Source organism: Salmo salar, chromosome ssa18 (genome assembly GCF_905237065.1).
Source record: "Salmo salar chromosome ssa18, Ssal_v3.1, whole genome shotgun sequence".
Taxonomy (NCBI): domain Eukaryota; kingdom Metazoa; phylum Chordata; class Actinopteri; order Salmoniformes; family Salmonidae; genus Salmo; species Salmo salar.
In genome coordinates, this window is record NC_059459.1 from 69,678,650 (window position 1) to 69,967,007 (window position 288,358).

At 41.8% G+C, this 288,358-nt stretch overlaps 7 protein-coding genes, 2 long non-coding RNA genes and 1 other non-coding gene across 42 annotated transcripts; 4 read left to right on the forward strand and 6 right to left on the reverse strand.

The window, feature by feature from the left end:
- Positions 1-3,911: 3,911 nt before the first annotated feature.
- On the reverse strand, positions 3,912-20,046 carry LOC106577855 (GTPase IMAP family member 7). Of its 3 annotated transcripts, XM_045700452.1 has the most exons (3): positions 19,855-20,046; positions 13,652-13,801; positions 3,912-5,253 (listed from the first exon to the last, which is right to left on the reverse strand). In XM_045700452.1, the coding sequence occupies exon 3, from the start codon at positions 5,240-5,242 to the stop codon at positions 4,247-4,249; it is 996 nt and encodes a 331-aa protein (XP_045556408.1). In that variant the 5' UTR covers positions 5,243-5,253; positions 13,652-13,801; positions 19,855-20,046; the 3' UTR covers positions 3,912-4,246. The 3 variants fall into 3 exon arrangements, with proteins under 3 accessions (XP_045556408.1, XP_045556409.1, XP_045556407.1); XM_045700453.1 differs by lacking the exon at positions 19,855-20,046 and having other exon boundaries at positions 13,652-13,803; XM_045700451.1 differs by lacking the exons at positions 13,652-13,801; positions 19,855-20,046 and adding an exon at positions 8,022-8,389 and having other exon boundaries at positions 3,922-5,253.
- A 1,953-nt stretch (positions 20,047-21,999) lies between these two features.
- Positions 22,000-47,565, forward strand: LOC106577853 (rho guanine nucleotide exchange factor 11). Of its 9 annotated transcripts, XM_014156246.2 has the most exons (43): positions 22,016-22,701; positions 24,133-24,386; positions 25,713-25,727; positions 26,637-26,728; positions 27,320-27,424; positions 27,515-27,564; positions 27,691-27,748; positions 28,002-28,195; positions 28,504-28,575; positions 29,043-29,150; positions 29,285-29,333; positions 30,046-30,083; positions 30,189-30,278; positions 30,489-30,557; positions 30,683-30,787; positions 30,880-30,978; positions 31,131-31,173; positions 32,485-32,581; positions 33,271-33,393; positions 33,951-33,974; positions 34,185-34,314; positions 34,495-34,588; positions 34,763-34,792; positions 35,088-35,217; positions 35,342-35,548; positions 35,717-35,767; positions 35,873-36,021; positions 36,307-36,447; positions 36,779-36,855; positions 38,189-38,314; positions 38,624-38,741; positions 40,365-40,513; positions 41,082-41,157; positions 41,504-41,686; positions 41,922-42,003; positions 42,166-42,246; positions 42,451-42,509; positions 42,665-42,835; positions 42,968-43,201; positions 44,097-44,198; positions 44,528-44,859; positions 44,945-45,077; positions 45,275-47,565. In XM_014156246.2, exons 2-43 carry the CDS (start codon positions 24,352-24,354, stop codon positions 45,331-45,333), a joined length of 4,380 nt encoding a protein of 1,459 aa, XP_014011721.2. In that variant the 5' UTR covers positions 22,016-22,701; positions 24,133-24,351; the 3' UTR covers positions 45,334-47,565. The 9 variants fall into 9 exon arrangements, with proteins under 9 accessions (XP_014011727.2, XP_014011724.2, XP_045556412.1 ...); XM_014156252.2 differs by lacking the exon at positions 44,097-44,198 and having other exon boundaries at positions 22,000-22,701; XM_014156249.2 differs by lacking the exon at positions 34,763-34,792 and having other exon boundaries at positions 22,006-22,701.
- Positions 47,566-49,305: 1,740 nt separating this feature from the next.
- On the forward strand, positions 49,306-61,953 carry LOC106577852 (vang-like protein 2). The gene is made up of 8 exons (XM_014156245.2): positions 49,306-50,074; positions 55,179-55,440; positions 56,150-56,273; positions 56,467-57,074; positions 57,983-58,119; positions 58,307-58,442; positions 58,543-58,789; positions 59,181-61,953. The coding sequence occupies exons 2-8, from the start codon at positions 55,370-55,372 to the stop codon at positions 59,439-59,441; spliced, it is 1,584 nt and encodes a 527-aa protein (XP_014011720.1). The 5' UTR covers positions 49,306-50,074; positions 55,179-55,369; the 3' UTR covers positions 59,442-61,953.
- A 7,256-nt stretch (positions 61,954-69,209) lies between these two features.
- On the forward strand, positions 69,210-75,364 carry LOC106577851 (uncharacterized). 2 transcript variants are annotated; one of them, XR_006760246.1, is made up of 6 exons: positions 69,210-69,299; positions 72,162-72,470; positions 72,672-72,938; positions 74,001-74,111; positions 74,237-74,323; positions 74,654-75,364. XR_006760246.1 is itself a non-coding variant. In XM_014156244.2 (6 exons), the coding sequence occupies exons 1-6, from the start codon at positions 69,251-69,253 to the stop codon at positions 74,730-74,732; spliced, it is 849 nt and encodes a 282-aa protein (XP_014011719.1). In that variant the 5' UTR covers positions 69,210-69,250; the 3' UTR covers positions 74,733-75,357. The 2 variants fall into 2 exon arrangements, 1 of the variants encoding a protein (XP_014011719.1); XM_014156244.2 differs by having other exon boundaries at positions 74,290-74,323; positions 74,654-75,357.
- Positions 75,365-76,719: 1,355 nt separating this feature from the next.
- LOC106577850 (SLAM family member 5) lies at positions 76,720-91,851 on the reverse strand. 2 transcript variants are annotated; one of them, XM_014156243.2, is made up of 7 exons: positions 91,425-91,851; positions 87,003-87,302; positions 86,479-86,748; positions 85,475-85,594; positions 85,217-85,248; positions 77,370-77,441; positions 76,720-77,214 (listed from the first exon to the last, which is right to left on the reverse strand). In XM_014156243.2, exons 1-7 carry the CDS (start codon positions 91,489-91,491, stop codon positions 77,137-77,139), a joined length of 939 nt encoding a protein of 312 aa, XP_014011718.2. In that variant the 5' UTR covers positions 91,492-91,851; the 3' UTR covers positions 76,720-77,136. The 2 variants fall into 2 exon arrangements, with proteins under 2 accessions (XP_014011718.2, XP_045556413.1); XM_045700457.1 differs by lacking the exon at positions 91,425-91,851 and adding an exon at positions 87,511-87,652.
- Positions 91,852-94,869: 3,018 nt separating this feature from the next.
- Positions 94,870-214,990, reverse strand: LOC106577870 (immunoglobulin superfamily member 1). 20 transcript variants are annotated; one of them, XM_045700462.1, is made up of 28 exons: positions 214,826-214,982; positions 203,253-203,297; positions 202,455-202,736; positions 121,115-121,396; positions 120,734-121,012; positions 118,686-118,946; positions 118,219-118,500; positions 112,410-112,670; positions 111,946-112,224; positions 108,655-108,915; positions 108,184-108,465; positions 102,694-102,966; positions 102,268-102,540; positions 101,854-102,174; positions 101,482-101,760; positions 101,064-101,312; positions 100,656-100,772; positions 100,520-100,544; positions 100,358-100,431; positions 100,127-100,177; positions 99,945-100,019; positions 99,596-99,658; positions 99,394-99,465; positions 99,090-99,152; positions 98,326-98,397; positions 97,412-97,510; positions 96,875-96,937; positions 94,870-96,301 (listed from the first exon to the last, which is right to left on the reverse strand). In XM_045700462.1, the coding sequence occupies exons 1-28, from the start codon at positions 214,854-214,856 to the stop codon at positions 96,294-96,296; spliced, it is 4,722 nt and encodes a 1,573-aa protein (XP_045556418.1). In that variant the 5' UTR covers positions 214,857-214,982; the 3' UTR covers positions 94,870-96,293. The 20 variants fall into 20 exon arrangements, with proteins under 20 accessions (XP_045556418.1, XP_045556416.1, XP_045556417.1 ...); XM_045700460.1 differs by having other exon boundaries at positions 98,326-98,400; XM_045700461.1 differs by having other exon boundaries at positions 99,394-99,468.
- LOC123728625 (uncharacterized) lies at positions 166,687-182,793 on the reverse strand. 2 transcript variants are annotated; one of them, XR_006760248.1, is made up of 5 exons: positions 182,730-182,793; positions 182,534-182,605; positions 182,285-182,347; positions 166,935-167,006; positions 166,687-166,751 (listed from the first exon to the last, which is right to left on the reverse strand). It is a non-coding gene; the product is annotated as an uncharacterized lncRNA (long non-coding RNA). The 2 variants fall into 2 exon arrangements; XR_006760247.1 differs by lacking the exons at positions 166,687-166,751; positions 166,935-167,006 and adding an exon at positions 181,382-181,616.
- On the reverse strand, positions 199,286-199,360 carry trnat-ugu (transfer RNA threonine (anticodon UGU)). The gene has a single exon. It is a non-coding gene; the product is annotated as a tRNA-Thr (tRNA).
- Positions 214,991-232,090: 17,100 nt separating the features above from the next.
- LOC123728626 (uncharacterized) lies at positions 232,091-234,692 on the forward strand. The gene is made up of 2 exons (XR_006760249.1): positions 232,091-232,304; positions 232,404-234,692. It is a non-coding gene; the product is annotated as an uncharacterized lncRNA (long non-coding RNA).
- Positions 234,693-246,587: 11,895 nt separating this feature from the next.
- Positions 246,588-264,011, reverse strand: LOC106577825 (basement membrane-specific heparan sulfate proteoglycan core protein). The gene is made up of 28 exons (XM_014156186.2): positions 263,926-264,011; positions 262,848-262,892; positions 262,429-262,701; positions 262,028-262,309; positions 261,407-261,679; positions 260,896-261,180; positions 259,208-259,468; positions 258,534-258,818; positions 257,151-257,414; positions 256,479-256,760; positions 254,562-254,834; positions 254,083-254,355; positions 253,675-253,983; positions 253,303-253,581; positions 252,881-253,129; positions 251,927-252,052; positions 251,776-251,800; positions 251,614-251,687; positions 251,385-251,435; positions 251,194-251,277; positions 250,746-250,808; positions 250,547-250,621; positions 249,667-249,729; positions 248,563-248,637; positions 248,069-248,131; positions 247,686-247,760; positions 247,435-247,497; positions 246,588-246,809 (listed from the first exon to the last, which is right to left on the reverse strand). Coding segments are annotated over exons 1-28 (4,479 nt in total). The 5' UTR covers positions 263,927-264,011; the 3' UTR covers positions 246,588-246,801.
- Between the last annotated feature and the right edge of the window lie 24,347 nt (positions 264,012-288,358).

A 288,358-nucleotide genomic window follows, 5' to 3' on the forward strand; every position in this document is an offset into this window, starting at 1 on the left:
CCTGAACTCTCGTGTATTTTCTGCACTGTGCAATGATATGGGCAGTAACCATGTAACGCTTTTACAACATACAAAAGTGCGCTGGTTATCAAGGGGCAAAGAATTGATACGTTTTTAAAAAATTGAGAGACGAGCTTAAAGTTTTCTTTACTGACCATAATTTTCACTTGTCTAACTGCTTGCATGATGACGAGTTTCTCACACGACTGGCCTATCTGGGTGATGTTTTTTCTCGCCTGAATGATCTGAATCTAGGATTACAGGGATACTCCGCAACTATATTCAATGTGCGGGACAAAATTAAGGCTATGATTAAGAAGTTGGAGCTCTTCTCTGTCTGCATTAACAAGGACAACACACAGGTCTTTCCATCATTGTATGATTTTTTGTGTGCAAATGAACTCAAGCTTACAGACAATGTCAAATGTGATACAGCGAAGCACCTGAGTGAGCTGGGTGCACAATTACGCAGGTACTTTCCCAAAACAGATGACACAAGTAACTGGATTTGTTATCCATTTTACATTTTAGTCATTTAGCAGACGCTCTTATCCAGAGCGACTTACAGTAGTGAATACATACATTTCATTTCATGCATTTTTTTTTTTGTACTGGCCCCTCGTGGGAATCGAATCCACAACCCTGGCGTTGCACACACCATGCTTTACCAACTGAGCCACATGCCTTTCATGCCCTGTCTCCAGTCCACTTACCGATATCTGAACAAGAGAACCTCTTCGAAATTGCAACAAGCAGTTGTGTGAAAATTGAATTTAATCAGAAGCCACTGCCAGATTTCTGGATAGGGCTGCGCTCAGAGTTTCTTGCCTTGGTAAATTGTGCTGTTAAGACACTGATGCCCTTTGCAACCACGTACCTATGTGAGAGGGTTTCTCAGCCCTCACTAGCATGAAAACTAAATACAGGCACAGACTGTGTGTGGGAACTTATTTAAGACTGAGACTCTCTCCAACATTGCACAGTTATGTGCATCCTTTCACGCACAACCTTCTCATTAACCTGTTGTGAGTTATTCACAATTTTTGATGAACAAACAAGGTTTTATATGTAAGATGGCTAAATAAAGAGCAACATTAATGATTATTATTATATTACTATTTGTGCCCTGGTCCTATAAGAGCTCTTTGTCACTTCCCACGAGCCGGGTTGTGACAAAAACTCATACTCATTCTTATGTTAATAAATGTATTGTATAGTGTGTGTGGCAGGCTTACAATGATGGCAAAAAAACTACATTTGAGAGTGCACTGACCCTGGTGCTAGAGGGGGTACGTAGCTGGAGGTTGAATGTTTGAAGGGGTACGGGACTATAAAACGTTTGGGAACCACTGCTCTACTATAACCAAGACCCTGATGGTCACTCTGACAGAGCTCCAGAGTTACTCTGTGGAGATGGTAGAAACTTCCAGAAAGATAACCATCTGTGCAGCACTCCACCAATCAGGCCTTTATGGTGGCGTGGCCAGACGCAAGCCACTCCTCAGTAAAAGGCATATGACAGCCCGCTTGCAGTTTGCCAAAAGGCACTTCAAGGACTCTTAGACCATGAGAAACAAGATTCTCTGTTCTGATGAAACCAAGATTGAACTCTTTGGCCTGAATGCCAAGTGTCACGTCTGGAGGGAACCTGGCACCATCCCCTACGGTGAAGCATGTTGGTGGCAGCATCAAGCAGTGGGGATGTTTTTCAGTGGCATGGACTGGGAGACTAGTCAGGATTGAGGGAAAAATGAACGGAGCAAAGTACAGAGAGATCCTTGATGACTGGGGTTAAGGTTCACCTTCCAACAGGACAAAGACCATAAGCACACAGCTAAGACAATGCAGGAGTGGCTTCGGGACAAGTCTCTGAATGTCTTTGAGTAGCCCAGCCAGAGACCGGACTTGAACCCGATCGAACATGTCTGGAGAGACCTAAAAATAGCCTGACAGAGCTTGAGAGGATCTGCAGAGAAGGATGGGAGAAACTCCTCAAATAGAGTTGTGCCAAGCTTGTAGCTTCATACCCAAGAAGGCACAAGGCTGTAATCGCTGCCAAAGGTGCTTCAACAAAGTACTGAGTAAAGGGCTTGAATACGTTTTTTAGTTTTTATTAATTTTCAAAAATGTATAACCTGTTTTTGCTTTGTCATTATGAGGTATTGTGTGTAGATTAAGGGAAAAAACGATTTAATCAATTTTAGAATAAGGCTGTGACATAACAAAATGTGGAAATATCAAAGGGTTCCTCTCTAATCAGGGACTGATTTTGACCAGGTGTCTTCAATGAATTATCAGGTAGAACAGAAAACCAGCAGGCTCCGGACCTCGTAGGGTAAGAGTTGAATACCCCTGCACCCTATGTACTTGTTGAGATCTGACTGCGTCCACTTTTCAGGCGTCTTTTCTTCACGCAAAAGGCGTGGCTCTGGGCCTGTTCCAGTGAAAGCAGGATATCCTTCTCGTCGGACTCGTTAAAGGAAAATGTTTCTTCCAGTCCGCGGTGAGTAATCGCTTTTCTGATGTCCAGAAGTTATTTTCGGGTCATAACATTATGTACACAATAAGTTACAAAAGAAGTTACACAAAGCACCCAAAAAAATGTTTTAAATAGCACAAGTGGTTGGGAGAATGTAAAACGTCAGCCATGTTCTTCGGTGCCATCCAACCAAAAGACACTAAACAGACACACACATTTCAACAAACGTCAATGACATCACACCTGGTCTGACCCACATGTTCCCACCTCAACCATACACATCACGTATGTCTCAACCCCCCCTCATCCTTCATCCCCTGGAATTGTTCAGTTCTTGTACAGTAGCACTCTATGCCATATGGCCTCAAATAGCAGTTTCTCCATTTTTCTCCGTAGTCCACACCTTTTCAATATTTAAATAATACATTTCATTCATTCACTGCTGTAGTGATGGAGGATAATTTGATTTCCAGTTTAAGTTGACTTTTAAAAAAAAATCTTTGACGAGAAAAGTATGGTCGACCCCATTGGGTATCTTACCGCACTCTCATATGCCATTTCTTGAAATATGCAGACTTAAATATTCAGCTCTCTCTCTTATGCTTTCGATAATTGCGTGTTGTAATGTACACAGAAATATCCATCAGATTGTGAACAAGTAGCTTTTTTTATTTTTTTTTGCAAGCAATTCAATCAACAGAGTGGAATACATGCCAGGACACAATCCTTCTGCAATCATTTAAAAGAGTAAATACAAAATGTATCATAGTAATCATATAAAAGTCATCAAGATTTGTTTGTAAATAAAGTCAATATTTATACAATTTAGGTGACATCACTGACTAAATTTCCATGAACTATAAGCTATTAGGCTGTAAAAAGGGAAACCCTGATATCAAATCTATGCCTTGGGAAATACGGTTTTATCAGCCACTTCTAAGTCTTGTTACTCATACAGTGTTATAATGACATGTTACATATACTGTGTGCTTTTTTTCATTTTACTCATCATCTACATTGAAAGGAAATAATGCTTATTTTAGTCTGTTGAAATTAGCAATCAAACATTTTCTACTGTAATTATGTTAAAACAATGACATGTTAAGGTTTGATTTGTCTGAAATGTTTATTAGTTTGAAGAGTTTTTCTTCTGTGTGTAGAGTACTGACTCGTGTGTGTGTGTGTAGAGTACTGACGTGTGTGTGTGTGTGTGTGTGTGTGTAGTGTGTGTGTGTGTGTGTGTGTGTGTGTGTACTGTGGTTGAGTACTGACGTGTGTGGTTGTGTGTAGAGTACCGGTGTGTGTGTGTATGTGTGTGTCTATAGAGCTTCCCTGTGGCTCAGTTGGTAGAGCGTGGTGTTTGCAACGCCAGCACGGTGTGTGCAACGCCAGGGTTGTGGGTTCGATTCCCATGGGGGGCCAGTATACAAAAAGAGATGCATGAAATGTATGTATTCACTACTGTAAGTCGCTCTGGATAAAAGCGTCTGCTAAATGACTAAAATGTAAATGTAGAGTACTGACTCGTGTGTATAGAGTACTGACTCGTGTGTGTGTGTAGAGTAGTGGCTGTTGTGTTTAATAAACTATTGAAACACAGGTTGTTAACACTCATTCACTCATTTCACCTGTGTTTTCTGAATACCTAGAGTGCTCCTGCTACTTCTTTTCATCACTCAAACTCAATTTGCTGTAGGCAACCCCTCTGACACACTTCTTACACTGTCCACAATACCTTGACCCTGCTCCAAGATATACTTACCCACCTCAGACTGCCTCAGCTGCTTTCTTTGCTGCCTCTCCTGGTGTCTCTGCATTCTCTGCTGCAGCAGCTCCTATCATCTTCCCTCCTATTGCCCCCCCAGCTACAATTGCTCCAGCTATGGTTACTGTTATTGCTGTGTTTAGTCCTCCTGCCCCAAGTTCAGTTATCGTGGGTATCTTACCAAGTACTGATTGAACGAATGCTTCTGCCCCTGCAACCCCAAGGAGAGCTCCCACTATTGTACCTGTTGCTATCCCTGTTAATTTGATCAGGAGTTTCTTCCACACATTTTCAGTGGCCTGTTTATTGATCGCTTCCTCTGACATCTTTCCCATTGACTCCTTCCTAAGACTCTCTATCTCTGCTTGTATTAATCTCTCTGCCTCTTGGAGCAACTCGTTGGTGTAGCATTCTCCTCCGTTCTCGCTCACCATCTCCTCTATGGTGTTGAGTAACTCTGTTACTTGGTACTGGTTGTTCCTGTACTGACTCTGCTGATTGGTGTTCCAGTATTTGTTGTCAATGACGTGACAGCGGCCACCACATTTCTCCACAAGCTCACTCAGTTTATCATTCGTTTTCACAAAATCCTGAATAGTTTTTCCTTCAAGCTGGTCACCGTGAGTGAAGAGAACTGTGGAATATTTGAAGGCCTCTGATGAAAAACATTTAGCAATTTCTTCAATGACTTGTTCCTCATGACATCCGTAGCGGTCCACTCTAAGCACAATGAGAAAGGCATGTGGCCCCGGAGCACACTCTACAATACATTTCACTAGTTCAGGTTTCAGATCCTCTTCAGGGATGTTTGTGTCAAAAAATCCAGGTGTGTCTACTACAGTGAGTTTTCTTCCATTGATGTCCTTGGTCTTTGCTTCACACTTGTACATCTCGGACTTGGCTGAACTGTTTATCTTGAACTCTGTCCCTCCTCCAAAGATGGTGTTTCCTGCACTGCTTTTGCCCCATCCTGTTTTCCCCAGCAGCACGATCCTCATTGGGTTTGACTCTATAGGGAGGAGGGGCATCATTATGACTTGAATTACTTTTAATGATACTGTACATATAATTTATAGTAATATACATGTATAATCACAAAGATCTCTAAATGATCCCTGAGTCATGAATTAATTGGTAACTAATTTCTTGTAAATAATTGTATAGTAAATAATACATTAAAGTGGGAGTCCGTAACCACTTTGAAATTCATAGACAGAGCTACTATCTGACCAAAATTAGTTCTAACAATGTTTTGAGGCTAAACAGTATTTGTAAAAGTAAAACAAGCATAGCTATATATTTTGGGTTCTGATGTGGTATGACAGGTGAATTAAGCTCATGAGGCATAATATATATATACTTCAAGAATCAATGTGTACATGTCATTAACTTAAGTCATAATGTATGCATTAACTGCTGCTAGCCCCTTTAATGAAAATGTGTGCTTAAGATAATTAAATAACTATATAAATCATCAAAACTATGACACAATTGCTAAAAGAACTACAAGCAATGAATAAGAAGATACTCTCAATGCTTGTTGACTAGTGTTTTTCTGTATGAGTAAATGTGACTATTTGTTTGATCCAAAAGAATGACCCAAACCTAACCCACCTCTAACCCTAACCAAACCCTTCTCATAACTCTTAACCATAACCCTATCCTTAACCATAACCATGACCTTAACACCCCAGGACTTCCAGTTGTGGTGTGGCCTGAGGGAGTTTGAGCAGAGGATGGGCTGCCAGTACCTGACCCATGAGGGAGACGAGGACCGCTGGAGACACCATGCGTCATCTAAGCAACTTCTCTGCCTTTGTTATATTGTATCTAAAGTTCAAGTTCAGAGAAAATGTCCCACTTTGTTAACTAAATGGATCTTCCTAGATTCTCTATAGAGTATCCCTATGGTGAGGCTCCTCCTGTACACTTCTCATTTGTAGCAGGCTAAATATAAGTGTTTTAATCTCAGGATCAAACTTTAATGTGGGTTTCTGGCGTCATCAAATTATTTGATCTACTTCCCCAGAGTCAGATGAACTCATGGATACCCTTTTTGTGTATCTGCATCCAGTGTGAAGAAAGTTAAGAGGAAGTTTCACGAGCCAATGCTAACTAATGCAATGACTGAAAGTCTACAGGAACAGCTAGCAACGCTTAGCTATTACACTAGTTAACACTAGTTAGCAATTGCGTTAAAGTTGTTTAGCAACAAGTCTTTAGTCATAATACAAGTCCGATTTATTGAATTCTCCATGTGTACTATATTAAAGGGCATTTCGTTTAACATAACAGGCTTTTAAAATTCATTATTGGTGCTCATTTGACATGGAATGACCCTTATAGCTGTTGAGATTAAATAGCCTTCTGCATGTATTGTTGAAATTAAATCAGATATTGTCTGGAATATTGTTTTTAAATCTACATTCATGAAGTACTGAAAATTAACCAATTGAATTGATTGTTAATAGAGTAAACATTTCAAGGTTTACATTCATGTTGGATCCCAGTGTCACGTCCTGGCCAGTATAAGGGTTAATTGTTATTGTAGTTTGGTCAGGACGTGGCAGAGGGTATTTGTTTTATGTGGTTCGGGATGGTGTGTTAGTTAGGAGGGCGTTTGATTTATTATTTCCGGGTTTTGGGTTATGGTCTATGTTTATGTATTTCTATGTGTAGTCTAGTGAGTGTGTTTCTATGTTGAGTTAATTGGGGTGGACTTCCAATTGAAGGCAGCTGTTTGGTGTTGCCTTTGATTGGAAGTCCTATATTAGTTGGGTGTGTTTGTCTTGTATTTGTGGGAGATTGTTTTTGCATTGCGTGTTTTTGTTAGCATGCAAAACTGGCATTTGTCGTGCTTATTGTTTCTTGTTTTTTCGTGTTCAACGTTTGTGAATAAATTAAGAAAATGAACACCAACTCTGCTGCATATTGGTCCACCTTTTCGGACGACGATTTCGCTATATCGTCCTCCGACGAAGAAAGCCGTGACACCCAGGTTTTGTCTGCGCATGTAACGGCTTCATTTGATGAGAGCACATGGCTAATGGAGTTGGTTTGAGCTGAACTGAGACCTTTAAGAAAATGGATGCATCACTTCCTTGTGCCCCTTTTTGTTTTCTTGGTTTAGTTTGTCCTCTCTGTAGTTCCCCGTAATCACATAACTTCTCATTTCCTCACTCATGAATACAAAAACAGTTGCTAGTCTGTAAAACAGCTTTGCTTTCACTTCCCTTCCCTTCATAAAACTGCACGTTGCACAAATATGAATTACTGTTCCTAAATTTCCGTGTGTAGATAATTGTTTTACAAATAGAAGTATTTGATTGTAAGTGTTGGATTATTATTTTGGATAGGCCTTGGATATTTAAAGATACAGAAATACTGTAATCTGATGAAGTTGGCTAGTTTTTAACGATTGTTTTGATACAATTAGCCATGGTACTACAGATCAGTTGCTGTATTTTATTTGGTGCCCTGTGCTTCGGAGAAAAACAGCATTAGAGGGAATAGAGGGGCCTGTGTTCCAGATGTTAAAGCCACAGGATGGATGTAAAGAGGCTATCAGAGTTGACATGGGTTTGAGTCCGACCCATGCATTTCTGACTCACTAATTCCCCTAAACCTCCCGCACACATGGATCTACAATTGTGACAATCAACTATATTAATTTGGGGACAAGTTGAAACACATTAAACATTCATAGACATTTAGCTAGCTAGCTTACTGTTGATCGCTAATTTGTCCTGGGATATAAACATTGGGTTGTTATTTTACCTGAAGTGCACTTTCTTTCTTTCTGGTTCTTTGTAAAAAAATTACCCATTTTGAGTTATACAAAATTGTGTTCTCTACTCCAACAATTAATCCACAGATAAAAGAGGACACCTAATTAGTGTCTAGTAATCTCTCCTCCTTCAATAGTAGTAGTGTTGTAGAAAAATCAGCTCTTGTAGTCGAAAAAACTGTTAAGAATTCACCCAGGGTTTATTCAGTAGTGACCAGCGCATGGGAGACCTTTTCTAGATGCAGTCAGCATTGGACTCTCTCAGACATAAATACATTTTAGTTTATATAGGCAAGGAACATCTGGTTCAGATCAGCCCTCTCCTCTCTATTAAGTTTTCTAGGCAAGCGTGTCTATTATATGAGAGGTATCCAAGTGATACCCCCCTTCCCCCCTCTCTGCAATTTACAACACGTGGGATTGTCACGTTTCATACTCCCCTTCCTCAAATCCAGATTTTGTCCAGTTCGAGTTCAACTTGGATAATAACTTTAAAGCACACAGTACAGCTGTCTAACATAGTTGTCATTAAGCTTAAATCTTCCTTCACAGTGGTAGTAGTTGCAGTGGTGTATTAAGTAAGTCGTTTTTTTGGTATCTGTACTTTACTTTACTATTTTTATTTTTGACAACTTTTACTTTTACTTCACTACATTCCTAAATAAAATAATTTACTTTTTACTCCACACATTTTGAATGCTTAGCATGACAGGAAAATGTTTCAAATCATGCACTTATAAAGAGAACATCCCTGGTCATCTACTGCCTCTGATCTGGTGGACTCAATAAACACACATGTTTTGTTTGTAAATGATGTCTGAGTGTTGGAGTGTGCCCCTGGCTATCCGTAAATGAAAAAAAACAAGAATGGTCTTGTCTGGTTTGCTTAGTATCAGGAATTTGAAATGATTTGTACTTTCACTTTTGATACTTAAGTACATTTTCTCAATTAAATTTACTTTTGATACTAAAGTATATTTAAAACCAAATACTTTTAGACTTTTACTTAAGTAGTATTTTACTGGGTGACTTTCACTTTTACTTGAGTAATTTTCTATTAGCGTTTCTTTACTTTTACTCAAGTATGACAATTGGCTACTTTTTTCCACCACGGAGGAGGAGGAGGAGGACTTTATGTCAGTTGGCAAACACTACCACCACCATCTGGAGTGTGGACCTCAGTTCATCTTTCAATCACCCAGATGGGTATATGTTTATATATGGGACTTGCAGCGCATAAAACAATAGAACCAATAACCATTTTACCATTTTAAAGGTTCTTCCTTACGGTTCCATCAGCCTTAGTAGCCTTTAAAATTGTATTGTTTATAACAATACATTATATCATAAGGCCTTTCTTTGAGGACCTAGTACACAGTGCTGTTAGGAATGCCCTCGTTTACAGGCCACATCAGGCCTGCAAGTCATTATGCTACATACAGTAGTGATGTGTAATTCCTGTTGGAATCAAGGCAGAGTTAGCATATCCAACAAGAGGATTTGTATAATCACCCGCAACTTGCATTCAGAATGACTTCCAGGGTAGGGAAATGTACTACTGAGACTACCTCAATCATCAAGAACTGGTATTCCCAAACTGGGGAAGGCCGTCGGGGGTACGCCAAATAAAAATGTGATTCACATTTTTATAATAATCTTCATAATCGCCGCCAAACCCATTGGCTCCAGGTCATCTACAAGACCCTGCTAGGTAAAGTCCCCCCTTATCTCCGCTCACTGGTCACCATAGCAGCACCCACCTGTAGCACGCGCTCCAGCAGGTATATCTCTCTGGTCACCCCTAAAGCCAACTCCTCTTTTGGTCGTCTCTCCTTCCAGTTCTCTGCTGCCAATGACTGGAACGAACTACAAAAATCTCTGAAACTCGAAACACTTATCTCCCTCACTAGCTTTAAGCACCAGCTGTCAGAGCAGCTCAAAGATCACTGCACCTGTACATAGCCCATCTATAATTTAGCCCAAACTACTACCTCTTCCCTACTGTATTTATTTATTTTATTTATTTTGCTCCTTTGCACCATATTATTTATATTTTTAACTTTGAACTTTCTTCAAATAACAAATCTACCATTCCAGTGTTTTACTTGCTATACTGTATTTTCTCTGCCACCATGGCCTTTTTCTTGCCTTTACCTCCCTTATCTCACCTCATTTGCTCACATTTGTATATAGTCTTATTTTTCTACTGTATCATTGATTGTATGTTGTTTTACTCCATGTGTAACTCTGTGTTGTTGTATGTTGTCGAACTGCTTTCCCTTATCTTGGCCAGGTCGCAATTGTAAATGAGAACTTGTTCTCAACTTGCCTACCTGGTTAAATAAAGGTGAAATAAAAAATAAAAATAAAATGTTTTGGACACTACAGTGAAAATGGTTAACTTTGTTAAAGCAAGGCCCCTGAACTCTCGTGTATTTTCTGCACTGTGCAATGATATGGGCAGTAACCATGTAACGCTTTTACAACATACAAAAGTGCGCTGGTTATCAAGGGGCAAAGAATTGATACGTTTTTTAAAAATTGAGAGACGAGCTTAAAGTTTTCTTTACTGACCATAATTTTCACTTGTCTAACTGCTTGCATGATGACGAGTTTCTCACACGACTGGCCTATCTGGGTGATGTTTTTTCTCGCCTGAATGATCTGAATCTAGGATTACAGGGATACTCCGCAACTATATTCAATGTGCGGGACAAAATTAAGGCTATGATTAAGAAGTTGGAGTTCTTCTCTGTCTGCATTAACAAGGACAACACACAGGTCTTTCCATCATTGTATGATTTTTTGTGTGCAAATGAACTCAAGCTTACAGACAATGTCAAATGTGATACAGCGAAGCACCTGAGTGAGCTGGGTGCACAATTACTTTCCCAAAACAGATGACCCAAGTAACTGGATTTGTTATCCATTTTACATTTTAGTCATTTAGCAGACGCTCTTATCCAGAGCGACTTACAGTAGTGAATACATACATTTCATTTCATGCATTTTTTTTTTGTACTGGCCCCTCGTGGGAATCGAATCCACAACCCTGGCGTTGCACACACCATGCTTTACCAACTGAGCCACATGCCTTTCATGCCCTGTCTCCAGTCCACTTACCGATATCTGAACAAGAGAACCTCTTCGAAATTGCAACAAGCAGTTGTGTGAAAATTGAATTTAATCAGAAGCCACTGCCAGATTTCTGGATAGGGCTGCGCTCAGAGTTTCTTGCCTTGGTAAATTGTGCTGTTAAGACACTGATGCTCTTTGCAACCACGTACCTATGTGAGAGGGTTTCTCAGCCCTCACTAGCATGAAAACTAAATACAGGCACAGACTGTGTGTGGGAACTTATTTAAGACTGAGACTCTCTCCAATACAAACCAACATTGCACAGTTATGTGCATCCTTTCACGCACAACCTTCTCATTAACCTGTTGTGAGTTATTCACAATTTTTGATGAACAAACAAGGTTTTATATGTAAGATGGCTAAATAAAGAGCAACATTAATGATTATTATTATATTACTATTTGTGCCCTGGTCCTATAAGAGCTCTTTGTCACTTCCCACGAGCCGGGTTGTGACAAAAACTCATACTCATTCTTATGTTAATAAATGTATTGTATAGTGTGTGTGTGGCAGGCTTACAATGATGGCAAAAAAACTACATTTGAGAGTGCACTGACCCTGGTGCTAGAGGGGGTACGTAGCTGGAGGTTGAATGTTTGAAGGGGTACGGGACTATAAAACGTTTGGGAACCACTGCTCTACTATAACCAAGACCCTGATGGTCACTCTGACAGAGCTCCAGAGTTACTCTGTGGAGATGGTAGAAACTTCCAGAAAGATAACCATCTGTGCAGCACTCCACCAATCAGGCCTTTATGGTGGCGTGGCCAGACGCAAGCCACTCCTCAGTAAAAGGCATATGACAGCCCGCTTGCAGTTTGCCAAAAGGCACTTAAAGGACTCTTAGACCATGAGAAACAAGATTCTCTGTTCTGATGAAACCAAGATTGAACTCTTTGGCCTGAATGCCAAGTGTCACGTCTGGAGGGAACCTGGCACCATCCCTACGGTGAAGCATGTTGGTGGCAGCATCAAGCAGTGGGGATGTTTTTCAGTGGCATGGACTGGGAGACTAGTCAGGATTGAGGGAAAAATGAACGGAGCAAAGTACAGAGAGATCCTTGATGACTGGGGTTAAGGTTCACCTTCCAACAGGACAAAGACCATAAGCACACAGCTAAGACAATGCAGGAGTGGCTTCGGGACAAGTCTCTGAATGTCTTTGAGTAGCCCAGCCAGAGACCGGACTTGAACCCGATCGAACATGTCTGGAGAGACCTAAAAATAGCCTGACAGAGCTTGAGAGGATCTGCAGAGAAGGATGGGAGAAACTCCTCAAATAGAGTTGTGCCAAGCTTGTAGCTTCATACCCAAGAAGGCACAAGGCTGTAATCGCTGCCAAAGGTGCTTCAACAAAGTACTGAGTAAAGGGCTTGAATATGGTTTTTTAGTTTTTATTAATTTTCAAAAATGTATAACCTGTTTTTGCTTTGTCATTATGAGGTATTGTGTGTAGATTAAGGGAAAAAACTATTTAATCAATTTTAGAATAAGGCTGTGACATAACAAAATGTGGAAATATCAAAGGGTCTGAATACTTTACTAATGCACTGTATATTGTCCTGCCTGTGTTCACTTTTTTTTATTGTTCTTTATGGAACCTTAGGAAAGGGTTCTTTATAGCACCATAAAGGTTCCACTTAGAAACTTATGAGAATGGCTCTTTACAGAATCATTCAAAAATGATTGTTTGTAGCACCAAAAACAAGCCAAAGACCCCTTATTTAGCACTATATAGAACCAATTTATAAAGGTGTAGTTTTCCATGAGTATGTGACCAGAAAGGGTTTAGAATAGCTTTCTACCATCTCTGACATGACTTCTAATTCTTCCCTAAACCAAAATTGGTTCCATATAGCTGATAATGGAATTTATATGTTTAAGGGTTTGACTAAATTATTCCACCCTGAAAATGTATAACTGGGTGATTATAATATTAATTCACTTATGTGTGTGCATAGGACAGGTTAACAAGTTAAGACTTTGCTATTTAGCAATATAAGGGAGACATTTAAGGAAAGAGGAACTGTTAACAGACAGCTTGTGGCAGACAACTTGTGACCACTGTGAAACTGATAACAGGAAGTTGGTTTCCACACCCAGGAAGGGGAGAAACCGTTAGGCTTGCAGTAGATTATGTTACATGGGGCAGGCAGGATATGATTAACAATGTATGTGTTGGAGAAAACTTGTAAACAGCATTGACAGCGTTAGAGAAGAGGGGCATTTATATGACGAAATGTGTAATATAAAAGGCTGTGTGCATTGTATGAATTTCAGAGCCCTCGTGAATAAACATTTTGACTATTGTAAACTGGGATTCCGTCTGTTTCATTTAATCAGAATCTTACAAATTCTGGGTTGCAGACTGAGTAGTTTAATTAAAGTTCAGTTTAAGAACATTGAGAACGAAATTCTCTTAACAATAGCCATTTATGAATTATGAATATAATAAACAATTAAATAATAGACAAAAGGATACCAGCATAGCTTTGAGATTTAGTTCAGAAATATGCACTGGTGGCCAGGGAGGCATCTCTACGTTTTAATGATGGCCCACTTCAGTCTTGGTACCGACTCTAGTTGACTTCTTTATGGAACAGTACAGTATGGGTTGTTTTCTGGCTGGTTCCTGAAAAGAAGAAAAAAGGAACAAAAACATCTACAGAAATAAACATGATTTAATCTGACAAAATGAAGACAAAATGCTACAAATTTAGGATGTTAAGTTGATCGCTCTGTTGTTGCAGGAAATTTCTGCAAACAACAAGAAATGATAACTTTTAGTGTTTTAAAAGTATTCAAAAGTTTGTCATTTCCACTTTAAAATGTGAGACTGGATTTGCCCTAACAGAAAATGACCTGAAAGTAACCTGACAGAGCTTGAGAAGATCTGCAGAGAATGGGAGAAACTCCCTAAATACAGGTGTGCCAAGCTTGTAGCTTCATACCCAAGAAGACTCAAGGCTGTAATCGCTGTCAAATGTGCTTCAACAAAGTACTGAGTAGAGGGTTTGAATACTTATATAAATGTCAAAAATAAATGCCAAAAATAAATAAAAACTGTTTTTGATTTGTCATTATTGGGTATTGTGTGTAGATTGATGATTTAATGGGCCTCCCGAGTGGCGCAGTGTTCTAAAGCACTGCACCACAGTTGCTAGCTGTGCCACTAGAGATCCTGGTTCAAGTCCAGGCTCTGTCTCAGCCGGCCACGACTGGGAGACCCATGGGGCGGCGCACAATTGGCCCAGCGTCGTCTGGGTTAGGGGAGGGTTTGTAACTACCAGTTGGATATCAAGAAAAAGGGGTAAAAAATAAATAACAATTTAAACAATTTTAGAATAAGCCTGTGCCTGAACAAAATGTGGAAAAAGTCAAGGGGTCTGAATACTTTACGAATGCACTGTATATTGTCCTGCTTGTGCACACTTAGAAAAGAGGGGTTCTTCAATGGTTCTTTGGTAAGGGAGATGGTTATATGTGGAACCATAATGACTCAAAGAACCCCTAAGTCCCTCAAAGGTTCTTTGCAGTTCAGAAAAGGCTTCTTTCCTCTTTTAGTGATAATTAAAATGTAGGGGCGGCGACTCTTTCGAATATGTTGGGCATGGTTTGCTCACAGCTCTTTTTGTGCAACTGTAAGTGAGAGTGTCATTCCACTGTTGTGTTATTCCATTAAATGTAGAACATGACTTTATCCAGTAATGGTGGCTCATTTTAGCGTCTAAAGCATTGACAATATCATTATCAACTAATGTGGTTGCACTGTTGTAGTGCTGTGTCCTGGCCTGAAGCCAGATTGATTTATGTTCAAATACCATGCTCAGATGAACAAGAGCGAAGTTGCTTAAGATTTGAGAATCCTAGCTGCACATGGAACCTGGAGATGGGACGACAATGATTAAGATCACTACCATCCCCTCCCTTATGGAGTGGCAAGCTATTTTCCAAACTTTTGTAATATTTCCTGATAACAATGTTAGATTTAAGATATGGGTTACTGAGCAAGCACTGAGGGGTCCTGGGGAAGTCCTGGGTCCTTCACCAAGTGAGTTCCTAGGCAAATATTATAGTTCAAATTAAACTATACACTGAGTGCACAAAACATTATAAACACCTTCCTAATATTGAGTTGTACTTTGTGTCTAAAGCGTTCCACAGGGATGCTGGCCCATGTTGACTTTAATGCTTCCCACAGTTGTGTCAAGTTGGCTGGATGTCCTTTGGGTGGTGGACCATTCTTGATACACACGGGAAACAGTGACTAACCTAGCAGCGTTACACATACACAAGCCATGTCTCAATTGGCTCAAAGCTTATAAATCATTCCTTAACCTGTCTCCTCTCCTTCAACTACACTGATTGAAGTGGATTTAACATGTAACATCAATAAAGGAAGATAGACTGACTAGGGGAATCTAGGTGAAAGCTATGTAATTGAAAAAGCAGATGTTCATAATGTTTTGTACAGTCAGTCTACATTACATATATTATAAGACCTCACTTTGATGACCTGATTTACCCTAGCACAGTGGTGTTAGGAAACTCCTGGTTTACAGGTCACATCAGGCCTGCAAGTCACATTATGCTGGTTTGCAAAGTGATGTGCAATTCCTTTTGTAATTCAGCCAAAGATACTACATTTCTTTGGACCGCAATTTGCCTTCAGAATGGCTGTCAGAGGTTAGGAACATTGATAATGGAGACTACCTAAACCATTTAAACTGGAGCAACCATTTTAGTAACAGATGCAAAAAATCTAACTAACTGATTGAATTAGTTTAGTTTTTATCTTTGTGTAGCATGAGATTAATCAATCAATCAATGTGCATGCAGAAACTCAGATATTAAAAACAATCACCCAAAAAACTGCAGTTGAGTATGATGGGAAATAGGATAATGATGGGTGTTGTTTTGGTTATTAAGACCAATACTGGGGTTATTTTACACCACTGAGTGTTAATTTAACTCCCTGGATGAACAGTTGAACCATTTCCAGTGTAGAACACAACACCCAGATTGAACAACAGTATGTTTAAACAACAGCAACAACAGCTGGTGTTCAGGCCGTTCATAGTAACACAAAGTAACACCGAATCAACACCAAAAACTGCTTACACCAGGATATGAACACTGGTGATTTTGCTTTGATGTAGTGTTCATGTGTAATGACCCCTCTCTGCCATGAAGATAAATGTGACACACAATCACGCACGCACACACACACACACACACACACACACACACACACACACACACACACACACGCGCGCGCACACGCACGCACACATACAGTACAAGCAGGGGAATAAGACACTTGCCCAGCCCACACCTGCTATTTTGCAATATATCATCACATTTAAACAATTTTAGAATAAGCAGCCCACACTGCCTTCTGAGCCTTAATACTGCTGAGAGACTCAAACATTGAGTGTTTATGATAAATAACAAACTAAGACAGATATTTAATATGAAACACAGAGTGATTAGGTATATAGAAGAAATACAGTATCAGTGCATATTAGCAGAGTACCTCAACCAGACACTGAGGCTCTCTGAAAGGCTGATCAGATACCTTGGTGGAAAAGTTACCTTTCAAAATGCCTGTGCTGTAGCAACAATACATCGTTAATGTGACAATCACCTAACAATAAAGGTAATGTAGAAATACTTTCACATTTTCAAAGAGCAACTGAATTTTACATGAGTTTTTCTCCCTCCTCTCTCCTCCCTCCTTTCTTCTCTCTCCTCTCTCACACAATGACAAACACTAGACGTGCGGAGTAGGCCAGATCGGCTAGGTAAAGCAGGAAGTTGAGAGTGGTGAGCACAGGCAACCGTCACCAGTGTGGGCTGCTGCCAGGTTTGGGGGTGGTTGTAACCAATGTTCCCTCTAATATTTTTCTGCACTGAGCAAATTTCAGGTTTGCTGAGCGCAAACTTGAACCTTGTGAGATTTCTGTGCAATTTCTGCCGTGCGTTTACTGTGAACACAATCTGTACCCGCTTAAATTACTGTTTTAACAGTGGCCAAGTAGGCTGCTGTAGCTATTTGATCATAATATTGCCCTACCAGAGTGGTTCTATCATTCAGCCAATAGTAGCAGCCAATGTGTGGTGTTCAATGTAGGCCTACATTCCAAGAGACTTTTGAAAAAAAACATGCAGGGCTTGACATAAACCAGTAATCCACTTGTCCTTCAGACAAGGAGGTGACTGAACACGTTGTTGTGTTGTTTGATGCAAGAACCCACTTTACAAAATACAATGAATTATTATTCCCATAACGTTATTACAGAGAATCAGACAAATTATGCTTTCCTCTGCATATTGGCTACTTAGCTTATTCAAGACCGTCTCAAAATACAACACTGCCCCTTTAAGAATAGCTGCCCCCAAAAGAATAGCTCTTTACCTGACCCGCTTTTCAAAGATGGCTAGAAATGTACATGTTTTGTGCTCTTGTAGGAAGCAATCACTCCCACATTGCTGACTACAAATTAGCAATAACTGTGCTAATAACTCACTAACCAGCAAAGAATACAAACAAATGTGCAGACATGGCTACATGAAGCTGTCACTTTGGTCTCAAACCAAGCCATAATAATCTCGACCGCTCATTCTGTAAAACAGTCCAGCTCAAAGTCAATGGCACAAATCCATATGACAATGGTCTATTTTTTTTTTAACCTTTATTTAACTAGGCAAGTCAGTTAAGAAAGAATTCTTATTTTCAATGAAGGCCTAGGAACAGTGGGTTAACTGCCTGTTCATGGGCAGAATGACAGATTTGTACCATATCAGCTCAGGGATTTGAACTTGCAACCTTTCGGTTATTAGTCCAACGCTCTAACCACTAGGCTACCCTGCCGCCCCCCTATATTTTCATATAGGCCTACTGCAGCTCTGATTGGCTATGGCGCCGGTCTGTGCAGAGTACGGGCCTGAGCCATCCAACTCCGATGCGTTCTGCCTACAATAAAATCTCTTGCCTAGTTATTTTTGCATCCTAAGTCTTGCATAGTTTGTTTTGTTTCGATATGTTGCATTGAAAGTGGCTAATATTGTGTTGATTCGATTACAATTCCCAAAGTAAAGGGAAACGTTGATGGTGTTAACTAACGGGGGAAACTCTAGAACTTTTCTGCTCGGCTTGATATTTCTTCTGCGCAGCAGTCCCTGGGAAGTTGCACACCTGCACACCTTAAAGGGAACATTGGGAGGGACTACCTCAACTTGTCCAACAAGAAACCCTTGTTTCCGTTTTCCGTTGCGAAACCTTTCGCTGCAGTCAGGTACTGTCACGCCCTGACCTGAGAGAGCCGTTTTTCTCTGTTTAGTTTGGTCAGGGTGTGATGGGGTGTTGTTTTGATTTAGTGTTCTGAGTTAAAATAAATATTTATCATGAGCACTCACCACGCTGCACCTTGGTCTACTCCTTACGACAAACGTCACAGGTACATGCCATGCACCTGCTACGGTGTAAAACGCTTTGCTACGGTATGCACTAATGAATACAACCCAGCTCCTTATGAGTGTTAAGTCTAGTAACTGATAACCTCATCTCCTTTTCCTGATCACATGTTCTACTCCTCCAGTACACGTGCTCACACTAAAAAAGATATGACAGTCAAAGCTATTCTAGCTGTAACCTGTACTAGACTAGTTAGTATACACACAGTACTGAGGAGATAGAAAGCCATGGGGTAAATCTCAATTGCATTTCCTTGATTCCTCTATTTTGAGAAGGAGGCAAGAAGAGAGGATGCGAGGAGTCAAGGAATACAACTGAGATGCACTCCTTGAATTCAGGCTGAAAGAAGGAAGCATGTCCTCCTTGACGTCGTCGCCCTCTGGTGGCTTTGGTGTTTACTGTCAGTCTCACAGCTCACCAGTAGTCTCTCAGCATCATTCTTTTTCATTGGGCCAAAGCTAAGATTCTCCTAAATCGGACTAGCCTTCGAGACATTGGCAGTGTCTGAAAAGACAACCTATTCACTATATAGGGTACTACTCTTGACCGGAGCCATATGGGCCCTGGTCAAAAGTAGTGCACTGTATCTGGGAATAGGGTGCCATTTGGGACGCAGGGTTTGACTCACATTTAATATACTCATCAAATGTTTTCATTCAATTAACTGAATGCAACGTACACTGATAGCATCAGTCTGATACTTCACAATCATCCTCATCATATGCTTCTCAGCAACACATTCCTCTTCAGTGTGTTTAGCTCTAAGCCTGGCTTCCCTAATGCCTTGTTACTGTAAGTCCCTCATTACTTGGTCTATTAGCCAGAGAAGAGCTCTTTAAGAGCCTCCCTTCTTCTCTGGGGCGAGGGATAAATACACAGGAAGCTGAACTAATGTCTACATCTCAGATCTAGAGGGACCTAGACCAGTGGAGGCTGCTGAGGGAAGGACGGCTCATAATAATGTCTGGAACAGAGCAAATGGAATGGCATCAAACAAATAGAAACCAATAGAAATCAATGGGGGCCTAGTTACTCATATCTAGAGGTAGAGGGAGCGAAACAACCAAACTGAGATGAGATAGAAGTGGTGGTTAGGAGGATGTCCTGGATGCAGTGGTAGGTGTGGTACATGCCCAAGTCATCTCTCTCTCATCTAGATGTCACGGGGATATAAATAGCAATATAAAAATAATAAATGTTATTCTTACCTATACTTGTTTTATCTCGCATTTTCTTATTTCTTCCCGTTACCTTTTCGGAGCCGGGACGTGCACTTTTACACAGCGCAACCACTTCATCTAGCTGGCGAAAATTATTTTCTCACAAATCCCACGCCCCATACCACATTTGGTAGTATGTAATGAATTCAAGCCTTCACCCTCATGTCCCCATTGGCGATGTTCTGGAATGTTCCCTTGCATTTAAAGAGTAGGTTATTGTCGCACTCCTGTGCTTAGAAGTTGCATGCATCAACCAATGGTTGATGCATGCAACGTGCCATAGACTTACGGATTGCGTTAACGTACAGTGCATTCAGACTTTTTCCACATTTTGTTAAGTTACAGCCTTATTCTAAAATTGATTAAATTGTTATTTTCCCTCAATCTACACTCAACACCCCATAATGACAAAGTAAAAACAGTTTTATTAAAAACATTTTTTTTTATGTATTACTAATAAAAAACAGAAATATCACATTTACATAAGTATTCAGACCCTTTACTCAGTACTTTGTTGAAGCACCTTTGGCAGTGATTACAGCCTCGAGTCTTCTTGGGTATGATGCTACAAGCTTGGAATACATGTTTTTGGGGAGTTTCTCACATTCTTCTCTGCAGATCTTCCCCAACTCCGTCACCTTGGATGGGGTGCATCGCTGCACAGCTATTTTCAGGTCTCTTCAGAGATGTTCGATCGGTTCAAGTCTGGGCTCTGGCTGTGTGCTTAGGGTCGTTGTCCTGTTGGAAGGTGACCTTCGTCCCAGTCTGAGGTCCTTAGCGCTCTGGAGCAGGTTTTCATCAAGGATCTCTCTGTACTTTGCTCCTTTCATCTTTCGCTTGATCACTAGTCTCCCAGTCCCTGCCGCTGAAAAACATCCCCACAGCATCACCACCATACTTCACCGTAGAGATGGTGCCAGGTTTCCTCTAGACGTGACGCTTGGCATTCAGGGCAACAAGTTCAATCTTGGTTTCATCAGACCAGAGAATCTTGTTTCTCATGGCCTGAGAGTCCTTTAGGTGCCTTTTGGCAAACACCAAGCGGGCTGTCATGTGCCTTTTACTGAGGAGTGGCTTCTGTCTGGCCACTCTACCACAAAGGCCTGATTAGTGAAGTACTGCAGAGATGGTTGTCCTTCTGGAAGGTTCTCCCATCTCCACAGAGGAACTCTGGAGCTCTGTCAGAGTGACCATCGGGTTCTTGGTCACCTCCCTGACCAAGGCTCTTCTCCCCTGATTGTTCAGTTTAAATACAAATACAAATAGAACCGACAATGATTCCTTGTTCTACATGTCGGCGAGGCATGTTAACACATACTGCATATCTAAACGTTCCAAAACTTTGTGTCCTGGTTCAGCCCCCAGTTGCAGACATAGGGTCCTGTGCCTACACCGCCTGGGGTCCAGCAAAAATGAAGGCAGTTATACCATTTTAAAAACATAACTATACGTTCACAACAGATTTCACAACATATTAAGTGTGGGCTGTGCCCTCAGGCCACTACTCTACTACTGTACCACATATCCATGTATGAAATGTATGCATTCACTACTGTAAGTCGCTCTGGATAAGAGCGTCTGCTAAATGACGTAAATGTAAATATCCACAACACAAAATCCATGTGTACGTGTGTATGTTATTGTGTGTGCATGTGTAACAGTCCCTCTCTTCGCCCCAACCGGGGACCCTTGCACACATCAACAACTGACAACCCACGAAGCATCGTTACCCATCGCGCCACAACAGCCGCTGCCCTTGCTACGCAAGGGGAAACCCTACTTCAAGTCTCAGAGCGAGTGACGTCACTGATTGAAACGCTATTAGCGCGCACCACCGCTAACTAACTACCATTTCACATCGGTTACACATGCATGTGCCTGTGTTTATTCATGGCAACGTTCAACAACTGAACATGGCCTAAATGTGTGGAGAAGTGGTGGAAGCTCACCGAGGGAATATTTTGACGGGGACGCATCTTCCGATGGAACAAACACTTTGTTGCCTCCCGTCAGAGAGCATGCCTCCTATAGATCTGACTGCACCAACGCAAAGGTCATTTCCATCTTGATACACTGTTCTTTAAAAACATTAATAAATAACAAATTATACAAAACGTTTTAGCTGTTAATAGGCTGTATTGATACAATACCGGTCATTCTGATTAATTCTGTATGGACTGTTGCAATACTGGAGTCTGACCAGTTGGTGACGTCTTGTGTTTGTCTTGCTCTTGGGACATGGTGTGATATCCATACACAACTACCAAATACTGTCTGGGAGAGGACTAGCTAGCTAATGGATTTCGATTGGTTAATAACAACATAATATGGAACATCGGTTGGAAGGCTGCAGTTAAATACATTAACATATTAATGCAATCAGAAATGTGTATTAATCAGGGAATGTTAGGAAATATAGGACAATGGGATCTCACCTAATGGAATGAACCAGTTTGATCATATGAAGCGAGTTGTTTGGAAAGCTACGACGAATCGAATGGACTGTCTTTCCAGAAAGAAATGAATGCGAGTTTAATGAACACATTGTACGAATAAGAGGGCACTGGACATATTATTACATTCCAGAGGGATAACTGGCCTCAGTCGCTGCGTTTCAGATTCTAGCTTGCGAATGCACTTGAGTGGCAGGCTAATTATTTAGCTTCAGCTGGACCCCTGTCGCGTCATCGTCATAGACGACCGACGAGAACGCGTTGTGTCCGGTCACAGAGCGTACGTGATGTCGCGGATGGCATTCGGCCTCTATCAGAATTAACTAGCTAGTTGGTAACCAGCCATCATTCGCTTATCAAAAAACCAGTATTCTCTACACAAGTGAGTGCTGCAGTAATAACCGTCATTTTGTTGGCAACAGCAAGTGTTTCATTTACATCAAAACAATATTTGTTTATAGAACTTGAAATGATGGTAAGCCAGCCTTATGGTTATGGCTAACTAGTTAGCAAACTAGCTAACTTGATGTAAGGCGCTAACTTGTTAGCTAGTCAGCTAGCAAACATCACTGCATGTTATCCTGGATGTCTATAACATCAGCTAACTAGTCGCTTGTCTGCTTGGGATAGTTTATCAGAAACATTTCCTTACATCGTTCACTGACATGCCACCAGCTAGCCCTGGCAAAGTAGCTAACTAACTTTGCATTGCTAACTAGCAATACACAGGCTCCAGCTTCTAGCCACAATGGCAAGCTAGTGGTGTAGTGTTGCAGTGCAACGTCCAGTCAGGTCAGATGCCATTCTGTTTACAGCGGATAGCCTTCTCTCAAACAAGCTAGATAACAAACTGGAAACTTAGCTAGGTAATCTGCACCAATGCATGTATTGAACGAGACGGTTTGAATTGTACAATGTCAATGTTGCAGTTAGCCAACTTCTTGGAACAGTTCACTGGACCACATTGAGCGTTTAGCCAAGTTCTAACACAGACAAAAATGTAATATTGGTCTTCCAAGAGAGCCACACCTGTAAACGAGCATTAAGGATTCTGTAACTAAATTTAGCTCGCAGGAGATGGAAACCAATTTACTGAGGATAATGCGAGTAGTTGTCAAGCTGACGTAAATTGGCTTGGCAGTGTCAACATAATAAAGTAGAACAATATATTTTCAAACGTTATTTAGATTTGAATGATATTAATGTCGGGATACTAGTTTGAATTGCATTTGTGTCATTCGTTTTGGATGCTTACTAGCTGATGTGTCTCAGAAAATAGAATAGGAGCTGTTTACATAGATATCAGACAGTGAACCAAGCATCACTGTCACTAGTACATCATTGATGAAGTTATTGGGACAGCTATCACGTCAAATTAAAGTTGGTCACATGCCCCGAATGCAACAGGTGTAGACCTTACAGTGAAATGCTTACTTACAGGCCCTAACCAACAGTGCAATTTTTAAGTAAAAAAATGTATTAGGTGAACAATAGATAAGTAAAGAAATAAAAACAACAGTAAAAAAAAAGACATGGAAACCCAACCTTTAAAGCCTTATACCTTTAAAAAAAAAAAAAAAATCTTTTTTTTAATTAATTTTTTCATGTTGCTAGTGTTGATTGCAATGTAATGACACTGTCATAAGATTGAATGAACAAAGTAGATATTGCAGTCAGTGGTGTCTGAATTTCATGCATCTTGCATGAAGGTGTTCCCCACCCACCATCTATTTCTAATATTTTCCTGTGGCACTAGATAGTTCTAACACTGTATCAATTTGCCGGGGTCCCCATTTCAACTGTCTACTGTAAGGTACTTGGAGATTGCCTGTGAAAACATGAGGAAGATGCTCAGAGCGCTCTCTGAACGGAATAAGCTCCCCACTAGCTGATGTGAGGAGTTGAAACGTAGCGGGCGGCAGCACTGTGGAACTCTGCGAAAGAAATTTGAAGAACAAAGGAGATGGTCACCCTGCTGTGACATAATTGGACCGCAGGAGCGGACACGGACGCACTCGAGCCGTCTGCAGCCATGAGTCTCCGCACCCCCACCTCAACACTGGACAGGTAGGACTGACTGCTGGTGATGGTGCGAATGATTGGCAATATACCACACACAGCCCCTCGTGGCTTATCGCTTAATTAGCCTATTGCTTCTACCATTTCAAATTGAAGGCCTAGTTGTAAGCTTGTGCATCTCTGTTGGATGTTGTGTTAAATTGGGATCCCCTCAGCTTAGCCTTCTGTACAGGGCTATTCTCAGCTGGGAGGCAGCTTTATCACCTTTATGTGACGTCCTTTATGGCTCGCTGCCCATTATTCTGTGTGCGTGCCTGTCTGTCTGTCTGGGAATCTTTGTCCCAAAGTCGGGAAGGCAGGCGACAAGTTTAGGTCCAAAATAAGCCTATAGAAACGCAGCTTATTTTGGACATATTTTAGCGAGAGTGAAACCTCTAGCTTAGCCTTTTCCTCAATGGTTTACACACACACACCAAGCCCCTCCCCCTGCCTCACGCCAACAATTTATTTTGTTATTTTTTATTTTACCTTTATTTAACTAGGCAAGTCAGTTAAGAACAATTTCTTCAATGTTGAGAGATCACATCTTCCGCTATTTGCATTTGAGGTTTGGTCCAGCAGAGTAGGTCATATGGACCCCAAAACACATTGAGACATTATTTTGCTGTAATAGAGGATAAATGAACTCTTCCATTTTAAGTCTCAACTCCTCAAATTGCCCACAGAACAGACACTAATAAAACGAGAGTATCAATTAACATTGATTCTGTATAACGAATACTCTGCATTTGGTTACCACGTACTGCTAGCAGCATTTTAGCCAAATACTGTTATACTAGCTGTCTAGTCTGTGTTTTATAAATGTGCAATAAGTATAAAGCACAATTACATAAGGAATTGGCAACTCGTTCTCATTCTGAGGAATAAGGTAGGCCACTTGATTTCAACATCTGAACAAGGTGGACAGGCTAGCATGCTGTTCAAACAGTTGGAGAGGTTAAACTATTTTGATAAAAATCATTAAATTATTAGTGGGTCTTATTGTTGTGGAAGGCTTATATTTAGCCTAGGTATAACTTCACAAACCCTGAATTCATTAGATTATTGGTGACTGTTTGAAATGCAGTGTATTTGACCTCTAATTGTACAGCAACACTTATTTAGAGAGAACATTCAAAAATATATATATTTATATATTGTGAATCGCCCATAAGTTTGAAATAAGGCCACATCTCCCAGCCCTATCTCCTGTCTGTCAGTGTTTCTCCAATTTAAGTCTTCTGCTTTATCCTAAACTGATTTTCTTTCCTTTTCTCTCTTGGTCCCTTTCTGTATTCTCTGTTGTTCCCTCTCTTTCTGACGCTTCGCTTTCAGCCCTTTTGCTGCTTGGTGAGTTTTCTGCTCAGTTTGTTGAGCTTCGTAGAAACTAAGCACAGATTACAATACGGCACTTTACTTCCAGCAGTCTCTCCTCACATGATCTCTCCTCCAAGCCCTGGCACTCTGTCCATCTATCTACCCCCTGGTGTCCTCTCTTCTCCTTCCACCCACCTATAGCTCTGGCTCAATAAACCTTTCCTCAATTGCTCACATCCTCTCTCCTCGCCTCCTTCTCAAAATGTATTGGAGAAGAAGGTCTGAGTGGAGAGGGATCTTGGACCTTCTCCAATATGGTTGAGAAGGAGGCAAGGAGATAGGATCCAGGCAAAGGCGACTTGAGATGCAGCCTGTGTGTCCCTGCCCTATACCACTCCTCTTTACTCTCTCCTCCTACTACCTCACTCCATCTCATCTTGTCTATCCCTCCTTTCTCTCTCTTTCTATCCTCACACCCTCCTTCTCCTGCAGACATCCCTCTCCTTCTTTCCTCACGCCCACCGTCCTCCTGCCAGACATTCCTCTCCTTCTTTCCTCACGCCCTCCATCCTCCTGCCAGACATCCCTCTCCTTCTTTCCTCACGCCCTCCGTCCTCCTGCCAGACATCCCTCTCCTTCTTTCCTCACGCCCTCCGTCCTCCTGCCAGACATCCCTCTCCTTCTTTCCTCACGCCCTCCGTCCTCCTGCCAGACATCCCTCTCCTTCTTTCCTCATGCCCTCCTTCCACAGTGTAGCCTATGTGCGTCTCACATGCTCTGGGGTGACGTTTCCCCTATGTACTCATCTAGGATCAGCTTCCCCTCCAGTATTAACCTTAACCATTGGTGGGGGGAAATGCTGAACGGACCCAAGATCAAGCGTCTAGGGGCGACTTCACCCTACTCTGTCTCACGTTCCTCATGTCCTGCTTTTCCCTCCAGGCTAAGCAGCCTGACGATAGGAGACTCGGAGCGCAACACCTCCAGCGGCCTGCAGAGGGAGCCTCTAGCTGACATCCCCCCTGAGAACACAGGTACATGGGGTTTGTAGTAGCCGCACAGGCCACCTGATCTCACAAGCTTACATGAATGTTTCATGCATCCGTCTGGTAATTATGAGGCTAGGTTTGTAGCACAGATGTGGCATATCCAAACCTATGTGTACAAACTACCTCGACTAACCTCTACCCCTGCACTTTGACTCGGTACCGGTACCTCCTGTATATAGACTTGTTATGTATTTGTTACTTTATATTTTTTACTTTAGTTTATTTAGTAAATATTTTCATAACTCTATTTCTTGAACTGCTTTGTTGGTTAAGGGCTTGTAAGTAAGCATTTCATGGTAAGGTCTACACCTGTTGTATTCGGCGCATGTGACAAATAAAATTTGATTTGAAAATGTGATTTCATATAGCAGTTTAGTACTGGTTCATGGTATGCCCAACTGACTTGAATGGTCTTCTCTTAATCTCTCTCGCTCCCTCTCTCCCTCTTCATCTCTCTACTTCTCTGTCTATTTCTTTCCCTCTTTATCGCTCTCTTCAACTCCCTTTGTCTATCTCCATCTCCCTCTCGCATTGCTCACCTCCCCCTCTCCCTCTCTCTCCCCCTCCCTCTCTCAGGTCCAGGTCTGGTTCAGAGATGTGTGGTGGTACAGAAAGACCAGCTGGGGTTTGGCTTCACCGTGTGTGGCGAGAGGATCAAGCTGGTGCAGAATGTCCGACCAGGTCAGACACACACCCACACAGTAACTGACTCCATTTCTACACGTCTTCTATGATGGTTCTGGCATGTTTCTCACCTGTCTCTTCATGCAGGTGGTGCAGCGGTCAAGGCAGGGGTCCACGAGGGAGACAGAATCATAAAGGTTACTCCTCATTTCAAACTTAAACTAAAAACCATCTCTGTCTAGGTCATCAGAGACTCAATACAATCAGCAGACTTAGTCTGCCTTCTCTCTTTCTTACTCTCTCCTTCTCTCTCTTTTTCTCAGGTGAACGGCTCGCTGGTCTCGTCCATGTCTCACCAGGAGGTGGTGAAGCTCATCAAGTGTGAGTGTCACTGGTATCTGTAACGATGATGGTTAAGGTTATGTTGACTTTAGGTCTATGCTGTCAGTGAAATGTCGTTGCCAACAGCTGTTTATTAAATGATCTTTCTTGCTCTTTTTTTCCTTTCTCTTTCTTTCTTTTTCTTTCTCTCTCTTTCTCACTTACTTTCGTTCATTCTTTCCTTTTCTTTCTTTCCTTTTCTTTCTTTCTCCTTTCCTTCTTTCTCTCTCTTTCTATTTTTCTTTCTTTCCAGCTGGGCCGTATGTTGCCCTGACACTTCAAGGACCGCCCCCTTCAGCAGCCGCCCTCGTCCTACAACCCCTCCCCGCTGACCTCTTACCCAATCAGAGGACGTCACTGGGGGGTGAAGCCCCGCCACCACCACCTCCACCCCTGCCCCCCGGACTTACCAGCACCCCCTCCCAAAGAATCAACAAACCACTACAGGTGAGCAACACACCTGGGTCTGTATTCATAAAGTGTCTCAGACAATGAGTACTGATCTAGGATCAGTTCTACCTTTTGGATCATAAGGAATAAGATTATATGGACAAGGGGGACCTGAACTTAGATCAGTACTCCTATTCTCAGACACTTTATAAATACTGTTCCTGGACCATTGTCTTACAAACACTGACTGGTATACCAGCTTGACCATAATACTGACCAGATGTTCAAACCAATGTGGTATAACATGGGTCAACAAGGAGGAGCCTAACGTTTCTTTTCCCTCTCCTCTTCTGTCATTGTGTTAGAACCTAGATGTACAGAAACACGCAACTCAGATCCTCAGGAACATGTTGGAACAGGGAGAGGCTGAGCTCCAGGTAACAGTCATAGGGTGTGCTCGTTTTCAGGGGTGCGCTTGGGCGGGGTCTGGTTTTTCCCGCCCTTGGAAAATTCCTTTGGGGCGGGGCCTTGCTGATCGTGACAATATAAACAAGGAAGTGAAAATTCGAAAATAAAAAATGTAAGTCACAGGGTTTCAAGTCTGTTAAACGATTCCCAGAATCAGTAGAGAATTATGAGGAAATCTGTAATTCTCCAACCAAGGTTTTTGGAAAACCTGGGAATATGGAGAAATGTTGCAAACCCGTACAATCAAATCCACTTAGAATGGACACTGATCTGGAATATAGACCTGTTCTATATGTTGCATTTCTAGCTGTAAAGTTGTGGCCCACTGAATATGCAATGGTAAGGACACTGCTTATGAGAGTATCTATTTAGTTTGACCAATCATCCTTGACCATTATCAGTGCCTCTGATAATGTCACTCTGACCAATCCCGCAGGACTTGATGGAGGAGCTGTCACGGAACCCCTCCCCATCACTGGAGGAGCGAATCGAAAGTGCCAAGAGGCGCACCCAACAAGTGCGGGTTAAAATCAAGCAAGATCTGGTGAGATGCCTGTGTGCATGACAACAGACCCCTAACAACACTAAACTAGATCTCTCATTTCCCCACTAGATACTATATATTAGATTGCCATTACCTTAGTTTATAACGTCTTTGTTATTTCTTTGTCTCTCAAGGATGGAACTCGCCCCGAAGCTGTGTCCAACTATGTAATAGCAGGAGATGGTTTGTATAGGATTTGTTTGTCTATGATTCTCTGAGTTGTGTGCGTTATTATGATACAAATGCACTGGTGTAAAGTACTTAAGTAAAACAATTTAAATAAATCAAGTACTACTTAAGTAGCTTTTTTGGGTATCTGTACTTAACTAATCATATTTTTGACTACTTTTACTTCACTACATTTCTAAAGAGAATAATGTACTTTTTACTCCATACATTTTCCCTGACACCCATAAGAAGTCGTTACATTTTGAATGCTTAGCAGGACACGAAAATCGTGTAATTCACGCACTTATCAAGGGATCATCCCTGGTCATCCCTACTTCCTCTGATCTGGCGGACTCACTAAACACAAATGCTTTGTTTGTAAATTATGTCTAAGTGTTGGAGCCCATGCTATCAGTAAAAAAAAAAATTAAACAAGAAAATTGTGCCCTCTGGTTTGTGTAATATAAGGAAAGTTAAACGATTTATACTTTAACTTTTGATACTGAAGTATATTTTTGCAATTACATTTATTTTTTATATTTAAGTATATTTTAAACCAAATCATTTTACTCAAGTAGTATTTTACTGGGTAACTTTTACTTGAGTCATTTTCTATCAGGATCAGTGTCCAAGGTGTCCAAGGTGTATTTACTTTTACTCAAGTATGACAATTGGGTACTCTTCCCACCACTGTACAAATGTATATACTTTCTTCATTTATCGGCAGCTCGGCTGTCGGTGGACTCAAGTGAAGGAGACTTTGAGGTAAGTAATGTTAGCACCAGATGCACCAGACCTTTATGAATGACTGATGAGAGAGAGGGGGGGGCGAGATGGTCCATCTCACCCCTCCACCCCCTTCTCCCCCAGACCTGTGAGAGCCCCCACTCCTCCCCCTCCTTCTTCAGGACCCCCCTACGCTGGAGACAGGGCTCCGACACACACACCTTCTCTGACTCGGTGATACCAACACACACACACTCTTCCACTCACAAACACACACACACACACATTCTGATTCAGTGAGAAGATTTGCACACATGCGCTGCATATATACCCTCTAGTCTGAGTCAGTGATGTGAACAATGTCTCCTACACACACACACACACACACACACGCCAAAGGTTTTATTTTCCTAATCCTGACCTCTGTGACATGTCTCTTGGCAGGCTGGAAAGACTCAGATCATTGGCCCTGAGGAAGAGGAGGAAGAGGACGACAGCTATGCACTCAATGAGGTGAGACCGTCTTGATCAGCAAACATCACTTACCTCATCTACGTATCCTGCATCTCACATCTGTGGAACTATATGAATCTCCCTCTCTCTCTTTACGTCTCTCTCCCTCTCTTTCCCTATTTCAGATGGACGGTCCATTTCAGGACGTAGAGCTTCTCAAGTCGCGACCGGCCCATATGACGGTGTTCATGAGATATGTCTTCAGCCAGCTACTGGATCCCAACCCACTGGTCAGTACTCTGACCCTAAGGACCGCTATTGACTGTTGTTCCACCTCTTACATGGGAACTAATCTGGTGTGTGTGTCGTCTCCCTACAACAGCTGTTCTACCTGTCGGTGGAGGCCTACCTGGGCTCCAGCCCTAAAGACGCCCGTGCCCTCGCGCCTCAGATCTGCTCCCACTTCCTGGACCCTGACGCTGTGCGTCTCTCATTGGTTTATTCAGTTAATTAATTCAGTGAATTAGTCTTAATCAATTAGACAGGACCATTTAATAATCTTGCAAGATTTTAAAGTACTCTTGTAGTAACGGTTGTAGTAACGGTTCCTTACATTTTTTATTTAATTTTCAGCCGTTAAAAATCAGAGTACGAGAAGAGTACCTGACTGATATAGGTAAGATTCAAGTCAACATACCGACGTTACTGTGATGGTTTTATTTTGAGGTAACCTTTATTTAACCAGCCAAGTCAATTAAGAACAAATTCTTATTTGCAATGATGGCCTGGCAAGAAGCAAAAGGCCTCCTGTGGGGACGGGGGTTACAATAAAAAACAACAATGTAAGACAAAACGGACAACACAGACAGAAGACTGGCAACAGCACAAATACAACCGCAAACAAACTGTGTGTGTGTGTGGGCAGGTGTGTGAAGTAAAACAACATGCTTCCTTACAGAAGGCAACGCAAACTAGTGACATGGGGTGACAACTATAAACAGCTACATGTCTCAACAACCTGTTCATCTATTTGACCTTTGACCTCCTCCAGGGACACCAGGTCCTGGGGTTTTAGGTTGGCTGGGAGGGAATTCCACGACCAGGGGGCTGAGTAATGAAATGACATTTTTCCATGCTCTGTAAACGTTTTTTGGACTGTTAGCATAAAACAAGATTAAGATCAGAGCTTGTTTTAATTTCGAGTTAGAAGAGAGGATAGATAAAATGAGCAATGTTTGAGCCTGCGTGTTGCTAGTGATGTCCACCCGAAAGCACTGTAGAAATTGGTGACAAAACTAAGGCTCCATGATACAGAGTCAAGAGCCTTCAGTATAGAGCTTGAGGATTGCACATGAACAGTATCAGCATAGTCCAACACGGAGAGAAAAGCACAACTAATCAACTATTTTCTGGCGGCAAAGGAAAAACAAGCTCAACTTCTCATCCACCCAAACTACCAGTTATTTGTACGTTTTGACATGCTCTATAGAATGTCCTTCCAAGGTACTAATTACATGGGTTTCAGAGTGTTTACTCTTGGAAAATACCATGCATTTTGTTTTACAGGAATTCAGAACAAGCTTCAAATCTTCCAGATTCTGTTGAATGATGTTTTAAAGCCGTTTGAGCTTTGTCAAAAGCTAAAGGGAAATTGCTGCCACTTAATAAGTAAACAGTGTCACCTGCATAAAAATGTACACCTTTAGTCTCAGTATGTCTCCCAATGTTGTTGATCTAGATAATAAACCACAGGGGACCTAAAATGGATCCTTGAGGAACACCTGATTTCAGCTCTATGGTGTCAGACTTACAACCATCTGCCTTAACACACTGGGTTCGATTTGAATGGTAGTTTACAAACCCCTCCAGCGCATGACCAGTAATGGTAGTTGTGTAAAGTGGTCAGTCTTAACTCTGTCAGTACAGGGTTGTGATTCCAGTTCAGTCTGTAGTACGTCTTACTGTGAGGTGTTGTGTCCTGTTTCAGAGAGTCGTCTCCATGCCCAGGAGGACATCAGGGGACCTTTGTCTGAGCTCCAACAGCAGGTGCTGCCTGACATTCAGGACCAAATACAGGACTACAGGTAAAGTACAGTCTATGGGACAAGCTGAATCATCTGGAGGGGTGTCTGTGTTTGACACTGTGTATATGAAACCCATTGGTGTGTGCATTGAGGCTTGTGCTAAATGCAGATAATGGCCGTGTGTATGTTATTGTGTTTGTTAGAGTTGGGCGATATGGACAAAAACCAGATTGTGATAAATTGCCTGAATAGATCGATTTAACTTTAGAACATTCATGTGCACCACAGGTTTTAAATGATCCTTTAAACTACTACTACTAGTGTGATGGTTGTAGCCATCAACTGTCCCATTAACAATCACCCATATTATACACTTATTTCACTCTTCACACTTCTCTGTTATGGGCTACTTATCGTAATGAAAGGGAAGGTGGGGATACCTAGTCAGTTGTACAACATTCAACTGAAATGTATCTTCCGCATTTAACCCAACCCCTCTGAATCAGAGTGGGGGGGGGCTGCCTTAATCGACATCCACGTCATCGGCACCCGGGGAACAGTGGGTTAACTGGCAGAACGACGTAGTTTAACCTTGTCAGCTCGGGAACGATATCAGCATAATGCCTGCGACGAGTGGATCGGTCGGTTTGGATCATTTTCAGTTTATCGTCCCAGCTGTAGTTTGTGTGTATTGAAGGTTGTGTGTGTGACCTTTGAACTTGTGTGGTATGACGCGTGTGTTTGTGTAGGAACAAGCAGATGATGGGTCTGGGCTCTCTGTTTGGAGAGGGAGACCTACAGCAGCTGGATGGAGACCCAGCCAAGGAGAAACAGGTGGTGGACAGACAGGTCACTGCTCTCTGGGAGATACTGTGAGTTGGAACGTCTAGCTATCATACAACATGTTTATCCCATGTGACCTTATCAGGAAAAACTCTGGGCCCCTATATATGCAATGCATTCTAAGGGAGATACAGGAAATAGGACTGCTAAGATGGCAACAAATAACACACATTGTTACTTTTGTGCTTTGCTGCGATGGTTCAGTGTTAGCGTAGCAAAACAGTAGCTACGGTAGGACAGTGACCGAGCCAGCTGACAGTAGAGGGAGCTCAACTAGCCTCAACATCTCACCGTACCAAAGGTCAGAGTGTGATCACTGATCACTCGGGAGGCTCTGCAGGTAACCTCGAGCCGCGGCCGCCCTACCCACATGATGTTTGTTACACACACCTACTCACTCCTATCACATGACTCACTGCTAGGTAGATACAAAACAGGTCGCAAGGATTAATTTTTTTTGCACCTTGTTCAATAGGACCGAGCCACTTTGGAAATAAGCCAGAGACCTTATTAAAAGAGGTTGTTGTTTTTGTGCAGAAGAGTGCGAGAGGGAAGAAGCTAACAGTTGTTTTTCTGTGTGTTGCAGCTCGAAGCACGAAGACGACAGAAGGTAATAAAAGCATAATAATGCTTGTTTGTTTGTGTAAACGTACCCTTCTCCATTCTGTTTTTTCTCTTCCTCTCTTTGTCTCCCACTTTCTTTCTGTCTCTCTTTCCCCCGTTTCTTTCTCTTTCCCGTTACCTTTTTGACACTCGCTCTCCCCCCCTCTCTCTCTCGCCCTCACACTGCCTCTCTCTTTCCTTCCCCCTCCCTCCTCAGTTCTCCTCTAGCCTCTGCGGTGCTGCTGTACCTCCGTCACTCCGGCATTAAGCTGAGGGACTCCAGGGTGTTTCCAGGTCTCAGCACTGAGAAGGAGAAGTGGCTCGCCTTTTTCCCCAAGACCAAGAAGGTAGGAGCTGGAGTCAAAGGTCGAATACTGTGTTCTGGGTCATATTCAGTAGGCACTTGTCCAATAGGAAACGTTTGCTTGAATTTTGAACTATGCAAAAAAAAAACGTTCTCAATGTCCAAGTTGTGCTTGAAATGATTGTTTTACATCACAGAGCTTTACTGTTGTTTACTTCTACAGCTGAGCAGTGCAAAGAAAGAGAAGGATGGAGAGGACAGGAAGAGAAACCCCATCCTGAAGTATATCGGCAAGCCCAGGAGCACCTCCCAGTCCAGTAACTACACACACACACACACACGCTGAGACAGACACACAGACGGACACACACACACATTCTGTTTTCATCGTAACAGTATGATTTAATTCCCGTTACCTCATTCTTCGTTTTGACCCTCGTTGATAATTGTTTTGTCTAATTTTTTTATTTTGGTTCACTTTGATTTGCCAGCGTTCCATGTCCCCTTGTCGCCCACTGAAGGTATGTCATTCATTTATTTGTATTTATTATTTTTAATATCTTATTTAATCTTTTTTTTTTTCAGTGTTTTCTCAGCTTATTTTAAAACATGATCATATATAATAATAAATGCCATTTAGCAAACACTTTTTTTTTAATCCAAAGAGACTTGATGTACTGTTATTGCTTTCACTTTGGGGTTTTAGGCTGGGTATCAGTAAAGCACTCTAACAACTGCTGATTTATAAAATGGGCTTTATAAAATACATTTGATTTAATGTTCTGTGTGTGTCCCCCCTGTCTCGTCTCCTCTCAGTGCGTCCTGGCAGTGTGAGGAACATCATCCAGCAGTTTGAGAACCACCCAGAGATCCCCGGGGAGGAGGGGGCCGAGGGAGACCTCCAGAGACTGTCCTCCAGCAGCCTGGGAGAGGACAGTATGGACAGGTATCAGAGAGAGAGAGAGAGTGTGTCAGGTCTATTGTGCACAATTGTTTGTGTGTCTCGATTGTACATGTTTACTTCTGTGTTTCTCTCTTTCTCTTTTCCTCTCTCGCTGTCTCTTTCTCAGCCCTATGGTGTCGGTGCGTCTGGCTCGTAGTGAGTCTCTAAAGGCGCAGGGGGAGGGGCGTCGGCGGGGCGGGGCTTCAGGAGTGGAGACAGTCCCTCGTTCCCGTAGCGACGTGGACATAGAGGACTGTGGGGAGGAGATAGATGGGCCGGGCCTGAGACCCCTACACCACAGCGCCGCCTCCTCAGCCACCAGTAGCTCAGCACGGTGAGACTACACACACACACACACACACATCTGAAACCACAGACAGACACTGTTTTGGAAACACACTGTAGGATCCACATGCTCCTGACGGGGGGTTGAGCAGCAGCATTGTAGCACAGAATAAAGAAAACAGAATAGAACCAGATCTGATTGGTTTTTCCTCCTCAGATCCTTGGAGAACCCCACGCCTCCATACACCCCTCGGTCGTCTAGACGACAGTAAGTCATCACTACAACCTACTGAGGTCTTCAACTTTGATGGACCTGGAAGTATATTAAAACATCTCTCTCACTCTGTGTGTGTGTGCTTCTGCGCGTGTGTAGGTTTGAGGAGTCCCCGGTGGCCCTGCTCCCTGACGCCCCAGCCCTAGAGGACGACGTGGTGGACAGTCACAACTGGCAGGAGACGGTGGCCCCTCAGGTCCTGGCTTCTCTCTGTCCCCGAGAGGTGGACCGACAGGCCGTCATCTACGGTAAACAACCACTGCTTGACCTTTGGGTAGCAGCAGAGGAATGTGCAAGGATACATTCAGGCCTAGAGGAACACGTGACAACTTTATACATTTACAACTGGGCCTATATCCTGTCTAAACATAGCCACTGTCTATCTGACTGGAACTAACAACTTCTATTCTGTTATTTTCAGAAGGAAATATTAGATTGTTATATTTACATTTTTCTCTCTGTCTCCCCCTTCCTCTCCCTCCATTCCTCTCTCCTGCCATCCCTTCCTCCATCCTCCCCCCCCTTCTCCTCAGAGTTGTTGACGACAGAGGCGTCTCACCTGCGTACTCTCAGGGTCTTGGATCAGGTGTTCTTCCAGAAGATGAGGTGTGTTCTGAGCTCTGACGAGCTGGCCTGCATCTTCCCCAACCTGCCTCAGGTCTACCAACTACATGGTCAGTGTGTGTGTGTGTGTGTGTGTGTGTGTGTGTGTGTGTGCGCGCGTGTGTGTGTGTTTCTCAGTTCTGTCAGTAGGTATTCAGGCAATGTGGATTTGAAGATCTGATAAGATTGTGTTGCATTAAAGAGGTTCTCCGTTTGTGGCATCGCTGTGTAAATATAATATGTTTTAATGGATTTAGTTGCTGCATGGTAGAGAAGCACTGTTTTAGCGTTGCCTTTTGATTTGGTAGTCAGTCTCATTGACGTTAAGCTCAATGTTATTGTGTTTGATCAATGTTTTTATTGTCTGATCAACGTTGTTCCACCGTTGTTATTGCGTTGCAGTGAGCCTGTGTGAAGCCATGAAGAAGAAAAGGGAATCTCCCATCGTTCGGGGCATCGGTGACATCATGCTGGCCAGGGTGAGTTGAACTAGCTCATCACGTCATCCTGGTCCCGTGCGGCTCAGTTGGTACAGCATGGTGCTTGCAACGCCAGGGTTGTGGGTTCTGTTCCCAGGGGGACCAGTACGAAAACAGTATGAAAATGTATGAACCCACTACTGGATAAGAGTGTCTGCTAAATGACTAAAATGTAAGAAATGTAATCTCTCCATCCCTCCCTCAGTCTTTGATTTACTATCCCTTCAACTCAAATGTTATTGGTCGCGGATGTACATATTTAACAGTGTTAGCATGTTCATCAGTGAGATGGAGTGTTACATTGTTAGCGGTCAGTTTGAGGGCTCAGCTGTTGATAACACCTGTGCAATAGTTTTCAATCATATGCTTATTGAGTGAACAAAACATTAGGAACACCTTCCTAATATTGAGTTGTACCCCCCCCTTTGCCCTTAACAGCCTCAATTGGTTGGGGCATGGACTCTACAAGGTGATAAAAGTGTTCCACAGGGATGCTGGCCCATGTTGACTCCAATGCTTCCCACAGTTGTGTCAAGTTGGCCGCATGTTCTTTGTGTGGTGGATCATTCTTGATACACACGGGAAACTGTTGAGTGTGAAAAACCCAGCAGCGTTGCAGTTCTTGACACATCTGGTGCGCCTGTCACCTACTACCATACCCAGTTCAAAGTGCTTAAATAGTTTGTGTTGCCCATTCACCCTCTGAATGGTACACATACACAATCCATGTCTACTTGTACACTGGAGCCTCAGAATGGAATGAGTTGCCTCTGCCCATAAAAACAACATCCTCTCTGGGCAGCTTTAAAAAGAAAGTAAAAATATGTTTGATGTCCTCTGTGCCCATATGAATAACCCCTATGATGTAACTGGAATGAGGAGATAGATGTTCTTCTTCTCTGTTTTATTATTTCACTGCCATACTGTTTTTAACTGTGTTGGATCTTGTCCAGCCATCTTGTGTCAAGAGGACCACAATGGAAATAAGTCCCAGACTTTATTGTGTGTTATCCTCCATTATTTTATTCATGTGCATGTATGGCTTTTAAGTTGTATGTGTGCTTGTTTTTTAAAATGGTCGAATTAATAAACTAAACTAAAACCCATGTCTCAATTGTCAAAAAGGCTTAACAATCCTTCTTTAACAATCCTTCTTTAACCTATCTCCCCTTCATTTACACTGATTGAAGTGAATTTAACAAGTGACTTCAATAAGGGATCATAGATTTCACCTGGTCAGTCTGTCATGGACAGAGCAGGTGTCCTTAATGTTTTGTCTATTCAGTGTATATTGTGTTGTGTTTTGACTGGGATATCGGTGTGTGTGTGTTAGTTTGAGGGCGTGGCGGGGGAGGAGTTTCAGGAGCAGGCGTCCCAGCTGTGCAGCCAGCAGTCTCAGGCTCTGGAACTCATTAAGAACAAGCAGCGCAAAGACCTCCGCTTCACACACATCATCCAGGTAACACACACCCATCACCCAGGTAACACACACACCCATCACCCAGGTAACACACACACCCATCACCCAGGTAACACACACACCCATCACCCAGGTAACACACACACCCATCACCCAGGTAACACACACCCATCACCCAGGTAACACACACACCCATCACCCAGGTAACACACACGCGCATCACCCAGGTAACACACACGCGCATCACCCAGGTAACACACACGCGCATCACCCAGGTAACACACATACATGCAGTCACAATGGCTTTTCCATGAATTGATTTGATTGTTTGATGGATGGTATTGTCAGGAGTGTGAGGCCAGTCCTCACTGTAGGAGGCTGCAGCTGAAGGACCTGCTGGTGTCTGAGACACAGAGACTCACCAAGTACCCTCTGTTACTGGACAACATCATCAAACACACAGAGGGTACGTAGGATCCATCATCCGCCTCCATATCACTCTTTCACTCTCTCTCTCGCTCTCTCTCTTTAACTCAATCTATCACACACTCATACTCACCAAGTACCCTCTGTTACTGGACAACATCAAACACACTGATAGTCTGACAGTTTAGCACCAGTGGTCTTCTTTAGGTTACTGTTTGATGATATGTTAGTCTTAGTAGTAAGGTGATATGTTAGTCTTAGTAGTAAGGTGATATGTTAGTCTTAGTAGTAAGGTGATATGTTAGTCTTAGTAGTAAGGTGATATGTTAGTCTTAGTAGTAAGGGGATATGTTAGTCTTAGTAGTTAGGTGATATGTTAGTCTTAGTAGTAAGGTGATATGTTAGTCTTAGTAGTAAGGTGATATGTTAGTCTTAGTAGTAAGGTGATATGTTAGTCTTAGTAGTTAGGCGAGTGTGTTAGTCTTAGTAGTTAGGCGAGTATGTTAGTCTTAGTAGTTAGGCGAGTGTGTTAGTCTTAGTAGTTAGGCGAGTGTGTTAGTCTTAGTAGTTAGGCGAGTGTGTTAGCCTTAGTCGTTAGGCGAGTGTGTTAGCCTTAGTCGTTAGGCGAGTGTGTTAGTCTTAGTAGTTAGGCGAGTGTGTTAGCCTTAGTCGTTAGGCGAGTGTGTTAGCCTTAGTCGTTAGGCGAGTGTGTTAGTCTTAGTCGTTAGGCGAGTGTGTTAGCCTTAGTCGTTAGGCGAGTGTGTTAGCCTTAGTCGTTAGGCGAGTGTGTTAGCCTTAGTCGTTAGGCGAGTGTGTTAGCCTTAGTAGTTAGGCGAGTGTGTTAGCCTTAGTAGTTAGGCGAGTGTGTTAGCCTTAGTAGTTAGGCGAGTGTGTTAGCCTTAGTAGTTAGGCGAGTGTGTTAGCCTTAGTAGTTAGGCGAGTGTGTTAGCCTTAGTCGTTAGGCGAGTGTGTTAGCCTTAGTCGTTAGGCGAGTGTGTTAGCCTTAGTCGTTAGGCGAGTGTGTTAGCCTTAGTCGTTAGGCGAGTGTGTTAGCCTTAGTCGTTAGGCGAGTGTGTTAGCCTTAGTCGTTAGGCGAGTGTGTTAGCCTTAGTCGTTAGGCGAGTGTGTTAGCCTTAGTCGTTAGGCGAGTGTGTTAGCCTTAGTCGTTAGGCGAGTGTGTTAGCCTTAGTCGTTAGGCGAGTGTGTTAGCCTTAGTCGTTAGGCGAGTGTGTTAGCCTTAGTCGTTAGGCGAGTGTGTTAGCCTTAGTAGTTAGGCGAGTGTGTTAGCCTTAGTCGTTAGGCGAGTGTGTTAGCCTTAGTCGTTAGGCGAGTGTGTTAGCCTTAGTCGTTAGGCGAGTGTGTTAGCCTTAGTCGTTAGGCGAGTGTGTTAGCCTTAGTCGTTAGGCGAGTGTGTTAGCCTTAGTCGTTAGGCGAGTGTGTTAGCCTTAGTCGTTAGGCGAGTGTGTTAGCCTTAGTAGTTAGGCGAGTGTGTTAGCCTTAGTCGTTAGGCGAGTGTGTTAGCCTTAGTCGTTAGGCGAGTGTGTTAGCCTTAGTAGTTAGGCGAGTGTGTTAGTCTTAGTAGTGTTGTAAGAGTAGCTACTGCTTTGAACTAACTGGTCTTATTTGATGTTGTGATGACACTGGGTGTAACGTCTTCCTACAGCTGGCTCCACAGACCTCCCGCCTCTCCAACGGGCACAGGCCTGCTGCCGCGGGATTCTGCAGGCCGTCAATGAAGTCGTCAGGGAGACTGAACACCGGCAACGGCTCCACCAATACCAGCGCAGGCTGGACCCCACGCCACAGTTCAAGGTACCTCCTTTCCCTCCTCTTCAGAGTTTTTAGTATTTTCCTCCTCTTCAAAGTTAGTATTTACCACCTCTTCAAAGTTAGTATTTACCTCCTCTTCAAAGTTAGTATTTACCTCCTCTTCAAAGTTAGTATTTACCTCCTCTTCAAAGTTAGTATTTACCTCCTCTTCAAAGTTAGTATTTACCTCCTCTTCAAAGTTAGTATTTACCTCCTCTTCAAAGTTAGTATTTACCTCCTTTTCAAAGTTAGTATTTACCTCCTCTTCAAAGTTAGTATTTACCTCCTCTTCAAAGTTAGTATTTACCTCCTCTTCAAAGTTAGTATTTACCTCCTCTTCAAAGTTAGTATTTACCTCCTCTTCAAAGTTAGTATTTACCTCCTCTTCAAAGTTAGTATTTACCTCCTCTTCAAAGTTAGTATTTTCCTCCTCTTCAAAGTTAGTATTTACCTCCCCTTCAAAGTTAGTATTTTCCTCCCCTTTAAAGTTAGTATTTTCCTCCTCTTCAAAGTTAGTCTCTTCCTCCAACACATAGTATAACAGCGCTGATGATTTCCTCTGTCCTGTCAGAGTCTGGACCTGACCAGTAAGACAATGATCCATGAGGGTCCTCTCACCTGGAAAGTCAATAAAGACAAAACTTTAGGTAAGACCCACAACACTCCACAGATAGCTTCTGTTGGCTACTCTGTCCAGAGCTAAAAGGAATCAGCTGCGAGAGACCCCGGGAGACACTGTCCCAGACATGTATTCCATATTAGAGTCACTGTTCTGATTCTGCTATAATGTTGCTTCATTCACGAGATAATACACTGGGAGTTGAATCATTTGTGCCTTGTTGACTTTTTGGGTGACTATCTTTGACTTGATTATTTTTCCCTCTTCAAGAGATCCAGGCCCTACTGCTGTCAGACCTGCAGGTTCTAAGGTCTAGTGTTCAGTTTTCTGTAAGGGTTCTAACCATGTGGTTCTGGTTCTCCTTCATCTCTCAGAGATCCAGGCCCTGCTGCTGTCAGACCTGCTGGTTCTGCTCCAGAGAGGTCCAGACGACCGGCTGCTGCTGCGCTGCCCGTCCCGCTGGCTGGGGGGAGGAGGAGGGGGTAGCGGAGACACCAAGGCCTCCTTCAGCCCCGTGGTCCAGCTGGACTCCCTCCTGGTGCGCTCTGTGGCCACAGGTTAGAGGTCAGGGGTTATGGGACAAAGTGTGGAGTGGCCAATGGTTGTGTATAGATGAATCAGTGATATGGGTTAGATTTAGACAACAGTTTAATGCTGTAACAACAATGTAATAACAGAAAATGGATCTCAATCATTTTGCAAGATAATTATAAGATAATGGCTTTATTATCCCTGTGATGATGATGATGATGATGATGATGATGGTTTGATTGTGTCTGATTCCCTCCTCAGACAACAAGGCCCTGTATGTCATCAGCACCACAGAGAGAAAGATCTATGAACTGGTAGCGGGGACGTCCTCAGAGAAAAACATGTGAGCACATCTACATCATCCATATCTATACCAGGAATATAGATTCATTTACAGATAATATACATGATAGAGGTTCATCAGGATTTTAACCTGCAGCATTTTACTCATCACATGGGAAAGCTTTAGTGGACGTTTTGAGTGCCATTTTATTTTTTTTCACAGCTGGAAGGACCAACTTGAAAAGACCATCTCATTGGTTGCTGGCTCCTCACCTTCGACCAATAACAGATCCACACCTATTTTGTGAGTAATCCTTACACTGGCCCATTTCTATCAATTAACATTGAAGACCTGTAGACTCTGATAGCATTGCAGACCATTCGCTATAGTTGTCCTAAGCAGTACTGATTCCATCTCATTGATCTCTCTCTTTCTTCTGTCTTCTCACTCTTTCCTCGCCCTCTCTCTCCTCTCGCCCTCTCTCTCTCTCCTTTATCTCTCTCTCAGCTCCCCAAGTCTTGGCAATGCTTCCCCTGTCTCAACTGGCAGCCATGTCTATCAATCAGGTGAGACAAATTGTGTTAGTAAGGAAATGTATGTTTTTGGAGTGGATTATAGTGAGTACAGAGATATAAATATTTATTTCTGTACAGTAATATTCTCTATCATTCCCCTACTCTGCTCTGTCGTTCATCACATTGATGATCTTTAATCTCCCTAGGCGACTCGATGACGGAGCAGGTGGTTTTCATGGAGACGGACTCCCCTAATGATGAGGACAACGAGCTCGCACCCACCACACCGACGGACCAATCAGGGGCTTTCCTCTGCGGTGAGGGGCGGGACTACGTCAAGAGACGAATTGGATTAGCAGAGGCAGCTCTTGAAGACGGTGAGAAAGCAAGAGACTTGACTTGAACATATTAAAATATTATTTTGTATAAGTATGTACTACCGTTACCAGAATGTGTTTGGTTGAGAATCAACCTTCCACTTATTCAATACCACTTTTCTGCCTTTTCAGTGGAGACGCTAAGGCAGCTGATTTTCCGCGACCTGGAAGAAGATGGGTGGAGTCACGGCTCAGATGGCACGCCCACAAACGAGGCAGCCAATGAGAGGAGCCCGTTCAATGACCAACAGAGGCTGCCGTCCTCTGAGACTCTCCTTAGCGTCAGTCCCAGCCAATGGGAGGCTGAGCACGCAGAAGCCCCGCCCTCGGAGGTGGAGTCCCCCTGTGTGCATGTTGTGAGGAAAGGTAACGAGGACAGACGATTTAGACAGTAACCTAATATTGTTGTCCATTTTCATTAAATTACTGCTTGTTTCTTTGTGGAGCCACGTTGGTGTCTAATATGATCAAATGAAGTCAGACTCTACAGAATGACTTCTGAATGTTTGATAATACACACTCCTCCTTTACCATCTGCGTGTTACACACTCCTCCTTTACCTTCTGCATGGTCACACTCCTCCTTTACCATCTGCATGGTCACACTCCTCCTTTACCATCTGCATGGTACATACTCCTCCTTTACCATCTGCGTGTTACACACTCCTCCTTTACCATCTGCATGGTCATACTCCTCCTTTACCATCTGCGTGTTACACACTCCTCCTTTACCATCTGCGTGTTACACACTCCTCCTTTACCTTCTGCATGGTCACACTCCTCCTTTACCATCTGCGTGTTACACACTCCTCCTTTACCTTCTGCATGGTCACACTCCTCCTTTACCATCTGCGTGGTCACACTCCTCCTTTACCATCTGCGTGTTACACACTCCTCCTTTACCATCTGCGTGGTCACACTCCTCCTTTACCATCTGCATGGTCACACTCCTCCTTTACCATCTGCATGGTCATACTCCTCCTTTACCATCTGCATGGTCACACTCCTCTTTACCATCTGCATGGTCATACTCCTCCTTTACCATCTGCATGGTCATACTCCTCCTTTACCATCTGCATGGTCATACTCCTCCTTTACCATCTGCATGGTCATACTCCTCCTTTACCATCTGCATGGTCACACTCCTCTGTTAGATTCAACTGATCTGGTTTTCAGATCTTTCTTTCTGTCACACTCTGATACAATATCACCTCCCTCCACTTACACTCACTCTTTCACTCCATCTGTCCTCTTATGCACAGCTGTGGTTGCGGGCTCCCCTTCTATCCCTGATGACATCACTGAAGATGTCACCCTCCACTCTGACCAATCACCTGAGCCGAGAGGCGAGGCCAGTGTACGGGGTAATGCTCCAGTCGTCAGTCTAGTTGCCCTCTTCAAACCTTCATTAATATCTTCCATTAGGTCCAAGTCTGTCTGAGGTTTGTGACTACTACACCAGGGTCGTGTCCAGAGAACTATTTTGAAACGCAGATCGTATGGTTCTTCCTGAATTTGTCCAATAAGAACACTCACTTTCCTTTTTCAAAACGTTTTCCAAGTCATACCTACTGAACACAACCCTCTAGCTGCATACTATAAGATTTCACAGTTGTAGTGTCAATTTAACATGGAGATTGACTTTTGTTCCTGCGGGTGCTCATTGCAACTCTGTAAACCCACTGTGCTGCAGGAAATGTGTTCTACCTGGTGATGCCTACAGGGCAGGGAGAGGGACTGCTGGACGAGAGTCACACAGATGAGGTCAACCACCCCCCCACCCCGACCACCACTGAACTTCCTGATCTGGAACAGGAAGTGATGTCATCGCCCGTACAGACTCACGAAAAAGAAGGGCAGGTCGCTTCCATCATGTCTGCGGACAATCAATCGGAGAGGGAAAATCTGAGTTGGGAGGAAGGGCGGAGTCGATCACAAAAGAGCCTCCAGAGCCATGTAATCAAAAACGTGGATGACATTTTCCACACCATCGAGGAGTTGATGAGAAAGCTGCACCAGCTGAGGGTAAGGCGTTTTAACACACACACACTTGGATGTTATTTCCATGCTAATCTTTACTTGTCGTTTTCTCCCGTCATAACCCCCTCAGGACATAGAGACAGCTCATCACCAGCTACTGAAAACCCTGAGAGAGCCGCCTGTCAATCCAGAGTCTGGTGACCTCTTTCGTATCCAGGCAACCGTCGTCAGGACACCGTTTCTGGACCGGGACCCGGGGGACGGTGAGTTCAGGGGTTAGATAGAAGAGGTCAGGGTCATACAGAAGAGGTTTTGTTGAAAGATTTGGTCTGGATTCCACCTTTTCATAAAGGCATTTCTTAAACCTTGAAATTCAATATGGACCTTTCTGGTTGTTGGTTTGTGTTTGTCTGTGTTTACATCAGCTCTGTTATTGACATCTCTCTCTCTCTCCCTCCAGGAAAGGAGGCGAGCCCAGCAGAGCCAGCCAAGCTGAAGATCCTCTCCACTGGATTCTAACGTTGTCATTTCAGCGAGGACTTAACAGACTTACCCCCACCCTGCCGTAGACATACGCACACACACACTGATGGACTGGGACCCCAGCCTTTACCCCCTAACCCCCTCTCACACCCCTCACCATCAGCCCAATCCCAGCACACACTGCTCATGGGAGCAGAATCCAGGAAGTACCGGGATGTCGTTGGCGTTGCCCTGGGAGACCAGGAATTGATGCAGGACTGATGCCCCTGACAGCCAAGGGGCTGCCCTCAGCATGGGGTTAGGGTGAACTCTGACCTCTGCGGAACAGGAAGGAGTCCTGGGATGAGAGGATGGACAGATGAAGGGGGGAAACGGAGAGAAGCAGTGACGAAACAGAAGCAAAGAGAGTACAAGAAGTGAGAGGAATCTAAATTGAGTAATGTCAAGGATGAAATGTTCAATGGAAAGAATAAGGTTGGCTACATTGGAAGGAAAAGTTAGTGTACTTTGAAAAGAACACAGGGTTCAAGGGAGAGAGTTGAGAAGTGACTGATGTTTTGACAAAATAACAACTGAAGGAACCCAGCACTTTACCCACAATGCATCTTCTGTCATGTAGCCATACGCCAAAGCTGATTGGCTTGGTGAGGGATAGGACACTGGACAGATCACCGGCTCCATTGTGAGTCAAAGCTGCACCTAGTTTGAGCCAAGATGGTAGTTCTTTACCGCTGGTTGCTTTACAGTCATCCTGCCATGGAGGCTGATCGAAGGACTGTGTCTATATATCTATATATTGAGGTTTATTGCACTGGGCCAAAAGGAAGGAAGGAGTAAAGAGATCACAACATGCACAGTCCTCATTCACCCATAATATCATTCATTAATGTTATGCATATGTTTCATAATCACTCACGAGAGGAGAGAAATGTGATGAAGGAAGAGGTGGGTTGTTGTTGTTAAGGGATAACCAAGATGGCGGTCGGTCAGTCATTCTGACGTATGCAGCAGGTCCTGCGTGTATGTACAGCTGCTCATCTACGGGATGGGTTGTCTGTAGCGACCACATATTCCCGGTGACCTCAGTAACGCGCCATGGTAACACTACTACCACACTGTTCTCTACTGAATGGCTGTTGTCTCGTCTACAGCACCACTCCCAGACATACAGCGATGACGACTACGAAAAAGGATACATGTTCAATGAACGCACAGATGTCTGTCTATCATGTTGTCATCATTTCCTAAAGAACGCTCTACTGTATTGTGTGTAATACTGTGAATCCCCTCCTCTATACTACTATACCATGACTAGTGTTTGCTGTACTGCCACGACAAAACATGAAGGGATGTTACTTCATAGGTTTGAACTGAAAGACACCTTTTGCTCAGAGGACTTGTATATTGGGAGAGGAAGTCTGTTAACCCTCTAAGTGTGTGGTCAGCGTACAATATGTCTGTGACACTACAGTGTGTGTGTGTGTGTGGTCAGTGTACGATATGTCTGTGACACTACAGTGTGTGTGTGTGTGTGTGTGTGTGTGTGTGTGTGTGTGGGGGGGGTCAGTGTACGATATGTCTGTGACACTACAGTGTGTGTGTGTGTGTGGTCAGTGTACGATATGTCTGTGTGACACTACAGGTGTGTGTGTGTGTGTGTGGTCAGTGTACGATATGTCTGTGACACTACAGTGTGTGTGTGTGTGTGTGTGGTCAGTGTACGATATGTCTGTGACACTACAGTGTGTGTGTTGGGATCTCCAGAGGGGATGCAGATTTTTCGTTTACCTCGGCATGGTGGACGATTCCAGACTCTTACTTTCATTCTGTCTCGTAGCGCGACATTCCTTTACCCACGCTTTTGAGTAACTTCTTTTTCTTCTGGTCTTTTGTCTGTTTTCCCTCCATTTCTGTCTTGAGTTCTGTAACCACCTCTCTCGTATAGAGGTTAGAACTGATGGTTCCTCCCTTTGCCAAACCACTGCACAACAAACTACGGTACGCATACACACGTCTTTAATGATCATTTTCTCTTTTTTTAATCTCCTTCACTTATGTAATATAGAAATCACAATCTTGTTTTTTTTCTTCCTGTAAAGCATTTAGTCCTTTTGATTTTATTTTTGTAGATACGAAGAAAAAGTGTACATTATTTTTCTCTCACGTTTTAATAAACGGTGAGATTGTTAGCTGCGAAGAAGGGAAATTAAGTCTTGTTGCAGATTCATGTGGTATGTGACATTAAAAAGAACGGTTTGGGAAAAAAAGGATTGAGTCCTAACTCGCCCACCTTGGTTGATATGAGAAGGAAACTAACTCTACCTTGAGTATTTACAGATCCTAATCAAATGAAGCTACCAGTAAGCATATTTATTCACACATTATACATCCACTATTGAGTACAGAAATATCGGGCCAATTTCTCTCTCAAGGGCCCGACAAATGTATTGTCTTTTAGGGCCTCCCGAATCATTGAAGTTGACCACTTGGAGGAGAGCTGTGGAGGTGACAGCGAGCAGCCTCAATTGGTTTGACCTGGGAAAACTTGCCCCGAACAGCCTACTGTATTCGCCTTATAGGAAAGTAGCCAAGGGCTTAAGTCAAGGAAGCCAAACATGACAATGCCCCTGTGCACAAAGCGAGGTCCATACAGAAATGGTTTGTCGAAACTGGTGTAGAAGAACATGACTGGCCTGCACAACGCCCTGACCTCAACCCCATCGAACACCTTTGGGATAAATTGGAAAGTAATTGCCCAACATCAGTGCTCGACCTCACTAATGCTCTTGTGGCTGAATGGAAGCAAGTCCCCACAGCAATGTTCCAACATCTAGTGGAAAGCCTTCCCAGAAGAGTGGAGGATGTTATAGCAGCAAAGGGGGGACCAACTCCAGATTAATGCCCATGATTTTGGAATGAGATGTTCAACGAGCAGGTGTCCACATACTTTTGGTCATGTAATGTATGAGGGGAGGAACCACAGACTTTCTCCAATTTAAATGTTTTTCTATATTTTTTTACCTTTTATTTAACAAGGCAAGTCAGTTAAGAATACATTGTTATTTATGATGATGGCCTACCCCAGCCAAACCCTGACGACGCTGGGCCAATTGTCCTAGGGGACTCCCAATCACAGCTGGATGTGATACAGCCTGGATTCAAACCAGGGACTGTAGTGATGCCTCTCGCACTGAGATGCAGCGACTTAGACCACTGCACCACTCGGGAGCAGTGGTCTAAGGTCACATGCGTTTTGAAAAGGAGGTGAGGTGAGGAGAGCGAAAAACAATTGAGATTCACATGATGGTGTTGGAAGAGGATATATTTGACCCTTTATGGGGACTTGTGCATGGGTGGTAGGTTTCTGTTGAGTAGGCCTAACGCACTTTCCAGTCGAGCAGACAATGCATGTCAGAGTAAAGTGTGTCTAAACTTGATGTTGTGTTTTATAATGCGGCACAGGTGTTGCACTACAACTGAGGCACGAGAAATCGCGTTCAATGCACTGCTGCACCTGCCACGCGGGGCCACGCTCTCACTGGAGCTGTTGAGCCATAGAAATCAACATTTATTTGATTAATTATATTCCGTTGGGTTGAGCCCTATCTATTTGTCTTTCCAAATTCATATTCGGTTACATCCAAGAGCTCGGACATTTAATTAGTTCATGAGTGTAGGGTTTTGGGTCATAGGCCTAATTCTGGAGCGCAGAATACGTGGAATAGGCCAACATCTGTTTAGGTTTGCTAAATTGAGGGGCATCCACGGGTCGGATGCAGCTTTAAATTAAACGGACAGTTTGGGGAGGATTAGGTCTAAGCGTCTGTAGTAAAACTCATTGGACAAACTGCAGTTCTGTGATTGTCCTTCATAAGAGGTGAAATGGGAGCAAGGATTATGCCCTGCACTCGGCTCGTCTTCCAGCGAAAGTGAAGGTGAGAATGAACAGAACCAGGAGGGGAGAGAGAGAGAGCGAAGAGGGGGCGGTGGAGGAGTAAGGAGGCGGAGCGTCGTTGTTGAGGACTCCAGAGAGTGGAGGGAGGCCGGCCATTGATTTTACGGTTGGAAAGCAAAGAGCAAGAGGGTTTTGAATGAATGAAAAACGAATCGAATCCGTATCCTAGTTATCCAGAAAGAGGGAGAGGGTAACCGTTTCCATAACTAGGACACAGAAACCAAAATAAAAACTGTGGCTGAAGGGACCTTGCAGCGGATTTTCGCCCTTTGGATAGGGGAGCGAGCGTTTGTCCCAAACCCGGCGGCGGTGTTTTGCAGTTAAACGGAACCATAGAACAAAAGCGCAATATATTTTGACTTCTCATAACTGCAAAATGGAATTGATATAATTTACCTGATCTAACATACACTTGGATTTTCTCTATGATTTTATTGTGATTATTAATGCAACACAAAAGCATTGCGTATCATGTGGCGCGTTTAACTGTCTTGCGCACCCCTCTCGGTGATGAATGTCCGTATTCACACGCGCAGCGGGGCTCCCAGCGAAGAACAGATGCAGAAACCGAGAATGGGATGCGTCTCATGTCTTTTGTATAGCCTGGATGATTTTCATTTGAGAAAAGGATATCGTATTTGAAGAGCGATTAAGTTACAAACCCTTCGTCCCTGGAAGGTGCAGTTGGGAAGGAAACTGAATGTGGATATGTGTACATCCCAGCCGCCTGATTTGAATCACTGTTTGGGATTTTCTTTGTGTCGAGATTTTTTGGCTACAATTCCCTTTTTACCAATTTGGGTTGCACATTTGAAAATAAAGGTAAGCTTTCTGAACTGCTCGGAGTGTTATTTTTTTGGTAAAATTAATAAACAAATGTTTTATTTCTCCTGCCAGGTTTGTCATTCAATGCCTCTAAAGCACTCAGAGACCGTTAATTTTTTTCAATTCAAGTCCTTGAATTGTTGGCTGGTTGTTTATCATTAATGAATAAGTGGCATTGATGGAAAAGACAATCGGACAACTTATTTGCATATTTAGTTATAACATCATCCGTCGACTGGCGCATTACCTGTAAAACAATCTGGCTTGATTTGCGGTTCAGTCCGAAAAAGTAATGTCAGATTTGAATCTCATGAGTTTGGGTTGCATGTCTCCAGGCAACAAAATTAAGTATTCCACCCAAATTGTACTTTTACGTACGTGTGCCAAATATGCGCACATGTATAAAACTGGTTTAGAATAGTTTGTTGATGAATACAGCATGCTGTGGTTTTCACAGCCTAGTCCCCTAAAATCTGTATCGACAACCCGCATCTCCGTGCTGCTGCATGGGCGTGAGACTTGATACTTAATTTCAAATCGTGGTTTGACATGTCGCCTCGCATTAACCTTTACCGGGAAACGTAATATTTTGGGTAAACACCAATAATAGGTTTACAGTAAAATAGGCTAATCTCATCCTTTCGTAATTCCTGCGTGTCTGAGTTGCATGCGGCTCATTGTGTCAACCAGAGGAATGAGCCGGTGCGTAAAGGATAGGCCCCACGAAGCCTGTGGCTCGATTAATTTAGTTATTCTGTGCTGAGGCGCCGCAACGCCCCAGATCCCGGCTACCTCACCGAGGCTTTCGTCTAGGCCTGTGGAAGGGATGGGAGCCGCAGGCATTCAGACACAGCAGTGCCACCTGGGACTGTAGAACTTTTAAAGCCTATTACACACAAAAAAAAATGCTGGTTTGTTTGGTTGACCTAACTGCTGGGTTGCAGGTGCTGGGTCACTTAGTTGGGTTGTTTTCTTTAAAACAACTGCTAGGTTATTAAGATATGATCCAGCACGTCAGATCAGAAGATTGGAGGCCTAATTTAGTAGGGGTGTGGCTTTCAGATAGTTATTTTTAGCCACCCATGAGACTAAATGTCATTCCTGTTCATCTGTTCTGCTGCATAGTTATCATATGCTAAGGTTGAACATTTGACATTTTTAATGATGCTTACAGAAGTGTATGAATTCCTTAAAAGTCTATTGATGGGATACAATAAGGTGGTGTACCTTATTATAATGTGTAAAAATTAATAATAATAAAGTCTGCATTTGCACTATGTAAACTTAACATGATGAACTGGATTGACATTTACTCTCATGGGTGACCAATAAGAACTAGCTGAAAGACACACCCCTAATAGGCCACACTTCCTGAACAGAACCCAAGGGTTATATTAAAAAGACCCAGCTGCTAGGTCAACCCAGCGTGAGAGTAAAAATACACAACTGAAGGTCAAATTAACCCATGTTTGGGTAATCCCAACGCAACCCAGCTGGCTGGGTCAAAATAACACGTTCTGTCTACTATTTAACCAGCCCTCAGCTACCAAATAACCCACATTTGGTTGTTTTTAGCCCATAAAACAATGTTGAAGTATTTTGAAGTCACAGGTGGCATCTGTTGAGTTTTCAGATGGAACACTCAGAGCATTTGTGTGTTGCCTAAATCAGGGACCTACAGTTAAATGGTTGCAGAGGGCTGGAACACACACACAGCCTACAACGCACAATATTCCACACTCACTAGTCCCACAAACTAGTGGTTGGGTTCTAGACTTGTGTTGTTGCATTGTATAAATACGGCAGGTAGCCTAGTGGTTAGAGCGTTGGACTAGTAACCAAAAGGTTGCAAGATCGAATCCCTGAGCTGACAAGGTAAAAATCAGTCGTTCTGCCCCTGAACAAGACAGTTAACCCACTGTTCCTAGGCTGTCATTGAAAATAAGAATTTGTTCTTAACTGACTTGCCTAGTTAAATAAAGGTAAAATGAACTAACAGGTGTTTGGGGTTAAATGGGTCAGAGGAAATGGAGAATAATAGTGCATGTAATATCCTCAACAGGTGACCACACGCACCCATGACCACACACACCCATCACAATAATACCTTGCTGCTTAGGAAGCAATGCCAGCCACTCTAATTAGGATGTGTGAGAGAGCGACTGGACAGTGTCTGTAGGCTTATTTGAAGAGTTCAGTTCTGAGTTGGATGAATCATTGAATAAACCAAGCTAAAGGGGGTCATACTACTTTTAGACGGAAATCAGGTCAAGAATGAAGCCAGTTTGGCTTTTGGGAGAGAGAGCCCATAGTGGGGGAGGCCTGCGGAGGTAATCAACAGTAGTCCATTCTGACAAAGTGGAGGACATCTATGAAACAGTTCAGAGGGTGAACTCTGATTGAACTCTGTAATGGTGATCCAGACACCCTCAAGTTATAATAACCTTTACGGCTTACATTACTATTACCGTAATTTCCGGCACCCACTGAATTTAAAAAATATATATTATTTTGAACATAAATAAGTCGCACATGTCTATAAGCCGCAGGTGCCTACCGGAAACAAATGAACTTTACACAGGCTTTAACGAAACACGGCTTGTAACAAAAATAAATAGGCTTTAACGAAACAAGGCTTGTAACAAAAAATAAAAAATTAGCAGTAAGCTTTAGTTGTCTTTTTGCATTGAGTCAATTCCTCACGCTGCTGTTTCCAACGTCTTATCATCGACTCATTAAGACCAAGCTCCCGTGCAGCAGCTCTATTTCCTTTTCCAACAGCCAGATCAATCGCCTTCAACTTGAAAGCTGCATCATATGCATTTCTCCGTGTCTTTGCCATGATGAGGGTGACAAAATGACTACCGTAATCAGAATGATGAGAAGTTTGAGAGCGCTCGATTTAATCTAAACAGTAAACAAAAAAGTTGTTAGACCTTAACCCGTTCGGCAATTTCATTGGTCTAATGAAAGCTTCATGCCGCCAAAAAACTGAGCACGTCACAGAATGTGTTTTTTTGGAGAAAACAAAATTGAAAGCGTGAAAAATCCATATATTAGCCGCGTCATTGTTTAAGCCGCGGGGTTCAAAGCGTGGGAAAAAAGTTGCGGCTTATAGTCCGTAATTTACGGTAATTTACACCCTCTGTTAGCAGTGTTAATAACCCAATGTATAGCTTCCTAGCATCATCCTGTTTCTAAAGCTGTGTGTTGTGATTAGTTTGATTAGACCTATGATTCCTGCCAGGCTCGTGTAGCTCAGTTCTCAAAACAACCCTGTTCCCCTGGGAGTGATACATGGCCACGTCTGTTTTTAGATGTGGGCTGCTGTCGCTTATAAGCGTTTCATTCTCCTTCAGCGATTTCATTCAATGTTTAAAACGCCTGGGCACACGGTTGATTTTTCTGGGTAGGTGTTTCTGCAAAAGGCCTCACTTTGTTCTCGTTGCTCTTTAAATGGTTTGGTCGTAACTCACATCATGCCTCTTAGGCCTCTAAAAACCCTGTGTAGAATTCTAGCAAATGTCATTGGCATTAGTATGAATTGTGTGTGTGTGTGTTTTTAACCAGGGAGCTCATGTCTTACACTCACATGAAACCTATTATGTGGTCCCATAAACAGTTGAGTGAATTGGAGTGAGAGAGGGAGAACGACAGAAATAGAGTGCAAAGAGGTGGTTATTCACGACACATTATCACATTAGGAATCAGTGCCTCTGACCAGAGAGAGACATACTGGTCCAGCTAAAATGGCATTGGACATGGTCTTTGCAACACATTCTAGCGGAATGAAAAGAAAAATGTTTCTGATCGAGTGCTTTTAGACGGAGGCAAGGGAGAGAGAGGGTGGGGAGTTGATAGTCAGGTCACCATGGCAATAAGCCCCCCATCCCCTCACCCATCGCCTCTCATTCATCCCCATAGTAATAGCCAAGCTCTGTTGCCCCGGAGACCACAGGGGATGGTAGGGGAATGCAGTGTTTGTGTGTTTCTAGTTTGTGTGTGTGTGTGTGTGTGTGTGTGTGTGTGTGTGTGTAGTGCATGCACAATCGGGAATATGAAAGGCAGTAACAAGCTCCTGTCAGCTTAGTGAAACTAATTTGTTGCTGTTAAATGGTGTGTATTTTCCATCTGAACTAACGTATGAGGGGTAATATTGGGCTTGTACCCCAGGGGGATACAATAGAGGTTAAAACCTCTGAAGTCCTTCCACAACTTCATCGTGAGGCTTCTTCAGCTGCTTCTAGAAAGGACTTTATTTGAACCCAACTCTTATTCTAACCCAGCTCCCAATGATGGAACATCCTTCCTTCCATGTGTGTCTTGTGAGAGCAGGCTGTGAAATAATCCTAATCGGATGAAAGCAAACTGACAACTCACTGAGTTGTTTCATGACAATATCCCAGATAGACATCGCTGTTTGGAATCCTATTTAAAGAGCGCTACATCAAGGTTACATCCCTTTGAGCTCTGGTGTTTTCCACGACCTTCCCTTCAGTCCTGTTGTGACAGCCTGCCTATCTGATAGGACTAATAACATGGTAATAGAATACATTACATAGTAATAAAATGTTCATATTATGTCTCCCAAGTCATAGACTGTTTCTCTGCTACCGCACTGCAAGTCTAGGACCAAAAGGCTCCTTAACAGCTTCTACCCCCAAGCCATAAGACTGCTGAACAATTAATCATGATTACGATGACTATTACATTGACCCCCAATTTGTTTTGTACACTGCTGCTACTCGCTGTTTATTATCTATGCATAGTCACTTCACCTCTACCTACATGTACACATTACCTCCAACCTGTACCCCCGCACACTGACTCGGTACCGATACCCCCTGTATATAGCCTTGTTATTATGTTATTGTTACTTTTTATTATTTTTTACTTTTAGTTTATTTGGTATATCTTTTCTTAACTCTTCTTGAACTGCACTGTTGGTTAAGGGCTTGTTTACACCTGTTGTATTCGGCGCATGTGACAAATAAAGTTTGATTTGATTAATAAACAGTTTTATATCTCTTCCTCCCCCTTCTCCCCTCCTTCTCTCTCCCTTTGCTCTTCCTCTCCCTCCCTATCTCCCTCCTGCCGTCAGGTCTGTCCTCCCCCTGTCCTCCAGCCTCCAAGATAGATTCCCTCAGGAGTAAGGTTGAGCTCCTCCGCCTGCCACTGGCCCTCTCCTCCAAGTCCATCAGCCACCGCAAGAGTCAGCTGGGCGGAGCCGGGGAGCGCGGCACGGGGGGAGGAGGGACCCACAGGGGCAAACCCCGCCCACCGGCCTCCGACATGGACAACGAGTCACAGTATTCAGGCTACTCCTATAAGTCCTCGCACTCCCGCAGCTCCAGGAAGCACAGGTGGGTAACACATACATGATATATACACTGAGTGTACAAAACATTAAGAACACCTGCACTTTCCATGATATAGACTGACCAGGTGAAAACAATGATCCCTTATTGATGTCTCTTGTTAAATCCACTTGATCTACACTTGAAGGGGAGGAGACAGGTTAAAGGAGTTTTAAGCCTTGAGATAATTGAGACATGGATTGTGTATGTGTGCCATTCAGAGGGTGAGACAAAAGATTGACGTGCTTTTGAACGGGTAGGTGCCAGGTTTGTGTCAAAACTGCAACGCTGCTGGGTTTTCAAACTCAACAGTGTCCCGTGGTGAAAATGGTCCACCACCCAAAGGACATCCACCTAACTTGACACAACTGTGGGAAGCATTGGAGTCAACATGGGCCAGCATCCCTGTGGAACACTTTCAACACCTTGTAGAGTCCATGCCCTGACGAATTGAGGCTGTTCTGAGGGCAAAGGGGGGAGCAACTCAATATTAGGAAGGTGTTCCCAATGCTTTGTTCACTCAGTGTATACTTATGCAGAACACACACAAACACACTCACTCTCTTGTAAATACACTTTAACTTGCGTGTGACCACATATTCTACGTTATTGAAGCTTTGAGTGTGTGTGATATTTTGACGATGGGGTTTGGTTAACCTCTAGAAAGTAGGACCTGTATTAGGGTTCACCCTTTGTCTCTGTGTGTGATGTTCAGGGATAGGCGGGACAGGCACCGCTCCAAAAGCAGAGACGGCAGTAGTCGTGGAGACAAGTCAGTCACCATCCAGGCCCCTGGAGAGCCTCTACTGGACACAGAGTCCACCCGTGGAGATGACAGGGTCAGAGTTCAGTCCTTTCCTACAATACATTTCCCATCACTACCCTGACCATCTATCTGTCTGTATCCTGTCATCCTCCACCTTTACTTGACTTTCTCTAATCTGTCTGTCTCTTTCTCATTATCCTCATTTATTTCCTCTCCCTATGACCTCCAAACATATGCTCCAATAATCTCTCTCCCCCCTACTCCAGGATGATAACTGGGGTGAGACCACCACCGTGCAGACTGGCACGTCAGAACACAGCGTCTCTAACGAGGACCTGACGCGCGTCTCCAAGGAGCTCGAGGAGTCCTCCCCGTTGGAATGCCGTCGTTTCCTTGGCCCTGCGTTGGGCGCCGTCCTGGGCCTCTTCGCCCTGGTCACCCCCCTGGCCTTCCTGGCTCTGCCCCAGCTGCTGTGGCGTGAGTCCCTGGAGCCCTGCGGCACGCCCTGCGAGGGCCTCTACGTCTCACTGGCCTTCAAACTCCTGGTCCTCCTCATCTCCACCTGGGCCCTGTTCCTGCGCCCGCCGGGCGCCACCCTGCCCCGCCTCTACGTCTTCCGCTGCCTGCTGCTGGCGCTCGTCTTCCTCTTCGTGGCGTCCTACTGGCTGTTTTATGGCGTGCGCGTGCTGGAGCCCCGTGAGAAGGACTACAGGGGTATCGTCGGGTACGCAGCGTCGCTTGTGGACGCGCTGCTCTTCATCCAATACCTGGCCCTGGTGCTGCTGGAGGTCAGACACCTGCAGCCTGCCTTCTGCCTCAAGATGGTGCGCACCACAGATGGGGCTAGTCGCTTCTACAACGTGGGACACCTCAGGTGGGTGTGTTTGTGGCGTTTCATGAAGGTTGTTTGTGCGTGTGTAGTTTTTCATAAAGCATGGAATGTGAGTTTGTTCATGTGTGTGTTTTAGTGTGTTTGTGTGGTTTTCCTGTACCTGCAGGTGCTATTTTTGGGGGGTGTTCATTTGCATGTTTCATACCATAATCTCAGCTTTTGGTGTTAGTTTCAGAGACCGTTATGATAACAACGTGGTTAGCCCCATCATTCAGTCAGCTGAACTGAAACCTGCATTACCTCATCAGCCTGTTTGTTGGGGCTATTTGCGTACGTGTGTCATTTGTATGGTGAGTGTTTAGGTTGCGTCAAGCTATTTGGGTAGCACTCATGAGTATGGTCCAATGGGAGAGGTTGTGTTTGCTCCAGTAGTTATATGCTTCCCACCCTAGTGGGTTTGGAGGGGCAGTGAAGCGCTGAAGCTGACAGGTGATCTATAAAAGCTGCTGTACCACATCTGTCCTGTAGTCTGTGCTACAGGTGCCACTGTTGAAGGTAAAACGCTTGTCTGATGTTTGAATATGTTGCAGAAGGGATAATTACGATGATGCTACTGATGATAATGGTGGTAATGTTGATGATGTTGATCTGAGTGTTGATGATGATTACAACGTATTCCACTTGGGTCTCCCGAGTGGCGCAGCGGTCTAAGGCACTGCATCTCAGTGCTATAGGCGTCACTACAGACACCCTGGTTTGAATCCAGGCTGTATCACAGCCGGCCGTGATTGGGAGTCCCATAGGGTGGCGCACAGTTGTCGGGGTTTGGCCGGTGTAGGTCAAGCAAATAATAATTTGTTATTAACTGACTTACCTAGTTAAATGAATAAAACACATTTTGAAATAGTAATGGCAGGTTATTAAAGGTTCCCGTGTGTCTCTCTCTCCAGTATCCAGAGAGCAGCAGTGTGGGTGCTGGACCAGTACTACAGTGATTTCCCAGTCTACAACCCTGCTCTCCTCAACCTGCCCAAGTCCATCCTCTCTAAGAAGATTTCTGGCTTCAAAGTCTACACTCTGGGAGAAGGTAAGACTCGACTCGATACTATCCTTCCTTCCTTCTCTCCTCTTCTCCTCCTCTCATCCCTTTTTTCCCTCAGTCACTTTTCACCCCTGTCTTTATTGTCTTCCAATAGTGATACCATTTCTTTGCTCAATGAATAGCACATTTTTATGTTGATAGCTTTTTTTCTTGATTGTGATTTATCTTCCAGAGAACAGCACCAATAACTCTACAGGTCAGTCCAGAGCGATGATCGCTGCGGCGGCCCGCAGGAGAGACAACTCCCACAATGAGTATTACTACGAGGAGGCAGAGATGGAGCGCAGGGTCCGCAAGCGCAAGGCCAGGTGAGGAGAGGAGACAAACTGAGCTTGTCAGACAGGGATGGCAATACTTAAAACCAGTCTAAAACGTCATATCCATAACACATGCCCTACCTCCTCCCAGGCTGGTGGTGGCGGTAGAGGAGGCTTTCACGCACATCAAGCGTCTCCAGGATGACGAGCCGGCCGCCTCGTCCCCCAAACACCCCCGCGAGGTGATGGACCCCCGGGAGGCGGCTCAGGCCATCTTCGCCCCCATGGCCCGGGCCATGCAGAAGTACCTGAGAACCACGCGCCAGCAGCCCTATCACAGCATGGAGAGCATTATCAACCACCTGCAGTTCTGTATCACGCACAACATGACCCCCATGGTGAGCCACTGCACCCTTAATATAGCCCCTATACTCTTAATATAGCCCCTACACCCTTAATATAGCCCCTACACCCTTAATATAACCCATACACACTTACAACATGGCCCCTTAGATGCCTCTCAGGCAGTAAGATATGATTCATTCACTCTTGATGTGATATCTGTACCCTTGACATGACCACTAAAACTAACAGCTTTACATGACCTAATATTCAACTTGAGGTATTCATGACCATAACGGGATTAGAATAAGCATGATTCACTTGATGAATCATATCTAGCCTACTTAACATTCCCCTGAGAGAAAGTGATCCCATGGCTGTCGCCCCACTTTCAATATGACAAGATGTGTCAGACTGTATCTCCTTCTCTCTGTGTGTTTCGCTCAGGCCTTTCTAGAGCGATACCTCTCCCCAGGCCCTACCATGCAGTACCAACGGGAGAATGGTAGGGGGCGCCAGTGGACCCTGGTGAGCGAGGAGCCGGTGACGTCCGCCCTGCGCCCGGGTCTGGTTTTCTCCCTGCGCCGACTCGACTTCTCCTTGGTCGTCACTGTGGCGCCCCTCCCATTCCTCCACCTGGGGGAGGAGTTTATCGACCCCAAGAGCCACAAGTTCGTCATGAGGCTGCAGTCGGAGACCTCTGTGTAGAAATGGAGAGGAGACGAGAAATTAAAGGATAGATGGAAGAAGAGATGATACGAGTGAGGAAAAGAGAGACTGTGTTTCAGATTTGCTCAAAGCCCAACTCTCAGCGTTGACCTCTGTGTGAGAGCGGGAGAGAAGACACAAATGTGAAGAAAGAGAGGAGAGAATGAAGAGGTAGAGAGAATATGAGATGGGGAAAGGAACAGAGAGAGCGACACATTTTACATTTTACTCAGAGCCCAACTCTCTCTGGGTCCTCTTACTGTTTTTGACTGACCAATCAGACACTCCCATGAGCTGATCATTCCCACAATGCATCAGCTTCACCTAGACCTGAGCGTGTTGACACCATGTAGCTTCATACTGTTACCAGGACTGTGCAGAGTCCTCGGGAGTTATTACACGTACAAGACCTTAATACAGCTCATAGCTCTGTTAATAACGATGTAATAACCACCTTATGTGATTTAAATCCACCCCAAACCCTTTACGATGATGACTGTTCAACGCAACTCAATGGCTGTGTTTTCTCAAAATCCCCGGATTTTGGTTAGAAAACCTCATGGTAGACTTTCTTGGTTCTACATTCCACAGCAGATATACTTCCCATATATACGCACCCTATTCCCTATATAGTGCGCTACTTTTGCACCCTATTTCCTATGGGCCCTGGTCAAAAGTAGTGCACTATATAGGGAATGGAGTGCTATTTCAGACGCATCCTAGGTGTAGCACTGTCTAGACAGCTATCTCTTTTCACACCAAGCCGTGGCAATATATGTGGCGTCTGCCACCAAGGGCTGGAGGAGAGACCTCTGTGGCCGTCCTGTTTAATTAACAGTGTGTGTGTGTTACTTTGTTACAGTCGTTGGGACCTGTATGTTTCTCATTCCTTGGCAATAACTGCACTAAATTCACAACCAGCCAATTGAAGTTGACATTACCATGTTACTCAGGGGCACAACTTTCACTGGGGACGGGGGGAACCCCCCCCACACACACATTCTGAGATTGCATTGTCCCCCTCCCAGGTTTTATCATTGGAATGTGATACAAAACGAGGCAAAGCTGTGCTTTAGGACCATGTGGACGCCTCTGAGCGGTCGGGTAGGACGTTTGTAGTGTTTATCAGACAAAAAAATAACATAATAATTAGGTCCTCCCCACTTCTAATACCTAATTTGCACCCCTGATGTTACTAACCAATAAGCTGATGGGCTGTTAAGCAGTATAGGCTCAACGAACAGATACATGTGAATAGGAACACTTACATGCATGAAAAATAACTAGAAAAGTCAAGTTTCAAGTAGAAACTGTAGTTGCAAATCAGCTACTACATCAACCAATGAGGTGATTGAAATATCACTGAATAGACCAATAAACGGACTGTTATTTTCATTGGACTAAATCTGCTTACTGTGGGTTCTTCAAGAGACAGCTGACGAATGTTTAGGTGAAACACTAACCGGCTGTTTTTTTTCTAAGAAATGCAATGTTTTTGTGACGTTAATGGATAATATTATGTTGGACTTTTTATGTGTATTCCAGTGTTGGTTTTATAATGAAGGAGGAGGAACAGATACAAGAAAACAGAACCACTTGTCATGTCATGAGTTACTATTTTGTTTTTCGTGCCAAATCCCACTCCATTCCAGATACAGGGGCGCGTCATAATAACATCTATTTTCTCCTGAAGTGTGCAATTTTTTACTACTTCCCACAAGTCTAAAAGCATTGGATTGGTGGAGGCATGGGCTCGAGGGAGTTTCCACCATATTTCATATACCAGTCATCAAATCAGTGAAGGGACGTGAACAAGTCAAGTGACAACTTCGAGGAAGGAGCGATAATTGGGACACAGCCATAGTGTACCACATGACTACTGTTCTGAACATGTGACCAAAACACAGAAGTACAAAATAATAAAAACACAGTTGTCACAGGAGGTTGGTGGCACCTTATTTGGGAGGACGGGCTCATAGTAATGGCTGGAATGGAATAGTATCGAACTCCTCAAACACATGGTTTCCGTATTTGATACCTTTCCATTCTCTCCATTACAGCTATTATTATGAGCCGTCCTCCCCTCAGCAGCTTCTTGTGTTGAGTGTGTGGTGTGACTAAGATGTGACTAATATGGAAACATTGTGCTTGATGATTTGTTCGATTCATAGGCTGAGGTGAATATCAGTAACAGTCCTAATAGGTCCTGCACACACAATGGTTCTTGTCCTTTTTGGCGGCTAACAGCTACAGTAGTCTCCTATGTTGTGTACCGTATGTTTATTAGACCTTCATTTTATTATGAACCCTGATGCATGTAGTTACATGACGTTTTGTAAAGTTATATTTTTGCTGCAATTTTTTTGTTTCATTTCATGTCGAAGTGAAGTCCCTAACCTTTTTTTTAAGACCAATGTGATGTAAAGACATTTTGAAGTTGAAAAAATGTTTTAATATTGGATAATTTTAGGACAAAATTGTTACAGCCTTTTTAATAAATGATCTCTCTTGATATGATGCTATGTGGCGTTGTAACGGCGGTCGTCAGGAATGGACCAAGGCGCAGCGGGTTGAGTGCTCATAATTAACTTTAATGAAAACACTTATACAAACAAAACAAAACGATGGACGACGAATACAGACTTGAAGGCAAACGACAGCAATTCAAGTGACAACCTCCCACAAATTACAAACACAAACACACCCTAATATATAGGACTCTCAATCAAAGGCAACTAGACAACACCTGCCTTCAATTGAGAGTCCACACCCCAATTAACTAAACATAGAAACAGACTAACTAGAAAGAACATAGACTAACAGAGCAGTGACCAAAAAACCCCGGAATACATAAATCAACTACCCTCTACATAATACACACACCCCAAACCACATAAACCAAATACCCTCTGCCACGTCCTGACCAGCCTACACTAACAAAATAACCCTCATACTGGTCAGAACGTGACATTACCCCCCCCCAAAGGTGCAGACCCCGGATGCACCTCACACACAAAAAAACAAAACAAATAACCCCCAAAACACGAATAAATCCCCAAAAGTACATGGGAGGGAAGGGAGGGTGGCCACCGTCACCGACGGTGCTCCTGCAAACCCCCCAAACCCCAATACTCCCCCCTCAGGAGGTGGCTCAGGAGCCGGACGCAGACCCCACTCCACCCCTGGCTCACTCCCCTCATAAACTGTCTCTACAGTGATGTCCCTCTCTGTCGACCCCGGACTGTAGGATGACCCTAGGAGCTCTGGACTGTAGGACGACTCTAGGAGCTCTGGACTGTAGGACGACTCTAGGAGCTCTGGACTGTAGGACGACTCTAGGAGCTCTGGACTGTAGGACGACTGTAGGACGACTCTAGGAGCTCTGGACTGTAGGAAGACTGTAGGACGACTCTAGGAGCTCTGGACTGTAGGAAGACTCTAGGAGCTCTGGACTATAGGAAGACTCACTCGGTTCCGAACAGTGGGCCGTCTCTCTCCGGGGCACTGTCGCCGGAAGTTCTGGACGAGGCACTGTCGCCGGAAGTTCTGGACGAGGCACTGGCGCCGGAAGTTCTGGACGAGGCACTGGCGCCGGAAGTTCTGGACGAGGCACTGTCGCCGGAAGTTCTGGACGAGGCACTGTTGCTGGAAGTTCTGGACGAGGCACTGTTGCCGGAAGGCCTGGTGCGTGGGGCTGGCTTAGGACGTGCCAGACTAAAGACACGCACCACATGGCTAGTACGAGGAACATGGACAGGACGTGCTGGACTGGGCTGACGCACTGAAGCCTGGTGCGTGGTGCTGGTAATGGAGGTACCATACTGGAGACACGCACCTTAAGGCTAGTGCGTGGAGCGGGAACAGGACGGGTTGGACTGGGCTGACGCACTGGAAGCCTGGTGCGTGGTGCTGGTACTGGATATGCCAGACTGGAAACACACACCTTAAGGCTAGTGCGTGGAGCGGGAACAGGACGGGTTGGACTGGGCTGACGCACTGGAAGCCTGATGCGTGGTGCTGGTACTGGATATGCCAGCCTGGAAACACACACCTTAGGGCTAGTGCGTGGAGCGGGAACAGGACAGGTTGGACTGGGCACTGGAAGCCTGGTGCGTGGTGCTGGTACTGGATATGCCAGCCTGGAAACACACACCTCACGGTTAGTGCGAGGAGCGGGAACAGGATATATTTGACCGTGAAGGCGCACTGGCGGTCTCGAGCACAGTACTGGCACCACCCTTCCTGGCTGGATGCCCGCTTTCCCCTGACAAATGCGGGGTGCAGGTACTGCGCATACCGGCCTGTGAATACTAGGCCTCGACACCGTGCACCTCACTCCAACGCACGGGACCTGACTAATAATAGGCGGCCCCCAATAAGCAGGGGGATTTCGCTTGCGGCTCAATCCTGGCCCTGCCAAACTATCCGTGTGCCCCCCCCCCAAAAAAATTATTGGGGCTGCCTCTCCGGCTTAAACGCCAGTCGTGTTCCCCTGTAGCGTTCCCGGTCTTCGCTCCATTTTCTCCATGGGCCCTCTCCGGCCATAATCTGTTCCCATGTCCATTTCTCTCGTTGGTCCAACTCAAATTCCCTTTGCTCCTCAAAGTCCACCTGTTGCTCCTTCCTCCGCTGCTTGGTCCGGATTTGGTGGGAGGTTCTGTAACGGCGGTCGTCAGGAATGGACCAAGGCGCAGCGGGTTGAGTGCTCATAATGAACTTTAATGAAAACACTTATACAAACAAAACAAAACGATGGATGACGAATACAGACTTGAAGGCAAACGACAGCAATTCAAGTGACAACCTCCCACAAATTACAAACACACCCTAATATATAGGACTCTCAATCAAAGGCAACTAGACAACACCAGCCTTCAATTGAGAGTCCACACCCCAATTAACTAAACATACAAACAGACTAACTAGAAAGAACATAGACTAACAGAGCAGTGACCAAAAAACCCCAGAATACATAAATCAACTACCCTCTACATAATACACACACCCCAAACCACATAAACCAAATACCCTCTGCCACGTCCTGACCAGCCTACACTAACACAATAACCCTCATACTGGTCAGAACGTGACAGGCGTTGTTTAATGCCCCCTAACCCCCCTCTCGCTTGCTCTCTGTCTGTCTGTCTCTCTCTTTCTCTGCCTGTTTCTCTCTCTCTCGCTCTCTCTCTATCACAATGTATTGTATGTTCTTAGTGAGAGCAGAGTTGACCTCAACATTTTCTGGAACATGAGGGAAGTTTCACGTCAGGAGAGAGACCCTACAGACCACAAGCATCGTCATGGAAGCTCTGCGTGGGTGTGTGTGGGCATGATTTATTTGCTGTTTAAACATCAGTCAGTTCTGTAGAAAAAGGGGTGGGTGGAAACAAGAAGTGTTACGCCGGTCACGCAGAAGATACCTACTTCCTCTACTGAAACACTTCTCAATTCTGCTAATATTAATAAATAAATGGTCTTAAATATTGTATCAACTGCTTCCACTGGGCCGTCATCACGTCTCTGTAAACATTTTCAGTGGTGTAAACTTCTTAAGTAAAAATAGTTTTAAATACCACTTACAGTAAGTAGTTTTTTGGGGTATCTGTACTTTTTCCTTAGTATTTATATTTGTGACAACTTTTACTTAGACTTCGCTACATTCCAAAATAAAATAATGAACTTTTTACTCCATACATTTTCCCTGACACCCAAAAGTACTCGTTACATTTTGAATGCTTAGCAGGATAGGAAAATGGTCCAATTCACACACTCATCCCTACTTTCTCTGATCTGGCGGACTCACTAAACACAAATGCTTTGTTTGTAAATTATGTCTGAGTTTTGGAGAGTGCCCCTGGCTATCTGTAAATAAAAACATAAAATAGTGCTCTCTGGTTTGCTTAATATAAGGAATTTCAAATGACTTTGATACTTAAGTATATTTACTTAAGCCATTTCCTATTATGGTATCTTTACTGTTACTCAAGTATGATAACTGTGTGCTTTTTCCACCACTGAACCTTTTGCAGGTGCAAGTTTAACAGAAAATGACTGTGGTTAACTACTGTGAAAAGGGGGGTGGGAGAGGAACGTTTCTGTTATACGCCTTGATAGGTTCATAACACGTGCCCTAGAATTGTTCTCAAATGAGCACCTTTCTGTTTATGCTAGCCTAGTATTGGGATGATATTGATAATTATGTTCATAGTTAGAGTTCACGATAAGGAATATTTCAAAAGGAACTGTGTGTGTTACTTTTTGGGCTTGCACACAATACCCCACAATGACAAAGTGAAAACATGTTTAAAAAAATTTGGCAAATGTATTAAAACATGAAATACATAAGTATCTAATTTAATGTTGAAGTCGGAAGTTTACATATACCTTAGCCAAATGTATTTAAACTAAGTTTTTCATAATTCCTGACATTTAATCCTAGTATAAAGTATAGTCTTAGGTCAGTTAGGATCACCAATTTATTTTAAGAATGTGAAATGTCAGAATAATAGTAGAGAGAAAAATTTATTTCAGCTTTTATTTCTTTCATCACATTCCCAGTGGGTCAGAAGTTTACATACACTGTAGTATTTGGTAGCATTGCCTTTAAATTGGGTCAAACGTTTTTTGGTAGCCTTCCACAAGCTTCCCACAATACGTTGGGGGAATTTTGGCCCATTCCTCCTGACAGAACTGGTGTAAATGAATTAGGTTTGTAGGCCTCCTTGCTCACACATGCTTTTTCAGTTCTGCCCACAACTGTTCGATAGGATTGAGGTCAGGGCTTTGTGATGGCCACTCCAATACCTTGACTTTGTTGTCCTTAAGCCATTTTGCCACAACTTTGGAAGGATGCTTGGGGTCATTGTCCATTTGGAAGACCAATTTGCGACCAAGCTTTAACTTCCTGACTGATGTCTTGATGTTGCTTCAATATATCCACATCATTTTCCTTCCTCATGATGCTAACTATTTTGTGAAGTGCACCAGTGTCATGTCCTGACCATAGTAAGTTATTTTCTATGGTAGAGTGGTCAGGGCGTGACAGGGGGTGTTTGTCTGTTTTTGTATTTCTATGTTTAGTTTCTAGTTTTTGTATTTCTAGATTAGTTTTGTTTGGCATGACCTCCAATTAGAGGCAGCTGGTTGTCGTTGTCTCGAATTGGAGGCCATATTTAAGTTGTTTGTGTCACTGGTGTTTGTGGGTGATTATTTTGTGAGTAGTGTATGCCTGCGTCACGGCTTTCTTATTTTGTATTCCCAGTTTATTGTTTATTGCATTTAGTGTCACTATTGAATAAAAGATGTGGAACTACGATCACGCTGCGTATTGGTCCGATCCTTCCGAAAGCCCTGACAACCAGTCCCTCCTGCAGCAAAGCACCCCCACAACATGATGCTGCCACCCCGTGCTTCACGGTTGGGATGGTGTTCTTCAGCTTGCAAGCCTCCCCCTTTTTCCTCCAAACATAACGATGGTCATTATGGCCAAACAGTTCTATTTTTTATTCATCAGACCACAGGACATTTCTCCAAAAAGTACAATATTTGTCCCCATGTGCAGTTGCAAACCGTTGTTGGGCTTTTTTATGGCGGTTTTGGAGCAGTGGCTTCTTCCTTGATGAGCGGCCTTTCAGGTTATGTCGATATAGGACTCGTTTCACTGTGGATATAGATACTTTTGTACCTGTTTCCTCTAGCATCTTCACAAGGTCCTTTGCTGTTGTTCTGGGATTGATTTGCACTTTTCGCACCAAAGTACGTTCATCTCTAGGAGATAGAACGCGTTCCCTTCCTGAGTGGTATGACGGCTGCATGGTCCCATGGTGTTTATACTTGCATACTATTGTTTGTACAGATGAACGTGGTACCTTCAGGCGTTTCGAAATTGCTTCCAAAGATCAACCAGACTTGTGGAAGTCTCCAATAATTTTTCTGAGGGCTTGGCTGATTTCTTTTGATTTTCCCATGATGTCAAGCAAAGAGGCAGTGAGTTTGAAGGTAGGCCTTGAAATACATCCATAGGTACACCTCCAATTGATGCAAATGATGTCAATTAGCCTATCAGAAGCTTCTAAAGCCATGACATAATTTTCTGGAATTTTCCATGCTGTTTAAAGGCACAGTCAACTTATGATACAGCCAATTATAAGTGAAATAATCTGTCTGTAAACAATTGTTGGAAAATGTACTTGTGTCATGCACAAAGTAGATGTCCTAACCGACTTGCCAAAACTGTAGTTTGTTATTAACAACAAATGTGTGGAGTGGTTGATAAACAAGTTTTAATGACTCCAACCTAAGTGTATGTAAACTTCCGACTTCAACTGTACATAAGTATTCACACCCATGAGTCAATACTTTGTAGAAGCACCTTTGCTGGCGATTACAGCTGTGAGTATTTTGGGATTAGTCTCTAAGAGCTTTGCCCAGTTGAAATGTACAGTATTTGCCCATTATGTTTTTTTTAATTCTTCAAGCTATTTCAAGTTGATTGTTGATCATTGCTATACAGACATTTTTAAGTCTTGCCATAAATTTTCAAAGCCGATTTAGGCAACAACACAAAATGTACTAGACCACTTATGAACATTCAATGTCATCTTTGTAAGCAACTCCACTGTAAATGTGGCCTTGTGTTTTAGGTTATTGTCCTGCTGCTCTGTGAATTTGTCTCCCAGTGTCTGTTGGAAAGCAGACAGAACCAGGTTTTCCTCTAGGACTTTGCCTGTGCTTATAGCTGTATTCCATTTATTTTTATACAAAAAAACTCCCTAGTCCTTGCAGATGACAAGCATACCCATAACATGATGCAGCCACCACCATGCTTGAAAATATGAATAGTGGTACTCAGTGATGTGTTGTGTTGGATTTGTCCCAAACATAACGCTTCCTATTCAGGACAAAAAGTTTTTGCAGTATTACTTAAGTGTCTTGTGCAAACAGGATGCATGTTTTCGAATATTTGTATTCTGTACAGGCTTCCTTCTTTTCACTGTCATTTAGGTTAGTATTGTGGAGTAACTACAATGTTGTCGATCCATCCTCAGTTTTCTTATATCACAACCATTAAGCTCTGTAACAGTTTTAAATCCCTATTGGCCTCATGGTGAAATCCCTGAGCAGTTTCCTTCCTCTCCGGCAACTGACTTAGGAAGGACGCCTGTATCTTGTCGTGACTGGTTGTATAGATACCCCATCCAAAGCCTAATTAGTAACTTCACCATGCTCAAAGGGATATTCAGTGGCTGCTTTTTATTTTGTTTTATTTTTAACACAACCACCAATTGGTGCCCTTCTTTGTGAGGGATTGAAAAACCTCCCTGGTCTTAGTGCTTGAATCTGTGCTTGAAATTCACTAGTCGATTGAGGGAGCTTACAGATAATTGTATGTGTGGGGTATAGAGATGGAGTAGTCATTCAAAAATCATGTTAAACACTATTACTGAACACAGAATAAGTCTATGCAACTTATTATGCAATTTGTTAAGCACATTTTTACTCCTGAAATTATTTAGGCTTGGCATAACAAAGTTGAATACTTATTGACTTAAGAATAAAAAATAAATAAAAAAATGTTCTACAAACAAAATTCCACTTTGACAAGATGGGGTATTGTGTGTTGATCAGTGACACAAAATGTCAATTTAATAAATTTTAAATTCAGGCTGTAACACAACAAAATGTGGAAAAAGTAAAGTGGTGTGAACGCATTCTGAAGGTGCTGTAAATAGCAGAAATAGGAAGTTGACGCTATAAGTAAGACGCTATGTCAGAGAGGAACAGGCTCCATTTTAAAAGTCCTGTTGAAGATGATACGTGTAGAACTTTTAGTTCTCTCTCTCCTAACAGTCTTATCAGGTAGGCTGCTTGCTGTACTTTTCCATTTTGCTTGGTAGTGTTGAAGGCCACTCTAAATGTCTGTCGTTGTTGATATTGTCTGTCATCTTTGAGAAATTAGCTACAAGAGGCAGGATTGGGGTGAATTCCATTTCAGTCTAGGATGTCAATTGAAATTATATTACTGGAATTTAAAGAAAATCTTTGAATTGGACTTTTAAATTATCTTCTGAATTTAAATGGGATTGACCTCAAACCCTGACGAGGGCACTTGCCATGATGTCATCCTTATCACTTTAAGAAATCTAATGGTGTGCAGTGGTGTAAAGTACTTAATTAAGTAAAAATACTTTAAAGTACTACTTAAGTAGTTTTTTTGGGTATCTGTACTGTACTTTACTATTTACATTTTTGACAACTTTAACTTTTACTCCACGACATTCCTAATGAAAAATGAAATCATTTTTACTCCATACATTTTCCCTGACACCCAAAAGTACTATTACATTTAAAATGCTTAGCAGGACAGAACCTTATTCCAATTCACACACTTATCAAGAGAACATCCCTGGTCATCCCAACTGCCTCTGTAGTAAATTTTAGCAATTACATTAACTTTTTGTACTAAAGTATATTTAAAACCAAATACTTTTAGACTTTTACTCAAGTAGAATTTAACTGGGTGACTTTATAGTTTTTCTCAATCGCGTTTAACGTACTGTATCTATATCAGAACAGCAATGATCAACTGATCAAATACATGTATAGAACTTCTGATCAGTTTCTTGCCTTTGTACCTGACTTGCATATCTTAGACCGCCTTTTCCAAAATATTAAATACAAATGTCATAACTGAATACACAATTCACTGCTAAGTGTTTTGTTCACAGAACATAAACACATTGTTTTCATCAGAAGAGAAACAGTGCAATTTTGTTCACTGTTTCCGTCTGTCAGTAAATACTACAGCACGGCATTGTGAATCATTCCATCAGTGTCAAACCATGTACAATATATGGAAAGATCTAGGCATGAAGAGATGCAGAGACTCAAGTTGGGTTACCTATATGTAACTTTGGGTTACTCCTAAGTCTCCAACATTGTGACCTTCCATTATAGAGCTTTGCTTTGGTGTGGATTGAGGCCTATATATTCAGTTGTGTTGCTCCATTCTATTCACCTTTCCTTTCTATTTCTATTGTGGATTGTGTTTCCGTATGCCAATGGAAAGTCTACAAAACTATGAGAAAACCAATCTTTGTTTTGAAAACATGGAATTTAATTGTGATGATACCGATGCATGAATCCTGCACACAATGTTCTTATTTTAATACTTGAAAAAAAAAGTCTGTAATAATATTTGGTTTGATGTGTATGAAATTGTTTGGTGATCTATGCATCAAATGGAGAGCAATTTCCCATAATTTTGCATCTTTGGATAGTTATACTTCCAATTTTGAACATCTTGACCGACCCACTGCCAAACCGGTCATGCTGGAGGATGTTGCAGGCAGCAGAACGTTCTCCACGGCGTCTCCAGACTCTGTCACGTCTGTCACGTGCTCAGTGTGAACCTGCTTTCATCTGTGAAGAGCACAGGGCACCAGTGGCGAATTTGCCAATCTTGGTGTTCTCTGGCAAATGCCAAACGTCCTGCACGGTGTTGGGCTGTAAGCACAACCCCCACCTGTGGACGTCGGGCCCTCATACCACCCTCATGGAGTCTGTTTCTGACTGTTTGAGCAGACACATGCACATTTGTGGCCTGCTGGAGGTCATTTTGCAGGGCTCTGGCAGTGCTTCTCCTGCTCCTCCTTGCACAAAGGCTGAGGTAGCAGTCCTGCTGCTGGGTTGTTGCCCTCCTACGGCCTCCTCCACGTCTCCTGATGTACTGGCCTGTCTCCTGGCAGCGCCTCCATGCTCTGGACACTACGCTGACAGACACAGCAAACCTTCTTGCCACAACTCACATTGATGTGCCATCCTGGATGAGCTGCACTACCTGAGCCACTTGTGTGGGTTGTAGACTCCATCTCATGCTACCACTAGAGTGAAAGCACCGCCAGCATTCAAAAGTGACCAAAACATCAGCCAGGAAGCATAGGAACTGAGAAGTGGTCTGTGGTCCCCACCTGCAGAACCACTCCTTCATTGGGGGTGTCTTGCTAATTGCCTATAATTTCCACCTGTTGTCTATTCCATTTGCACAACAGCACGTGCAATTTATTGTCAATTAGTGCTGCTTCCTAAGTGGACAGTTTGATTTCACAGAAGTGTGATTGACTTGGAGTTACATTGTGTTGTTTAAGTGTTCCCTTTATTTTTTTGAGCAGTGTAGTTTGGATGAATGCATTTAGGTTTTGTGAAGGCAAATACATTTTGAAAATGTGTTTCCTGTTTTTCAAAAAGTCATAGAGTTCTGTGTCTTGACAACATTGTTCTAGCTTTTATACAATGTGTTTAAAGTTAAGATACCAAACCTCCATTTGATATGTATTGTGAAAGTCTCACCACATGATCGAAACAGAAAAAGGAAACTCAGAGAAAGTTCCAGATTTAAAAAACATGGTCATGTGAATGTCGTATGTATCCTAAATATATACTAATCTAATTCAATTAATGGACAGTTATCATAAAACATTCTATGCAGTTTTTTCTGCTGAATAATAATTAATTTAGCTAATAATGTATATAGTAATTTATGTTGATACCATCAGAATATTGATGATGATGATGATTATTATTTTATATCCAAAGAGAAACATATACTGTTATATTACTATTATATAAATGATGTGTTTCATCTAGTTATTCCTGTAATAATTACCACCACCATCAGAACAGACATTCTATTACAGTAACAGATTGGTTGTTATGTTTCAGTGGTGATGGGAGATACCATTGGTTACCTGGGAGAGTCTGTCACCTTATCCTCTGGAGCCAATCCATCCTGGCACATCACCAAGATAACGTGGTCCATATACAACAACGACACTTGGATCGCAACATTCAAGGGCAAAAATAGCCACACAGAATGGGTCGGGCAGTTTAAGAGTCGACTGAGTCTCAACACCTCGTCTGGTGACTTGGAGATCAGAGATGTTCAGAGAGGGGATGAACTGGTTTACTCTGTTCTCCTCACACACAGTCAGGGGGAGCAGCAGATCAGTAAGGTACCGCTCACTGTGACAGGTAAGGGTCTCAATCACAACTGTACCCTGTTTTAAAGGTGCACTCTGTAAGATCTATACAGGATTTGCCTCTAGGGGTGCAAAGTGAGCAAAAATGTCAAGGGTCCCCAAAAATGTAACTCATTGGACATAGATCACCCTCCACAGTTTGGGAATTTTACATTTTTACAAGACCTTCCTTTGTTTCTCTTCAAATGTCCAGAGCGTCTCGTTGAGCCTAGTGTTCGAAAGGTCTTCAGCATTTTGAAGGACGGACACTGTGTGATGGCTCTTCAGTGCTCCTCTTCGGTGAAGGACACCAGCTTTTCTTGGGAACCAGAGGCTTCCTTTGACGGCTCCTTCTGGAGGGGGAGTCCCAACGCCTCTGTTGTCTGGACGTCTTACAGCCCCAACAGAAATGTCACCTTCATCTGTACTGCCAGCAACGGGCTCACTAACGCCTCTAAGGTTGTGAGGGAGACATGCCAAGGTACAGTCATTTCTAGGGCCAGGATTTATTTTTGTAACACGACTTGACCAGGAAAAACTGGTGTATTCATCAACCTTTGGGCGGGGAATTCTTACGCCAGTGTAACGGCTGTCGGGAGAGAGAGTAGACCAAGGCGCAGCGGAGTTAGTGTTCATCATGATTTTAATGGACGAAAGAACACTATACACAAAAACGAGAAAACTGACAGCCAAACAGTACTGTCAGGTTGTCACGTCCTGACCAGTATAAGGTTAATTGGTATTGTAGTTTGGTCAGGACGTGGCAGAGGGTATTCGTTTTATGTGGTTTGGGGTGGTGTGTTTTGTTGAAGGGGCATTTGGTTTAAGTATTCCGGGGTTTTTGGGCACTGTTTGGTTTTCAGGTATTCTATGATTTTGTCTAGTATGTCTGTTTCTATGTTTGGTTAATTGGGGTTGGGACTCTCAGTTGAAGGCAGGTGTTGTCTATCTGCCTTTGATTGAGAGTCCCATATATGAGGGTGTGTTTGTGTTTGTTATTTGTGGGTGAGTATTCTGTGTTTAGCCTTGTGCCTTACCAGACTGTTTTTTGTCGATCGTTCGTTCTTTGTTATTTTTGGTGTTCATTTTGTATTTATTAAAAAGCAAGATGAGCATACACATACCTGCTGCGTTTTGGTCCTCCATTTCCAACGACAAGCGTGACACAGGTGCAATACGTAACAGAAACAATTACCCACAAAACCCCACCGGAAAAACAGGCACTTATGTGTGACTCCCAATCAGCAACAACCAACAACAGCTGTGCCTGATTAGAAGCCACACGGCCAAAATCAATGAAACAGACAACATAGAAAATGAACATAGAACGCCCACCCAATGTAACACCCTGGCCTAACCAAAATAAAGAACAAAAAACCCCTCTCTATGGCCAGGGCGTTACAGCCAGCCAGCTATGCAGTGAGACAGGAAGGAATTATTGTAGATGCTGTTCAAGCTTGCGGCTGATTTTTTTAACAAAGTGGGTCCTTATTTGTGTTCTTACCTTGCCACCATACTATTTGTTCTCTCCCTATGTCTTCAGATGAACAGCCAAATCCTGACGTGGTGGTAGAGGGGGAGAACCGCGTCCCCGGGATCATAAAGTTGCTCTTAGGATTTCTGTTCGGATGTCTTTTAACATATATTTTCAGAGGTGAGTGGGAATTAAATGACAACACATTTTAATTTCTATCAAATTTAACAGTGCCTTGTGTATACAAATATTCTCCCTTAATTTAAATTCAAGCTGAAATGAAGACGCAATCTTTTGTGTACTAGGTGCAAAATAGAAGATATCACTCACTGACTGCCTTGTTTAATGTCTATCATAGAGTCCCTCACATGCTTATCAACCAGGTTCAACAAGTAAGTAGCTTTTCTTCAGAATCTACTTTGCACTGGGCACAGACATCAATCAGTTGTCAACTAATGTGAATTCAACATGAAATCAACCCCCAAAAATCTGCATGTTATTGGATTTAGGTTAAAAGTTAGGTGGGAAAAAAAAGATTAAATGCCCTTACAATGATTTTTTGCAAACCCAATCACTTTTCCACGTTGATTCAATCTCCTCAAACATATTGTATTGGTTGAATTGACATGGAAACAATGTTGATTCAACCAGTGTTTGACCAGTGGGTATGTACATCACATGTCTATACCAAGGTGTGTTGATATTTTTGGGTGTTTTTACAGGGGTCAAAGCATCAACCAGGTGGGTCCTACACTTTCGGGAGTTGAAAAAAACTCCAGCCTACCTATAGAGAGGAGCTGAACATCGTAGCTGTCAAACCAAAACCCCAGCCAACCTGTAGACAGGAGCTGAACATCGTAGCTGTCAAACCAAAACCCCAGCCTACCTGTAGACAGGAGCTGAACATCGTAGCTGTCAAACCAAAACCCCAGCCTACCTGTAGACAGGAGCTGAACATCGTAGCTGTCAAACCAAAACCCCAGCCTACCTGTAGACAGGAGCTGAACATCGTAGCCTGATGAAGAGCATCTGCCCTGACTGACATTTCTCCCTGGCTGTACCATCTACAGTGCCTTGCAAAAGTATTCACCCATCTTGGTGTTTTTCCTATATTGTTACATTACAACTTGTAATTTAAATGGATTTTTATTTGAATTTCATGTAATGGACATAGACATTATAGTCTAAATTGGTGAGGTGAAATGAAAAAAAGAACTTCACCCCCTTTGCTATGAAGCCTCTAAATAAGATCTGGTGCAATCAATTACCTTCAGAAGTCACATAATTAGTTAAATAAAGGCCACCTGTGTGCAATCTAAGTGTCACATGATCTGTCACATGATCTCAGTATATGCAACTTTTCAGGAAAGGTAGGAACCAATCTGCACAGGCAGTTAGGAAAGCAAAGGCTAGCTTTTTCAGACAGAAATTTGCATCCTGTAGCATAAACTCCAAAAAGTTCTGCGACACTGTAAAGTCCATGGAGAATAAGAGCACCTCCTCCCTGCTGCCCACTGCACTGAGGCTAGGAAACACTGTCACCACCGATAAATCTACGATAATCGAGAATTTCAATAAGCATTATTCTATGGCTGGCTCCAGGTCATCTATAAGTCTTTGCTAGGTAAAGCCCCGCCTTATCTCAGCTCACTGGTCACAATAGCAGCACCCACCTGTAGCATGCGCTCCAGCAGGTATATTTCACTGGTCACCCCCAAAACCAACTCCTGCTTTGGCCGCCTTTCCTTCCAGTTCTCTGCTGCCAATGACTGGAACAAATTGCAAAAATCACTGAAGCTGGAGACTCATATCTCCCTCACTAACTTTAAGCATCAGCTGTCAGAGCAGCTTACAGATCATTGCACCTGTACATAGCCCATCTGTAAATAGCCCACCCAACTACCTCATCCCCATATTATTTTTTCATTGTTGCTACTTTGTACCCCAATATTTCTACTTGCACATTCATCTTCTGCTCATCTATCACTCCAGTGTTTAATTGCTAAATTGTAATTATTTTGCCACTATTGCCTATTTATTGCCTTACGGCCTTAATCTTACTTCATTTGCACACACTGTATATGGACTTTTCTATTGTGTTATTGACTGTACATTTGTTTATTCCATGTGGAACTCTGTGTTGTTTGTGTCGCACTGTTTTGCTTTATCTTGGCCAGGTCTCGGTTAATGAAAACTTGTTCTCAACTGGCCTACCTGGTTAAATAAAGGTAAAATAAATAAATAAAAAGTTGGATGGGTTCCGCTGGTGTACAACAATCTTTGAGTCATACCACAGATTCTCGATTGGATTGAGGTCTGGGCTTTGACTAGGGCATTCATTCCAAGAAGCCAATCGCCAAAGAAGCCAATCACCTTGTTAAAGCCAATCGCCCAAGAATCTGCCAGATCCTTTTGTTTTTGTGTTTGTTTTTTAAAGGGACTTTGACGTTCTTAAATGAAAGTGCTATATAAAATACATATATTATTATTATTCACACACCTGAAAAATATATATCTTTTTTCTGTTGTAATTCATGTTTTTCTATCACTAGAAGGTAGCCTTTCTAAAATACTGCACTTTTATCTTTACTGTGAATCATATGATCTATGCGTTATGATTGCTACAAATCGTTGTATTTATTAGGATGTTCTCTCCTTTTTCTCAATATGTAAAGATGGTATTATTGTATTAAGGTCTATTCAATATCTGATTTCACACAACAACAAAAGATAGTTTGTGAGCATATGCTTGATGTGAATGTGGCCTATGTGATTTCTACAAAGCATGTCTGTGGATTGTAAAACGTTTTACTGTACAATAGACACATCTAAACTAAAATACATACAAACATAAATAACTTGTTTTCAAACAGAAACATCGGTAATCTTTAAGAATATCATTTTGAATTGCCATTAGTTGTTATTACACAAATATAAACAGTTAATGCAACAATAGAATGCAATAAAACCTAACAAAAAGTTATGTAACTCTGAATATCTTGAAAATAACAAGTTGTACAACACAAAGATCATGAACAGACGAAGGTTGCAGCTCTGAACAAGTAAGAAAATCAAAACAGACATTTGCAGGTTGTGATGAAATTAAACTGTAACATCTATCACAGAAGGTACACATGTATGATGCAGAGGATGCAGAGGGTTCTATATCTATAGAACCCCAGCTTATGACCACATCCTGTTCAGCTCACAGTACTTCCTGGTAGGAAGAAGAGGGGTCTTCGGGCTGGCGTCCAAATGTGATCTTGTCATACAGAGTCTGCGGCTAAATGTTAAAAGCAAACAAGAACAAACTGTTTCAGCATTATGAAATGTAGACAATTTCCAAGTAGACTACATAGTCTCCCGTTCACACAGAGACTGTTTTATTTTATTTATGTTCAAAGATATCAGGTACGACCATTCATATCTCACTCTCACCATGTTCAGTATTGGGACAGCCAGATCTTCTACGGTCTCATAGATGGACATTACTTGACTGTTAGATCTTGTCTGGAATAAAAACAGCAAAAGGTACTTAAACCCATAAACAAAATGGATGAACATTGCACAAAAACATAAAAATACTGCCTAAAAAATACACAGAAATCAGCAATTACAGTACACAATATAGTGTAATACAGTGCACATACATGGGTTGTTCCACGAAAGAGTGCCTGGACATCAGAGACAGTCTCCATAGTTACCAGTTGATACATACAGTTGAAGTCGGAAGTTTGCATACACCTTAGCCAAATACATTTAAACTCAGTTTTTCACAATTCCTGAAATGTAATCCTAATAAGAATGACCTGTCTTAGGTCAGTTAGGCTCACCACTTTATTTTAACTTCTCTAGGGCAGGGGCAGTATTTTGACGTCCGGATGAAAGGTGTGCCTGTACTAAACTGCCTGCTACTCAGGCTCAGAAGGTAGGATATGCATTAGTAGATTTGGATAGAAAACACTCTGAAGTTTCTAAAACTGTTTGAATGATGTCTGTGAGTATAACAGAACTCATATGGCAGTCAAAACCCTGAGAAAAATCCAACCAGGAAGTGTGGAATTCTGAGGTCTGTAGTTTTTCAAATGATTGCCTATCAAACATACAGTGACTTAGGGTTCATTTTGCACTTCCTAAGGCTTCCACTAGATGGCAACAGTCTTTAGAACGTTGTTTCATGCTTCTACTGTGAGTAGAAAGAGAACAAGAGGTCATGGAAGTTGATGACTCAGAAAATGACACAAGCTCAGTGGCGCACGTTCACATCAGTTAGCTGTGTTCCTGTTCTTTTCTGAAGACAAAGGACTTGTCCAGTTGGAATATTATGGAAGATTTATGATAAAAACATCCTAAAGATTGATTCTATACATCGTTTGACATGTTTCTACGAACTGTAATATAACTTTTTTGACGTTTCGGCTGAACTAACTGCGCGAGGACAGTGCATTTGGAGTACTCGACCGAAAGCGTGAACAAAAAGGAGGTATTTGGAGATATAGATGGACTTTATCGAAACAAATGAACATTTATTGGGGAACTGGGATTCCTGGGAGTGCATTCTGATGAAGATCATCAAAGGTAAATTAATATTTATGTTATTTCAGAGTTTTGTTGACACCACAAAATGGCGGGTTTGGTTTCATGTTTGAGCGCCGTACTCAGATTATAGCAAAGTGTGCTTTCGCTGTAAAGTTTTTTTGAAATCTGACACAGCGGTTGCATTAAGGAGAAGTGTATCTATAATTCTTTGAATAACAGTTTAATATTTTATCAATGTTTATGATGAGTATTTCTGTAAATTGATGTGCTCGTTCACCGGAAGTTTTGGGAGGCAAAACATTTCTGAACAATGTAAAATGTGGTTTTTGGATATAAATATGAACCTTATCGAGCAAAACATACATGTATTGTGTAACATGAAGTCCTATGAGTGCCATCTGATGAAGATCATCAAAGGTTAGTGAATAATTTTAGCTGTATTTCTGGTTTTTGTGACGCCTCTCCTTGCTTGGAAAATGGCTGTGTGGTTTTTCTTGTCTATGTGCTGTCCTAACATAATCTAATGCTATGCTTTCGCCGTATAGCCTTTTTGAAATCGGACAATGTGGTTGGATTAACGAGAAGTTTATCTTTAAAATGGTGTAAAATAGTAGTATGTTTGAGAAATTTGAATTATGAGATTTTTGTTGTTTTGAACTTGGAGCCTTGCTATTTCATTGGCTGTTGGGGAGTGTGTCCCGCAGGTGGGACGCTAGCGTCCCACATACCCCAGAGAGGTTTAAGAATGTGAAATGTCAGAATAATAGTAGAGAGAAGTATTTATTTCATCTTTTATTTCTTTCATCACATTCCCTGTGGGTCAGAAGTTTATATGCACTCAATTAGTATTTGTGTCACAAAAAGAGCCGTGTTGAATAGACCAAACTGCAGCGGGAATATGGATGCTCATGTTTTAATTCAAAAAAGGAGTAACGCATCCACTGGAAAACAATATACACGACAGGAACAGTTTTGCAGGCACACAACACGCAGTGCAAAAACAACTACCCACGAAAACCAAACAAACACACACCTACTTATGGGACTCCCAATCAGAGGCAACTAGAAACACCTGCCTCCAATTGAGAGTCCAGCACCCAAAACTACACATAGAAAATCAAACCTAGAACCTATACCAAACTAATACACCCCACACAAAACCCCATAATACAAAACAAATATACCTCTGCCACGTCCTGACCAAATATAATAGAAATAATACCTAAATATTGGTCAGGACGTGACAATTTGGTAGAATTGCCTTTAAATTGTTTAACTTGTGTCAAATGTTTCGAGTAGCCTTCCACAAACTTCCTACAATAAGTTGGGTGAATTTTGGCCCATTCCTCCTGACAGAGCTGGTGTAACTGAGTCTGGTTTGTAGGCCTCCTTGCTGGCATACGCTTTTTCAGTTCTGCCCACAAATTTTCTATAGGACTGAGGTCAGCACTTTGTGATGGCCACTCCAATACCTTGACTTTGTTGTCTTTAAGCCATTTTACCACAACTTTGAAAGTATGCTTGTCCATTTGGAAGACCCATTTGCGACCAAGCTTTAACTTCCTGACTGATGCCTTGAGATGTTGCTTCAATATATCCACATAATTTCCCTCCTCATGATGCCATCTATTTTGTGAAGTGCACCAGTACCTCCTGCAGAAAAGCACCCCCACAACATGACGCTGCCACCCCCGTGCTTCACGGTTGGAATGGTGTTCTTCGGCTTGCAAGCTTCCCCCTTTTTCCTCCAAACATAACAATGGTCATTATGGCCAAACAGTTATATTTTTGTTTTATCAGACCAGAGGAAAAATCTCCAAAAAGTGCGATCTTTGTCCCCATGTGCAGTGGCAAACCGTAGTCTGGCTTTTTTATGGCGGTTTTGGAGCAGTGGCTTCTTCCTTGATGAGCGGCCTTTCAGGTTATGTCGATATAGGACTCGTTTTACTGTGGATATAGATACTTTTGTCCCTGCTTCCTCTAGCATCTTCACAATGTCCTTTGCTGTTGTTCTGGGATTGATTTGCACTTTTCGCACCAAAGTACGTTCAACTCTACGAGACAGATTGCGTCTCCTTCCTGAGCGGTATGATGGCTGCGTGGTCCCATGGTGTTTATCCTTGTGTACTATTGTTTGTACAGATGAACATGGTACCTTCAGGCATTTAAAAATTGCTCCCAAGGATAAACCAGACTTGTGGAGGTCTACATTTGTTTTTCTGAGGTCTTGGCTGATTTCTTTTGATTTTCCCATGATGTCAAGCAAAGAGGCAGTGAGTTTGAAGGTAGGCCTTGAAATACATACACAGGTACACCTCCAATTGACTCAAATTATGTCATTTAGCCTATCAGAAACTTCTAAAGTCATGACATAATTTTCTGGAATTTTCCAAGCTGTTTAAAGGTACAGTCAACTTAGTGCATGTAAACTTCTGACCCACTGAAATTGTGATACAGTCAATTATAAGTGAAATAATCTGTCTGCAAACAATTGTTAGAAAAATGACTTGTGTCATGCACAAAGTCGATGTCTTAACCGGCTTGCCAAAACTATAATTTGTTAACAAGAAATTTGAGGAGTGGTTGAAAAACCAGTTTTAAAACCTCTCTGGGATATGTGGGACGCAACAACAGCCAGTGAAATTGCAGGGCGCCAAATTCAGAACAACAGAAATCTGATAATTAAAATTCCTCAAACATACAAGTATTATACCATTTTAAAGCTTAACTTCTTGTTAATACAGCCATAGTGTCTGATTTCAAAAAGGCTTTACGGCGAAAGCATACCATATGATTATGTTAGGTCAGCGCCTAGTCACAAAAAAACATACAGCCATTTTCCAAGCCAAAGAGAGGAGTCACAAAAAGCAGAAATAGAGATAAAATTAATCACTAACCTTTCATGATCTTCATCAGATGGCACTCATAGGACTTCATGTAACACAATACATGTATGTTTTGTTCGATAAAGTTCATATTTATATACAAAAATCTCTGTTTACATTGGCGCGTTATGTTCAGTAATGTTTGCCTCTAAAACATGCAGTGATTTTGCAGGGAGCCACATCAATTTACAGAAATACTCATCATAAACGTTGATATAAGATACAAGTGTTTTACATAGAATTAAAGATACACTCTCCTTAATGCAACCGCTGTCAGATTTCAAAAAAGCTTTACCGAAAAAGCACACCATGCGATAATCTGAGTACAGCGCTCAGCCACCAAAACAAGCCATACAGATACCCGCCATGTTGTGGAGTCAACAAAAGTCAGAAATAGCATTATAAATATTCACTTACCTTTGATGATCTTCATCGGAATGCACTCCCAGGAATCCCAGGTCCACAATAAATGTTTGTTTTGTTTCGATAAAGTCCATATTTATGTCCAAATACCTCCTTTATCCTTTTTTTATATCTGTGTCCCAGTGGTGGACAAAGTACCCAATTGTCATACTTGAGTAAAAGTAAAGATACCTTAGAAGAAAATGACTCAAGTAAAAGTGAAAGTCACTCAGTAAAATACTACGATTAAAAGTATTTGGTTTTAAAAACACTTAAGTATGAAAGGTAATTGTAATTGCTAAAATATCAAAAGTCAAAGTATGAATCATTTCAAAACCAGATGGCACAATTTTCTTGTTTTTGAAATTTACTGATAGCCATGGGCACAATCCAAAACTCAGACATAATTTACAAGCAAAGTATTTGTGTTTGGTGAGTCCCCCAGATCAGAGGCAATAAGGATGACCAGGGATGTTCCCTTGATAAGTGCATGAATAGGACCATTTTCCTGTTCTGCTAAGTATTCAAAATGTAACGAGTACTTTTGGGTGTCAGGGATAATGTATGGAGTAAAAAGTACATTATTTTCTTTAGGAATGTAGCGGAGTAAAAGGAAAAGTTGTCAAAAATATAAATAGTTAAGTAAAGTGCAGATACCCCAAAAAACAACTTAATACATCTAGATGTTCCGCTAGCGGAACGCCTCGCCAATATCCAATGATAGAGAGTGGCGCGAATTACAAACTCCTCAAAAATCTATTTTCTATTTTTCAAACATATGACTATTTTACACAATTTTAAAGACAAGACTTTCCTTTATCTAACCACATTGTCCGATTTCAAAAATGCTTTACAACGAAAGCAAAACATTAGATTATGTCAGGAGAGTACCCAGCCAGAAATAATCAGACACCCATTTTTCAAGCTAGCATATAATGTCACAAAAACCAAAACCACAGCTAAATGCAGCACTAACCTTTGATGATCTTCATCAGATGACACTCCTAGGACATTATGTTATACAATACATGCATGTTTTGTTCAATCAAGTTCATATTTATATCAAAAACCAGCTTTTTACATTAGCATGTGACGTTCAGAACTAGCATACCCACCAAAAACTTCCGGTGAATTTACTAAATTACTCACGATAAACGTTCACAAAAAACGTAACAATTATTTTAAGAATTATAGATACAGAACTCCTTTATGCAATCGCGGTGTCCGATTTTAAAATAGCTTTTCGGTGAAAGCACATTTTGCAATATTCTGAGTAGATAGCCCGGCCATCATGGCTAGCTATTTTGACACCCACCAAGTTTGGCACTCACCAAACTCAGATTTACTATAAGAAAAATTGGATTACCTTTGCTGTTCTTCATCAGAATGCACTCCCAGGACTTCTACTTCAACACCCAATGTTGTTTTTGTTCCAAATAATCCATAGTTATATCCAAATAGCGGCGTTTTGTTCTTGCGTTCAAGACACTATCCGAAGGGTGACGCGCCGGTGCATATCGTGACAATTTTTTTTCTAAATATTACATTACCGTACTTCGAAGCATGTCAAACGCTGTTTAAAATACATTTTTATGCGATTTTTCTCGTAAAACAGCGATAATATTCCGACCGGGAGACCTTGTTTTCGTTCAAACACTGAATATAGAAAATGGAGTCTTCACATGCATGCGCGCACCCGTGTCATTGTTCTCAGAACGACCACTTTCCAAAAACCCTACTGTTTTTCGCCCAGGGACTGCAGAGTCATCATTCCCCGTTCTGGCGCCTTCTGAGAGCCTATGGGAGCCTTAGAAAATGTCACGTTACAGCAGAGATCCTCTATTTTCCATAAAGAGGCTATAGAAGGACAAGAAATGGTCAGAGAGGGCACTTCCTGTATGGAATCTTCTCAGGTTTTGGCCTGCCATATGAGTTCTGTTATACTCACAGACACCATTCAAACAGTTTTAGAAACTTTAGGGTGTTTTCTATCCACATCTACTAATTATATGCATATTCTAGTTTCTGGGCAGGAGTAATAACCAGATTAAATTGGGTACGTTTTTTATCCGGCTGTGAAAATACTGCCCCCTATCCTAAACAGGTTAATCAGCTGTGTATGACAAGAACAAAATATCAACCAATCAGATAGATACCAAACCGGATATCTACAAACATACCCAAGAATGAATAAATTACACACTTATGAGGTTCCACACTCTTTTTCCGATATTCATCCATACTTTTAAGTACTTTACACCTCTGCTGTGTCCATATTGTCTGTGAGTTTCTAGTGGATTGTCACGTTCTGACCAGTAAAGGGGTTATTTGTTATATTAGTTTCTTCAGGACGTGGCAGGGGGTATTTGTTTAGAGTGTTCTGGGGTTTTGGTTTATGTTCTATGTTAGTATTTTTCTATGATCTAGTCTTTCTAGTTCTATGTTTAGTTTATTGATTTGGCCTTCAATTGGAGGCAGCTGTTCCTCGTTGCCTCTGATTGAAGGTCCTATGTATAGGGGTGTTTTGGTAATGGGAATTGTGGGTAGTTGTCTCCTGTTTAGTGTCTATGCACCTGATAGGACTGTTAGTGTCGGTCGGTCGTTCGTTTTTGTATACGTGTTTCTTTTGGTTTTTCCTTCTTTTATAATAAATAAGAAGATGAGTATACATTTTCCCACTACACCTTGGTCCACTATATACGACACCCGTTACATGGCTAGACCATATGGTTCAAGAGAAAATAGTGTAATTAATTTAAGAAATAGCAATTAACTCTGTAACTATTCTATTAACAGTTTTCACAACAGACAACAGTATGACCCCAAATTCTTTGTTAAGTGTGTAAAACAAATATAATGTCACGCCTGCTCCAGCTCCCCCTATCTGGTGCTAGGCGGCCCATCATTACGTACACCTGTCACCATCGTTACGCGCATCAGTGATTCATGGGACTCCCCTGGACTTTATTACTTATTGATTGCCTCCCCTATATCTGTCACATCCTCAGTTTCTTCCCGTATCTGCATTTACGTCGTTCTGTTATTAATTAAATATTCACTCCTCACATATAAAGAATATTTCATGCTGAAACCCTCATATTAAACATCAGTGGTATTCACTAAGTTGATGGTTTATATTTCAGATACATTTTTACAGCTTTGTGATTGGATTTTTATATTTTAAAATCATCTTACTTAATTATTTCATATATTTTACATGTGATAAGACCACACAGGGGGCCAGAGATAATTGCAGACACCTGTGAAAATCTGAAATACCCAAAAGGGGCACTAGTTACATAAATTACATAAAAATCTTGAAAGTAACCAAAATTCTGGTAGTTTACTGGTAAACTTTGAAAGTTTCCAGCAATATTTCCTCCCTTTGCAACCGTGGGTGGAACGACCCACATGGGCTTACACACATTCAGATACAGAATAACGGCAATGCATACTCACATCTTTCATTCTTGTGTCGTCAGTTAGATCAGCTGTGTATGACAAGAACAAAATATTAACCAATCAGATAGATACTAAACCGGATATCTACAAACATACCCAAGAATGAATAAATTACACACTTATGAGGTTCCACACTCTTTTTCCGATATCCATAATATTCCTAAAGCCAACATTTTGGGTTAAGGGATACTAAGAATACTTCAAGAGCCTAAAATGTCACTTTAAGTATAGACGAGACCCCTATGCTGTACATACCCGTGTTACAGCGCCCCCTGCAGTAATACACTGCCACAGCTACAGTGAGGATCAGCACCACAGCGACGCCTACTGGTACCACGATGTAGATCATATACCACTTCATCCATGTATCATACTCTATAACACAAATGTGATTAGACTGGTGTTTCTTAAACCTGGTCATGGAGACCCAAAGGGGTCCACGTTTTATTTTTTGCCCTAGACATGATTACACTAATCAACTCATCATCATACCTTAGTGGAATCACGTGTGTAGTGTTAGCGCATTAACCTAAATGTGCACCCTTTTGGGTCCCCTGGACCAAGATTAAGAAACACTGACCACTAACTTCAGTCCTAGTCTAGTACCCCCAACAGCACACATTTTATGTTGTAGCATCAGAAAAAAAAAATCCTGAATGAACTAATTGAGGGCCTGATGATGAATGACAAGTAGAATCAGGTGTGCTTGTCTCAGGGCTACAATAAAAATGTGTACTGTTGGGGGTACTGGAGGACTGGAGCTGGGAACCACTGGATTAGACTATGCAATATGCTAAAGCCCACAGAGTTCCATATTACATCTACCCAATGTCATCACATGTATTACATAATACTGTATATTATATCTACCCAATGTCATCACATGTATTACATAATACTGTATATTATATCTACCCAATGTCATCACATGTATTACATAGTACTGTATATTATATCTACCCAATGTCATCACATGTATTACATAGTACTGTATATTATATCTACCCAATGTCATCACATGTATTACATAGTACTGTATATTATATCTACCCAATGTCATCACATGTATTACATAGTACTGTATATTATATCTACCCAATGTCATCACATGTATTACATAGTACTGTATATTATATCTACCCAATGTCATCACATGTATTACATAATACTGTATATTATATCTACCCAATGTCATCACATGTACTACATAATACTGTATATTATATCTACCCAATGTTATTATTATGTTATTTAGTTACCTGGGGTGGTTGTGTCATTACTACACTTTACAGTTGCCGAGGAAGATTTCTCACTGACTGAGTTGGAGGCAGTGCAGGTTACACTGATGTCTCCGTCTGCTGGTGACAGAGAGAAGTGTATCTGCTGGTCGTCCCTGTACGTCTCATTCCCTCTCTCCCAGGTGTAGGAGAGGTTGGAGCCGACTGACACGTTGCACAGCAGCCACACTGAACAGGACTGGTTGGCCAATAGCTTGATCTCCTTCTGGATCTCCACCTTGGATATAGGCTCTGAGAGAGAGAGAGAGAGAGAGAGAGAGAGAGAGAGAGAGAGAGAGAGAGAGAGAGAGAGAGAGAGAGAGAGAGAGAGAGAGAGAGAGAGAGAGCAAGAGAGAGAGAGAGAGAGAGAGAGAGAGAGAGAGAGCAAGAGAGAGAGAGAGAGAGAGAGAGAAACAGAGAGAGAGAGAGAATTATTCTAAATGGACCATACCTTCAGGAGAAAGACTATACAAGATAAAACAATGGAATAACACAAAGCAGCCTACCATGGACTTGAAGATGGATGGTCTTGGTTGGGATCTGGTGTCCTTTGTTTGATGCGGCAGAAACTAGAAATTCCCCTGAGTCTTGCAGTGACAGTTCTCTTATTATTAAACTGAGGTTACTGTCGTTCATCTCCAGTCTCCCCTCAAACTGTGATTTTGGTAAGGAAACGTTCCCATCAAATTCTGCAATGACCATTTCTTTATACTTCCACTCCATTGACTTGATACATTCCCTTTCTAAGCCTGAGGGCAGCTCCACAGAGTCCCCCACTGCTTTGTTGAACAGAGAAATAACCACACCTGAAACACACAAGTACACAACATGACATTCTGACATTGATCAATGGTTACACTTTACACTACAGGGCTCTTATTACTGTGTAATTATTGTTAATGAAAGTACAGTGTAGAAAGTATTGTAATTGCTCATGATAGACTGTACACAGTGTACCTACAGTGTGCCTACACAAATAATGACACAATAATAGACTGCAATGTAAAGTCTTACCCCATCAATGAATAGATAATAATGGATTTCATTTAAATAGCACTTTTACAAGTTTATATATACTGTATGACACTTTACATATCTGCATTTAACATATCTTTACATATTTGAGTGTGTGGGTCTACTTCACTTCATTCAAGTCCACTCCTCCCCCACATTCAGCAGAACAGGATGAGATTACAGGAAAAGAGAAGTGGGGGTGGATCTTTATCAATATATGCTCCTCTGCTCACATACAAACCAACTGAACTCAGCATAAAAAGAAACTTCCCTTTTTCAGGACCCTGTCTTTCAAAGATAATTCGTAAAAAATCCAAATAACTTCACAGATCTTTAAACAGTGTTTCCCATGCTTCTTTCAATGAACCATAAACAATTCATGAATTCATGAGCTTACAGACGGTAGGCAATTAAGGTCACAGTTATGAAAACTTAGGACACTAAAGGGGCCTTTCAATTTACTCTGAAAAAAGCAAAAGAAAGATGCCCAGGGTCCCTGCTCATCTGTGTGAATGTGCCTTAGGCATGCTGCAAGGAGGCATGAGGACTGCAGATGTGGCCAGGGCAATACATTTCAATGTCCGTACTGTGAGACGCCTAAGACAGCGCTACAGGGAGACAGGATGGACAGCTGATCAACCTCGCAGTGGCAGACCACGTGTAACAACACCTGCACAGGATCGGTACATCCGAACATCACACCTGCGGGACAGGTACAGGATGGCAACAACAACTGCCCAAGTTACACCAGGAACGCACAATCCCTCCATCAGTGCTCAGACTGTCCGCAATAGGCTGAGAGAGGCTGGACTGAGGGCTTGTAGGCCTGTTGGAAGGCAGGTCCTCACCAGACATCACCGGCAACAACGTTGCCTAAGGGCACAAACCCACCGTTGCTGGACCAGACAGGACTGGCAAAAAGTGCTCTTCACAGACGAGTCGTGGTTTTGTCTCACCAGGGGTGATGATCGGATTTGCGTTTATTGTTGAATGAATGAGCGTTACACTAAGGCCTGTACTCTGGAGCGGGATCGATTTGGAGGTGGAGGGTCGGTCATGGTCTGGGGCGGTGTGTCACAGCATCATCGGACTGAGCTTGTTGTCATTGCAGGCAATTTCAACGCTTTGCATTACAAGGAAGACAACCTCCTCCCTCATGTGGTACCCTTCCTGCAGGCTCATCCTGACATGACCCTCCAGCATGACAATGCCACCAGCCATACTGCTCGTTCTGTGCGTGATTTCCTGCAAGACAGGAATGTCAGTGTTCTGCCATGGCCAGCAAAGAGCCAATCCCATTGAGCACGTCTGGGACCTGTTGGATCGGAGGGTGAGGGCTAGGGCCATTCCCCCCAGAAATGTCTGGGAACTTGCAGGTGTCTTTGTGGAAGAGTGGGGTAACATCTCACAGCAAGAACTGGCAAATCTGATGCACTCCACGAGGAGGAGATGCACTACAGTACTTAATGCAGCTGCTGGCCACACCAGATACTGACTGTTACTTTTGATTTTGACCCCCCCTTTGTTCAGGGACACATTATTCAATTTCTGTTAGTCACATGTCTGTGTGAACTTGTTCAGTTATGTCTCAGTTGTTGAATCTTGTTATGTTCATACAAATATTTACACTTGTTAAGTTTGCTGAAAATAAACGCAGTTGACAGTGAGAGGACGTTTCATTTTTGCTGAGTTTATGTGGAAATGCAAACACCACATCTAAGAGACTTTGGATCCTTGAAAAGCGCTATATAAATGCCAAAGTTTCTTATTATTCCTATTACTTTTATTGTTATTATTATAATTGTTATTATTATTTGAACTATTATTATTACATAATGTGTTTACAGTGTAATTATGCACCAGAAATGCATCATACACTGCATGGGCAACATTATAAATACATGGCAGTCTACAATCAATCATATATTATTAACCTTTAAACAATGTTTTCTTTCATTATGTAAGAATTAAAGAATACATTTACAATGAAGCAAACTTTAATATGTAGGACATAACAGCAGTTGTTCTTGTCCTGCAGTGTAACTTATTATGCAAGAGTTATTTGGTCACACTTTATTTGGATAGTCCCAAATAGAGTGCATTCAGAAAAGTATTCAGACCACTTGACTTTTTTCCACACTTGTTACGTTACAGTGTTATTCTAAAAGGGATAAAAAAATGTTTTTCCCCTCATGAAATCTACACACAATACCCCATAATGACAAAACATAAACAGGTTTTTATAAATGTGTGCAAATGTATATATATAAAAAAAATGAAATATAACATTTACATAAGTATTCACACCCTTTACTCAGTACTTTGTTGAAGCACCTTTGGCAGCGATTACAGCCTCAATTATTTTTGCTTTTGACTCTACAATCTTGGCACACCTGTATTTGGGCATTTTCTCCCATTCTTCTCTGCAGATCCTCTCAAGCTCTGTCCAGTTGGATGGGGAGCGTCACTGCACAGCTATTAACAGGTCTCTCCAGAGATGTTCGATCGGGTTGAAGTCCGGGCTCTGGCTGGGCTACTCAAGGACATTCAGAGACTTGTCCCAAAGCCACTCCTGTGTTGTCTTGGCTGTGTGCTTAGGGTCGTTGTCCTGTTAGAAGGCGAACCTTCGCCCCAGTCCGAGGTCCTGAGCGCGCTAGAGCAGGTTTTCAACAAGGTTCTCTTTATACTTTGCTCTGTTCGTCTTTCCCTCGGTCTTGACTAGTGTCCCAGTATTTGTCGCTGAAAAACATTCCCACAGCATGATGCTGCCACCACCATGCTTCACCGTAGGGATGGCGCCAGGTTTCTTCCAGATGTGATGGTTGGCATTCAGGCCAAAGATTTCAATCTTGATTTCATCAGAAAAGATAATATTGTTTCGCATGCTCTGAGAGTCCTTTAGGTGTTTTTTGGCAAACTCCAAGAGGGCTGTTATGTGCCTTTTACTGGGGAGTGGCTTCTGTCTGGCCACTCTACCATAAAGGCCTGATTGGTGAGGTGCTGCAGAGATGGGAGAAACTTCCAGAAGGACAACCATCTCCACAGAGGAACTCTGGAGCTCTGTCAGAATGACCATCGGGTTCTTTGTCACCTCCATGACCAAGGCCAGCTCTAGGAAGAGTTTTGGTGGTTCCAATCTTCCTCCATTTAAGAATGATCGAGGCCACTGTGTTCTTGGCGACCTTCAATGCTGCAGACATTTTTTGATACCATTCCCCAGATCTGTGCCTCGACACAATCCTTTCTCGGAGCTCTACGGACAATTCCTTCGACCTCATGGTTTGGTTTTTGCTCTGACAATTGTGGGACCTTACGTAGACAGGTGTGTGCCTTTCCAAATGATGTCCAATCAATTTAATTTACCACAGGTGGACTCCAATCAAGTTGTAGAAACATCTCAAGGATGATCAATGGAAACAGGATGCACCTGAGCTCAATTTCGAGTCTCATGGCAAATGGTCTGAATACTTATGTAAGTAAGGAATCCGTTTCTTTATTTTTTATATATTTTTAAAAAATCCTAAAAACCTGTTTTCGCCTTGTCATTATGAAGTATTGTGTGTAGTTTGATGAGAATTTGTATTTATTTATTCCATTTTAGAACAAGGCTGTAATTTAAGAAAATGTGATAAAGGGGAAGGGGTCTGAATACTTTCTGAATGCACTGTAGATGATCTACAGATGGTCATACTATCAACAAACTATCATTTGATAAGCATCTGCTTGCTAAGGTTAAGTTAAGGTTAGGTTTAAAATAATGTTTAGGGTAAAGGTTAAGGATAGGATAAGGGTTAAAGTTAGTTAAAACCAACAAGGAAGTTAACCGTTTAATCCTAACTTTATCATGCAAGCAAGCAAATGTAATTGATACAAAACATGAGCAGCAGAAAGTAAAGATTCCATACAATACTAACCATAGTGGAGGATAGAGAGTAGGAGTATTCCCTGTTTGGAGAAGGAGGAGAGGGGACCACCAGACATCTCTGTTAGGTGTTGTATGTCTGTTTCATCTGTCTTTACGTCCTCCCTATCTCTCTGTGACTGACTCGTAGCTAGCTAGACTCACCAAAACACGCACTGAGAAGAGTAGAGAAGAGAGAGAAGAGATTTCCTTTGATGAGCGCTGCTGTTCTAGAATACTCCCGATATGTTAGCTGAAAAGGAAGTCACACTCTATAGTCATTCTCTGAAAATACCCCTTCACTCAGCTTGAGAGTTAGACCACGAGGAGTGGGTGTGTTTGGGGTCTTTTACTGTACGGATCAGGCTGATGGTATCAGAACAGTGTCTGTGTGTATTGTCATGTAGGTGTCGTATGCCTGCAGAAGGGTTTGCGTGAGTTCTCCTGCATGCTCATTGTTCAGTGTGGCTGAGGTACATGAAAAACCCGGAAACTTGTGTGTTTTTGGGAGGAAGTGGGTCCTAGCTTACTGACAAAGGTCCCCTTCTACGTTTCAGGTAACATCTTGTGTCACTTCCTGTCTGGTGGTCTCCGTGACACACACACACAGTCAGTCAGTCAGTCAGTCAGTCTGTCTGTCTGTCTGAAATTAGAAAGTATTCAGACCCCTTGACCTTTTCCACATTTAGTTACAATACAGCCTTATTCTAAAATGGATTAAATACATTTTTGACATTTCTCTTCTAGTCTATCGATAATAGCCTATAATATTCTATTCTGTTTTATTACCAGGGGTATTTCAATGTAATGTCAGACATTCAATTATAGAGTTTTGCTGTCAGCAATGTGGTTGAAACTGAAACGTTGCCACCCCAGCACTTTTCCTGGTTTGTTAAAGAGGAAGTGATACACAGTACCAGTACTGACCAGCTCATCAGAACTGCTGCAGAGAGGATATGACATTAGAAACTGTCCTTTTCAGACACACCCTTCCCTAAAAAGTCATTATGAAAATCTCAATGGGTCTTCAGCTGATGAGGTACGGCAGTTGAACTTAGCTCATGAGACATTTTAAGTTATATTCTTCAAGATTCAATGGGTATATATCATTAAAGAGATTCTCCAACACTTTTGTATACTTTTTAGCCAGTAGTGGTGAAAGTATCGCTCATGAGCCAAAAGTGGTCCTTGAAATTACGTATTACGTCACATATGTGCAGATTGCTCTCTCTCTCACTCTGCTGTGGGTGCATGATGTTGCTAGATGCTTGATGGATGTCACTCATATGGCAAGGGGCTGAAGCTCATTGGTTGAACTCAAATTGCTAGGAGGCTGGCCCAGGTGGGGGAAATTAAGGGAAAATGGTGCAGCACAGCTTCCAGAGAAACCCTAGACTTCCTTGCTAATTAGGGTAAGACAGTACTTCTGCTCATACTACATAATACACTACAGTATATTTACAAAAATATGTGGACACCCCATCAAATGATTGGATTTGGCTATTTCAGCCACACCCGTTGCTGACAGGTCTATAAAATCATCACATAACCATGCAAACGCCATACCCAAACATTGGCAATAGAATGGCCTTACTGAAGAGCTCAGTGACTTTCAACGTGGCACCGTCATAGGATGCCACCTTACCAACAAGTCATTTAGAAAAATGTATGCACTGCTAAAACTGCCCCGGTCAACTGTAAGTGCTATTATTGTGAAGTGGAAACGTCTAGGAACAACAACGGTTCAGTCGTGAAGTGGTAGTTGTAATAAAGATAATCTAACGTTTTACCTAATGATATATAAGGAGGGCATTTGCACAACATGTTTCACAACAGCACACAACAAAATTCCAGAGACATATTGAGCGACCAACTGATACCAATCACGACCACACCCAGAGACTGATGGCTGACTTAAGCCCTAGCCACACGAACTGACCACTGGTGTAAAGAACAACATTCCATGAATATCGAAAGCACCCAGACACGAATTACCAGAAATACACACACACACACACACACACACTTAGGTGTGTTGGACTCCGAGGACAAAGGACACTGCCAAGGGCCAATGGGAAGTCGACACCACCTGGAGAGTGGACCGTCCCTCCACTCATCGACCAGTCAGGAGAGCGGACCTACTAGACTCAACGTCAACACACTGTTATTTCATTGTATAAATTGGATGAATACTATGTTTCGGGGCTCTCTTCTGCTAGTTCCCTATGCGCTAAACGAAGGAGTCCGTGCACGCTCAGCCAAATATCTTTGTCTCATAATAAACTGCCTTACTATAAACTGAATCCACCTGGTACAGCGTCTTGACTTGGTCTCCTTCTCAAGTAATTGATCATCAACATAGTCCACATGAGCTCACAGAACGGGACCGCCGAGTGCTGAAGCACGTAGCGCATAAAAATCGCGTGTCATCGGTTACAACACTCACTACCGAGTTCTAAACTACCTCTGGAAGCAACATCAGCACAGTAACCTTTAATCTGGAGCTTCATGAAATGGGTTGCCATGGCAGAGCATCCGCACACAAGCCTAAGATCCCCACGCGCATTGCCAAGCGTCGGCTGGAATCGTGTAAAGCTTACTGCCATTAGACGCTGGATCAGTGGAAACATATTCTCTGGAGTGATAAATCAGTCTTTACCATCTGGCAGTCCAACAGACAAATCTGGGTTTGGCAGATGCAAGAAACCCGCTACCTGCCCCAATGCATAGTGCCAACTATAAAGTTGGGTGGAGTAGGAATAATGGTTGGGGCTGTTTTTCATGGTTCGGGCTAGGCCCTTTAGTTCCAGTGAAGGGAAATCTTAACGCTACAGCATACAATAACATTCTAGACAATTCTGTGCTTCCAACTTTGTGGCAACAGTTTGGGGAAGGCCCTTTCCTGTTTCAGCATGACAATGCCCCCGTGCACAAAACGAGGTCCATACAGAAATGTTTTGTCGAGATCGGTGTGGAAGAACTTGACTGGCCTGCACAGAGCCCTGACCTCAACCCCATCAAACACCTTTGGGATGAATTGGAACACTGACTGTGAACCAGGCCTAATCGGCCAACATCAGTGCCCGACGTCACTAATGCTCTTGTGGCTGAATGGAAACAAGTCCCGGCAGCAATATTCCAACATCTAGTGGAACGCCTTCCCAGAAGAGTGGAGCATAGGGGGACCAAGTCCATATTAATGCCTATGATTATGGAATGAGATGTTCAACGATGTTCAGGTGTCAACATGCTTTTGGTCATGTAGTGTACTTTGTAGTCTCCAAATTTTCAGAGCATGTCTTTAATTTAAAAGTCACAGAATGGATGTACCAATCACAGATTGACCCTTTCACTCACACATTGACGATCCCAATAACTTAATTAGGCTGAAGGGAAGGCTGGCCAAAGCAGGTTGTATGAAAGAGTTGACAATGATGACAACATCCACTCATGCCATCTTGTGGATGAAAAACTAAAGTTTATTAAAAAAGCGCAATGCAAAGATATTCAAAAAGTACAGTTGAATAGAACAAAACGTATAATACTGATAATATTGTGTAAAATTCATAAAGAAATATGTTATTTTATCATGGAATGACAGAAATAATGAATCAAAGATAATACATTTCAGACATTGACAACATAAACAATAAATAAAAAAGAGCCATGATGGTGCCACTATGGAAGCCATGGATGATCGTTTTCATAAATGTATTATTCATTTAATCATATTTAGTGGTTTTTAAAGGTCCAATGCAGCCAATTTTATCTCAATATCATATAATTTCTGGGTAACAAGTAAGAATCTTACTGTGATTGTGGTAAAAAAATAAACAAAAATAGTTTCTAAGCATAGAGCAATTTGTCAAACAAGAATGATGCTATGAATGTCTGGGAGTGGTCTGAGTGGGAAGGGGAAATCTGAATATTAGATAGTAGTTCCTAATGTCTGGTATACTCAGTGTATATACACAACACAGGAAATCACATTTTTGACTGCACTGGGCCTTTAAGTTTTTTTGTATTGCCATTTTTCTATCAGCTTTCTGTTTTTTTATTGGTAATTTAGAATCCATAATTAAGTCATCAATAATGATTTTAAAGTTAGAATTTGCCAGTTTTGGCTCAATTGCTAACTAACAAGCTAGCTTGGAGACTGTTTGGATGTGAATGGATTAGAATGCCACAACACTGGCTTGGAGAGAAGCAGAAGAAGTGAGAGGACTGCATGAGGAGATGGCTGGGACTAGTGGATAAGCTACTCTGACTGTTAATATTATTATTCTAGCGACTGTGTGGCAGCATAATAGCATCACCCAAGTGGGAACTACATAGAGTTAGTGGAGAGGAGTGGCTAGCCAGCTAAGCATCACCAGCCCAGAGCACGGAGGACATGAGGGGACAGCATGGTGCACTGCTGAGGATACGGACCCTGACTGTCTTTCTACTCTGACTGGCTCCCTCCTCTGTTTATAGGATCATCAGACCATCAATGATTCCTCAGATCTCAATGACATCAGATCTGCTTCCCTGATCATCCATCATCCCTTCCAGTTCTATTACCCTCACAATTTATAGTTTAAAAAAATGTTTTATACAATACAAAGCAGATACAATTACTGTAGCTGCAGATAAGATCCATCAACATTACACCATATCATTGTTTAAAAGGCTGTTACAGTAATACACAGTTAAAACAATATTAAATCAAATATTTATGTTGTTATATATACATATAAATCCTTGTGTATTTGTAAGTGCGCTTGCGTGGGTGTGTGGGTGCGCAGCGTGTGTGTTTGCGTGTGTGTGTGTGTGTGTGTGCATAATCCATATTTCCAGGTTTCTCCTGCTCCTCCTCTGATGGTGTGTCCCTCCATCTCCCTCAAGGACCTGTAACATATCACCACAAAGTTATTTATCCCTCCATCTCCCTCAAGGGCCTGTAACATATCACCACACAACCCCCTAAGAATAAAACATAGACATACTTTAAATAGATACATTTGATATCAGAACATTTGTCACTTCCTGACCATAGAAAGCTGTTCTTTTCTATGGTAGAGTAGGTCAGGGCGTGACAGGGGGGTTTTCTAGTTTAGTTTTTGTATGTTGTTATGTTCTAGTTTTGTATTTCTATGTTGGGTTTTGTTTGGGATGATCTCCAATTAGATGCAGCTGGTCATCGTTGTCTCTAATTGGAGATCATACTTAAGTAGGTGTTTTTCCCACCTGGGTTTGTGGGAGATTGTTTTTGAGTTAGTGTATGTTTCACGTCTGCGTTACAGTTTGTTGTTTTTTGTTCTTTAGTTTAGGTGTATATATTGCATAGTTTCACAGTGTAAATAAAATGTGGAACGACACACACGCTGCACTTTGGTCCGCTCCTTCCTACGACAACCGTGACAACATTAGTTCCATATTTATATAATTTTAGTAACAATAACAAATGGCTATTATTCTTACCGGGGCATGAATGTGGCTTCAATCGAGAATAAACTGAATCTGCCTCTGGTGGGGTTGCTCTTTCTATAGTGGACAGGGTTATATACACTTATATACAGAATAATATGCAGATATATACATAATATACAGAATATTATGCAGATATATGCAGAATATTACAATGATATATACATACACGTGTATCCAGAATAATGTGCAGATATATACATAATAATATGCAGAATATTACAATGATATATGCAGAGTAATATACAGAAATATATACACTTATATACAGAATAATATAACAGTTATATACAGAATAATATAACAGTTATATACAGAATAATATAGCAGTTATGGACATAATACACAGAATCATATATCAGTTATATACAGAACACTGTACAGAATAATATAACAGTTATATACAGAATGCTGATTGGCTGACATCCGTGGTATATATATATATCAGACCGTATACCATGTGTATGACAAAACATACATCTTTACTGCTCAAACTACGTTGGTAAGCAGTTTATAATAGCAATAATTCACCTCGGGGGTTTGTGGTATATGGCCAATATACCACGGCTAACGGCTGCATCGAGGCACTCCGCGTTGCATTGTGCTTAACAGCCCCCTCCTGCCTTATCGCTTAAATATGCAGAACAACATAACCGTTATATGCAGAACAACATAACCGTTATATGCAGAACAACATAACCGTTATATGCAGAACAACATGACCGTTATATGCAGAACAACATGACCGTTATATGCAGAACAACATGACCGTTATATGCAGAACAACATGACCGTTATATGCAGAACAACATGACCGTTATATGCAGAACAACATGACCGTTATATGCAGAACAACATGACCGTTATATGCAGAACAACATGACCGTTATATACAGAACATGACCGTTATATGCAGAACAACATGACCGTTATATGCAGAACAACATGACCGTTATATGCAGAACAACATGACCGTTATATACAGAACATGACCGTTATATACAGAACAACATGACCGTTATATACAGAACAACATGACCGTTATATACAGAACAACATGACCGTTATATACAGAACAACATGACCGTTATATACAGAACAACATGACCGTTATATACAGAACAACATGACCGTTATATACAGAACAACATGACCGTTATATACAGAACAACATGACCGTTATATACAGAACAACATGACCGTTATATACAGAACAACATGACCGTTATATACAGAACAACATGACCGTTATATACAGAACAACATGACCGTTATATACAGAACAACATGACCGTTATATACAGAACAACATGACCGTTATACATAATAATATACAGAATAATGTAACAGTTATATACAGAATAATGTCCAGCTTTTCAATATGGGGTCAAAGAGTTAAAAGGTTCTGATAGGGAGAATATGGAAGAAGGGATGTCCAGACTTACCTCTCTTCTTCTTGGCTTTGACCTTCTTTTGAAGGTCAACCTCAGCATAGGTCACATCAACAAGTCCAGCTGCTGCTGTGTCACAAAAAGAGCCGTGTTGAATAGACCAAACTGCAGCGGGAATATGGATGCTCATGTTTTAATTCAAAAAAGGAGTAACGCATCCACTGGAAACCAATATACACGACAGGAACAGTTTTGCAGGCACACAACACGCAGTGCAAAAACAACTACCCACGAAAACCAAACAAACACACACCTACTTATGGGACTCCCAATCAGAGGCAACTAGAAACACCTGCCTCCAATTGAGAGTCCAGCACCCAAAACTACACATAGAAAAACAAACCTAGAACCTATACCAAACTAATACACCCCACTACACCACACACAAAACCCCATAATACAAAACAAATATACCTCTGCCACGTCCTGACCAAATATAATAGAAATAATACCTAAATATTGGTCAGGACGTGACATGCTGACAATGGACATTTCCAGTCAACAAATGAAGGAATTAGCTTATCGCATATTCTGCTTTCCAATTGGCCGGCCTGTATCTTCAGACAATTTAGTTGCAAAATAATATTTGCTTTGAGAGTGCAAATCCAAACGCATGTTAACATAAACACTATAATCCATAGTGCATCACACTGATGATAAAAAGGTAACACGTGATCATGAACATTTCTCACTAGTTTCTTAGGACATACTTAGATATAGTTTCATACCCTTTCTATATATTGTTGATTTATTCTTACCGGGGGATGTGTATGGCTTCACTAGAGAATAGACTGATTCTGTCTCAGGTGGGGTTGCTGTTTCTATAGGGGGTGAGGATAACACATCTGAATAATATAACAGTTATATATACAGAATAATATAAAGAATAGTGTACAGTTATTTACAGAATAATATACAGTTCTATAGGGAATAATATACAGTTACATACAGATTAATATCTAGAATAATAAACTGAATAATATATACATTTATTCAATATGGGGTCAAAGAGGTGTGAGGTTCTGATAAGGGGAATATGGAAGAAGGGATGTCCAATCTTACCTCTCTTCTTCTTGGCTTTGACCTTCTTTTGGAGGTCAACCTCAGCATAGGTCACATCAACAGGTCCAGCTGCTGCTGACAATGGACATTTCCAGTCAACAAATGAAGGACTTAGATTATTGCATATTCTGCCTCTTCGTCCCAAACTCAGAAATGATGAATTAAGGTTTTAATGACTGCCAACCTGTAGAATGGGTCTTACCTGTGGCTTTCCCTGTCTTCACCTCAGAGTAGACTGGATTTTCTTGAGGATCATTTCTCTTTTCTGAGGAGGAGGAAGAGCAGAGAATTTGTAAATATATATTTATGTACACACATCTACATGAAATGTATTTTACAGTTTTGCAGTGAATTGCCATGATTTTTTTTTTACAGAACAGTCTCAACAGCCAGTTATTGCAGAATGTACAAGGATAGGCAGCAACAACAACTATCAGTATTTCAGTTCTCAAATCATAGCGCCATTTTCTCACACAACTCTTTTCAATACAATTACATTAGATGATTTTTCCCTCTGGGATACACTGCTACATTTCTCACAGTTGAGTCACCTTTCTTTTTCTTGTCCAACTTTTTGAGTTGAATCTGGGCATAAGTCACATGACTTGGTCCAGCAGCAGAAGCATCTGAGACATAATACACAAACACCTCCACTTAGTCAAACTACATGTCATATTAAATGAAGAGCAGCAGACTACTACACATTCATACTGAAAACATTACATTACACTACCATTATCATTGTTGTCTGAGGGATTGATCGTATCGTAGATGTTAGTGTCACCTGTTGGTCAAAGAAGAGAGAGAGACAGGTTAGTTAGGTTGGTTGCCTAGGGACATGTTGTTATCAGGCTTGGGGTCAGTTCCGTTTAAATTCCAGTCTATTCAGAAAGATACATGTTGATGAGTCAGTGTAGGAGGTTACAGAGAGAGGAGTGGTAGAGGTTTGGGATGAGAGACTGACCATGCTGCTGATGTGTATACCCAGATCCTTGGTCCTGTTGGGGGTCCTGGTTGGTGGTCTGGGGCTGAGGGGGCCTACATGGAGAGAGATACTCAGCATAAGAAGCACAGAGAAGATGTTATACTGTATGCATCAATATGGTTGAGAGACAGGTGTACTCACCAGAATATTCTGTTGAAACAGGAACCTGTAATGACAAACACATTGTTTTATGTACTGAACTTTCTTCAACTATTTATATTTAGACATTTTTATCCTAAACATAATAATATTAAATGAGAAATTATAAAAGTCACACCTTTTCTGTTTTGATATCTCCACAGCAGGACCAGGAGAATGACCAGTAGAACACCAGCAACAACCAGACCCACAACCACTCCTACTAGGACTGATGTAGAGGATCCAGGAGATACGACTGGAGAGAGAACAGCACAACACCATCAGACTCTGAGGTGGAAAATAAAGTAGTTATATTCTTGTATGTTTCTGAGACTGGCGAGAGAACAGCACAGACAGAGGTTATATAGGTTTACAGTATAGAGCATGAAAAGAAAGCAGGCTGGCCGTCTTTTGACCATTTAGTTGACAGATCATATTTTCTAGGGGAGTGGAAATCCAGAACTATTTTAACATTAACACTAAAATAACATGTTTTTCACACAGAAAATAAAAAGTAACTAAATTGTGATCATCAATGTTTTCTCACCTCTCACTGTCACCCAGCTCTCTGGTGATTCTCCTTCACCAGATTTACACTTATATAATCCTTCATCTGACTTGGATACTGTAGGGATGGTCATCTCTCCTGTGGTCTCATTCTTGATGAGAACTCCATCTTTGTAGAAATCAGTCTTGAGTTTAGGATTTGTTTCCTGATATCTAAATGTACAGGTCAGAGTCACAGAGTCTCCTTCAGTCACAGGATGGACAGGACTCTCCAGGATCACATCACCATCTGTGAAACATAATATATAAATCATACTGTAAATCTGGAGTCATCACTCACAATATATCAACGTCTTACGAGCTTGTATTTTAGGAGATGCAATCATTCAGTTACAGAATTGAACATATTATCATACATGCATTTAAAAACGCTAGTGAGTGTTGTACAATAGACGTACCATTTACTGTGATGTTGACAGCATTACTGTACTCTCCTGATCCAGACTCACACCAGAACACTCCACTGGACCATGTTTCCAATGATGTGATGGTGCAGGTGGATTCTGTTATTGATCTCCAGGTAGATGGACACTGTGACGGCCATGCTGTCTCTGTGTATCTCTTCAGTCTCCATCCAGTAGAGTTCCCCTTCAGCTCACAGATCAGTGAGAGAGACTTTGATGTAAAGTGTTGAGTTGTGTTGGGATTTACTGTAAGAGACACTGAAGGGTGCAGATCTGAAACAAAGAGAGACAGAGTCAAACCTATAGTTATATATACATGAGGGTGACTTAAATATAATTCAATACAGTTTCAATGCAGTTAGTTACCTCCTGACCAGAGAAACTGAGGTTGACTGTAGAGTGTATGATAGACTGGGTCTCCTCTCCCAGCTCTACACACATATCCTCCTGTGGGAGTAGCACCAGCAGGGATCAGAGTGTAGGAGTCTTCTCTAGTCACATTGTCAGATAGGGGCTGTAGAGAGTAAGACTTGTCTGATAGGGAGGGTAACCCAGCTCTGTAGGGAACAGTCCTGTACCAGGAGAACCTCCAGTCTGTAGACAACTCTTTAACCCCACAGCTCAGCATCACCGAGGCCCCAGGGTTCAGCCACTGAGGAGAGATACTCAGGACAGGTTGGGGTTGATCTGTGATCAGTCAGAGGACAGGTTTCAACCTTTCAGTCTTAGAAAGTATTCTAGTGAACCCAATTTATTTTATACATGATTAGATAGACTTACCAGACACGGTCAGTTTTACAGCTTCACTGGTCTTGGAGAACTTGTTTCCCTTTACACCCTCACAGGTATATGAATCACTGTTAGACCTGTAGACAGGACTGATTCTGTACTCAGGCTTTGTGTTAAAGGGGCTGAATAACTGACTATTGTTATACCATCTGTAGTCCCAGTCAGTGTCTCCTCCTCCCTGTATGTCACATCTCATAGTAACAGTCTCTCCTCTGAATATCTGGGTCCAGTTGGGTTGGAGGATCAGAACAGCAACAGGTCTCTCTGCACAGACACAACTAACTGAATTAACAGTTGCACTATAGCTTCAAGTTATCTATCATTGTTGTGATACAGTAAACAGACAACATATTATACCATAGATTACCATCTATCCATATAAAATAACACTTTATCATAAAACTGTTTTAGACTCACCAGTAATGATTATCTGGACTGGGTCACTGTACAGGGTGTAGTAGACTGGGTCTCCTCTCCCAGCTCTGCACCAGTACTGTCCTCCATCAGAGACACTGACCCAGCTGACTGTGTAGGAGTATCCAGAGGTTGTGGTTACTGGTGTAGAGTCTGGTCTGTGTCTGTACCAGTAAAACTTCCATCCAGGAGACGCTACAGTACAGCTCAGTGTCACACTGTCTCCTGTGAATATGTCCTCTTTGTCTGAAGTCAGTGTGGTCTTTGGCTGATAATCTGTTGGTATTTCAATGGGTTTGAGTGATAAGATAACAACAACAACAACAACAACAACAACTAAAATTGTCACTATTCACAGTAACAGTGACAGCATCACTGATGGATGAAGATGTGGGTCTGGATCTTCTCTCTCCCTGACACCAGTAGAGACCCTGGTCAGACTCAGTAACTCTACTGATGGTGGATCTAGTATTAAGGTATTTATACTGGGACAAGCTAATCTCACTGTTGTCTTTGTACCATTTATAGCTCCAGTCACTGTAAGACCCAGCTGAACACGTCAGAGTGACTGTTTCTCCGGGGTACACAGGGTTTGGATTTACGGTCACTGTAGTTTCAGGCAGAGCTGAGAGAAAAGAGCACTGAATATCAAAACATATGGAATCCTTAGAAATTTCCTTCGATTTAGCGGTGTTGGGATCGGCTAAACTTTGAACATTGAGATATTAAATTAATGATAGGAAATGAAAGAGACTGGGTTATGTTAGAATTTAATGGTTCTCAGAAGAAAGAGGAAGGCTTTGGAAGGTGTTTGATGGAGGAGAGGAGAGAGATGTGTTGATACAGGGGAGACAGATGGACATCTGCGTATTAGATGAAAGAGGGGTTGAGTTCAGGAGGTGAGGACAGATTCTCTTAAGAGAGTAATAAATGTTTGGAATCCTGTTACCCTCTTTATTAGCTTCCTGTAGAGCCATAAAATGTAAGGATTGGAGAGAAAGGGGAGTGTCTTAACCTGTTTAGGATATGGGGCAGTATTTTCACGGCCGGATAAAAAAAACATACCCGATTTAATCTGGTTATTACTCCTGCCCAGAAACTAGAATATGCATATAATTATTTGATTTGGATAGAAAACACCCTAAAGTTTCTAAAACTGTTTGAATGGTGTCTGTGAGTATAACAGAACTCATATGGCAGGCCAAAACCTGAGAAGATTCTATATGGAAAGTGCCCTGTCTGACCATTTCTTGTCCTTCTATAGCCTCTTTATCGAAAATAGAGGATCTCTGCTGTAACGTGACATTTTCTAAGGCTCCCATAAGGCGCCAGAATGTGGAATGAGATCTCTGCAGTCCCTGGGCGAAAAACAGTAGGGGTTTTGGAAAGTGGTCGTTCTGAGAACAATGACACGGGTGCATGTGAAGACTCCATTTTCTATTTTCAGTGTTTGAACGAAAACAAGGTCTCCCGGTCAGAAAGTTCATTATAGGTGTACAGTGGAGCAAAAAAGTATTTAGTCAGCCAACAATTGTGCAAGTTCTCCCACTTAAAAAGATGAGAGAGGCCTGTAATTTTCATCATAGGTACACGTCAACTATGACAGACAAAATGAGAAAAAAAAATCCAGAAATCACATTGTAGGATTTTTTATGAATTTATTTGCAAATTATGGTGGAAAATAAGTATTTGGTCACCTACAAACAAGCAAGATTTCTGGCTCTCACAGACCTGTAACTTCTTTAAGAGGCTCCTCTGTCCTCCACTCGTTACCTGTATTAATGGCACCTGTTTGAACTTGTTATCAGTATAAAAGACACCTGTCCACAACCTCAAACAGTCACACTCCAAACTTCACTATGGCCAAGACCAAAGAGCTGTCAAAGGACACCAGAAACAAAATTGTAGACCTGCACCAGGCTGGGAAGACTGAATCTGCAATAGGTAAGCAGCTTGGTTTGAAGAAATCAACTGTGGGAGCAATTATTAGGAAATGGAAGACATACAAGACCACTGGTAATCTCCCTCGATCTGGGGCTCCACGCAAGATCTCACCCCGTGGGGTCAAAATGATCACAAGAACAGTGAGCAAAAATCCCAGAACCACACGGGGGACCTAGTGAATGACCTGCAGAGAGCTGGGACCAAAGTAACAAAGCCTACCATCAGTAACACACTACGCCGCCAGGGACTCAAATCCTGCAGTGCCAGACGTGTCCCCCTGCTTAAGCCAGTACATGTCCAGGCCCGTCTGAAGTTTGCTAGAGAGCATTTGGATGATCCAGAAGAGGATTGGGAGACTGACATATGGTTAGATGAAACCAAAATATAACTTTTTGGTAAAAACTCAACTCGTCGTGTTTGGAGGACAAACAATGCTGAGTTGCATCCAAAGAACACCATACCTACTGTGAAGCATGGGGGTGGAAACATCATGCTTTGGGGCTGTTTTTCTGCAAATGGACCAGGACGACTGATCCGTGTAAAGGAAAGAATGGTGCCATGTATCGTGAGATTTTGAGTGAAAACCTCTTTCCATCAGCAAGGGCATTGAAGATGAAACGTGGCTGGGTCTTTCAGCATGACAATGATCCCAAACACACCGCCCAGGCAACGAAGGAGTGGCTTCGTAAGAAGCATTTCAAGGTCCTGGAGTGGCCTAGCCAGTCTCCAGATCTCAACCCCATAGAAGATCTTTGCAGGGAGTTGAAAGTCCGTGTTGCCCAGCCCCAAAATATCACTGCTCTAGAGGAGATCTGCACGGAGGAATGGGCCAAAATACCAGCAACAGTGTGTGAAAACCTTGTGAAGACTTACAGAAAACGTTTGACCTGTGTCATTGTTATATACCCTTTGTTGGCAAAGTATTGAGATAAACTTTTGTTATTGAACAAATACTTATTTTCCACCATCATTTGCAAATAAATTCATTAAAAATCCTACAATGTGATTTTCTGGATTTTTCTTCTCATTTTCTCTGTCATAGTTGAAGTGTACCTATGATGAAAATTACAGGCCTTTCTCATCTTTTTAAGTGGGAGAACTTGCACAATTGGTGGCTGACTAAATACTTTTTTGCCCCATTGTATGTTGAATTTAAAGCTAGAATAGTTAGTTGCTACATCCATTTTTGGACTTATAAATGAATGATAATGTATACCGGTATTGATTCTTGAAGAATATAATCTGGTTTTACTCCAATGTTTGTAAACAATGTAAAGCCTCAAAACAATGTTAAAACTATAATTTGTTTATGGATCATTCTACAGAAGTGGTGCACATTGGGGCTTTACATTTGTTTTCTAATTTGTATCCTATTTTGCCCAACTTTCAACACACGTCTTCCAACATCTGTCAGATAGACATATATACTTCTCACACACTTTGTTTGTATTGCATACCTGAATTCCTTACCACCACACTAAACTGGTCACTACAGAAACATAGTGAAATAGAAGCAATAAAGGGAGCACCATGAACAGTAGTGGTCATTTTGATTAACCTATTACAGATTCATTTTAGAAACTGTATTTGCATACCAAATTAACTAAACAGTAAAAACATGATTTTTAACCAACTTTCAAAACCTTTAAATTGAATTTGAGAAATATAATCTCTATTGTTCTTTGTAAAATGTTCAATGTTGATTGTATTAATCAGGAACTTGTTGATTGATTTAATTACTTATGCATCTAATTACTTATGTTGTTAGATGTTTAATTATCACTTTTCCTATCATTATTTTGGCAAAAGAGCAGGTGTTTCGATGTAAGATCTCAAAAATAGCGAAAGCTAGATGTATAAAACGAATTTTGCTATAAACATTGCCATTGATGACTTCCACCATTTAAAGAAGTCAACTGGGTGGGGATTTCTATGGTTTGGGAGTTATCAGCCAATGATCAGAGAGTATTGTCTTTCAGCACTTGGGTTGCCTCAGAGAAAGATAGAGGACTCTAGTGCCCAAAAGCATGTTTTAGCATGGGCAGCACTATTGAGGACTTTCACAATTTTTAAGTATCAACTGGGTTGGACTTCCTATGGGTTACGAAAGGATCACAGAATTCCATACAGGTCATCAGGGGGGATACCCAATTAATTATAATCGTGAGTAAACATTCCATAACTGCAGGTGGCAGTAAATCCTCAACCTTGACTTTATACCTGTCCACACACACTAGGTGGCAGTGTACACCCTTTCAATTTGTTTGCCAACTCATAGAAGTAGTAGAAGACAGTTGATGATTTCTAAATGGAGATGGCCTCAATGAAGCTGCCCATGCTCTCATAGATGCCATAATGGGACATACAGGTAGACAATGTCTATCTAAGTCCATGGGTTGCCTATGGTTTGTAAACCAAGTTTAAGACCAGAACATTGGTCCCAATTTCCAGAACCAGTGAATTGAGACCATAACAAGTTGAAGACCAAGACCACTAGATCCCGAGTGGTCCCAAGACCAAGACCACTAGATCCCGAGTCCATGGGCCCTTTCTTCAATCGTAAGAAACTCAAGTAGATTAAACTTGAGTACAGTAGAACACAGTAAAATAGAGCACAGTAAAGTACAGGAAAGTAGAGTAGAGTAGGGTACAGTACAGAAAAGCACAATACAGTAGAACACAGTAAAATACATTCCACTAGAGTACAGTAGAGTACAGTACAATAGAGTAGGGTACACTTCAGTAGAGCACAGTACAATAGAGTAGGGTACAGTTCAGTAGAGTAGAGTCCAATAGAGTAGGGTACAGTTCAGTTGAGCACAGTACAACAGAATAGGGTACAGTACAGTAGAGTAGGGTACAGTAGAGTACAGTTCAGTAGAGCACAGTTCAGTAGGGTAGGGTACAGTACAGTAGGGTACAGTACAGTAGAGTACAGTACAGTAGAGTAGGGTACAGTACAGTAGAGTACAGTAGAGTAGGGTACAGTTCAGTAGAGCACAGCACAATAGAGTAGGGTACAGTACAGTATAGTACAGTAGAGTACAGTACAGTAGAGTAGTGAATAGTAGTAGTGTTTTGGTCAAATAGATGTCAGTGTTTGGGTTCTTAGAGGGTTGGAGCCCCCTGTTGGCTATACATCTCAATACTCTACTCTTTTTCCTGAAGTGTCCACTACCCACATGGTGGTCCTCTGTAACACAGTTGGTAGAACATGGACCATGTAACATTAACATGTAGATGTGCTGCCCGTGTTGTAACAGACACCATAATGGCACAGATACAAAGATGAAACCTCTATATAAATAATGTTTTCCTTTATGTTCAAACATGAAGTTTAGGAGTAAGTGTACAGGACATACTCCTCTCAATAGAAATACTGCATGTGTATAAACAATTACTCTGTACTAAACTATTTTAACAATATGTTTGTTATTGCTTTGGAGATTGGAGACTTCACAGAACAACACTGTCCCTATACTTTAACTAAGATTTCTGACACAATATAAATAGTGGCCATCTTTATGACAAAAATACAAAGTAACTCACCTTTTACAGTGAGAGTAATAGCATTACTAGGTTGTGAAGATGTGGGTCTAGACACTCTGCTCCCTTCACACCAGTACTGACCCTGGTCAGACTCAGCAGCTCTACTGATGGTGTGAGAGACTCTAATGTTACTGTAACCAGACTGGGATACTACATTATCATTGCTGTCTTTGTACCACTTATAGCTCCAGATACTGTCAGACCCTACTGAACACGTCAGAGTAACTGTCTCTCTAGTGTATGCAGAGTTTGGCTTTACAGTCAGAGTAGTATTGGGAAGAGCTGTGAAAATAAAGCACAAAACATCTGGATACATGCCTGGTAATTCAGCTGTTGCTGTAACGTTGTGATAAAAGTATATTTTACATATGTTGACTCCATTCAGTTAGAATTTCCAGTGTATGCAATTAGATTAACCCTCATTGGCTTTAAATTTAGAAAGCTCAGATTGAAGACAAACAGTGAGCTCACCAGTGATGATGATGGGGAGAGCTGAGCTGTGATCTGACTTCTGGGGCCGACCTCTCCTCGTCCCAACACACTGGTACTGACCAGCCTGGTCAGAGAGAGAGATGATGTTTTTTCTGGTCTGAATGGGAAGCTCTTCGTTGTATCTGAACCAGCGGTACGTCCAGCCTGTGTAGTCTGATATGTCACACTGCAGAGTGACTGTCTCTCCAGGGTAGAGGAGACCCTGTGGAGTGACGATCTTCACTAAGGCCGTGGGCAGAGCTGTGGAAACAGTTATATGAAGACAAATGCAGTCAGAGCACCAATCTTTCCAAAGTATGATCTGACTTCAGTAAGTAGTACGGTAACTATTAATTTAGACATATAAACTATATATGCAAAAGTATGTGGATACCCTTTCAAGTTAGTAGATACGGCTTTTTCAGCCTCACCCGTTGCTGACATGTGTATAAAATCAAGCACACAGCCATGCAATCTCCATAGACAAACCTTGGCAGTAGAATGGCCTTACTTGTAACGTCCGTCGTATGAATTGGACCAAGGCGCAGCGGGTTGAGTGCTCATTTTGACGTTTATTTTAAATAACCACAAACACTTCACAAAAACAAGCAAACGGACGAAAACATAACAGTTTGCAGGCTAACCCTAGCAGTGCAAAACAACCTCCCACAATTCCCAAAACAAACATACTCCTAATTATAGGGCCTTCAATCAGAGGCAACGATAACCAGCTGCCTCCAATTGAAGGCCCCAATCCCAATTACTAAACATAGGCTACAGTAGAGCACAGAGCAATTGATAAGAGAATTATCTAATAAATGTAAATGAATCAATAAACCATGATGAATTATTAGTCATACAGCAGGTTTAATGAATAATCAATGTAATGATCAATGTAGGGATCGATTAGTCTGATTAGTTCCGGAAAGTCCAGGAACCACTGGAGATGGAAAGAAATGTGTGTATGCAATTAGTATAGAGAGATAGAGGGACAGATGGTCAAGGGAGTAAAAGCTTCAAAGAGTTCTTAACCTTGAGGGAAAAGAACAGGCTGAGCTCTGGATAGTGATAAACAGTGTGAGAAGTTTATGGGGGATGCAGGTCACCAACGGATTGTGTGTAAATGCATGTGCGTAAGTTAGCAAGAACTATATAATGACTGTTTTGTTATCCTGACCTCAGAACGTTCTCTGAATAAAGCTACAGAAACCTTTTGCAGAAAGCTGAGTCCTTGCTTAATTATTTTAACACATTGTCTTACAAACCTTGGGCATTAGTCAAGGCGAATTGATTATTGATCATTATCATCGAGATATAAAATTCCTTTAACAGCAATACATTCAGCTAGAGTACAGTAGAGTACAGTACAATAGAGTAGGGTACAGTTCAGTAGAGTACAGTACAATAGAGTAGGGTACAGTTCAGTAGAGTACAGTGCAATAGAGTAGGGTACAGTTCAGTAGAGCACACTGCAAAACATTCAATTAGTGTACAGTAGAGTAGGGTACAGTACAGCAGAGTATGGTACAGTACAGCAGAGTGAAGTACAGTAGAGTAGGGTACAGTACAGCAGAGTAGGGTACAGTACAGAAAGAGTAGGCTTTCAGTTCAGTAGAGTACAGTAGAGTAGGGTACAGTTCAGTAGAGTACAGTACAATAGAGTAGTGTTTCAGTCATTAGAGTAGAGAACAATGGAGTAGGGTACAGTTCAGTAGAGTAGGGTACAGTTCAGTAGCGCACACTACAATAGAGTAGGGTACATTTCAGTAGTGTACAGTACAATAGAGAAGTGGACAGTACAGTAGGGTACAGTACAATAGAGTACAGTACAATAGAGTAGGGTACAGTACAATAGAGTAGGGTACAGTACAGTAGACTACAGTACATTAGAGTAGGGTACAGTACAATAGAGTAGGGTACAGGTCAGTAGAGCACAGTACAAAAGAGTAGGGTACAGGTCAGTAGAGCACAGTACAAAAGAGTAGGGTACAGGTCAGAATAGCACAGTACATAAGTGTAGGGTACAGTACAGTAGAGTACAGTAGAGTAGTGTACAGTACAGTACAGCAGAGTGTAGTACAGTAGAGTAGGGTACAGTACAAAAGAGCACAGTACAATATAGTAGGGTTTCAGTTCAGTAGAGTACAGTAGATAAAGGTACAGTTCAGTAGAGTGCAGTACAACAGAGTAGGGAACAGTTCAGAAGAGCACAGTAAAATAGAGTAGGGTACAGTTCAGTAGAGTACAGTGCAATGGAGTAGGGTACAGTTCAGTAGAGCACAGTGCAAAACATTCAATTAGAGTACAGTAGAGTATGGTACAGTACAGAAGAGTGAAGTACAGTAGAGTAGGGTACAGTACAGCAGAGTAGGGTACAGTACAAAAGAGTAGGCTTTCAGTTCAGTAGAGTACAGTAGGGTACAGTTCAGTAGAGTACAGTACAAAAGAGTAGGGTACAGTTCAGTAGTGTACAGTACAATAGAGAAGTGGACAGTACAGTAGGGTACAGTACAATAGAGTAGGGTACAGGTCAGTAGAGCACAGTACAAAAGAGTAGGGTACGGTACAGTAGAGTAGTGTACAGTACAGCAGAGTGTAGTACAGTAGAGTAGGGTACAGTACAAAAGAGCACAGTACAATAGAGTAGGGTTTCAGTTCAGTAGAGTGGAGTACAATAGAGTAGGGTACAGTTCAGTAGAGCACAGTAAAATAGAGTAGGGTACAGTTCAGTAGAGCACAGTACAATAGAGTAGGGTGCAGTTCAGTAGAGTAATATATAGTTGTAGTAGTGTTTTGCTCAAATAGATGTCAATGTTTGGGGTCTTGGAGGGTTGGAACCCCCTGTTGGCTATTCATCTCAATACTCTACTCTTTTTCCTGAAGTGTCCACTACCCACATGGTGGTCCTCTGTAACACAGTTGGTAGAACATGGACCATGCAACATTAACATGTAGATGTGCTGCCCGTGTTGTAACAGACACCATAATGGCACAGATACAAAGATGAAACCTCTATATAAATGTTTTCCTTTATGTTCAAACATGAAGTTTAGGAGTCAGTGTACAGGACAGACTCTTCTCAATAGAAATAGGTGTATAAACAATGACTCTGTACTAAACTATTTTAACAATATGTTTGTTATTGCTTTGGAGATTGGAGACTTCACAGAACAACACTGTCCCAACACTGTACCAATACTGTCCCAATACTGTCTCTATACTTTAACTAAGATTTCTGACACAGTATAAATATAGTGGCCATCTTCATGACAAAAATACAAAGTAACTCACCTTTTACAGTGAGAGTGACAGGATCACTTGGTTGTGAAGATGTGGGTCTAGACACTCTGTTCCCTTCACACCAGTACTGACCCTGGTCAGACTCAGCAGCTTTACTGATGTGAGAGACTCTAATGTTACTGTAACCAGACTGGGACACTACATTATCATTCCTGTCTTTGTACCACTTATAGCTCCAGCTACTGTAAGACCCTACTGAACACGTCAGAGTGACTGTCTCTCCAGTGTATGCAGGGTTTGGCTTTACAGTCAGAGTAGTTTTGGGAAGAGCTGTGAAAATAAAGCACAAAACATCTGGATACATGCCTGGTAATTCAGCTGTTGCTGTAACGTTGTGATAAAAGTATATTTTACATATGTTGACTCCAGTTAGAATTTCCAGTGTATGCAATTAGATTAACCCCCATTGGCTTTAAATTTAGAAAGCCCAGATTGAAGACAAACAGTGAGCTCACCAGTGATGATGATGGGGAGAGCTGAGCTGTGATCTGACTTCTGGGGCCGACCTCTCCTCGTCCCAACACACTGGTACTGACCAGCCTGGTCAGAGAGAGAGATGATGGTTTTTCTGGTCTGAATGGGAAGCTCTTCACTGTATCTGAACCAGCGGTACGTCCAGTCTGTGTAGTCTGATATGTCACACTGCAGAGTGACTGTCTCTCCAGGGTAGAGGAGACCCTGTGGAGTGACGATCTTCACTGAGGCCGTGGGCAGAGCTGTGGAAACAGTTATATGAAGACAAATGCAGTCAGAGCAACAATCTTTCCAAAGCATGATCTGACTTCAGTAAGTAGTACGGTAACTATTATTTTAGATATATAAACTGTATATGCAAAAGTATGTGCATACCCTTTCAAATTAGTGGATTTGGATTTTTCAGCCTCGCCTGTTGCTGACATGTGTATAAAATCAAGCACACAGCCATGCAATCTCCATAGACAAACATTGGCAGTAGAATGGCCTTACTGAAGAGCTCAGTGACTTTCAACGTGACACCGTCATAGGATGCCACTTTTCTAACGTCAGTTTGTCAAATTTCTGCCATGCTAGAGCTAACCCGGTCAACTGTAAGTGCTGATATTGTGAAGTTGAAACGTCTAGGAGCAACAACGGCTCAGCTCCAATATGGTAGGCCACACAAGCGCACAGAACGGGACCGTCAAGTGCCGAAGTGCGGAGCGCGTAAAAATTGTCTGTCCTCGGTTGAAACACTAACTACTGCGTTCTAAACTTCCTCCAAAAGTAAACTCAGCACAATAAATGTTCGTCGGGAGCTTCATGATATGGGTTTCCATGGCCGAGAAGCCGCACACAAGCATAAGATAACCAATACAATAGAGCAGGGTAGTAGAGCACTGTACAGTAGAGTAGGGTACAGTTCAGTAGAGTACAGTACAATAGAGTAGGGTATAGTACAGTAGAGCCCAATACAATGGAGTAGGGTACAGTTCAGTAGAGCACAGTACAATGGAGCAGGGTACAGTTCGGTAGAGCTCAGTACAATGTAGTAGGGTACAGTGCAGTAGAGCACAGTGCTATAGAGTAGGGTAGAGTTCAGTAGAGCACACTACAATAGAGTAAAATATAATTAAGTAGAGTACAGTACAATAGAGCAGGGTAAAGTTCAGTAGAGCACACTGTAATAGAGTAGGGCACAGTACAGTAGAGTAGGGTACAGTTCAGTAGAGTATAGTACAATAGAGCAGGGTAAAGTTAAGTAGAGCACAGTACAATAGAATAGGGTATAGTACAGTAGGGTACAGTACAGTATAGTAGAGTAGGGTACAGTTCAGTAGAGCACAGTACAATAGAGTAGGGTACAGTTCAGTAGAGCACAGTACAATAGAGTAGAGTACAGTACAGTAGAGCACTGTACAGTAGAGTAGGGTACAGTTCAGTAGAGCACAGTACAATAGAGTAGAGCACAGTACAATAGAGTAGGGTACAGTTCAGTAGAGCACAGTACAATGGAGCAGGGTACAGTTCGGTAGAGCACAGTACAATGTAGTAGGGTACAGTGAGGTAGAGCACAGTGCAATATAGTAGGGTAGAGTTCAGTAGAGCACACTACAATAGAGTAGAATATAATTAAGTAGAGTACAGTACAATAGAGCAGGGTAAAGTTCAGTAGAGCACACTGTAATAGAGTAGGGCACAGTACAGTAGAGTAGGGTACAGTTCAGTAGAGTAGGGTACAGTTCAGTAGCGCACACTACAATAGAGTAGGGTACATTTCAGTAGTGTACAGTACAATAGAGAAGTGGACAGTACAGTAGGGTACAGTACAATAGAGTACAGTACAATAGAGTAGGGTACAGTACAATAGAGTAGGGTACAGTACAGTAGACTACAGTACATTGGAGTAGGGTACAGTACAGTAGAGCACAGTATAATAGAGTTGGGTACAGTTCAGTAGAGCAGAGTGCAATAGAGTAGGGTACAGTACAGTAGAGTACAGTAGGGTAGGGTACAGTACAGTAGAGTACATTACAATAGAGTAAGGTACAATTTAGTTCAGCACATTACAATAGAGTAGGGTATAGTACAGTAGAGCCCAATACAATGGAGTAGGGTACAGTTCAGTAGAGCACAGTACAATGGAGCAGGGTACAGTTCGGTAGAGCTCAGTACAATGTAGTAGGGTACAGTGCAGTAGAGCACAGTGCTATAGAGTAGGGTAGAGTTCAGTAGAGCACACTACAATAGAGTAAAATATAATTAAGTAGAGTACAGTACAATAGAGCAGGGTAAAGTTCAGTAGAGCACACTGTAATAGAGTAGGGCACAGTACAGTAGAGTAGGGTACAGTTCAGTAGAGTATAGTACAATAGAGCAGGGTAAAGTTAAGTAGAGCACAGTACAATAGAATAGGGTATAGTACAGTAGGGTACAGTACAGTATAGTAGAGTAGGGTACAGTTCAGTAGAGCACAGTACAATAGAGTAGGGTACAGTTCAGTAGAGCACAGTACAATAGAGTAGAGTACAGTACAGTAGAGCACTGTACAGTAGAGTAGGGTACAGTTCAGTAGAGCACAGTACAATAGAGTAGAGCACAGTACAATAGAGTAGGGTACAGTTCAGTAGAGCACAGTACAATGGAGCAGGGTACAGTTCGGTAGAGCACAGTACAATGTAGTAGGGTACAGTGAGGTAGAGCACAGTGCAATATAGTAGGGTAGAGTTCAGTAGAGCACACTACAATAGAGTAGAATATAATTAAGTAGAGTACAGTACAATAGAGCAGGGTAAAGTTCAGTAGAGCACACTGTAATAGAGTAGGGCACAGTACAGTAGAGTAGGGTACAGTTCAGTAGAGTAGGGTACAGTTCAGTAGCGCACACTACAATAGAGTAGGGTACATTTCAGTAGTGTACAGTACAATAGAGAAGTGGACAGTACAGTAGGGTACAGTACAATAGAGTACAGTACAATAGAGTAGGGTACAGTACAATAGAGTAGGGTACAGTACAGTAGACTACAGTACATTGGAGTAGGGTACAGTACAGTAGAGCACAGTATAATAGAGTTGGGTACAGTTCAGTAGAGCAGAGTGCAATAGAGTAGGGTACAGTACAGTAGATTACAGTAGGGTAGGGTACAGTACAGTAGAGTACATTACAATAGAGTAAGGTACAATTTAGTTCAGCACATTACAATAGAGTAGGGTACAGTTCAGTAGAGCGCAGTACAATAGAGTAGGGTGTAGTTCAGTAGAGTACAGTACAATAGAGTTGGGTACAGTTCAGTTGAGTACATTGCAATAGAGTAGGGTATAGTTCAGTAGAGCACAGGACAGTAGAGTAGGCTACAGTAGAGCACAGAGCAATTGATAAGAGAATTATCTAATAAATGTAAATGAATCAATAAACCATGATGAATTATTAGTCATACAGCAGGTTTAATGAATAATCAATGTAATGATCAATGTAGGGATCGATTAGTCTGATTAGTTCCGGAAAGTCCAGGAACCACTGGAGAGGGAAAGAAATGTGTGTATGCAATTAGTATAGAGAGATAGAGGGACAGATGGTCAAGGGAGTAAAAGCTTCAAAGAGTTCTTAACCTTGAGGGAAAAGAACTGGCTGAGCTCTGGATAGTGATAAACAGTGTGAGAAGTTTATGGGGGATGCAGGTCACCAATGGATTGTGTGTAAATGCATGTGCGTAAGTTAGCAAGAACTATATAATGACTGTTTTGTTATCCTGACCTCAGAACGTTCTCTGAATAAAGCTACAGAAACCTTTTGCAGAAAGCTGAGTCCTTGCCTAATTATTTTAACCCATTGTCTTACAAACCTTGGGCATTAGTCAAGGCGAATTGATTATTGATTATTATCATCGAGATATAAAATTCCTTTAACAGCAATACATTCAGCTAGAGTACAGTAGAGTACAGTACAATAGAGTAGGGTACAGTTCAGTAGAGTACAGTACAATAGAGTAGGGTACAGTTCAGTAGAGTACAGTGCAATAGAGTAGGGTACAGTTCAGTAGAGCACACTGCAAAACATTCAATTAGTGTACAGTAGAGTAGGGTACAGTACAGCAGAGTATGGTACAGTACAGCAGAGTGAAGTACAGTAGAGTAGGGTACAGTACAGCAGAGTAGGGTACAGTACAGAAAGAGTAGGCTTTCAGTTCAGTAGAGTACAGTAGAGTAGGGTACAGTTCAGTAGAGTACAGTACAATAGAGTAGTGTTTCAGTCATTAGAGTAGAGAACAATGGAGTAGGGTACAGTTCAGTAGAGTAGGGTACAGTTCAGTAGCGCACACTACAATAGAGTAGGGTACATTTCAGTAGTGTACAGTACAATAGAGAAGTGGACAGTACAGTAGGGTACAGTACAATAGAGTACAGTACAATAGAGTAGGGTAGAGTACAATAGAGTAGGGTACAGGTCAGTAGAGCACAGTACAAAAGAGTAGGGTACAGGTCAGTAGAGCACAGTACAAAAGAGTAGGGTACAGGTCAGAATAGCACAGTACATAAGTGTAGGGTACAGTACAGTAGAGTACAGTAGAGTAGTGTACAGTACAGCAGAGTGTAGTACAGTAGAGTAGGGTACAGTACAAAAGAGCACAGTACAATATAGTAGGGTTTCAGTTCAGTAGAGTACAGTAGATAAAGGTACAGTTCAGTAGAGTGCAGTACAACAGAGTAGGGAACAGTTCAGAAGAGCACAGTAAAATAGAGTAGGGTACAGTTCAGTAGAGTACAGTGCAATGGAGTAGGGTACAGTTCAGTAGAGCACAGTGCAAAACATTCAATTAGAGTACAGTAGAGTATGGTACAGTACAGCAGAGTGAAGTACAGTAGAGTAGGGTACAGTACAGCAGAGTAGGGTACAGTACAAAAGAGTAGGCTTTCAGTTCAGTAGAGTACAGTAGGGTACAGTTCAGTAGAGTACAGTACAAAAGAGTAGGGTACAGTTCAGTAGTGTACAGTACAATAGAGAAGTGGACAGTACAGTAGGGTACAGTACAATAGAGTAGGGTACAGGTCAGTAGAGCACAGTACAAAAGAGTAGGGTACGGTACAGTAGAGTAGTGTACAGTACAGCAGAGTGTAGTACAGTAGAGTAGGGTACAGTACAAAAGAGCACAGTACAATAGAGTAGGGTTTCAGTTCAGTAGAGTGGAGTACAATAGAGTAGGGTACAGTTCAGTAGAGCACAGTAAAATAGAGTAGGGTACAGTTCAGTAGAGCACAGTACAATAGAGTAGGGTGCAGTTCAGTAGAGTAATATATAGTTGTAGTAGTGTTTTGCTCAAATAGATGTCAATGTTTGGGGTCTTGGAGGGTTGGAACCCCCTGTTGGCTATTCATCTCAATACTCTACTCTTTTTCCTGAAGTGTCCACTACCCACATGGTGGTCCTCTGTAACACAGTTGGTAGAACATGGACCATGCAACATTAACATGTAGATGTGCTGCCCGTGTTGTAACAGACACCATAATGGCACAGATACAAAGATGAAACCTCTATATAAATGTTTTCCTTTATGTTCAAACATGAAGTTTAGGAGTCAGTGTACAGGACAGACTCTTCTCAATAGAAATAGGTGTATAAACAATGACTCTGTACTAAACTATTTTAACAATATGTTTGTTATTGCTTTGGAGATTGGAGACTTCACAGAACAACACTGTCCCAACACTGTACCAATACTGTCCCAATACTGTCTCTATACTTTAACTAAGATTTCTGACACAGTATAAATATAGTGGCCATCTTCATGACAAAAATACAAAGTAACTCACCTTTTACAGTGAGAGTGACAGGATCACTTGGTTGTGAAGATGTGGGTCTAGACACTCTGTTCCCTTCACACCTGTACTGACCCTGGTCAGACTCAGCAGCTCTACTGATCGTGTGAGAGACTCCAATGTTACTGTAACCAGACTGGGATACTACATTATCATTCCTGTCTTTGTACCACTTATAGCTCCAGCTACTGTAAGACCCTACTGAACACGTCAGAGTGACTGTCTCTCCAGTGTATGCAGGGTTTGGCTTTACAGTCAGAGTAGTTTTGGGAAGAGCTGTGAAAATAAAGCACAAAACATCTGGATACATGCCTGGTAATTCAGCTGTTGCTGTAACGTTGTGATAAAAGTATATTTTACATATGTTGACTCCAGTTAGAATTTCCAGTGTATGCAATTAGATTAACCCCCATTGGCTTTAAATTTAGAAAGCCCAGATTGAAGACAAACAGTGAGCTCACCAGTGATGATGATGGGGAGAGCTGAGCTGTGATCTGACTTCTGGGGCCGACCTCTCCTCGTCCCAACACACTGGTACTGACCAGCCTGGTCAGAGAGAGAGATGATGGTTTTTCTGGTCTGAATGGGAAGCTCTTCACTGTATCTGAACCAGCGGTACGTCCAGTCTGTGTAGTCTGATATGTCACACTGCAGAGTGACTGTCTCTCCAGGGTAGAGGAGACCCTGTGGAGTGACGATCTTCACTGAGGCCGTGGGCAGAGCTGTGGAAACAGTTATATGAAGACAAATGCAGTCAGAGCAACAATCTTTCCAAAGCATGATCTGACTTCAGTAAGTAGTACGGTAACTATTATTTTAGATATATAAACTGTATATGCAAAAGTATGTGCATACCCTTTCAAATTAGTGGATTTGGATTTTTCAGCCTCACCTGTTGCTGACATGTGTATAAAATCAAGCACACAGCCATGCAATCTCCATAGACAAACATTGGCAGTAGAATGGCCTTACTGAAGAGCTCAGTGACTTTCAACGTGACACCGTCATAGGATGCCACTTTTCTAATGTCAGTTTGTCAAATTTCTGCCATGCTAGAGCTAACCCGGTCAACTGTAAGTGCTGATATTGTGAAGTTGAAACGTCTAGGAGCAACAACGGCTCAGCTCCAATATGGTAGGCCACACAAGCGCACAGAACGGGACCGTCAAGTGCCGAAGTGCGGAGCGCGTAAAAATTGTCTGTCCTCGGGTGAAACACTAACTACTGCGTTCTAAACTTCCTCCAAAAGTAAACTCAGCACAATAAATGTTCGTCGGGAGCTTCATGATATGGGTTTCCATGGCCGAGAAGCCGCACACAAGCATAAGATAACCAATACAATAGAGCAGGGTAGTAGAGCACTGTACAGTAGAGTAGGGTACAGTTCAGTAGAGTACAGTACAATAGAGTAGGGTATAGTACAGTAGAGCCCAATACAATGGAGTAGGGAACAGTTCAGTAGAGCACAGTACAATGGAGCAGGGTACAGTTCGGTAGAGCTCAGTACAATGTAGTAGGGTAAAGTTAAGTAGAGCACAGTACAATAGAATAGGGTATAGTACAGTAGGGTACAGTACAGTATAGTAGAGTAGGGTACAGTTCAGTAGAGCACACTACAATAGAGTAAAATATAATTAAGTAGAGTACAGTACAATAGAGCAGGGTAAAGTTCAGTAGAGCACACTGTAATAGAGTAGGGCACAGTACAGTAGAGTAGGGTACAGTTCAGTAGAGTATAGTACAATAGAGCAGGGTAAAGTTAAGTAGAGCACAGTACAATAGAATAGGGTATAGTACAGTAGGGTACAGTACAGTATAGTAGAGTAGGGTACAGTTCAGTAGAGCACAGTACAATAGAGTAGGGTACAGTTCAGTAGAGCACAGTACAATAGAGTAGAGTACAGTACAGTAGAGCACTGTACAGTAGAGTAGGGTACAGTTCAGTAGAGCACAGTACAATAGAGTAGAGTACAGTACAGTAGAGCACAGTACAATAGAGTAGGGTACAGTTCAGTAGAGCACAGTACAATGGAGCAGGGTACAGTTCGGTAGAGCACAGTACAATGTAGTAGGGTACAGTGAGGTAGAGCACAGTGCAATATAGTAGGGTAGAGTTCAGTAGAGCACACTACAATAGAGTAGAATATAATTAAGTAGAGTACAGTACAATAGAGCAGGGTAAAGTTCAGTAGAGCACACTGTAATAGAGTAGGGCACAGTACAGTAGAGTAGGGTACAGTTCAGTAGAGCACAGTACAATAGTGTAGGGTACAGTACAGCAGAGTACAGTAGAGAAGGGTACAGTAGACAATAAAATACAATAAACAATGACTCTGTACTGTACTAAATTAACAATATGTTTGTTATTGCTTAACAGAACAACAGAAAATATGTTTCACTGTCCCAATAATTTTAGAGCTCACTGTAACGAAGAATTCTGACACGCAGACCATGATTGACTCAATATAAATAGTCAAAAACGTCAATAAAGCACAACAAAGTAACTCACCTTTTACAGTGAGAGTGACAGGATCACTTGGTTGTGAAGATGTGGGTCTAGACACTCTGTTCCCTTCACACCAGTACTGACCCTGGTCAGACTCAGCAGCTTTACTGATGTGAGAGACTCTAATGTTACTGTAACCAGACTGGGACACTACATTATCATTCCTGTCTTTGTACCACTTATAGCTCCAGCTACTGTAAGACCCTACTGAACACATAAAAGTAACTGTCTCTCCAGGGAACACAGGGTTTGGTTCTACAGTTAGTGTAGCTTTGGGCAGAGCTGTGAAAACATATCACAGATTAGACATATTACCTAAACTGGATACATGAGTAACTATTTCAAATGACACTGTTATAGTGATACTGACTATAGTGAACTTACCAGTGACACTGATGGTGACGTCATCACTGGGTAGTGACCTCTGGGGCCGATCTGTCCTCAGCCCCTCACATCTATACTGACCAGTCTGACCAGTCTGACCAGTCAGAGTGATGGGGATGGTGAATATGATACCTTTACTGGTCTGACTGGGAAGGTGTTGGTTGTCTCTGAACCAGTAGTACGTCCAGTCTGTGTAGCCTGGTATGTCACACTGCAGACTGACTGTCTCTCCAGAGTAGAGGAGACCCTGTGGAGAGACACTCACTGAGGCTCTGGGCAGAGCTGTAGAAAGACACATGAAGTTAGTTGATTCATACATAGAATCTGCTCTATCATGATTAAATGTAGTTCTGAATATCTGGGAGCTGTTGGGGTGTATGGTCAGAACAGCCTTCGCCGGTCCTGCACAAAATCAAACCAGCATGATACACACACTAAAAACTGAAAATATGTCCAGCCAAAATCAGCTTTAAAAATCACAAATACAGAAATAGGATGAAGCATTAAAAGATGGAGGCTTGATGAAGTGAACAAATATCTACCATCATCATCTTCAGAGTGTCCAGAGATGATGTGTGTATTCAGCACTACAACAAAGATAGTCACATTGCACCAATATTAGCTTGAAATAAATAACATGCCATATTCAGGTTACTGATTACCAAATACTTTATACTTACTGTACTTTATTTTAAAGGTGCAATTTCCACATTTTTTTTTAGCACCATTCATTCGGAAAGAGTGTAACTTGTTATTGCCTCATTCGGAAAAAACACATGATTCCAGAACAAATCAAATGTTTTGGGACACTACACATATCAAATCAAATCAAATTGTATTTGTCACATGCACCAAATACAACAGACCTTACAGTGAAATGCTTACTTACAAGCCCTTAACCAACAATGCAGTTCAAGAAAGAGTTAAGAAAATATTTACTCAATAAACTAAAGTAATAAATAATCAAATTAAAATAAAAAGTAACATAATAAAAATAACTATAATGAGTCTATATACAGGGGGTATGGGTACCAAGTCAATATGTGGGGGAATGGTAGTAGAGTTATTTTGTACATGTAGGTAGGGGTAAAGTGACTATGCATAGATAACACGCATTGAGTAGCAGCAGTGTAAAAACAATGGTAGGAGGGACATGTCAATGTAAAATGTCCGGATGCCAATTTCATTATTTGTTCAGCAGTCTTATGGCTTGTGGGTAGAAGCTGTTAAGGATCCTTTTGGTCCTAGACTTGGCCCTTCGGTACCGCTTGCCGTGCGATAGCAGAGAGAATAGTCTCTGACTTGGGTGACTGGAGTTTTGAAATTTTTTTGAGCCTTCCTCTGACACCGCATAGTATATAAACTCAGCAAAAAAAGTAACATCCCTTTATCAGGATACTGTCGTTGAAAGATCATTCGTAAAAATCCAAATAACTTCACAGATCTTCATTGTAAAGGGTTTAAACGCTGTTTCCCATGCTTGTTTAATGAACCATAAACAATTAATGAACATGCACCTGTGGAAAGGTCGTTAAGACACTAACAGCTTACAGACGGTAGGCAATTAAGGTCATAGTTATGAAAATTTAGGACACAAAAGAGGCCTTTCTACTGACACCAAAAGAAAGATGCCCAGGGTCCATGCTCAACTACGGGAACGTGCCTTAGGCATGCTGCAAGGAGGCATGAGGACTGCAGATGTGGTGCAGTCATGAGTGAACAGGGAGTACAGGAGGAGACTGAGCACCCACCCTTGAGGGGCACCTGTGTCGAGGATCATCGTGGCAGATGTGTTGTTACCTACCCTTACCACCTGAGGGCAGCCCGTCAGGAAGTCCAGGATCCAGTTGCAGAAGGAGGTGTTTAGTCCCAGGGTCCTTAGCTTAGTGATGGTCTTTGAGGGAACTGTGGTGTTGAACACTGAGCTATAGTCAATGAATACCTCATAGGTTCTCACATAGGTGTTCCTTTTGTCCCAGTGGGAAAGGGTAGTGTGGAGTGCAATAGAGATTGCATCATCTGTGGATCTGTTAGGGCGGTATGCAAATTGGAGTGGGTCTAGGGTTTCTGGGATAATGGTGTGTATGTGAGCCATGACCAGCCTTTCAAATCACTTCATGGCTACAGACGTGAGTGCAACTGATCAGTAGTCATTTAGGCAGGTTACCTTAGTGTTCTTGGGCACAGCGACTATGGTAGTCTGCTTAACTTCTTTAGGATAGGGGGCAGTATTTTCACGGCCGGATAAAAAAATGTACCCGATTTAATCTGGTTACTACTCCTGCCCAGAAACTAGAATATGCATATAATTAGTAGATTTGGATAGAAAACACTAAAGTTTCTAAAACTGTTTGAATGGTGTCTGTGAGTATAACAGAACTCATATGGCAGGCCAAAACCTGAGATGATTCCATACAGGAAGGCCCTGTCTGACAATTTGTTGTCCTTCTGTTGCATCTCTATCGACATTACAGCATCTGTGCTGTAACGTGACACTTTCTAATGTTTCCTTTGGCTCTCTAAAGCCGCCAGAAAGTGGAATGGCATGTTTGCTGTGTCTGGGCAAAGTACAGCAGCTCTGTTTGTGAGTGGTCAGCCTGGGGACAGTGAGACTGGAGATGCGCGGTCACGAGACTTCTCCATTTTGTTCTTTCAGCCTTTGAATGAATACAACGTTGCCCGGTTGGAATATTATTGCTATTTTACAAGAAAAATAGCATAAAAATTGATTTTAAACAGCGTTTGACATGCTTCTAAGTACGGTAATGGAATATTTTGAATTTTTTTGTCACGAAATGCGCTCGCGCGTCACCCTTCGGATAGTGACCTGAACGCACGAACAAAACGGAGGTATTTGGATATAACTATGGATTATTTGGAACCAAAACAACATTTGTGGTTGAAGTAGAAGTCCTGACGAAGAACAGCAAAGTTAATCCAATTTTTCTAATAGTAATTCAGAGTTTAGGTTGTCCCAAACTTGGTGGGTGTCAAATTAGCTAGCCTGTGATGGCCGAGCTATGTACTCAGAATATTGCAAAATGTGCTTTCGCCGAAAAGCTATTTTAAAATGGGACATAGCGATTGCATAAAGGAGTTCAGTATCTATAATTCTTAAAATAATTGTTATGTATTTTGTCAACGTTTATCATGAGTCATTTAGTAAATTCACCGGAAGTGTTCGGTGGGTATGCTGGTTCTGAACATCACATGCTAATGTAAAAAGCTAGTTTTTGATATAAATATGAACTTGATTGAACAAAACATGCATGTATTGTATAACATAATGTCCTAGGAGTGTCATCTGATGAAGATCATCAAAGGTTAGTGCTGCATTTAGCTGTGGTTTGGGTTTATGTGACATATATGCTTGCTTGGAAAATGGCTGTGTGATTATTTGTGTCTATGTACTCTCCTAACATAATCTAATGTTTTGCTTTCGCTGTAAAGCCTTTTTGAAATCGGTCAATGTGTTAGATTAACGAGAGTCTTATCTTTAAAATGGTGTAAAATAGTTCATTGTTTGAGAAAATTGAATTGTGGCATTTTAGTTGGTTTTTGTATTTCGCGCCGTGCGACGCTCATTGGCTGTTGGCTAGGGGTTCCGCAGGGCGGAACGGGGTTCCGCTAAGCGGAACGTCTGTCCTCAACAGGTTAAAACATGTTGGTATTGCAGACTCGCACAGGGAGAGTTTGAAAATGTCATGAAGACACTTGCCAGTTGGTCAGCGCATGCTCGCAGTACACTTCCTGGTAATCGGTCTGGCCCTGTGGCCATGTGAATGTTGACCTGTTTAAAGGTCTTACTCACATCGGCTGTGGAGAGCGAGATTACACAGTCTTCCGGAACAGCTGGTGCTGTCATGCATGTTTCAGTGTTATTTTCCTCGAATAGAGCGTAGAAGTAGTTTAGCTCGTCTGGTAGGCTCGTGTCACTGGGCAGCTCTCGGCTGTGCTTCCCTTTGTAGACTGTAATGGTTTGCAAGCCCTGCCAAATCCGATGAGCGTCAGAGCCGGTGTAGTACGAGCCTGTGTAATATGATTCAATCTTAGTCCTGTATTGATGCTTTACCTGTTTGCGTCTCTCTGTGTGAAGTAAAGGTGGTCCAGAGTTTTTTCCCCCCTCTGGTTGCACATTTAACATGCTGATAGAAATTTGGTAAGATGGATTTAAGTTTCCCTGCATTAAAGTCCCTGGCTAATTGGAGCTTCGCCTCTGGGTGAGCTTTTTCCTGTTTGCTTATGGCGAATACAGCTCATTGAGTACGGTCTTTGTGCCAGCATCAGTCTGTGGTGGTACATAGACGTCTACGAAAAATACAGATGAAAACTCTCTAGGTAGATAGTGTTGTCTACAGCTTATCATGAGATACTCTACCTCAGCCGAGCAAAACCTCGAGACGTCCTTAGATATTGCGCACCAGCTGTTATTTACAAAAATACATAGTCTGCCGCCCCTTGTCTTACCAGATTCTTCCGTTCTATCCTCCCAATACAGAGTATAACCAGCCAGCTGTACTGTATGTTTATAATGTTGTCGTTCAGCCATGACTCCGTGAAGCATAAGATATGACAGTTTTGAATGTCCTGCTGGTAGTTTAATCTTCCGCGTAGGTCATCGATTTATTTTCCAACGATTGCACGTTTTCTAGCAGAATGGAAGGCAGTGGGGGTTTATTCCATAGCCCACGAATTCTCAGAAGGCAGCCTGCCCTCCGGCCCCTTTTTCTCTGCCTTCTCTTCACGCAAATGACGGGGATCTGGGCCTGTTCCCGGGAAAGCAGTATGTCATTCACATCGGGCTCGTCGGACTCAAAGGATAAAAAGGAGTATGCCAGTTTGTGGTGAGTAATTGCAGTTTTGATGTCCAGAAGTTATTTTCAGTCATAAGAGACCGTAGCAGCAACATTATGTACAAAATAAGTTACAAAATAAGTTACAAACAACGCAAAGAAACGAACAAAAAACACAATTGGTTAGGAACACGTAAAACGTAGGCCTTCTTCTCCGGTGCCATCTTGTGTCATGGCTCACATCAACACCATCATCCCGGAAACCCTAGACCCACTCCAAGTCACCTGTTCCCTGGAACAGGCACCCCACTGCCAGGTCTCTGACCTCCTCCCTATACGCTTTGCCTATTTGATGGTTCGTCTGAGGGCATAGCGAGATTTTTATAAGTGTCCGGATTAGTGTACCGCTCCATGAAAGCGGCAGCTCTAGCCTTTAGCTCAGTGCGGATGTTTGCTGTAATCCATGGCTTCAGGTTGGGATCTGTACGTACGATCACTGTGGGGACGACGTCGTCGATGCATTTATTGATGAAGATGGTGACCGAGGTGGTATACTCCTCAATGTCATTGGTCATCTGACCACTTCCGTATTGAGCGAGTCACTGGTACTTCCTGCTTTGGTTTTTGCTTGTAAGCAGGAGTCAGGAGGATAGAATTATTGTCAGATTTGCCAAATGGAGGGCGAGGGAGAGCTTTGTATGTGTCTCTGTGTGTGGAGTAAAGGTGGTGTAGGGTTTTTTTCCCTCTGGTTGCACATGTGACATGCTGGTAGAAAGTTGGTAAAACTGATTTAAGTTTGCGTGCATTAAAGTCCCCGGCCACTAGGTGCACCGCTTCTGGATGCACATTGTCTTGTTTGCTTATGGGCTTATACAGCTCGTTGAGTACGGTCTTAGTGCCAGCATCGGTTTGTGGTGGTAAATTGATGGCTACGAATGATATAGATGAGAACTCTCTTGGTAGATAGTGTGGTCTACAGCTTATCATGAGGTACTCTACCTCAGGCGAGCAAAACCTTGAGACTTCTTTAATATTGGAAATCGTGCCCCAGCTGTTATTTACAAACGGACACACACCCCCACCCCTCGTCTTACCAGACATAGCTTCTCTGTCCTTCCGATCCTCACATATGCATTCCTCTTTTCCAGGTGGTTGAGAGCTGTGTACATGGATCTTCACATGTGATCACATAACCTTTCACATGTGGAATCAATGAAAACCATTTGGTTTTAGAACACTTCACATGTGATGATATTTCATATGAAGTTTCAGATGTAGATATTTTTAACACTACATTTCACAGGTGATGCCCTAAAATGTGTCGTTAGGATGTCCCCGGGCCGTCACACAGTCACAGTGTTTTCAACGTTCATATTTGACACACTTTGACATGATTACATTGTGATTGTTTATTTATACTGTTATTATTATTCAAGATATCCACTTGACCAAGAAAGAGAAAGTAACTTAACTAAATGACTACCGACCCATTGCACTCACTTCCATCATTATGAAATACTTTGAGGGGCTTGTCAAAGACTACATCACATCCTCCCTCCCCGACACACTCGACCCTCTCCAATTCCCCGACTGTCCCGACAGATCCACGGACAACACAATCGCCATTTCACTGCACACAGCCCTCACCCACCTGGACAAGAGGAATGCATATGTGAGGATGCTGTTTATTGACTACAGCTTGGCTGTCAATACTATAGTGCCCTCTAAGCTCACCAGAAAACTCACAGCCTTGGGACTGAACTCCTCCCTATGCAACTGGGTCCTGGACTTCCTGACGGGCAGCCCTCAGGTGGTGAAGATAGGCAACATTACCTCATCAACACGGATTCTCAACACAGGGGCCCCACAAGGGTGCATCCTCAGTCAACTGCTGTACTACCTGTAATAACACAACTGCATGGCCACACACAGTTCCAACTCCATCATCAAGTTCACTGGTGACACAACAGTAGTAGGCCTGATTATCAACAGCGGCGAGACACCATACATTGAGGAGGTAGGCACTCTGCCAGTGTGGTGCCATATAAAAAACCACTCCCTCACCTTCAGCAAAACAAAGGAGCTGATTGCAGACCTCAGGAGGAACCAGGTTGGACATGCCACATCCTCATCAATGGGGTCGCAGTAGAGACGGTCAAAAACGTAAAGTTCTTTGGCGTACATATGTTAGAGGAGCTGAAATGGTCAAACCACATGGACACCGTGGTGAGGAGGGCTCGGCAGCAACTCTTTAACCTCAGGAGGCTTATGAAATTCGGCCTTTTTCCAAGGCGCCTCACAGTATCCTACAGGAGCACCATCAATAGCATGCTGTCGGGCTGCATTACAGCCTAGTATGTCAACTGCATCACAGCCTGATACCGACAATTACCCTGCCCACACCCTAATGGACATTTGTATTTTTCATTGTCACAGTTGTAAATATGTATATATTATATTATTTTATTTATTTTTATTATTGTTTCATTTACACCTGAACTGTTGGATCTCAGAGCTTAAGTAATTCAGTGTACACTGCAATTACATCTGTGACCTTATGCATGTGACTAAATAAACAACTAATCTAAATGCAACATGTCCTCACAAGCATTTCACTACACCCGCAATAACATCTGATAAATATGTGTACGTGACCAATAAAATGTGATTTGATTGAAACTAACAATCTCTTGGTTCATGGCATTCCAATCTTCCACGGCACCGTTTCTGTGTCAATAACTGATTTCACCTGTATTCCTAAATGTTGAACTTTACTGTAAATCTCAGCTTTGTTTAAAAATACACTCAATAAAACCTATTATATTTATCATAGTTATTCAGGAGTAACATTAAAACAGAATAATATGCCCCACCAACATTAGACAATTATACAGAAAACCCTCAAATTACTGAATCCAGTCAATTAAATCAATGATGACAGAATAGTCAGATTAACTGATAAGTAAAATATCAGTGCAGATGGCATTATTTTGCAAAGTGCAGAGATGTATAGGTAAATCATCTGTGGGGGACATCTGAGAATGCAGAAGTACAGACTTGTTAGCACAGCAGAAATATCAGCGTACCCCAAATTTAGAGGTTGTGAGTTTCAAATCCCAGGTGGGGTCATATTGAAGTGATCATGTCAAATGTACAGCATGTCACTCACCTTAAAACTCCTACACCATTTAATTACATCCCTTGCAAAAAAGACTGTTTTCACATGTTGATCTGACATTTTCACATGTGAAAACAAGAGACGTGAGGTAAATCTTGAAACCATATGTTCACATGTATTAAATTAATATTAGCGGCACCTTTTCACGAGAGAAATATTACGTTTACACCTCACATGTGAACTGCAACAATTTCACGTGTGAAAGATTTTCACATGGGAAAACCTCTCTGTAGAATTGCATTTTCACATGTGAAAAAATGGTAAACTTGAAAATTGAAATTTGCTGTTTTAGTTGTGAAAATTTTATCACGTTTAGTTTCATGGTATCACATTGAAATTGTGTTGTCACATTTATTTCACGAGATCATGTTTTCATGTGCTAAAATATTTTCACGTGTAGTTTAATGTTGTCACAAGTCACTTTACATGTTGTCAGCTACAGTACGAGCAGCATACCACCTTTCATCCCACTGCTGTCTTGCCTCTGAAGCTAAGCAGGGTCGGCCCTGGACTATCTCTGGATGGGAGACTGCTAGAGGTGGTGTTGGAGGGTCAGTAGGGGCCATTCTTCTCTCTGGTCTAAGGAGATCCCAGGGCAGTCTAGGTGACATTTCCCTGCTTAGGGTGCTGTCTTTTTGATAGGAAGTTAAACGGTTGTCCTGACTCTCTGTGGTTATTAAAAATCCCAAGGCACTTATTGTAAGACTAGGGATGTTAACCCTGGTGTCATGGCAACATTCCCAACCTGGCCCCCTTCCATCATAGCTGCCTAATCATCCCCCTCATTACTAATTGGCATAATACAGTGTCTTCATAAAGTATTCACACTCCTTGCCTTTTTCCACATTTTGTTGTGTTACAGCCTGAATTTCAAATTAATTAGATTGAGTTGCTTTGTCACTGGCCTACACACAATACCCCCTGGGATAATTACAAATGAAAAGCAGACATTTCTTGAGTCAATAAGTATTCAACCCCTTTGTTATGGCAAGCCTAAATAAGTTCAGAAGTGAATTGTGCTTAACAAGTCACATAATAAGTTGCATGGACTCACTATCTGTGCAATGATAGTGTTTAACATGATTTTTGAATGACTACCTTATATCTGTACCCCACACAGACTATTATTTCTAAGGCCCATTAGTTGAGGTGAATTTCAAACACAGATTCAACCACAAGACAAGGTTTTCCAATGCCTCTCAAAGATGGGCAAAATTTAAAAAAAAAGCAGACTTGAATATCCATTTGAACATGGTGAAGTTGGTAATTACACTTTGGATGGTGTATCAATACACCCAGTCACTAGAAAGATACAGGTGTCCTTCCTCACTAACTTGCCGGAGAGGAAGGAAACTACTCAGGGATTTCACCATGAGGCCAATGGAGAGTTTTTAAAACAGTTAAAGTTAAATGGCTGTAATAGGAGAAAACTGAGGATCGATCAACATTGTAGTTACTCTACAATACTAACCTAATTGACAGAGTGAAAAGAAGGAAGCCTGTACAGAATACAAATATTCCACAACATGCATCCTGTTTGCAACTACACACTAAAGTAATTCTGCAAAAAATGTGGCAAAGCAATACCGTTTTTTGTACTGAACACAAAGTGTTATGGTTGGAGCAAATACAATACAATACATTAAAAATGAGTACCACTCTTCATGTTTTCAAGTGGGGACTGCATCATGTTATGGGTATGCTTGCAATCGAGGACTGGGGAATTTTTCAGGATAAAAAATAAACAGAGTTAAGCACAGGCAAAATTCTAGAGAAAATCTGGTTGTCTGCTTTCCACCAGACCCTGTAGATTAATTCACCGTTCAGCAGGACAATAACTTAAAACAGAAGGCCAAATCTACAATGGAGTTGCTTACCACGAGGATTGTCAATGTTCTTGAGTGGCTGAGATACAGTTTTGACTTTACTTGAAAATCTATGGCAAGACCTGAAAATGATTGTCTAGCAATGATCAACAACGAATTTGACAGAGCTTGAATCATTTAAAAAATAATAATGGGAAAATATTGCACAGTCCAGGAGTGGAAAGCTCTTAGAGACTTACCCAGAATAACTCACAGCTGTAATCGCTTTCAAAGATGATTCTATAAAGTAATGACTCAGGGGTGTAAATAATTACGTAAGATATTTCTCTATTTCATTTTCAATAGATTTGCAAACATTTCTAAAAACATGTTTCACTTTGTCATTATGGGTATTGTGTGTAGATGGGTGAGAAAAGTAAACAATTTAATACATTTTGAAATCAGGCTGTAACACAACAAAATGTGAAATTAGTCAAGGGGTATGAATACTTTCTGAATACTTTCTCCACCTAATAGCTGATGTGTGGTGAGCGTTCTGACACACAAATGGTCGCCTTGCATCACCCAGGTGGGTGCAACACATTGCTGGTGGATGAGGTGAGTTTCCCCCTACTATGTAAAGCGCTTTGAGTACATCAGTTGGTAAAAAAGTGCTATATAAATTCAAAATATAACACAGAATATACTGTTATTTCATGACAATGTTTGTTAACAATATCAGTGTAAACAAACATTGTACATTAATTCATTCCCCTAGCAACATTCCTCAGCTGTATACCACAGCAAGTGGTAAGGTGGCCGTTTTGTGGTAGTTTCAATTACGGACTAATAAGCATTTGTACTGTTTTATCAATAAGGAATAAAACACAAAAAAACTAAAGCATAAAACTGTACATGCATGTCTTATTCCTTTTTTCCATCAAAGGTTTAGTAAATCAGGTAATTAGTGTTCATACACAAACACACTAACTCATTCTACAGAAATGAACAAATGCTGTGACAAAAAATAGTAGCGTTTAAAGGCGTGTTTATTTTCTGACCAACCTCTCTGCATGGCCCCAAACTGCATGATCTCACACTGGTTCCTTCCTCTTTATTGGAGGAAAAGAGGATGGAACGAGAATAGAATAGATGCTTGTAGGCCCTTTGCTAAGTTGTCAGGTTTCAATACTACCCAGCTAATTTCAGTTGTTCCACTGATCACCAAGTAAATTTAACAACTTCAGCCTCCACCCACTTAACAAACACACACACACGTGTACACACTTACATGCATCCACCCGCACATACACACACACATGCATGCATGCTTGCACGCGTGTGTCCTTAGAGACAACCCAACAGCTGAGGATAAACTGTTACAGTCTTTCACTAAAGGACCTTTACAACGATGAACTTTCTCTCTGTCTAATAGATTCTGCAAGGAGCATAGGACCATGGAAAACAGAGTAGGAAGGAACAACCTGTTTAGTCATACCACTTCTCCAAGAGAAAGTCAACAAGTGTAAACAGAGAGTGTACATACGGGGCTGACACTCTTCTCCAATAGCTTGTCTCTTTCCCTTCTTTCTTTTCTCTATTCTTTAACCTTTCTCCCCGGCTCTGCCCCGAGGGCTAAAGCATCCGGGTGAGGATTGCCATGCCCTGATCTGTTTCACCTGTTCCTGTGATTGTCTCCACCCCCTCCAGGTGTTGCTTATTTTCCCCAGTGTATTTATCCCTGTGTTTCCTGTCTCTCTGTGCCAGTTCGTCTTGTATGTTTAGTCAAGTCAACCAGCGTGTTTTTCCCGTACTCCTTTTGCTATTCCCCTTTTTCTAGTCTTCCCGGTTTTCACCCTTGCCTGTTTCTAGACTCTGTACCCGCCTGCCTGACTATTCTGCCTGCCTTGATCACGAGCCTGTCTGCCACTCTTTACCTCCTGGACTCTGATCTGGTTTTGACCTTTTGCCTGTCCACGACCATTCTCTTGCCTACCCCTTGGATTATTAACCTGTTTAGGATAGGGGGCAGTATTTTCACGGCCGGATAAAAAACGTACCCAATTTAATCCAGTTATTACTCCTGCCCAGAAACTAGAATATGCATATAATTGTTTGATTTGGATAGAAAACACCCTAAAGTTTCTAAAACTGTTTGAATGGTGTCTGAGTATAACAGAACTCATATGGCATGCCAAAACCTGAGAAGATTCTAAACAGGAAGTGCCCTCTCGGACCATTTCTCGGCCTTCTATAGCCTCTTTATCGAAAACAGAGGATCTCTGCTGTAACGTGACATTTTCTAAGACTCCCATAGGCTCTCAGAAGGCGCCAGAACGTTGAATGATGACTCTGCAGTCCCTGGCTGAAAAACAGTAGCGCATTTGGATAGTGGTCGATCTGAGAACAATGAAACGGGTGTGCGGCGTGCACGTGAAGAGTCCATTTTACATTTTCAGTCTTTGAACGAAAACAACGTCGCCCGGTCGGAATATTATCGCTATTTTATGAGAAAAATCGCATAAAAAATTGATTTTAAACAGCGTTTGACATGCTTCGAAGTACGGTAATGGAATATTTTGAATTTTTTTGTCACGATACGCGCCGGCGCGTCACCCTTCGGATAGTGTCTTGAACGCAAGAACAAACGCCGCTATTTGGATATAACTATGGATTATTTGGAACCAAACCAACATTTGTTGTTGAAGTAGAAGTCCTGGGAGTGCATTCTGACGAAGAACAGCAAAGGTAATCCAATTGTTCTTATAGTAAATCTGAGTTTGGTGAGTGCCAAACTTGGTGGGTGTCAAAATAGCTAGCCATGATGGCCGGGCTATCTACTCAGAATATTGCAAAATGTGCTTTCACCGAAAAGCTATTTTAAAATCGGACATAGCGATTGCATAAAGGAGTTCTGTATCTGTAGTTCTTAAAGTAATTGTTATGTTTTTTGTGAACGTTTATCGTGAGTAATTTAGTAAATTCACCGGAAGTTTTCGGTGGGTATGCTAGTTCTGAACGTCACATGCTAATGTAAAAAGCTGGTTTTTGATATAAATATGAACTTGATTGAACAAAACATGCATGTATTGTATAACATAATGTCCTAGGAGTGTCATCTGATGAAGATCATCAAAGGTTAGTGCTGCATTTAGCTGTGGTTTTGGTTTTTGTGACATTATATGCTAGCTTGAAAAATGGGTGTCTGATGATTTCTGGCTGGGTACTCTCCTGACATAATCTAATGTTTTGCTTTCGTTGTAAAGCCTTTTTTGAAATCGGACAATGTGGTTAGATAAAGGAGAGTCTTGTCTTTAAAATGGTGTAAAATAGTCATATGTTTGAAAAATTGAAGTTTTGGGATTTTTGAGGAGTTTGTAATTCGCTCCACGCCCTATCATTGGATATTTGAGCGGTGTTCCACTAGCGGGAACATCTAGATGTAAATTGCAAGACTCCAACCATCTGCCTCCTGCATCTGGGTCTCGCCTTGTGCCTTGATAGAGGAGAGACAATTTCTTTGTTCACTATGGTACTGTTTTAACCCTATGTGACAATAGTATGCCATTTTTCATTACTAACACTGGTGCTCCCAAAAAGTTAGGATCAGCACATGAAATTTAGGACCACCAGAAAATAATGTGTTATATTGATTGATATAGAGCTTATATTGGACCTACAGTGAGGGAAAAAAGTATTTGATCCCCTGCTGATTTTGTACATTTGCCCACTGACAAAGAAATGATCAGTCTATAATTTTAATGGTAGGTTTATTTCAACAGTGAGAGACAGAATAACAACAACAAAAAACAGAAAAACGCATGTCAAAAATGTTATAAATTGATTTGCATTTTAATGAGGGAAATAAGTATTTGACCCCCTCTCAATCTGAAAGATTTCCGGCTCCCACGTGTCTTTTATACAGGTAACGAGCTGAGATTAGGAGCACACTCTTAAAGGGAGTGCTCCTAATCTCAGCTTGTTACCTGCATAAAAGACACCTGTCCACAGAAGCAATCAATCAATCAGATTCCAAACTCTCCACCATGGCCAAGACCAAAGAGCTCTCCAAGGATGTCAGGAACAAGATTGTAGACCTACACAAGGCTGGAATGGGATACAAGACCATCGCCAAGCAGCTTGGTGAGAAGTTGACAACAGTTGGTGCGATTATTCGCAAATGGAAGAAACACAAAAGAACTGTCAATCTCCCTTGGCCTGGGGCTCCATGCAAGATCTCACTTCGTGGAGTTGCAATGATCATGAGAACGGTGAGGAATCAGCCCAGAACTACACGGGAGGATCTTGTCAATGATCTCAAGGCAGCTGGGACCATAGTCACCAAGAAAACAATTGGTAACACACTACGCCGTGAAGGACTGAAATCCTGCAGCGCCCGCAAGGTCCCCCTGCTCAAGAAAGCACATATACATGCCCGTCTGAAGTTTGCCAATGAACATCTGAATGATTCAGAGGACAACTGGGTGAAAGTGTTGTGGTCAGATGAGACCAAAATGGAGCTCTTTGGCATCAACTCAACTCGCCGTGTTTGGAGGAGGAGGAATGCTGCCTATGACCCCAAGAACACCATACCCACCGTCAAATATGGAGGTGGAAACATGCTTTAGGGGTGTTTTTCTGCTAAGGGGACAGGACAACTTCACCGCATCAAAGGGACGATGGACGGGGCCATGTACCATCAAATCTTGGGTGAGAACCTCCTTCCCTCAGCCAGGGCATTGAAAATGGGTCGTGGATGGGTATTCCAGCATGACAATGACCCAAAACACACGGCCAAGGCAACAAAGGAGTGGCTCAAGAAGAAGCACTTTAAGGTCCTGGAGTGGCCTAGCCAGTCTCCAGACCTTAATCGCATAGAAAATCTGTGGAGGGAGCTGAAGGTTCGAGTTGCCAAACGTCAGCCTTGAAACCTTAATGACTTGGAGAAGATCTGCAAAGAGGAGTGGGACAAAATCCCTCCTGAGATGTGTGCAAACTTGGTGGCCAACTACAAGAAATGTCTGACCTCTGATTGCCAACAAGGGTTTTGCCACCAAGTACTAAGTCATGTTTTGCAGAGGGGTCAAATACTTATTCCCCTCATTAAAATACAAATCATTTTATAACATTTTTGACATGCGTTTTTCTGGATTATTTTGTTGTTATTCTGTCTCTCACTGTTGAAAGTAACCTACCATTAAAATTATAGACTGATCATTTCTTTGTCAGTGGGCAAACGTACAAAATCAGCAGGGGATCAAATACTTTTTTCCCTCACTGTATATGAATTCTAGCTACTTTTGAAGCACATATTGTGCCCGGGAAACTAATATGTAACAATGGAGAGACATTGGTTTGTTATAAAAGCTAAAATGTGTATATGAATACCTGTCATTGAAATTGCTGTACTTTCTGGAATATTAGGATTCTACACTGTGTAAAAACACTATTTTCCTATTGAGTTGCATTACATTGAAAATTGTACACTGTCTCTCTAAAACGTCAGGTGACTGAACAAAGTGTAAACCAGGTATTCCCAAACTGGGGTACGCCAAATAAAAAATTTCACATTTTCAAACAGTCCATTTATATTTTCCAACGGGGCTATACATTTGGGTGAGTTTTTTTTCTTCACCTGAGTAGCCTCGTTTCACTGCCAAAAATGTTGTTAAACCATCTAGTGTTCAGCGAAATAACAACAATGTCAAATAAAGGTAGCCTAGTCAAATAATTAACCGCATAACATCCACGTCCACATTAACCGTCACTCTCTCGCGGGAATTCCACTAACGGTCCGTATGTAGACAAACGTGGCTATGAAAAAGCCAACTGACACTTACTCTTGTGTTACTGACTTGTTGCACCCTCGACAACTACTACGATTATTATTATTTGACAATGCTGGTCATTTATGAACATTTGAACATCTAGGCCATGTGCTGTTATAATCTCCACCCGGCACAGCCAGAAGAGGACTGGCCACCCCTCATAGCCTGGTTCCTCTCTAGGTTTCTTCCTAGGTTGTGGCCTTTCTAGGGAGTTTTTCCTAGCCACTGTGCTTCTACACCTGCATTGCTTGCTGTTTGGGGTTTTAGGCTGGGTTTCTGTACAGCACTTTGTGATATCAGCTGATGTAAGAAGGGCTATATAAATACATTTGATTTGATTAGCTGCTGCTCACTCTGTTTGCCATTGATAAATGGTTAAAAGTAAGGCCCGCGTCCAGAAACACATAGCAGCTATACTGGTATACTGGTAGTATAGCTACGAGCAGTACTACACCTGCACCTGTCGATGACACAAGTTGTTCTGCTTCCACGAGCACATCCAATGCCAGCATCAGTAATTCTACATTTGTTGTGTTACAGCTGGATGAGTCAACAGACGTGGCGGGCCTGGCACAGCTCCTGGTTTATGTCCGTTACGGTTATGGGGGCTCAATTAAGGAAGACATCCTCTTCTGCAAACCACTGGAAACCAGGACAACAGGAGAGGATATTTTTAAAGTACTGGACAGGCCTGACAATGTGGGGCAGAACCTGTTATGAGCCTCACATTTTTAGCAAAAATAAATTAAATGCAAATATTATTATAATTTTTCTTTTTTGGGGGGAGCTTGCCTTTTTGCATGTTATTTTGGCATTAATGTGTCATATCAGTTTACAAACATTGTAAAAAATATAGCATTGTTAATAAAGCCGCATATAAACATGGTGTCACGGTTGTCGTAAGGATTTGACCAAAATGCAGCGGGAATGTGTATACTCATCTTCTTTTTAATAGGCAGAAAGAAGGAAAACCGAAACAAAACACACGTATACAAAAACAACGACGAAACAGTCCTGTAAGGCAACTAGGCTATACAAAGAACAACTACCCACAGAAAAACACCCCTCTTAAATAGGACCTTCAATTAGAAGCAACTAGGAGCAACATCTTCCAATTGAAGGTCAACGCCATTAACTAAACATAGAACTAGACATACTAGATAAACAGAAATATACTAACATAGAACATAGCCCAACAAACCCCGAAACACTCTAAACAAACACCCCTCTCAAAACAGAACATAGCCCAACAAACCCCGAAACACTCGAAACAAACACACCCCTGCCACGTCCTGACAAACTACAATAACAAATAACCCCTTTTACTGGTCAGGATGTGACACATGGGCTGAGTCCGAATACCCATACTAACATAGTATATACTACATACTACATAAACTCAGAAACGTCAGTATCTGGTGTGGCCACTAGCTGCATTAAGTACTGCAGTGCATCTCCTCCTCATGGACTGAACCAGATTTTCCAGTTCTTGCTGTGAGATGTTACCCTACTCTTCCACCAAGGCACCTGCAAGTTCCCGGAGATTTCTGGGGGGGAATGACCCTAGCCCTCACCCTCCAATCCAATGGGTCCACACATGCTCAATGGGATTGAGATCTAGGCTCTTAGTTGGCCATGGCAGAACACTGACATTCCTGTCTTGCAGAAAATCACGCACAGAACGAGCAGTATGGCTGGTGACATTGTCATGCTGGAGGGTCATGTCAGGATGAGCCTGCAGGAAGGGTACCACATGAGGGAGGAGGATGTCTTCCCTGTAATGCACAGCGTTGAGATTGCCTGCAATGACAACAAGCTCAGTCCGATGATACTGTGACACACAGGGCCCAGACCATGACGGATCCTCCACCTCCAAATCGATCCCGCTCCAGAGTACAGGCCTCGGTGTAACGCTCATTCCTTCGACGATAAACGTGAATCTGACCATCACCCCTGGTGAGACAAAACCGCGACTTGTCAGTGAAGAGCACTTTCTGCCAGTCCTGTCTGGTCCAGCGATGGTGGGTTTGTGCCCATAGGCGACGTTGTTGCCGGTGATGTCTGGTGAGGACCTGCCATACAACAGGCCTACAAGCCCTCAGTCCAGCCTCTCTCAGCCTATTGCGGAAAGTCTGAACACTGATGGAGGGATTGTGCGTTCCTGGTGTAACTCGGGCAGTTGTTGTTGCCATCCTGTACCTGTCCCGCAGGTGTGATGTTTGGATGCACTGATCCTGTGCAGGTGTTATTACACGTGGTCTGGCACTGCGAGGACCATCAGCTGTCCATCCTGTCTCCCTGTAGCGCTTTCTTAGGCGTCGGACATTGAAATGTATTGCCCTGGCCACATCTGCAGTCCTCATGCCTCCTTGCAGCATTCCTAAGGCACATTCACGCAGATGAGCAGGGTGTTTTTCAGAGTCAGTAGAAAGGCCTCCTTTGTGTCCTAAGTTTTCATAACTGTGACCTTAGTTGCCTACCGTCTGTAAGCTGATAGTGTCTTAACGACCGTTCCACAGGTGCATGTTCATTAATTGATTATGGTTCATTGAACAAGCATTGGAAACAGTGTTTAAACACTTTACAATGAATATCTGTGAAGTTACTTAGATTTTTATGAATTGTCTTTGAAAGACAGGGTCCTAAAAAATGGAAGTTTCTTTTTTTTGCTTTTTTTTCCTATTTAGTAATTTAAGTATACTGTAAACGAACAGTATCCTTTCAGTTGAGCATACTTGCGTAGCGCTATGCCTGTCTACTGGAAGTTGATGCTTGAAGTCGGAGCGTTCAGCCGTTCTGACCATCACAAGTGTTCATCACAAGTGTTCTGACCATCACAACGGCAGTCAAGCACACATCACAAGCTTACTGGCTAGCTACTTCCAGGCACAAATGAGAGAACACTTCACTCTGACAATTGTACTCACCACAGCGGAACTAGTTAGGCTGTTTTCATGTTATCCAGAGCATTGGTGACTAACTGTTGCTGGTAACAGTTTAATGACGCTTTTTTGCCAATGTTTACTGACACCGGCCATATTCAACGGGTGTTGAGCTTTCGCAAATTCATCAATTATTCTGCGCTCTTGCACACTCAGACCAGAGTGCTCTAAAATTAAAGTAGAAAGCCTGAGCGAATTTATGTTCATTGAAAACGCACAAAGACTATACCACTTAGCTAAGAATGATGTGAATAATCAAGTCAATAAATGTTGGGTAGTTAGGTAGATAGCATGTAGACAAGTTTGTGGTATTAGTAGCCAACTTACTAGGTAGCTAGCTAACATACCAGTACCTACTGTTGACTTACCCCATTCCGTATGAATTTGCGAGGCTACATTCAAACGAGGCTGCAATGAAAACTAATGCGACTGTAGCGACTGTGTTGGCATCACAATCTGTGGTGTGTTTCTATCCAAGCGTTGATTGACATGGGCCCTCAGACGCTGTTCGTTAAATTGTGACGTGTCATAACGTAATGTACAGCACGCATTAAAAACAAGAAAGGGACAGGGTAAGGGGGGATACCTAGTCAATTGTACAACTGAATGCATTCCTTTTTGCATCATCATTGGAAGCCATCATGACTCTCAAAAGCCGCGACAGCCGCTGTTTACTTCTGAAGATAACTTTAGCACCGCCCTAAAAGCCCGATTCAAATTCGACACAAACCTTCAAATAGGTATGCAATGACACATATAAACTCTTTATAGTGTTTTATTTAGATTTTAGAGGTGATAAGTTGGACAGATCGGGTGAAAAAGCTATTTTTCCACATGGCTTATCTCTCCCTTCCCTTTCACTAGGTTTCGCTTCCCCATCCGCTATTTTTAAAAAGACCCGACAGAGCTCATTGCCTTCTTTAATCATGCAGAGACGGGCGGCATGAAGGTCTCGTCATTGATTTTGCTGGAAAGGGGAGAAATCGAACTTTACAATGATATTCATATTACTTTTGACCTGGGCGCTAAAATACGGTCAATTGTACATTACAGCGCAATATACAAAAGTGCGTTTGCGAACTATACTGCTATAAAGATACGCTATGTGGTTCGTAACGATAGCGTAGCCAACACATTGTCAGACAAAATAACGTGTAGCGTAACTTATTTGAAAAGTCATTACTTTACTACATTGCTCAACATTGTCTTAGCTTTGACATAATTAGTTAAAGCAATGAATTTGTATCCGCTCTCGTTGGACTTCAGCTGAATATTTTCCACCTTTTTCCTCAAATTTGAAAACGTTGTGAAGCCACACCCATTTTCTAAAGAATTGCATTATGGGCCCTTAAAGTACGGAAATAGTGTCCACTGCGTGTATACTTCGTATTTCGGCAAATGTAGTACGACATCCAGAAACTTTTGGCATACTAACTCTATCCATACTATGACCAATAAGCATACTACATACTCAACTTACATCACAAATAGTAGGTTCGTGTGGTTAGTTTGAGTATTCAAACAGAGCCATGGTCTCTTTTTTGTTTTCTTGAGTAAGGCAGCTCCAAAATGGTGTTTCAGCCTAGCTCAGTGCTTTCTGTGGTTGTGGGGCAAGCCAGCAGAAAATACGGAGCGTTGCGCTGTGATTGGCTCAGTGTTCTGTCACTCACGGGGACACTACGTCACCACCAAGTCTAAGGGTAGACCTCTAAAATTGTAGCCCCTTGGGTGCTGCCATATTTATGTTAGAAGTGCCCATCCAAGAAGGCTCAAGGTCATTGGACACAGATAAAATGACGTCAAATCATGTACAGTAGCTTTGATTGGACTGATCCTTTCAAAATCTTAGGTAGCAGTCATCATCATGAATCAAGTTGACAATCTACTGGCTGTCGTGGACGAATCAGAATTAGTTGGGTAACATAGATAATTAAGATGTTTTATTAGTATAATATGCTTATTTGAGGTACTTGTCATTAGAAAGTGTCCATTGGACTCTGGTGTCTTTTCAGTTACACATTTCCTGGGGCTCAGACACTTGGGGCCCAGAGAGGGGAAGAGGTCAGACTTGTCTTTTACTTGTCTCTGTTGCTCTGCAGAATATCAGCAAGAGAGGAGGACAGAATGAAATATTGTCTTCATATGTGAATGTCTCTTTACCTATGCTTAAACCATGTGAAGGGATGGCGTGATTACTGGGGAACCAATGACTTGTCTCCACAATGTCTGTGAGCAAGTCACACCCTCCTTTTCCTTATTGTGGGGAGGTTTATGGCAGTGTCTGGGACCATGGTCTCTTAGATCTCACACTTATCCTGTGATAATATATGGCCTTAGAGGCTCACTCCCTCCAGTGAGCCTGTCCAGGAGTGGAGTCAAGAGGGGGTTTGCTTGAGATGGAAGTATCTAGAGTTGACAATTGATATATGCCATTGGATGAAATAGTTCTGTTCAATACCGTACCAGGGAGGGACAGTTCTAAGGAGACCAGATACTGGGCTATACCATTAATCCTGTTGACATAGCAGTTACTGTCTGATGTGTTTTATTGATATCTGTCATACAAAACTTAACCTTTGTGAACTGTTACTAAGTATATGTGGTTTGTCAATGTACGTTGAAGGGGCTGTATCGTTGCTATAAAAGATCCCTGAGCCATTCTGCAAGTACCTCATTAAATGATTCATTCGAGAGAATGCATTATTGGGGGTCAAGAACTTTTGCAAAAGTATCTTAAGTATTAAAGATGTAGTTTAACTCGAACTGGTGTGTTTGTAACTCCTCATTTGGTAATGCGGAAATTAGCCACCACATTTGGCGACGAGGATGTGATGTGAATCTTCACTTGGTGATCGCTCCTGACGACCTAGGTAAATCGTGCACGAGGGATCCCTCAAACTTGGGATCTCAGGGAAACCACACTTCGGGAACGAAACAGATGGACCCACCTTTGATCTGAGAGGCAGCGAGCCGAGTGGATACCACATTTCGAACTTAGTTTTTTCTAAAGAAAGAGGTGAGCAAAACACACTTGAAGTCGAGTTTTTAGAAAAGCCTCTGTTACGTGAGCTCTGAGTGTGTATTCCTTTGTGAGGGGGGCACCTTGGAGACGTAAACAGGTCCGAGTCAGAGGAGAGCAATCTGAGAGTTTGCGGACTCAATGATACTCTGCCACTGGTCGGTTGCGGGCGACCTAGAGCCGTCCCGACACTGAATTGATCACAGTGGGGATTGGTGCGGTCTGTGGGGGTGAGGGGCCAGGGTGACTGTGTGTTCTGTGTGAAACATGGTACTTGGTGAAGCCCTATTGGAATAAGGACCTAGTTCTGAGAATGTCTGTGTGACTGTCTAAGTGACCCTCAGAGGTGGTGAATTCTAATTATTTTAAATGTGCTAGCCAGGTATGCCCAGGGTTACTCTGTGAGTATTTTGTTAAAGTTACCACTAGGTAATCTTTGTAGGAGCGTTCTGTGTGAGCGTGAGTAGGTTTACTCTGTGTGAGTAACCTTTCAATTATGTTCTGATGTTCTGTGTGAACATCGGACCAGTTCTGTGTGAGTATCGGGCCAATCCTGTGTGGGTGATCCTTAAAGTTCTGTGTGAGTACCTAAAAGTTTCTAACGTTTTATATGGATTCTGTGAAAATATGATAAATTGTATGTGTGTGTATAATCGATTACTAGAGATTTGATAAAGAAAGTAATGCTGAGAATATAACTAGATACAATTTAAACCACCCATTCGTAGATGTACGTAGGTTTTGAGTTGGTATCTTTAATGGATAATTTGATAAAGATGAGGTTTTAAGCGTTATTAAACTGTCTACAATGTTTGGGAAATTGTGCTCTAGAAACTGATTGGAGTGTGTCCACTTTTGGTTATCTTACCCTAACCATGTAACTATAAATGCTTATTGTATTATCCCCGTCTGGGTACAACAGTTGAAATAACACTGCCCTTAAGGTCTGAAACTATTTTATTTTTCCTCCCAGTATGAGAGGAGTTGCTGGATTTATTGAATACACCGTTTTCCATAAAGTTGGAGCGAATTAAGATGGAATCTCGACGTAATTGATAAAGTCAGACAAAGCCTAGGGTATCCATCAAACTATTTATCATTGGCTGATTTTAATATGATGAAGTAAAGTCATTGAAATACGATGAGAAAACATCTACTTTTATTAAAAGGCGCAAGATCTGTTTCCTAGTCTATGAATGTTGATTTTACTCTTTGACTGCTAATCTATTCATTTGGCATGTGAGAATCATCGCTGGTGTAAATCTTGGATTTTTTTAAGAGGGCTATTTTCTGGGGAATTGTCTCGGTAATACGCGCCTGATTTTACGACTACAGACAATTGTGAATGGGTTTATTTGCTGGGAGTCTGGTTCATTTAAATAGCATTGGTGGTACAGGGGTAGAATTGTCACCTGCCACGCAGGAGGCCAGGGTTATCCTAGCCCATGCACCAGGGGACTGATTATAATTCTACTATTGATATGTTTTGCCTGGAGAGATACGGTTGCTAGCGTTTGTTTAAGATATAAATGTAACGTTTTGATAGCTTGATTAGTTTAAATTGAAAGACTAATTCATTAGAAAATAATAGCGAGGGAATGTTGATATAATACGTTGTCTGTTGCTGGAACTGACATACAGAGAAAGAGTTGAATGTAGTATTTTATAAGTATGGCGATTTACATGTTACTTTTAAAGTCTTGGATATTTCATACGTGTGAAGCTGAAAGAGAAGAGGAAGTTGTAAAGTTTGGTTTTAATCTTACTATAGAGGTAAGGCAGAACGTTGGTTGAGTAGTGGGTTATATTTTTGCTTACGGGTAAAACAAAAGATGAGAAAAGAATTGTTTATGTGCGCTATGCTTGGGCTATGTTTGGCTGGAAGGAAGGATTTGGTGATGTGAAGCTGGTTATTGATTCTTGGTTTGAATGTTTAGGTAACACCAGTGAATTAGAGAAGGAAGTTTATGTATTTAAACATTATACTCTGTTTCCATTACGTGGAACAATGTCAGGACAGTACAGTGAATTGCAGGTTGAGTTAATTTTATTTTACAGGGACAGTGCGAATTCATCACAGTTGTGCGTGTGCTTGGCCGGCGTGCGCGTTCCTGTAAGACGTAGAGTCGCAAGATAGCGCAAGGACGAGCTTTGTAAGGGAGGTGAGTGTAACCGAGATGGTGCGCGCTAAAAGCGTTTCAATCGGTGACGTCACTCGCTCTGAGACCTTGAAGCATAGTTTTGTTACTTATGTAGTAAAACAATTTCATATGTTTTGGAAATTAGCTAGGTTGCATTTGGTTATTTGAATTACCTTTTTCATTTGCTTTTAAAAGAGAGGTTGGAATCAAGTATGATGCCGTGGAACTTAAAATCAGATACCACGTGGAACTTTTCCCCTGATACATAGACATCTGTCTCAGGGGCGTCAGTTGTTTTCTTTGTAAGGAACATGCAGACTGTGTTTGGTGTTTTATTTTAATTTTATTGAGATGCAAACATGAGTCTCTGAGCAACTTTGTCATCTCAACCATTACAGTAGTGAGTTTTTGTGTAGGTTGTTTGTTAATTGCATGCATTTATCACTTTATAATCTGCATACATTGGAACTTCAGACCCTGTACTGACAGAAGGAAGATCATTCATGTATGAGCTGAACAGTATTGACCTTTGGGGGAAATGTAAACATTGTATATTATGAGTGGAAAAAAGTTAGTTTTGATTCTTACGCTGATGAGACAGCACACATTTTTTGAAAGGTTTTAGATTTGTTAAACAAGGATTGTTTTTACTAAATTTATGCAACAGGTTGAAATGATTTGATTGCTGGAAAGAGGTTATGGGTTTGTTTATTGTTTACTGTTTATTGTTTATTTTTGGTGTTGTTTTCACTTAATGAAACATTGTATTATCTGATGTGTTTGAGTAGGATTCTTTCCTCCAGGACGGATGAAAGTCAACTGAAGTATGTATGTTAAAGGCGACATGGGAGAACACGTCTCAAATTACATTTTATTAAATGCCTGGGATTAAATATTGCTGAACAATCCAAAGGTGGAAAAAGCTATCACATATTTGTTGGACATTGGTCTAGTAATGATACCAGGATAATTGTATCTAAGGGTCAATTAAGCATGCATATACATTGATGCAGATTAAAACTAATGATTTGAGGGAGTACAGTGGAATTATCATTAGGTTTTGTTTGTAGTTAACTTTTGGGTTTCTGAATCAGTTGTATAATGAATGCTAACGAAGTGTTTGTGTTTTTCTTTGGGAAAATGGGGATTTCATTGTCTCTCTTTGGAATGTTTCCTGGGGCTATAATCTTGGGTGAGTGAGATTGAGGCTGTAAACTACCAAAATGGAAAAGGCCTGGAAATGTTTTGTTTGTTTTTACTTTAGGGTTTGATAATACCCACACACAACACATTTGTTATTGCTATTTGTTTGTGTTGTTAACATAGTATGTTTGATTTGTTTTTCTATTTCCTGTGGGATTGGTGTGTTTCCCATTTGACTTAGTGCTAAGATATCTTAAAGGGGTATACACATGGAAGTTTTTTTCCTGAGTTTTAATTAAAGATGTGGATTCTTTTGTTAATGAAATGTTCTGGGTAACCTGTGATACAACATGTAGAAAATGTTTGAGGTTTAAATTTTTTTGTTGTCTAAAATAGTAATGAAACATTTCTGTGAAGGGGTGGTTTGACTTATGACCTTTGTCTGGGTTTTCCTGTGTGGTCTGATCAGCCTCATGGGAAAGCCATTTGGATAATACATTTTAGGTCATTTGTTATACTGATTTCAAGGTAATTCGTGAAATGTATAATTATGATGGAATTTAAAGTTCTTAGACTTTGGACCTATGTGATATAGGGCATTGCCTTTCACTAAGGGTAGGCTGCTTGAAGTCTGTTTTCCTATGACCATATGGGTAATTTATTTTTTCTTTGTGGAGGTTTTCAGAGTTGTGATTTGCATTTGGTTATGTTATTTGACATTTTCTTTTATCTTTTGATTTGTAGTAGTGTTTTTTTATACATTACTCTCATTGAGAGTCATGTGTTAAAAAATGGGGGAGGATACAGTCCTTTGAGGGTTTGGATTCAGTTCTTTGAAATTTGCATTGAAGTTTACACACCTTGAGTGATATGTGAAGGAGTGTATTGTTGTGTTGTTTGTTCTGTTCTATTCCTGATGGGTTATAGGTCTAACTTCCTGATTCTGTGGCTCTGCGATGGAGTTGAAATTGTGATGGGAAGTATTAGCCAATTTGAAAGAATAGTTTCAATAGAATGTGTTGTTATTTTCTTTGAATAATGTTTAGACATTTGTATTAAGAATAATTGGTAAAAGTAATAATTTATCATGTAGTGAATGAACTGAACTAAACTGTTGTTCTGATCTGTTCTTTCGAGGTTATCATGAAAAGTGACATCAGACGGTATCTTAATGCATGGAAGAGATAATTGGACCGAAAAGTGTGTGTACCTCAAACCCCCTCTAATTGGCTGAAGAAGGAGTGACGAAGGCATTGAATATGGCCCTGTCCGAACCATTTCTACTGAGAGGAATGGCCGAGCCAGCAACCGGTGTACAGTATCCGATCTAAGCTATCAACTGCTTTTCTCTCATGTTTCTCTCAGGAGTGTGAGAGGAGTCCACGTGGAGTGAGCATGGGGAAAGGTGCTGTTCTAAACTTTTCTTATGTTGCTGATATATTGGTTGACGAATGGACAAGACATAATGGGCATCTAAGGTGAAACATTGACATTGGGACATTATAATGGGTCATTCACTTTGAACTTTAAAGTTATCTGAAGAAGAACGAAGAGGACGCCAGAAGAATCAGTGCCTGGAGAGAGGGGTTTGGTCAACTGTGCCCAAAACTGTTTAGACTTTTGGGGTATCAGGTTGATTGTAGAGGTCTACACCACGTAAAATTATAGTTATTTAGATTAAGAATGCATTGAGATACTGATCTGTAGAATAATCGTGATAAAATTGTTAATAGTAGAAATTATGGGATAATTATACTGGATGTTAAAATGAATGGACATTTTGCTAATATTGATGTGTGTTTAAATTTAGTTTTTACTTTGAGTGATAAGACAAATTTGAATCACTGAGCAATGTCATTTTGAAATTTTGGTTGGATAATTAACTGAGTTCTAATTATGATTTTATTTGGAAATTGAATGAATTTTAAAACTGAAGGATTGATTTTGAGTTGAATATGTTAATATATAAATGGGTGAAGAAATTAATGTATTAGAGATAGATTGTTTTGATTGTTGTTATGCACTAAGGATGTTGAGGTTATTATAAGCATGCCATGGTGAATGCCATGGGTGAACTCTGATCTGGAGAGTGAAAATGATCCTAATCTATTTGGATCTATAGGCATTGCCTTATAAATAGTGGAATCATGATGTTTGTCTTGGGTGATGTTCATTAGGCACCAAGGGGATACATTTTATTTTAACTAGGAGTCACTACCTGGATTTGTACAACAAGATATGCTAATTGTAGTTTCTGGGATGGAAATAGTCATTTGCAACACACTATGCTGATCCATTGGAGTGTGATAGATAACTAAAGATTATTTTATTAAACTTCATTCTTGCATGCACTGCATTATGCATTAAATATGTGATTTTCACTGTCTATGGAAAATATAGCTTTGAATCTCATAAACTGTATGCATTTTTGGTTTTTCTTCGTGGGTTCGTGCAGGTGACTGTGTATCATAGCCTTCCCAGACAAATTGCTAGAGTGTTTAGTAAATGTTGGGGGATGGTAATAAGAGACAGTGCTGAGTTTCTTGGGATGTTATGTGCAGGAACCCCATGCAATGAGTTATTGTTTTGTGATTTTTGGTTTATGTAGAATATATGTATGTTCTATGTGAATGAATGTTCTTAAATCTGGTGATTTTCTTTTAAGTTGAGAGGGGACACAGAGGGATGACTGTCTTTTCTGTTGTGATGAAGCCTGTGTTTAGACACTGGTTCTGCTGTAACGTTACTGTTCTGATTCTCTAGAAGGGACGGAGTCCCTTGAGAGGGGAATGTCGTGGATGAATCAGAATTAGTTGCGTAACATAGATAATTAAGATGTTTTATTAGTATAATATGCTTATTTGAGGTACTTGTCATTAGAAAGTGTCCATTGGACTCTGGTGTCTTTTCAGTTACACATTTCCCTTAGCTGGGGCTCAGACACTTGGGGCTCAGAGAGGGGAAGAGGTCAGACTTGTCTTTTACTTGTCTCTGTTGCTCTGCAGAATATCAGCAAGAGAGGAGGACAGAATGAAATATTGTCTTCATATGTGAATGTCTCTTTACCTATGCTTAAACCATGTGAAGGGATGGCGTGATTACTGGGGAACCAATGACTTGTCTCCACAATGTCTGTGAGCAAGTCACACCCTCCTTTTCCTTATTGTGGGGAGGTTTATGGCAGTGTCTGGGACCATGGTCTCTTAGATCTCACACTTATCCTGTGATAATATCTGGCCTTAGAGGCTCACTCCCTCCAGTGAGCCTGTCCAGGAGTGGAGTCAAGAGGGGGTTTGCTTGAGATGGAAGTATCTAGAGTTGACAATTGATATATGCCATTGGATGAAATAGTTCTGTTCAATACCGTACCAGGGAGGGACAGTTCTAAGGAGACCAGATACTGGGCTATACCATTAATCCTGTTGACATAGCAGTTACTGTCTGATGTGTTTTATTGATATCTGTCATACAAAACTTAACCTTTGTGAACTGTTACTAAGTATCTGTGGTTTGTCAATGTACGTTGAAGGGGCTGTATCGTTGCTATAAAAGATCCCTGAGCCATTCTGCAAGTACCTCATTAAATGATTCATTCGAGAGAATGCATTATTGGGGGTCAAGAACTTTTGCAAAAGTATCTTAAGTATTAAAGATGTAGTTTAACTCGAACTGGTGTGTTTGTAACTCCTCATTTGGTAATGCGGAAATTAGCCACCACATGGCAAATCCTTTTTAATCCTTGTCATATGAAGACAAATAATGAAGAGAAATTATAGATAAAACTTATCGGTGCTCATCGGCCGTTGGAGATAAACATAACACAACAAGTTGGAAATCGCAAATTCAACAATGAGTGGTTTGGAAGGAATCAGTGGCTAACTGCAAGCATTGCAAAGCAATCATTAGCCTGCTATTCAGGGGAGTGGCTGTGTGGTCCCAAGTCTAAGATTAGGGGTCTATTTTCCTAGTTTAAAATTATAAACAATCAACATTGGCAATGCTGTCAATGAAGCATGATTTGTGCCTTGATCAAAGCAACTGTTAACTCGGAACTGCAAAATCTGAAAAATGTACATGCTTATATCGCGACTGGTAATAGTAGACAGTAATTAGTGTGCATCAGGTGCCAAGTGACTCGTGCTCACCAGAGGTAGTGGCGTCTAAGAGGTGACATCAAACAAGCACTTGAAGCAAAATAACTCACGTGGACCGAATCCCACAAAGTGGGGTTGGTTCAGTTAGTAGGCACAAAGCAACTCAATGCAAGGCTAACTTAATACAAGAGCTAAAATAGCTAAACCCAGATGGTGGTTAGCTAGCTTTCATTAGCCGTGAGGACTAGAAGTGTAGCTTAAGCTCAGCATAGGCCGGTACTCAGTAAAACCTTACAAAGCTCACTGGTTTTGATTGAGAGCTGCCTGAGAATGTTTGTTTTCCATGGGGTACAGGGGCCCATAATAACTTTGGGGAAAAAAGAATTGCTTAACTGGGTTTTCCGTGTGCAATTTGATGATTAGCCATGAGCTTTTGGTGTTAGCTAGCTAGTGTTCACCTAGTTGGCTAATAGCCTAGCTAGATAGTACCACGTTAGCTGAAGACAACCTTATGAATAGCATTGTCAGTCTTCAGTCTTGATAGTCTCTTTGACCACAGCACCATGAGGTATGCTTGCAGCCAAGCATACCTATGCTTGCAGCCAAGCATTACAACACTCAATAATCTCTTAGTACAGTTTACTATAACTGTAGTGATGGAACTCTCAACCATTTACAAAAATCACAACTTGATACTAGAACACATCCAACAAATATAGCATTCTGCATTCATTGTCATTGACAGCACATTCAGCAACCACTGAGTTAGCACTACTCTTTAGTTCCTGAGTGGTGACCTGGTTAAATGCACACCACAACACCACACCATCTGCTATACAAGGTTCTCATAGAGATGCTACTTCAATGTAGGGTGGTCATTCATCTCCACCTCATATACAGATATATGATCTTAATTTAAACTATACTGTCACAGCAAAATAATCCTGCAGCCTCCGGATTTAAACATTTAGTCCAAAATGTTGCTTGATTGGTGGTTAGGCTATTAGCAGGCCAAAAGTAGGCGACATGAAAAGTGCAATACAGTTAATATAACCATGTGTTGGTTTTCAGTTAATTCATGTAAATCACAAAGCTCATCTGCATTTCCTGTGGTTAACGACAATTCTTAGCAACAAAAGAGTGATCAAATTAAGATCCTACATCTTTAGACCTACACCATATTTGCTGCTATCCAACTTTAGTGTAATTTACTAATAAGTATTTGCACTGTTTTATCAATAAGGTATAAAACACACTAAAAAGCTAAAACATGAAACTGTCTTAATTTGCGTGATTGTCTTATTCCTTTTTTCCATCAAAGGCTTAGTAAATCAGGTAATTAGTGTTCATACACAAACACACTAACTCAGTACTTACAGAGTAACACACAGAGCAAGGTGTGCTCCATTCTGTCCTGACGATGATCTCTGAACTACAGTTCTTCTGACGAACCCCTCTACTTCCTATATGATGACAGATGGATTAGTTCACGCCTCTTTACCGTCACACAGAGAAATAGAGAGAAGCATTCTACAGAAATGTACGAAGACTGTGAAAAAAAAGAGTAACAGTTACTGGTGAGTTTATTTTCCGACCAACGTCTTGTGATTAGCTACATGACCTCACACTGGTTCCTTCCTCTTTACTGTATAGAAGGAGGATGAAATGAGAATAGATACCTGAGATGAGATCAGAGCTTGTGATTTGATATCAGAATGTGCAGATGGTTGTTTCATCATTCCACCCACAACGCACAGATAGATAGATAGATAGATAGATAGATAGATAGATAGATAGATAGATAGATAGATACTGACTATAGGCCTCCCTTCAAGCCTAGGGTGCTAACCTCAGTTGTTCCACTGAGCCCAAATAGACATCTTCACCCCCACCTCTTTCCCTCTCCTCACCCTCTCTCTTCACACACACACTACTGCTCAGTAATAGCATGTGTCAAAACCACAGTCAGCTAGCTAACTCACTCATTACTCAGATGGTCCTGAGGGACACATTTAGTTAAAAATGGTCTACATAGATATGTATTTGTTATTGTGTTGTTAATGTGATGTGTATCAGGATAATTGTTCATGTATTTTTCATGTGTGTGTGCGTTAGTGTGGTGTGTGTGTGTGTGTGTGTGTGTGTGTGTGTGTGTGTGTGTGTGTGTGTGTGTGTGTGTGTGTGTGTGTGTGTGTGTGTGTGCTTCAGAGGCATGCACATGCATTACCACAGACGAGAGAAAGGAGGAGTTTCAAAGCTGTAACTGGGTACATGAATCAAAACATTTTAGAATTTTCCACTTTATTCCAACAGTTTACCTCTAAGTATATGAAAGTGTATTTTTGTAGAGTGTAGTGTGTGACACACGTACAACATGTGAAGGAGCTAACATAAATAGAGAGAGAAAGGTTACAAGGGAAAAGCAGTCAGACTTCTCCTTTAGTGGGTATAGCAAGGTAAACATCTGGGGTTTCTTATCGCCGCCTTCAGGGACAGGCCTGTAACTACTCCACATTCTAGTGGATCACAATATAGAAACTAATATGGTCATTGGTCACATAGCAACAGCATAAGCCCTCAGTCTACTGGGTCTGCCCTCTTATTCCTTCCTCTCTCTATCTCATCATAATAGTACAGACATGGAACACTTCTGTATGGGTTCATATCAGTAGAAGTCAATCTGAGTGTGGTTTACAGAAGACTGACAGCACTATGGTGCATAGAGATTTTGTTAGAAAGTGTTGCTTTACATAATAAGATGTTTCAACTGAGAAAAACAGAGTCAAATTAATATGTCCTTAAATCAAGTTATATTTCAAAGCAATACAATGATGAGGTGAATCATCACTTTTTATTTGCTATATGAGAATTCAAACAAAATATAACACACCTTCTCCGTTTTAAGTTCCATGGTGGTACACTCATCTGGCTCCTATAACAACTTCTGAAATTATTTTACAAAAGACTTACATGTTGAAAATGTTTTACAAAATACTTAGACGGTATTTCAAAATTATTATAAGTCAAAAGTTTGTGGAGTTTGTGGAGCTGGTAGACTCAGCGATATGACGTAGATTTAGAAAGTAAACTGCATAGTGGTTCAATTTCCATAACAACTAAGAGCATTGAAGCATGAGACTCAACTTCTCCTCTGTTTTGATCCTGTGGCTATGACACTGTGAACACCGTGAAGTGAACCTGTGCATATGTGCAGATACTGTGTGTGCCTGTGTGAGAGTGAAGTCTTGCATCTCGCTCATCTCAATATCTGCAGTGCTACTCGTGGCAACATAATTTTGCTGATTCTATCCTTAATATAAAAATAAGCATTAAAGCTGCATTATGTAAAGATACATTTTTAATAACAAACTATAGTTACGTGTCCCATCTTAACTGTTACAGTAGGTTGAACAACCAAGTATAAACACATCTTTAGTCTTTAAAATTCTAATTAAAAACGGAAACGATTCACGTATAGTTTATATCCACCTGCATGTAAAAAGAGACACTATGCTCTTGTTTAATTAAAAGACTGAAATAAAGGGAGGTAAGTCTAATATTTCAAGAAAAACAAAATTACAATGCCGCCATTGGACTCTGAAGCAGTTGAAACAAGTTCTCTGGCGGGATGAATCACACTTCACCATCTGGCTGTCCGATGGGAAATTCTGGATTCTGGATGATAGAGAACACTACCTCCCCGAATGCATAGTGCCAACTGTAAAGTTTGGTGGAGGAGGAATAATGGTCGGGGGCTGATTTTCATTGTTCTGGCTAGGCCCTTTAGTTCCAGTGAAGAGAAATCTTAATGCCACATTACATTATAAAATGACATTGTAGACAATTCTGTGCTTCCATCTTTGTGGCAACAGTTTGGGGAAGGACCTTTGCTGTTTCAACATGACAATGCCCCGTGCACAAAGCGAGGTCCATACAGAAATGGTTTGTGGAGATCGGTGTGGACGAACTTGACTGGCCTGCACAGAGCCCTGACCTCAACGTTGGAAGCAAAGGTGGGGACCAACTCCATATTAATTCCCATGATTTTGGAATGAGATGTTCAACGAGTACTTCTGTGACAAAACAACAACACAGAGTTACACATGGGATAAACAAACGTACAGCCAATAACACAATAGAAAATCTGTATACAGTGTGTGCAAATGAAATAGGGAGGTAAGGCAATAAATAGGCCATAATGGCGAAGTAATTACAATTCAGCAATTAACACTGGAGCAATAGATGTGCAGATGAGGATGTGCAAGTAGAAATACTGGTGTACAAAAGAGAAGAAAAAAGAAAAAAGAAATATATGGGGTAGGTAGTTGGTTGGATGGGCTATTTACAGATGGGCTGTGGACAGCTGCAGCGATCAGCTGCAACGATCGGTAAACATAAAGTGGTTTTTCCTTTAAAAGTTGCAGTGTACTGCGGCACAGCTTGCGTGGTGCCGCAGAATTCTATGGCACGTTATTTAAGTGCCAACCACTGGTACCATTAATGCTAGTTAATCCTAGTTTGACCACGAGAGGGCATCTGTATGAAGCATGTGATAGCCTTCAATAGTGGCTGTACTAGAGAATTTAAAACCTTTTTTTGTGAGAACATAGTATATGAGACTGATTTTAAGAAATTTTGCTAAATTAATTTGATTAATATTATGGTGTTTGTATTCCAAGAAAAACTAAAAACCCTTTGGGTTTCCATTAGGATGGAACGGAAAATATGCTGCTGTACAAAGTGACGTCGGGACTAGGCTACAGTACTGGACTATTTTGCTAAAGAATCCTGTGTCGTGCGGGCACGCGGGAGACGGTGGTTCAATACCCTGATGGGGAGGAAGAAATAGGCTGTCCTTGTAAATAATATTTTTTTCTTAACTGACTTGCCTAGTTAAATAAAGGTTTCACTATGAGCATAACATTTCTACATCCTAATTGTATAATTGTAGTCTAACCAATACCCAAACAGAGATTCAGTGAAAATAAAATCTCATTGATTTATCAAGACCTGTCCCCATGCTTGTCTCAGAGAAGATCAAAACGATGCTAAAATAGATGTAGGCTATTGCTTCAAATCCTTTGTCAATACATTTTTATAAATAATACACACCACTTTTAACAACACATTACTCAACACTAGTGAGACTCGTGTTGCCTACGGTAGGCCTACAGTATATCGAAAAATATGACGTGACTCTCAACCAATAATTACATATAGAGGATTGGAGGATTCTAAATTAAAACCAAAAGCTGCCTCATGGGTCTCCCGGTAAAGGCCGGCACGGGTATCTGTAGAAACGCATTTTGCGGTGACTTAGACAGCTGGGCCACTGGGGAGGCCCCATCCACAAAGTATGAAAATACAGAGAGGTGTTGGTAAAGATATATTATCCTGCTAATAATGGGCTAATGGGCTATTATAATACTTTATATGGTGTCCAGGTCAGGATAATCAAAACATTTCTTTATTAAAGACTATCAGAAAGAATGTTGGTAGTTATTTATTTTCATCCAAAGCCATGAATGACTGAGTCACTCAGCTTTATGTAGGTGCCGCTACAGTATATGACTGTGCCATCAACTTGATAATATATAACGATATTTTGGAGGTTATTTCATTTTCAAAAAAACAAAAATGATCGATTGTAATCTGAATAAAGACCAAAATAGTATTTGGAAAGGCCAAAACATTATTTTCTGTTTTTAGATGGAGAGAAACGCTGGGCCAATTGTGCGCCGCCCTATGGGACTCCCAATCATGGTCGGATGTGATACGTAATAATAACAATAATACTTTTTGTTGTATTATTTGTTTTGTCTTTTCTGGTGGATTAAAGTGAAATTGCAACCAATCAAATCAAATCAAAGTTTGTCACGTGCACTGAATACAACAGGTGTAGACAATACAGTGAAATGCTTACTTACAGGCTCTAACCAATAGTGCAAAATAAAGGTATTAGGTGAACAATAGGTAAGTAAAGAAATAAAAACAACAGTAAAATGATAGTTGAAAAAAGCAGTAGCGAGGCTATATACAGACACCGGTTAGTCAGGCTTATTGAGGTAGTATGTACATATGGTTAAATTGACTATGCATATATGACGATCAGAGAGTAGCAGTAGCGTAAAAGAGGGGTTGGCGGGTGGTGGGTGGCGGGACACAATGCAGATAGCCCGGTTAGCCAGTGTGCGGGAGCACTGGTTGGTCGAGCCAATTGAGGTAGTATGTACATGAACATATAGTTGAAGTGACTATGCATATATGATAAACAGAGAGTAGCAGCAGCGTAAAAGAGGGGTTGGGGGTGGCACACAATGCAAATAGTCCGGGTAGCCATTTGATTACCTGTTCAGGAGTCTTATGGCTTGGGGGTAAAAACTGTTGAGAAGCTTTTTTGTCCTAGACTTAGCACTCCGGTACCACTTGCCATACGGTAGTAGAGAGAACAGTCTATGACTGGGGTGGCTGGGGTCTTTGACAATTTTTAGGGCCTTCCTCTGACACCGCCTGGTGTAGAGGTCCTGGATGGCAGGCAGCAATCACGGCCGGTTGTGATACAGCCAACCTAACTAAGAAATACATATGACGATAGAATTCTCCCCCTACCCTCCTTCTAGGCAAGTTTATTGTCCAGCTACCTGCTAATAGCCATAATGACGCTGTACAACATGACCGTGTGTGTTTGAAAGAGTATTTTCCAGTAAGCAACAATTTGTTTACCTTCTTTGTTTAAATAGTTCTGTAATTTAGTGATATTTATTCCCATAGTAATTCATTATCGATCCATAACCAAATAAACATTGTCATTTTGAAAGAGTATTTGTATCATTATTTTATTAACGAAAGCATAAAGATGCCATTATTAGTTACATTGTTTTAGTTTGAACGTGCAGACCGGCATTAAAAACAACGGGAACGTTTCCCTTGTCAGTGCAATTATTAGTGCAATGCCCCTTAAAGTGTTGCTCTGTGCGACCCAGTGTGGCGGGGTATCCCATGGGCTAGGTCCGTCTTCTGTGCGTGGCTCTGCGGCCCATCCCATGCCCCCTGCCCTCATGCCTTGAACCATGCGCGCTTTCTGTGGATACAGCTGGAGAACTGCAAGGCAATCCCATTGTGCGCCACTCGGGATCCATGATCAATATGACCAATATACAGTTGAAGTCGGAAGTTTACATACACTTTGGTTGGAGTCATTAAAACTCGTTTTTCAACCACTCCACAAATTTCTTGTTAACAAACTATAGTTTTGGCATGTCGGTTAGGACATCTACTTTGTGCATGACAAGTCATTTTTCCTACAATTGTTTACAGACAGATTATTTCACTTATAATTCACTATATCCAGCGGGTCAGAAGTTTACATACACTAAGTTGACTGTGCCTTTAAACAGCTTGGAAAATTCCAGAAAATGATGTCATGGCTGATAGGCTAATTGACATCATTTGAATCAATTGGAGGTGTACCTGTGGATGTATTTCAAGGCCTACCTTCAAACTCAGTGCCTCTTTGCTTGACATCATGGGAAATCAAAATAAATCGGCCAAGACCTCAGAAAAAAATTGTAGACCTCCACAGGTCTGGTTCATCCTTGGGAGCAATTTCCAAATGCTTGGAGTTACCACCTTCATCTGTACAAATAATAGTACGCAAGTATAAACACCATGGGATCGCGCAGCCGTCATACTGCTCAGGAAGATGATGCGTTCTGTCTTTTAGAGATGAACATACTTTGGTGCGAAAAGTGCAAATCAATCCCAGTACAACAGCAAAGAAAACAGGTACAAAAGTATCTATATCCACAGTAAAATGAGTCCTATATCGACATGACCTGAAAGGCCGCTCAGCAAGTAAGAAGCCACTGCTCCAAAACCGCCATAAAAAAGCCAGACTATGGTTTGCAACTGCACATGGAGAAATCTCCTCTGGTCTGATGAAACAAAAAAAGAACTGTTTGGCCATAATGACCATCGTTATGTTTGGAGGAAAAAGGGGAGGCTTGCAAGCCGAAGAACACCATCCCAACTATGAAGCACGGGGTGGCAGCGTCATGTTGTGGGGGTGCTTTGCTGCAGGAGGGACTGGTGCACTTCACAAAATAGATTGCATCATGAGGCAGGAAAATTATGTGGATATATTGAAGCAACATCTCAAGACATCAGTCAGGAAGTTAAAGCTTGGTCGAAAATAGGTCTTCCAAATGGACAATGACCCCAAGCATACTTCCAAAGTTGTGGCAAAATGGCTTAAGGACAACAAAGTCAAGGTATTGGAATGGCCATCAAAATGCCCTGACCTCAATCCTATCAAAGATTTGTGGGCAGAACTGAAAAATCGTGTGCGAGCAAGGAGGCCTACAAACCTGACTCGGTTACACCAGCTCTGTCAGGAGGAATGGGCCAAAATTCACTCAACTTATTGTGGGAAGCTTGCGGAAGGCTACCCGAAACGTTTGATCCAAGTTAAACAATTTAAAAGGAATCCTACCAAATACTAATTGAGTGTATGTAAACTTCTGACATGCTGGGAATGTGATAAAATAAATAAAAGTTGAAATAAATCATTATCTCTACTATTATTCTGACATTTCACCTTCTTAAAATAAAGTGGTGATCCTAACTGACATAAGACAGGGAATTTTTACAAAGAGTAACTGTCTCTCCAGGGTACAGAGTGCTGTTGGGCTGGATGGTCAGAACATAGACACAATACACAGACACAATCAACACACTACCATTACCTTATACTTGTTACAGTATTATGAGACAAATAAAACACATTTGTTTTACTTTTCTATACAGAGCATACAAACACAACCAAATACTGACACATACATCATGAATGACTCAATATAAATAGTGTATCAATCACCTATTTCAATTGAATCACCTATTTCTTAAAATAAATTATGACTGAGAAAGGAAAAGCAGTGACAGAGACAAAGAGGATGAAACATAGAGATGGAGGCTTGATCAGATAAATGAATATCTACCATCATCTTCACCACAGTGTCCACAGTAGATTCAACAAAAACAAAGAAAGTCATTACAGTACAGACAATAATACATCGACAGTACTTACAGTGTAGCACACAGAGCAAGGCGTTCTCCATTCTGTCCCACTGACCATTTCCGAACTACAGTTCTTCTGACAAACCCCTCTACTTCCTGTATGATGAGTCTGATTACATCACACAGAGAAAAAGAGAGACAAGATTCTACAGAAATGTATAAAGACTGAACAAAAGAACAGTAACTGTTATTTTCTGAGGAACATATTTTGATGGTTGGCTACATTAGCTACATGACCCCAGCTCTTTATTGGAGGAAAGAGGATGGAACCAGAATAGAAAGGAGATCTTGTGGTTTGACATCAGAATGTGCAGATGTTTGTTTCATGTTGCACTATGCACAGATAGATGGATACTGAAAGACAGACAGAAAGACAGAAAGACATGCACTGAGTGTACAAAACATTAAGGACACCTACTCTTTCCATGACATAGACTGAACAGTTTAATCGAGGTGAAATCCACTTCAATCAGTGTAGATGAAGGGGAGAAGACAGGTTAAAGAAGGATTTTCAAGCCTTAAGACAATTGATACATGGGTTGTGTATGTGTGCCATTCAGAGGGTGAACTGGCAAGACTAAAGATTGAAGTACCTTCGAAAGGGGTCTGGTAGTAAGTGCCAGACACACCAGTTTGTTTCAAAAACTCTAACGCTGCTGGGTTTTTCACGCTGAACAGTTTCCCTTGTGTATCAAGAATGGTCAAAAACGCTTTCTCTCGATAGATAGATAGATATATAGATAGATAGAAGCAGGCCTAGCTAGCTAACCTAATTTGTTCCACTGCCCACAAAGGAAATGGACATCTTCAGCCACCCCCTCCTTTCATACACACACACACACAGCTCTTCTCACCTCTCACTGTCACACTGCTGCTTAGGAGAGCATTTCAAAACCACAGTCAGCAAGCTAAGTAACTAACTCCTCTCAGGGGTTTTGTGGTTGACTTGTTCATTAGACAGTTGAAGCTCAGTCTCAGCCGGCAGCTAGCCACCTAACTAACATATATATATGCGACTATTTCCCAATTGTGCACGCGATCATTCTCTGAGGGACTGTTTTTGTTTGCTTGGGTGACGTGGCAGGAGTCGAGGGAGGGTTAAAAATAAAGCCTTTTGTCCGGCATCTCGCAAACAGTGTCAGCAGCGTATCTAGACTATTTGCCTACTGAACCGACTGCGAGCTGGGGTAGTTTTTTCACATCTCATGCCCTCGGCCTGTCTTAGTGTGTTGCCTAACTGTGTGCTAACAGTAAACTACCTACTACATAGCACTCTACATCAAGTTGAGAGTTGCAATTGGGACATAGCGTTCCAAAGTTAGTGTCCACTGTCCCCTACAGTTCCTGTGGCTGTGACACAAATGGGGCTTTTGTCAGAATTAGAAAGCTACAGATGCTTTAAAGAGAAACAGAGTAAATTAGCATGTCCTGTTTATCTCAAGTCAACTTCCTCTTTCTGTAAAAGGAGTGGACACAGCAACACTGTGGTCTTTCTGTGGGTGGAAAAGATCTGAGGAAGGAGTTTTTGGATAACAACATACTGAATTTATGATACCCGGTCATGTTTACATTTTCAGTAGAATCTGTAGTTTCACTAGGAAAGGTGGAAAGGTGTCAACGGTTTGACTTCATGGCACATGTGACATTTATAATTTGGTTTAGGAGTTATTTGGAGATCAACTGTGTGTGAATGTTGAAGCGTTACAGTACAAACAAGGTAGGTCTGTCAACTGTTCAAGTGAATAACCTGGGAAAGTAGTGATCAGAGTGATAGATTAAATGTAAAGGAGAAATAATATGACACGCAAACTACAGTATACGGTAAAGGAAAATAACATTGCCATTCATCTCTCTGATAAACACAAAAAGCCCCACACACACACAAACAACTGACCTGGTCCAACCTTTGTTTTGTACGGTCAAAAAGGTGACAAACGTATGTGGAATAGGGACCTACTCTCTGTGAGAGAGTAGGCGAAGATGCCATGAAGTACAAAATATCAAGTAAGTAGCCTAGATTTACAAAATATACACAGGCAACAGCTCAAAAGGAAAAGCCTCTGTATCAGGCTTAACCTGTCCTATCTACATGTAGAGAGCAAGACTGAGACAAACCAGAGAGGAAGAGTTGAAACGAGACGGATAAATGTCCCAAAAATCTGTCTTCTCCATCATGTGGTGTTTTCAGTATTTTTCGCTTACCAAGCAAGGAGTTTTTGTATGGAGGGCAATAAGAAAATATAAAAATTGAATGGCTTACTTGCTACTTGTGGTTTGTTTGATCAAACAGAAGTTTCGTAATGATTAGGTTGTTTTGAGTGTACTCAGGTAAGTAGGACACGTGACATCCCGGAACTGTTGAGAATAAACACTCTTCAGTAAGAAGGTTCTAGAGCTCAACATGTCTTCTCCATGCAACACATTACAGAGATCTGTTACAGTATCTGACAACAACACATTGATGCACATTGATCTCTCTTTTTGTTGAGTCATGCTAGAATAACACAGTGGGATATAAGGATATTTGTAAAATGTATTGTAGGACATTGTAGGTAATACAGTAGTAGTAGTGGTAGTGGTAGAGGTATAAGTAGTTGCATAGTTCATACACACTGGTTGATATTTTGTCATTTTGAAACCATGAAAAAGGATCAAATGACATAATATCTCATCTGAATACACCTCACCACATAATTTACCTGCCTTGGACAACAGGCTGCAGATACAGTATGTAAATATGAGAATAGTGTCACTGTCACCGATTTATACGAATAGATTCACCAAAAACTACAGTTGCTTCCACAACTGTCAGTATCACCCACAAATAGATGTGCTGTCATTTTGTGCTGTCATTCTGAAGTTAATTCACACTGTAACTACAGCGAGCTAGAATCCTACCTGCAGTACATTCTAATGAGCATGACAAGCCAACTGTCTCGGTACTGCCTTTAGAGATGGTATCAATATGACTGCAGTACATTGATATTACCACAATATTCAAATAAAACCGAGGGGAAAATAAGAACTGAATATGAGTTCTGCAATGCACCTCACCACCCCACTGTTCTTACCCAGCATTCTCCTGGGACGTGTGTGTGTGTGTGTGTGTGTGTGTGTGTGTGTGTGTGTGTGTGTGTGTGTGTGTGTGTGTGTGTGTGTGTGTGTGTACACATCAGAGGCAGAGCTGTTGTGAGGTCACTCCCACAGACCAGAGACTCAATGAGGAAGACAGTATTCAATCCAAAACTATAACCAGTAAGTGGGTTTTGAGGATAAGCCATGAAGCTTAATTGTTCATGGTCTTTTAGCGCCCCCTTCAGAGCTGGGCCTGTAAATACCACATAGACTCACATCCCATGCATTTAGTCATGATCAAATATGTTTTTGTCACTGACATTTCATTGTGTTCAAATGTATGACAAACATATTTATTAAACTGGATGGGAAGAGTAAAACTGGAAATTGTACTGTAAAATTATTTTATATTTTTGGGGGTTAATTCATGATAATTGATATACTGTAGTAAATGTCCCCTATTGACCTTTCATGATCTCTTTGTTTTGAGGTGTTTCTCACATACTGTGAAAGTGGACTCTGAGCACTGAAACATTTGTCTATTGTGTCTAGATGTTTTCAGAAATACTTCATAAAACAGAGAAGAAATGTCAATTTCAACACCTTTATTTAAAAATGAATTATGAAAATCTCAATTGGCAACTAAGCTCATGAGGCATTTACAAGTTATATTCTTTAAGATTCCCAAAATGTATGTACTAATCACAGATTGTCCCCTGAACTCACACATTGGGGAGCCCAAAAACTATTTTAGGCTGAAAGGAAGGCTGAAAGAAGGTGGCATGGATGAGTTGACTATAACCGTTTACTTGTGCATTCATGCCCTTTTGGGGATGATTTAAAAAAAAGTGAATTACAAAAGCAAATATATTGTAAAAGTAGTCTTTAAAAAAAGTGTATAATTCTAATATTCTGTGAAATGAATATACAAATACACTGAATTAAAATATAAACTCAACATGCAACAATTTAAAAGATTTTACTGAGTTACAGTTCATATAAGGAAATTAGTCAAATTAAATAAATTCATTAGGCCCTAATCTATGGATTTCCTATGACTGGGAATGTAGATATGCATCTGTTGGTCACAGATACCTTTTAAAAATGTAGGGGCATGGATCAGAAAACCAGTCAGTATCGGGTGGGACCACAATTTGCCTCATGCGGCAGAGATGATTAGGCTATTGATTGTGGCCTGTGGAATGTTGTCCCACTCCTCTTCAATGGCTGTGCGAAGTTGCTGGATATTGCCGGGAACTGGAAAACACTGTTGTAGACGTCGTTCCAGATCATCCCAAAGAAAGCTCAATGGCTGACATGTCTGGTGAGTATGCAGGCCATGGAAGAACTGGGACATTTTCAGCTTCCAGGAAATGTGTACAGATCCTTGAGACATGGGGCATGCATTATCATGCAATTGTGTTAGTTGTCCATAGCTTTTGCCTGCCTATACCATAACGGTTAGAGTGTTGGGCCAGTGAATCCCCATGCTGACAAGGTAAAAATCTGTCATTATGCCCCAGAACAAGGCAGTTAACCCACTGATCCTAGGCTTTCATTGTAAATTAGAAATTGTTCTTAACTGACTTGCCTAGTTAAATAAATGTACATAAAAAGCAATAATGAAAAATAATATAAAATAAAAAACACTGCCACCATGGGGCACTCTGTTCACAACGTTGACAAAAGCAAATCGCTCACAAACAGGATGCCATACCCAGTACAGCTTTAACCGTTATTAATCTGTGAAGAGCAAACTTCTCCAGCGTGCCAGTGGCTATCGAAGGTGAGCATTGCCTCTGATGTTGTTTACCACATCAAATTGCAGTCAGTTCAAGACCCTGGTGAGGACGATGAGCAAGCAGATAAGTTTCCCTGAGACCGGGTGGCTTGTCTCAGACCATCCCACAGGTGAAGAAGCCGGATGTGGAAGTCCTGGTTACACGTAGTTGTGAGGACGGTTCTCAGAAACAACGTTGGAGGCGACTTATGGTGGAAAAATAAACATTAAATTCTCTAGCAACAGCTCAGGTGGACATTCCTGCAGTCAGCATGCCAGTTACACGCTCCCTCAAAACTTGAGACATCTGTGGCATTGTGTTGTGTGACAAAATAGCACCGTTTAGAGTGGTATTTTACTGTCCCCAGCACAAGCACCACCTGTGTAATGATCATGCTGTTTAACACCTGTCAGGTGTATGGATTATATTGGCAAAGGAGAAATGTTCACTAACAGGGATGTAAACAAAGTGCCTCCACTTTAATGGGATATCTTTCCACTAGATGTTGGAAAATTGCTGCGGGGAATTGCTTCCAATCAGCCACAATAGCAGCAGCAGCATACCACCCTGCATCCCACTGCTGGCCTACTTCTGAAGCTAAGCAGGGTTGGTCCTGGTCAGTCCATTGATGGGAGACCAGATGCTGCTGGAAGGTGTGTTGGAGGGCCAGTAGGAGGCACTCTATCCTCTGGTCTAGAAAATATCCCAATGCCCTAGGGCACACACACTGCCCTGTGTAGGGTGCTGTCTTTTGGATGGGATGTTAAACGGGTGTCCTGACTCTCTGAGGTCATTAAAGATCCCATTGCACTTATCGTAGGGGTGTTAACCCCGGTGTCCTGGCTAAATTCCCAGTCTGGCCCTCATACCATCACAGCCACCTAATCATCCCCAGCTCATTCATCCTCCTCCTCTGCCCTGAAACTATTCCCCAGGTCATTGCTGTAAATTATGTGTTCTCAGTCAACTTACCTGGTAAAATAAAATAAATAAAAAGAGCATTAGTGAGGAAGGGCAATGATGTTGGGCGATTAGGCCTGGCTCGCAGTCGGCGTTCCAATTCATTCCAAAGGGGTTTGATGAGGTTGAGGTCAGGGCTCTGTGCAGGCCAGTTAAGTTCCTCCACACCAATCTCGACAAACCATTTCTGAACAGACCTCGCTTTGTGCACGGGAACATTGTCATGCTGAAACAGGAAAGGGCCTTCCCCAAACTATTGCCACAAGTTGGAAGCACAGATTCGTCTAGATTGTCATTGTTCCCTGTAGCGTTAAGATTTCCTTTCACAGGAACTGAGGGGCCTAGCCCGAACCAAGAAAAACAGCCCCACACCATTATTCCTTCTCTACCAAACTTTACAGTTGGCACTATGCATAGGGACAGAGGGTGTTCTCCTGGCATCCGCAAAACACAGATTCGTCCATCTGACTGCCAGATGGTGAAGCGTGATTCATCACTCCAGAGAACACGTTTCCACTGTTCCAGAGTCCAATGGCGGTGAGCTTTACACCACTGCAGCTGATGCTTGGCATTGCACATGGTGATCTTAGGCTTGTGTGCGACTGCTCATCCATGAAAACCCATTTCATTTGTGAGCTTGTGTGGCCTACCACTTCGCGGCCGAGCAGTTGTTGCTCCTAGACGTTCCCACTTCACAATAACAGCACTTGCAGTTGACCAGGTCAGACATTTTAAAGAACTGACTTGTTGGAATGGTGGCATCCTATAACGGTTCTACGTTGAAAGTGACTGAGTTCATCAGTACGGGCCATTCTACTGCCAATGTTTGTCAATGGAGATTGCATGACTGTGCGCAATTTTATACACCTGACATCAATGGGTGTGGCTGTAATAGCCGAATCCACTTATTTGAAGGTGTGTCCACATACTTTTGGCTGTGTAATGTAGTATTCTATCATCTGAGTGACAGAAGTAACACACCCAAGACAATACATGTTAATAGATTTACAACACAACAACTCAATACACAATGCAATACAGATACAATTGCTGTAGCTGCAGAGAAGATACATCATCATAACACCATATCATTGTTTAAAAACCTGTTGCAGTTATACACAGTTAAACCAATATTAAATCAAATATATATATATATATATATATATATATATATCCTTTATATGTGTGTATCTGTGAGAATCCGCTGGTGTCGGTATGCTTGCGTGTGTGTGTGTGTGCGCACGTGCATAATTATGTCTGAATGATACATATTCCCAGGTCTCTCCTGCTCCTCCTCTGAAGGTGTGTCCCTCCATCTCCCTCAAGGACCTGTAACAGATCACCACACACTGTTATTTATCCCTCAAGGACCTGTAACGTATCACCACACAATGTTATGTATCCCTCAAGGACCTGCAACATATCACCACACACTGTTATTTATCCCTCAAGGACCTGTAACATATCACCACACACTGTTTTGTATCCCTCAAGGACCTGTAACAGATCACCACACAAAGTTATTTATCCTTCCATCTCCCTCAAGGACCTGTAACTTATCACCACACACACAGTTATTTATCCCTCCATCTCCCTCAAGGACCTGCATGCAGTAAAACAAACTACTAAGAATAAAACATAGAGATATACTTTAAATAGATACATTAGAATTTGATATCAGCACATTAGTTCCATATTTATTTAGTTTTAGAATCAATAACAAATGGCTATAATTCTTACTGGGGCATGAACGTGGCTTCAATGGAGAATAAACTGAATCCGCCTCTGGTGGGGTTGCTGCTTCTGTAGGAGAATAAACATCAGCATAATATAATAGTTATATCCACAATAATATCCAGAATCTTAAAAAAACCCAGACTAGTACACAGACTAATACCCAGACTAATAACCATTTATTCAATATGGGGTCAAAGAGAGATGAGGTTCTGATAAGGGGAATATAGAGGGAGGGATGTCCAGACTTACCTCTCTTCTTCTTGGCTTTGGCCTTCTTTTGGAGGTCAACCTCAGCATAGGTCACATCAACAGGTCCAGCTGCTGCTGACAATGGACATTTCCAGTCAACAAATGAAGGAATTAGCTTAATGCATATTCTGCTTTCCAATTGGCCGGCCTGTATCTTCAGACAATTTAGTAGCAAAATAATATTTGCTTTGAGAGTGCAAATCCAAACGTATGTTAACATCAACACTATAATTGAAAATTAATTTCCAGTCAACAAACTAAGGAATTAGCGTATCGCATATTCTGTCTCTTCATCCAAAACATCACAACACCATCATATCTCAGAGAGAGGTAATATAGGTGTAGAGTATAGTAGTGAATTTGAGAGATTCCAGTCCAGCCTTCATCTCCAAATCAAATCAAATTGTATTTGTCACACGCGACGAATACAAGTGTAGACCTTACCGTGAAATGCTTACTTACAAGGCCTTAACCAACAATGCAGTTAAAGAAATAGAGTTAAAACAATGTTTACAAAATAATCTGAAGTAAAACATTTATTAAAAAGTAATATAATAAAATAACAATAACAAGGCTATATAGAGGGGGTACAGAGTCAATGTGCGGGGGTACAGGTTAATTTGTACATGTAGGTAGGGGTAAAGTGACTATGTTTAGATAATAAACAGCAGCAGTGTAAAAACAAAGGTCTGGGTGGACATTTGATTAATTGTGCAGTAGTCTTATGGCTTGGGGGTAGAAGCTGTTAAAGAGCCTTTAGGACCTAGACTTGGCTCTCCGGTACCGCTTGCCTTGCGGTAGCAGAGAGAACAAACTATGACTTGGGTGACTGGAGTCTTTGACAATTTTTTGGGCCTTCCTCTGAAGCCTATTATATACAGTAGGTCCTGGATGGCAAGAAGCTTGGCCCCAGTAATGTACTGGGCCATACACACTACCCTCTGTTAGCGCCTTACGGTCAGATGCCGAGCAGTTGCCATACCAGGCGGTGAAGCATCCGGTCAAGATGCTCTCGATGGTGCAGCTGTATAACTTTGAGGATCTGGAGACCCATGCCAAATCTTTTCAGTCTCCTGAAGGGGAACATGTGTTGTCGTACCCTCTACACGACTGTCTTGGTGTGTTTGGACCATGATAGTTTGTTGGTGATGTGGACACCAAGGAACTTGATACTCTTGACACGCTCCACTACATCCCCGTCGATGTGAATGGGGACGTGTTCGGCCCTCCTTTTCCTGTAGTCCTTTGTCTTGTTCAAGTTGCACCCCCCTCTGCAACTGGGTCCTGGACTTCCTGATGGACCGCCCCCTCCAACACCATCATTAAGTTTGCTGACGACACAACAGTGGTATGCCTGACCACCGACAATGATGAGACAGCCTATAGGGAGTAGGTGGCAGCAAACTTAATGATGGTGTAGGAGTAATGCTTGAGGACGCAGTCGTGGGTGAACAAGGAGTTCAGGAGGGGACAAAGCACGCACCTATGAGGGGCCCCCGTTTTGAGGATCAGCGTGGCAGATGGGTTGTTGCCTACCATTACCACCTGGGGGTGGTCCATCAGGAAGTCCAGGATCCAGTTTCAGAGGGAGGTGTTTAGTCCCCGGGGTCCTTAGCTTACTGAGGAGCTTTGTGGGAACTCTGGTTTTGAATGCTGAGCTGTAATCAATTAAAGACTTCTCACATACGTGTTCCTTTTGTCCAGGTGGGAAAGGGCATCTGTGGATCTGGGCAGCTTGCAGCTGGGTTTCCCTTTGTAGTCCGTAATAGTTTGCAAGCCCTGCCACATCCGACGAGCGTCAGAGCCGGAGTAGTAGGACAAAATCTTAGTCATGTATTTACGCTTTGCCTGTTTGATGGTTCGTCTGAGGGCATAGCAGGATCTCTTATAAGCAGCCGGATTAGCATCCCGCTCTTTGAAAGCGGCAGCTCTAGCTTTTAGCTTGGTGCAGATGTTGCCTGTAATCCATGGCTTCTGGTTGGGATATGTAGGTACGGTGACTGTGGAGACGATGTCATCAATGCACTTACTGATGAAGCCAGTGACTGAGGTGGTAAACTCCTCAATACCATTGGATGAAACCTGGAACATATTCCAGTCTGGCCTAGCAAAACAGTCCTGAGAGCGTAGCATCCGCGTCATCTGACCAGTTAAGTATTTGAGCGAATCACTGGTACTTCCTGCTTTAGTTTTTGCTTGTAAGCATGAATCTGGAGGATAGAATTATGGTCAGATTTGCCAAATGGAGGGTGAGCGAGAGCGTTGTATGTGTCTCCGTGTGTGGATTAAAAGGTGTTAGACTTCCTTGATATTAGGCATCGCTCACCAGCTGTTATTCACAAAGACACACACTCCGCCACCCTCTTCTTTACAGACGTAGCTGTTCTATCCCGCTGATGCACAGATAACCCAGCCAACTGTAAATGATCCGTGTCGTCATACAGCCACTACTCGGTGAAACATAAGATATTACAGTTTTAATTTTTATTGTCCTGTAAGTAGGATAGAGTATGGAGTATGTCCTTCGCGTCGGACTCATTAAAGAATACATCTTCAAATGAATTACTTAAAAATCATACAATGTGATTTTCTGGATTTTGGTTTTAGATTCCGTCTCTCACAGTTAAAGTGTACCTAAGATAAAAAATTACAGACCTCTACATGCTTTGTAAGTAGGAAAACCTGCAAAATTGGCAGTGTATCAAATACTTGTTCTCCCCACTGTATATATATATATATATATATATATATATATATATATATATATCATTTTTGGGGGAGGGGTCTTGCCTGTCTTGCCTGTTTTGCATGTTATTTTGCCATTTATATCTGTCACATATCAGTTTGCAAACTATGTAAGAAATATATATATATATATAATTGACTTAATAAAGACTCATACAAACATGGTCTCTTTTTTGTTTTCATTAGTAAGTCAGCTCCAAAATGCAGGTGTCTCAGTCTTGCGCAATTCTTTCTGTGATGGAGGGGCGAGGCATCAAACAATAGGAGCATTGCGCCGTGATTGGCTCAGTGTTCTGTCACTCATGGGGACACTACGTCTTTGCCAAGTTTAAGTCCTTAGTAAGGGTAGACATCCAAAATTGCAGCACTTTAGGTCCTGCCATAGAGTTAAATTACAAGTGCCCAAGGTCATTGTCCACGGATACAATGACGTCAAATCACGTTATATGTACAGTTGCTTTGATTGGACTGATCATGTCAACATCTTACTTTCAAAGTCTTAGCTAGCAGTCATCATCGAGAATCAAGTCAACAATCTACTGGCAAATCCTTTTTAATCCTTGTCATATGAAGAGAAATTATAGATAAAAATGTATCAGGGCTCATCGGCCATTGGACATAAAAATTACACAAAAATGTGGAAATCCCAAATTCAACAAATCAAATCAAATGCGCCGAATACAACAGGTGTTGACCTTACAGTGAAATGCTTACTTACAGGCTCTAAACAATAGTGCAAAGAAAAAAAAAGGTATGTGTGTGTGTGTGTGTAAGTAAGTAAAGAAATAAAACAACAGTAAAAATACATTTGAAAATAAGAGTAGCAAGGCTATATACAGACACCGGTTAGTCAGGCTTATTGAGGTAGTATGTACATGTAGGTATGGTTAAAGTGACTATACATATATGATGAACAGAGAGTAGCAGTAGCGAAAAAAGAGGGGTGGTGGGACACAATGCCGGTTAGCCAATGTGCGGGAGCACTGGTTGGTCCGGCCAATTGAGGTAGTATGTACATGAATGTATAGTTAAAGTGACTATGCATATAAGATAAACAGAGAGTAGCAGCAAGCACAATTGGTTTGGAGACTTCACGACAAGGAGTGGTATGGAAGGAATCAGTGGCTAACTGCAAGAATGGCAAAGCATCCACTAGCCTGCTATTCAATGGAGTGACTGTGTGTCTTTTTTCTGAATTCCCACCATAAATCCAGAGAATGCCAGACTGATGACAAAGTTTGATGACAAAATTTGCCCACAAAGGACCGCCGCGCCACCTTCCTGTTTAAGTGAGCACATCACAATGTGAGTCCCAAAATGTCTTGTATGCTGCTGCATAAATGATGTAATATGCAAGGGAGATATGTATGCTGTAGCTAAGAAAGTAATACTAAGTGTATGTTGGCTAGTAAGCTGTTAGTAGCCCATGTGCCTGCTGTTCTAACTTGGTGGTGCACATGTAGCCTATAACCTGTTTTAGAGAAATATAATCATTGAATATTTTAAGAGCTTTCATTATCTGTTTATATGCCCCATTTATTTATCCTACGGTTCTGACACTAGGAACGTCCCATGTTCTGAATTCTGTCTCTTTACATTTCAAAGTGCTGAACAAATAGTTATATTGACTACGTCCGTCGTCGTCGCTCATTAATGTCTTAATCGAAACTACGGATTGCCTCTCATCCGCTTGTCGTCCCCTTATGCCATAGTTTGTACATCTCAATCATTAGTAGAAACTACATTTGTTTAGCAAGTCAGGCATATAGCTATGTTATTTTCTTAAAGGCAGTAAATGAGGCTGAATGAACTATTTCGCTGCCAGACAAGGCTCCGCTGATAGCCAGGTGTAGCAGTGGTAAGGTGTTCGGACTGCTGTTGGGACTCTGCTGTAGGGACAGCTTTATGTAGGCCCTAACAGATTGTGGCCACCGTTTGTCACTGTTATAGTGAAATGCATGTATTGTTTAGTGTTGTGTTGTGTAGTGGCTTTGCTGGCATGCATTCCACTTCATTTATTTTTTGCCCCACCAAGATTTACATGCTAAAATCGCCACTGCCAATACATATATTCCAGTGAAGAAGAAAACATAAAATAACAGTAACACTAAACGACAGGGTTGGTTTGAAATCCATTAAAATTCCAGTCAATTCAGTCCTGGACTAAGAAGCATATTCAGTGAAGATTCTCCATTTAACGTAGTTTATAGTCTGGGACTAGGCTTAATCTATGTCCAGGAAAACTAACCCATAATGTATGATGTGGATGTTAACGCAGAGTACTAGCTATATTTCACTGTATTTGAGGACCACCGCTCTGGAAACCTCTTAAAGCTACAGATCCGGATCATATTCTGTTTTTACATACCGTACACACATTATTTCTACGTAGCTGCTGTTCACACTCAACCTCCCTTCACGTTTCTCTCTTTACTCACCATCCTCTGAACCATGATGATGTAGCCTAAGTCTCTGCCTCGTTTGAACAAACAGTCAAGGCCTTTATGAAGGTTACAACCTTCTCTGTTTTTAATGGCAGTTGCACAAGCAGGACGCAGTGCCTTCTCATTGCATTGGAGCAAAAACAATCTGCGTTTTGTGTGATGATGTAGGCTAATGACAGTGGAGAGTTTAGCAGCAGCTATGTAGGCAGCGGAGTAGGCAGCATCTAAATAAAAAATATATATATTATCGCGTTTACAGAAAATCCAGAACTGCAGCCACTCCGATATGTGAGCTTTTGTCCACAGGACAAAATAAAATAAGACAGTATGTAAAACATTATATAATTAAAGGGGAAATCTGCAGTCTAAATAATAACAAAGCGGCCACCAATTTTTTACAACTACAATTTTTACAAACAACGGAGTAAAACAAGCATATGTTGTATTATGCATGGATCAATAGTTATACACAATTAATGTAAAAGTACGTAGGAATTACAGATTTCCACTTTAAATATGGATGAAATTAGACAACAACAAAAAATCCATTATTATAATTCTCTCTCCTTCATAATTTCCCCTGTGTTTGCATTCGGTACCTGAGTTTATGGGTTAAATCTTAATCAAAGTAACATCAGTGGGTCTCTGAGGAGGATGGAGGGGTAATCTCCTATTGTGTAGTACACCGTGTCTGGTTTCTTTAGATTATTTCCTTTGCCCACTGGGTGGCGCTGTGCTGCAACTGGTATCTGTAGGGTGCTGAAGAGTGTCTCTGCCTGTGGGGGGGACTGTGGTTCTTTCCTCTCTTCTGATGAAGTGTACTCTTTGTCCCCTGGATGTCCCTCTTCTTCTACTGCTGCTACTGGTACTGCTCCTGGTCTCCCTGCAGTGATGTAGACAGATGTCACCTCAGATCCAGGGGTGTTCTGTGGTTCTGGTCTTCCTGATAAAGCGCTCACTGGGTTGTCAACTTCTGGAACAACGGCCTGTTAGGAGATGAGAAATCATAACATGCAAATTATCATTTTTTTAATTCTAAGAGTCTAAGACGTTGGGCGGTGGGGGAATTGCTTTAACATGGTCATACCATGCATCGTTTAGCTATTTGATATTGAATTTATAATGTTTTGATAAAATATTGAATTTGGCCTTTAGTCCCAAATCCCATAGAAATGCATTGAATAACACATTCATAAATGGCAAAAAAGAGTTAAAAATAAATAATAAGGAGTAAGGTTTTAAAGTGTCTCAGGAAATATTTTAGCTTTTTTCCACAAACATATTTAACTACACCTCCATTCATTATTTTAACCAGTACCAGCTTTTTTCCACAAACATATTTAACTACACCTCCATTCATTATTTTAACCAGTTACCTTCAAAATGGTCATAGAGCAAAATTGAGAAAAAAAAATGCCCCCCTTTCCACAGTGGGGTCACATTAGTTTGTTGCCCAAACCGTTCAGACGCTACAGACGTTTTCCTGAGACAACCGATTTCAGGGATGTCTCATGGTCTGACAAACACTGCTGGTGTTCGAAGGGAAAGGTGTTCGAAGGGGTTGAGGTCAGGGCTCTGTGCAGGCCAGTCGAGTTCTTCCACACCGATCTTGACAAACCATTTCTGTATGGACCTTGCTTTGTGCACGGGGGCATTGTCATGCTGAAACAGGAAAGGACCTTCCCCAAATTGTTGCCACAAAGTTGGAAGCACAGAATTGTCTAAAATGTCTTTGTATCGAACAGTTCTTGTGCTGATGTTGCTTCCAGATCCAGTTTGGAACTCAGTAGTGAGTGTTGCAACAGAGGACAGAGGATTTTTAAGGGCTACATGCTTCAGCACTCTGCGATCCCTTTCTATGGGCTTGTGAGGCCTACTATTTCACGGCTGAGCTGTTGTTGCTCCTAGACATTTCCAATTCACAATAACTGCACGTACAGTTGACAAGGGGCAGCTCTAGCAGGGCAGAAATTGGACGAACTGACTTGTTGGAAAGGTGGCATCCTATGACGGTGCCACATTGAAAGTCACTCATCTTTTCATAAAGGCCATTCTACTGCCAATGTTTGTCTATGGAGATTGCATGGCTGTGTGCTTGATTTCAGACACCTGTCAGCAACGGGTGTGGCTGAAATAGCCGAATCCACTAATTCAAAGAGGTGTCCACATACTTTTGTATATATAGTGCATATACACACAGGGGAAATGGGAAAAAATACAAAGATAACTACATTTGAGGACATATCTGTAGTTGTCCTTTTTTGTAAGTGACGACCTATGAACAATAATTGGATACAATCCACTATGGCCTTAAATTAAATGAATCACATGCATCTAGCACACGGTCATAGGATATCTTGCTTTCTGGAAGCATTACAAAAAGCTGCTGACCCAACCACACCAATGCCATACACATCAAATATATGTGAATGTGTTTCATTAAAAACATGCAGCATCAATATACGGTATCACACACCACGAAAAACTAACAAGAAGTTAGAGAAAGCTAACAGTATTCCTAACTTTATCATGCAAGTAAACACTTTAACACACAATCACCGATGACTAGTCATTCTACAGTACATTCAACACACCATGTAAAAACCAACAAAGAAGTTAATTGTTTAACTGTATTCCTAACTGTATCATGAAAGCAAGCACATTTAATAGATACAAAACATGAGCAGCAGAAAGAAAAGATTCCATACAATACTAACCATAGTGGAGGATAGAGAGTAGGAGTGTTCCCTGTTTGGAGAAGGAGGAGAGGACCACCAGACATCTCTGTTAGGCGTTGTATGTCTGTTTCCTCTGGCTGTACATCCTCCCTATCTCTCTGTGACTGACTGGTAGCTAGCTAGACTCACCAACACACAATGAGAAGAGAGAGAGAGAGTAGAGAAGAGGGAGAAGAGATTTCTGCAGAGATACTGTATTTTCGATAGAGAGGCAACAGAGGGACCACAAATTGTCAGACAGGTCACTTCCTGTTTGGAATCTTCTCAGGTTTTTGCCTGCCATATGAGTTCTGTTATACTCACAGACACCATTCAAATAGTTTTAGAAACTTTTGAGTGTTTTCTATCCAAATATAGTAATTATATGCATATTCTCGTTTCTGGGCAAGAGTAGTAACCAGTTTAAATTGGGTACGTTTTTTATCCGGCCGTGAAACTACTGCCCCCTAGCCCAGACAGGTTAAAGAGGTGGGGTTTCAGGTGTCTCCGGAAGGTGGTGATTGACTCCGCTGTCCTGGCGTCGTGAGGGGAGCTTGTTCCACCATTGGGGTGCCAGAGCAGCGAACAGTTTTGACTGGGCTGAGCGGGAACTGTGCTTCCGCAGAGGTAGGGAGGCGAGCAGGCCAGAGGTGGATGAACGCAGTGCCCTTCTTTGGGTGTAGGGACTGATCAGAGCCTGAAGGTACGGAGGTGCCGTTCCCATCACAGCTCTGTAGGCAAGCACCATCGTCTTGTAGCAGATGCGAGCTTCAACTGGAAGCCAGTGGAGTATGCGGAGGAGCGGGGTGACGTGAGAGAACTTGGGAAGGTTGAACACCAGACGGGCTGCGGCGTTCTGGATGAGTTGTAGGGGTTTAATGGCACAGACAGGGAGCCCCGCCAACAGCGAGTTGCAGTAATCCAGACGGGAGATGACAAGTGCCTGGATTAGGACCTGCGCCGCTTCCTGTGTGAGGCAGGGTCGTTCTCTGCGAATGTTGTAGAGCATGAACCTACAGGATTGGGTCACCGCCTTGATGTTAGCGGAGAATGACAGGGTGTTGTCCAGGGTCACGCCAAGGCTCTTAGCACTCTGGGAGGAGGACACAATGGAGTTGTCAACCGTGATGGCGAGATCATGGAACGGGCAGTCCTTCCCCGGGAGGAAGACCAGCTCCGTCTTGCCGAGGTTCAGCTTGAGGTGGTGATCTGTCATCCACACTGATATGTATGCCAGACATGCAGAGATGCGATTCGCCACCTGGTTATCAGAAGGGGGAAAGGAGAAGATTAATTGTGTGTCGTCTGCGTAGCAATGATAGGAGAGACCATGTGAGGATATGACAGAGCCAAGTGACTTGGTGTATAGTGAGAATAGGAGAGGGCCTAGAACTGAGCCCTGGGGGACACCAGTGGTGAGAGCACGTGGTGCGAAGACGGATTCTCGCCACGCCACCTGGTAGGAGCGACCTCAGTTGAATGACCAGTCTTGAAACCCGACTGATTTGGATCAACAAGGTCATTCTGAGAGAGATAGCAAGAGAGCTGGCCAAGGACGGCACGCTCAAGAGTTTTGGAGAGAAAAGAAAGAAGGGATACTGGTCTGTAGTTGTTGACATCGGAGGGATCGAGTGTAGGTTTTTTTGAGAAGGGGTGCAACTCTCGCTCTCTTGAAGACGGAAGGGACGTAGCCAGCGGTCAAGGATGAGTTGATGAGCGAGGTGAGGTAAGGGAGAAGGTCTCTGGAAATGGTCTGGAGAAGAGAGGAGGGGATAGGGTCAAGCGGGCAGGTTGTTGGGCGGTCGGCCGTCACAAGTCGCAAGATTTCATCTGGAGAGAGAGGGGAGAAAGAGGTCAAAGCATAGGGTAGGGCAATGTGAGCAGGACCAGCGGTGTCGTTTGACTTAACAAACGAGGATCGGAGGTCGTCAACCTTCTTTTCAAAATGGTTGACAAAGTAATCCGCAGAGAGGGAGGAGGGGGGAGGGGGAGGAGGATTCAGGAGGGAGGAGAAGGTGGCAAAGAGCTCCCTAGGGTTAGAGGCAGATAAAGCAAAGCAGTTCGACACATACAACAACACAGAGTTACACATGGAGTAAAACAAACATACAGTCAATAATACAGTAGAAAAATAAGTCTATATACAATGTGAGCAAATGAGGTGAGATAAGGGAGGTAAAGGCAAAAAAGGCCATGGTGGCAAAGTAAATCTAGTGGAAAGCCTTCCCAGAAGAGTAGAGGAGCTAAGGGGGACCAAGTCCATATTAATGCCTATGATTATGGAATGAGATGTTCAACGATGTTCAGGTGTCCACATGCTTTTGGTCATGTAGTGTACTTTGTAGTCTCTAAAGTTCTGGATCATGTCTTTAATTTAAAAATCACAAAACGGATGTACCAATCACAGATTGACACTTTCACTCACACATTGACGAGCCCAATAACTTGATTAGTTCTGAAGGGAGGGCTGGCCAAAGCAGGTTGTATGGAAGAGTTGACAATGATGACAACATCCACTCATTCCATCTTGTGGATGAAAAACTAAAGTTTATTAAAAAAGCACAATACAAAGATATTCAAAAAGTACAGTTGAACAGAAGAAAAAATGTATAATACTGATAATATTTTGTAACATTCATAAAGAAATATGTTATTTTATCATCAAATGAGAGAAATAATGAATCAAAGATAATACATTTCAGACATTGAGAACATAAACAATAAATAAAAAATAGCCATGGATGATCGCTCCCATAAATGTTTTGTACATTTAATCATATTTAGTGGTTTTTAAAGGTCCAATGCAGCCACTTTTATCTCAATATCAAATCATTTATGGGTAAGAATTTATATCTTAATGTGATTGTTTTCAATGTAAATTGTCAAAAATAAACAAAAACAGTTTCTAAGCAAAGAGCAATTTGTCAAGCAAGAATGTTGCTGGGAATGTCTGGGAGTGGTCTGAGTGGGAAGGGGAAAACTGACTATTAGGTAGGTGTTCCTAATGTCTGGTATACTCAGAGTATGTAAAACATAGTAAAATCACATTTTTGACTGCACTGAGCTTTTTGTATTGCCATTTTTCTATCAACTTTTTGTTTTTTGATTGCTAATTCAGAATCCATAATTAATTGGTCATCCTGAATGATTTTTAAGTTCGAATTTGCAAGTTTTGTCTCACTTGCTAACTAACAAGCTAGCTTGGAGACAGTGTGGATGTGAATGGATTAGAATGCCACAACATTGGCTTGGAGAGAAGCAGAAGAAGTGAGAGGACTCCATGAGGAGATGGCTTGGACTAGTGGAATAGCTACTCTGACTGTTAATATTATTATTCTAGCGACTGTGTGGCAGCATAATAACATCACCCAAGTGGGTGCTACATAGAGTTAGTGGAGAGGAGTGGCTAGCCAGCTAAGCATCACCAGCCCAGAGCACGGAGGACATGAGGGGACAGCATGGGGTTCTGCTGAGGCTACGGACACTGACTGTCTTTCTACTCTGACCGGCTCCCTCCTCTGCTCATAGGATCATCAGACCATCAATGGTTCCTCAGATCTCAATGACATCAGATCTGCTTCCCAGTTCATACCTTCCAGTTCTATTACTCTCACAATTTATAGTTAAACATTTTTTTTTATACAATACAAAGCAGATACAATTATTTTAGCTGCAGACACGATCCATCATCATTACACCATATCATTGTTTCAAAAGCTGTTACAGTAATACACAATTAAACCATGATTCAATAAAATATATTTGATGGTAAAAAAAATATATACAAGTCCTTAATGTACAAGGTGTTATTGTGTGTGCGTGTGTGTCCCGCAAATGTCCCGCATTTTATCAACAAATTCAAATACCACTAACTTAGAAAAATAGGTTAATTTGTCTCAAATTTCAGTCAGACATTCAAAACTGTCTCTTTCAGTTACATTGAGCTTATGAAAAGATATACACTGAGTGTACAAAACAATAAGAAAATATATAAAAAAATAAATAAAAAACATTTACATAAGTGTTCAGACCCTTTACTCAGTACTTTGTTGAAGCGCCTTTGGTAGCGATTACATTCTCGAGTCTTCTTGGGTATGAAGCTACAACCTTGGTCCCATTCTTCTCTGCTGATCCTCTCAAGCTCTGTAAGGTTGGATGGGGAGCATCGCTGCACAGCTATTTTCAGGTCTATCCAGAGATGTTCGATCGGGTTCAAATCCGGGTTCTGGCTGGGCCACTTAAAGATTCAGAGACTTGTCCCTGAAGCCATTCCTGCGTTGTGTTGGCTGTGTGCTTAGGGTCGTTGTCCTGTTGGAAGGTGAACCTTCACCCCAGTCTGAGTTCTTGAGTGCTCTAGAGCAGGTTTTTATCAAGGATCTCTCTGTACTTTGCTCCGTTCATATTTCCCTCCATCCTGACTTGTCTCCCACTCCCTGCTGCTGAAAAACATCCCCACAGCATGATACTACCACCACCGTGCTTCACCGTAGGGATGGTATTGGCCAGGTCACAAACGGTGCCTGGTTTCCTCCAGACGTGTTACTTGGCATTCAGGCCAAAGAGTTCAATCTTGGTTTCATCAGAACAGAGAATCTTGTTTCTAATGGTCAGAGGTGCCATTTAGCACACTCCAAGTGGGCTGTCATGTGCCTTTTACTGAGGAGTGGCTGCCTGTCTCGGAGCTTTACGGACGATTACTTTGACCTTGCTCTGACATGCACTGTCAACTGTCGAACCTTATATTGACAGGTGTGTGCCTTTCCAAATCATGTCCAATCAATTGAATTTACGACAGGTGGACTCCAATCAAGTTGTAGAAACATCTCAAGGATGATCAATGAAACAGGATGCACCTGACCTCAATTCAAGTCTCATAGCAAAGGGTCTGAATACTTATCTAAGTAAGGTATTTCTGTTTTTGCTTTGTTATTATGGGTTATTGTGTGTAGATTGATGAGGACATTTTTTATTTGATCCATTTTAGAATAAGGCTGTAACGTAACAAAATGTGGAAAAAAATCAAGGGATCTGATTACTTTCCGAATGCACTGTATGTATGTATGTATGTATGTATGTATGTATGTATGTATGTATGTATGTACTGCTAAAAAAATAAAGGGAACACTTAAACAACACAATGTAACTCCAAGTCAATCACACTTCTGTGAAATAAAACTGTCCACTTAGGAAGCAACACTGATTGACAATACATTTCACATGCTGTTGTGCAAATGGAATAGACAACAGGTGTAAATTATAGGCAATTAGCAAGACACCCCCAATAAAGGAGTGGTTCTGCAGGTGGTAACCACAGACCACTTCTCAGTTCCTATGCTTCCTGGCTGATGTTTTGGTCACTTTTGAATGCTGACGGTGCTTTCACTGTAGTGGTAACATGAGACGGAGTCTACAACCCACACAAGTGGCTCAGGTAGTGCAGCTCATCCAGGATGGCACATCAATGCAAGCTGTGGCAAGAAGGTTTGCTGTGTCTGTCAGCGTAGTGTTCAGAGCATGGAGGCGCTACCAGGAGACAGGCCAGTACATCAGGAGACGTGGAGGAGGCCGTAGGAGGGCAACAACCCAGCAGCAGGACCGCTACCTACGCCTTTGTGCAAGGAGGAGCACTGCCAGAGCCCTGCAAAATGACCTCCAGCAGGCCACAAATGTGCATGTGTCTGCTCAAACGGTCAGAAACAGACTCCATGAGGGTGTTATGAGGGCCCGACGTCCACAGGTGGGGGTTGTGCTTACAGCCCAACACCGTGCAGGATGTTTGGCATTTGCCAGAGAACACCAAGATTGGCAAATTCGCCACTGGCGCCCTGTGCTCTTCACAGATGAAAGCAGGTTCACACTGAGCACGTGACAGACATAACAGAGTCTGGAGATGCCGTGGAGAACGTTCTGCTGCCTGCAACATCCTCCAGCATGACCGGTTTGGCGGTGGGTCAGTCATGGTGTGGGGTGGCATTTTTTGGGGGGGGCCGCACAGCCCTCCATGTGCTCGCCAGAGGTAGCCTGACTGCCATTAGGAACCGAAATGAGATCCTCAGACCCCTTGTGAGACCATATGCTGGTGCGGTTGGCCCTGGGTTCCTCCTAATGCAAGACAATGCTAGACCTCATGTGGCTGGAGTGTGTCAGCAGTTCCTGCAAGAGGAAGGCATTGATGCTATGGACTGGCCCACCCGTTCCCCAGAACTGAATCCAATTGAGCACATCTGGGACATCATGTCTCATTCCATCCACCAACGCCACGTTGCACCACAGACTGTCCACCATCCGCCACCTCATCAGGAGCATGCCCAGGCGTTGTAGGGAGGTCATACAGGCACGTGGAGGCCACACACACTACTGAGCCTCATTTTGACTTGTTTTAAGGACATTACATCAAAGTTGGATCAGCCTGTAGTGTGGTTTTCCACTTTAATTTTGAGTGTGACTCCAAATCCAGACCTCCATGGGTTGATAAATTGGATTTCCATTGATTATTTGTGTGATTTTGTTGTCAGCACATTCAACTATGTAAAGAAAAAAGTATTTAATAAGATTATTTCATTCATTCAGATCTAGGATGTGTTATTTTAGTGTTCCCTTTATTCTTTTGAGCAGTGTATATACCCTAGTGCGTGTGTGTTTGTGTGTGTGTGTATTTGTTTGTGCATGGCTGCATGTGTATATGTGCGTGAGGGCGTCTAGCATGTACATATTATCCATGTTCCCAGGTTGCTCCTGCTCCTCTGATGGTGTATCCCTCCTACTCCCTCAAGGACCTGTAACATATCACCACACAAAGTTATTTATCCCTCCATCTCCCTCAAGGACCTGTAACATATCACCACACAAAGTTATTTATCTCTCCATCTCCCTCAAGGACCTGTAACATTTCAACACAGAAAGTTATTTATCCCTCCATCTCCCTCAAGGAACTGTAACATATCACCATACAAAGTTATTTATCCCCCCCATCTCCCTCAAGGACCTGTAACACATCACAGCAGAAAGTTATTTCTCCCTCCATCTCCCTCAAGGACCTGAGCCCAATTTCAAGTATCATAGCAAAGGATCTGAATAGTTATGTAAATAAAGCACTTTTTATACATTTGCAACAAAAAAAAATGGACAAACCAGTTTTTGCTTTGCCATTATGTGGTATTGTGTGTAGATTGCTGGAAAAAAATATTTTATCAATTTTAGAACAAGGCTGTAATGTAACAAAATGTGGAAAAAGTCAAGGGGTCTGAATACTTTCCGAATGCACTGTAATTTACTATGGGATTGCAAATCCAAAAGTATGTTAACGTCAACACTATAATCCAAAAATCATCACTTGGATGATAAAAAGGTAATGTGATCAGAAACACTTTCTCACCAGATTGTTTGTTAGGAAATACTTATATATAGTTTCATACCCTTCAATAGATTGTTGATTTAGTCTTACCGGGGGCTGTGTATGGCTTCACTAGAGAATAGACAGATTCTGCCTTAGGCGGGATTGGTTTTTCTGTAATGGGTGAGGATAACACATCAGCATCATTTTACAGTTAGACAGAATGATATACAGTTATACAATATATAGTTAGAGGTGTGAGGTTATGATGATCCCTTACATACTGTACACAGCTTTTAATATGGGTTAAAGATGTGTGAGGTTCTGATAGGGGGAATATGGAGGGATTTCCAATCTTACCTCTCTTCTTCTTGGCTTTGACCTTCTTTTGGAGTTCAACCTCAGCATAGGTCACATCAAAATGACCAGCTGCTGCTGACAATGGACATTTCCAGACAACAAATGAAGGAATTAGCTTATTGCACATTCTGCCACTTCATCACAAATTAAGAAACAATTAAGGTTAATGACTGCCAACCTGTAGAATGGGTCTTACCTGTGGCTTTCCCTGTCTTCACCTCAGAGTAGACTGGATTTTCTTTTAGATAATCTCGCTTTTCTGAGGAGGAACAAGAGCATCAGAGAATTTGTAAATATATATAGATATATACACAGTACCAGTCCAAAGTTTGGACACACCTACTCATTCAAAGGTTTTTCTTAAATTGTTACTATTTTCTACATTGTAGAATAATAGTGAAGACATCAAAACTATGAAATAGCACTTATGGAATCATGTAATACCCCAAAAAGTAGCCATCCTTTGCCTTGATGACAGCTTTGCACACTCTTGGCATTCTCTCAACCAGCTTCATGAGGTAGGCACCTGGAATGCATTTCAATTAACCCGTGTGCCTTGTTAAAAGTTAATTTGTGGAATTTCTTTCCTTCTTAATACGTTTGATTCCATATGTGTTATTTCATAGTTTCGATGTCTTCACTATTATCCTACAATGTAGAACATGGTAAAAATAAAGAAAAACCCTTGAATGAGTAGGTGTGTCCAAACTTTTGACTGGTACTGTATGTATGTGTGTCACGGCTCTCTTCGTCTTCTGACGATATAGCAAAATCGTCGTCTGAAAATGTAGACCAATACGCAGCGGATGTCGTGTTCATCTTTGAATTTAATTAATCGCTCACGTGAACACTATACAAAAACAATAAACAATGACAGTGCAACAGTTTTGCAGGCTATCCTAACGCAGTGCAAAAACAATCTCCCACAAAAGACAAACACACCCTCATATATGGGACTCTCAATCAAAGGCAAATAGACAACACCTGCCTTCAATTGAGAGTCCCAACCCCAATGAACCCAAACATAGAAACAGACACACTAGACTCAACATAGAATACATGAAAATCAAACCGTGCCCAAAAACCCCAGAATACTTAAATCAAATGCCCTTTTTAGAAAAACACCACCCCTAACCACATAAAACAAATACCCTCTGCCACGTCCTGACCAAACTACTATACCAATTAACCCTTATACTGGCCAGGACGTGACAATGTGCATATTTTAACTCATCTTAGATACACTGCTACATTTGTGACAGTTGAGAGTCACCTTTCTTTTTCTTGTCCAACCTTTTGAGTTGAATCTGGGCGTAAGTCACATGACTTGGTCCAGCAGCAGAAGCACCAGCAGCATCTGAGACATAATACACAAACACCTCCACTTAGTCAAACTACATGTCATATTAAATGAAGAGCAGCAGACTACTACACATTCATACTGAAAACATTACATTACACTACCATTATCATTGTTGTCTGAGGGATTGATCGTATCGTAGATGTTAGCGTCACCTGTTGGTCAAAGAAGAGGGACAGGTTAGTTAGGTTGGTTATCCCTCAGCTTGTCTAGGGACAGAGAGTACGGTTACATTTTGTTATACAAAGTGGATGTTGATGAGTCAGTGTATGAGGTTACAGAGAGAGGAGTGTTAGAGGTCTGGGCTGAGAGACTGACCATGCTGGAGATGTGTATAAACAGTATCAGGAGTCTGGCCCTGGGTAGATCCTTGGTCCTGTTGGGGGTCCTGGTTGGTGATCTGGGGCTGAAGGGGCCTACAGGGAGAGAGATACTCAGCTTAAGAAGCACAGAGAAGATGTTATACTCTATGTATCAATTCAGTTGAGAGACAGGTGTACTCACCAGAATATTCTGTTGAAACAGGAACCTGTAATGACAAACACATGGTGTTATGTACAGAACTTTCTTCAACTATTTATATTTTAATTTCATGTTGTGATTTTTATCCTAAACATATAAGAAGTTTTCCATGAAATGAGAGAAGATTAGTCTCACCTTTTCTGTTTTGATATCTCCACAGCAGGACCAGGAGAATGACCAGTAGAACACCAGCAACAACCAGACCCACAACCACTCCTACTAGGACTGATGTAGAGGATCCAGGAGATACGACTGGAGAGACTGGAGAGAGAACAGCACAACACCATCAGACTCTGAGGTGGAAAATAAATAAAGTAGTTCAATTCCTGTATGTATCTGAGACTGGAGAGAGAACAGCACAGACTCTGAGAGAGGTTATGTAGGTTAAGAGTACAGAGCATGAAAACAAAGTAGGCTGGCCCGTCTTTTGACAATTTAGTTGAGAGATCATATTTTCTAGGGGAGAGCACCTGTTGACAAAAGATTTAAGTGCCTTTGAACGGGGCAGGATAGTAGGTGCCAGCCGCATCAGTTTGAGTGTGTCAAGAACTGCAACACAGCTGGGTTTTTCACACAACAGTTTCCTGTGTATTTCAAGAATGTTCCACCACATTCAAACCTACATTAACATCAACACTTAAATCACATGATTTTCACACAGACAATAAAAAGGTAACTAACTTGTGATCATAAATGTTTCCTCACCTCTCACTGTCACCCAGCTCTCTGGTGATTCTCCTTCACCAGATTTACACTTATAGAATCCTTCATCTGACTTGGATACTGTAGGGATGGTCATCTCTCCTGTCGTCTCATTCTTGATGAGTACTCCATCTTTGTAGAAATCAGTCTTGAGTTTAGGATTTGTTTCCTGATATCTAAATGTACAGGTCAGAGTTACAGAGTCTCCTTCAGTCACGGGATGGACAGGACTCTCCAGGATCACATCACCATCTGTGTAACATAATGTATAAATAATACTGAATATCTGGAGTCATCACTCACAATACATCAACGTCTTATGAGCTTGTATTATATTTTATGCAATCAATCAGTTACAGAATGAAACATAACATGCATTGAAATGTAAACATGTTAGTGAATGTTGTGCAATAGACGTACCATTTACTGTGATGTTGACAGCATTACTGTACTCTCCTGATCCAGACTCACACCAGAACACTCCACTGGACCATGTGTCCAATGATGTGATGGTGCAGGTGGATTCTGGTGGATTCTGTTATTGATCTCCAGGTAGATGGACACTGTGACGGCCATGCTGTCTCTGTGTATCTCTTCAGTCTCCATCCAGTAGAGTTCCCCTTCAGCTCACAGATCAGTGAGAGAGATGTCCATCTAAAATGCTGAGTTGTGTTGGGATTTACTGTAAGAGACACTGAAGGCTGCAGATCTGAAACAAAGAGAGACAGAGTCAAACCTATAGTTATATAGACACATGAGGGTGACTTAAATATAATTCAATACAGTTTCAATGCAGTTAGTTACCTCCTGACCAGAGAAACTGAGGTTGACTGTAGAGTGTATCATAGACTGGGTCTCCTCTCCCAGCTCTACACACATATCCTCCTGTGGGAGTAGCACCAGCAGGGATCAGAGTGTAGGAGTCTTCACTAGTCACATTGTCAGATAGGGGCTGTAGAGAGTAAGACTTGTCTGATAGGGAGGGTAACCCAGCTCTGTAGGGAACAGTCCTGTACCAGGAGAACCACCAGTCTGTAGACAGGTCTTTAACCCCACAGCTCAACATCACAGAAGACCCAGGGTTCAGCCACTGAGGAGAGATACTCAGGGCAGTTTGGGGTTGATCTGTGATCAGACAGAGGACAGGTTTCAACCTTTCAGTCTTAGAAAGTATTCTAGTGAACCCAAATTATTTTATACATGATTAGATAGACTTACCAGACACGGTCAGTTTTACAGCCTCACTGGTCTTGGATAACTTGTTTCCCTTTACACCCTCACAGGTATATGAATCACTGTTAGACCTGTAGACAGGACTGATTCTGTACTCAGGCTTTGTGTTAAAGGGGCTGAATAACTGACTATTCTTATACCATCTGTAGTCCCAGTCAGTGTCTCCTCCTCCCTGTATGTCACATCTCATAGTAACAGTCTCTCCTCTGAATATCTGGGTCCAGTTGGGTTGGAGGATCAGAACAGCAACAGGTCTCTCTGCACAGACACAACTAACTGAATAAACAGTTGCACTATAGCTTCAAGTTAGCTATCATTGTTGTGATACAGTAAACAGACAAAATATTATACCATAGATTACCGTCTATCCATATAAAATAACAACCATTTATCATAAAACTGTTATAGACTCACCAGTAATGTTTATCTGGACTGGGTCACTGTACAGGGTGTAGTAGACTGGGTCTCCTCTCCCAGCTCTGCACCAGTACTGTCCTCTATCAGAGACACTGACCCAGCTGACTGTGTAGAGGTATCGAGAGGTTGTGGTTACTGGTGTAGAGTCTGGTCTGTGTCTGTACCAGTAAAACTTCCATCCAGAAGACTCTACAGTACAGCTCAGTGTCACACTGTCTCCTGTGAAGACGTTCTCTTTGTCTGAAGTCAGTGTGGTCTTTGGCTGATAATCTGTTGGTATTTCAATGGGTTTGAGTGATAAGATAACAACAACAACAACAACAACAACTAAAGTTGTCACTATTCACAGTAACAGTAACAGCATCACTGATGGATGAAGATGTGGGTCTGGATCTTCTCTCTCCCTGACACCAGTAGAGACCCTGGTCAGACTCAGTAACTCTACTGATGGTGGATCTAGTATTAAGGTATTTATACTGGGACAAGCTAATCTCACTGTTGTCTTTGTACCATTTATAGCTCCAGTCACTGTAAGACCCAGCTGAACACGTCAGAGTGACTGTTTCTCTGGTGTACACAGGTTTTGGATTTACGGTCACTGTAGTTTCAGGCAGAGCTGAAAGAAAAGAGCACAGAATATCAAAACATATGGAAACCTTAGAAATTTCCATCGATTTAGCGATGTTGGGATCGGCTAAACTTTGAACATTGAGATATTAAATGAATGATAGGAAATGAAAGAGACTGGGTTATGTTAGAAGTTAATGGTTGTCAGAAGAAAGAGGAAGGCTTTGGAAGGTGTTTGATGGAGGAGAGGAGAGCGATGTGTTGATACAGGGGAGACAGATGGACATCTGCGTATTAGATGAAAGAGGGGTTGAGGTCAGGAAGTGAGGACAGATTCTCTTAAGAGAGTAATACATGTTTGGAATCCTGTTACCCTCTTTATTAGCTTCCTGTAGAGCCATAAAATGTAAGGATTGGAGAGAAAGGGGAGTGTCTTAAGTAGGATGCATATAAACTGTGAAGTCTGAAATCTTTAGCTGTCTGTTTTCAGCTGTACAGAACCTTTGGGGAATGATTAAACTTGGTTAAAGCTTCTCTAGTGTCCGTGAGTTATTTACTCTGAAAATAAGAACCTAACAGCGGTTTTGGAAAGTTCATTATAGGTGTATGTTGAATTTAAAGCTAGAATAGTTAGTTGCTACATCCACTTTTGATTTTATAAATGAATGATATAATGTATACCGGTATTGATTCTTGAAGAATATAGTCTGGTTTTACTCCAATGTTTGTAAACAATGTAAATGTAAACAAACAATGTAAAGCCTCAAAACAATGTTAGTTTTATCATTTGTTTATGGATCATTCTACAGAAGTGGTGCACATTGGGGCTTTACATTTGTTTTCTAATTTGTATCCTATTTTTCCCAACTTTCAACACGTCTTCCAACATCTGTCAGATAGACGTATATACTTCTCACACACTTTGTTTCTATTGTATACCTGAATTCCTACCACCACACTAAACTGATCTCTACAGAAACATAGTGAAATAGAAGCAGTAAAGGATCACCATGAACAGTAGTGGTCATTTTGATTAACCTATTACAGATTCATTTTAGAAACTGTATTTGCATACCAAATTAACTAAATAGTAAAAACATGATTTTTAACCAATTTTCAAAACCTTTAAATTGAATTTGAGAAATATAATCTCTATTGTTCTTTGTAAAATGTTCAATGTTGATTGTATTAATCTGGAACTTGTTGATTGATTTAATTACTTATGCATCTAATTATTTATGTTGTTAGATGTTTAATTATCACTTTTCCTATCATTATTTTGGCAAAATAGCAGGTGTTTCGGTGTAAGGATTCAAAAATAGAGAAAGCTAGATGTATAAAACTCATTTTACCATAAACATTGCCATTGACGGCTTCCACCATTTAAAGTAGTCAACTGGGTGGGGATTTCTATGGTTTGGGAGTGATCAGCCAATGATCAGAGAGTATTGTCTTCCTCCAATTGGGTTGCCTCATAGAGAAAGATAGAGGACTCTAGTGCCCAAAAGCATGTTTTAGCATGGGCAGCACTATTGAGGACTTTCACAATTTTTAAGTATTCAACTGGGTTGGAATTCCTATGGGTTACGAAAGGATCACATAATTCCATCCAGGTCATCAGTGGGGATACCCAATTAATTATAATCGTGAGTAAACATTCCATAACTGCAGGTGGCAGTAAATCACCAACCTTGACTTTATACCTGTCCAAACACACTAGGTGGCAGTGTACACCCTTTCAGTTTGTTTGTCAACTCATAGAAGTAGTAGAAGAAGACAGTTGAGGATTTCAAAATGGAGATGGCCTCAATGTAGCTGCCCATGCTCTCATAGATGCCATAATGGAACATACAGGAAGACAATGAGGCAATGTCTATCTAAGTCCATGTAAACCAAGTTTAAGACCAGACCATTGGTCCCAATATCCAGAACCAGTGAATTGAGACCATAACAAGTTAAAGACCAAGTCCACTTGATCCTGAGTGGTCCCAAGACCAAGACCACTAGATCCTGAGTCCATGGGCCCTTTCTTCAATTGTAAGAAACTCAAGTAGAGTAAACTTGAGTACAGTACAGTAGAACACAGTAGAGTACAGTAAAGTACAGTACAGTAAAGTAGGGTACAGTAAAGTAGGGTATAGTACAGCAATGCACAATACAGCAGAACACAGTACAATACATTCAAGTACAGTAGAGTAGGGTACAGCTCAGTAGAGCACAGTACAATCGGGGCGGCAGGTAGCCTAGTGGTTGGAGCGTTGGACTAGTAACCGAAAGGTTGCAAGATCGAATCCCTGAGCTGACAAGGTAAAAATCTGTCGTTCTGCCCCTGAACAAGGCAGTTAACCCACTGTTCCTAGGCCGTCATTGAAAATAAGTATTTGTTCTTAACTGACTTGCCTATTTAAATAAAGGAAGAAAAAAATAGAGTAGGGTAGAGTTCAGTAGGGTAAAGTAGAGTTCAGTAGAGTACAATAGAGTAGGGTACAGTTCAGTAGAGCACAGTGCAATAGAGTAGGGTTCAGTAGAGCACAGTACAGTAGAGCACATTACAATAGAGTAGGGTACAGTTCAGTAGAGCAAGGTAGAGCAGGGTAGGGTACAGTGCAGTACAGTATAATAGAGTAGGGTACAGTTCAGTTGAGCACAGTACAGTAGCGAAGGGTACAGGTCATTAGAGTACAGTGCAATGGAGCAGTGTATAGTTCAGTAGAGTACTGTAGAGTAGGGTACAATTCAGAAGAAGACAGTGCAATACATTCAACTAGAGTACAGTAGAGTACAATAGAGTAGTGTAGAGTTCTGTAGAGCACAGTACAATAGAGTAGGGTACAGTACAGTAGAGTAGGGTGTAGTTCAGTAGAGCACAGTACATTGTAGTAGGGTACAGTACAGTAGAGAGGATATAGTACTGTAGAGTACAGTACAATAGAGTAGGGTTCAGTTCAGCACAGTACAATAGAGTAGGGTACTGTTCAAAAGAGCACAGGTCAGTAGAGAAGGGTACAGTACAATAGAGCAGGATATAGTTCAGTAGAGTACAGTACAATATAGTAGGGTACAGTTGAGTTGAGCACAGTGCAATAGAGTAGGGTACAATTCAGAAGAAGACAGTGCAATACATTCAACTAGAGTACAGTAGCGTACAATAGAGTAGGGTACAGTACAATAGAGTAGGGTACAGTTCAGTAGAGCACAGTACAATAGAGTAGGGTACAATTCAGAAGAAGACAGTGCAATACATTCAACTAGAGTACAGTAGCGTACAATAGAGTAGGGTACAGTACAATAGAGTAGGGTACAGTTCAGTAGAGCACAGTACAATAGAGTAGCGTAGAGTTCTGTAGAGCACAGTACAATAGAGTAGGGTACAGTTCAGTAGAGCACAGTACAATAGAGTAGGGTACAGTTCAGTAGAGCACAGTACAGTAGAGCAGGGTACAGTGCAGTAGAGTAGAGTAGGGTATAGTTCACTAGAGCACAGTACAGAAGAGTAGGGTACAGTTCAGTAGAGCACTGTACAATAGAGTAGGGTACAGCTCAGCCACCACAGTAGAGTAGGGTACAGTTCAGTAGAGCACAGTACAATAGAGTAGTGTACAGTTCAGTAGAGCACAGTGCAATAGAGTAGAGTACAGGTCATTAGAGTACAGTACAATAGAGTCGGGTACAGTTCATTAAAGCATAATACAGTAGAGTAGGGTACAGTTCAGTAGAGCACAGTACAATAGAGTAGGTACAGTTAAGTAGAGCACAGAACAATAGAGTAGAGTACAGGTCATTAGAGTACAGTACAATAGAGTCGGGTACAGTTCATTAAAGCATAATACAGTAGAGTAGGGTACAGTAGAGTAGGGAATTGTACAGTAGAGCACAGAACAGTACGGTAGAGTATGGTACAGTAAAGTAGAGCACAGTATAGTAGAGTAGGGTATAGTACAGAAGAGCATAGTACAGTAGGGTAGGGTACAGTACACCAGAGCACAGTACAACAGAGTAGGGTCCAGTTCAGCAGAACACAGCGCAATTAATTCAACTAGAGTAGAGTAGAGTACAATAGAGTAGGGTGCAGTTCAGTAGAACACAGTGCAAAATAGTAGGGTACAGTACAGTAGATTAGGGTACAGTTCAGTAGAACACAGAACAATAGAGTAGAGTGCATTTCAGTATAGCACAGAACAGTAGTGTAGGGTACAGTTCATTAGAGTACAGTACAATAAAGTCGGGTACAGTTCAGCAGAGCACAGTACATTAGAAAAGGGTACAGTACAGTAGAGTACAGTAGGGTATGGTACAGTAGAGTACAGTACAATAGGGTAGGGTGTATTTCAGAAGAGCACATTATAATAGAGTAGGGTACAGTTCAGTAGAGCACAGTACAATAGAGTAGGGTATAGTTCAGTAGAGTACAGTACAATAGAGTAGGTGACAATTCAGTAGAGTACAATACAATAGAGTAGGGTACAGCACAGTAGAGCACAGTGCAATAGAGTAGGGTATAGTTCAGTAGTGCACAGTACAGTTGAGATAGGGTACAGTACAGTACAACAGAGTAGGGTACAGTTCAGTTGAGCACATTGCAATAAAGTTTGTTCAGTAGAGCATAGTACAGTAGAGTAGGGTACAGTGCAGTAGAGTACAGTACAATAGAGTAGGGTACAATTCAGTAGAGCACAGTGCAAAACATTGAATTAGAGTACAGTAAAGTACAGTTCAGAAGAGCACAGTACAATAGAGTAGGTTACAGTACAGTAGAATACAGTACAGTAGAGCACAGTACAATAGAGTAGGTTACAGGTCAGTCGAGCACAGTACAGCAGAGTAGGGTACAGTAAAGTACAGTACAATAGAGTCGGGTACAGTTCAGTTGAACACAGTGCAATACATTCAACTAGAGTACAGTAGAGTACAATAAAGTAGGGTATAGTTCAGTAGAGCACAGTACAATAGAGTAGGGTACAGTTCAGTAGAGCACAGTACAATAGAGTAGGGTACAGTACAGCAGAGTACAGTATGGTAGAGTAGGGTACAGTTCAGTAGAGCACAGTACAGTAGAGTGTGGTACAGTACAGTAGAGCATAGTACAATAGGTTAGGGTACAGTACACTAGAGCACAGTGCAATAACGTAGGGAAGAGTTCAGTAGAGTAGGGTACAGTACAGTATAGTATGGTATAGTTCAGTAGAGCACAGTACAGTAGAGTACAGTACAGTAGAGCACAGTGCAACAGAGTAGGGTACAGTTCAGATGAAAACAGTACAATAGAGTAGGGTATTCGTTTAGGAGAGCACAGTACAGTAGAGTAGTGTACAGTTCAGTAGAGCACAGCACAGTAGGGTACAGTTCAGTAGAGCACAGTACAATAGAGTAGGGTACAGTACAGTAGAGTACAGTAGGGTACAGTACAGTAGAGTAGTATACAGTAGTAGTAGTGTTTTGGTCAAATAGATGTTAATGTTTGGGTTCTTAGAGGGTTGAAGCCCCCTGTTGGCTATTCATCTCAATACTCTACTCTTTTTCCTGAAGTGTCCACTACCCACATGGTGGTCCTCTGTAACACAGTTGGTAGAACATGGACCATGCAACATTAACATGTAGATGTGCTGCCCGTGTTGTAACAGACACCATAATGGCACAGATACAAAGATGAAACCTCTATATAAATGTTTTCCTTTATGTTCAAACATGAAGTTTAGGAGTCAGTGTACAGGACAGACTCCTCTCAATAGAAATAGGTGTATAAACAATGACTCTGTACTATACTAAATTAACAATATGTTTGCTATTGCTTTGGAGATTGGAGACTTCACAGAACAACACTGTCCCAACACTGTACCAATACTGTCCCAACACTGTACCAATACTGTCCCAACACTGTCCCTATACTTTAACTAAGAATTCTGACTCAATATAAATAGTGGCCATCTTTATGACAAAAAACACAAAGTAACTCACCTTTTACTTTGAGAGTAACAGCATTACTTGGTAGTGAAGATGTGGGTCTAGACGCTCTGTTCCCTTCACACCAGTACCGACCCTGGTCAGACTCAGCAGCTCTACTGATGGTGAGGGTGTCTCCTGTTATAGTGTGTCTGACAGACTGGGATACTACATTATAATTCCAGTCTTTGTACCACTGATAGTTCCAATTTCTGCCAGACCGCGTTGAACACGTCAGAGTAACTGTCTCTCCAGTGTATGCAGGGTTTGGCTTTATAGTCAGAGTAGATTTGGGAAGAGCTGTGAAAATAAAGCACAAAACATCTGGATACATGCCTGGTAATTCAGCTGATGCTGTAACGTTGTGATAAAAGTATATTTGACATATGTTGACTCCATTCAGTTAGAATTTACATACATTTATATAAAGACAAATGCAGTCAGAGCAACAATCTTTCCAAAGTATTGCCTGACTTCAGTAAGTAGTACGGTAACTGTTATTTTAGACATATAAACTATATATGCAAAAGTATGTGGACACCCTTTCAAATTAGTGGATTCGGCATTTTCAGCCACAGCTGTTGCTGACGTGTATAAAATCAAGCACACAGCCATGCAATCTCCATAGACAAACACTGGCAGTAGAATGGCCTTACTGATGAGCTCAGTGACTTTCAATGTGATACCGTCATAGGATGCCACCTGTCTAACAAGTCAGTTTGTCATATTTCTGCCATGCTAGAGCTAACCCGGTCAACTGTAAGTGCTGTTATTGTGAAGTGGAAACGTCTAGGAGCAACAATGGCTCAGCTGCAATATGGTAGGCCACACAAGCGCACAGAACGGGACCGTCAAGTGCCGAAGTGCGGAGCGTGTAAAAATAGTGTGTCATCGGTTGAAACGCTAACAACTGCGTCCAAAACTGCCTCTAGAAGCAAACTCAGCACAATAAATGCTCGTCGGGAGCTTCATGATATGGGTTTCCATGGCAGAGAATCTGCACACAAGCATAAGATAACCAATACAATAGAGCAGGGTATAGTTCAGTAGAGCACAGTACAGTAGATTAGGGTACAGTATAGTACAGTACAATAGAGTAGGGTACAGTTCAGTCGAGCACAGTACAGTAGATTAGGCAACAGTTCAGTAGAGCATAGTACAGAGAATTAGGGTACAGTACAGTTGAGTAGGGTACAGTACAGTACAAAAGAGTAGGCTACAGTTCAGTTGAGCACAGTACAATAGAGTAGGGTACAGTTCAAAAGATCACGGTACAGTAGATTTGGGTACAGTACAGTACAATAGAGTATGGTATAGTTCAGTAGAGCACAGGTCAGTAGTGTCGGATACAGTACAGTACAGTTGAGTAGGGTACAGTACAGTAGAGCATAGTACAATAGAGTAGGGTACAGTACAGCACAGTACAAATGAGTAGGGTACAGTTCAGTAGAGTACAGTACAGTAGATTAGGTTACAGTTCAGTACAATAGAGTCGGGTATATTTCAGTAGAGCACAGGTCAGTTGTGTAGGGTACAGAACAGTAGGGTACAGTACAGTAGAGTACAGTACAATATAGTAGGGTACAGTACAGTACAAAACAGTAGGGTACATTTAAGTGGAGTACAGTGCAATAGTGTAGGGTACAGTACAGCACAGTACAATAGAGTAGGGTACAGTTCAGATGAGCACAGTACAGTAGATTAGGGTATAGGTCAGTAGAGCACAGGTCAGTAGTATAGGGTACAGTACAGTAGAGTACAGTTGAGTAGGGTACAGTACAGTAGAGTACAGTGCAAGAGAGTAGGGTGCAGTTCAGTAGAGCTCAAAACAAAATAGTAGGGTACAGTTAAGTGGAGTACAGTGCAATAGTGTAGGGTACAGTGCAGCACAGTACAATAGAGTAGGGTACAGTTCAGATGAGCACAGTACAGTAGAGTAGGGTATAGGTCAGTAGAGCACAGGTCAGTAGTATAGGGTACAGTACAGTAGAGTACAGTGCAATAGAGTAGGGTACAGTACAGTAGGGTACAGTAGGGTACAGTACAGTAGAGTAGTATATAGTAGTAGTAGTGTTTTGGTCAAATAGATGTCAATGTTTGGGGTCTTAGAGGGTTGAAGCCCCCTGTTGGCTATTCATCTCAATACTCTACTCAATTTCCTGATGTGTCCACAACCCACATGGTGGTCCTCTGTGAATGGGCTACAGACAGTACAGTACAATAGAGTAGGGTATAGTCCAGTAGAGCCAGGTAAGTAGTGTTGGGTACAGTTCAGTAGAGCACAGCACAGTTGATTAGGGTAGAGTACAGTTGAATAGGGTAAAAAACAGTAGAGTACAGTACAATAGAGTAGGCTACAGTTCAGGAGAGCAAAGGTCAGAAGTGTAGTGTACAGTACAGTAGAGTACAGTTGAGTAGGGTACACTACAGTAGAGCACAGTGCAATAGAGTAGGGTACAGTTCAGAAGAGCACATTACAGTAGATTAGGGTACAGTACAGTAGAGTAGGGTATAGTTCAGTAGAGCACAGGTCAATAGTGTAGGGTACAGTAGAGTACAGTAAAGTACAGTACAATAGAGTAGGGTACAGTTCAGTTGAGCACACTACAATAGAGTAGGGTACAGTACAGTAGAGTACAGTCCAATTGAGTAGGGTACAGTTCAGTTGAGCACAGTACAGTAGAGCACAGCGCAATAGAGTAGGGTACAGTATAGTATAGTACGGTAGTGTACAGTACAATAGAATAATGTACAGTTCAGTTGACCACCGTGCAATAGAGTAGGGCCCAGTTCAGCAGAACACAGTGCAATACATTCAACTAGAGTACAGTAGAGTACAATAGAGTAGGGTATAGTTCAGTAGAGCACAGTGCAATAGAGTAGGGTACAGTTCAGAATAGCACAGTATAGTAGTATAGGGTACAGTTCATTAGAGTACAGTGCAATAGAGCAGTGTATAGTTCAGTAGAGCACAGTACAACAGAGTAGGGTACAGTTCAGTAGAACACAGTGCAATACATTCAACTAGAGTACCGTAGAGTAGGGTACAGTAGCGCACAGTACAATAGAGTAGGGTACAGTTAAGTAGAGCACAGTACAATTAGGGTACAGTTAAGTAGAGCACAGTACAATTAGGCTACAGTTAAGTACAGCACAGTATAATAGAGTAGGGTACAGTATAGTAGAGCACAGTACAACAGAGAAGGGTACAGTTAAGTAGAGCACAGTACAACAGAGTAGGGTACAGTATAGTAGAGCACACTACAACAGAGTAGGGTACAGTTCAGTAGAGCACACTACAATAGAGTAGGGTACAGTTCAGATGATCACAGTACATTAGAGTAGGGTACAGAACAGTAGAGAAGGGTACAGTAGAGTAGAGTAAAATATAGTTGTAGTAGTGTTTTGGTCAAATAGATGTTAATGTTTGGGTTCTTAGAGGGTTGGAACCTCCCTGTTGGCTATTCATCTCAATACTCTACTCTTTTTCCTGAAGTGTCCACTACCCACATGGTGGTCCTCTGTAACACAGTTGGTAGAACATGGACCATGCAACATTAACATGTAGATGTGCTGCCCGTGTTGTAACAGACACCATAATGGCACAGATACAAAGATGAAACCTCTATATAAATGTTTTCCTTTATGTTCAAACATGAAGTTTAGGAGTCAGTGTACAGGACAGACTCCTCTCAATAGAAATAGGTGTATAAACAATGACTCTGTACTATACTAAATTAACAATATGTTTGTTATTGCTTTGGAGATTGGAGACTTCACAGAACAATACTGTCCCAACACTGTCCAAACACTGCCCCAATACTTTAACTAAGAATTCTGACACAATATAAATAGTGGCCATCTTTATGACAAAAAAAGCACAAAGTAACTCACCTTTTACTGTGAGAGTAACAGCATTACTTGGTTGTGAAGATGTGGGTCTAGACGCTCTGTTCCCTTCACACCAGTACCGACCCTGGTCAGACTCAGCAGCTCTACTGATGGTGAGGGTGTCTCCTGTTATAGTGTGTCTGACAGACTGGGACACTACATTATAATTCCTGTCTTTGTACAACTGATAGTTCCAATTACTGCCAGACCGCGTTGAACACGTCAGAGTGACTTTCTCTCCAGGGTATGCAGGGTTTGGCTTTACAGTCAGAGTAGTTTTGGGAAGAGCTGTGAAAATAAAGCACAAAACATCTGGATACATGCCTGGTAATTCAGCTGATGCTGTAACATTGTGATAAAAGTATATTTTACATATGTTGACTCCATTCAGTTAGAATGTACATCAATTTATATAAAGACAAATGCAGTCAGAGCAACAATCTTTCCAAAGTATGACCTGACTTCAGTAAGAAGTACGGTAACTGTTATGTTAGACATATAAACTATATATGCAAAAGTATGTGGACACACTTTCAAATGAGTGGATTCGGCATTTTCAGCCACAGCTGTTGCTGACGTGTATAAAATCAAGCACACAGCCATGCAATCTCCATAGCCAACCACTGGCAGTAGAATGGCCTTACTGAAGAGCTCAGTGACTTTCAATGTGATACCGTCATAGGATGCCACCTGTCTAACAAGTCAGTTTGTCATATTTCTGCCATGCTAGAGCTAACCCGGTCAACTGTAAGTGCTGTTATTGTGAAGTGGAAACATCTAGGAGCAGCAACGGCTCAGCTGCAATATGGTAGGCCACACAAGCGCACAGAACGGGACCGTCAAGTGCCGAAGTGCGGAGCGCGTAAAAATAGTCTGTCATCAGTTGAAATGCTAACTACTGCATTCCAAACTGACTCTAGAAGCAGACTCAGCACAATAAATGCTCGTCGGGAGCTTCATGATATGGGTTTCCATGGCAGAGAATCTGCACACAAGCATAAGATAACCAATACAATAGAGTAGGGTATAGTTCAGTCGAGCACAGTACAGTAGATTAGGCTACAGTTAAGTAGAGCATAGTACAGAGAATTAGGGTACAGAACAGTACAATAGAGTAGGCTACAGTTCAGTTGAGCACAGTACAATAGAGTAGGGTACAGTACAGTAGAGCACAGTGCAATAGAGTAGGGTACAGTTCAACAGAGCACGGTACAGTAGATTAGGGTACAGTACAGTACAATAGAGTATGGTATAGTTCATTAGTGTAGGGTACAGTACAGTGGTGTAGGGTACAATACAGTAGAGTACAGTACAATAGAGTGGGGTACAGAACAGTAGAGCACTGTGCAATAGAGTAGGGTACAGAACAGTAGAGCGGGGTACAAAACAGTAGAGCACTGAGCAATAGAGTAGGTTACAGAACAGTAGAGCACAGTACAAATGAGTAGGGTACAGTACAGCACAGTACAAATTCGTAGGGTACAGTACAGCACAGTACAAATGAGTAGGGTAGAGTTCAGTAGAGTACAGTACAGTAGATTAGGTTACAGTTCAGTACAATAGAGCAGGTTGTATTTCAGTAGAGCACAGGTCAGTAGTGTAGGGTACAGAACAGTAGGGTACAGTACAGTAGAGTACAGTACAATATAGTAGGGTACAGTAGTGCATAGTTCAATATAGTAGGGTACAGTTCAGATGAGCACAGTACAATAGAGTAGGGTACAGTTCAGTAGATCACAGTAAAATATAGTAGGGTACAGTTCAGTAGAGCACAGTGCAATGGGGTAGGGTATAGTTATGTAGAGCACAGTACAGTAGAGTAGGTTACAGTTCAATAGAGTGCAGTAGAGTACAGTACAATAGAGTAGGGTATAGTTCAGTAGAGCACAGTACAGTAGAGTAGGGTACAGTGCAGTAGAGCACAGTGCAATAGAGTAGGGTACAGTTCAGTAGAGCAGAGAAGGTTACACTTCAGTAGAGTACAGTACAATAGAGTAGTCTACAGTACAGTAGTGCACATTACATTTACATTTGAGTCATTTAGCAGACGCTCTTATCCAGAGCGACTTACAGTAGTGAATGCATACATTCCATCCATTTCATAAATTTTTCTCCGTACTGGTCCCCCGTGGGAATCGAACCCACAACCCTGGCGTTACAAACACCATCACTCTACCAACTGAGCCACACGGGACAAGGGTACAGTACTGTCGAGCAGAGTACAATAGAGTAGGGTATAGTACAGTAGAGCACAGAGCAATAGAGTAGGGTATAGTTCAGTAGAGCACAGTACAGTAGAGTAGGGTACAGTTCAGCAGAGTACAGTAGAGTACAGTACAACAGAGTAGGGTATAGTTCAGTAGAGCGCAGTACAGTAGGTAACAGTTCAGTAGAGTATAGTGCAATACATTCAACTAGAGTAGAGTACAGTTCAGTAGAGTACAGTAGAGTAGGGTACAGTACAGTAGAGTACAGTACAATAGAGTAGGGTACAGTACAATAGAATAGGGTGTAGTTCAGCAGAGCACAGTACAGTACATTCAACTAGAGTACAGTAGAGTACAGTTCAGTAGAGTACAGTAGAGTAGGGTACAGTTCAATCGAGCACAGTACACTAGAGTAGGGTACAGTTCAATAGATTACAGTACAATAGAGTAGGGTACAGTGCAGTAGAGTACAGTAGAGAAGGGTACAGTACAGTAGAGTACAGTACAGTAGAGAAGTATATAGTAAAAGTAGTGTTTTGGTCAAATACATGTCAGTGTTTGGGTTCTTAGAGGGTTGGAGCCCCCTGTTGGCTATTCATCTCAATACTCTACACTTTTTCCTGAAGTGTCCACTACCCACATGGTGGTCCTCTGTAACACAGTTGGTAGAACATGGACCATGCAACATTAACATGTAGATGTGCTGCCCGTGTTGTAACAGACACCATAATGGCACAGATACAAAGATGAAACCTCTATATAAATGTTTTCCTTTATGTTCAAACATGAAGTTTAGGAGTCAGTGTACAGGACAGACTCCTCTCAATAGAAATAGGTGTATAAACAATGACTCTGTACTGTACTAAATTAACAATATGTTTGTTATTTCTTCACAGAAAATATTTCACTGTCCCAATAATTTTAGAGCTCACTGTAACTAAGAATTCTGACATGCAGACCATGATTGACTCAATATAATCAGTCAACAACATCAATAAAGCACAACAAAGTAATTCACCTTTTACTGTGAGAGTGACAGGATCACTTGGTTGTGAAGATGTGGGTCTAGACACTCTGTTCCCTTCACACCAGTACCGACCCTGGTCAGACTCAGCAGCTCTCCTGATGGTGAGAGTGTATCCTGTTATAGTGTGTCTGACAGACTGGGACAATACATTATCATTCCTGTCTTTGTACCACTGATAGTTCCAGCTACTGTCAGACCCTACTGAACACATCAGAGTAACTGTCTCTCCAGTGTAGAGGAGACCCTGAGGAGAGACACTCACTGAGGCCACAGGCAGAGCTGTAGAAAGACACATGAAGTTAGTTGATTCATACATAGAATCTGCTCTATCATGATTAAATGTAGTTAGTTGATTCATACATAGAATCTGCTCTATCATGATTAAATGTAGTTAGTTGATTCATACATAGAGCAGATTCTATCATGATTAAATGTAGTTAGTTGATTCATACATAGAATCTGATCATGATTAAATGTAGTTAGAGCACCAATCTTTCCAAAATATGATCACCATACTTCTTTAATTAAACATGTCTATGTTTTTCTATCATAACTATGAATACTGACACACAGACCATGATTGACCTGTTGGGGCTAGGGGGCAGTATTTGCACGGCTGGATAAAAAAATGTACCCAATTTAATCTGGTTACTAATCCTACCCAGTAACTAGAATATGCATATACTTATTATATATGGATAGAAAACACTCTAAAGTTTCTAAAACTGTTTGAATGGTGTCTGTGAGTATAACAGAACTCATTTGGCAGGCAAAACCCTGAGACATTTTCTGACAGGAAGTGGATACCTGATGTGTTGTATTACCTTTAAACCTATGCCATTGAAAAACACAGGGGCTGAGGAATATTTTGGCACTTCCTATTGCTTCCACTAGATGTCACCAGCCTTTACAAAGTGTTTTGAGTCTTCTGGAGGGAGATCTGACCGAACAAGAGCCATGGAACGATGATGGCCCATTAGACACCTGGCGCGCGAGTTCATGTTGGGTACCCTCGTTCCAATACGTTATAAAAGAGAATGCATTCGTCCACCTTGAATATTATTCATGTTCTGGTTAAAAAAAGCCCTAATGATTTATGCTATACAACGTTTGACATGTTTGAACGAACGTAAATATATTTTTCCCCCTCGTTCATGAAGTGAAGTCCGGCGGGCTTAGATCATGTGCTAACAAGACGGAGATTTTTGGACATAAATGATGAGCTTTTTTGAACAAAACTACATTCGTTATGGACCTGTGATACCTGGAAGTGACATCTGATGAAGAGAATCAAAGGTAATGGATTATTTACATAGTATTTTCGATTTTAGATCTCCCCAACATGACGGCTAGTCTGTATCGCAACGCATATTTTTCTGGGCGCAGTGCTCAGATTATTGCAAAGTGTGATTTCCCAGTAAGGTTATTTTTAAATCTGGCAAGTTGATTGCGTTCAAGAGATGTAAATCTATAATTCTTTAAATGACAATATAATATTTTACCAATGTTTTCTAATTTTAATTATTTAATTTGTGGTGCTGACTTGACTGCCGGTTATTGGAGGGAAACGATTTCCTCAACATCAATGCCATAGTAAAACGCTGTTTTTGGATATGAATATGAACTTGATAGAACTAAAAATGCATGCATTGTCTAACATAATGTCCTAGGAGTGTCATCTGATGGAGATTGTAAAAGGTTAGTGCATCATTTTAGCTGGTTTTATGGTTTTGGTGACCCTGTCTTTGAATTGACAAAACATTACACACAACTCTTGTAAATGTACTGTCCTAACATACTCTAAATTTATGCTTTCGCCGTAAAACCTTTTTGAAATCGTAAAACGTGGTTAGATTAAGGAGATGTTTATCTTTCAAAGGGTGTAAAATAGTTGTATGTTTGAAAAATTTGAATTTTGACATTTATTTGGATTCAAATTTGCCGCTCTTGAAATGCACCTGCTGTTGATGGAGTGCACCACGGGTGGGACGCTTGCGTCCCACCTAGCCCATAGAGGTTAATGTAAATAGTGTCTATCTGTATGACACTGCTCACCATTGACAGTGATAGTGACAGGGTCACTGATGGATGAAGAAGTGGGTCTGGACTCTCTCTCTCCCTGACACCAGTAGGGACCCTCATTCACTGTTGATCCATTGATGGTGAGAGTGTCTCCTGTTATAATGTGTCTGACAGACTGGGATACTACATTATCATTCCTGTCTTTGTACCACTGATAGTTCCAGATACTGTCAGACCCTACTGAACACGTCAGAGTAACTGTCTCTCCAGGGAACACAGGGTTTGGTTCTACAGTCAGTGTAGCTTTGGGCAGAGCTGCAGAAACACACAACATATGTTTTTAAAACAACTAAACAGCATCCTTAAAATGGGGCCCAATGTCAAGTGGTTATAAGAATGGAGGCACTGATGTGAATGAGAGATAAGATGAAATATGTGTCACTGTCAGTCTGACTGCATCACTCCATTTAGAATCCTGCTGCTGATGTAAACCCAGACAACTGTAGTCACCACTGTGGGAAAACTCAGCTGCACTGATAATACATTCATGTTCTTTCTGTGGGCATTGATCTGGACTGGGTGTTAACCATCTGTACTCCCAGTCAGTGACTCCTCCCCCCTGTATGTCACATCTGAGAGTGACAGACTCTCCACTGAATATCTGGGAGCTGTTCAAAATCAAACCAGCATGAAACAATTGCCTTACAAATGTTGTTTCGAGAAACAAAAACTAAAAATATGTCCAGCAAAAATCAACTTTAAAAATCAGAAATAAAGAAATAGGATGAAGCATTAAGAGATGGAGGCTTGATGAAGTGAACAAATATTTACCATCATCATCTTCAGAGTGTCCAGAGTTGATGTGTGTATTCAGCACTACAACAAAGAAAGTCACATTGCACCAATATTAGCTTGAAATAAATAACAACATGCCATATTCATGTTACTGATTACCAAATACTTTATACTTTATGTACTTCATTTGAAAGGTGCAATCTGCAATTTCCGCATAGATTTTAGCACTTTTAAATGAATAATACCCTTTCATTCTGAAAAAGTATAACTTTTAATTGCTTCATTAGGAAAAAAACACGATTCCACATCAAATCAAATTGTATTTGTCACATGCACCAAATACAACAGACCTTACAGTGAAATGCTTACTTATAAGCCCTTAACCAACAATGCAGTTCAAGAAAGAGTTAAGAAAATATTTACTCAATAAACTAAAGTAATAAATAGTCACATTAAAATAAAAAGTAACACAATAAAAATAATGATAATGAGTCTATATACAGGGGGTATGGGTACCAAGTCAATATGCGGGGGAATGGTAGTAGAGCTATTTTGTACATGTAGGTAGGGGTAAAGTGACTATGCATAGATAACACACATTGAGTAGCAGCAGTGTAAAAACAATGATAGGGGGGCATGTCAATGTAAATTGTCCAGATGCCAATTTCATTAATTGTTCAGCAGTCTTATGGCTTGTGGGTAGAAGCTGTTAAGGAGCCTTTTGGTCCTAGACTTGGCTTTCGGGTACCGCTTGCCTTGCGGTAGCAGAGAGAATAATCTATGACTTGGGTGACTGGAGTCTTTGACAATTTTTTGGGCCTTCCTCTGACACCGCATAGTACATAAACACAGCAAAAAAATAAATCCCTTTTTCAGGACACTGTCTTTCAAAGATAATTCGTAAAAATCCAAATAACTTCACAGATCTTCATTGTAAAGGGTTTAAATACTGTTTCCCATGCTTGTTTAACGAACTATAAACAATGAGGGTAGGCAATTACAGAGGGTAGGCAATTAAGGTCACAGTTATGAAAACTTAGGAAACAAAAGAGGCCTTTCAACTGATTCTGAAAAACACCAAAAGAAATATGCCCAAAGTCCATGCTCATCTGCGGGAACGTGCCTTAGGCATGCTGCAAGGATGCATGAGGACTGCAGATGTGGTGCAGTCATGAGTGAACAGTGAGTACAGGAGGAGACTGAGCACGCACCGCTGAGGGACGCCTGTGTCGAGGATTAGCGTGGCAGATGTGTTGTTACCCACCCGTACCACCTGAGGGCAACCCGTCAGGAAGTCCAGGATCCAGTTGCAGAGGGAGGTGTTTAGTCACAGGGTCCTTAGCTTGGTGATGGTCTTTGAGGGCACTGTGGTGTTGAACACTGAGATGTAGTCAATGAATAGCATTCTCACATAGGTGTTCCTTTTGTCCAGGTGGGAAAGGGCAGCGTGGAGTGCAATAGAGATTGCATTATCTGTGGATCTGTTAGGGCGGTATGCAAATTGGAGTGGGTCTAGGTTTTCTGGGATAATGGCATTGATGTGAGACATGACCAGCCTTTCAAATCACTTCATGGCTACAGACTACTGAGTGCAACTGATCAGTTGTCATTTAGGCAGGTTACCTTAGTGTTCTTGTGCACAGGACTATGGTAGACTGCTTAAAACATGTTGGTATTTCAGACAGGGTCGGACAGGGAGAGTTTGAAAATGTCATGAAGACACTTGCCAGTTGGTCAGCGCATGCTCGCAGTACACGTCCTGGTAATCCGCCTGGCCCTGTGGCCTTGTGAATGTTGACCTGTTTTAAAGTCTTACTCACATCGGCTGCGGAGAGCGAGATCACACAGTCTTCCGGAACAGCTGGTGCTGTCATGCATGTTTCAGTGTTATTTGCTTCAAATCAAGCGTAGAAGTAGGTTAGCTCGTCTGGTAGGCTCGTGTCACTGGGCAGCTCTCAGCTGTGCTTCCCTTTGTAGACTGTAATGGTTTGCAAGCCCTTGTAAGGGCTGTCTTCAGGAAAGGACCAAAATGCAGCAGAGTTAGTATTCATCCTTATATTTAATTGGAAAGAACACTATACAAAAACAAAACAAGGAAACTGACAGCCAACAGTCCTGTCAGGTGCAAACACACTAAACAAGAAACAATTACCCACAAAACCCAAAGGAAAAACATGCTCCTTATGTGTGACTCCCAATCAGCAGCAACGAGCTTCAGCTGTGCCTGATTGGGAGCCACACACATGGCCCAAAACAAAGAAATACCAAAACATAGAAAAAGGAACATAGAACGCCCACCCAATGTAACACCCTGGCCTAACCAAAATAAAGAACAAAAAACCCCTCTCTATGGCCAGGGCGTTACAGTACCCCCCCCCAAAGATGCGGACTCCGACCGCAAAACCTGACTCTGAAGGGGAGGGTCCGGGTGGGCCTTCTTACGGCGGCGGCTCAGGTGCGGGACGTGGCCACTGCTCCACCCTTGACGTCGCCCTCTTAGGTGGCGCACCTGGCCGCGCCGACGGTCTGGTGGGCGACGCTAACTGCGCCCGGCTGGCGGGCGGCGATGGTTGCGCCCGGCTGGCGGGCGGCGATGGTTGTGCCCGGCTGGCGGGCAACCCTTGTTGCGCCCGGCGATGGTTGCGCCCGGCTGGCGGGCGACCCTGGCTGCGCCCGGCTCGCGGCGGCGATGGTTGCGCCCGGCTGGCGGCCGGCGATGGTTGCGCCCGGCTGGCGGGCGACCCTGGCTGCGCCCGGCTGGCGGGCGACCCTGGCGGCGCCCGGCTGGCGGGCGTCCCTGGCGGCGCCCGGCTGGCGGGCGTCCCTGGCGGCTCCGACGGCACTGACCCAGGATTCACCAGGCTGGGGAGACATGATGGATGCCTGGCCCTGGGCACAGGCACAGGACTCACCAGGCTGAGGAGACAGGACAGAGGCCTGGCCCTAGGCGTAGGCAAAGGACTCACCGGGCTGGCGGGTGTCCCTGGCCACTCTGGCAGTTCAGGGCAGTCTGGCCACTCCGGCAGTTCAGGGCAGTCTGGCCACTCCGGCAGTTCAGGGCAGTCTGGCCACTCCGGCAGTTCAGCGCAGTCTGGCCACTCCGGCAGTTCAGCGCAGTCTGGCCACTCCGGCAGTTCAGCGCAGTCTGACCTCTCTGGCGACTGTTGACTGGCGGGCAGCTCTGACGACTGTTGACTGGCGGGCAGCTCCGACGACTGTTGACTGGCGGGCAGCTCCGACGACTGTTGACTGGCGGGCAGTTCCGACGACTGTTGACTGGCGGGCAGCTCTGACGACTGTTGACTGGCGGGCAGCTCTGACGACTGTTGACTGGCGGGCAGCTCTGACGACTGTTGACTGGCGGGCAGCTCTGACTGCTCTGGACAGGTGAGACCCACTGGAGGCCTAGTCCTGGGAGGTGGCACAGGATGGACCAGGATGGGGAGACCCACTGGAGGCCTGGTCCTGGGAGGTGGCACAGGATGGACCAGGATGGGGAGACCCACTGGAGGCCTGGTCCGAGAAGGAGGCACAGGACGGACCAGGATGGGGAGACCCACTGGAGACCTGGTCCTGGGAGGTGGCACAGGACGGACCAGGATGGGGAGACCCACTGGAGGCCTGGTCCGAGGAGGAGGCACAGGATAAACCGGGCTGTGGGGGAGCACTGGAGTTCTGGTACGGACACTCTTTACCCACACTCCAGGCTGAATGCCCACTTTGGCCCGGCACGGACGGAGAGCAGGCATTGGGCGAACTGGACCCTCCCAGCGCTCTGGAGACACAGTGCGCAACGCCGGCGCAGGATAACCTGGACCGAGGAGGCGCACTGGAGACCAGACGCGCTGAGCTGGCACCATCCGCCCTGGCTCGATGCCTGCACTCGCATGGCACTTGCGGGGGGCTGGTATGTAGCGCACCGGGCTTTGAACGCGCACTGGGGACACCGTGCGCTCCACAGCATAACACGGTGTCTTACCAGTACCACGCTGCTTCCGGTAAGCACGGGGAGTTGGCTTAGGTCTACCACCTGACTCCACCAATCTCCCCGTGTGCCCCCCCCAAAAAAATTGTGGGGCTGCCTCCCGTGTCCGTTGCGCTCCCTCTCCTCATACCAGCGCCTCTCAGCTCTCGCCGCCTCGATCTCCCACTGTGGGCGGCGATAATCCCCAGCTTGAGTCCATGGTCCTTTCCCGTCCAGGATTTCCTCCCAAGTCCATGACTCCAGATAGTTTTTCTCCTGGTGCCTCTCCTTGTGCTGCTCCTTCCTCTGCTGCTTGGTCCGTTGTTGGTGGGTAATTCTGTAAGGGCTGTCTTCAGGAAAGGACCAAAATGCAGCAGAGTTAGTATTCATCCTTATATTTAATAGGAAAGAACACTATACAAAAACAAAACAAGGAAACTGACAGCCAACAGTCCTGTCAGGTGCAAACACACTAAACAAGAAACAATTACCCACAAAACCCAAAGGAAAAACATGCTCCTTATGTGTGACTCCCAATCAGCAGCAACGAGCTTCAGCTGTGCCTGATTGGGAGCCACACACATGGCCCAAAACAAAGAAATACCAAAACATAGAAAAAGGAACATAGAACACCCACCCAATGTAACACCCTGGCCTAACCAAAATAAAGAACAAAAAACCCCTCTCTATGGCCAGGGCGTTACAGCCCTGCCAAATCTGACGAACGTAAGAGCCGGTGTAGTACGAGCCAGTGTAGTACGATTCGATCTTAGTCCTGTATTGACGCTTGCCTGTTTGATGGTTCGTCGGAGGGCATAGCGGGATTTCTTATAAGTTTCCGGGTTAGAGTCCTGCTCCTTGAAAGCGGCAGCTATAGCCTTTAACTCGGATTTTGCCTGTAATCCATGGCTTCCAGTTGGTGGTATGTACGTATGGTCACTGTGGAGATGACATCATTGATGCACTTATTGATGAAGCCAATGACTGATGTGGTGTACTCCTCAAAGCCATCAGAGGAATCCCGGTACATTTTCCAGTCTGTGCTAGCAAAACAGTCCTGTAGCTTAGCATCTGCTTCATCTGACCACTTCTTTATTGATCGAGTCACTGGTGCTTCCTGCTTTAATATTTGCTTGTAAGCAGGAATCAGAAGGATAGAATTATGGTCAGATTTGCCAAATGGAGGGAGAGGGAGAGCTTTTTATGCATCTCTGTGTGTGGAGTAAAGGTGGTCCAGAGTTCTTTTCCCTCTCGTTGCACATTTAACATGCTGATAGAAATTTGGTAAAATGGATTTAAGTTTCCCTGCATTAAAGTCCCTGTCCACTAAGAGCTTCGCTTCTGGGTGAGCGTTTTCCTGTTTGCTTATCGCGGAATACAGCTCATTGAGTACGGTCTTAGTGCCAGCATCAGTCTGTGGTGGTATGTAGACGTCTACGAAATATACAGATGAAAACTCTCTAGGTAGATAGTGTGGTCTACTGTTTATCATGAGATACTCTACCTCAGGCGAGCAAAACCTCGAGACTTCCTTAGATATCGCGCACCAGCTGTTATTTACAAAAATACATAGTCTGCCGCCCCTTGTCTTACCAGATGCTTCTGTTCTATCCTCCCGATACAGCGTATAACCAGCCAGCTGTACTGTACGTTGATAATGTCGTCATTCAGCCATGACTCCGTGAAGCATAAGATATTACAGTTTTGAATGTCTTGCTGGTAGTTTAATCTTCCGTGTAGATCATCGATTTATTTTGCTAGCAGAATGGAAGAGAGTGGGGGTTTATTCGATAGCCTACGAATTCTCAGAAGGCAGCCTGCCCTCCGGACCCTTTTTCTCTGCCTTCTCTTCACACATATGACGGGGATCTGGGCCTGTTCCCGGGAAAGCAGTATGTCATTCACGTCGGGCTCGTCGGACTCAAAGGATAAAAAGGAGTATGCCAGTTCGTGGTGAGTAATTGCAGTTTTGATGTCCAGAAGTTATTCTTCAGTTATAAGAACAGCAACATTATGTACAAAATAAGTTAAAAAATAAGTTACAAACAATGCAATGAAACGAACAAAAAACACAATTGGTTAGGAAGACATAAAACTTCAGCGTTCTCCTCCGGCGCCATCTTGTGTCATGGCTCACATCAACACCATCATCCCGGAAATCCTGGAAACAGGCACCACACTGCCAGGTCTCTGACCTGGCACCACACTTCCAGGTCTCTGAGCTCCTCCCTATACGCTTTGCCTATTTGATGGTTCGTCTGAGGGCATAGCGAGATTTCTTATACGTGTCCGGATTAGTGTACCGCTCCATGAAAGCGGCAGCTCTAGCCTTTAGCTCAGTGCGGATGTTCGCTGTAATCCATGGCTTCAGGTTGGGATATGTACGTACGGTCACTGTGGGGACGACGTCGTCAATGCACTTATTGATGAAGATGGTGACTGAGGTGGTATACTCCTCAATGTCATTGGTCATCTGACCACTTCCGTATTGAGCAGTCACTGGTACTTCCTGCTTTAGTTTTTGCTTGTAAGCAGGAGTCCAAGCAAGCGTCCCACCTAGCCCATAGAGGTTAAAATTGGAAATCATGCACCAGCTGTTATTTACAAATGGACACACATCCCCGCCTCTCGTCTTACATGACATAGCTTCTCTGTCCTGCCGATCCTCACATATACATTCCTCTTTTCCAGGTGGGTGAGAGCTGTGTATGTGACAGGTTAAAGGAAATACTCATAGCCTGTTATACATTAAAAGGTATTAGTAAGTTCATAGTATGTGAGGATCTTAAAACATCTAAGGTTAAAAAGATCATGCATTCTATATTAGTTGATAGAGATTGATAACATTCATATAATTGTGTTAAATAGTTAAAATCCGTCAAGCGTACAAAGGGTAAGAATTGTAAAAGGAATGTGTAAACATTATATTGATTACTTTATTTTGTGGTGCCTAATTGAAGGGGAAAAGTGTTAATCTGTGATCTACTAAATGCTCTTAATCTATGAGCCTGAGATCGATTGCTCTGGTCTCCACCCAAGTTCGTGGGGAAATCGCGGGTTTTTCCTCATTGCACTAAAGGTTATTGAGGAAACGATACCGTATCACGCTCGTGATTATTTCTCCCCTTTTTCAGGGGCGTAACATGTACATGGATCTTCACATGTGATCACATAACCTTTCACATGTGGAATCAATGAAAACCATTTGGTTTTGGAACACTTCACATGTGATGATACTTCATATGACGTTTCAGATGTGGATATTTTTAACACTATATTTCACAGGTGATGCCCTAAAATGTGTCGTTAGGATGTCCCCAGGCCGTCACACAGTCACAGTGTTTTTAACTTTCATATTTGACACACTTTGACATGATTACATTGTGATTGTTTATTTATACTGTTATTATTATTCAAGATATCCACTTGACCAAGAAAGAGAGAGTCACTTTTTTTTTACCCCTTTTTTGTCTCTAATTTCGTGGTATCCAATTGGTAGTAGTTATAGTCTTGTCTCATCGCTGCAACTCCCGTATGAACTCGGGAGAGGCGAAGGTCAAGAGCCATGTGTCCTCCGAAATACAACCCAACCAAGCCGCACTGCTTCTTGACACAATACACATCCAACACGGAAGCCAGCCGCACCAATGTGACGGAGGAAACACTGTACACCTGGCGACCTGGTCAGCGTGCACTGCGCCCGGCCCGCCACAGGAGTCGCTAGTGCGCGATGAGACAAGGATATCCCTGCCGGCCAAACCCTCACTAACCCGGACGACGCTGGGCCAATTGTGCGTCAAAGCAATAGTAACTTAACTGAATGACTACCGACCCATTGCACTCACTTCCATCATTATGAAATACTTTGAGGGGCTTGTCAAAGACTACATCACATCCTCCCTCCCCGACACACACGACCCTCTCCAATTCCCCTACTGCCCCGACAGATCCACGGACAACACAATCGCCATTTCACTGCAAGCAGCCCTCACCCACCCGGACAAGAGGAATTCATATCTGAGGATGCTGTTCATTGACTACAGCTCGGCCGTCAATACCATAGTGCCCTCTAAGCTCACCAGAAAACTCACAGCCCTGGGCCTGAACTCCTCCCTATGCAACTGGGTCCTGGACTTTCTGACGGGCAGCCCTCAGGTGGTGAAGATAGGCAACATTACCTCATCAACACGGATTCTCAACACAGGGGCCCCACAAGGGTGCATCCTCAGTCAACTGCTGTACTCCCTGTATACCCACGACTGCATGGCCTCACACAGTTCCAACTCCATCATCAAGTTCACTAGCGACACAACAGTAGTAGGCCTGATTACCAACAGCGGCGAGACACCATACATTGAGGAGGTAGGCACTCTGCCGGTGTTGTGCCAGGTAAACAACCACTCCCTCACCTTCAGCAAAACAAAGGAGCTGATTGTGGACCTCAGGAGGAACCAGGTTGGACACGCCCCCATCCTCATCAATGGGGTTGCCGTGGAGATGGTCGAAAACTTAAAGTTCTTTGGCGTACATATGTTAGAGGAGCTGAAATGGTCAAACCACATGGACACGTGGTGAGGAGGGCTCGACAGCAACTCTTTAACCTCGGAGGCTGAAGAAATTCTGCCCAAGGGGCCTCACAGTATTCTACAGGAGCACCATCAAGAGCATACTGTCGGGCTGCATTACAGCCTAGTATATCAACTGCATCACAGCCTGATACCGACAATTACCCTGCCCACACCCTAATGGACATTTGTATTTTTCATTGTCACAGTTGTAAATATATATATATGATTTTTTAATGTTTTATTATTGTTTCACTTACACCTGAACTGTTGGATCTCAGAGCTTAAGTATTTCACCGTACACTGCAATTACATCTGTGACCTTATGCATGTGACTAAATAAACAACTAATCTAATCTAAATGCAACATGTCCTCACAAGCGTTTCGCCACACCCGCAATAACATCTGCTAAATATGTGTACGTGACCAATAAAAGGTGATTTGATTGAAACTAACAATCTCTTGGTTCATGGCATTCCAATCTTCCACGGCACCGTTTCTGTGTCAATAACTGATTTCACCTGTATTCCTAAATGTTGAACTTACTGTAAATCTCAGCTTTGTTTAAAATACACTCAATAAAACCTATTATATTTATCATAGTTATTCAGGAGTAACATTAAAACAGAATAATATGCCCCACCAACATTAGACAATTATACAGAAAACCCTCAAATTACTGAAGTAATTAAATTAAATCAATGACGACAGAATAGTCAGATTAACTGATAACTAAAATAGCAGTAAAGATGGCATTATTTTGCAAAGTGCAGAGATGTATAGGTAAATCATCTCTGGGGGACTTCTGAGAATGCAGAATTACAGACTTTTTAGCGCAGCAGAAAGATCAGCGTACCCCAAATTTAGAGGTTGTGAGTTTCAAATCCTAGGTGGGGTCATATTGAAGTGATCATGTCAAATGTACAGGATGTCACTCACCTTAAAACTCCTACACCATTTAAATACATCCCTTGCAAAAAAGACTGCGGTTTCACATGAAAATTGCATTTTCACATGTGAAATAGCTGTTTTCACATGTTGAGCTGACATTTCACATGTGAAAACAAGAGACATGTGAGGTAAATCTTGAAACAATATGTTCACATGTATTAAATTAATATTAGCGCCACCTTTTCACGAGAGAAAAATTACGTTTCCACCTCACATGTGAACTGCAACAATTTCACGTGTGAAAAGCTTTCACATGGGAAAACCTAACTCTTTGTAGAATTGCATTTTCACGTGAAAAAATGGAACATTTGAAAATCGAAATTTGCTGTTTTAGTTGTGAAAATGTTATCACGTTGAGTTTCATGGTATCACATTGATATTGTGTATCACCATGTTTATTTCACAAGATCATGTTTTCATTTCAAATACAGATTCAATCACAAAGACCAGGTATTCCAACGTCTCTCAAAGATGGGCACCTATTGGTAGATGGGGGAAAAAAAAGAAAAAAAGAAGCTGACTCGAATATCCATTTGAACATGGTGAAGTTGGTAATTACACTTTGGATGGTGTATCAATACACCCAGTCACTAGAAAGGTACAGTTGTCCTTCCTCACTAACTTGCCGGAGAGTTGGTGACTTTTTAAAAGAGTTAGAGTTAAGTGGCAGTGATAGGAGAAAACTGAGGATCGATCAACAACATTGTAGTTACTCCACAATACTAACCTAATTGACAGAGTGAAAAGAAGGAAGCCTGTACAGAATACAAATATTTAACAACATGCATCCTGTTTGCAACAACGCACTAAAGTAATACTGAAAAAAAGCAATACCGTTTTTTGTGCTGAATACAGAGTGTACTGGTTGGAGCAAATACAATACATTATTAATGAGTACCACTCTTCATATTTTCAAGTGGTGACTGCATAATGTTATGGGTATGCTTGCAATCGAGGACTGGGGAATTTTTCAGGATAAAAAATGAACACAGGCAAAATCCTAGAGAAAACCTGGTTGTCTGCTTTCCACCAGACCCTGGAGATGAATTCACCTTTCAGCAGGACAATAACCTAAAACACAAGGCCAAATCTACAATGGAGTTGCTTACCACGAAGATAGTCAATGTTCTTGAGTGGCTGAGATACAGTTCTGACTTTATTTGAAAATCTATGGCAAGACCTGAAAATGGTTGTCTAGCAATAATCAACAACCAATTTGACAGAGCTTGAATCATTTAAAAAAAAAAATTATGGGCAAATATTGCACAGTCCAGGTATGGAAAGCTCTTAGAGACATACCAAGAAAAACTCTAAGCTTTAATCGCTGTCAAAGTTGATTCTATAAAGTAATGACTCAGGGGTATGAATAATTATGTAATTAAGATATTTCTGTGTTTCATTTTAAATACATTTGCAAACATTTCTAAAAACATGTTGTCAATTTGTCATTACGGGTATTGTGTGTAGATGGGTGAGAAAAGTAAACCATTTTAATATAATTTGAATTCAGGCTGAAACACAACAAAATGTGAAATTAGTTAAGGGGTATGAATACTTTCTGAAGGCACTCTATCACTCTTCACCTCTCCACCTAATAGCTGATGTGTGGTGAGCGTTCTGACACACAAATGGTCGCTTTGCATCACCCAGGTGGGTGCAACACATTGCTGGTGGATGAGGTTGAGTTTCACCATGCTCTGTAAAGCGCTTTGAGTACCTCAGTTGGTAAAAAAGTGCTATATAAATTCAAAATATAACACAAAATATACTGTTATTTTATGACAATGTTAGTTAACAATATCAGTGTAAACAAACAATGCACATTAATGAATTCCCCTAGCAACATTCCTCAGCTGTATATCACAACAAGTGGCAGGGTGGCCGTTTTGTGGTAGTTTCAATTACGGACTGCAGCTTTAAATGGCCAGAGACTTACCGTGTCCTGCAATCCCATTTTAGTAACATTTACTACTAAGCATTTCCACTGTTTTATCAATAAGGAATAAAACACAAAAAAGCTAAAGCATAAAACTGTCTTAATTTACATGAATGTATTATTTATTTTTTCCATCAAAGGTTTAGTAAATCAGGCAAATAGTGTTCATACACAAACACACTCAGTACTTACAGAGTAACACACAGAGGAAGATGTGCTCCATTCTGTCCTGCCGACTATCTCTGAACTACAGTTCTTCTGACAAACCCCTCTACCTCCTATATGACGACAGATCGATTAGTTCACGCCTCTTTACCGTCACACAGAGAAATAGAGAGAGATCCATTCTACAGAAATGTACGAAGACTGTGAGAAAAAATAGTAGCGGTTAAAGGCATGTTTATTTTCTGACCAACTTCTCTGTATGGCCCCACACTGCATGATGTCACACTGGTTCCTTCCTCTTTATTGGAGGAAAGAAGGATGGAACGAGAATAGAATAGATGCTTATAGGCCCTTTGCTAAGTTGTCAAGTAGCAAGCCTCGCCAGCTAACCTCAGTAGTTCCACTGCCCACACAGGAAATGTAACAACTTCAGCCACCCCCTAACTTAACAGGGCTTCTGAGTGGCGCAGCGGTGTAAGGCACTGCATCTCAGTGCTAGAGGCGTCACTACAGTCACTACTACGTTTCCCAACCGGCCATGATTGGGAGTCCCATAGGGTGCCACACAATTGGCCCAGCGTCGTTAGGGTTTGGCTGGGATAGGCAGTCAATGTAAATAAGAATTTGTTCTTAACTGACTTGCCTAGTTAAATAAAGTTGTTTTTATAGCAAACACACACCTGTGCACGCACCTGCACCTGCACATACACACACACACATGCACACACCATAGAGAATTGCTTTGTTCGCTAGGTTATAAACCATGCATGATGATAGCTGCCAGGACCTATTGCAGGGCTCTAAAATAAAACATTTCATTGGTAACAATAGTGCTCCCAAATGTTTTAAGTTAGGAGCACCACATTTTTATATTGATTGCGATACAGCCTATATTGGGCCTATATGAATTCTAGTTACTTGTGAAGCACATGTTGTGCCCTAGAAACTAATATGTAACACTGTAAAGACATTTGTTTATTATAAAAGCTAAAATGTGTATACAAATACCTGTCATTGAAATTACAGTAATTTGTGGATATTAGGATTCTAAAATGTGTAAAGGCACTATTTTCCTGTTGAGATGCATTACATTGAAAATTGTACACTGTCTCTTTAAAATGTCAGGTGACTGAACAAAGTGTAAACAAATGGTTAATGACGGGAGAGTAGTTTTAGAACGGCTCACGACATGGTATATGAATATAAAATGTGGTTCCTGCGATTCTCTATAGGGAGATAAAAATGTTGGTAATATGGGTCTTTTGAACTGGTTGGGCTAGAAGCTAGCCGCTTTCGCTGCGTTAATGGTCCCACCATGACGCTGACAAATCTGAACTCGCTTCTTTCTCTAGGGGAGTACCAGATAGCTGTCTGTGGCTCTGCCACCTAATGAGGGTGAAGTAAACCACAACCCCCCCTTCTTCCCTAAGACCCAGAAGTAAAGTAAGAAATTACTATACTGACTGATCTCTAGCTCAAAGGAGAGTGTTATCCATAACAGCGTCAAGTCGCCTTTGCCAAAGAAATCTTAAAAGGACTGAGGGGCTTTAACAGTGAAAGCTGGAAACCTGTTCTCCCGTAGAACAGGGAAGCCAATATGGTTTCACCTGCCTTGTTGTATAGAGTAGCAGCGCCCTCTGATAGGAAAACGGAGGGGCGGCAGGTAGCCTAGCAGGTTACAGCGTTGGGACAGTAACTGAAAGGTTGGTTGTTTGAATCCCTGAGCCGTCAAGGTGGATAAATCTGCCGTTCTGCCCTTGAGCAAGGCAGTTAACCCCCACAACAACTGTTCCCCAGGCGCAGAAGACATGGATGTCAACTAAGGCAGCCCCCCTCACCCTCTGATTCAGAGGGTTTGGGCTCAATGCGGAAGCCACATTTCAGTTGAATGTTTTCAGTTCTGTAAATGACAAAGAAGCCCCTTGACTGTGATTGTTTGCGCCAACAGTTAGAGGCAAAAAGGGCCATGGTGAAAGGTGAAAGACATATTGCCCTCCTGCTCTGTGTGTTGGTGAGACTGGAGAGAGGGCTGACATGCTGAAACCACCCCTGGCTGAAAACATGAGAAAGTGCCAGGGGGAGATCCTGAGGTAGATGGGCATTCGGGGGGAACAAAAAGTGTGAGTCCTCCATTTTCTGATGTGAGCACAACACAGCCACTAAAGTCAGCTGCTGCACAGAGAATAGGGTTTTGTCATAACGCAGCGCTTCCTTCCCACTGCTGTGAAACTCAGAGAGGGGAAGGAGTGGCAAACATTAAACACGAAGAGAAAGGGTAGGGCAGGGAGCCATAGGCTCTGCACTCTATCCTCCTCAGCCTCCAGGGCTATGCCCTAGGTTGGACGACCCTTCTTACCTCTCTTAGGAGAATTAGAGGGGCTGGTCCTTGCTGCAGCTGCAGCGTAGGCCTGCTTCCCTTCAGGTTTGGCCTTGTTCAGGGGCCTAGCCTGAGAATTGGCAGACTGCTGCGTCGCCGGGACCTCAGTCCCCAAGGTCAGCTTGTTGCCCCCTCCGAGCTGTGAGGCTGGGGCGAGATGCAGGAACAAAGAACAAACAGGCTGCCATGGGGCCCGGGTCTGTGGGGCAGGCAGAAGTTGAAGGCTTCACATTCTTTCCTGCGAATGTCACACTTCTGCTGCATTGCGGGGTCTTTTGTTGTCGCCGTTGGCTATTGAAAATAGAACCCAGTAGAAAATTGATTTCATAGCAAACTGAATCTTGTATGCACTCGTAATAGTAGACAGCATTTTGTGAGTAACTGTACATGCACATCAAATCTCCGCTATGAGAAGGAGCTGTGTACAAGCCAGGTGACTCATGCTCACCAGAGGTAGTGACATCAAAGAGATGTTATCAAAAATAGACACTTTTAGAAAAATAACTCACTTTGCAGAATTACCACAGAGTGGGGCTGGTTCAGTTTATAGGCAAAAAGCAACTCAATGCAAGGCGTATATTGATTGTATTATGAAATTAGAAAAAAATGAAGGAATCTGTTTTTGCAATTATAACTAAGAATACTGACACACAGACCATGATTGACTCAAAAAACACTAAGTGTACAAAAATGAAGGACACCTTCCTTATATGGAGTTGCACCCCCCACCTTTTTTCTCTCCGAACAGCCTCAAATTGTTGGGGCATGGACACTACAAGGTGTCGGAAGCGTTCCACAGGGCTGCTGGCCCATGTTGACTCCAATGCTTCTCACATTTGTGTCAAGTTGGCTTGATGTCCCTTGGGTGGTGGGCTATTCTTGATACACACGGGAAACTATTGAGTCTGAAAAACCCAGCAGCTTCGCAGTTCTTGACACAAACCGGTGTGCCTGGCTTCTACTACCATACCCCATTAAAAGGCACTTAAATAATTGATCTTGCCCATTCACCCTCTGAATGGCAGACATACACAATCCCTATCTCAATTGTCAAAAGCTTAGAAATCCTTCTTTAACCTGTCTCCTCCCCTTCATCTACGCTGATTGAAGTGGATTTAACAAGTGACATCAATAAGGGATCATAGCTTTCACTTGGATTCAGCTGGTCAGTCCATGTCATGGAAAGAGCAGGTGTTCTTAATATTTTGTACACTCAGTATAAATAGTGTCCATCTGACAAAACAAAAACACACTACTAAGTTACTCACCATTCAGGGTGATAGTGACAGGATCACTGATGATTGATGATATGGATCTGGACTGGATCTCTCCCTGACACCAGTAGTGACCCTGGTCAGACTCAGCAGCTCTACTGATGGTGAGGGTGTCTACTGTTATAGTGTGTCTGACAGACTGGGACACTACATTATCATTCCTGTCTTTGTACCACTGATAGTTCCAGATACTGTCAGACCCTACTGAACACGTCAGAGTAACTGTCTCTCCAGGGTACAGAGTGCTGTTGGGCTGGATGGTCAGAACAGGTTTCTCTGCAAAGACACAATCAACACATTAGCATTACCTTACACTTGTTACAGTATCATGACACAAATAAAACACTTGTTTTACTTTCTTAACAGAGCAGGCCAACACGACCGAATACTGACACATACATCATGAATGACTCAATATAAATAGTGTATCAATCACCTATTTCAACTGAATCACCTATTTTAACTGAATCACCTATTTCAACTGAATCACCTATTTAATTTGAATCACCTATTTCAACTGAATCATCTATTTCAACCAAATCCCCTATTTCATCAAAAACAATGACTGTGAGAAAGGAAAAGCAGTGACAGAGACAAAGAGGATGAAACATAGAGATGGAGGTTTGATCAAATAAATGAATATCTACCATCATCTTCACCACAGTGTCCACAGTAGATGAGGATACTCAGCACTTCAAGACAAAGGCATTACAGTACAGTAGTTATACAGTAGTGTATACTACTATAGTAATAGAGTAGTAATATAACCCAGAGTGCATTGTGCTCATAGACAAACACACAAACACTAATACTACGTCAGTACTTACAGAGTAGCACACAGAGCAAGGTGTTCTCCATTCTGTCCCTCTGACCATCTCTGAACTACAGTTCTTCTGACAAACCCCTCTACTTCCTGTATGATGAGTCTGATTAGATCACACTTCTTTACTGTCACACAGAGAAACAGAGAGACAAGATTCTGCAGAAATGTATAAAGACTGAAAAAAAAACATTAACTGTTATTTTCTTAGAAACGTGATTTTATGGTTGGCTACATTAGCTACATGGCCCCAACCTCTTTATTGGAGGAAAGGAGGATGGAACCAGAATAGAGATGAGATCAGAGCTTGTGATTTGACATTAGAATGTGCAGAAGTTTGTTTCATGTTGCACTATGCACATATAGATGGATACAGACAGACAGACAGACAGACAGACAGACAGACAGACAGACAGACAGACAGACAGACAGACAGACAGACAGACAGACAGACAGACAGACAGACAGACAGACAGACAGACAGACAGACAGACAGACAGACAGACAGACAGAACTCTAATGCTGCTGGCTTTTCATGCTGAACAGTTTCCCTTGTGTATTAAGAATGGTCCACCACCCAAAGGACATCCAGCCAACTTGACAACTGTGAGAAGCATTGGAGTCAACATGGGCCAGCATTCCTGTGGAACGCTTTTGACACCTTGTAGAGCCCATGCACCAAAGATTTGAGGCTGTTCTGAGGGCAAAAGGCAACACAATATCAGGAAGGTTTTCCTAATGTTTTGTACACTCAGAGAGATAGAGCGATGTGCAGGCCTAGCTAACCTAATTTGTTCCACTGCCCACAAATGGAAATGGTAGCAAGCTTACTCCTCTCATAGTTACAGGGGAGAGGAGGGGGGTATGAATTAGCCAATTAGAAGCTGGAGATGATTAGGTGGTCATGATGGTATGATTAGACCAGATTAGGAATTTATCCAGGACACCGGGATTAACACCCCTACTCTTACGATAAGTGCCATGGGATCTTTAGTGACCACAGAGAGTCAGGACATCTGTTGAACGTCCCATCCTAAAGAGAGCACCCTACACAGGGCAATGTCCCCAATCAATGTCCTGGGGCATTGGGATCTTTTTTTAGACCTAAAGGCCATCCAACACCACTTCCTGCAGCATATGGTCTCCCATCCAGGGACTGACCAGGACCAACCCTGCTCAGCGTCAGTGGCAAGCCAGCAGTGGGATGCAGGGTGGTATGCTGCCAATTAGATACTGTCTACATAGATATGTCTTTGTTATTGGGTTGTTTATGGTTGTATTTTCAACGTGTCTGTTTATGTGATGTGTATCAGTGTAATTGTTAATGTATTGTTGTTTGTGTGTGTGTGCATGTGTCAGAAGCAGAGCTATTGGGAGGTTATTACTACAGACCAAAGATGGGAGGAGTTTCAAAGTTGTAACTTACCCGCCAGTGTTGTGATTGGCTGTGATAGACTGCATTTTAAAGTAGCCTATAGGGAAGTGTAAAGTAGCTTATAGGGAAGTGGGACATGTGGAGGTGTTCATGTTGAAACATACAGCAAGTTCTTTTATTAAAAGTTTTTACATTTTCTCAGGGACCCAACATTGGGCATCGACCACAAGTTTGCGAACCATTATTCTAACCTATCTCTCTGCTTGCTGCTTCTCTCTCTCTCCTCTGCTTCCTCTTGCATGCATTGCAACCTGCCTCAGCCTCACCACTGAACGCCACAGCACTGTCTTTCTCAGTAGCCAGTCTCTGTGAAAAAAAAGTTATCATGAGAACTTAGTTTATTTTTTGATCCTGCTGAGGCAGACTTTATTTATTGTTAGCTTCTTACTTCATCCTTCTATAGTGGGCTAAGAAATACTAGCCAGAGCCCATTCAACGTTACTGCAATAGATGTCTCAGCCGGCAGCTAGCCATATGACTGACATGTCTATAAGCGACTATTTACCAGTTGTGCACTCGATCATTCTATGAGAGACTGTTTTTCTTTTTTTGGTGGATGTCTGTAGACATGGCAGGAGTCGAGGGACGGTTTAAAAAATGCCTTTTGTCCTGCATCTCGCAAACACTGTCAGCAGCATCTCTAGACTATTTGTCTACTGAGCCGACTGCGAGCTGGGGTAGTTTGTTTCAAGTCTCATGCCCTTGGCCTGTGTCTTAGTGTAACGGGCGTCGTATAGAGGGGACCAAGGCGCAGCGTGTTGATTGCTCATAATTATATTTAATGAAAACGAAACACTTTGACAAAGAAACAAAACGACAGCCAACAGTTCTGTCACGTTACATACACGAAACAGAAAACAACTACCCACGAAAACCAAGTGGGAAAAGGCTTCCTAAGTATGGCTTCCAATCAGAGACAACGATAGACAGCTGCCTCTTATTGGAAACCATACCCGGCCAAAACATAGAAACACAAAACATAGAATGCCCACCCACTATCACACCCTGACCTAACTAAACAGAGAAGACACAGCTCTCTTAGGTCAGGGCGTGACAGTACCCCCCCCCCCAAAGGTGCGGACTCCCGGCCGCAAACCTGAACCTATAGGGGAGGGTCCTGGTGGGCATCTGTACTTGGCGGCAGTTCTGGTTCAGGGCGTAGCACCCCCACCGCCCGCTGATCCCCACGCTTCTGTGTGTCCAGAGGAACCAGACCGTGAATCATCGCAGGAGGCTTTGAAACGCCAACTGCCGCAGATGACTCTGGGCTGAAGGCCGCAACTGAAGACTCTTGGCTGCAGACCACCGCTGAAGAGCCTGGGCTGCAGACCACCGCTGAAGAGCCTGGGCTGCAGACCGCCGCTGAAGACTCTTGGCTGCAGACCGCCGCTGAAGACTCTGGGCTGCAGACCGCCACTGAAGACTCTGGGCTGCAGACCGCCGCTGAAGACTCTGGGCTGCAGACCATCGCTGGAGGCTCCGGACTGGGGAGCGTCGCCGGAGGCTCCGGACTGAGCAGCGTCGCCGGAGGCTCCGAACTGAGGAGCGTCGCCGGAGGCTCCGGACTGAGCAGCGTCGCCGGAGGCTCCGGACTGAGCAGCGTCGCCGGAGGCTCCGGACTGAGCAGCGTCGCCGGAGGCTCCGGACTGAGGAGCGTCGCCGGAGGCTCCGGACTGAGGAGCGTCGCCGGAGTCTCCGGACTGAGGAGCGTCGCCGGAGGCTCCGGACTGAGGAGCGTCGCCGGAGTCTCCGGACTGAGGAGCGTCGCCGGAGGCTCCGGACTGGGGAGCGTCGCCGGAGGCTCCGGACTGGAGAGCATCGTTGTAGGTTTCGGACTAGGGACCGTTACTGCAGGCTCCATGCCATAGATCATCAATGCAGGCTCCGGGCCGTGGATCATTCCTACAGGCTTCTTGCCATGGATTATCCCTACAGGCTCCGGACCATGGATAATCCCTAAAGGCTTCTTGCCATGAATTATCCCTACAGGCTCCGGACCATGGATAATCCCTAAAGGCTTCTTGCCATGGATTATCCCTACAGGCTTCGGGCCATGGATTACCTCTGGAGGCTTCATGCCATGGAACATCCCTACAGGCTCTGTCCATGGATCATCACTGGAGGCTTCGTGACATGGATCATCTCTACAGGCTTCGTATCATAGATTATCACTGGAGGCTTTTCTCGTGGAGCTGGAACAGGTCTCACCGGACTGGAGAGACGCACTGAGGACCGGGTGCGCAGAACTAGCACGGGGTATACTCGACTGTGGAGGCGCACTGGAGGGAGAGTGCGAGGAGCAGGCACTGGACGTACTGGGCTATGGAGGAGCACTGGACGGAGAGTGTGAGGAGCAGGCACCGGACATACTGGGCTATGGAGGCGCACTGGAGGGAGAGTGCGAGGAACAGACACATGCTCCCCACGATAAACACAGGGAGTTGGCTCAGGTCTCACCCCTGGCCCAGCCAAACTACCCGTGTGCCCCCCACAACATTTTTTGGGGGGCTACCTCTCGTTCTTCCCCGGTAGGCTACGATACCTGTCCAAAACCTGGCCCCAAGTCCAGTTTCTCCTTTCAATCCACTCCTCCATCGACCAGGTATCCATCTCTGCCCGGGCACACCGCTTGATCCAATTGTGGTGGGTAGTTCTGTAACGGGTGTCGTATAGAGGGGACCAAGGCGCAGCGTTTTGAGTGCTCATAATTATATTTAATGAAAACGAAACACTTTGACAAAGAAACAAAACGGCAGCCAACAGTTCTGTCAGGTTACATACACGAAACAGAAAAGAACTACCCACGAAAACCAAGTGGGAAAAGGCTGCCTAAGTATGGCTTCCAATCAGAGACAACGATAGACAGCTGCCTCTGATTGGAAACCATACCCGGCCAAAACATAGAAACACAAAACATACAATGCCCACCCCCTATCACACCCTGTCCTAACTAAACAGAGAAAACATAGCTCTCTTAGGTCGTGGCGTGACACTTCGTGTGTGGCACGTCCTGACCAGCAGAGGGTGTATTGTGTTAGTCTTGGTCAGGATGTGGCAGGTGGTTTGTGTTTGTTAAATGTTGTGTGGGTGATTGGGACTTCCATTTGAAGGCAGGTGTGTTGAGTTGCCTTTGATTGGAAGTCCTATATAGGTGTGTGTGTTTTTCTTTGGGGTTGTGGGTGGTTGTTTGTGTGCACTGCGTTGGTTTGAGCCTGCCACACTGTTACCATTGTAAGTACTGTTTATTGTTTTTTTGTTCAAGTGGATGCTTTACATGTTTCCTTGAATAAACATGAGTGTCCACAATCCCGCTGCGCCTTGGTCCTCTTCTCTACATGACAACTTTTGTGACAGTGTGTTGCCTAACACTAACTACCTACTACGTAACACTCTGTCAAGTTGAGAGTTGCAATTGGGACATAGATCCTGTGACTGTGACACAAATGGGGCTTTGTCAGAATAAGAAAGCTACAGATGCTTTAAAGAGAAACCTAGTAAATGAGCATCTGATGTCCTGTTTAATTCAAGTCAACTTCCTATTTCTGTAAAAGGAGTGGACACAGCAACAATGTCATATCTCTGTGGATGGAAGAGAGAACTAACGAAACTAAAGGAAAGATCTAAGGGATAACAACACATTGAATTTATGTTATGTTACCCGGTCATGTTTACATTTTCAGTAGAATCTGTAGTTTCACTAGAAAAGGTGGAAAGGTGTCAACGGTTTGACTTCATGGCACATGTGACATTTATCATTTGGTTTAGGAGCTATTTGAAGGTCCGTGTGTGAATGTTCTTGCATTACAGCACTAACAAGGTAGGTCTGTCAACTGTTCAAAGAAATAACCCAGGAAAGTAATGATCAGAGAGATAGATTAAATGTAAAGGAGAAATGAACATGACAAGTGAACTACAGTATACAGTATGCTAAAAGAACATTGCCGTTCATCTCTCTGATAAACACAAAAAGCCCCACACACACAAACAACTGACTTAGCAACTTTGTTTTGAACGATCAAAAAGGTGACAAACGTATGTAGAATAGGTAAAGACGCCAAATACAGTAGTACAAAATATCAAGTAAGTAGCCTAGATTTACAAAATATACACAGGCAACAGCTCAAAAGGAAAAGCCTCTGTATCAGGCTTAACCTGTCCTATCTACAGGTAGAGGGAGAGACTGAGACAAACCAGCGAGGAAGAGATGAAACGAGACAGATAACTGGCCCAAACATCTGTCTTCTCCATCATGTGGCGTTTTCAGTGTTTTCGCTTACCAAGAGAAGAGTTTTTGTATGGAGGTCAATAAGAGAGTGTCAAATGTGGTTAAAAAAACTTTTGAATGGCTTACTTGCTACTTGTGTTTTGTTTGATCAAACAGAAGTTTCGTAATGATTAGGTTGTTTTGAGTGTACTCAGGTAAGTAGGACACGTGACATCCCGGAACTGTTGAGAATAAACACTCTTCAGTAAGAAGGTTCTAGAGCTCAACATGTCTTCTCCATGCAACACATTACAGAGATCTGTTACAGTAAATGACAACAACACATTGATGCACTGACACACATCTCTCTTTTTGTTGAGTCATGCTAGAATAACACAGTGGGCTATAAGGATATTTGTCAAATGTATTGTAGGACATGGTGATACAGTAGTATTAGTAGTAGTAGTGGTAGTAGTAGCAGTTGCAGTAGTAGTACCTGGCCTGCTCGCCTCCCTACCTCTGCGGAAGCACAGTTCCTGCTCAGCCCAGTCAAAACTGTTCGCTGCTCTGACACCCCAATGGTGGAACAAGCTCCCTCACGACGCCAGGACAGCGGAGTCAATCACCACCTTCCGGAGACACCTGAAACCCCACCTCTTTGAGGAATACCTGGGATAGGATAAAGTAATCCTTCTAACCCCCCACCCCCCACCAAAAAAGATATAGATGTACTATTGTAAAGTGGTTGTTCCACTGGATATCATAAGGTGAATGCACCAATTTGTAAGTCGCTCTGGATAAGAGCGTCTGCTAAATGACGTAAATGTAAATGTAGTACTAGTAGTAGTCATAATAGTAGTAGTAGTAGTGGTAGTAGCAGTTGTAGTAGTAGTACTAGTAGTAGTCATAGTAGTAGTAGTAGTAGCAGTTGCAGTTGCAGTAGTAGTAGTAGTAATAGTAGTAGCAGTAGTAGTGCTAGTGGTAGTAGTAGCAGTAGTAGTAGTAATAATAGTAGCAGTAGTAGTGGTAGTGGTAGTAGTAGTAGTAGTAGTAGTAATAGTAGTAGCAGTAGTTGTGGTAGTGGTAGTAGTAGTAGTAGCAGTAGTATTAGTAATTGCCTAGTTCATACACATTGCTTGATATTTGGTCATTTTAAAACCTTGAAAGAGGATCAAATGACCAATATCTCATCTGAATACACCTCACCACATAATTTACCTGCCTTGGACAACAGGCTGCAGAGACAGTATTTAAATATGAGAATAGTGTCACTGTCACCGATTTATACGAATAGATTCACCAAAAACTACAGTTGCTTCCACAACTGTCAGTATCACCCACAAATTGATGTGCTGTGATAATGTGCTGTCAATCTGAAGTTAATTCACACTGTAACTACAGCGAGCTAGAATCCTACCTACAGTACATTCTAATGAGCATGACAAGCCAACTGTCTTGGTACTGCCTTTAGAGATGGTATCAGTATGACTGCAGTACATTGATATTACCACAATATTCAAATAAAGCCCAGGGGAAAATAGGAACTGAATATGAGTTCTGTTATGCACCTCTCCACCCCACTGTTCTTACTCAGCATTCTCCTGGGACGTGTGTGTGTGTGTGTGTGTGTGTGTGTGTGTGTGTGTGTGTGTGTGTGTGTGTGTGTGTGTGTGTGTGTGTGTGTGTGTGTGTGTGTGTGTGTACACATCTGAGGCAGAGCTCTTGTGAGGTCACTACCACAGACCAGAGACTCAATGAGGAAGACTGTATTCAAAACCTATAACCTTTAACTGGGATTCTTGGATAAACCGTGAAGCTTAATTCTTCCTGGTGTTTTAGCGCCCCCCTCAGAGCTGTTTCTGTAACTACTCCATATCCTTACCCCCCCATGCATTTAGTCAAGATCAAAATACGTTTTTGTCACTAAAATCTCATTGTGTTTGAATGTATAAAAATATTTATTCAACTGGATGGGGAAATTATTACAAACAATTTAGGGGTTAATTCATGGCAATTAATATACTGTCGTAAATGTCCCCTATTGGCCTTTCATGATCTCTTTGTTGTGAGGTGATTCTCACATACGTGTTTCAGTGTTCACTTTCACAGTGTCTTAATTGTCTAGATGTTTACAGAAATACATCATAAAACAGAGAACAACTTTATATTTTAACATCTTTATTTAAAAATTATGAAAATCTCAAATTGGCAACTAAGCTCATGTGGCATTTACAAGTTATACTCTTTAAGATTCCCAAAATGTATGTACCAATCACAGATTGTCCCCTGAACTCACACATTGGGGAGCCCAAAAACGTTTTTAGACTGAAAGGAGGGCTGGCCAAAGCACGTTGTATGGATGAGTTGTCTATAACCGTTTACTTGTACATTCATGCCCTCTTGTGGATGATTTAAAATAAAGTTAATTACAAAAGCAAATATATTGTAAAAGTACAGTCTTTAAATAAAGTGTATAAATCTAATAATCTGTGAAATGTATATACAAATACACTGAACAAAAATATAAACTCAACATGCAACAATTTAAAAGATTTTACTGAGTTACAGTTCATATAAGGAAATTAGTCAAATGAAATAAATTCATTAGACCCTAATCTATGGAGTTCACATGACTGGGAATACAGATATGCATCTGTTGGTCACAGATACCTTGAAAAAAAGTAGGGGCATGGATGAGAAAACCAGTCAGTATCTGGTGTGACCGCCATTTGCCTCATGCAGTGTGACACATCTCCTTCGCATAGACTTGATCAGGCTGTTGATTGTGGTCTGTGAAATGTTGTCCCACTCCTCTTCAATGGCTGTGCGAAGTTGCTGGATATTGGAACACGCTGTCGTACACGTCGTTCCAGATCATCCCAAACCAGCTCAATGGCTGACATGTCTGGTGAGTATGCAGGCCATGGAAGAACTGGGACATTTTCAGCTTCCAGTAAATGTGTACAGATCCTTGCGGCATGGGGCCGTGCATTATCATGCTGAAACATGAGTTGATGGCGGCGGATTAATGGCACAACAATGGGCATCAGGATCTCAAATTGCCATCGAAAAAATGCAATTGTGTTAGTTGTCCATAGCTTATGCCCTCTCATAACATAATCCCACCGCCACCATGGGGTACTCTGTTCACAGCGTTGACAAAAGCAAACCGATCGCCCACAGGACGCCATAACCAGTACAGTTGAAACCGGGATTAATCCGAGATGAGCAAACCTCTCCAGCATGCCAGTGGCCATCGAAGGTGAGCATTTGCCAACTGAAGTTGGTTACAACACCAAATTGCAGTCAGGTCAAGATCCTGGTGAGGACAACGAGTACGCAGATAGGTTTCCCTGAGACATCTTCTGATAGTTTTTGCAGAAATAGTTTTTTGGTACAAACCCAGAGTTTCATCAGGTGTCCGGGTGGCTCGTCTCAGACCATCCTGTAGGTGAAGAAGCCAGATGTGGAAGTCCTGGGCTGGCGTGGTTACACATAGTCTGCGGTTGTGAAGATGGTTAGAAGTACTGCCAAATTCTCTAAAACCACGTTGGAGGTGGCTTATGGTGGAAAAATAAACATTAAATTCTCTAGCAACAGCTGAGGTGGACATGCCTGCAGTCAGCATTCCAATTACACACTCCCTCAAAACTTGAGACATCTGTGGCATTGTGTTGTGTGACAAAATAGCACAATTTAGAGTGGTATTTTACTGTCCCAGCACAAGCACCACCTGTGTAATGATCATGCTGTTTAATCAGTTTCTTGATATACCACACCTGTCAGGTGTATGAATTATATTGGCAAAAGAGAAATGTTCACTAACAGGGATGTAAACACATTTTTCCCAAAAACTTTTTTGAGAAATAAGCTTTTTGTGTGTATGAAACATTTCAGCTCATGAAACGTGGGACCAAAACTTTACATGTTGTGTTTTATATTTTTGTACAGAATACACACTAAATGGCCAAGAGTATGAGGACACCTTCTCGTCAAACATCTCATTCCAAAATCATGGGCATTAATATGGAGTTGGTCCCCCTTTTGCAACTATAACAGCCTCCACTTTTATGGGAAATCTTTCCACTAGGTGTTGGTAAATTGCTGCTGCGAATTGCTTCCATTCAGCAACAAGAGCATTAGTGAGGTCGGGCACTGATTTTGGGTTATTAGGCCTGGCTCGCCGTCGGTGTTCCAATTCATCCCAAAGGTGTTCGATGAGGTTGAGGTCAGGGCTCTGCGCAGGCCAGTTAAGTTCCTCCACACCAATCTTGACAAACCATTTCTGTATAGACCTCGCTTTGTGCACAGGGGCAGTGTCATGCTGAAACAGGAAAGGGCCTTCCTCAAACTATTGCCACAAGTTGGAAGCACAGATTCGTCTAGATTGTCATTGTTCCCTGTAGCGTTAAGAGTTCCTTACACTGGAACTGAGGGGCCTAGCCCGAACCATGAAAAACAGCCCCACACCGTTATTCCTTCTCTACCAAACTTTACAGTTGGCACTATGCACAGGAGCAGGGAGTGTTCTGGCATCCGCCAAACCCAGCTTCGTTTGTCTGACTGCCAGATGGTGAAGAGTGATTCATCACTCCAGAGAACGCGTTTCCACTGCTCCAGAGTCCAAATGGGGCGAGCTTTACACCACTGCAGCTGATGCTTGGCATTGTGCATGGGGATATTAGGCTTGTGTACGTCTGCTCGTCCATAGAAACCCATTTCATGAAGTTCCCAATGAACAGTTCTTGTGCTGACAGGGCAGCTCTAGCAGGGCAGAAGATTGATGAACTGACTTGTTGGAAAGCTGGCATCCTATAACCGTTCCATGTTAGAGAGAGAATAAAGGAGACAGCATCGGTCAAAATCGTGATTTATGACCCTATGTCCGGCTGATTTATGACCCTATGTCCGGCTGGGTCGTACATGCCCAAGAACACTAAACAAGATTTTAAAAATAAAAACCCTGAACATTAAACAGAAAATTATGACTCCTAGGCCAATTCTCGGGGTACTATGCGTCTCTTGTCGCGAACCCAATGATAAAAGCGTCAATGATCTTTGGGGTGAGGCCCCAGAATGTTTTAAAGAGTTTTTGGATACTAGTGATGGCCACATGACATATATGTTCAAACCTGAGGATTCAACGGTGAAGATTTTCACAGACAGCGGCCCCAGACCCCTTTATCATGCAAAAGCCGGGAGTTTTTCTCCTGTACTGCGTATGAGAGAATGGCTTAAGATACGGCTAGCGCTCTGTCAAATTGAACAGGCCCTGAGTGGTACAGCCGTGCCAGGCTATGCTATGGAAGAGAGGGTGGAGGGTCGCTATGATTTACAAGCAATCAGGATCTCTTCAATGGCTTATAGCCCCGACTCCAAAGTGACAATTTTAGCATGTGAACAATTTGATAGTACAAATGCTACGAAGTCTGTAAATTCATATGTATTATCAAAAGCCTGCAAGGATGTGCATTTTTTTATGCCTGTGTTTAGCTTTAAATGGAGGGATTACCCTATATTCATAACCCTGATGAATAAGCTGGACAATCTTTTCAAAAATCGTGAACAATTACGTCGATGGCCGCTTCTATCCTTAAGACACACGGGCGAGAGTCTACAGGCCAGACGTAGGATCTATCCCTGGGGTGAAAACTTACCGAGTCTTGACGCTGGGGAGTTGGACACAGACGGCGTTTGGGGTTCAGTGACAACCCTATAGCCGGGCCCGTTATCCGTAAGAAAGGAACAGTAAAAATGTATTGTATTAATTATGCAAAAGTCTGTACTAAATATTATGAATTAAATAAATGGTTTTAAAGCTACCCCTTAACGAACGGGAATCTGTCATTTCTTCAAACGTTGTTTATACATAAAAAACATGAATGAGTGTTACAATATTGCACAAGCTGTTTTTAAAAAGGTCTGTATTAAATATTATGAATTAAATAAAATGGTTTTAAAGCTGTATCTCACCTTTAACGAGCCATCCCCAGGCAGGGCTTGAGAAAAAAAGGATTCCGGAAAGACGTGTGCGTGCTCAGGGGGTGTGTGCGTGTGAGGGAGGGTAGTTGTGTGTGTGTGTTTCAAAACAAAAAAGGGGGGTGTGTCTCTGCATGGGGGGCTTTTGAAACCAGAAAAAGTGTGTGTGCACGTTTGTTTAGGACTGGCACGTGCGCAGGGGTGTGTGTGCTTTTGAAACCAGAAAAGGGGTGTGTAAGTTTGTTTAGGATTGCCGGCGTCTCTTCAATTGGTCTAGGCACTTACCATTTTATTACCCCCCAAGCCCTTTCAAATACGTATTTATCTCACCTTCAAACATGTGGGGGCTAAAAAAGTGAAAAAGCCCAGGCATAAGAGATCAGGTCTAGACGAACTCCTACTGTTTAAAACATATGTTATTTTCTAATCAGCGCATATACTGACGGTCCCCCACCCCGGGATATAAATTTACAACGGACACCCCAACGCTATGCTATGAAGCATAAGTGCAATATCGGCAGACCGAATATGTCGAGACACCCGCCTGTGGTTTTGGGTCTCTAGACATTCGAGTACTTTATATGGCCCTTTTTTTGCATACAGGATGACGCCTGAAAAAACGGCACCCCCGCTCTGTAAACTCATTGCAGAACAGTGAAACTATCCAGACGGTAAGACATCCTATAGCGCACCTCAAAAGACTCCCGGCCAACAGACCGAAGAGTTATTAGGCCAACAGATAATCTCGGAATCGGTCCTAATGGACCTTTCTGAAGGTGAGTTAGTGAAAATAATATATTAGATTTGGAGAGGTATTTTCAGGGAATTGTATGGATATTAAAAATGTGATATCACTATTCTAAAACTGATGGACAATGATTTTAAGGTAATATGTCAAATGCCCGTATTCTCATATTTTAAAAATTTGTATATTTCGTATATATGTTAATATTATCTAACGTCTGTAGGCTCGCAATCCTTTACGCAGATGCTCCGTGGGCTAGATGATTTGGAACCGAATTTGTCAGAGAGGGATTCTCAGAATCAAACTGCGTGCAGCGCCGAAAGCAGCCAGTCTCCATCACACTATTGTAGACGTAAGTTCGATAATAATTTTAAAAAATCCCTTACAAAATGTATACATTAAAAACAAAAAGTGTGAACCCCATATCAAAAGCTATTTTTTGTGTTTACAGTGGACAGACCCAAAAGAAGGATCACGGGTGCTTCATGTACTCTGAACGAGGACATCGATGCTATTCTGCCTTTCTGTTCGAACGGGTTTACCCTAACACCACCCAGGAACCAAGCGACATATTTCCGCCCAAACAGGGCACAACATCGGCGCAAGTGCATTGCGCAGAATCTCCCAGGCCCAAAAAGTTACTTCTTCAAGAAACGGCCCTACACGGACATGGTATGAAGCCCTTATGTTATTAGTAATACAGAGTTTATTATAATTTATACATTTTTATGATTGAAAATGCTAAAACAATGACAAATAATGTTTTTACAGACTCCTCCCCGGCATATAACGGCACAGACGACCATACACACCGAGAACCCGCGGAGGATTTCGGAGCGCCTGACATTCACAATAAAACAATGAAACCGGATGATTTCAACGTTTTAGATGACATTTCACAGATAGACGACTGGCTATTCTGTAACGCAGCCAATCTTCTTGATTCCTCCAATTCTTATGTAGAAACACCCAAACCTGAAATAGACCAAGCGGAGTTTATCAAGGCCTTTTCAAAGGCTCTAAAATACAGAAATGTCTTGCTACACCAACGAATGGTTGATTTACTCGAGCGGCAATACAGTCAGGATCTATCCTTCTGGCATAGAACAATGCCCCGGTTGTTAAAACGCAAATACCGGCGCTAAAACCAGTTACCGAAATGGACATGCCTATAATTGAGACAGTTGAAAGCCTTTTGGCGAAAATACCCCCCGATCTACTAGCTTTAATTGAACGGATGAACGAGGGTGGGGTATCAGACATAATTCGATAGACAAAAATCTATTTTCCCAAATTCCCGCCGACCTAATTGAAATAATTAAACATATGAACGAGTCAGGAACAACATATGAAAACCAATTATCTCAAATCCCGCCAGCCCTAGTTTTTTTAATAAACCAGATGAACGAGAGGCTGAGGTCTTCTACACCAGACCCTCCAAGCAGCCCGCTATTAATGCCCCTTTCAGAAGAGTCTGAAACGGAATATGATGTTTTTGAGGAATTGGAAAATTGTCTAATAAATCAGGAGGGAGATGGTCTTGATAGAAGTGTCAGGGTTGTGTACAGAAATAAATTCAGCAATACAGAGATTAGACAGTTTTTCAATTTCACATGGGTGAATCAAAATCTCGATTATGCTGTTTTTTACGTGATGATTTTGGATACTCTGAACGAACTGTTAGAGAGGGCAAGAGATTATGGCGAACCTCGTGATGTCTTACAGTTGGGAAATTTGTGGAGATAGCATGCAAAACACTGTATCTCTTATTTTACCCAATGGTGAAGCAGATCTTGAACAATTTATAGCCCTGCTGGAACGACTTGTTCAATCAAATGTATCCATCATAGCCGATAGGTCGCTGGAGCTTGTTGTGCAAATAATAAGGCAACCCCTGGGTGGTGGGGGGCAGAGAAGGAAGCTAGATAGCCTAATGCAATCAGAAATCATAAACAATAAAAGGGCATGCCTCATAAACGTTCACAATCACGGTAATAAGCTATGCTTTGCAATAGGCCTAGCACATTTACTAAACCCTGGATGTACGGATCTAGAGGCGTTGCAAAAGGCTAGAGAGCTTCAAAATGCTGTCGGTCTGGGCATGCAGGATGCAGTGGCATTCTCTGACATAGTCAAATTTGAAAACTTTCTGAACATCAAGATTGTGGTTTTGTACCACAGTAGAGCTAATGCTTCTCTCTTGAAATTCCAAAACAACCCCCAACCTCATCCTCAGATCCTGTACTTTTATGTGCAAAACGACCATTACTATGCAGTTACCAACATCGGAGCGTTTTTAGACCCACCAAATGTGTGTCCAGCCTGTCATACCGGCTACACCCGAAAGGGTGGCCACTCGTGCCGTTATAACTGTTCCGTATATGTCTGGATGAAAAATGTCCGATGCAGCCCTTAAACCTGACACCCTGTGCCGATTGTCACAGGACATGCCGTTCGGCCTACTGTTACGAAAAACACCCCAAGGCCTGTAAATCTGTAAGCAGTTGTGATATTAACAGGAAATGTCCAAAATGTCAATGCAATTACAACCTTAAAATAGACAGCCCTAAACCTCATGTGTGTGGAATCATTCATTGCCCAATCTGTAAAGGGCCTTTGAAAAGCAGAGACTCTGAAGTTGTTCAAGATGTGCCCCACGAGTGTTATATTCAACCCTTGGCTGAAGATGAACATTCAGAGAAATACGTTTTTATGATTTTGAGACTAATCAACAATCAGGGGTTCATTTGCCTATTTTTGTATCTACCATGACTTTCAAGGGGGATAAGTGGTCAGCTGAGGGACCCAATTTCTAAAACACTTCAGAAAACCCCAGTACAGAAACTTCACGTTTATAGCGCACAATTCTAGAGCATATGATTCGTACCTTCTTTTGAACCCTCTGATACAGCAAGGCGTTGCACCCAGTGTCATAGCTCAAGGTAGTAAAATCTTGTGTTTTGTAGACCCCGCTTTCAACCAGAGATACATTGACAGTTTAAGCTTCTTACCCATGAGATTGTCTCAAATGCCTGAGGCCTTGGGTTTTGAGAACTCTGTGAAAGGTTGGTTTCCCCATTTTTTACATCTGAGGAGAATTTATACTATATAGGATCTTATCCGAGACCTGAAATGTACGGTTGTGATCAAATGTCTCCCAAAGAGCGAGAGAGATTCATGACATGGTACGAGACAGTATGTCACAGCACTTTGATTTCCACAAAGAGATGGAGTCATACTGTGACAACGACGTGGTTATCCTTCGCGAGGGGTGCCTCAGATTCAGAGCAGAGGTCATCAAGATGCAGGCATTGACCCCTGGAGTTGTACAACTATTGCATCGGCATGCATGAAAACCTATCGTACACACTTTCTAGAGAGCAAAGACAAGTACATTCGAGACTATCACGACAGAGAAGGCATTCTTCTTGACCCTGACAGAATAGAGGTCAACAGGTCGAAATTGTACTTAAACTCGCTTTGGGGGAAGCTTTCGCAGAGATGCAATATGCTAACAACGTCGATCATTAATGACCCCGAAGAATTTTTGGAATTAGTTTTTTCGGACCAATACGAAATTTCACGATTTTCATTCTTGAGTCAAGACATTGCCCTGGTGCAATGGAGACGTAACACGAAGTGGGTTCTACCCCCGGGTAATGTAAATGTGTTTCTTGCAGCATTTACCACGGCCTATGGCCGACTTGACTTGTACGCCCTCATGGAGCAGCTTCAGAGGAGGGTTCTTTACCACGACACAGACTCTGTGGTCTATGTAAGCAAACAGGGTGACTGGAGCCCCCCGCTTAGCAACTATCTGGGTGGTTTAACGAGTGAACTCAAAGATGACGACCATATCACAGAATGGTCCTCCTGTGGGCCCAAAAGCTATGCTTTTAGGACTAAAGACAATCACGTGGTGTTGAAAGCCAAAGGCGTGACTCAAAACTACGAAAATGCCTCGCGTGTAAACTTGGAATCAATCACACGCTTGGTCGAGGGGCTCATAAACGATCGGAATAGTGACTTGGAGATTTTGAGCTCCTACAAAAAAATTGTTAGGGATAAAAAGGGCTTCCATCTCAGGAATGCCCCACTTACTAAAAGATTCAGGGTAGTCTATGACAAGAGAATTGTCGTGTCTTTGGGGTACCATTAAACTGAAGACATGTTTAGCAATTAACTCCCTGTAATTATTATCACGCGATTAAACTGATTAATCGTTTAATTGTAATTAACTAGGAGATCGGGGCACCAAGGAAAATATTCAGATTACAAAGTTATAATTTTCCTAATATAACTTTCCTATATTATAACATTATATATTATATTATATTATAGTATAGGCCGATTATCTTCTGGTTTAAATGGTGTATTTTACCTCGCGTCCAGTCTCATTCCAAACGTCGTAAATTGTCGTATCTGCACGAACCGTCTTTACTAAGAGTCATCCATACATCAATTGTCTTAAAATCATTTATTTACTAAACTAAGTAATTCACATAAAGTATACAAACAGTAATTATCATCACAAAGAATTGGTAGAGTAATGTGGCTAACAGGCATGGCTGGTGTCTTGTAGAACAATGGGTCATAAAATGTTCAGCTGAGGAGGTACACAGTTCATTAATATTAACAATTGACATGCTAATCCTTTGCACATGAACGCTCACTCATTTGAGAACAATTGCAATCAATATATATTTACGCTCAGTGTGTCGTCGGGATCCTTGTTGGAGCGTCGTTCTGATGGAGAGTTCTCTCTCTCTCTCTCTCTCTCTCTCTCTCGGTTAGAATGGATCTTTCAAAGCGACATTCATTAATGTCGTCATAGAATGGATGTTTCGTTGGTCTTCGCGTTCAATGATATAATTTACTTAGCTGCAGACTAATAATTAATATCAAAGACTTGTTCTTATTCTGTCGGTATCAATAGTCTAAAAGTTAACCACGTGGTATAGTTCACTTTCAGTAGAGTACTTGGATGGTCAAACCTATTGGCCAACTCGCAATGGAGTGGAGGCCGGGTCTCAAGAAAGTAGATCAGGCTATGGTTTTATAGTGAACATGTCACATGACACCTGGTCCTGTCTGTGTCCCTGGGGGCGTGCCGATGACTGAGTTACGCTTGGTACAGAAATACAATTCTATCACATTAACATCAGTACATAGCATCTCAATGTATTACAAATAGCTTTATCCTTATTAAAACCTGTTAGGGTTAGGGGGCAGTATTGACACGGCTGGATAAAAAACATACCCGATTTAATCTGGTTACCACTCCTACCCAGTAACTAGAATATGCATATACTTATTACATATGGATAGAAAACACCCTAAATTTTCTAAAACTGTTTGAATGCTGTCTGTGAGTATAACAGAACTCAAATGGCAGGTCAAAACCTGAGAGATTCCTTTACAGGAAGTGGCCTGTCTGACCATTTCTTGAACTTCTTTTCCATCTCTATCATTTACTAAGGATCTCTGCTCTAACGTGACACTTCCCACGTCGTCCATAGGCGCTCAGAGCCCGGGAAAAAACAGAATGTCGTCATTCCAGCCCCAGGCTGAAACACATTATCGCCTTTCTCAAGTGGCCGATCAAGGGACACTGGGCTTATGCGCGTGACCCCGACCGCCCCGCCTTTGGGATTTTTTCCTCTGTTTGCCGAAAAGGAGATTCCCTGTCGGAATATTATCGCTTTTCTACGAGAAAAATGTCGTAAAAATTGATTTTAAACAGCGGTTGACATGCTTCGAAGTACGGTAATGGAATATTTAGAATTTTATTGTCACGAATTGCGCCATGCGCGCGACTCTTCTTTACTATTTCGGATAGTGTCTGGAACGCATCGAACAAAAACGCCGCTATTCGGATATAACGATGGATTATTTTGGACCAAACCAACATTTGTTATTGAAGTAGCAGTCCTGGGTGTGCATTCTGACGAAGACAACAAAAGGTAATCAAACTTTTATAATAGTAAATATGATTATGGTGAGTGCTAAACTTGCCGGGTGTCTAAATAGCGAGCCCGTGATGCCTGGGCTATGTACTTAGAATATTGCAAAATGTGCTTTCACCAAAAAGCTATTTTAAAATCGGACATATCGAGTGCATAGAGGAGGTCTGTATCTATAATTCTTAAAATAATTGTTATGCTTTTTGTGAACGTTTATCGTGAGTAATTTAGTAAAATGTTAGCGAATTCCCCGGAAGTTTGCGGGGGGTATGCTAGTTCTGAACGTCACATGCTAATGTAAAATGCTGGTTTTTGATATAAATATGAACTTGATTGAACAAAACATGCATGTATTGTATAACATAATATCCTAGGGTTGTCATCTGATGAAGATCATCAAAGGTGAGTGCTGCATTTAGCTGTCTTCTGGGTTTTGGTGACATTATATGCTGGCTTGAAAAATGGGTGTCTGATTATTTCTGGCTTGGTACTCTGCTGACATAATCTAATGTTTTGCTTTCGTTGTAAAGCCTTTTTGAAATCGGACAGTGTGGTTAGATTAACGAGAGTCTTGTCTTTAAATGGCTGTAAAATAGTCATATGTTTGAGAAATTGAAGTAATAGGATTTTTAAGGTTTTGAAAATCGCGCCACAGGCTGGCAGTGGCTGTTACGTAGGTGGGACGCAAGCGTCCCACCTAGCCCATAGAGGTTAGAGTGGTATTTTACTGTCCCCAGCACAAGCACCACCTGTGTAATGATCATGCTGTTTAACACCTGTCAAGTGTATGGATTATATTGGCAAAGGAGAAATGTTCACTAACAGGGATGTAAACAAAGTGCCTCCACTTTAATGGGATATCTTTCCACTAGATGTTGGAAAATTGCAAGCGTCCCACCTAGCCCATAGAGGTTAATTACAATTAAACGATTAATCAGTTTAATCGCGTGATAATTACAGGGAGTTAATTGATAAACATGTCTTCAGTTTAATGGTACCCCAAAGACACGACAATTAGTTTGAACGCCAATTACATGGTTTTGTTCAAAAACCCTAGAGACAAACTACAAATTAACACTCTAGCTCAGCAGATGTACCCGGGAAGGAAATCCTACTTTATGGATAGCTATGAGGATGCTACCAAAGAGCCATTTTCTTATTTAATCGTGGATTTAAAAGCAAATACTCCAGAACACCTGTGGCTCCGAACAGGCCTGTTCCCGTGGGAGTGGCCGGCTGTGTACATTCCTAAAAAGTAACCGCTATGTCTCTGCGTTTAAAAAGAAACCTGCCCCTCTTGAGAAGCCTAGTTGGGGCTACAGCTAAAGAACGCAAGCCATCTTGGATCACTGTTCTTCAGATCTCATATTATCCCTATGTGAGATTGCTTTGAATGTTCTCAAAGGGCGCATTCCACTCACCCTGACCCAATTAAAAAAATGAAAGAGACAAAAAACCACGATCAAACTCTTTGCCAATAAAAGAGCCAGTTTTTTCGAAAGAAAAGACATAGCCTACAACAGTCTGGGGGTTTTCTTCTGCCGTTGCTAACTATAGCAGTACCCTTCATCACCAGCCTTATTGCTGCCAGGCGTAGGGGTTGAACACAGAGTGTGATGGCAAATAAAATGTACTTGGTGCCTCAACAAGAGTTGGATAGACTTAAAAAACAAATGCAGGGTCCTGAAAATATCAGACAAACAGCGGAAAATGATTTGGATACGGCCATGAAGGATGTTTTGAACCGAAAATGATTGAACCCCTATGATAAGGTTAAAAACTACACAAACCTCTTGCAAAGGTATTTGACCTTGGTAAAACAAGGTGAGAGAGATACCAACCATTTAACGCTTTCCCTACCTGAACCTTTAAAAGATGACGCGCTTAGAGAGAGCCAGGCCCCTGTAATGCCTGTACCTGCGATCTTACCGGCTGAAGATCATATGCCTGTTGAAGATAATGTTATGCATGACATGTTGACACATGTTCCGGCACGTAACAGGAAAAATGCTAGATACATTATGAACAAGCTAAAAGACTCAAAGGGGACCGCTACTTGGAATGACAAAGGAGAGTTTATCCTTCAGGGCTCTGTTGTCAAGGGTTCACATATGTTTGACTTGCTTAAAAGTAGAACACATATTTGAACACTTTTGATATTTTCTAACAAAACAATCTACGACGCTATCATTACTTCTTAAATCATCATTATAAAGAGACATAACATCTTCAAAAGAAACTCCACGGGCTCTTTGGCACAGGTAGAATACACAGTGTTGACCACATGTAGTGGAAAGGTTATCTTGCACTTGTTTGATGCTGTAGTAGATCTTTGATCCGTTTTTGGTCAAAAAATCTTTAATAGATTTGGGAAAATGTGAAAAACCAGGGGGAAAGCCGTAGGAATCAAAAAAAGTTGAGATTTTTCTTCCTCCTTCATCTTCTAGTGTCACAGCTAGCCAGTGTTCAACTGGCATGTGTTTAGGATGGGTATTGACAATAAACATGGCTGGCCGCTCAGGCCATTTCTCAATAGGTAATTCATCACAAGCCCACACTCCATACATTTTTTTCCAATCAAGCCGGTCATGAGCCCTTCCAACTCTTGGGTATTCATGTCTTTGCTCAACGATCCTTAATAATAATCCACTAAGACCTGTCTTCGGGCATTCACTTCCAAGATTGAATCAGAGCACGCATAAACAATCATGCTAACTGTACAGGCTAAAGGTGTACGGAAACGCATTTCCAGCCTGAGGTTGCCTTGGGACACCACAGACAGATTTCCTGAGGTGTCATCATCAGGGGATAAATTGAAAGCATACAATGTGTAACCCTCTGCAAAATAATTTCTGTCAATAGGTAAAGAGAGATCTTTTAGATGCCTCCGGGTAGCCAGGAATAGATTGTAAAATTCTCGCACAGATATGTTGTTATTAAATTGCGGTTGGAAAGCCTTAGCAGGGACCTGACGTCCGTCCTGACAGAGAGCTACATACTCTGCATTGAAGTGTTGAAAATTAAATGGGTTTTTATGTAAGCTGCCCGTATTAGAGGCGTGATCAACCAAACCTATAACCACATAGCGGGGTAAAGGGCCTAGAAAAAGGTTTTCTTGACTGCAGATTCTACTGCCCACAGGTACGCTAAAGGTTTTCATAGTAATTCTTTGGAGAGGGTAAAGGGCATTTCCTTTCATCAAAGCCTGTGTGTGACCCAGACGAACTGCCGGAGATACAGACACTTTTTTAATAAAAAGCGTTGCCCCCAACACTTTTAAACTAAAGTCCCCATCTTGGGCAGACATCAGACAAAACTCATCCTTGGCCCTGGTTAATTTGAGTCTTAAATCAACCGAATTTAAGAGTAAACGTTCTTGAAAGAAAATGTCAGAGTGTATAGGCCCTAGCAGATGAAACTCTCGAGATTCGACACAGTAGCGAGCTCGTGCCTCCAGTCCTTTGTTTGCACCTGTGGAAGGGTCTATCGATTCCATAGAGACTCCTGCAGTATCCTTGCTAAACAGCCCGGCGCTGAATTGTGTCTTGACAGTGTCTTCGGAGTAGTTGAGTAAACACTCCATGATGGCCCTATAGGGGTATGTGGCACTGCTTTGACTGATTAGACGTTCACCCAAAGTCACATCCACTTGGGAGAAGATGGTGGCCAGGGGGTAATTAATGAGACTCACTTTGGCATCGTTTGCAATATTAGTACCATCTCTTTTGGTCACTTTTAGACGTAAATGGGTGTTTCTTGGTTCTTTTAGAAAATACTTCAGAGTATTCTTTTTGTCGTTTTAGGTCCAGACCTCCTCACTTTACCACGTCTTTGACTTACTGAGTTTCTTTTAACGGTTAACCTCTGCTTTTTAGGGGCTGGCCTGCGTCTTATACCCGGAGGTCTCTTTTTTGGTCTTCGAGACAACATCATAAGCCCCGAGCCTTCTTGATGCTCGGCATCTGGTGACGCCCTTCGGTTCATAGCATTGGCTACAACCTCACTTACTATCTTTTTAGCCGCTGATTTTAAATGCGGTTTAGCTATGCTGAGGCCTCTCTTCATAAACGGTAAAACCATCCTAAAGAGGTTACGAAATATACCGCCTATCCCCGAACCGTACATGGTCGGGGATCCATGATAGCCGGGTAACCCATTACCCACTTGATCAACATAGTATGAGACGTAGCGGTTAGGGTCGAGATGGTGGTTTTGTTCCATAACCATTTTTAATTTATTTGTATTATGTTTATAAAGAAATATATATAAAATAATAATATATAATACTAATAATATATTATATATGTAGAGAGGCTATGGAGGGCCTAAAGTGGAGTTTTACAATCGTTTTACCATAAGTAAATTCGATGTTTTCGTTCTGATCCGTTTTAAGCTCAACCAGAATGTTCTCAATATATTTCTTGCTTACAGGTACGTAGTGTGGCTTGTCGTAGGTGACAGTGACTATCCCTCCATCCTTTCCCTCTATATGAACTGTTCTCAGGAGGGGCACACAACTGTCTCCTACCCTCTGATATGATATGATGTCGGTATACACAAATATGTTGTAAAACCCTGCATGTATATCCGCAGGGAATGGGGTTAATTTATCTTTCACATACATCCATTTATTGGGAACCAGCCCCAGCATGTAGGCTAAATTACCGGTGGTCTTTATACCCCTATCCGCAGTCCCTGAGATTTGTACACATTTATGAATAGGGTTGTAGCTCAAGAGTATTTCCGTATTGTTCTGGGTTAGGAGTTCATTCAACTCTGAGACGATCCTGTCGACGGTTCTATAGAACCCTTTTTTAATCTTTATAAGTTTCGCAGGTTCCGATATCCTTTTGCAATAAAAATCCCGGTCCTTCTCTTTGATATTATACCAGCTGTGGGGGTATGTAATCTCGCTGAGACCTACTTCCCAGGCCTCGGATAACTCTATAGGCTTTGGAAAATTGGTTGTATAATTAGAACTTTGGTTCTTACTATATATGTGTGCAGACGCATTACTGGGGAGGGTCAGGTAGAAGCCGCTGTGTTCCATGATGCACTCCTGTGTACACGCGAATGACGTTGTATTTATCATGCCTGAGGGTTTAAGTTAACCCCCGATGCCTCCACCACATCTTGCTCTAAAACCCAACTGTTAAACTTTTGGGGCCAGTTTTTCCAACGGACCAAGACCCATTTTTTGCCCCTTTCTCTCTTTATGATCTAGAATTTCCTCCACGTGAAAGACTTTGTCTTTAACCATCTGTACCTTCTGTAGTTCCTTCTCATAAAACGATCCCTCTATAAGCTCCCCATCATAATCTTTTATTTTGTAGACAGGGGGTATGCGAGGTAGACATTCGGTAACGGTGAACACTTCGTCACTATAACCTTGCTCATATTTCTTGTCGAAAACACCCCTCAACTTTGATATACGTACCATGTCCCCCACTATGAATTTAAAATCTATTTTTTCTTACGGCGAAGGGGGAACAAACCATACAGATTTTTAAAGACTTGAAAAGAGTTTTCAGAAGAGACCTCTGCGGGCTTCATCCTTATACTCTTATGGTAGCTGTAGTTGTAACTCTTTACTAAATCTTGAACTATATCGGTATATCTATGCGTGTTGTGAGCTGTAAAATATCTCCACATCCGCTCCTTCAGAGTTCAGTTAAAGCGTTCGACAACTGAAGCTTTCAAATCCGAGCCTGTAGCAAAATGTACTATATTATGCTTCTTCATGAGTTTCTGAAAAGTATTATTAAAAAAAAAAATTCCGCCATCAGTCTGCACTTTCTTGGGGACTCCTCCTTCCTTCAAGATAGAGTCAAAGGCCCTGGTCACCTCTGCCCCACTCTTATTTCTTAAGACCCTTACAAAGGCCATTTTAGAGAAAATATCTATAACCGTTAGCATGTATCGATTTCCATCATTTTTATCTGCATGGGCCTGCATGTCACATAGATCCACTTGAAACTGGGGACAGCGCATGAGTCGAAAAAACTCTATTTCTTGTAAATTGTTTTCGTACAGGTTTATGCAGAGTATAAGCATCCTGCGCGGCTAACCAATCATCCACTTGAGCAACGCCGAACCGGCTACCTGTTCCCTCGGCCAAAGCTCTCTGTAAACGCTCCTTACCTCCCATAAGACCCAGGGTTAGAGGGGGTGTAATACACGTTTTTCAACATCTGCTCCGCCATCCTTCCTGCCTCTCTGAGGTACAATAACGTTAATGAGCCACTTTCAAATAACGACAACATTTCAGTTTCATTTTTGTATTTTTATTTTTGCAAACATCATGTATTACATATACAGACAATTTAGGATTCGTTGCAAGATACTTGTCCCTGTTTTCTCAATGATCCCAGCATGCAACACCCTGTATATTTGGTTTAGATTTACAGGCTTTTGTTGCTGAATTTTTAAAACACACACATCAGCTATATAAGTATATAAACAACAAATGTGATACATGTTACAATTAAACGGTGTTTCAAACAAATTAAGTAAAATCTTAGACAAGTTTGTTTCTAGTTCTTCAGAATCATCCACAAGACGGGAGACCAGTTGTGTCCATTGCATACTCTCGCCCGTATGTCGTACATGGTTCATGATTTGCTCCATTTTTAGCACACGCTCTACATTAGCCAAGGTATTATGGGTTGTGTAGAATGATACATTGTTCACTTTATTTTCAATAATTTGATGCATCACATTTGTAAGTTCTCTCAAAAGAAAAAACGTATTTATTCTCTCTAACACCGTATGTATATAGTTCCCCATTGCTTTACATCTAAATAACCAATAGGTATTGTCACTCGGTCTCTGGGGTTTTGTTGAGCCAGAAAGTCATCACGTCCTCCACCACAGCTTCCCGGTATTTGTTGTCGTCCACCAGGGTGTGTCGGATTTCTTTGAGTTTCTCGTGGATGTAGATCGCCTCCTTCAGTTCATGTAGGAAAGCCTCGGTTACCCCGTAAACTCTGGGAATCGAAGGCACAAGACCCATAGACTCCAGGGCTCTGACCAGCGTAGGTATAAACCTGCAGGACCACAGTCTTTTCACCAGCTCCTCAAAATGGTTGAAGAAGTAGTATTTTGGGGGCTCGTATAAACACGGATGGCGGCGCTGGCTGGGGTGATTGATCTCACAACCGATGCATTTTTCACGTATATACTCTCCAATCACCACGTTTAAAAGTGTGGCTACAGAGGCCTTGATGGTGTCCACAAAAATAGTACTGACCACCCCATCAAACACATCCTCAGGCTGTGGACATGTAGGGGGTGTCGAGGGTCTTGGCTGGGGGGAGTAGAATGGTTGGCTGCGAGGCATACAGTCCTTAGGGTCTGGCCCCCATGACGTATCAGAGTCCAGGTATGTTGTAGGAATATCCATGGTATATGCTGAAATGAAGAAGTGGAGGCTTTAAGGGACCTCCTTTTATTGTAGAACCAGGCCTTTGGGTGGGGTCACGGCGTGGTTAACGCAGCAGCGTACTTAGTTTTCTTCGGGGGCTGACCCTTCTGAGGATGACCCTTCTTGGGATTGCTTTGAATCATAATCCTCAGGATTCGTATATATTATGCACTTCCTTAGCCGAACAATGCTCTGCCACTGTTGGCTCTGTGCAAAAAGAACGTCCAACAACTCTAACATGCTCAATTCCATTAGATCCCAACTTTTAAAAGGAATAAGCATGCGCAACCTGAAATCCCCAGTCAGGCCACCATCACGAATGTTTTGGTTGCATGTTTCCTCGTTGCTGATATAGAACTCCACGCAGCCACATGGAAGTCCATTCTTTCTCTGTATTTTCACCCTGTGAAATACTCTTCCTGAGGAGTCTGGGGTACCTTCCCAACGGGTCTCGTAGCCCGTGAACAAGCTATACCCCTTGGTGATAACTCTCAGTTCGGGACACAAAACCTTGCGAAAAACCGCCCAGTCTTCAGCCCCATAGTCCACTCCTAAAGTCTGGTCTGTATATTCTCCACCTTCGGCTACAGTATAGAGTTTCACTCTACGGGCCGGGTAATCAAACTGATACCCCCAGTGCTGTCCATTAGACATCATCACTTGATCTTTCAGTGCAGTTGCGGGCGGTATTTGGGTTCTACACACACATAGAAACCGCTTTTTTGGCGCGTTGTATATTGTTGCTTTATACTGGGTCTTTTCTCTATGTTTCAACCGAGGTCCTGCTTCCGTTGTTACGGTCATCACTGCTTTACCAAAATCCATGTTTATTTTTAAAATCTTGTTTAGTGTTCTGGGGCCGCATGTGTGTCTGGGGCGTATTTATAAGACGTCTGCCTCCAACACATAACCCCCCGGACATTCCTAATTCATAGACAACAACCCTAAGAGCAATAAAATAGGGGGGTGTGGGGTCATCCTCTTTGAAATGTTCAAACACAACCCCCCCAGTTCAATGAGGGCCCTACACATCAATCATCATGACAACTTCAAAGAGATACAATATAGATATAACACACACTCTAACACGAGACAGAACAGGATAAAACTATATGACCCTAACCACGTGACACCTTCCCACCAGGATGTCCAGACCGAATGCCCTTATTTGGGCATGTACGACCCAGCCCGACATAGGGTCATAAATCACGATTTTGACCGATGCTGTCTCCTTTATTCTCTCTCATGTTAAAAGTGACTGAGTTCATCAGTACCGGCCATTCTACTGCCAGTGTTTGTCTGTGGGGATTGCATGACTGATTTTATACACACCCGTCAGCAAGGGGTGTGGCTGTAATAGCCAACTCCACTAATTTGAAGGTGTGTCCAGATACTTTTGGCCGAGTGACAGAAGTAACAAACCAATGATAATACATTTCAGTACATTTACAACCAAACAATTCAATACACATACAATTACTGTAGCTGCAGATAAGATCCATCATCATTACACCATATCATTTAAAAAAAGCTGTTACAGTAATTCCCAATTGAACCAATATTAAATCATATATATATATATAAATCCTTTATGTGTGTGTGTGTGTGTGTGTGTGTGTGTGTGTGTGTGTGTGTGTGTGTGTGTGTGTGTGTGTGTGTGTGTGTGTGTGCGCTTGCATGGGTGTGTGGGTGTGCTTGCGTGTGTGTGTGCAAACATGTGTGAATAATCCATATTCCCAGGTTTCTCCTGCTCCTCCTCTGATTATGTGTCCCTCCATCTCCTTCAAGGTCCTGTAACATATCACCACACAAAGTTATTTATCCCTCCATCTCCCTCAAGGACCTGTGACATATCACCACACAAAGTTATTTATCCCTCAAGGGCCTGTAACATATCACCACACAAAGTTATTTATCCCTCCATCTCCCTCAAGGACCTGTAACATATCACCACGCAAAGTTATTTATCCCTCCATCTCCCTCAAGGACCTGTAACATATCACCACACAAAGTTATTTATCCCTCCATCTCCCTCAAGGACCTGTGACATATCACCACACAAAGTTATTTATCCCTCAAGGGCCTGTAACATATCACCACACAAAGTTATTTATCCCTCCATCTCCCTCGAGGACCTGTAACATATCACCACGCAAAGTTATTTATCCCTCCATCTCCCTCAAGGACCTGTAACATATCACCACACAAAGTTATTTATCCCTCCATCTCCCTCAAGGACCTGTAACATATCACCACACAAAGTTATTTATCCCTCAAGGACCTGCATGCAGTAAAACAATCTCCCAAGAATAAAACAGAGATATAGTTTAAATAGATACATTAGAATTTGATATCAGCACATTAGTTCCATATATATTTAATTTTAGAATCAATAACAAATGGCTATAATTCTTACCGGGGCATGAGCGTGGCTTCAATCGAGAATAGACTGAATCCGCCTCTGGTGGGGTTGCTGTTTCTGTAGGAGGATAAACATCAGCATAATATAATAGTTATATCCACAATAATATCCAGAATCATAAACAAAATAATACCCAGACTAATACCCAGACTAATATCATAATAATATCAATGTATTCAATATGGGGTCAAAGAGAGATGAGGTTCTGATAAGGGGAAAATATAGGGAGGGATGTGCAGTCTTACCTCTCTTCTTCTTGGCTTTGGTCTTCTTTTGGAGGTCAACCTCAGCATAGGTCACATCAACAGGTCCAGCTGCTGCTGACAATGGACATTTCCAGTCAACAAATGAATGAATTAGCTTAATGCATATTCTGCTTTCCAATTGGCCGGCCTGTATCTTCAGACAATTTAGTAGCAAAATAATATTTGCTTTGAGATTGCAAATCCAAACGTATGTTAACATCAACACTATAATTGAAAATTCATCACATGGATGATAAAAACGTAACGTGATCAGAAACATTTTCTCACCAGTTTGTTAGGAGATACTTAGATATACTCTAATATGAGAGATACTGTATAGTGTAGTTTCATACCCGTTTAATAGATCGCTGATTTAGTCTTACCGGGGTCAGTGTACGGCTTCACTAGAGAATAGACTGAATCTGTCTCTGGTGGTGTTGGTGTTTCTGTAGGAGGATAAACATCAGAATAGTATACAGTTATATACAGAATATAGCGTTATATACTGGATAATATACAGTTAAATACAGAAAAATATCTTGAGTAATATATAGTTATATACAGAATAACATCCAGAATAATACCGAGGTACATACAGAATAATGTACAGAAAAATATACAGTTATTCAACACGGGGTCAAAGAGGTGTGAGGATTTAACCTTGTATTACCATGTAGAGAAACAGAACATAAACTTTCAAGACTTTCCAGATGGTTGTACGAGGTTAGTGAAGATTATGATGGTTGGGAGGGGGAGGGATGTCCAGTCTTACTTCTATTCTTATATCCAGAATAATATATACATTTATTCACTATGAGGTCAAAGAGGTGTGAGGTTCTGATTAAGGGAATATGGATGGAGGGCTGTCCTGTCTTACCTCTCTTCTTCTTGGTTTTGTTCTTCTTTTGAAGGTCAACCTCAGCATAGGTCACATCAACAGGTCCAGCTGCTGCTGACAATGGACATTTCCAGTCAACAAACCAAGGAATTAGCTTATCGCATATTCTGTCTCTTCATCCAAAACATCACAACACCATCATATCTCAGAGAGAGGTTATATAGGTGTAGAGTATAGTAGTGAATTTGAGAGATTCCAATCCAGCCTTCATCTCCAAATCAAATCGTATTTGTCACATGCGCCGAATACAAGTGTAGACCTTACCGTGAAATGCTTACTTACAAGGCCTTAACCAACAATGCCATTAAAGAAATAGAGTTGACAGATTTGCCAAATGGAGGGGGAGGGAGAGCTTTCTATGTGTCTCTGTGTGTGGATTAAAGGTGATCTAGACTTCCTAGATATTAGACATCGCTCACCAGCTGTTATTCACAAAGACACACACTCCCCCACCCTCATCTTTACAGACGTAGCTGTTCTGCCCTGCCGATGCACAGAAAACCCAGCCAACTGTAAATGATCCGTGTCGTCATTCAGCCACTACTCGGTGAAACATAAGATATTACAGTTTTTATTGTCCTGTAAGTAGGATAGTCTGGAATGGAGTATGTCCTTCACGTTGGACTCATTAAAGAAAAACTCTTCATAAGAGACGGTAGCAGCAACATTATGTACAAAATAAGTTACAAACAATGTGAAAAAACACAAAATAGCACAGTTGGTTAGGAGCCTGTAAAACGGCAGCCCTTCCCTTCGGCGCGATTATCATATCTTTTTACAATTTAGATGCAAGATAATATTTGCTAATGCAAACGTATGTAAAAACACTATAATCCCAAATTCATCACACCGATCATAAAAAGGTAACATGTGATCATAAATGTTTTCTCACCAGTTTGTTAGGACATGCTCTGATATTAGAGTATATCTAAGTATTAGTTCCATATCCTTTCAAAAGATTGTGATTAAGGGCTTGATTCAATCCGTATCATGGAAGTTCAGCGCTATAGCAAAATTAACATTTCAATTGCGCTTTAGCACTGAACTTCCGCAATATGGATTGAATCGAGTCCTTAGTCTTACCGGGGGCTGTGCGTGGCTTTACTTGAGAATAGACTGAATCTGCCTCAGGTGGGGTTGCTGTTTCTATAGGGGGTGATAATAAAATATCAGAAAACATTTACAGTTATACAGAACATTATACCATGGCATTGTTGCATACTCATTTCTGATTGGCTTGAAGGGCATTCTAGAGTGTACATTATTTTGTTTTATAAACTGGGTGGTTCGACCCCTGAATGCCTGACAGCCGTAGTATATCAGACCGTATACCACAGACGTGAAGTAACATTGCTCTAATTACATTGGTAACCAGTTTATAATAGCAATAAGGCACCTCAGGGGTTTGCGTCATGCTTAAAAACAGCCCTTAGCCGTGGTATATTGGCCATATACCACACCTCCTCGGGCCTTATTACCTAAATAATGCACTGCAATATTCAATGGCTATGTCCTATGTTTAAGCTGCTGTTGAAAGCAAACGTCGAATTAATAACATCATTGGCATTGTTGAATTTGATTTTCATAATTACAAGCTAGGAGGATGGTTTATTAGCTAAGCTAGCAAGTCTGTTTGGTTACCAAGGCAACTACTATAGCTATCTAGTAACTTGCTAGCTAGCTACTTCATTGGATCTTGAATACATTTATACCAGTAAATGAACACATTTTTACTGTGTTAAATTATAGCCGTGGTACAAGCGAAATAATCAACTCAGGGCTCTATGCGTTCTCTGGAAAATAATGCATCTCTGTGGAAGGTTAGTGCATTTGTTTTCCTGCTACCTTATACGGAGTTGCATTATTTATAAAGAACAACCTTTCACGTCATGCATCATTTTCCATAGAATGCATAGCCCCTCGTTGGTTATCCCTTACATATACAGCTATTCAACAATATTACCTCTCTTCTTCTTGGCTTTGGCCCTGTTTTTGAGGTCCACCTCAGCATAGGTCACATCAACAGGTCCAGCTGCTTCTGACAATGGACATTTTCAGTCAACAAATGAAATTAGTTTATTGCATATTCTGCCGCTTCATCTGAAACTACAAAATTGCGAATTTTGATTTGAATGACTGCCAACTTGCAGAATGGGTCTTACCTGTGGCTTTCCCTGTTTTCACCACAGAGTAGACTGGATGTTTAGCTGGATCAGCTAGCCTTTCTGAAGACGAGGAAGAAGAGCAGAGAATTTGTCAATTGGTTTATTTTTTTATATATACAGTATATGTCATTTTATACTACAGCTGGGATGATAAACCGAATATGAGCGACACCAACCATACCGACCACTTATCTTGGGAATTTTGCTGATATGGTTCATTACGATAATTAGCGTATACTAGAGAAGTGTGAAGTTTAAAATGAAATAGCTTTGCTAATATGGATGATTGTTAATTGGACAACAGATGGCTACAACCTTCCAACAAGTAATATTAGTTAAATGAATTCAGTACATTTATCACAATATAGATTTTTGTCCACCATTTTAACTCTTCTTGGACACACTGCACATTTTTTGAAATAAATGTATGTCACAGTTGAGTCACCTTTCTTTTTCTTGTCCAACTTTTTCAGTTGAATCTGGGCGTAAGTCACATGACTTGGTCCAGCAGCAGAAGCACCAGCAGCATCTGAGACATAATACACAAACACCTCCACTTAGTCAAACTACATGTCATATTAAATGAAGAGCAGCAGACTACTACACATTTATACTGAAAACATTACATTACACTACCATTATCATTGTTGTCTGAGGGATTGATCGTATCGTAGATGTTAGTGTCACCCGTTGGTCAAAGAAGAGAGAGGCAGGTTAGTTAGGATGGTTGCCTAGGGACATGTTGTTATCAGGCTTGGGGTCAGTTCCGTTTAAATTCCAGTCTATTCAGAAAGATACATGTTGATGAGTCAGTGTAGGAGGTTACAGAGAGAGGAGTGGTAGAGGTTTGGGATGAGAGACTGACCATGCTGCTGATGTGTATACGTAGATCCTTGTTCCTGTTGGGGGTCCTGGTTGGTTCTCTGGGGCTGATGGGGCCTACATGGAGAGAAATACTCAGCATAAGAAGCACCGAGAAGATGTTATACTGTATGTATCAATTCAGTTGAGAGACAGGTGTACTCACCAGAATATTCTGTTGAAACAGGAACCTGTAATGACAAACACATTGTGTTATGTACTGAACTTTCTTCACCTATTTATATTTTTATTTTGACATTTTTGTTCCAAACTTAATAATACATTTTCCATTAAGAGATAAGTGACAAAGGTCTCACCTTTGCTGTTTTGATATCTCCACAGCAGGACCAGGAGAATGACCAGTAGAACACCAGCAACAACCAGACCCACAACCACTCCTACTAGGACTGATGTAGAGGATCCAGGAGATACGACTGGAGAAACTGGAGAGAGAACAGCACAACACCATCAGACTGAGGTGGAAAATAAATAAAGTAGTTCAATTCCTGTATGTATCTGAGACTGGAGAGAGAACAGCACAACACCATCAGACTCTGAGGTAGAACATAAATAAAGTAGTTCAATTCCTGTATGTATCTGAGACTGGAGAGACTGGAGAGAGAACAGCACAACACCATCAGACTCTGAGGTAGACCATAAATAAAGTAGTTCAATTCCTGTATGTATCTGAGACTGGAGAGACTGGAGAGAGAACAGCACAACACCATCAGTCTCTGAGGTAGAAAATAAATAAAGTAGTTCAATTCCTGTATGTATCTGAGACTGGAGAGAGAACAGCACAACACCATCAGACTCTGAGGTAGAACATAAATAAAGTAGTTCAATTCCTGTATGTATCTGAGACTGGAGAGACTGGAGAGAGAACAGCACAACACCATCAGACTCTGAGGTAGAAAATAAATAAAGTAGTTCAATTCCTGTATATATCTGAGACTGGAGAGACTGGAGAGAGAACAGCACAACACCATCAGACTCTGAGGTAGAAAATAAATAAAGTAGTTCAATTCCTGTATGTATCTGAGACTGGAGAGACTGGAGAAAGAACAGCACAGACTGAGAGGTTATATAGGTTTACAGTAGAGAGCATGAAAAGAAAGCAGGCTGGCCCATCTTTTGACCATTTAGTTGAGAGATCATATTTTCAAGGGAAGTGTAAATCCCAAACTTTATTAACATCAACACTTAAATCACATGTTTTTCACACAGATAATGAAAAGGTAACTAACTTGTGATCATAAATGTTTTGTCACCTCTTACTGTCACCCAGCTCTCTGGTGATTCTCGTTCACCAGATTTACACTTATAGAATCCTTCATCTGACTTGGATACTGTAGGGATGGTCATCTCTCCTGTGGTCTCATTCTTGATGAGTACTCCATCTTTGTAGAAATCAGTCTTGAGTTTAGGATTTGTTTCCTGATATCTAAATGTACAGGTCAGAGTCACAGAGTCTCCTTCAGTCACAGGATGGACAGGACTCTCCAGGATCACATCACCAGCTGTGTAACATAATATATAAATAATACTGTAAATCTAGAGTCATCACTCACAATACATCAACATCTTATGAGCTTGTGTTTTATTTTATGAGACGCAATCAATCAGTTACAGAATGAAACATAACATGCATTGAAATGTAAAAACGCTATTGAATGTTGTACAATAGACGTACCATTTACTGTGATGTTGACAGCATTACTGTACTCTCCTGATCCAGTCTCACACCAGAACACTCCACTGTACCATGTGTCCAATGATGTGATGGTGCAGGTGGATTCTGTTATTGATCTCCAGGTAGATGGACACTGTGACGGCCATGCTGTCTCTGTGTATCTCTTCAGTCTCCATCCAGTAGAGTTCTCCTTCAGCTCACAGCTCAGTGAGAGAGACTTTGATGTAAAGTGTTGAGTTGTGTTGGGATTTACTGTAAGAGACACTGAAGGGTGCAGATCTGAAACAAAGAGAGACTGAGTCAGACCTATAGTTATATATACATGAGGGTGACTTAAATATAATTCAATACAGTTTCAATGCAGTTAGTTACCTCCTGACCAGAGAAACTGAGGTTGACTGTAGAGTGTATGATAGACTGGGTCTCCTCTCCCAGCTCTACACACATATCCTCCTGTGGGAGTAGCACCAGCAGGGATCAGAGTGTAGGAGTCTTCAGTAGTCCCATTGCCTCTGTCTGGTAGAAGCTCAAAAGAGTAGGACTGCTCAGTTAATGTGGTAACAGTCCTGTACCAGGAGAATCTCCAGTCTGTAGACAACTCTTTAACCCTACAGCTCAGAATCACAGAGGCTCCAGGGTTCAGCCACTGAGGAGAGATACTCAGGACAGGTTGGGGTTGATCTGTGATTTGATAGAGGACATCCTTCAGTTTTCTAACTTTCAGTCTTACCAATGATTCTAATTACACATGGAGATGTTTACATGATTAGATAGACTTACCAGACACAGTCAGCTGTACAGCATCACTGATCTTGGAGAGCTTGTTTCCCTTTACACCCTCACAGGTATATGAACCACTGTTAGACCTGTAGACAGGACTGATTCTGTACTCAGGCTTGGTGTTAAAGGGGCTGAATAACTGACTATTCTTATACCATCTGTAGTCCCAGTCAGTGTCTCCTCCTCCCTGTATGTCACATCTCATAGTAACAGTCTCTCCTCTGAATATCTGCGTCCAGTTGGGTTGGAGGATCAGAACAGCAACAGGTCTTTCTGCACAGACACAACACAGACAACTAACTGAATAAACAGTTACACAATTTGAAATGTTTTAATTTATCAATAGGTCTACTAATGAATATAGCTTCAAGTTAGCTATAATTGTTGTGATACAATGAGCAGACAAAATATTATACCCTAGATGACTTTCTATCCATATACAATAACAACCATTTATCATAAAACTGTTTTAGACTCACCAGTAATGTTTATCTGGACTGGGTCACTGTACAGGGTGTAGTAGACTGGGTCTCCTCTCCCAGCTCTGCACCAGTACTGTCCTCCATCAGAGACACTGACCCAGCTGAGTGTGTAGGAGTATCCAGAGGTTGTGGTTACTGGTGTAGAGTCTGGTCTGTGTCTGTACCAGTAAAACTTCCATCCAGGAGACTCTACAGTACAGCTCAGTATCACACTGTCTCCTGTGAATACGTCCTCTTTGTCAGAACTCAGTGTAGCCGTCGGACGATTATCTGTTGGAATCAAGAAAAGGTTGTGATGTATCTGGAAAACATGGTGTCACGTCCTGACCAGTAATAGGGGTTATTTTGTTATTGTAGTTTGGTCAGGACGTGGCAGGCGGGTTTTGTTTTATGTGGTTCAGGGTGTGTTTGTATATGTGTTCATGTAGAGGGGGTATTTGGTTTATATGGTTCGGGGTGGTTGTTTACGTAGAGGGGTATTTGATTTATTAGTCCAGGGTTTTGGTTATTGTTCTATGTTAGTTTAGTTCTATGTTCAGTCTAGTCGTTTGTATTTCTATGTTTAGTTAATTGGTGTTGGGGCCTTCAGTTGGAGGCAGCTGTCTATCGTTGCCTCTGATTGAAGGTCCTATAAATAGGTATGTGTTTGTCATGGGATTTTGTGGGAGATTGTTTCTTGTTTTGCGTTATGCCTGACGAGACTCAAGTTCGTTTGTTTTGTATACAGTGTTTGTGTTTTCCTTCTTCACTCAAAAAGAAGATGAGTATACATTTTCCCACTGCGTTTTGGTCTACACCCTACGACACATGGATCTGATCTGCTGCATGATATGTCCTCTTAATGGATAACTGACAAATTCAGTGAGGCAGAATAGCCAACAGACACACAGAAAATATCTACATGATTGACTGGCAAAAGGAACTCACACCTGTTTAGACGAGGTGCTGGATAGCGGAGTAGAACACTTGAAAAAGAAAAGGTTAGCCGCACACTCTAGGAGCTCAGATGTAATAACCTAATAACCAACGTTTCAACAGACAAGCTGTCTTCATCAGGGTATAATGATAAACACTGTGGTTCACTAGTTTATATAGTGTCAAAGGACACACACACAGGTGTCTGTAATCATGGCCGGGTGTGGCTTGATATCACTGGTTAATTTAAAGATATAAATATAAAAAACATTATCTATGATACAATGTGGCTACCTAGGCCTACAAACATTTGCAATGAATAGCAAAATGACAATAATCACTAAAATGGCTTCATATCAAAGTCTACGTTGAGACAAAAGGCAGCAAGCATCTTTAAATTAAAGATCCAGGCAGCATCTCATTTTAACAATACATTGTCGCGGTCACCCCCTCTCCTACGAAGGGTGACGTGTTCGATGCCAATATAACGTAGGGACGAAATTGAGTGGTTCGCTTACAAAAAGTCAGCCGCGACTGGATACGTCAAGTTTTTGCACCAGTGTATAGAACATTATCCTTACACAAAATCCGAATTGATTTGACGTGTGGCAGGTTGCATAGTAAATCTCAGGTGCTCAGAACAAGAGGTAAGAAAAGCATGGAATGCCTGGAGCTGTTTTGCATCAGCCTTCATAGAAGAGAGTGATTGTGATTGGCTGGAGGTACAAAATAAGTATTTCTTCTAAAAGGAGTATGTGCAGGTGAGCAGCCTACATGTTCAGTTGAAATACCACGATTAGGCTTTCTAAAAAGCTTTAACATGTCTACCTTACTGTAACTCTAAATCATTGCACTGAGTTGTAGGCACAACATATAACCCTTTATTAAGTAAGGAGACATGGGCAGGAATCAACATCTTGCTTGATAAATTAAACATGATTGACTCAACAACAGAGTCTATCTGTATGACAAAATAGACAACAGAACAAAGTCATTTACCTTTTACAGTGAAAGTGACAGGATTACTTGGCAGTGAAGATGTGGGTCTAGACACTCTGCTCCCTTCACACCAGTAGAGACCCTGGTCAGACACACCAGCTCTACTGATGGTGTGAGAGACTCCAATGTTACTGTAACCAGACTGGGATACTACATTATCATTCCTGTCTTTGTACCACTTATAGCTCCAGCTACTGTCAGACCCTACTGAACATGTCAGAGTAACTGTCTCTCCAGGGTATGCAGGGTTTGGCTTTACAGTCAGAGTAGTTTTGGGCAGAGCTGAAGAAACAGAGCAGAAAACATCTGGATAAATGCCTGGTAATTCAGTTGTTGCTGTAACATTGTGATAAAAGTCTATTTTACATATGGGTATGTTGACTCCGTTCAGTTTGACTGTACAGTGTATTTATCTATATTTAGATTAACCCTCATTGGCTCTGAATTTACAAAGACCAGAATGAAGACAAACAGTGAGCTCACCAGTGATGATGATGGGGAGAGAAAATCTGAGATAGGACTTCTGACACTCATTTATATAAACTGTCCAATCCATGAGTACAACCGACCCACCCTTATCAGCAGGGCGGATAAGGACTGACATATCAGATTGTTAATCAAGCAAAGATTGTTTTTCATCCTTAGATAAATTATGGAAAGATATGTACTCACCAGTGATGATGATGGGGAGAGCTGAGCTGTAATATGACTTCTGGGGCCGACCTCTCCTCCTCCCAACACACCTGTACTGACCAGCCTGGTCAGGGAGAGAGATGGTGATGGTTTTTCTGGTCTGACTGGGAAGCTCTTCTTTGTATCTGAACCAGCGGTACGTCCAGTCTGTGTAGTCTGATATGTCACACTGCAGAGTGACTGTCTCTCCAGGGTAGAGGAGACCCTGTGGAGTGACTATCTTCAGTGAGGCCGAAGGCAGAGCTGTGGAAACAGTTATATAAAGACAAATGCAGTCAGAGCAACAATCTTTCCAAAGTGTGATCTGACTTCAGTAAGTAGTACGGTAACTATTAACTTAGACATATAAACTATATATGCAAAAGTATGTGAACACCCTTTCAAATTAGTGGATTCGGCTATTTCAGCCACACCCGTTGCTGACGTGTATAAAATCAAGCACACAGCCATGCAATCTCCATAGACAAACACTGGCAGTAGAATGGCCTTACTGAAAAGCTCAGTGACTTTCAACGTGACACCGTCATAGGATGCCACCTTTCTAACAAAGTCAGTTTGTCAAATTTCTGCCATGCTAGAGCTAATCCGGTCAACTGTAAGTGCTCTTATTGTGAAGTGGAAACGTCTAAAAGCAACAACGGCTCAGCTACAATGTGGTAGGCCACACAAGCGCACAGAACAGGACTGCAGAGTGCTGAAGTGTGGAGCGCGTTAAAATGGTCTGTCCTCGGTTGAAACACTAACAATTGCGTTCCAAACTGCCTCTAGAAGCAAACTCAGCAGAATAAATGTTTCTCAGGAGCTTCATGATATGGGTTTCCATGGCCGAGAAGCTGCACACAAGCTTAAGATAACCATGCTCATTGCCCAGCGTCGGCTGGAGTGGTGTAAAGCTCACAGCCATTGGACGCTGGAGCAGTGGAAACACGTTCTCTGGAGTGATGTCCAACGGTCAAATCTGGGTTTGGCTGATGCCAGGGGAAGCTACCCGCCCAAATGCATAGTGCCAACTGTAAAGTTTGGTGGAAGTGAAATAATTGTCTGGGGCTGTTTTTCATGGTTTGGGCTAGGCCCCTTAATTCTAGTGAAGGGAAATCTTAATGCTACAGAATACAATGACATTCGAGACAATTCTGTGCTTAAACTTTGTGGCAACAGTTTGGGGAAGGCCCTTTCCTGTTTTAGGATGACAATGCCCCCGGTACAGAAAGCGAGGTCCATACATAAATGGCTTGTCGAGATCAGTGTGGAAGAACTTGACTGGCCTGCACAGAGCCCTGACCTCTACCCCATCGAACACCTTTGGGATTAATTGGAATGCCGACTGCGAGACAGTTCTAATCGCCCACCAAAGTTACTCACCATTCAGGGTGACAGTGACTGGATCACTGTTGATTGATGATATGGATCTGGACTGGATCTCTCCCTGACACCAGTAGTGACCCTGGTCAGACTCAGCAGCTCTACTGATGGTGAGGGTGTCTCCTGTTATAGTGTGTCTGACAGACTGGGATACTACATTATAATTCCTGTCTTTGTACCACTGATAGCTCCAGATACTGTCAGACCCTACTGAACACGTCAGAGTGACTTTCTCTCCAGGGAACACAGGGTTGGGTTTTACAGTCAGTGTAGCTTTGGGCAGAGCTGCAGAAACAGAGCAGAAACATCTGGATACATTCCTGGTAATTCAGTTGTTGCTGTAACGTTGTGATAAAAGTCTATTTTACATATGGGTGTGTTGACTCCATTCAGTTAAAATTTACAGTGTATTTATCTATATTTAGATTAACCCTCATTGGCTCTGAATTTACAAAGTCCAGATTGAAGACAAACAGTGAGCTCACCAGTGATGATGATGGGGAGAGAAAATCTGAGATAGGACTTCTGACACTCATTTATATCAACTGTCCAATCCATGAGTACAACCGACCCACCCTTATCAGCAGGGCGGGTAAGGACTGACATATCAGATTGTTAATCAAGCAAAGATTGTTTTTCATCCTTAGATAAATTATGGAAAGATATGTACTCACCAGTGACAATGATGGGGATAGAAAAGCTGTGATATGACATCTGGGGCCGATCTCTCCTCATCCCAACACACTGGTACTGACCAGCCTGGTCAGGGAGAGAGATGGTGATGGTTTTTCTGGTCGGACTGGGAAGGTGTTGGTTGTCTATAAACCAGTAGTACGTCCAGTCTGTGTAGTCTGATATGTCACACTGCAGAGTGACAGTATCTCCAGGGTAGAGGTCAAACTGAGGAGAGATACTCACTGAGGCTCTGGGTAGAGCTGTGGAAACAAAGTTAAATATGAAGACAAATGTAGTCAGAGCCCCAATCTTTCCAATGTAGGGTCTTACTTTAGTAGGTAATATGGTAACTTTTATTTTGGATTTCCATACACACTGGAAATGTCCCCTATAAACTGCGCGCAGGCAGGCCCGGGGAAGTACCATGTGCATAAGAAATATCAGCCCAAGCAGAGAAACATGAGATTGATTTTCCATTTTGTTAACACTATCAACGTTGCACTTTAGTGTGAGGATTGGGATCGAATCAACGCAATGTTAGCCACTTTCAATATAACATACCGAAACAACACAAACTATGCAAGCCATAGTATGCAAAACTAACTGTGCAAGAGATTTTCCTGTAGGCAGAGCGCACTGGTGTAGGATTGTATTACACTGACAAGCACAACTCAGGCCCATACTCTACACAGACTGGTGCGCCATAACCAATCAGAGCTGCAGTAGGCCTATTATGCATATAGCCATCGCCACATAAAATATGGATCTGAGCCATTCAACAATGGGGGAGTGGTGGCTTCCTACAAGAGCACAACCTGTGTGCATTTCTAGCCATCTTTGAAAAAGGAGTCAGGTAAAGAGCTATTTTCTTTGTCTTAAAGGGGCAGTGTTGTACTTTGAGACGGTCTTGAATAAGCTAAGTAGCCAATAGGCAGAGCGTCGGATTCGCTAATAATGTTATTGTAATAATAATATATCTTATTTTTGTGAGGTGTTTCTTGAATTAAACAACACATTTTCAGTCACCTCCTTGTCTGAAGTACATTAGAGGGAATTAGAGGGAACATTTGCACACAGACAATGTCTACATACACTGAGTGTACAAAACATTAGGAACACCTGCTCTTTCCATGACAGACTGACCAGGTGAAAGCTATGATCCTTTATTGATGTCACTTGTTAAATCCACTTCAATTAGTGTAGATGAAAGGGAGGAGAAAGGCTAAAGAAGGATTTTTAAACCTTGAGACAATTGAGACGTGGATTGTGTGTGTTTGTCATTCAGAGTGTGACTGGGAAAGACAAAAGATTTAAGTGTCTTTGAACGGGGTCTGGTAGTAGGTTCCAGGTGCACCGGTTTGAGTCAAGAACTGCAACACCGCCGGGGTTTTCACGCTCAACAGTTTCTCGTATGCATCAACATTGGTGCACCACCCAAAGGACATCCAGCCAACTTGACACAACTGTGGGAAGCATTGGAGTCAACATGGGCCAGCATCCCTGTGGAACGCTTTGGAAACCTTGTAGAGTCCATGCCCCAATGAATTTAGGCTGTTCTGAGGGCAAAAGGGGGTGCAACTCCATATTAGGAAGATGTTCCTCATGTTTTGTACACTCAGTGTATATATAATATGATATAAATAGTGTCCATCTCTATGACAACAAAACAGACAGCATAGTAACTCACCATTCAGGGTGATAGTGACAGGATCACTGATGATTGATGATATGGATCTGGACTGGATCTCTCCCTGACACCAGTAGAGACCCTGGTCAGACTCAGCAGCTCTCCTGATGGTGAGGGTGTCTCCTGTTATAGTGTGTCTGACAGACTGGGACACTACATTATCATTCCTGTCTTTGTACCACTGATAGTTCCAGATACTGTCAGACCCTACTGAACACGTCAGAGTAACTGTCTCTCCAGGGAACACAGGGTTGGGTTTAACAGTCAGTGTAGCTTTGGGCAGAGCTGTGAAAACACATCACAGATTAGATATTACCTAACCTAAAGACGTGAAAGAATATCACATTCAGAATGAGAAGAGCCCAGTTAGTGATGGAACAGATGAAGTGAACACATTACCTAAACTGGATACACGAGTGTCTATTTCAAATTACTCTTCAAAAGGCAAAGAAAAGTTTGACTTAGAATTAGGAGCATCCTGTTAGTGATGGAGAATCAAAAGTGAACTCACCAGTGACAATGATAGTGATGTCATCACTGGGTTGTGACCACTGGGGCTGATCTGTCCTCGTCCCCTCACATCTGTACTGACCAACCAGACCAGTCTGAGTGATGTGGATGGTGATATCGATGACTTTACTGGTCTCATCAGGAAGGTGTTGGCTGTTTTTGTACCAGAGGTACGTCCAGGATGTGTAGTCTGGTATGACACACTGCAGACTGACAGTCTCTCCAGAGTAGAGGAGACCCTGAGGAGAGACACTCACTGAGGCCACAGGCAGAGCTGTAGAAAGACACATGAAGTTAGTTGATTCATACACAGAATCTGCTCTATCATGATTAAATGTAGTTAATTTATTCATACATAGAATCTGCTCTATCATGATTAAATGTAGTTAGTTGATTCATACATAGAATCTGCTCTATCATGATTAAATGTAGTTAGTTGATTCATACATAGAATCTGCTCTATCATGATTAAATGTAGTTATTGCAAAACTCTTTCCAAAGTATGATCACCATACTTCTTTACTTATACAAGTCTTTCTTTTTCTATCATAACTATGAATACTGACACACAGATCATGATTGACTTAATGTAAATAGTGTCTATCTGTATGACACTACTCACCATTGACAGTGATAGTGACAGGGTCACTGATGGATGAAGAAGTGGGTCTGGACTCTCTTTTTCCCTGACACCAGTAGGGACCCTCATTCACTGTTGATCTACTGATGGTGAGAGTGTCTCCTGTTATAGTGTGTCTGACAGACTGGGATACTACATTATCATTCCTGTCTTTGTACCACTGATAGCTCCAGATACTGTCAGACCCAACTGAACACGTCAGAGTAACTGTCTCTCCAGGGAACACAGGGTTTGGTTCTACACTCAGTGTAGCTTTGGGCAGAGCTGCAGAAACACACAACATACATTTTAAAACAACTAAACAGCATCCTTAAAATGGTGCCCAATGTCAAGTGGTTATAAGAATGGAGGCACAGATGTGAATGAGAGATAAGATGACGTACGTGTCACTGTCAGTCTGACTGCATCACTCCATTTAGAATCCTGCTTCTGATGTGAACCCAGACATCTGTAATCACCACTGTCAGAAATCTTAGCAGCACTGACCTCATGTTCATTCTTCTTACTGGAGGAGTCAGAATTACCATTCTTGTGCCAAGTGTACTCCCAGTCAGTGACTCCTCCCCCCTGTATGTCACATCTGAGAGTGACAGACTCTCCACTGAATATCTGGGAGCTGTTGGGGTGTATGGTCAGAACAGCCTTTGCCACTCCAGCTCAAAATCAAACCAGCATGATACACATGTTATTTAGAGACACTAAAAACTCAAAATATGTCCAGCCAAAATCAACTTTAAAAATCACAAATAAAAGAAATAGGATGAAACTTGATGAAGGCTTGATGAAGTGAACAAATATCTACCATCATCATCTTCAGAGTGTCCAGAGTTGATGTGTGTATTCAGCACTACAACAAAGAAAGTCACATTGCACCAATATTAGCTTGAAAAAAATAACATGCCATTTTCATGGTACTGATTACCACATCTGTCCTGTACTTTATTTTAAAGGTGCAATCTGAGATTTCTATTTAAATGTTTGCACATTTCAATTAATCATATCCATTAATTCTTGAAGAGTATCACTTTTAATTGCCCCATTATGGAAAAAACGAATGATTTCACAAGTGGGAAATGAAATGTTTTGAAACATTTCACGTGTGATGATATTTCGTGTCCGTTTGTAAATTCACTCTGGAGTGCCAGAGAGCGCTCAGAGTGCGCTCTGGGCAGTGGTAAATTCAGAGCAGTGTCAGATTGTCCATTCGTAAATTCAGAGTGTTTCGCTCTCAGAGCGTTTAGGGCGCACACTGGACTCTCTGGCCAGGAGTAGGGTGTATCCGAGAGTTCTGACCTAACAACGGTAGTCAAGCACCCAAGCTAACTGGCTAAAGATAGATAGCTTTCTAGCTACTTCCAGATATAAATGAGAGAACACCTCACTCTGACCACTTTACTTGCCCTAGCAGAGTTGGTTAAGCTGTTTTCATGTTATCGAGAGCTTTGGTGACTGTAAATGTGCTGCTTATTTAAGCTTTTTTGCCGATGTTTACTGAAACTGGCCATATTCAACAGTGTTGAGCATTCGTAAATTCATCAGTTATTCTGCGCTCTGGCACACTCAGACATTGAGTGCTCTGAAATCGGAGTAGATAGCCAGAGTGAATTTACAAACGCTCCCTTCAGTTTTCCATGTGGATTTTTTTCAGATGACATTTCACAGGTGATGCCCTGCAAACAGAAATTAGTCGTTAGGATGACCCCGGAACGTCATGCATTCGCAATGTTTTCAACTTTCATATTTGGAACAATTTGTCATACATGATTACACTGTGTTTGTTTATTTATACTGAAATTATTATTCAAGATGTCCATCATTATCCCCTTGACCAGGAAAGGGAAAGTAACTGTACTGAATGACTACCGAGCCATAGCACTCACTTCCATCATCATGAAGTGCTTCGAGAGGCTTGTCAAAGACTACATCACCACCTCCCTCTCTGACACACTTGACCGTCTTCAATTCGCCTACCGCCCCTACAGATCCACGGACAACACAATCGCCGTTTCACTGCACACTGCCCTCACCCACCTGGACAAGAGGAATGCATATGTCAGGACGCTGTTCATCAACTACAGTTCAGCCTTCAATACCATGGTGCTCTCTAAGCTCACCAGAAAACTCACAGCCCTGGGACTGAACTCCTCCCTACCCTGTCACTACAAAGATACAGGTGTCCTTCCTCACTATGTTGAGGCCAATGATGACTTTAAAACAGTTATAGAATTTAAAGGCTATGATAGGAGAAAACTGAGGATCGATCAACAATATTGCATTTACTGTGGCAAAGCAATACACTTTTTGTCCAGAATACGAAGTGTTATGGTTTGGGTAAATCCAATAAAAAACATTAATAATGACTACCACTCTCCATATTTTCAAGTGGTGACTGCATCATGCTATGGGTATGCTTGTAAACGTTAAGGACTGGGGAGTTTTCAGGATCTTAAAGAAACAGAGATAAGCACAGACAAAATCCTAGAGGAAAACCTGGTTGTTTGCTTTCCATCAGACACTGGGAGATTAATTAATCTTTCAGCTGGACAATAACCTAAAACACAAGGCCAAATCTACAATGGAGTTAAATAATTGGCCAAATTACAGTTTTGAAATAAATCTACTTGAAAATCTATGGCAAGACCAGCAAATGTTTTTCTAGTAATGATCAACAACCAATTTACAGCGCTTGAATAATTTTAAAAAGAATAATGGAAAAATATTGCACAGTCCTGGAGTGGAAAGCTCTTAGAGACTTACCCAGAAAGACTCACAGCTGTAATCGCTGTCAAAGGTGATTCTATAAAGTAATGACTCAGGGGTGTGAATACTTATGTTAACTAGATATTTCTGTATTTAATTTTCAATACATTTGTAAACATTTCTAAAAATGTTTGCACTTTGTCATTATGGGTATTGTGTGTAGATGGGTGAGAAAAATACATCATTTTAATAAAATTTTAATTCAGGCTGTAACACAACAAAATGTGGAATTAGTCAAGGGGTATGAATACTTTCTGAAGGCACTCTATCACTCTTCACCTCTCCACCTAATAGCTGATGTGTGGTGAGCGTTCTGACACACAAATGGTCGCTTTGCATCACCCAGGTGGGTGCAACACATTGCTGGTGGATGAGGTGAGTTTCCCCCTACTAAGTAAAGCACTTTGAGTAACTCAGTTAGTAGAAAAGTGCTATCTAAATCCAATCAACTTGTAATTTTGTTATCACAGTAACTTCTCAAAAGATCACGTGATAACATGAGATCACATGTGAAATTCATGTGTTTTTTCCATAAGGGTAGTGCCACTGACTTATCCCATCATAACACAAAATAAACTGCTATTTTATGACAACGTTTGTTAAACAATGTCAGTGTAAACAAACAAAGTACATGAATGAATTACTCTAGCACCATTCCTCAGCCGTATACCACAACAAGTGGCAGGGTGAATTACAGACTGCAGCTTGAAATGGTCATTGACTGCAGCAGGTTTGTTCTGCAGCAGGTTTGCATGTATTAGGATGACTCATGTACTGGAGGCAGCTCTGCAGTGTAGTCACTATCTGGCACAGCCACAAAGTCATCAAATCTGATGTTAAACCTAACCCTAACCTTAACCCTAACTTTTACCATACTGCTAACTTTATGCCAGACCCCAAATTAGGATAAAAAGTGTATTTTTGTTTTCATGTATTTTTTTGATATGTAGACAATTAAGACTTTGCTGCTGGCCCATCTAGTGGATATTGCTCAATTCTGCCTCCGGCAAAAGATTCATCCAAATAAACATCAACCTGCCGTTCTGGATACAGAGAAAGTACAGAGACCAAAATTAGTTTACTATAACTGTTAGAGACGGAACTCTCAACCATTTACAATAATCACAACTTGATACTAGAAGACATCCAACAAATATTGCATTTTGTATTCATTGTCATTGACAGCACATTTTGCAACCACTGAGTTAGCGCTACTCTTTAGTTCCTGAGTGGTGACCTGGTTAAATGCACACCACACCACCCCACTATCCGGGTCTGCATGGCATCTGCTATACTAGCTCAGGTTCTCACAGAGATTCAACATCAATGTAGAATGGTCACTCACTCTCACATCACATACAGGTGTAGGATCTTAATTTGACCTATATTTTCAGAGCAAAATAAACATAACTTGAAAAACGAGTCAAAAATGTTGCTTGATTTGGTTGTTAGGCTATTAGCAGGCCAAAATTAGGCTACATGAAAAGTGCAATACTGTTAAAGCTGTATTAGAAGCGGTAGATCTGTTCTATGTGCACTTTTTCTATGCTTTCTGTTTTTGAGTTTAGTTTTTGTATATTTTACTTTTGGTTTGGTACAACAGCTTCAAACAGCTGAGAATACAACATTTCTGCTTATGGAAAATATATTTTCAAAGCGGTTTAGTTGGTACAATGAATCTCTACATTATACTTGCTTCTTTTCTCACAAAAACTGAAATTAGGCTAAATATAAGCGTTTTAGCAACCAGGATATGACGGAACATTTCTGAAGAGCATCTTTAATCTAATATGGTGGGTTTTCAGTTAATTCATGTAAATCACAAAGCTCATCTGCATCTCCTGTGGTTCAGGAAAATTCTCAGCAACAAAAGTGTGATCAAATTAAGATCCTGCATATGTAGCCCTACACTATATTTTATGCAATCCCATTTCAGTGCCATTTACTAAGCATTTGCACTGTTTTCTCAATAAGAGATAAAAACACCCCTAAAAAAGCTAAAGCATGAAATTGTCTTAATTTACATCAGGTAATTAGTGTTCATACACAAACACACTAACTCAGTACTTACAGAGTAACACACAGAGCAAGGTGTGTTCCATTCTGTCCTGACGATGATCTCTGAACTACAGTCTTCTGACTGCTCTACCTCCTATATGACGACAGATCGATTAGTTCATGTCTCTTTACCGACACACAGAGAAATAGAGAGAGAAGAATTCTACAGAATGTACAAAGACTGCAGGGAAAAAAAGGGTAGCAGTTAAAGCCGTGTTTATTTTTTGACAAACTTCTGCTTATGGTTTGCTACATTGCCTCACTGGTTCCTTCCTCATTATTGGAAGAAAGTACGATGGAACGAGAATAGAGACGTGAGATGAGTTGAGAGCTTGTGGTTTGATATAAGAATGTGGAGAAGTGTGTTACAGTTGCAAAGATAGATAGATATGGCAGTATGACTTTGATGGGTTATTTATGGTTGTGTTTTAATTTGTTTGTTTATGTGATCAGTCTAATTCATCACGAATTGTGCACGTGTACGTGTGTGTGGTTTGTGTGTAGATGTGTGGTTTGTGTGCATGTGTGTGTGGTTTGTGTGTGTGTGTGTGGTTTGTGTGTATTGTATGTACTGTATGTGAGTGTGTACATCAGAGGAATAGCTGTGGGGAGTTCATTACCACAGACCAGAGATGGGAGGTGTTTCAAAGCTGTAACTGGGTTTCCAGGATAAAGTGTTAAGTTAAATTTTTATTCACATATTTGCATTGTTGTGCTGAATACATGAATCCAAACATTTTAGAATTTTGCCATTTTTTTCAACAATTTACCTCTAAATATATGAAAGTGTATTTTTGTAGAGTGTAGAGTGTGTGACACACGTACAACATGTGAAGGAGCAAACATAAATAGAGAGAGAAAGGTTACAGGGGAAAAGCAGTCAGACTTCACCTTTAGTGGGTATAGCCTGGTAAACATCATGGGTTTCTTATCGCCACCTTCAGGGACAGGCCTGTAACTACTCCACATTCTAGTGGATCACAATATAGAAACTAATATGGTCATTGGTCACATAGCAACAGCATACGCCCTCAGTCTACTGGGTCTGCCCTCTTATTCCTTCCTCTCTCTATCTCATCATAATAGTACAGACATGGAACACTTCTGTATGGGTTCATATCAGTAGAAGTCAATCTGAATGTGGTTTACAGAAGACTGACAGCACTATGGTGCATATAGATTTAGTTAGAAAGTGTTGCTTTACATAATAAGAAATGTATAGAAACGTTCAAGATGTAAATGCATTGTTTCAACTCAGAAATACAGAGAGTAAAATGAATATGTCCTTAAATCAAGTTATATTTCAAAGCAATTCAATGATGTGGCGAATCGCATCACCACCTCTACTGTGGTCTCATTCTTGATGAGTACTCCATCTTTGTAGAAATCAGCCTTGGGGTTAGGATTCATTTCCTGATATTTAAATACACAGTCTCCTTCAGTCACGGGATGGACAGGGCTCTCCAGGATCACATCACCATCTGTGTAACATAATATATATACATAATATATAAATAATACTGTAAACTGGAATCGTCACTCACAATACGTCAACGTCTTATGAGCTTGAACGTTTGACATTTTAGTCATATAGCAGACGCTCTTATCCAGAGTGACTTACAGTTAGTGCATTTATCTTCGGATAGCTAGGTGGGACAAGCACATATATCAGTCATAAATTAAGTACATTTTTCTTCAATAAAGTATTTATCAGGAAAGCTGGTGCTTACAGGGGGAGAAGAATCAAGTGTGACTGTTAGTTTCAGATCTTTGGGGGTGGGGGGGGTGTTTTATGAGATGCAATCATTCAGTTACAGAAATTAAAATCATATCAGACATACCAGTAAAACATAAAGTTCATGCTGTACAGTGGGAAGAAAATCCACGGTGATATTGACAGCATTACTGTACTCCCCTGACTCACAAAATAGCAGCCATTTACCATAAAACTGTTTTAGACTCACCAGTAATGTTTATCTGGACTGTGTCACTGTACAGGGTGTAGTAGACTGGGTCTCCTCTCCCAGCTCTGCACCAGTACTGTCCTCCATCAGAGACACTGACCCAGCTGAGTGTGTAGGAGTATCCAGAGGTTGTGGTTACTGGTGTAGAGTCTGGTCTGTGTCTGTACCAGTAAATCTTCCATCCAGGAGACTCTACAGTACAGCTCAGTGTAACTCTGTCTCCTGTGAATACGTCCTCTTTGTCAAAACTCAGCGTAGCCGTCGGATGACTATCTGTTGGAATCAAGAAAAGGTTGTGATGTATCTGGAAAACATGGATCTGATCTGCTGGTTGATATGTCCTGTTGTTGGATAATTGATAAAAATTCAGTGAGGCAGAATAGTCTACAGACACAGAAAATGTCTACATGATTGACTGGCAAAAGAAACTCACACCTGTTTAGGCGAGGTGCTGGCTAGCAGAGTAGAACACTTGAAAAAGAAGAGAGCCGCACACTCTAGGAGCTCAGATGCAATAATGTAATAACCTAATAACCAACGTTTTGACAGACAAGCTGTCTTCATCAGGGTATAATGATAAACACTGTGGGTCACTAGATTATTTCGTGTCAAAGGGCACACACAGGTGTCTGTAATCATGGCTGGGTGTGGCTTGATATCGTTGGTTAATTTACAGATATAGAACATACAAAAAACATGAATGGATAGCATATGATCATAGATTCAATTTGGCTACATAGGCCTACAAACATTTACAATGAATAGCAAAATGACAATAATCACTAGAATGGCTTCAGATCAAAGTCTTCGTTGAGACCGAAGGGAGCAAGCTTCTTTAAATTAAAGATCCAGGCAGCATCTCGTTTTAACAATAAATTTGGAGGGTGATGTGTTCGATGCCGATATAACGTAGAGACGAAATTGAGTGGTTCGCTTCCAAAAAGTGGGCCGCAACTGGGTACGTCGGGTTTTTGCACCCAATTGTGCTACGATGATCCGAGTTCGTACTTTTAATTCTCGCTTCGTTTTACCCACATCATTTTTTACCAGAAGGACAAGTTATAAGTTAAATATCTGCCTTAGTGGAGCACATGATAGCACCTTTGATTGGGATCTGTTTCCCTGTTTGGAGGAGTTTGAAGGATCTACATTTATAAGTGCCATTGTACTGAGTGCAGCCATTACACTTGTAGTTTCCATCCGGTATAGGCGCAAATAGACGTTGTGCAGGGATATTTTGGGGTGGTAAATCAGAGTTTACCAGTAGATCTCTGAAATTCCTTCCCTGTGAGAACATGACCAAGGCAGGGGCCGAAAACAGAGCACTTTGAATAGCGGGTATTAAGAACGCAAGAATGCTTCTTTATGCAAGACTGTCCTTGAAAGAGATCATGTCTCGATTTGTTTAGAATTTTCTCAATGGCAGTATTAATCAGACCATTTTTGTACCCCCTGTCCTTGAATTTTCTTTGCGTCTCAGCCATATTTATGTCGAAGTCTGATTGTTTTTTGTTAATTATTTTGATTTGACAGAATTGTCTGTAGGGCAAACTGTTTTTCAAGGGAAGCGGGTGACAACTATCAGCCCTCAACAAACCGTTACGATCAGTAGGTTTCCTTTAGAAACCAGTGTATAGAACATTATCCTCACACAAAATCACAAGATCAAGGAAACTGATTTGACGTGTGTCAGAATGCATAATACATCTCAGGTGCTCAGAACAAGAGTTAAGAAAAGCATGGAATGCCTGGAGCTGTTTTGCATCACTCCTCCATAGAACAATAACAATGTTAGGCAAGAAAACATTTTTGAGATTGAGAATTGACTGCTTCTACATGTAACCCACATACAAATTAGCATAGTTAGGATAGTTAGGATTAGCATAGTCTGAATAAATAAATCATTTAGAAACATGAAGCAATTGTGTGTGAGTACTATTTCAGCCAATGTTATAATGCATGCACTGGAAGGTAGTTCATTAGGGTCACGTTGGAGAAACATCTGTTCAATGGCCTCAATACCGCCCTTGTTATGAATATTTGTGTATAACGACTCAACATCAAAAGTAACTAACAACGTGTTCTCAGGGAGAGGATCAAGAGATTCAATAATAGAGATCATACTGCTGGTGTCCTTTACAAAGGAGGGGAGCTGTTCTGAGAGTGGTCTTATAAAAAAGTCAACAAAAGTTGATAAAGGGGCCGTTTCTGCATCAATGCCCGCTACAATAGGGTTCCCTGGAGGTTTTGTAACATTCTTGTGTAATTTCGGCAAATTAAGAAAGTGGCAATTTTAGGGTGTTGAATAGCCAAAAAGTTGTGTTATTTTTGGTAATTTGACCAGAACTTAAATACCCATCTAGGACAGTAAAGATAGTGTTCTGAAATTGGGAAGTGGGGTCACTTCTGACGTTCATGTAAAAGGTGTTGTGAAGCAGTTGTCTATGACAGCAATTTACATAAACTGTCCTATCCATGAGTACAACCGACCCACCCTTACGTATCGGATTGTAAATCAAGCAAAGCTTGCTTTTCATCCTTAGGTAAATTATGGAAAGATATGTACTCATGGAGATTACCAACATCTTTTTCAACGAGTCTGCAATGTCTCAAAAGAGTGATTGTGATTGGCTGGAGGTACAAAATAACTCTTCACTCTAAAAGGATTCGGAGTATGTGCAGGTGAACAACCTACATGCTCAGTTGAAATATCACGATTAGGGGAGCTAAAGTATTCGGCTTGAACGGATGTTTCTAAACATGTCTACCTTAACATCGAAATCGTCGCACTGAGTTCTAGGCTAAAAAAATGCACCTTTATTAAGCAAGGAGACATGGGCAGGGCTCAATATCTTGCTTGATAAATTAAACATGATTGACTCAACAACAACAGTGTCTATCTGTTTGTATGACAAGGGAGAGAACAACTTGGTAGTGAAGATGTGGGTCTAGACACTCTGTTCCCTTCACACCAGTACTGACCCTGGTCAGACACATCAGCTCTACTGATGGTGTGAGAGACTCCAATGTTACTGTAACCAGACTGGGATACTACATTATCATTCCTGTATTTGTACCACTGATAGCTCCAGCTACTGTCAGACACTACAGAACACGTCAGAGTAACTGTCTCTCCAAGGTACACAGGGTTGGGTTTTACAGTCAGTGTAGCTTTGGGCAGAGCTGAGGAAACACATAACACATCTGGACACATGCCTGGTAATTCAGCTGTTGCTGTAACAGCTGTTGCTGTAACGTCTATTTTACATATGGGTATGTTGAATCCATTCAGTTCGAATGTACAGTGTATATATCTGTATTAAGATTAACCCTCGTTGGCTCTGAATTTACAAAGTCCAGATTGAAGACAAACAGTGAGCTCACCAGTGATGATGATGGGGAGAGAAAAGCTGAGATATGACTTCTGGGGCCGACCTCTCCTCCTCCCAACACACTCGTACTGACCAGCCTGGTCAGGGAGAAAGAAGGTGATGGTTTTTCTGGTCGGATTGGGAAGCAGTAGGTTGTCTATAAACCAGTGGTACGTCCAGCATGTGTACAGTCATGGCCAAAAGTTTTGAGAATGACACAAATATTAATTTCCACAAAGTTTGCTGCTTCAGTGTCTTTAGATATTTTTGTCAGATGTTACTATGGAATACTGAAGTATAATTACAAGCATTTCATAAGTCTCAAAGGCTTTTACTGACAATTACATGAAGTTGATGCAAAGAGTCAATATTTGCAGTGTTGACCCTTCTTTTTCAAGACCTCTGCAATCCGCCCTGGCATGCTGTCAATTCACTTCTGGGCCACATCCTGACTGATTGCAGCCCATTCTTGCATAATCAGTGCTTGGAGTTTGTCAGAATGTGTGGGTTTTTGTTTGTCCACCCTTCTCTTGAGGATTGACCACAAGTTCTATATGGGATTAAGGTCTGGGGAGTTTCCTGGCTATGGACCCAAAATATCAATGTTTTGTTCCCCGAGCCACTTAGTTATCACTTTTGCCTTATGGCAAGGTGCTCCATCATGTTGGAAAAGGCATTGTTCATCACCAAACTGTTCCTGGATGGTTGGGAGAAGTTGCTCTCGGAGGATGTGTTGGTACCGTTCTTTATTCATGGCTGTGTTCTTAGGCAAAATTGTGAGTGAGCCCACTCCCTTGGCTGAGAAGCAACCCCACACATGAATGGTCTCAGGATGCTTTACTGTTGGCAACACACAGGACTGATGGTAGCGCTCACCTTGTCTTTTCAGGACAAGCTTTTTTCCGGATGCCCCAAACAATCGGAAAGGGGATTCATCAGAGAAAATGACTTTACCCCAGTCCTCAGCAGTCCAATCCCTGTACCTTTTGCAGAATATCAGTCAGTTAAATATGACAAATGCAGTCAGAGCACCAATCTTTCCAATGTAGGGTCTTACTTTAGTAGGTAAAATGGTAACTTATATTTTTGATTTACATTCACAAAGGATATGTCCCCTCTTAGCTGTGCGAAGGCGGGACCGGGGAACTGCCATGTGCATAAGTCAATCACCACCTTCCGGAGACACCTGAAACCCCACCTCTTTAAGGAATACCTAGGATAGGATAAAGTAATCCTTCTAACCCCCCCCCCCCCCTAAAAGATTTCGATGCACTACTGTAAAGTGGTTGTTCCACTGGATATCATAAGGTGAATGCACCAATTTGTAAGTCGCTCTGGATAAGAGCATCTGCTAAATGACTTAAATGTAAATGTAATGTAAATGAACATTTCTGGGATCTTTAATTTCAGCTCATGAAACATGGGACCAACACTTTACATGTTGCTTTTATATGTAGTTTCAGTGTAAACCGATACATTTTCTAATAGAATGTTGAGATAGTGGCTTCATAGAGAGTAACTAGAATGGTACAATTCTAACAGAATGTTGAGATAGTGGATTGTGAGAGAGGAACTAGAATGCTACAATTCTAACAGAATGTTGAGATGGTGGATTCATAGAGAGGAACTAGAATAATACAATTCTAATAGGTGGTAATCACCATGATGGTTTTAGGGAAACAATATAATCATGCATGGGGTGCAATATATATAAAATAAGTGAAAAAAGGAACCATCTCTTTCTTCATCTCTCTGTAACCGTAGGAGTAGCCGAACGTGAAGAAGATGTCACATACTCTGAGGTTAGAAGACCGGGAAGTAGAGCTAATGAGCAGGAGGATCCTGGGAAAGGTGAGGTGTATGTGGGTTACAGTTAGCTAAGGGTTACATTAAGTACCCCTTAATTAACCTTATGACCTTATAACCTCTGACCCCCACTCCTTTCCCTCAGTGGGGTCAAAGTCTACAATCCCTGAGGGAGGGTCTGGGAGAGTTCCCGTGGTGACCCTGGTGTGTCTCTGTGTTCTACTGCTGGGCCTGGCTATCACTCTGGGAGTCCTCTGTGAGTATAGAAACATTAAACTGAACCCTGACCCTTTTACACTACTGAACCCTTTTACACTGCTGAACCCTTTTACACTGCTGAACCGAGCTGGATTGTTTATGCATCCAGTATAGTTGCTGGCCTGGAACTCTGCTGAAAAGGACAATGTGCAAAGAAAATATCCATTCCAGCCCAGATCAGTACATTTCAGGTTGGTACGATAGTGTGAGACACGAAAAAAACAACAACCCTCCATCATGTCTCCTTGTCTCTGTTCCAGACGCTTTCAACATGACGATGATGAAAGGGAATCTAACATGTGAGAAAATCAATCATCCAGAGAACTTCACCATGATCAACCCCTTATATAAATGTTGGAGAGACCCCTTCATATAAATCATTAATATGCAGTTTGTCAATGGGGGACTGGCTCAGATTAAAATACTGCAGTTTCACTGTAATAGATGAATAAAATATTGTTTAATTTGAATAGGACTATGGTTAGATAATATGTAATTCTAGCTTGGACAAGGTTTACTTATTTACTTTATGGTTAGATATGTAAATAAATTAATGTTTTTCCTCCATATTATTTGCTCTTTCATAACAGGGAAACTGCATGAACTGCAAGACAACTATAAGAGACTACAGAATGAGACTGGCTGCTGTTCTCCTATTCATATCAGAATATTGTCATATCAAATCTGTAATTATTGAAGTGCTTTGAAAGGCTGGTCATGACACACATCAACACCATCATCCCAGACAGCCTAGACCCACTCCAATTCACATAAACTACAGATCCACAGATTACACAATCTCAAATAATCTCTCCCTTAACGTCAGTAAGACCATGGAGCTGATCGTGGACTGTAGAAGAAAGAGGGGAGAGCACGCCCCCATCAACATCGAGAGGGCTGTTGTGGAGTTGGTCGTACAGAGGGTGGTGCGGGTAGCCCAGTACATCACTGGGTTGCCCGCACGATGTCAGAGAAAGGCCCGAAGAATTGCCAAAGAAGCCAGCCACCCAAACCATAGACTGATCTCTCTGCTACCGTCAGCAAACGGTACCGAAGTACCGGCTCTCGGACCAACAGGCTCCGAGACACTTCAACCCCCAAACCATAAGACTGCTAAATAGCCAGACTGCTAAATAGCCAGACTGCTAAATAGTCACTCAATGGTACCCAAACTATCTGCACTGACTGTATCTTGCACTGACCCTACGTACACTCACCAAACCATACTGTATATATACACACACTCACCAGACTATATATACAAACCATATACACACTCACTAGACTACATATACAACCATATACACACTCACTAGACTATATATACACACCATATACACACTCACTAGACTACATATACAACCATATACACACTCACTAGACTATATATACAAACCATATACACACTCACTAGACTATATATACAAACCATATACACACTCACCAAACCATACTGTATATATACACACACTCACTAGACTATATATACAAACCATACACACACTCACTAGACTACATATACAAAACATATACACACACACTAGACTATATATACAACCATATACACACTCACTAGACTATATATACAAACCATATACACACTCACTAGACTATATATACAAACCATATACACACTCAATCACACACACTGCATTGACACTCCCACACAAAACCACCACACATTCATATACACCACAACGGGTTCTTGATTTTTACTCTTATTATCTATCCTGATGCCTAGTCACTTTACCCTTCCTTCATGTACATATCTACCTCAAATACCTTATTATTATCAATCTTGATGCCTAGTGTCACGCCCTGGCCATAGAGAGGTTTTTATTCTCTATTTTGGTTAGGCCAGGGTGTGGCTAGGGTGGGCATTCTATGTCCTTTTTTCTATGTTTTGTATTACTTTCTTTTGGGCGGGTATGGTTCTCAATCAGGGACAGCTGTCTATCGTTGTCTCTGATTGGGAGCCATACTTAGGCAGCCTGTTTTCCTTTGGGTTTTGTGGGTGGTTACTTTCTGTTTAGTTGTTAGTATACCTGACAGAACTGTTTGGCTGTCGTTTTCTTGTTTTGTTTAAAGTGTTTCTATTAAAGTTAATATGAGCACTCAACACGCTGCGCCTTGGTCTGTTCACTACGACACCCGTTACACCTAGTCACTTTACCCTTCCTTCATGTACATATCTACATTAAATACCTTATTATTATCTATCCTGATGCCTAGTCACTTTACCCTTCCTTCATGTACATATGTACATTAAATACCTTATTATTATCTATCCTGATGCCTAGTCACTTTACCCTTCCTTCATGTACATATGTACATTAAATACCTTATTATTATCTATCCTGATGCCTAGTCACTTTACCCTTCCTTCATGTACATATCTACCTCCAATACCTCGTACCTCTGCACATTGATCTGGTACTGGTACTCCCTGTATATAGCCTCACATTGATCAGGTACTGGTACTCCCTGTATATAGCCTCACATTGATCTGGTACTGGTACTCCCTGTATATAGCCTCACATTGATCTGGTACTGGTACTCCCTGTATATAGCCTCACATTGATCTGGTACTGGTACTCCCTGTATATAGCCTCACATTGATCTGGTACTGGTACTCCCTGTATATAGCCTCACATTGATCTGGTACTGGTACTCCCTGTATATAGCCTCACATTGATCTGGTACTGGTACTCCCTGTATATAGCCTCACATTGATCTGGTACTGGTACTCCCTGTACGTAGATTCATTCTTGTGTATTTTATTTTTTTCCTCTTGTGTTACTATTTTAAACTCTGCATTTTGACTCCACTGCTTTTGACCAATCAGATCAGATCTTTTGCTGATAATTAGGCAAAACATCAGAATTGGGCTGCCTGTGTAAATGCAGCCAGTGTGAGGAATATGTGAACCCTGGGCTCATTTATTCACATTCTGTCTTTAAGGCTGTGTTTACACAGGCAGTCAAATTCTGATCTTTTGCCCAATTATTGTCAAAAGATCTGATCTGATTGTGCAAAAGAGCAATAATTGGGCAAAAGATCAGAATTAGGCTGACTGTCTAAACGCAGTATGTCATTGTTTCTCATTCCAGTTATCTCCCTTGTCTTTCTGGTTATCTCTCCCTTAGCCCATAACTCTTGTGCTCTCTTAAAGGGGCACACACACATTTAACAAGAACATCACAGGATATAGAAGTGAGAGTCAGCTAATTTAAATGATGTTATCTCTTCTCTCTTACAGGGAATCAGAAGAGATGTAATACCAGTCAGCTGTGTTCTCCTGGCTGGGAGTTCCACAGTGGATCATTTTACTGCTTTTCTAAAGACAAACTGACCTGGGAACAGAGTCAGTACGCCTGCATCCACGATGGAGGACACCTGGTCATCATAGAGAGTCAGCAGGAGCAGGTAAGATTGGAGGTGTAGTACACTATATATACGAAAGTATATGAACACCCCTTCAAGTCAATCAATTAGTCTATTTCAGCCACACCCATTGCTGACAGAGTCAGTACGCCTGCATCCACGATGGAGGACACCTGGTCATCATAGAGAGTCAGCAGGAGCAGGTAAGATTGGAGGTGTAGTACACTATATATACGAAAGTATATGAACACCCCTTCAAGTCAGTCAATTAGTCTATTTCAGCCACACCCATTGCTGACAGGTATATAAAATCGATGACACAGCCATGCAACCTCCATAGACAAACATTGGCAGTTGAATGGCCTTACTGAAGAGCTCAGTGACTTTTAATGTGGCACCGTCATAGGATGCCACAAGTCAGTTCCATTTTTGCCCTGCTAAGGTCGCACAAGCTCACAGAACGGGACCGCAGAGTGCTGAAGCGTGTAGCAGTCCGGACGAATCTGTGTTTGGTGGATGCCAGGCCAGGAGAGCGCTACCTGCCCCAATGCATAGTACATTTGTTTTTATTTTTTTTTCATGGTTCAGGCTAGGCCCCTTAGTTCCAGTGAAGGGAAATCTTAAAGCTACAGAATACAATGACATTCTAAACAATTTTGTGCTTCCAACTTTGTGGCTACAGTTTGGGCAATGCCCGTTCCTGTTTCAGCATGTCAATGCCCCCATGCACAAAGTGAGGTCCGTACAGAAGTGGTTTGTCGAGATCGGTGTGGAAGAACTTGACGGGCCTGCTCAGATCCATGACATCAACCCCATCGAACACCTTTGGGATGAATTGGAATGTCGACTGTGAGCCAGGCCTAATCGCCCAACATCAGTGCCTGACCTCAATAAGGCTCTTGTGGCTTAATGGAATTAAGTCCCCACAGCAATGTTCCAACATCTAGTGGAAAGCCTTCCAAGAAGAGTGGAGGCTGTTATAGAAGCAAAGGTGGGACCAACTCCATATTAATGCCCATGATTTTGGAATGAGATGTTTGATGAACAGGTGTCTACTTAATTTTGGTCATGTAGTGTAATTTATTGCTACATGACTCTCAGATAAAGTGCAGAATTCATGTTAGGATACATCCTTCTTTCAGTATCTCTGTGTTTTGCATGTCGGTCTCAATTGGTTGACTTGAGTGGAAAGCAGACAGGGCTCTCGTTCTTCAAGATAAAAATATACTTTATTTAGAATAGTGTAAGAAATGAACGTTCAGCCATTAAGGCTTTCATCAGGATGAGAACCGTTGGTCCATTGGTTGACTAATGTGTAGTTTCCTCCATAGGAGTTTATAAAACAGAGAGAGGTGACACTGGGAATTGATCCTTATGAACACAGCCCCTGGATAGGACTGACAGATGAGAAGCAAGAGAAATTGTGGGTCTGGATGGACAATACAACTATTATTGAGAACATCAGGTAAGGATGTTTTTAAGGCATACATTCACACACACACACACACACACACACACACACACACACACACACACACACACACACACACACACACACACACACACACACACACACACACACACACACACACACACACACACAAAGACACACAAAGACAACTCAGCTGAACACTCAAAAGCAAAACATTGTATACTTAGGTTATTTGCTGCCAGATATATTGGCACCCTTCCACTTTTATTACATAATTCCCTATTTCTTGTCAAATAAGTTGAAATAGAAAAAAAAAAACATTTGGTCTCTCTACCATAAAGGCCTGACTGGTGGAGCACTGCAGAGATGGTTGACCTTCTGGAAGGTTCTCCCAACTCCACAGCGGAACTCTGGAGCTCTGTCAGCGTGACCATCGGGTTCTTGGGCACCTCCCCGACCAAGGCCCTTGTATTGCTATTGTTGATTTAGCCTGTCATCTCAACCTTCTATTCAGGAAAATGTAACTATGTAGTTAGAGATGGGTTATAACAATTGGATTGAATTTATACATTTATATGTAAAGTATGTACAATGCTAGATGTAATTAGACACAAAGTAAAAAATAAGTAAACATTTTATTCTTTCTGTGTTTGCATTTCGGTATCTGAGTCTATGTCAAGTCTTAGTCAATATAACATCAGGGAGTCTCTGAGAGGGATGGAGAGGTAGTTTAGCAGGGTAGTTTATCTCCTATTGTGCAGTACATTGTGTCTGGTCTGTTGACGTTATTCCCAAATCCTTCTGCTTTTAGCTGTAATTGACTGTCTTACTTCAGTAGTTCATCCACACAACCAGATGGATGTTGCATAACTTACTGAAATGGATAGATTGATAACTTTCTAGTTATATTAGTATTAATAATTAGACATACAGTATATATTAAAGAAAAAAGTAAGTATATACTCAGATGACTGATTGGTTGGATGGTTGCTGGAAAGGTTAATTGATTGATTGACTGATTGGGTCCAGTTCAGGAACTAAACTGAAATTCTATAATCATTTAAAAAAATAGTTTTTTTCCCCCGATTACGTCTCAAGTCAGTTGAATGGAAATGCACCGTGCAGGTAATGGAGAACATGCATAAAGATGGCAGAATTCAGATATGACATTGTTTTATCAATATCCATCGAGTTTTTAAATAACATGGTTCAATGTGCCAATAAATAAGAACAATCTACTTTTTCAAATTGACAGCATCTGGAAGCTAAAAGTGAACCATGTATATTGTGCTAATCAACATACAGCAAAGTATTAACAGAGAGAAATGGAAAATACTCAGAACTTAGAAAAACAAAGAATGTGTGGTTAAGTGCATGAAGGCCGCCATCTTTATGGACCTCCGCTATTGTCACGTCTATTTTCTGTGCAAACTTGCTAAATGTTGACTAAAGATCACTGGACAAATTAATGGGAGCCTAGCTACAGACATGTAACATCAGGGGGACTCTGAGACAGATGTATCTCCCATTGTGCAGTTCGCCGTCTGGTTTGTTGAAGTTATTCCATGCTTTGTCCACTTGATGGGGATCTTGTACCGCTGGTTGCTGCACAGTGCTGTAAAATGCATCTGCCTGTTGGGGGAACTTTAGTTCTTTCCTCTCTTCTGGTGGTGTACTTGTCCCCTGGTTGGCCCTCTTCTCCTCCTGCTACTGCTGGTACTGCTGCTCCTGGTCTCCCTGCAGTGTCATAGATTGATGTTACCTCAGGAAACCCTGTGTTCTGTGGTTCCAGAATCTCCCCTGGTGGAACGCTCACTGGGTTGACATGTTAGGAGATGAGACATACTGTAAAAACATTCAAATAGTCATTATTTAAAACGTCATAAAAAAATACCTCCATCATCCTAGAAAGACCTTGTATCTCACATTTTTGTTATTTTATTTCGTTTTTACATTACTTGAAAGTACCTGCATTGACAGTTCTTATTTACACTGTCTTCTGGTTGACATGATCCATCCTACACCAACTAACACAATGAAGAACAATCCACCACTATCACCACCCACAATGGTGCCAACTGTTGATGCTGCAGCTCTCCCCTTCTTCTGACCAATATCTGAGAGGTCACACACACACACACACACACACACACACACTGCTAATCAACATTTTGCTGGAGAACAATAATAATAACAATGATGTTAAAACCTTGTTGATATATAAATACATTTGTATAATGATAGATGGATAGAAGGTATGCAGAGAAGGTAGAAGCTAGTAAATAAGACTGACATATGTCCTCCATGCGTTGTGATTTGGCCTCTGCGTTGACATGATTGTTGATGATACACTGGATGAATCCATTACCACTGGAGACGGTGATGTTGACCTCAGAGACTGACAGAGATTCCTGGTACAGTGGGCACTGACCTCCATCACAGACAGAAAACATCCAGCCTGAACAATTCACTGTGATGTTACAAAGTCCTGTACTTGAGTTGGAGTAGGTCACCTGCATGGCTGGAATGGAAACAGCTTCTACAACAACCAATACAGTTAAGAAAGATACATTTGACATGCATAACTGTTGAAGACACAAAAAAGGAGATTCACTATTTTAAGCAAAACAGAAACACATAGCCGACTACCAAAACACAAGAAAAAAAAATCACACAACTCACCCAACACCTTAAGTCTGTATGAAGACGTTGAATCTGTCCAATCTATTTTCTTTGCATTTGCAATGTAAATTCCACTGTCTGTGTCCGTCAGATTCTTAATGCACAGAGTGTGGTTCACTGGATTATAATCCACATTCATCTTGTATTTAGGAGAGATCTCTTTATCATAAACTATTACAGCACTATTGAACTTCCATCTGTCCTTTAAATTCCTCAGGTGGTTCTGCTACAGTCAGACACACTGAACCTCCCTTCAACCCATACTGGTCTTTTGGAGGGACTTCAGCCCAGGTATCTAAAGAGAGAGGAAGAGGTTGCACCTGTTTTATCAGCGAGGGAAAAAACACCAAAAACAAACCAGGCTAAAACGTGTTCATATACAATTTACTTTAACAATTCTTATTTTACCTTTTTCTTCTGTCCTCAATGGTTAATCCCTTTGGAAAATACAGGTGCACCGTTTAGTAAATCTGTCCATATTTAGTAAATCTGTCCGTTTTGTATAATATCAGCCAGTATTTTTTAAAGTAGTGCTCACAATCCAAAACTGGTCCCTGAATCTGTAATTGTTTTTCTATTCCTAAGATTGCTTACCAATCCAATTGATATGATATTAATCTAATTCATACAATATGTTAGACATTGTTTGTCCTTAAGATCCCGTTCAATCTCTTAAAATAAATGTATATATGTTACTGTCGTGGTCTTTTGAGTCACCCCATATACAGCGCTTTCGGAAAGTATTCAGACCCCTTTACTTTTTCAACATTTTGTTGCGTTACAGCATTATTCTAAAACGGATTCAATCGTTTTTTCCCCCCTGATCAATCTACACACAATACCCCATAATGACAAAGCAAAAACAGGTTTTAAGAATTAAAAAATATATATATAACATTTACATAAGCATTTAGACCCTAGTACTTTGTTGAAACACCTTTGGCAGCGATTACAGACTCGAGTCATGGATATTACGTTACAAGCTTGGCACACCTGTATTTGGGGAGTTTCTACCATTCTTCTCTGCAGATCCTCTCAAGCTCTGTCAGGTTAGATGGGGAGCATCGCTGCACAGCTATTTTCAGGTCTCTCCAAAGATGTTCAATCGGGTTCAAGTCCGGGCTCTGGCTGGGCCACTTAAGGACATTCAAAGACTTGTCTCAAAGCCACTCATGCGTTGTCTTGGCTGTGTGCTTACAGTTGTTGTTGTGTTGGAAGGGGAACCTTCACCCCAGTCTGAGGTATTGAGCACTCTGGAGCAGGTGTTCATCAAGGATCTCTCTGTACTTTGCTCCGTTCATCTTTCGCTCGATCCTGACTAGCCTCCCAGTCTCTGCCACTGAAAAACATCCCCACAGCATGATGCTGCTACCACCATGCTTCACCATATGGATAGTACCAGGTTTCCTCCAGACGTGACGCTTGGCATTCAGGGCAAAGTCTTCTATCTTGGTTTCATCAGACCAGAGAATGTTGTTTCTAATAGTCTTAGAGTCCTTTAGGTGCCTTTTGGCTTCCGTCTGGCCACTCTACCATAAAGGCCTGATTGGTGGAGTGCTGCAGAGATGGTTGTACTTCTGGAAGTTTCTCCCATCTCCATAAAGAAACTCTGGAGCTCTATCAGAATGACTTTTGGGTTCTTGGTCACCTCCCTGACCAAGACCCTTCCCCCCGATTGCTCAGTATGGCCGGCCGGTCAGCCACCTCTAGGAAGAATCATCCCTCTTAAGAATGCATGAGTCCACTGTGTTCTTGGGGACCTTTAATGCTGCAGAAATTGGTTTGTACCCTTCCCCAGCTCGGTGCCTTGACACAATCCTGTCTCGGAACTCTATGGACAATTCCTTTGACGCCATGGCTTGGTGTTTACTGTGACATGCGCTGTCAACTATGGGACCTTAAATTGACAGGTGTGTACCTTTCCAAATCATGTCCAATCAATTGAATTTACCACAGGTGGACTCCAATCAAGTTGTAGAAACATATCAAGGATGATCAATGGAAACAGGATGCACCTGAGCTCAATTTCAAGTCTCATAGCAAAGGATGTGAATAATTAGAGACAATGTCTAAACAGTTGTGTCTAAACTGGTTACTACAGGGGTTCCCAAACTTTTACTGAGCACGACCCCAAATTGACACTAGAAAATGCAGGGGACCCGACTTGGAAAAATTATATTCTCTGGTTAACTTCTTTGGGATAGGGGGCAGTATTTTCACGTCCGGATAAAAAACGTACCCGATTTAATCTGGTTACTACTCCTGCCCAGAAACTAGAATATGCATATAATTATTAGCTTTGGATAGAAAACACTCCAAAGTTTCTAAAACTGTTTGAATGGTGTGTGTGAGTATAACAGAACTCAAATGGCAGGCCAAAACCTGAGAAGATTCTGTACAGGAAGTACCCTGTCTGACTATTTCTTGGCCTTCTTTGTCATCTCTATCCAAAACAAAGGATCTCTGCTGTAACGTGACATTTTCTAAGGCTCCCATAGGCTCTCAGAAGGTGCCAGAACGTTGAATGATGACTTTGTAGTCTCTGGCTAAAAAACAGTAGCGCATTTGGTAAGTGGTCGATCTGAGAACAATGAGACGGGTGCGTGCGTGCACGAGACGACTCCATTTTCAACTTTGAGTCTTTGAACGAAAACACGGTTTCCCGGTCGGAATATTATTGCTATTTTACGAGGTATAGAGAAAGTCAAGATATCAGACAGGGGAGGTGATATTAATAATACTCTGGATTTTCACCCTCCAGACATTATTTCCTAAAGGACTTAATGATGAAATGCCTATGTATGTTATGTTGTGAATTTAAAATATGTTCCTATTTAAGATTACTTTGTTTTTTTGTATGATGTACCCAATGATTTATGAATACTTGCTAGGTCCTCGTTGTGATTTTATGGACGTGTTCGGTACGTCTTGTCTATACACTTTTGTAATATTTGTGAAATGCATATTGTTATGTTTGGTAGCACTTATTTATTTTTCCTTTGCCTCCAACCCCTTTCCATACGTGGAACGGATGTGGGTGGGGCTAGGTCTACATAGAGGTGCTGTTTTCAGAAAATTCACAAAAGCTCTGACGAAGGCCGTTAGGCCGATACGTAAGCTTATTAAATATCAGTGATACTATCAAGAACAGTGTGCGATTTCCTTTTTTCATTCACGAGAAAAATCGCATAAAAATTGATTTTAAACAGCATTTGACATGCTTTGAAGTACGGTAATGGAATATTTAGAATTTTTTTGTCACGATACGCGTCCGCGTGTCACCCTTCGTCACCCTTCAGATAGTGTCTTGAACGCACGAACAAAACGCCGCTATTTGGATATAACTATGGATTATTTGGAACCAAACCAACATAATGAGTAGATTTGGATAGAAAACACTCTAAAGTTTCTAAAACTGTTTGAATGGTGTCTGTGAGTATAACAGAACTCATATGGCAGGCCAAAACCTGAGAAGATTCCATGCTGGAAGTGCCCTGTCTGACCATTTGTTGTCCTTCTGTTACATCTCTATCAAAATTACAGCATCTGTGCTGTAACATGACACTTTCTAAGGCTACCATTGGCTCTCTAAAGGCGCCAGAAAGTGGAATGGGGTGTCTGATGTCTCTGGGCAAAGAATAGGAGCAGAGTTTGTAAGTGGTCAGCCTGGGGACACTGATACTGGAGATGCGCGGTCACGAGAACTCACCATGTTTTTCTTTCTCTCTTTGATTGAATACAACGTTGCCCGGTTGGAATATTATTGCTATTTTACGAGAAAAATATCATAAAAATTGATTTTAAACAGCGTTTCACATGCTTCTAAGTATGTTAAAGGAACATTTTGATTTTTTTTTGTCACGAAATGCGCTCGTGCGTCGCCCTTTGGATAGTGACCTGAACGCACGAACAAAACGGAGCTATTTGGATATAACTATAGATTATTTGGAACCAAAACAACATTTTTTTGTCGAAGTCCTGGGAGTGCATTCTGATGAAGAACAGCAAAGGTAATCCAATTTTTTTTAAGTAATTCTGAGTTTTGTGAGCCCCGACATTGGTGGGTGTCTGAATAGCTAGCCGTGATGGCCGAGCTATGTACTCAGAATATTACAAAATGTGCTTTTGCCGAAAAGCTATTTTAAAATCTGACACGATTGCATAAAGGAGTTCTGTATCTATAATTCTTAAAATCATTGTTATGTATTTTGTCAACGTTTATCATGAGTAATTTAGTAAATTCACCGGAAGTTTTCAGTGGGTATGCTAGTTCTGAACATCACATGCTAATGTAAAAGGCTGGTTTTTGATATAAATATGAACTTGATTGAACAAAACATGCATGTATTGTATAACATAATGTCCTAGGAGTGTCATCTGATGAAGATCATCAAAGGTTAGTGCTGCATTTAGCTGTGTTTTGGGTTTTTGTGACATATATGCTTGCTTTGAAAATGGCTGTGTGATTATTTTTGGATGGGTACTCTCCTGACATAATCTAATGTTTTGCTTTCGCTGTAAAGCCTTTTTGAAATCGGACAATGTGGTTGGATTAACGAGAGTCTTATCTTTCAAATGGTGTAAAATAGTCATATGTTTGAAAAATTTAAATTATAGATTTTTTGAGGATTTTGTATTTTACGCCACGCGACCCCATTGGCTGTTGGCTAGGGGTTCCGCTGGCGCAACGGGGTTCCGCTAGCGGAACGTGTAGATGTAAGAGGTTAACTGTTTTCATATTACATTTTAGGTCCCGCAGGCTGTCCCTACACATAATTACATAAAAATGCAATCTAGTACTGTAAGAGGTAATTTAGTTAACAGTAAAATTGTGTATTCTACACCCATTTGAAGATAAAAAGTTATTCATTTGTTTGATAAAATAACAGATCGTTTTTTTAGGGGAAAACATTTCATTTTCAGGGGACCCCACATGGAGCCCCGACCCCAAGGATAAGAAGACGTTATAATCTGTGGTCAGGGTGAGGGGTGTAGTTTTCAGTTTTCAGTTTTCAGGTGTTGCATTTCGCAGCACTGTGTGTGAGAGTGAACTCAGTAGTGAGTGTTGCAACCAACATTTTGACACGCTATGCGCTTCAGCACTCAGCAGTCCTGTTCTGTGAGCTTGTGTGGGTAACCACTACGCGGCTGAGCGGTTGTTGCTCCTAGACGTTTCCACTTCACAATAACAGCACTTACAGTTGACTGGGGCAGCTCTAGCAGGGCAGAAATTTTACGAACTGACATGTTGGAATGGTAGCATCCTTTGACGGTGCCAATTTGAAAGTCACTGAGCTTTTCAGTAATGCCATTCACCTGCCAATGTTTGTCTATGGAGATTGCATGACTGTGTGCTCAATTTTATACACCAGTCAGCAACGGGTGTGGCTGAAAAAGTTGAATCCACTAATTTGAAGGGGTGTCAACACACTTTGTATATACAGTGTATTTGACATACTACGTTACTATATTGTGTATGTTTATACAGTAATTATTATTCAATATGTCCTTACCTGGGATTTTAACTCACAACCTCTTGGTTCACTGCATTCTGATCATCCTGCTACTTCACCATGTCTGTGTCAATAAGTCATTTCAACTGTTTTCCTACATTTAGGACTTCAAAGTAAATCTCAGCTTTGTTTAAAATATACTCAATAAAACCTATTATATTTATCCTAGTGATTCAGGAGTAACATTAAAACAGAATAATATGCCCCACCAACATTAGACAACTAAACAGAAAACCCTCAAATTACTGAATCCAGTCAATTAAATCAATGATGACAGAATAGTCAGAATTACTGATAATTAAAATAGCAGTCTAGATGGACCTTTTTTGCTACTTTAAGTGCAGAGATGATTTATAAAGTAGGTATTGAACATGTTTGGGTATGCTACTGTCACGCCCTGACCTTAGAGAGCCTTTTTTATTCTATATTTTGTTAGGTCAGGGTGTGAATTGGGTGGGCATATCTATGTTTCCATTTCTTTTTGGCCTAGTATGGTTCCCAATCAGAGGCAGCTGTTTATCGTTGTCTCTGATTGGGGATCATACTTAGGCAGGCCTTTTTCCCACCTGTGATTGTGGGATCTTGTTTTTGTGTAGCTGCCTGTGAGCAGCCCAGAACGTCACGTTTCGTTTTCTTCTGTATTGTTTTTGGTGAGTTTTATATTTATTAAATATGTGGAACTCTAAGTACGCTGCACCTTGGTCTCATTCCAACAACGGGCGTGACAGCTATAGACTTTGTGGCATAGCAGGTCTGTAAATCTTAAATCCCAGGTAGAGTCATACTTTAGCTGAATATCAATAACATAGGAAATAGATTTTATTTTGTGAAATGTCACATGTAAAGTTGAAGAAAAAGAATATTCACAGGTGAAATTTCTGCCCCGCGAGAACACGACCAAGGCAGGGTCTGAAAACACATTACCGGATCTTAGAATGTGCCAATGTTTGAATGATTCCCTTAATTTGTTCAGAGCACTTTGAGTAGCGGGTATTAAAACCTGTTGAGGCTAGATGTTCCGCTAGCGGAACACCTCGCCAATATCCAATGGAAGAGCGTGGCGCGAAATACAAAAACCTCAAAAA

Bases quoted from the DNA above. Each gene is read 5' to 3' on its own strand.
- LOC106577870 (XM_045700459.1), bottom strand. From the start codon at position 214,856: ATGGAGCACATCTTCCTCTGTGTGTTACTCT. The intron at 118,947-120,733 runs GTGAGTTACTTT...CTGTTTCCACAG, and splicing joins TGTCACTCTCACTGTAAAAG to CTCTGCCCACGGCCTCAGTG. The intron at 100,178-100,357 runs GTCAGTCTCTCA...TTTGACCAACAG, and splicing joins GTATACACATCAGCAGCATG to GTGACACTAACATCTACGAT.
- LOC106577851 (XM_014156244.2), top strand. From the start codon at position 69,251: ATGATACGTGTAGAACTTTTAGTTCTCTCTCTCCTAACAGTCTTATCA. The intron at 72,471-72,671 runs GTAAGGGTCTCA...TCAAATGTCCAG, and splicing joins GGTACCGCTCACTGTGACAG to AGCGTCTCGTTGAGCCTAGT. The intron at 74,112-74,289 runs GTGAGTGGGAAT...TGTCTATCATAG, and splicing joins TTTAACATATATTTTCAGAG to AGTCCCTCACATGCTTATCA.
- LOC106577855 (XM_045700451.1), bottom strand. From the start codon at position 8,070: ATGGGTAATTTTTTTACAAAGAACCAGAAAGAAAGAAAGTGCACTTCA. The intron at 5,254-8,021 runs GTAAAATAACAA...TCCTCCCTATAG, and splicing joins AGAAAGAAAGTGCACTTCAG to AGTCAAACCCAATGAGGATC.
- LOC106577853 (XM_014156247.2), top strand. From the start codon at position 24,352: ATGAGTCTCCGCACCCCCACCTCAACACTGGACAG. The intron at 35,549-35,716 runs GTGAGACTACAC...TTTCCTCCTCAG, and splicing joins GCCACCAGTAGCTCAGCACG to ATCCTTGGAGAACCCCACGC. The intron at 43,202-44,096 runs GTAACGAGGACA...TCTTATGCACAG, and splicing joins TGTGCATGTTGTGAGGAAAG to CTGTGGTTGCGGGCTCCCCT.
- LOC106577850 (XM_014156243.2), bottom strand. From the start codon at position 91,491: ATGTCTGGTGGTCCCCTCTCCTCCTTCTCCAAACAGGGAATACTCCTA. The intron at 87,303-91,424 runs GTTAGTATTGTA...TGTGTGTTTCAG, and splicing joins ACTCTCTATCCTCCACTATG to GTGTGGTTATTTCTCTGTTC. The intron at 85,595-86,478 runs GTAACTAAATAA...TTTGTGTTATAG, and splicing joins TAATGACACAACCACCCCAG to AGTATGATACATGGATGAAG.
- LOC106577825 (XM_014156186.2), bottom strand. The intron at 247,761-248,068 runs GTAAGACTAAAT...GTCCATTGTCAG, and splicing joins GAAGCCGTACACTGACCCCG to CAGCAGCTGGACCTGTTGAT. The intron at 247,498-247,685 runs GTAAGACTGCAC...ATCCTCCTACAG, and splicing joins CAAAGCCAAGAAGAAGAGAG to AAACAGCAACCCCACCAGAG.
- LOC106577852 (XM_014156245.2), top strand. From the start codon at position 55,370: ATGGACAACGAGTCACAGTATTCAGGCTACTCCTATAAGTCCTCGCAC. The intron at 55,441-56,149 runs GTGGGTAACACA...TGTGATGTTCAG, and splicing joins CGCAGCTCCAGGAAGCACAG to GGATAGGCGGGACAGGCACC. The intron at 58,790-59,180 runs GTGAGCCACTGC...TGTTTCGCTCAG, and splicing joins CGCACAACATGACCCCCATG to GCCTTTCTAGAGCGATACCT.